Raw genomic sequence first — 288,358 nt, forward strand, 5'->3', positions numbered from 1 at the left:
CTGCTTCGCTGGATAAAAGCATCAGTCGGATGAAAAATGACTATCTATTTATGCATCGTATCGAGCGCGTGTCTATCGTGTGCACACGTACGCTTGCTCGTGAGAGATATCGCATCCCATGAGACCCGGCCATCACTCCTTGCCGCATCCGCGTCCACCGCCCCGTCTCCCTTCCTCTGCCTCCTTCCTCCTTGCGGTAGCACTTTGTCGGCGTTCAGTCACGCTGACAGTCAGTCAGTCAGGTGGAATTAAATGAAAGCAGCGCTGATAGAGCGCTTCACTTCAAGGATACAATTTATACAAGGGCTTTATATTCAATGAAACACTGTGATAGTAGTCTGCAATATAATATACATTTAGACAGCTTTCAAAATGGCTCCTTCAAAGGGATTTATCCGCTATTATATGACTTTTAAGATTTCACAGACGCCACAGTCAGACGCTCAAATTTGCCTGCGCCTCAAAAATACACCATTATGCCTTGAGGGATACACTGACGGTTGTTTGGCTCGCAACTGGGGTTGTACTTTAAAGGTTCTGCTTTTCTACACTATATGATACATGTCGCCATCATTCAACTTTTATTAACTGCACAGGAATATTTTAAGCAACACAATGGACCCCCGCATATTTGCAGTATGTGTAATGTGTTCTGTATTTTAGCTCCACTTTACCTGAGACAACAAACGGTCACTGTCATCCCTAGAAAACATCAAACTACTTGTCCGCTCCACCCAAGTCCCCTCAACCGAGCTTCCACGGCGTCGTGTGTAGGCGCAAGTTCCACTGCCAGCCTCGCTCATCCGATCCCAAATTTAACAGCGGCTGTCTGACATTTCTGAGTGACAGTGAGCGGCAGTGGATAGAGAGCCGCTTTGGTTCATGTTCATTTTTCCAAACGTGGACTAAACGGAACTAAAAGCAGTGGATTCCGTTCTAACAGTTAATCGGAGCGTCCTTTAAGCTACAGCATCCACAGTGCAACCGCCAGAAAGAGACTTGCGTGCGATCCGAGGTTAATTAGGGGTGGCAGGAGAGCTGCGTTGTCCCGTCGGCAGAGAAGTAACTTCATCATTCCGACATCGTGAGTGAAATGGCATCTTTGCAGATCGAGGATTTAAAACTTAAAGTTGGTGGTGCTTTGTACACGTTAACGAAAGACAGTCTGCTCAGTTTGTGATTTTCCATGTATTCCGGGTTTGGAGTTTGAAAATGTGTCAGATAAATCAGTCCTGTGTTCTTCCATCACAGTGGTTTGGACAATCAACATTGTCCCAGATTATCGCACTACTCGCTTGAAGTCTCGGCGCCCTTTGCACAGTGGTCATTGCACCGGACTATTGCAATATTAGTCTTTCCAACTGCTCTAAGTGCGAGAGGACTCTGCATCTTTTTGCACAATTGTCAAATATATATATATATATATATATATATATGTACCGGCATTACCAGATAACTAGCAACCCTTTATTGCTCAGCGACTGTTTTTTTTGGTCAATGTCTTTCTGTCTCCAAAGTGTTCTCTGTCAATTGACCGTCTGTTGTCGTACTAGAGCGGCTCCAACTATCGGGGACAAATTCCATGTGTGTTTTTTGGACATGGCAAATAAAGATGATTCTGATTCTGATTCTGAAAAAGAGATAGAGCCATTACAGCAAGCATTAGCATTGTCACAACAGGAGAAAAAAAAAACCCAAAACTATTGAGATAAACAAATCAGCTGATGGGGAAAGTAATAGTGTTAACCGTGATATTGTCTCCACTAGACAGATCCCCAGCCTCAGCTTTCACTACAGTGGGGAAGGGAATTCAAAATATCAGGTCAGATTGGTGAGCCTGGGCAGAATGATAAACTTCCCTTCTCTAGTCTTGCACACCAGACTGAGCAAGGCATCAATAAAGGGTTTCCTGAACTCGAACTAGTTGATGCAGTGACAAGGGCCATAGCACCAGGGTTGCAAATTCGTAGCTATCTGGAGGGTAAAACCAACCTCACCTTGCCTATCTTGCGGCGAATTCTCAGATCTCATTACCAAGAAAAAGGCGTAACAGAACTGTATAAGCAGCTCACATCGGAGGTTCAAAGTAACAAAGAAACTCCACAACATTTCCTGATATATGACTTAGATCTGAGACAAAAGGTTCTGTTTGCATTACAAGAACCAGAATATGGGCTAAGATATGACCCTGCCCTAATGCAAAGTATGTTCCTCCATACTGTGTTAACAGGCTTCCAAAGTGAGAGTATTAGGAGCAATCTTCAGACATACTTGCAACAAACATCAACAAGTGATGACGTGCTCCTTGAGAAACTCAATATTGCCTGTGCCAACGAAACAGAAAGACAGAATAAAAAGAAACTACTTAGCCAACAGCGATCAACCACTGTGCACTCAGTTCAGTCAACTGACATCTGCCGACGGAAAATGTAAAAACACAAATTCGAAACACACAAGTAAAATCAGTCAGATGTCTTAAACCAACGGAAAGAAAGGTGCTCGGACATGGCCACATTAAAAAACTTGCTCAAATTAGAGAATCAATTCATCGGCCTAACTCACCACAGACACTTTATCTGGCCAAACCTGTTGTGCAGGACTGTGCCCCAATTCATAAGTACCAGTATCCAGCACAAAACTACTGGCCTCCCCAGGGACTGGAATGAAGAGGAGACACAGCCCAATATCAACAAAGGTTTGCTCCACAGCGCCAATATTCCATAACAACTCGCGACCAAAAATTGACCCAGCTCACACAGTTGCTGTGAGAGCTTTGAAAGACAAGAAACCAACCAACGTAGGAGAGCTTCAAGCTATCGTGGGCTTGTTAAGCGATTATCGACAATACATACAGAATTTATCACGCGTAGCAGGGCCACTGTATGACTTGCTAAAAGAGACAACAGAAGACAACAATGTGCCACAAAACAGGACAAAAACAAGACATTTAACAGGAAAAGGAAAATGGGTACCATCACATAAACCGATTGAGTGCACTGAAGATCATCAGCTCATCTTGGAGCGATTGACGGACTGTCTGGTTGAGCCTCGAGTCCTTGGATTCCCAGACGTTTCACAAGCATTTATCCTTCACACAGAGGCCTCAAATCAAGGCCTCGGAGCAGTTTTATACCAGCGACAAGATGGCAAACTCCGTGTGATAGCTTTTGGTTCCCGCACATTAACTGCTGCTGAGCGAAACTATCATCTCCACTCTGGAAAGATGGAATTTCTTGCGTCAAAATGGGCCATCACAGAAAAATTGTAGAGGCTTTTTGTACTACGCACCAACCTTTACTGTTTTTACTGACAATAATCCACTTACTTATGTCCTGTCAAGTGCTAAACTCAATGCAACTGGATGTAGATGGGGAGCAGAACTCGGCAATTTCCATTTTACTATTCGGTATCATCCGAGTCAAGAGAATGTGGACGCCGACAGTCTGTCAAGAATGCCTGTCAATATTGAAGCGATGATGGAAGAGTGCATAGAAGAGCTTTCATCAGATTGTGTGGCAGCGACAACCCAAGCTGTTGAAACTTCTCTACAATGTTCAGAAGTTCATGAAGAAACACAAAAGCCTTTCGCAATGGCTGCGATCAAACAAGCGCAACAAAATGACAAAGGCCTTGCTTCAGTGTTGTAGTTCAAACTAGAAAACAAGAAACCATCAGGACAAGAGTTTCAAGCCCTACGTTTGCACAGCAAATGTTTGCTCCATGAGTGGGAAAGACTTCGTATTGATGAAAATGGCATTCTCAGAAGAACAACAACAAACAAAAGCCCAACTTGTTTTACCTGAGCAGCATAAAACCACAGTACTGAAAGAGTTGCATGATGAGATGGGCCATCAAGGTATTGATCGATTCTTTTGGCCTTACATGCAAAAAGAAATTGAACCTTATCTGGCGAGACACGGACACCACTTACCACTATCATCACAACAGCACCCTTTGAACTTGCGTCGATTGATTTTCTCCACTTGGACAAATGTAAAGGTGGCTACGAATATATACTGGTCATCGTCGATCACTTCACCCGTTTTGCACAGGCTTATGCAACTACCTGCAAGTCTGCCAAAACAGTAGCTGATCGGAGATTTAATGAATTTGCCCTCAAGTTCGGACCACCAGCACGGATACATCGTGATCAAGGTGGCGAATTTGAGAATCAGCTCTTTACCCAGTTAAAAAGAAACTGCGGTGTACTTGGATCGCATATCACCCACAAGCAAATGGACGAGTTGAACGCTTCAACCGAACATTGCTTCCAATGCTAAGAACAATTGGAAAGAATCACTGAATAAATTGATCTATGCATATAACTGCGCACGTTGTGAGGTCACAGGTTTATTCGGAAGGTCCCCAAGAGTACCTATTGACCTCTTATTTGGTTTCACGACTGAGACGGTGAAAACAGACCGCCGAACATACATAAAAAGTGATCGGTGATCGACTGCTTATGTCTGCTAAAGACAGAGGAGGGCGCTCTCGGCTCGATGTCTAATTCTCGGTAGAGAAGAAACATCGTCGTCGGAGTGGTCTTTTCATCTCCCTTTATTTGGGTATGACGTGTGAATATTCATGTGCATAAGCTTTAAGAACCCAGTGGTTTAAAACTTGTTTTGTTTTTTAAATCATGTATTTGTTTTGACTGTTTTGGAAGCTGTCCGCGTTTGGGTGACACTCGGCGGCCATTGTCGATTGGCGCGGGTGAGAAGTGGGAAGTTACGTTGTACATGCACACTCAGGCAATGCGGCGACGCATGCGCATGCAGCTGAAGATGTTTGGGGCGATGCGGGTGTTCAGAATTGATGTTTTTTTTTATTGATATTTTTGGAAAACTATTTCATTAGTCAATAGACTGACAGATAAATGAATATGTTAATGTACTCAGTATATAAGTATAAGTAAGTTGTGTTTATTATGTTAGGAACTATTTTGGTGAATATGCATGTTCTATAAAAGAGTTTTTTTTTTTTCTATCTTTGTTGGAATGTTTGTATTTAAGTGTCTATTTGAAATACATCTCATTCCGGAGAAGAAACATCGTTGTCTGAGTGGTCATTTCATCTCCCTTTATTCAGGCTGTTCCATGTGCTTAGCAGTAAACTGTATTTTTAAGGCTACAACAACATTTGAGTGGTTGAAATGCTATTCATTTGTCGGACATTTATGGTTCAAACTATTAATGCAGACAATTGTAATCACCTTTAGGGCAGTGTCCCCCCCAAAAATCCTCCTGGAAAGATCACATTCCTCCCATTGAGATCCTTGGAAAATGTGGACTGTCACGGATCAAAGCCAATCTATAACAATGACAACTTCGATAGTTTGACCATGTTCTACAGAAGCCAGACAATCGCCTTCTTAAGACTCTTCCGCACTCAAAACTTAGTGAAAGTGACGGTTTCCGACCGACCAGGTGGGGCTGCAAAAAAAAGCTACGCTGACCACATGAAAAAAACTGTGGTATTGATCCTAAAACCGGCCACCGTGCCGCGCTACAAGTCCAGACAAACAAATTTGAAGAGGAGCGAATGCAACGCTATCTGGATCAAAGAGTCCGACGACCAGCCTCTCCAAAATCATTCGCTTGTCCCTCCTGTGGAAACAGCTGGAAATCAACTGCTGGGACTCCGTTCACATCTACGGAGCCGCCTTAATAGTAGGCGGGGAGTGTCAATTATTTGCGGACATTTGCTATTCATGGTGGGGTTGGGTCCCCACCCCCCACCAAAGGCAGAGGGCCGCTGTATTTCGCTGGTCCCAACGGTTATCCAATTGTAAAAATAAGTTACCACGGTCGATAACATTGTGATTTGAAAGTAAGCTAATTATTAACAACCTTACACCCATTTTTACAAATAAATATCAAACTGGAATAAGGTAACTGCACAATGTAAAAACAATATCACACCCTGAAGTTTGAATTGACAGATTTGTTCCACTGAAGAGTTCTTTTTTTTTTTTCCTGTTGAGAAAAAGAGATTTCAGTCAGCCTGTTTGCTGTCACGAGGTGTGGACCATTATGTCATTAGCCAAAGCACCGAGCTGGCTAATAATATGACTTGCACAAGGAGGGCCGAACCGGACGGCACTGCTTGACTTTGCCGCTTAGACTTGACAGGAATACTGATCGGTCGGAGACTGACCGGCAGCCACACTGGACGTCGACGAAAAAGTCTCCCGGCCGAGGTCGAATTGATTCCCTGCAAGGTTGCGCCGCACGCCGGCACCCTCAACCGGTGAGGTAAGAATGAGCGACACTCTACTTTGGAAAGTTCCCATTTTGGCTGCAAGATGCCATAAAGCAAAACAGCTGCGTGCCCGTATTGTGTTCAAAAAAGTCATTTTTCAAAGGGCCATCAAGAACACAATGATGGGCCCGCTTTTGAATTGACATCCAACATGTTGCGCTATCACAACTTACCAGCAGGCGGGTGAATTTGAGGCGATAACATTTACAGCGGCAACAGGCAAGGTGAAGAGCTTCCTGGTAAAAATGGCACCTGAAGTTGCAGAAGTGCCGTGGGACTTCCAAAAGAGGAGTTTCAGTTGGACCTGTCCCAACCAGCATCAGACCTTTTACGCAGATGAAGAAAACATTGTTTATTTATGTTGTTATTTTAAAGCGTCACAAATGTCTGCATCTTTTTGCACAAAATGCACCGGCATTACCAGATAACGAGCAACCCTTTATTGCTCAGTGACTGTTTTTTTTTTTTTTTTTTTTGTCAATGTCTTTATGACTCCAAAGTGTTCTCTGCCAATTGACCGTCTGTTGTCGTACTCGAGCGGCTCCAACGACCGGAGACAAATTCCTTGTGTGGTTTTTTTGGACATACTTGGCAAATAAAGAGGATTCTGATTCTGATTCTGATGTAATTTTATGACACATTCAAATTTTGGTGACACACTTAAACACGGGCTTGACGTTCACTTTCTTGCCTTAACCTGTTCCATTTGATTTGGTCTCTTCTGCTTCTTATTCACAGCACATCGCTTGGACTCCAAGCATATCTTCTGTGTGCACAGTGCAGCTCGGCAGCGGCGATGATACGAGTGGTTCCGCTGGCTGCGGAGAAATGGACTCCGGAGGGTCAGTGGGCAACGCTCGTACCCGGGGGCAAAGGAGACCGAGGGCTAGATGGAAAATCCTCCTATGCCCCGTCCGGCCCCGGTGAGATTACCAGCGGAGTAATAGGATCGTCCATTTTCTGTAATAGAACACAGTAAGGCTAAGCCCCGGCTTGGGTCTCAATCTGGCCCCGGATCACTACCAAAGCGACAACAACAAATCAAGAAGCTCGGTCTGTTCTTGCTGGGAGGAAAGGAAGCTTTGTTGCCTTGGGACATAAGGCCAGAACTGCAAACGACCAAGGAGCAATAATGCAACAGTGCAAAGCACTGCTCCAAAGGTGGCCCCCGGGCTGCGTCCGGCCCACGTATTTGTGGCCCTCGAACGGTTACGTCCCGTTCTGAGACCAGACGCGTTCTAAGAATAGTAGTTTTGCCGTAAACCGCACTTCGTGTCGCGCATGAGTATGTGAGGTTGGCCACATGGCAGAAGCGCCCGAATTGAAAAACGTTTACCTTTGCAGTGTGTTTTGGTTGAATCGGCACGCGTAGACCGGAACTTGTCTCCTCTACGATACATAGATGGCCTGTAGAAAAGGTCCAAAGTCATTTTTTGTTTGGTGTCTTAAGCATTTACACTCATTTGATTATTGCTATTGTTTGTACTATTTTTGGGGTTCACCTCCTAATTTGCCCTTGGTTATTGTTTCATTTACAAAACTACAAACACACACAGACACACAAACACACATTCTAAGTGTGAAGCCCCAATACGCATTTCCTTCTTTGTGTTTTTTTGTATTCATATTAAAAATAAATAAACCAATAAACAAATGCTCTGTCATGAACGGAACAGAGGATAGGACCCAAAAAATGCACGACTCCAAAACAAATGGACAGTTTCCAAAAAGAGAGCTTTAATATACGGGCATAGGTCGGTACACAGGCAGGCAATCCAAGAAAGGCAACAGTATCCAAAAACATGCGGCAAAGAGGCGAGGTCGATCATCGGAACAGGGTCAAGTCTTACTGTGAGTCTGTGGCGTGGAAACAAGGAATGCCGGAACGCGACGACAAGGTACAACGAACTGGCGACGAGAGGGAATGAGACACGACGTTAAATACAAGGGGTAATTAGGGTGAACGAGGCACAGGTGGTGAAGATGCTCACAGGAGCAGGTGTGTGTGAAACAGGGAGGGGAAGACAAAACCCGGAACACACACCCATGACATTTTCTTAATGCCCACCTGATATGTATGTTTTGAATTCCTGACATGGTCATGTTTTGTTTTAGTCAACTATGTATTTTATGTCCATATGGAAATGACATTTTATTTTAGTACATTTTTTTGTTGTTGCATCGAATGAAAATGACGTTTTGTTTTGAATATGACTCAGCGGCCCGGTGGCTCAGAGAAGACGTCACCCCGATCCTCCGTCACCTTGGCTGGCTCCCATGGAGCGACGTATCAACGACTACAAGATCCCGCAACACCGCCGCGCAACTCTGGAACTCACTGGCCCTCGACATCGGGACCGCTGACAGACTCGCCTCATTTAAAAGTCAACTCAAATCCCACCTGTGCAAAATCGTCAACAACGTCTGAAGAGGTTGGCGTTGACTGTTTTTGTTTGTTTGCTTGGGTACACATACGTAAGGTGTCTTTGAGGAGTGAAAGCTTTACAAATCTGATGACGGTGATGATTATTATTTATTAATAAGGTGGATACTTGGCACACCGTGACGGCCGGCGTATTTGCAGATGAAAATGGGAGGATGTGTGATGATCCGTGCCCTGCAGTTCTTCTTTTGGAGCTTGGGTGGCGCCGCGTGCCTTGTCGCTCCCTCTCCCTCTATGTCTCCCGAGCAATCAGCGCACCTGTGCAGCGCACCTGTCTTCGAGCAGCACTGATTACCGCCTGCATTTATAGCCTGTCCAGTTCTACAGGCTTCGCCTGAGTATTGACGCTTGTTTCCGACTCTCCTACTCCCAGGTTTTTGCGATAGGATTGTATGATCCTCCGACCCGCATCCGTACTCCCAGTGTTACCTTCCGTGCCTTCTCCGTCTCGCTGAGCGTTCCAGCCACGCCAAGCCGCACCACCTGCTCACGTTCCTGCCCGCCACCTCGCCGTGGATATCCTTACCCTGTGCCGACCTTCAATAAACCATTCTCAGTCTACTCCCTCCGCCGCAGTCTGCTCTTGGGTCCAATTCACATCCTACTATGCTACGTGACAGGATGTCCACTTTTTTACTGGCGTTCCAAAACAACTGCTGCCATACTTTTAAGCGGTTAATTAATGTATTTTTGTCTTGTAAAAAGATTACAGAAGATGTGTGTTCATTATTTTGATCAAACCTCGCTTTGAGTTGTACATCATGTTTAAAAGCAGGGGGGAAAAAGAACTAATTTGCTATCCTGAGGTCTTCAGCAAGTGTTACATTCCGAGCGATTCCTTTTAAGTGTGAAAAAACCTTCAAAAATAGTCCATCTGAGAAAATGTACAGATCGAATGCAACTGAGAGAACAGAGAGAACGAGCTCCTGTCTGTACGGTTGCTATCGTGACTGCATTTCATCTGACACACAAGATGTGGTAAAGCCAAGACAGTGCCATTCTCTGAAGTGAGCTTCAAGGCACACGTGGAGATGAAAGTGGGAATTAAAAGAACATACAACTTCATCTGAGCTCAGCTGAAAAACAACCAATAGAATTTACCCCAAAATGTGGTTTCAGCCACTTTAATTGGGTACATTTAAATCATACATTATTGGCAAAGAGTACCTTCAATCAATGGCTACGAAATATTTACATCAATTGGCTAAAGTTTACCTCACGTGCACGTGTTCCCCCCATTCTCTGTTTTTTTGTTTTTGTTTTGTTTTGTTGTTGCACCAAATGGTGTGTACCTGACAATTTAGTGGTGTTGTTAAGTCAAAGAAAAAGATACAAGGTACAAGGTACTTTTATTGTCAATTCTTCCATATGCGTAACACATACAGAGGATTGAAATTACGGGACTCAAGGGCCCGCGGTGCTACAAAAGAAAATATAAAAATATAAAAGCTAAATAAACTATCGTATATACAGTATAAAAAGTATTAATTGACTGTGCAAGTAAAGGTCAGGCGACGTGTGCAGCATAGTCAAGTTCAGAGAACAAGGACAAATAAGACATTCCTAAATTTGATGACAAAACCCCAATGCTGCTAAAGCGGCTGGTGTGACCCTGACTCTTGTCTGAGTTTGTGCGTGTACATCTACATGTTTGCGGGGTGTCAGAATTCAGAGGACAGACGAGGCAGAGGGGGCAGAGCGGGCAGAGGGTTCAGTTCTTTTGAGTCGGCAAGTCCTGGCCCGCAGACGCCGCGGTCTCCTCCCCGATGGCAGCAGACTGAAGAGGCTGTGTGACGGATGGGTGGCATCCCCCGCAAGGCGGAGGGCTTTGCGGGTGCTGTAAATGTCCTGCAGGGAGGGAAGAGAGGTTCCGATGATCTTTTCAGCTGCCCTCACGATGCAACGGTGAGTCCGATATGCAAACTGGAAGGGGTCCAAGGAGGGGGCGAGGGAGGACTTGACGTGGTGCATGACTAGCCGCTCGAAGCACTTCATCAGGATGGGAGTGAGCGCTGCCGGACAGTCGTCATTGAGGCAGGAGGGAGACGACTTCTTTGGGACCTGGATGATGGTGGTGGCTTTGAATCATGTGGGGACAACACCCTGACTCAAGGAGGTGTTGAAGATGTCCGTGAAGACATCTGCGAGTTCAGCTGCACAGTCCCTCAGAACACGACCAGGTATGTTTTCTGGGCCCGGCCTATCGAGAGATCTTTTCATGCTGTCCCGGGTCAGTGTCAGCACTTGGTCACCAGGAGGGGGTGGAGTCTTGTTCGCAGGGGTGCTGTTGTGTGCCTCAAATCGAGCAAAGAAGTCATTTAGCTCATTTAGCAGGGAGGTGAAGCTGTCGCAGATCTGTGGTGAGGGTTTATAGTTCGTAATGGTCTGAATACCTCGCCGCAGACTCCTGGTGTCACTGCTGTCACTGAAGCGGTGAGCGATTTTCCTGGACACTCCCTCTTGGCCTCCATGATGCCACGGGACAGATTGGCCCCGGTTGTCCTCAGGACCTCCTCGTCCCCCTGACCTAAAAGCCGCTTTGCGGACCTTCAGTACTCTGTAGACCTCCCCCGACAGCCATGATGAAGATCAACGATTGTCAACTGGTGGGTTGGGATCCAAAAGTGGGTCGTGGAACTATTTTGGGTGGGTCGCAGACAGGTAGTAAAAAAAACACAGCTTCATAATTCATAAAATGGTTTCCAGCCTTTATTTCTTAAAATGAAGACAAACTCTTGCACTTTCCTAAAAATATCAGTTCCCAGATCTACATCTACGACGACTTCTGACGAACAAAATCAGGCTATTTCGTCATCGGAGCGTTAACTGGTCGGGCCCACACTACTAAAGAAACGTACCGGTATATAAAATTCATACATCATTCCCATAATTGTAATGATAAAAAATGAGTTGTTTAAAAAAAAAAAAAATCAAGTTGTGTAATGGTCTCAAATCATTTTCTGGTGTTCAAACGTGGGATTTCTATGCGAATCAATGACGGTTAAAGGTCAGAAAATGCTTTCCAACAATATCAGGTTGTCTCACGTGTCGAAGGATTCATTAGTTACTGTGGCAAAACTGCTTTCTCAGACCGTAAGAGAGAACCAAGTTGGCTTCAAGTCTCCGAGCCAGAGCGGTTTGAAAAAAAGAAAAAAGAAAAAAGGGAATGTGTAAATGAAGCTGGATCTTTTCATGCATGAAAATTCCTTTGACACGGTGCGTGTCGCCTTCCAAAAATGAAATCTCCAAATCCCAGACAAGTTCCGGGTGTCCAGCTGTTTGTCTCCAGCCAACTCACTCATTCTCTTTGCGCTGACATAACTGGCCTCAGTAGAAATGATTCACTAATGTCTGACAGTGATGTCAGACAGAATTCATTTTGGACTACCGGTACATCCTGCACAATCTTGCATTGAATCAGACAGTTCCTCTTGCTTTAGAAATGTGGATTATGCGTTAATGCAGGCACGGAGCCGAGATTAAAGCTACCTGGACACTTCCCGCATCTGTCTTGTGCACATATTGTTTGCATTAGGTCCTTCACATAAAATCCGATTTCCGATTTTCCCCCTTCAATAAAAAGAAAAAGCAAATAACAATGACATCATTTAAGAAAGATTGGAGAAAGTAGCCCTTAAAAGACAGCTGCTAATACATTTTAAGAAATCATTTGAAATGTTCAACAATTGAACTTCCATAAATAACAAAAGTATTCCCTTTGGGGTCACAACAAAACTGTCCCTGAACAGAACGTGAATAATAATAATAATGCTGCTTCCAAACAAAATTGACCCGCCGTACAGCACTCAAAGTACGTGCCAGGTCGGCTGCCTAGTTTTAATCAACATTTCTTATAAGCCTGTCTGCAACACGAGGCTGGAGGCACGCCCTGTTACATGTGACAATGTCACCACGACACTGACAGCCTCTCGGATGGAGCCTATTATTATTCAGCTGTGGGAAGTTGATTTCATGCTGCTGTAATGTTTGGCGAGCTTATTTTGAAGTCACACCAGCGGAAGTAGTCAGGTAAAAAGCAAAAGACCGACTTGATGGGAATAAATCCCAGTCAAATGCGTGACGCATTTGGATAAGCTTTGGTAGAGATTCATCACAACAGCGGATCGGTGCGTGGTTAAACGACTGCCTTCTTTTGCAATGGATAAATGGACTCCGTGATTGCCTTCCACTGGCCTCCTTTCTTGTCATGCGTAGAAAAAATGTGAACCTCTTCTCATAAATTGTCTGTTTCTTAGCGGGAGTTTTCCCTTGCGTGCAAGTCTTTTTTGCAAACCTACTTTGCAGCAGGACTGTTTATTGCTCATTGTCTGATGGTGCAAACCTGTGGCGGATATCGGCGTGTGCCAAGTGTGCGACCGCATAGGGCGGCGTGCTCCCCGTCCCGCTGAAAACGATAGCAATAAAGGAAAAGGCCACATAGCATAGCGAAGGGTTGAAGATGTCCGTCATCTCCGCAGTTTAAGCCGGCACCGCCGCTGCCTGAACCGATTCCACAGTTTTGGAATCGGGGGCTCAGCGTAAACAAAAGCCGCTAAGGAGAATTTTCTTGTTGTTGTCAATTGAAAAACGAGGATTTCTAAACTCCACAAGCTCATTCACAGCATTGGACTGTCTCGGACTGCCCGATGAGAAATAAATCAGGGCGGTGTATACGTTGTGAATTAAGCATCCAATTACGTGACAAGGCAAAGAGCTCGATTACAGAAAAAAAAGTCTGTTTCCCAGTCATCCTTTTTTGTTTGTTTGTTTGTTTAAACTGGCTGGTGAATAAAAGACAGGAGGAAAGAGGAAATCTTCTTGTAAACTTTGGCAAAATGAGCTCACCGCAGGGTGTTCGCTGTTCCAAAAGCGCTTCTTGACCTCCATCTTATTGTGTGGAACAAGCTCCTGGGAGATGAGCACCTGAAAAAGCATCTATTTAATGTTTGACTTTCATCTTTCGAGCAAGGATGTGGGTTTGATTCTTCTTATTTATCTTTTTTTAAAGACATTCATTAAATGTGAACCCACAGTGTACTTCAAACAAGGAAGCAGTTGAACTTCGACCTATCTCAGATATTCCCGAAAGGCATTCATTATTGCAAACATTTTGCACTCCCTTGAGTTTTGCAAATCAGGACTTAATTTTTCGGCTTGTTTTTTCCCCGAAATACCGCTACACGCACAAATCCCACACAAGAGGAAATACATTTGAAGTGAGTGAATTGTGGGTAATCACAACATCCAAGCCTTCATTCCGTTTTATTTCTCGTGGCTATGTGTGCAAGTGAAGTGTCTTCCAATACGATTCATCAAACATGTGACATGACGTGTAACATCATTCAGCTCAGTGTCCCCCCCAAATGCCGCCAAATGTTCTCCCCGTGCCTGCGTGGGTTTTCTCTGGGCGCTCCGGTTTCCTCCCGCATCCCAAAAACATGCATGCTAGGTTGATCGACAAATCTAAATTAACCGCAGGTGTGAATGTGGTTGTTTGTATGTGCCCTGCGATTGGCTGGCAACCAGTTCAGGGTGGACCCCACTTCCTGCCAGATGATAGCTGGGATAGGCTCCGGCACGCCCGCAACCCGCGTGAGGAGAAGCGGCTCAGAAAATGGATGGATGGAGAAAAATGCACATTAATCGTTTTTCTTTGATAAGAAACATTTTATGATCGTGAGAGCCCAACAAAAGCATAGGATGGCATGTATGCCAGGTTGGACACTCAAGAAGGAGAAAAAAGATCGATCCATGTCCATGTTCCAGACAGAGGAACAGAGATGGGAAGGATGTGCAGCAGGTTAGGGTGATTAAGGCTAGAGATGGAAATGTGCTTTCTGGTGCCAGTTGTGTGCTGGATAGATGGAAAGAATACTTCTTTTTACTTCTTCTTTTTAATACTACTTTTTCCAGATACAAGCTGTCGTTCGGTCGACAATGAGCCGCATTTTGCCAGATAGTGAACAACTCTTCCAAAAAGACGCTCCAAGCTGTTTTGGACACTCCTACTTGAGATTTGCTGTCAAAATACCGTAAACATAAAACAAAGACAATTAGATGTGTATTCAAAACAACCACATAACTTTGCTTCCCGAAAGTCCCCCCCCCAAAAAAAGGCCACATGCCATAGAGGGGCTAACGAAAAGCATGGGTGTTGTGACATTATCACCCTTAAAGGAATGGATATTTGAACACAAATGGTGGCTATATCAAATATCACGGCCATATATTGTTTATCCTTTGTGAAAAAATGATGAAAAATATGACTGCCGCTTACTGAGTCAGCTGTGAAATTTATTTGTGTGTGATTGGATGTGGGATTCCCATCATTTTGTGAAACCTCTCTTATTTCCCTTACATTGTTTGATTTCAAATCCAGCGTAGGCGGAGGAAGCACAGGTTTGACTCGCGGTCAGTGCCTCGATGCCCAGAAAATGCCGGTCTCGAGCCTCGATAAAAACGTGCCAAACAAATCATGCCAGTGATTTGCTGGGGCGACCCCCAAAGTTGCAACAACATTTCTATAAATGTCAAATCAAATAAACTAAATCACTGACCCATAATCTGTGGCTCTAACTGTGTATTGGCCAATTCACTGAATCAGTGCCACAAACAACATTTATAACCAAAAAAGGAGAAGAAAGGCGCTGAGATTTTATAGTTGAAATATCACATTGGATTTTCTGAATGTTGCCACTTGCTGTGGCCCATGGGAGGAACATTCCAAATTGTTGACAGGGGTAATGTGCTGGGTAATTCCCACGTGCGTCAGAGCACCTTTTCGATTGAAGAGGTTTTCTTTCTACTGGCATTTCAACAAAAACCTTTCGTTTTGTGCTGAATGGCCAGGATGTAACAACCATCTTCTAAATTTCCAAACAGGATTTTCTAGGTCGTAGCAGATGGGCCATGACAGTCACAGTGAACAATCTAATAAAATCCAGTCAAAGAGCTGTTTTTGCCAATTAATGGCAGATTAATTGCTCATTATATTAATGAGCTATGATACGTTCCGTGCAATTTGTTTTTATCTCGTACTTCTCCACCCGTGGCATCGGTGAGAAGCAGCGCCCAGGAACGAGAACATTTAGTTGCCATATTTCACAAGATTCGACCCTTCTAACAGCTTGTTATCATTGCTGATGTGAACCTGTTAGAGGTTGCTTTGACCTTTAACCTTTAAGGCTTGTTCATTTGATGTCGAATGGCAGTGCCGCGGCGCGCAGCTTCTCGGAAAGCGTCCTGTAACAGCCCATTTCACCTCACCTTCCATTTTAGGCAGATTTTTGGAACTGTAGCAAAAACTTTAGATTAAACCCGAGGGATACAAACTGCAGGAGAAGTGAACTGGGAAGCAAATCAATTACGACAAATGCCGAATTAACTATCAGCACTGACGACGGGGCTTGTTGCGCTTGATTGTTTGGACACCAGCGTGCACAGCAACGATGGCTTAAATGTCAGCGGGAAAACGGGAATGTTTTGAGACCTGCAACATTTCGAACACAAAAGGTTACGTTAAAAAAAAACAAAAACAAAAAAACCTAAAAATAATAAAACACCTCAGGAGGATTTTTATACAGCTCTAGTATTGGATCTCATTCGTTTGTCAAGGTCTATCACCAGGGTGCCGTGACAGATTATCCAATTTCACCTAATGTGTCAGAACATTATAACTGTATTAATTACATATATAGGCGTTCATCTAGCTGTGCCAGCAACGTATAGTGACAGACATAACAATTAAATGCTCTTCCATTAAACGACAGAAGCTATAATAGACCTGTGTATCACCTATTTCCATCTATACAAGAGATCATGGCTTCCTGTGAATTGGTCAGTTTTATGTTAATTTATTTTATAGTTATGTTGTTTATGTTATGTTACACAGGCCCCCATTTCACACAGAGTACTGCAATTTCTCGTGTATAGTACGCTCTCGAGTATAATGCGCACCCCTAAATCGACCTCGAAAATCTGGAAAGCCCTTCTACCCATGTATAATATGCACCATTGCTTTGCTGCTATGTGTATACTCAAAATATTAAGTATTGCCTGCATTTTATTCGGTTCCCTCCGCAAAAAATATTCTCCTCTGTGTGCATTTGTTGACTTAATTCAGATTTTTTTTCAAATAATATATTAGTCTTATTGGTTATGGTGCCATGTTGGCTGTGTCCTGCGATGACTGAACTGGTAAAAAATGCAGTTGAGTGCTCCCTTCGGAGCCCACATGAATCAAGTCGTTGGTTAGTAGTTGGTGTGTATTCCTCCGGGTGTTGATTTTTGCGCCGGCCGTCGTTTTGCTGCGAGTCTAAAGATGCTAGCAGTCAGCTAGCAGTTACAGGAGCTAGCTAGTTTACGTAGCGAGCTAGGCTAGAGTAGTGATCCAAGAAAGAGTGCATTCCGACTGAAACGTCTTCAAGGTAGCCAACTGGAGACCGAAACTTTTTACACCGACTAACCCATCAAAAAAATAAAAATAAAAACAGTGAGCTCTCCATGCAGCCACCATTATGACCATCGTTAAGATACAGTAGTGTATCAGGCCTATGTGTTCATAAAAATAAATAAATCAATAAAAATATTGTATACCCAAAAAGCATTTTTATATTATTGTAAGTCACTGTAAAATTATGCAGTTTGAACATGAACACTGTGTTTAAATATTGTCAAAAAAAATTTTCCTCAACAAAATCTTCAAGACAAACATTTCTTAAAGATTTTATTATACTTATTGCACTTTGATTCTTGAGTCTTCAATTGATATAGTGTATATATTTTGTTGGTATGTTGGACGATGACCGTGGACCCAAAGTAAACCTTATGCCTGGATCAGACTCCCAAGACAAATTTGGTCTTTCCCGATTGCACTATGTCAGACTACTGCCATCAATCAAATCTTGCCATATCTCGGGCAGACAGTGGCAACACTGCACATGTATTCCGATAGCACCGCATCCCGTCTTATACGATCACTGGGCGTTATCTTCTCAAATCAAACACTGGTCGGGGAGGTGGAACCAGAAAACGGGTCACGGTCAACGCGACTGGATACACTTGTTACCATGGCGACAACAACAACAATGCGCTGCGCCAATGTACTGTGTGTGTGTGTTGTGGTGTGGAGAACAAAATGAGGAAAAACGTGTGGCGGTCATCACCGATGTTCAGGATGATCATTCATGCATTGCTTGAGGTATGTTCACGTACGCTCAAAAGCAGACAACAAAATGTTATGTAGCCTAGCAAGCTAGTTCTAGCACTAACGGTTGTTCGTAAACATGCCGGCGTTCTGTCGAGTTATGCTCTAGCGTCGGTAAACATTGGTTTGTGCGCATGAATGAATTTTGACAATGGCGTGCAAGTATGTTGACAACGACGAGCACGGGAGGCGATGCGCCGCCCACATTACGCAATCCTATCGGTCGACGTCACGGTGCGCTGTCGTAGAGTTGTCGTTTATATGTCACATGACACAGAAGATATCCCCAAAAAATCAAACATGCGAGACTTTTCATTTCATTGGCGTCGTGGGGCTGTCGTAGGGCCAAATCGTTGGTTGTGGATTATGTCACACTACAAGAAGTTTTGTCTTTCCCGGCAAAATATGTCGGGCCCGATCTAGGAAATTGGCTGCGATAGCTCATCGGGCCAATATCGGGGCTAAAATCCTGTAGTCTGATCGAGGCACTAAGCAAGAACTGGGAGAACGTGAAAACTCCATCGAGAAACAGAATCAGAATCAGAATCATCTTTATTTTGCCAAGCAGTGTATGCAGTTTAAAGTGACGAGTAGTGCGATAATCTGGCCCAATGTTGATTGTGCAAATGTTGCAGACACTCCTCAGTCAGTGTGCAAGTGGGGCAGATGCTACACTGGCATGTGTGGCCAGTATTGGTCAACAACAGATATGCAAATAGTGCAGCGTGGGTGAGTGCACGAGTATTGTATAATTGGCCCGACAGAAATGTGACAACAAACTCAAGACAGCAAAAATTGGCAGCATGCCGTTTAAGAAGTTGATGGCAAGAGGGAAGAAGCTGTCGGAATGTCTGCTAGTTCTAGTTTTGCATCGATCGGTAGCACCTACTTGAGGGAGGGAGCCGGAAGAGCCGGTGAACGGGATGTGGAGGGTCCATTTTGTTGGGCAGGGAGCGTAGATTCGCGAGGTGGATCGCCAATCTGTTCGCTCTCTTGTGGAGCTTCACTTGGATGCCGGCTCGCTTCCGTCTGTGGCGCCGCCGCTGTCTCCATGCCCCAAAGACCGCGGTCGCTGCTCCGGTGAGTAAGTCAGGAAGAGACTGAGTGGATTTGCGAAAGTTGGTGAGAGAAAGTCCGGAGTAGACCCCTTGATGTTAGCAAGTCTCCCCTTGTGTAAGTGAGTCGCGTAATGTCTCCAAAGACAAACGAAAAACACAAAAACAAAAAACAATACTAGTGCGCCCGTAACCGAGGCGTCCACACGGGTAGGCGCCATCTTGTAATAGAGGAGGGAAGGCCAGAGCTGTGATTCGAACCCTAACCTCAGAATGGCGGGCCAGCTGTGCCAACCACTACACTGTGCTGCCCTATGAATAAACAAATCAACCCAAAGTCAGGCACCTTTAAACCTTCAACTCTTCACAAAAAGAGTTGAAAAAAAATTAAAAAATCTGGCATTTCAGAGTTTTGGCTGCATTGCATGTTGTGTGCTCCGATAATTATGACACATAACACGACACACACAAGGATTCTGTTCCACTACCGGCCTGGTAACAAGTCCTCTGGGGCAGAAATCTCACGTGATCCCACGTGATCTCACAAAAATGAAGACGAGCAGACCCTTACCAGAAGGTCGGAAGCCGGACTGTTCTGCCAATAACGTCTCAAAGAGATTTGCTTCGGAAAATATTTCTTGCCGTCTGGGGTACCCGCTTCGATGAAAAAACAAACAACCGACCCCAAAAAACCCAGGTACAACGTTTGTTTTTATTTACGGTCATTTCCTTGATTCTGAGTCGGGGTGCTTCTTTATTGTCTACATTTTGTTCCGTGTCACAATTTGCGACGTCACGGCTCGGCTTTCCCCACACACAAAAAGGTTTTCGGTCGCAAAAATTGAACGCGTTCATTATTTAAAATTGTCGACCCTGATCCGTTTCGGACCCTAAGATCGGGACCAATCCACTCTTGAACACACATCAGACCTGAAGACAATATTTCGCGCAATCCGCCGGAATGCAATCGCACTTCTGCATATTCATCAGCAGTGACATTCACCAGAAGGTTATTATCCGTAAATGTCACTTTATAATTAATGCATGTTGTCAGCCGGTTGCTCTCCTTTCCTCGGTAATGAGTCAAGTCGAGCTGATCGTAGTCGCGCTCACGTGTCCGAAGATACCGTTCTATTTTGGACCGGGATGCCAGGCTACTTCATTTGATTAGCAGACAAAAAAGCCGCCGGGCCTTTTCGATGTTTGTTTGGCTTGCTGGTGTAATGCGAACGCGCGCGAGGCTGCGGGGTCGGAGGCGACCGAGCCGACCGAGTCTTGGCCAATGAGAGAGCAAAGTTTACTCACACTCGGCGAAGATCACGTTTGACTGGCGATGAGGTCCGAACTCCACAGAGGCAATTATGGGGGCAATTTTGAGCTATTTAACAAATTGATTTTTAAAGCTCCCCCAGAGGCACATCCATTACTATTGCTGTGAGTTTGAATAAAAATCCAATATGAATTTGCACAAAGCCGGGAGGAGTGAATTTGGCACATTAGGCTAATAGAGAAGAATATTGTGCCTCGGAATGGCCTGCAAATAGTTTGACATTTACCCTGCCATGCGCTCAATTATTGGGAGAGATTTTTTTCCTCGAGGCGCCGAGCAGTTCTGCACCGTGCTTTCTGCAAATGGGTGTAATCTATAGGCTACAGGCTGTAAGGGATCGCGGTTGTGATGATGCGTGGCCAGGCTTCATCATTTCATCACGGCCGCATTTCAAACGTCTGACATCTCGCGCGTCGCCCGTCAACAGGAACACAAGAATTTGAGTTGCTCACACGTTCTTCTACTTTGGCGTGGGTCCATTTGGATGGCAGACTGATTTGTAGTTAGGTGAAATTGAAAACATAAAGTGTAGCAAAATGACACTTTGACTGGGGCTGGAGTTGTCACAAATTGGGGTTTTGTGGTGGAAGGGAAGCAGAGAGGCAGCCATGACTTCAGGATTTAGGATTCAGGATTCTCGAAAATACGAGAAAGCACACACATAATTAACAAAGTCCGAAAATCTCATTTCAAAGTAACAAAGACACACAAGGAAACAAACTCACCAAAAATTCATGGCTAGAAGAAACATGCCAGAACTAAGGAAACATGACAAGAGAAGACACGACAACGCATCGACGCGGACTGAAAGAAAGCAGGGACCTCAATACAAAGTAATTGAGGAGACATCGAGGCACACCTGGACCACACACACGCAAGTGGCTGATCGGTAGAGACCAGCGACTGGGCTGACGAGAACAGCTGCAAACCAAAACCTAACGAGCAGGACAAAACATCAACATGCGTCATAACAACTAAAAAAAAAAAAACTAAAGTGACAATTAGTTTGCTGTGATGGAGAACTGTTGTGCATTTACACTAAGACGTCCGTCTACAAAGTACATGCACGTACCGTGGTGCCTTGAGATATGAGTTCATTTTGTTCCATGAGCACACTATGAACTCAAAACACTCACATCTCAAGTCATCTTTTCCCGCTGAAATGAAGGGAACGCCATTCATCCGCTCCAGCCTCCCCAATAAATGGAGTGTATTTTCTATACAGAAAATAGCACTCTGTGATATTTAGCTCTCATAAAATCATACCGTAATAACATAATGCGATAGAATGTAAAGAAGTAAATAGTGTGTGAATGACGATTAATTGATTGCAACTCCTTCTGGTGCGTTCAACTTGGCCAGCGGGGGGCAGTGTGACAGTCATGACGCCGCAAACGAAGAAGACTTGCGCAGCTGCATTGAGTGACTCGGTCCCGTTCTCAGCGTTCGACTATCCGCTGCGTTGGATTGGATCCTATTAGTTGGGGCGCGCGTACCTCATGTCGTGGCCAGTGAGCGAAAGGTGCGCACTGACAGCATGCAACCTGCTCAGTCAATCGAATTTTAATCGTGATCACGATTTAGGCTGCCGCAATTAAATTAGCCTGATCGTCGGCGATATTGACATTTAAAATGCTCGAGCACTTTCTCAACCAGTGGTCAGCCAACGCAGGGTTAAGGTTCGGTTACGCTGACTAAATAACGAGAGGCACCGTGCTGCGGGAGTCTCAACTGACGTAGTGAACTGATAAAGAGGGCGGCACGGTGGGTGACTGGTTAGCCCATCTGCCTTAGTTGTTGAGGTTGCGGGTTCAAACCCCGGCCCCGCCTGCGTGGAGTTTGCATGTTCTCCCCGTGCCTGCGTGGCTTTTCTCCGGGCACTCGGCTTTCCTCCCACATCCCAAAAACATGCGCGGTAGGTTCATTGAAGACTCTACATTGCCCGTAGGTGTGAATGTGAGTGCCAATGGTTGTTTGTTTGCATGTGCCCTGCGATTGGCTGGCGACCTGTACAGTTGATAGCTGGGATCGACTCCGGCACGCATGTAAAGAGAAGAAAGTAGAGCAAAAAATGGGAGATGAGGAATATCGTGGTGAGGAGCTTTGAGGCACAAAAGACCTCAGCATCTGTTTGCTGGACTTTACGATTGCACTATTTTTTCAATAAGCACAATTTTTTTTTTGGGTCATTTATTCTTATTCTAGGATTGAAACACTGAAAAAAAGTGCGATGAAAATACAGATGTTTTTCCTAACGTGATGAATAACCGCTTATCAATTGCGATGACAATACTGATCAAAATCATCGAGCAGCCCCGATTCTTTCTCAAACTCAGCCCGACCCCTTGAGATGTGACCGAAAATGACGTGTCATTCCTACTCCAGCCATTCACATGAATATAAGCACCACAGAGCTCGTGGAAGGCACACACGGACTGCGTTAGAGTCATTTGCACTTCTGACGCGGCCACACGGGGGCCGCTGCGTTGGCCGCCGTCAGGCACGAGCTCGCCGCCCGACCCCGAGGTCAACTCACTCCTCGCCGACGAGCGTCACCGTACCTCTGAAGCCTCCCGGATGGCTCGTCCCGTTCTGCCCTCCCGTCAAGTGTCTTCAGAATAAGGACGTGTTGCGTCACCACAAGAGGTAAAAGCAAGGTGACGTTTTTTTCAAGACCCCTCCCCGCTGTTCCACGCGTCCTCCCTCGCCTGTCAGCTCAGAGCCCAGCTGGACCCGCGCCGGCCGACTCGGAAATCAAGCAGATTAAGAAAGCGGACCTGGCACAAAGCTTGCGGCCGGATTTGCCATGTGGAAAATCTCCACCTTCCGTGCACGCCGGCAGAGCTTTGGAAATTAATTTGTGCGCGCCTGTCACTGTGGAATTGTGCGGCAAAGTGGTGTCTGAGCGCACGCCTGCTTTTGTGCGCAAGGGAGCGAAAACTTGCAACAATGGCGGGGAGGTGTTTTCCCAAACTTTCTTGAGTAGTTGGGATTTAGGTGCTGTCAGTATCGTGGGAGACTCTGCAAAGAGTGAGATTAGCCCAGAAATATTACCTCAAGGATTTTTCTTCTGCTTAATGACTTCCTGCCAGTTGGCCAAAACACAATTTAAATTGACATGTGTGCGTGTGTGTGTGGCCCAACACACTTACTGTGCACGACGTTTCTCCGACTGCGTAACTTCTTCGCGGATCGCCGGGACACGTGTTTCGATCCGCACTGTTGATTTTCTTTCTTCAAAATCATTCAATTGAAAGCGTGATGCTGGTGCTCTATCAATACAGTTGAGTTGAACTGTTGCTTTTTTGGGGCAAACAAACCACAATTTGGTTTACCTGCCTCTGGAACCAAAAGCAGTTCAACTAGCCAGGATGCAGTCTGGATGCTGAAGTCACGAAAAGATCTGAGAATTCACTTCAGAACAACATCGCCGAGTTGGCAACGCTGACGAGCGGCTCGCAACTTCACATGCCGTAGCTCCGCCCCAGTCGTCGTGGTAACTAAAGTCATACTTGTGGGATAAGCGAATGTTAAGCGTACTGTAATTCTTAATCCTTTGTTACTTTGAAATTAAAAAGTCAGACATTTATTTATTTATTTTTTTACAATTCTTAATCTTCTGTATGATGTAATACTCTCGATTGAAGAAGAAAAACTCGATTTGTGTTTCAATCACCAACATATTTGCACGTTTTTAACTTGGGGACTATTCCTGAAGACAAAGCCAAAGTAGGATTCATGAAATTGTTTTTTTTTTTTAGAGGGAGAATAAAGGGATTTTATTTAGAGGACGCATTTGCGATTGGAAGAGAATAAAGACTTTTCTTGTTGTTGTTTTTTCACATTACAAGAAGACAGAGGTCATTTTCCGTGTGGAAGGGAAGGATATTAGACGGGGAGTTTTTTGCCTGTGTAAAACGAGCTTCAAGTGATACTTTAGTGTATGTTAAAAAAAATGACCTCAACCTTTGGCACATTGAAAACCGAATATTATCAGTACGAGGTCTTCGCAGCAATTGAGAAAGAAGCACACGGCGGATTAAGCATGCTGGGTTATCGTCATCCGGTAAAGTCAATTAGACGACGTTAAATGTTGACTGAATAGAAGGGGTATTGGCTGGGAATTACAATTGTATCGAGAGAGCCAACAAGTGACAAGTTTGGCTCAAATGGACGCGTGACGCGCCGGAGAGATTTTGACATTGACTTGTTCAAATGTCCCTTTATTCTCCTTACGTTGCGACTTTATTTGGAGCCTGATTTGGCTTCTTCAATTGAGGAGCATACAGTGTGTCAAAAGCTAAAAAAGCTCCTGCAAACGGGTGCAGTATTGCTGCTGAACACGAGTTTCCTCGAGTCTATCGTTTTTTTGGTGCCAAGACTTGACAATGAAAGATTATAAAAGACTATTGGCGAGTATCTCCATTCTCCTTTGCTCTCACGCGTCTCCTGGATTTCTCACCTAAGAGGTGAGAATCGATTAAGATGCAACACAGCGTCTGTGTGAAATAATGCCGGCTTAGGAATGACCTTGATGAAAATAGCACTGTGCCCTCTGGAGAAAAGAGCCCCGCAAATGTTACTGACCTGCAAAAAAAAAGAAAAAGAAAAGAAGCTATGTTTGTTGAGGAGTCTGCGTAGAAGTACGTTTTTTCACAATGGCGACGATAAGCATGACATGTTCTGCCACTGCAGTGGTTGTTATCTTGTCATTTCTCATGTCGACACCCTTGTAACACCTGCGGAGGAAATCTGAGAGAAGGCCACATCAGGAAACTCGCTCTCTTCTCACAGGAAATGTTTATTTACAGCGGCAAATGACAGGAGTCACAAGTGTGGCACAGGTACATACAGAGAGACATCAATATTCCCACGTCCTGCACAAAGCACACTCAGCGGGGAAGGGGGTCCAAACGGGTGCAAGGGATTTGGGAACCAAGAGGACACACACTGGACACTGAGATCACACACGCCCGTTTGACCCCCTATAGAAGAGGACACGGCGGACCGGACACAGGAGGAATGAAGAGAGGAGGCTTCCACGTCAAATACAAAAGAACGTACAAATCGGAACGCCGCCCGGGCACTGCGCGCTCGCATTTACAGTCCGCACGGTCGGCAGCGGAACCGCAACGTGGACCGTGGACCGTCCCTTAGGATGGACAGCAGGTGCACGGGCTTGCCGGTCACACACAAAAAAAGACGTCCGGGAGGTGGCGAGCGGCGGCAGGATTTGCGCGAGCGGTCACTTAAGCGCTGCAGATTGGGGAACTCGATCACTGTCCACAAGTGCATCATTAGCGACTCACATTCGCGGGAGGTCGTTATCGCCTCGCGCTGTGTCAAATAAAGAGAGACAAAGTCAAATCGGCTGCCAGAGATGAATGCAATTTTCCAATCGGGGGCGCTCCCTTTGGACAAAGGACATGCAGATGCATCCACAGGATAAACATGCGAGACCGGTGCACGGAGATTATTCATCTGCTGCTTCGCGCACAAAAACACACCGGATGATAAAAGACGTCATTGGAGCTCCGCGAGGTTTGTCAGAGAAGCTCCGGGACTATATTTCAAACCCAAACTTTTCTTTGCCTTCAAATGTGGGCCAGACGACAACCTGCACGTCGACAAAAAAGATCCTGTCACCTTTTCTTCTTTCAGCGCGTGAGGAGGAGGGAAATTGTGGCCGCTCACAACGCCCTGAAGGGGGTGGCGAAGGGGACCCGCTCCGATGGCCGTGACCACAAATGGGCGCGGAGCTGTGGCACGCAAGGCTGGGACAGTGCCTCAGAAAACTTCTAGTTGGGGTCTGAAAGATATCTTTTGTGACACCGGTCCCGGAACTTCCTGACACACCTCGTAGTCACGACGTCAGCCCGTAGTTAGCTGTACTACGAATGTTCTGTTCAGTGTTGACGACATTTTCCACAGTTCACAGCAGGACAAAAAACATTCAACCTTCAGACACGCTCTGAAGGTTGAGAAAAAAAACAAAACCAAACCCAAAAAAATAAGTGTTTCAGAAGCGAGTACTACTACACGAGGGGCCAGATCGGGTTACTTCCTCCACTGATATGAAATCGCTTCGGGCCGCAGATTTGACTCGACAACCCAACGTGAGACTGGCACTAAGCTTTGGACCAAATACAACATGACAAAAGAAGAAACCGCCTTTTGAAAAAAGTCACATCCTTTATGGTGTATTGACATAAAAGCTCTGTGAAATCTTTTTTTCCCACCTATGTACAACACGTGACAAATGTCAGCGAGCAGACCAGCAAAGAAAAGAGACATTGAGGAGACATCAGAGGCAGAGCGCGCAAAGACATCAAAGTAAATGTTGACTCGTGTCCCGATTCCTTCATTCCGCGCTTTTCTCTTCTTGCAATAAACTTCTTCGATGGATCAAAACATTCACATTTCAAGATCACTGCAGGGGACCGACAAAAACAAACCCCCGAATCATCCTGTCGGATGCTGAGCGATGGCAACAGTGGCAACACTTTTCGAAAACAATCAACTCAACGCACGTATGCTGTTTGCCACCGCAGTATGTTTTTTTTTTTGTCATTAAGTGTTTCTGTTTTTTCTCTGGCGACACAGAATAAAATAATTATTTACCCCTTTTACGGACATTTTGTCTTTCTCTTGACTGAAGCTTTACCCGGCAAACAAAGAGGTCGACATCCTCGGCGTACCGGGACGAGTGTGTTAGTACTGTAAGGTTCTTTTGCCCACAAAGTGTGATCGCGAGAGGTCAGTGGTGGGTGGGGTAGGGGGGGGGGGGGGGGGGGGGGGCTCTGACTGAGTTGCGAATTCTTTGGAACAACCCACGGGAGGCGGCCGGAGGGCGCCTTACCCCCCAAAAAAGCATCATGGGACTCATAACGGTACACAACAAAACAAAAAATATACAATCATTTTTCACTGATGTCATATGTCAGCAGCCACGCACCCACGCGTCAATCTCGAATTTCTATTTACACACGCCTCTCAGTGACGCACACTTATTTCTCTGGACTACGTTGCAGTTCTGTAGCTTCTCTGAGTTTTGGTGTCGTGATCCGAATGTTCTTGCGGGTGCGAGAGGGGCGCCCCCTTTCATGCTTTGCTGTCTTCCGGCTTGGCGTGGATGCTGCGGTCGCCGTGCAATTTGATTTCAATCGTATCCGGCTTGAGAGACTCTTTGCCATTTTCTTCCTTCAGCGGCAGTTTCCTGCAATGCGAGCGCACAGCGTGCATGTGAGAGCGCGTCGGCGAGCGTACGACGGGACGACGGAAATGACTTGGCCGGGCGCGGAGGATGGCAACGAGACGCATGCTCGCGTGAGTCACGGACAGGAAGCGTTGGCAAGCGGCCACCGGGAAATGAGAACGCAGCAGTGATGGAAGCAGCTGAGAAATGTTCACATTCATTCAGTGGTCAGCATGATGCAGGGAGGTTCGACACTGCTCCAAGATATTCGATTCATTCCTCTCTGAGATGCCACTCCAAACGGAGATGTGCTGTATTCATATTGGAATATATATCATCATTATATTTGTCGCTTGGAACAAAGATCAGCGTAACCTCAGATCGGAATTCAATATTTGTATTGCGGGCAGCGGCAGACGTAGCATTAGGCAAACACGCGGCCGGGGAACGACACATTTCCGGGTGCCCACAAACTTCTCATGAAAACGGATTACTTGTCTTTAAAGGTGTAGTAATTATTACTGCTTTAGATCCGATCCACACGCTTAAACGTGCTTCATCAAAAGAAACCTGTTGGCGCGGTTGCGATTATGAAGCGGAGTCAAAGAGGAGAAGGTGAGCGGAGAGCATCGTTTTGGATTTATTTATTTATCAAAACCATGAAATGTTTGAATTTCATTCGTGGTGACACATGTGCGTAACCGCCGGCGACAACGGCAAGCGGCACATCTGTAGCGCTGCTGTCAGTGTCGGCGACAGCCGAGGAGGACGCAGTGGAGAGGGAGTGACGCGAGTGACACGAGTGACACTTTGCAGTGCGAAGACGTGATTAATAAGGCAGTTGAAAAACAATATGGAACGCTCGCGTTCTTGTCAGTGATTCACTTGTTAGATCATAATCCTTAAGAAGGATTTTCAGGACTTGATGTCACTCAGAAAATAGGAGAATACTCACACACTTTTTAGTTTTGATAGGCATTGATATGAAAAATAGTCGGCACAGCGTCCAGTGCGGTACGGTCCACTTCCACTTCCAGTTAATCAGTTTGAGAAACGCATTCGGAAAGGAATATTTGTCTGACGGTGTCAATCGAAACGGAGTATTATTATCCTGGTGAAAGCAGAATTTCCGATACAGCTACATTGGATATTATTAGATTGCACCGAATGAAATGGCCGCGACGTGTTTCATCATACTTTCTCCAAATAGATTCCAAGTGCATATGTGACACAATTTTTCTTGAAATACGTAACATTATAGGAGTGTTTAAAAAAAAAAAAAAATCAAAAATAGCCTAATAAGCACCATTGCCCAGCGCCCTAAGGGAGTTCCTCTGTGCGACATTGGAGGATGTTAAAGTTCCCACGCAGCGAAAGCAATTTCATGTTTCATTAGCTCATGCAAACCCGGCCTGGAACGGCAGCGGCCAAACCTCTCGGATGCCTCTTTGGCTCGTGCCCTGTCCACATTCAATCATTTGTGATGCAAACACGATTCCGCAGCTTATTGACACCTCTCGACTAAGTTGTTCCATGTTGCAGGGAAATCCAAATAGAATTGAATTACACCACGTAGATGGCCATTACACCCGCAGCGAGTGAAAACGGATTAAAACATGAGCCTGTCGCAGCCGACTCTGCAAATATTGAGGGATGCGTCTGTGGGATTTTGGTGTCCGTTCACCCAGAAGAATAATGGTGAGGTCGTACTCTCTGTTCGAGTTCATCCCAAAAGTGTTTCACGGCATTGGGGTCAGTTATAGCAGGTTGTTTCTCACCAAATTCATCAGGCACGCCTTTATAGACCCGATTTGTGCAGTCATGCTGGAAAAGACAGCTGGAAGTATCTCGGTCCAATGAAAGTCACAAGTAAGGTCCTCTGCACACCGAGCAACGTGACCGAACCGTGGGGTCGCGCGACTGGTTTCCATGAGAGGCAACTAGTCACAGCGCTGCCGATGTCATGGCTAATCAGAAAAAGGCTTTCATAAGCGGGTACCAAACGAGATCCGCCAAGCCGTAACAAGCTGTTTTAACTATACTAAACTATACAGAGGTACCTTGAGATAGGAGTTTAATTTGTTCCGTGACCATGCTCTAAACTAAGCAAAAAAAATTAAAAAAAATAAATCTCCATTAAAAAGAATGGAAATGCGATGAATCCATTCCAGTTCCCCAAAAGATACCAAATAAAAAAAATAAAAAAAAAAGACAGGTGGCAGTATATTGTAAAATATAGTCATAAAAGAATTAATAGTAGCGAATGTAAAGACATGAAGTGGTTTTATGAAGTGTAATCAATTCAAAGGTCTCACACATGCAAACACGAACTGAAATTTCATTTGCGTGCCTGTACCTTTAAATGCGCCACATGTATGTCTCTCTCTCTCTCTCTCTCTCTCTCTCTCTCTCCCCCTCCACCCTCGCTACACTCGAAGCATCGTGACACTTCAGCTATTGGTCGCAGTAATGGTTGATTTCTTGACGCTTCATGTGCACACGAAGCCACCTGCTGGCCATGTGCATAATCACAGGTAGCTGGCTCTTAACCACAACGCTGCGTTGCATTTTTGCCTCTTTTTGGCTCTCGTGAATGACGACATATTACGAAACAATGTTTGACCTAGTAATTTTCCGACAGTGTATGATACATTGTTATTGAATGTAGTCTGCGTGCTTAAAATGTTTATGTTCAAGATGATATAAATTGGGGTACAGTAATGTTTTTCCTCTCACAGTTAGCTTTTATTGTACCCTACACCTTCCCTTTGAATAAAATAAGAAACTGCCTGAGGTTGGAACTCACGCGCTATGTCCACTGTCCGAGCTACGTCCAAACTCTGTGCTGTAAACACTCTCCTAAAATCTAGTAGCCTCTACAAACTCCCCAATCTTTCTCCAAACTCTGAAGTGACCATGAAAAATTGCGCGCATTTTGAATGGCGCATGCATGTGGGAGGTTCATATTGCTGTCAAACCTGGCGGCAAACTCTGAAGCGTTCCCCGAATCGGTCACGCGGTACAGCCGGGCTTCTGACATCATCACTTCCGGCACTCCTCCCCTAAACGCGCTTTACGCAAACGCCCCTTCCGTCACCCGACACGCGCCTCGAAGAGTCGGCACATCTCGTAACATCACCAGCTGTGAAACTTTTGTTTTACGTGTCTTTTACATAACTTCCACTCAACCGTACAGCATTGTGTCAAAACACAGAGTAACGACATTTGGGCCCCACATGACATTCAATTCTTCTCGAACGAATGTTTTGCGTGCCGATCGATCTCCTCTGAGTGATTCCTTCACATCAAACGCTCGCGTCTTCTGCAGACGTTTCTCCGTAACTTCTCCGGCAATCTCATCTTTAAATTCTTTGAAAGACCCAGCTGGCGTCGTTGTATTTCATTTTCGCATTATGTTAACCGTTAGCCCGTGTGTCTGTGGTGTTTTCCCTCATATGCTTGAAGGAAGCCGTGGTTGTTTGAAATACACAACGTGTCATTCTTTTTGTTTTATAGTTTTCAAGTAAACGTCAACTGGCAGTCGCAATGTACAGCTTGAAGCCTCTTTTTTGGTGAATGTTTCCTCATTATATCAGCCAAGGTGCTGCTTGTTGTCAAGCGAGTGGAGACCCCTGCTGCCATACAGAAAAAAAACCCCCAAAAAACTTGGCCAATCGGCGGCTCGTATCTCAAAGAACTCGCAAGTTGGCTCACTCGTTTCTCGAGGTACCGCTGTAATTATAATTTCAACAATCGCCGGTGCCGTGTGAAGTTACTTTTCGTGCCCAGATGCTGAGTTCCAGTGCGTACCCTTCAAAATAAAAGGCTCCAAGCTTAAAACAAGAACGTCAAGTTAAAACCCGTACATATAATCCATTTGACGTGATGAAACAGAATCCAGGGGCAGCTACGGAGCATTGGGAAAATGAGTTGACGTCACTGAACATCACAATGCTGCCAGTGAAGTCCACTCAGTCAACTGGGTGAATGAAACCAAATAAAATAGTTAAAACATTTGCAATAACTACTTTATGCTATAGGTAACTCTTAGCTGAAACATAATTCATGAATATCAAGTCAATTGGGTTAGTGCCACACACATGGCCTTTTAGTTCATAGGTTTGATCTTGATACTGGTTATAAAGAACCTCAAGTCAAATGTTCATTTTAGTCCCTGCTGCGGGCTGCTACGAAAATGGATGTTCATAATTTGGACACACGTTATTTAAACCATGCAAACTTTTTTGACCCCCCCCCCTAAAAGAACCGGAATCGAGAATCGTTTGGAACCGGAATCGAACGAAGGAACCGGAACCGGAACCGCTGAAATTCTAACGATGCCCAACCCTAGTCCCAATAGCCTCCAAAACACCCACACGTCCTCCTTTATTCTTATCCCGATATCAAGTAGCTACAGCGGCAGAGCAATGGTGTTTGTGGTTCAGTGAAAAAAAAACAAAATAGTATCGTGTATGTTGACCCTCAAAACATTGTTTGTCAAAAGGAACACCAGCGGTCACAATTTTCCATTGCAGCACTTCGGTGGAAGTGCGGCGCTGACCGTAATCGGTTCCCGATTTTTCAGTTGCGTTGCCTCGGTCGCGGCTCGGCGTGTGCAGCGGCCTTCAGGGAAAACCGACGTATCGAGAATGCGATTTTTATTTTTTTTAAAGGTGTGCTCCAAGACTTCATCACATGGTTGCCTTTTCCACTTACAGCGGCACACTGTGAGAAACCTAAAGGTCAAACATAACTGTAAATAAAAGTACTATTATATTGTAATAACACAGGTAATTACAACCAAGTGACCCAGTTTTCTTGTCCATTACATGAGGAACTGATTGAAATGTAACAGCAAAAAAAGATTGGCCTCAAAGCAGCATTAAATTCAGCCTTCATGCACACTTACAACTGGATGTGAACAGTGAATGCTTAATAAATGGACTGCGGCGGTGTCAAATGGCCACACGGAGAACCGCTTGGGAGTGACCGATGCTTGAAGGCATGCGCGTGATGACGACACACACACACAGGATGAGACGTTAGTGAAGAAGACGTTATCAGAGACATACTGTGGTTGAAAAGGTGGTCGGGCGGCTGTTGTAGGTGTACCTAGACGGCAAAAAGAAGGCTTCTTTTCTCATTCCCCGAAAAAGGTTTACACAAAACAAGTGACTTTCACCAGCTCGCCAGATTTCTACAACAAGAATGTGAGCTTTTCACAGAAAAGAGTTAATTTGTTCCAACTTTTTTTTTTTAATTTTTATTTTTTAAAAACAGGCCACTCAACGTGTGCATGTTTGCTTGAAAAAACTAAATCAAATGTAGTTGTAACCCAAAAGGCCGTGACACCCACAGCAGATGCTCCCTGTGAAGCATGAATGACTTGTTGACATTGATACAGCCGCACTGTCGCCACAATCCTAGAAACAAAAGGACACTCACAGGTAGGCGGCCTTGCCCTCCTCCATTTCTTTGCCTTTGCCGCCGGTGGCCGTCTTCTTGCTGCACAGCGCGCGCGTGATGCACATCAGCAGGCCGCAGCGCCGCAGGAAGAAGCAGCCGACGTCCACCAGAACCAGCAGCAGGAGCAGCGCTCCGAGGCCGAGGCCCACCACCGCGCCCAGGCCCAGGCCGCTGAACAGGGATTCTGCTGAGACACGGACGAAGCGCCGTCAGCAACGGGAGATGGGGCGAGAGGTCGAGAGGGGAAAGGCTGCGGGTGGACGGTCGCGGCTGCAGCTCCTCCTACCAACTCAAGTAAAACCAGCAATTGCGCACAGCCCCGAAACCTGAATGTCCAACACAAAGAAGGTTCTCGTCTACGATCCCTCGGTACCAAAGAATCCATCGTGGACAATCGCGTACAATGTAATGCACGGTTGGAAGGCTGGGGGGTTTAGGTCAGCGGACGTCGGCGATCTTTGTCAGCTGGGGGCGTGTGAAGCCCTTCCAGACTCTTTTGTGATGAAATAAGCTCGACCTTGAACCTTTTCAGGTCATTCGGCTGAGCGAAGGTGAGTAGTAACAGGCTACGTTTACTTGAGCCACCTTTTGGGTAAAAGTGCACTTGTCAGAGTAGTTTTAATGAAACATACTTTTTTACCTTCACTTGAATAGTTTTGCTTCAAAAACACTACATTCCGCTCACAATTTTCTCATCAATCTATTATTGCTCGTGTGATCGATTGGTTTTGGTTTATCAGGCGGAATTTTGTCACAGACACACACTCACTTTTCAGAATCAGAATCGGTTTATTGCCATTGTCAATGAAAGGTACAGTCACAAAAAGGATTTTTTTCTCGGTCCGATGGTGCAACATGAAAAATGGACATAATAATAAACATAAAAACTAAAACCGACGTAGACTAAAAAGGAAAATAAACAATGTGCAATAAGCATCAGGTGCAGGTGAGACGTTTTAATGGGCGGAAGTGGTCTTAGTCTTCCTGGGTCCGATGGCCAAAGGGATGAAGCTGTCACGGGGCGCCAGGTTCCGGCCCGAGGGGAGCGGGTCGAACAGGATGTGTCCAGGGTCAGTAGGGTCAGCCATAATCCGACCTACTCTGGAGACCCGCAAGCCCTGAACGGATGGGAGCCTTCGCGGTCACCTTTCAAGCGGCACGCGGAGGGCGCCGCCAACATATTGGTTGGCTGTTGGACTTTCCTCAGCTGCTGTAGGAAGAACATCCTTTGCTGGGCTCCCACTTGAGGTCCTGGGTGGTGGTGGTGCCCAGGAAGTGGAAGGAGTCCACGATGGAGATGGGTGAATCTGTGAGGGGGCCTGTCCACCATCAGCGCCTTTGTTTTCTGAATCTACATAAATGACTCATGGGTTTCACTTTTTGAATTGAACCGAAATAAATTAAGCTTTCCATGACATCCAAATTGTTTAAGATGCATTTGTATTTGCCATAAATGTTACCCAACAAAACAATCACGATGGAAAAATGAAGTCAGCACAAATGAAACTGTTAATTGTCCTTAGAATTCAAAATCAGTCTGGTATCAGGAAGGCCAGGAAAACGGAGGCCACAAACATTTCCTGCATGTGGCTAGAATGAAAAGGTTTCGCCATCTCACCAAAACGTAACACTAGATATTGAACCTCGGTCTGAATTTGTCTGAAATCCGAATTTGTACCCCTAATCGGAATTGCGTTGCGGTTCACACAATTCTATGTCGGGTTGAGGCCCACAGGCGAGGGTGACCTCATGCCGGCGGTCGTTGAATGGTTCACGACGTGGTTACAAAGTAAATCTCATCTTTTGGGTCAAGAGAGAAAATTCCTTTTGGATTCTAAAGGGTTTAAACATATTTAAATCTTAATCTTAATCGAACGCGTACAATTGTTAAGTAACGGTATTAATTGTTGCCAGTTGAGTCGAGGTCATTTGTCGAATAATGACTTGACTGTACAGTAGCTCTAATTATAGTTGCTAAGCAACACGGAAGTGGCTCGCGGTGATGTTGCCTCCTACCTGCTTTTATTTTGTATGTTTCACTGTGTGAGGAAAAACGAATGCAAAAGCGGGTGGGATGTCGGTTCCGGTTACTTCTCATTCTCGCCAGAAGCCCCCGGCCTAACTAATTGGTTGAGATTGAGTTTTCACACTTTGGCTAATTCCTAAAACACCATGCGGATTCATTTTTAGTTCCACGCTCCATGAACCCTCAAAGTGACCAAGACTCCTGATGACTTCCTGAAATGGAGCCTGTCAAATCCCAGGAATCCAAACACATCCGTAGCCGTCCGACCGTGACGACACAGACTCATTATGCTTGGCCGCTGAGTGACGGTCCCTCCGTCGGTCTGAGAGGATGCGAGGCCACTAATGATGACCGAATGGCCATTAATTGATCAGGGAGGCAGCAGATGCTAATCTTCAGAGGGATAATCAGACGCGTTGGAGAATGTGAAAGAGGATGCTCCGTAAGTGTTGGGAGATTCGGCACAAATCAAAGTTTTCCCGGAGAGCTTTTAAGAGGATCATTAAACAGAGGGACAATCTCCTCTTGGCCCCAATTTAAACAGGATGCAACTGGAGAGCACTCAAGAGTCAACTTGAGGGGAAACTGTTGGCTTCTGACATCTTTAACGGGCAATTTGAGTTCATCCACACCGATATTTGTGTTCAAATGCCAATTTCCACACAACTATGAACACATTTTTTTTGGGGTGCCGACAACTTCCAGATCGGCTCTCGGGAACTCCAGACAGGATTGTCCGAAATACACCGGCAGTGGTGTCCAACGTTTTGCAAGTATTTAAAGAATCAAAGCTTGTGAGCAACCGCTCTCGAGACAGAACCCCAAAAAATAGCAGAAACGCAAGCCATCGAGCGTGACCGTTCGCTATCACTTGATATCATTCGGTGACGGCAGCAGTTGCGTTTCACAGCCCACCCGGGTTGTGCTTTTGCACCGAACAAACCTTTTTTACCATTAACAACCAGTGTCAAGGACTCGATCATTTACTTCATTTATGATAACTGCAATGGGCAGCCATAAAAGCAGCCATTCGCTGGTTCCATTTCCCACCTTACTTTCAGCACAGTCGAGACGTGCAGGCTTACAAGAGATGAGAGGAGACTTTTTCATTCTTTTTTGTGGCACAAATGCTTACCACTGCCAACCACCGGTGAATAAGGCTTCACTGGAACCTTTTTAAGTTGAACGCAAACTGTTTAAGGATGCTTTGGAAATAAATACAAATAGAACTGATAATCATTTCCAGGGTCAAACTGGAACCGCAGGATCTCTTTGGAGACGCGCCGCTTGATTGCGATGGGGAAAACGCCGCATTTAGCTTTGAAATCAATCTTTTTTTTATAACACCTGCCCTGGAACATTTTGGACAAACATTGTAACAACTTTTAAGTGTCTCAAGTAAAATACAAAATAAATAGAAAAGGCTGGAAAGATTTGAATGATGTCTTTGATGACCTTTCTGCAATTGAATACAGGGGCTGACCTTCATTCATTCATCATACAAAATTAAAAGTGCACACGTGCTCATGAATAATACTAGAAACAGCGACACACGGCAAAGACAAAAGCGGCGAGCATAGCAAATATAGTCTGCACGCTATAAAGGAGGGTTACCTTTGAAGTCATTCTATCTCATCAGTGTCGTAATTTGCTGAAATGCAATCGATCACAAATGTAAGAATGTGAAATCTGACCACCGAGTCGATGTCAGCGGTTTGTCCCAGCGGTGTTGCTAAATGACCTCCGCTGCAGATCCGAGCTGACCGCAGATCAGATTGCCACAAAACCTCTGCAGTTATTCCATCAAAACTGTTCCAAATCAACACTGCACTCTCCAGTCATCCTGCCGCAGTGTTGTTGTGGAAACACTACGATATGTACCTGAATCAGCTATTCACCGTTTGCACTTCTTTTCACATAGCGAGTACTCCAGTGATGCTTGGTTCATTGATTTGTTTACATCAACAGATTTCGGGGCTTTGCTGAGACTGGATGTCCTCCACGGCGCAATTTTGTATTTACACCTTAAGCGGCAACATTGTGCGTCTCTCTCACTCTGGGCCGGCCCATTAAGCGCGCACCCTTCGGAATACACAATATGTGCATGTTACTGCTACTCGGATATGCTCAGTAAAGTGAGATGGCATCGTATCGTATCGTATCGTATCCAAAAATAAATCGGTATTATTGTGGTTGGTATGACATGGCGCAGGGGGTTTTGTCTTTCGCAAGCGCTGCTAAATGCAATTTACACACAAATCAACTTTTAACCACAAAAGAGAGTAAAATCTCTGAAGTATTTCAAAGTTTGACATTTTTGGTCTTGACATTCACCTGATGCGTCGCCAACCAAATCATCTTTCCCCAACTTTGCATTAGTATCACAACTAGGCCTGTCATGATACATTTTTTGGAAGACGATATATTTTTCCAACATCATGATAAAAAAGAACATTGTTGTTTTTGAATCCCTGTGAAATCAGGAAAAAATACGGCCCGCCCTTATTATTCGTTATTTTATGAAAACAAATTGAAAACGTGTGCCACTGAGGTTATGCTTAATAAAGTCAACAGTAACTCGAAGCGAAGCTCTGATGTTTTAAACGACATCGCCGCAGCTGTTTAGCTCCTTAACTCGCTAGCTCGTGAGCTCGTAGGCTATCTCGTTTGCTTGCGAACACAACAAACCGTTAACTTTCCCTTCAGTGTCTCTGTTGTGTGAATCTCCGCGCCGCACGTGGAGCAAGGCTGTGGAGTATCGGACCGAGCAGACACCGGCAAGCGTACTGGTCCGCCGCCAACTCCGTCTGCTCATTTTGTGATCCACACACCGGCTCACGACAACAAAGACAATTTATGGAGTCCGGGAAAACTATCATGCCCATTTCATTTATTGAATGATAAAGCAGATAAGGTACGTAATCACGGTGACAGGCTGTCTTTGAAAAAGCAGCAGTTGCAGAGAACACAGCCGATCCTCCCTGCTGTCTGTTTCTTTATTGCCTTCTCAGCCCAAACTTTCACCCCGGGTTACTGTTTGTCCGATGTTCACATTAGGAGAAAGCTTTCTCCTCTCATCTTTGCTTTGCTCCCGGGCCCTTTCCCACGATGCACCTAACGAGGGAGGACAGTCAATCGAAGACCCGCCCGAAGCTTAACGCTCCCCAGGTTCTCGGCTCTGCTTGTGAGGCAGCGCACATGCTTGCGGCCCATTTAGCTAGAAGAGAAAAACACCGGCTGGATACATTCCAAACCATTACAAATCGACTCCGAGATGAAAACGCAAGCCTCCTCCGGGAGGGTTTTTGTTGGTGCCGCTCACAGTGGGGGCAATAATGGAATTACATTTGTCATACACATTTGTGGCAGAGAGTGCAAGATACTTCAAAGCGCCACTTGGTGCGTACATCAAAGCATCGGTCTGCATTTCTGCATACATGTGCGTATTTGCGTGTGCGAGTGGCTCCAAACTAGCTGAAGGGCTTGCAAACGAGTAATCTTCCTGCGCATTTAGTTTGATTGCGTGTGAAAAGCCAAAACAGCTTTTACCTGTGATGTCGGGTTTCTGCGGCATGAAGAACTGGTAGAAGGTGGGCTCCGACAGGCCCTTCACGTTTCGGGCTGTGATCTCCACTTCGTATCGCGTGTTCCACTGCAGCGGCTGCAGAGTGGCGAAGTCATTGGAGCCCGGAACGAGCTTGGTCATCCATTGCTCCTCCTTGTCCTGGAAGGCAATAAAGACCGAAGGGCATCGAGCCTAAAGGATGGACATCGGTGTGAACGATGGTCAGCATACGATGTCACGTACCGTCTTGTACTTGACAATGTATTCCACGATGGGCATCCCTCCGTCATCCTGCTTGACCAGCCCCAGCTTGTAGGCTTTCCCCATTCCTCTCTGGCCGTGGACCGCCGGCGGGCTCGGTTCTCCTGAAGGACACGCGGGAGGGGGAGACTGAAAGTCAAAACAACGTGGCAATGCTAGATACAGAGGGAGAGGAAGGGAAGCTTTTTTTGGGCCTGAATTTCTATTGATAGAAGACATCAGCGTAAGTAATAGTCTCATGTAGGATCTAGGGACGAGCCCAGCAACCGTTAAGTTGATTCACTGATCATGGAAAATTGCAAAATGGAGTGCACTACCCGGCTGCAACCAGCAGATTTAGTCTCATGTAGATTGTGGGCGGAAGAAGAAAAACACGACGACGACTAAGGCCTACATCGAGGCAGAGCACCGCTCGGGCTCGACTCCACGTGTTGCATTTATACGCTCAATATGACATTGGCATTGAAACAGGAAGTCACAAAATGCAGACGCAAACTCCCCCTTTCCTCAACCGCAACCTTACCCACGGATGGAAAGGGAACAGAGTGAGTTGACCCAGGCGAGCCAAGTTAGGATGCAAAATATTAGTTTTGAAGTTCAGATACCTGGGAGAAAAACTGAAACATCAAAAATGAGCACAGGGCGTCCTCGCTTTACGTTTGCAATTTTAAATAAAATCATTTCTTGTCATATTTGTTCAAACAGTCATTGTGACTTGACAGTAGTACGACATGATAAAAATAATTGATTGATTGACAACTATTTTGATCATCAATGGTTGGTTGAGAGCCATTCTTTAACTTAAAAATGTTCAAATCCTCTGATTTGCGATCCTCTCAACAGTAAATATTCTCAGATTTCTGTCGTTCTCCTTGAAAGCAGACTGATTATCTTTGTGTTTAATCAAATGAGACATCTGCTTTGTCTTTGGAAAACCATGATCAAACCGTTTCTCTATTTTCTGACATGTTACGGGCCCAAACCAGTAACTCGGACATTATCAATTCATAGAAAAAAAAATAATAGTCAGTTTCATCTATTATGAAAATAATTGTTATTTGCAGCCGTAGCACGAACAACATGCGATTGACGTACTTGAAGCAGAAGCAGCCTCAGAATTGTTCATCAAACGAGAAAATTCCCATGGAAATTTTGAATGGCACTGCTGACTCAGTTTGAAAAGCGTCATTGCGAAATTTTGCAAGTGGAAATAATTCACAAGATTGCTTGAAAGCGTCGATGCTTTTGAAGCTTGAATGGTTTGAATTGGTCAAGGAACGTTGTCATTGGAGGCACATGTGAAAATATTGATCATTTTGGGCTTTAATTTTTAAATTTGGGGGAAACAAATTGTGAGAGGAATGAGCTAAACAATTTAAAGTTGGAGCGCTTTCAATTGGTCCCAAAAATGTGGAAATCAGAGGAAAAAACAAATGAAATCTTCATTTTGGGCTTTCATTTTGAAAAGGTAGGAAATTTGAATAATGGAAATAGTTTCCAAGTTGGTTTGAACTGCAAATGTTGAAGTTGGAATGGTTTGACTCGGTTAACAAATGTGGAAGAAGAAGGGAATACCGTGGATAACGTACTCATATGTGAATTTTATTGGTGGAAAATGGGAAATCTTTGGTAGGCTTGAATTTTTGGATTGTTGAAAGAGGCGCCACTGTGTCCAACTCAAATTCGTGAGCAAGTCTTCAACGCTTGGGGACTTACGGATGGGTAAGGTCTGGAAAGTCTCCATGTGACTGAAGTCGCCCTGACCCTTCCCGTTGACGGCCGCCACTCGAACCTCGTACGTTGTGTTGGGCTCCAGGCCGGTCAGCACCACCGTCGCTAGCGAGACAAAGAAGCACCGATCACACGGTGACCGCACACGCCAACGCACACATTTTCCTGGCTCATAAATATCCCGATTCGGTCAATTGCTGAATAGCTGCTCATTTGTTGCTCGGTTCCCTGCGTGCGCACGGCATATTAAAAATGGAGTGTAAACACAGCATCTCAATATCAGAGCGCAGTGTGTCACTGGAATGCATTTACATAACCTTCCCTGCGCCGGAAAGCCAACAGCATAATGAGTTAGCCACGTTGTTTTGTCAGTCTGCACAAATTAAATAGTGCGTAATGGGAGCTTGTGCGCCGCTTCAGTCCTGCAACACAACTTACTGACGTTTCTGCCTTGAAGCACACATTTCAATTTGTGCAAAAGCATTGCAACGGAAAGAGTCCGACCATCTAATTACTATGTTTCAGTATATGCAGCTGTGAAAGGGCTTTCTCGAATGTCACGCACTGGACTCTAATCAGCTAAGTGAGCAAAAGTATTTTTGGTCCTCACTTTGAAATAAGCGACACATGAAACTTGACTTCAACTCAACCTAATCTATCCTCTTTTATCCTGTGGTCTTATTTACGTGTTACAGTATTTACTATGAAGGACGACAGCGAGTTCTCAATTCATCAACTCGGGCTTGGGCGAGACTCCTTTGCTGGAAAAAAAAAAAAAAGAGTGGACAAAGCAAAATCCACAAAGGCATACTTGGATAGGTTTGGTGTGGAAGAATTTGAGAAAGAAAAAACAACAACAACTTGTCAGGCAATATCAGTGACCTCCGACCTCTCGTGTTCTCCTCAAGGAATGAGAGGAACAACCTTATATTAGTAGGTGTCCCAATACTTGTGACTGACTCTGCGGCCCAGTGAAAACTCACTTTGCACACTATGCGATCTGACGTCCCTCCAGTCCTGTGGGCCCGCCTCCTTGTACTGGACCAGGTAATAGCCGATGGGCACGCCGCCGTGAGAGTCCGGCTTCATGAAGGTGACGGTAGCCAAACGCTGGGAGACGGCCGACAGGCGTACCGAGTACGGATTGGATGGCACATCTGGAAATGCACGTGAGCACACTTCAGTGGCAGCGGTACGCAAACAGGTCTCGAGAGACCCCAGAAAAGACCCCGAATCTGCCATTATGGTCTTCAACGACGGGTTGCGATCGTGTTGTCTCAGGAGCCTTGTTTCCTGCAAGGCTACGTGCGAGGTTAGATTGGAGTCATTACTTTTGTTAGCCCTGGCAATTCAGTCTGCACTGAAGATCGTTGGAATGCGCACTGGAAATTAGGGTCCACTTCAGTCAATAGCGAAGGGAATGGTAAATCAGACGGCTGTGTTTGAGATTAGGATTGGAGTGAATGGAGGTGACGGTGGAACTTTGTGATCATTGCAAATGAGGACATTAGCATTAGCAGAGAGGCAGAGGGTTGGATTGTACTCGTCTAGTTGTGGATTCCCTTATGTGGGATTGGCAACTTGGCGCATTCTGGGCTCAAACTCACCTGCCTGGGCCAGAATGAATTCCTGGAATCGAATGCCAATGTTATTGCGGGCGGTACAGTTGTAGCGACCGAAGTCCCTGTCGGACATCGGAGTAACCTGGAAGCAAAAAAATCTGTTGATTTTGATGCTCCCACAAATGGCAGCCAAACATAAAAACCGACATATTCTGCGCGCTCACGCTTTGGCCACACCTCTAGTACGGACTTGCCCATGCCGTTGTGCACCCGCGTGTTGGTGGTCTCCTCTGCGGAGATGGTGAAGTGCTCCCTCCTCCACAGCAAAGTGGCGGACGGGTTGGACATCACGTCGCAGGTGATGTTCACTGGGTTCCCCTCCCAAGAATAGAAGATGGTGTGGTTGCTCAAGAACTTTGGTATGTCTGTCCACAACAAAACCACAGTGGATCTTAACTCTCATCTATACACGTTGACAATTGTTTGAGTCTTCTCTGTAAACACACACAGTACAGTACACGCGACTTGCTGACGTTTAACGCTCAAAGCATAAGAAGAATTTCTGCGCATGATTAAAAAGAGAAACCTTCATTGGAGCCGCTTCACTCTGGGGGCAGAAATGTCCATTATGACCGTCTCTCGGAGAATAAAATAAAGACATAAAGGATCCAAACGGACACACATTCACAGCGCAAATGGGAGCGGCAATGATGGGGTTGGGCGGCGGCGGCGAGCTGTCCTGCAGACTTCGACAGTCGAGGCATTGTAGTCGTTTTATTCTCGTTTGCAGGATTCCATTAGCGAGATTGATGCTCGGTTCTCCATCACCAGCGAGGACATCTTATCCCCTCTCAGCCTGCAGTGACTTAGTAAATGAGTTCATTTGTTGGGTGCCAGCGGTTGCCTCAGTTCCGTCCGTCTCTGCCGGAGCCACTCGTCAGCTGAGCCCAACGCGACGTCATTTACCGTCTACTGATGCGCCGAACACACACCACGCCGCCTTGCCCGACCGAGCAAAGCAGCTTTTGAAGAGACAACGCGACAGTCAGATGCAGTAAATGAATTTGCTCTCGCTCTGCCTCGCTGTTTATTTCATTGCGACCAACAAACAAATACCCTTGCTGCTGCTCTCATTCAAGCAGTGCTTGTAATGAAGCCAATCATTCCAAGGCCGATATTCGCACCTCGACGTCAGAGCTCATTGGGTAGGGGATTGCCCACTCCAAATAACCTCCAAACAAGAAGTGAAATGCAGGAATCACGTCTGTCGCATGAGAGAGAGACGCTGCACGGCAATTTGGAGGCTTTGAAAGTAGCACACTCCTCGCAAACAGTGTTGGAAGGAATTGAAAGAACAACACGCGACTGAACTTCAGAGCTCTACACTCGTCTGCATGGACATTAGTCTTGTTCAAAACCATGTTATTATATGTCCCTGTTTGCAGCTGCTTGTTTGTAACAGAGAGTTCGAGCTGCATTGGGAGGACAAAAGTGGTCAGAGTCAAGAAACAGTCGTGAAATATCGTGGAATGTCAAAAAAAACCACTTACACTCAATATCCAGAAACATGCTCTTCTGATGGCCTCCGATCCTACTGAGTGCCTCGCAGTCGAAGCGGCCCAGGTCGGCAAGCCGTATGCTGCTGATGGTTAGCGCTGACTTGCCGTGGTGACCGCGCACTTCAAAGCGACCGTCCGGACTCTGAGGACATGAAACGGTGAGCGCGAGTCACGTCCAATTCACGACCTTTGAAACAAAGCTGAAGCTCAAAACACTGATCTATAACTGAGTTAAAAGCTCATTCCATGTTTAAAGGCCTCTTTTTTAGTATTGTATTTAGATCAATTGAAACATATTTTTGATCCCGTCTCCTCCGTGCTCACAATCAGCGGATGAGAATCAAGATGACGCGCTCAAAACAGTGATGATTCATGACTATGTTCCCAAAAACATTTGCAAATTTCTTCTTTGAACATGTCTTTTTCTTTTGTGCTGTTCAGCAGCTAAGCAGCTTAGTTATGGCGTACGCCGATCTTGCCACAGCGGTTTTGCTATGACATGAAGAGCGCTTGTCCGCAATGTGAAATAAGCCACATTTTAAAATAGTCCAGCTCGCCATGCCATTCACTGTGTATGGATTCTATTTTTTTGTTGAACTGCAATTACTGAGCCAATTGATTGATTTTGGTTTTTTCTTAGATAAAAATAATGTTCTAAAACATTCTCAGAAAAAAAGATTTCTCTTCATATACTCCAGGGGTGCCAAACTCATTTTTGTTGCGGGCCATATCATTAGACACCTGCGATACACTCTCGATGGCGGCATACATTTATAAAATGTGAGTCTTTTTCATTTTCTCCTATACATATGTACAACGCGCAATATTGACCTTTGTCAATTTTTTGGGGTAAAAAAATGCGCATTATACACAAGAAATTACGGTAAATGCCACCAAAGGCTCGTGTCTACGGAGATACAGTACGCTTGTGAATCAACGTCACCAAATGCATGTGAGTCATCCTCGTTGTCTGTAGCTGCTGTGCAGGCAAAATGAGGACGTGCGACGCTTCGAAAGGTTCTTAAGAAAAAAAATTTAATCAACCCCAATTCCAATGAAGTTGGGACATTGTGTTAAACATAAATAAAAACAGAAGACAATGATTTGCAAATCACGTTCAACCCATATTTCATTGAATACACTACAAAGACAAGATACTTCATGTTCAAACTGATCAACTTGATTGTTTTTAGCAAATAATCATGAACCTAGAATTTTATGGTTGCAACACGTTCCAAAAAATTTGGGACAGGTGGAAAGAAAAAAGTGAGAAAGTTGAGGAATGCTCATCAAACACGTGTTTGGAACATCCCGCAGGTGAACAGGCTCATTGGGAACAGGTGGGGGCCACGATTGGCTAGAAAAGGAGCTTCCCTGAATTGCTCGGTCGTTCACGAGCAAAGATGGGGCGAGGTTCACCTCTTTGTCAACAAGTGCGGGAGAAAATAGTGTAAGCAGCAAGGCCGAAAACCAGCAGCGAATGCCCGTGACCTTCGATCCCTCAGGCGGCACTGCATCAAAAACCGACATCAATGTGTAGCTTTTTTGGAACGTGTTGCAGCCATAAAATTCAAAGTTCATGATTATTTGCGAAAAGCAATAAAGTATCAGTTTGAACATGAAATATCTTGTCTTTATAGTGTATTCAATGAAATCTAGGTCGAACATGATTTGCAAATCATTGTATTCTGTTTTTATTTATGTTTAACACAACGTCCCAACTTCATTGGAATTGGGGTTGTACGTCGGAACCCCCCCCCCCCCCCCCCCCACCCCCCCAAAAAATACACATTCATTACTGTATAATGATGAAGCTATGTGTGGATGTTTAAAGTAATACACAAGATGTCCCCCAAAAATCGACTCACTCCTTTGACTTCTCCTTATTTAGACAATTTTTGTTTTTATTTCAGGTGAAGAAATGATTTTGAGCCTTGTGTGTGTATGTGTGTTGCCGAAGTGCTTCAGCGAAACATTATCCACTCTCCCCAGCCACTTCGTCCTGCTCTTCCGGAGTTTCCGGGCCAGCCAAGAGACGTCGTCTCTCCGGCATGTGGGACGTGCCCGGAACACCTCACCGGGGAGGCGTCCGGGGGGCATCCTAAGCAGATGCCCGAGCCACCTCATCCAGCTCCTCTCAGCGGCTGATGACCGAGCTTCTCAGCCGTTCTCTCAGGGAGAGCCCGGATACCCAGCGGAGGAAACTCATTTTGGCCGCTTGTATCCGGGATCTTGTTCTTGCAATGTTGAAGGTAGGAACGGCGATCGACTGCTAAATTGAGAGCTTTGCCTTTCAGCTCAGCTCCTTCTTCACCACTACAGTGATTCATACAAAGGAAAAAGCCAGCAACAGAGGTGGATGTCGCTGAAGTATCAACTGTATTCTACTGCTGATATTCTGACAAAGCTTCATATGAAACAGAAAGAAGTAAAGACCAAGAAAAAATATACAAGGACGACATCCAAATGTCAAGAGGGACGTGTACAATACACAACGCCCGTGTGAAGTTGTTGCACCAAATTTCCAGAGCCTGCAGCTACAGTCTATACCGTATCTCTGTGAGCGTACATTTTACACACTGACCTATCTGAAAACTTAGAACGAGGCAAGGCGAGAATGGGAGACTGGCCCTATCCGCCACCGAACTGCCAAGAATGGACCCACTCTCCAGCACACCATGCCTAGAAATTGCTCAAATGTTATCACATTGAACAGCAGTCGTCTCCAGGTTGCTTCAAAGTCAAAACGATGGTCCCTGGATCCAAAAGAGCTTGAAAGCCCCTGTTCTAACCTAAAGTTGGTGGAAACAGGTGGCTTTAGTCGCACTTTATCTGTACAGTAGAAGCACACATCTTCCCTTGCACATTTCGCTCTTTGTGACGACCCGAGTCCACCCCCGCGCACTCTTTACGTTGTCTCTGCTCCGTCCTGTTGAGCTTATCGGCACTCTTATCGCAGCAGTACCGTCAGCCAATGAGTTGCAGTGGTTTACTTCGCCAGCTGGGGTCAATGGGATTGGAGGAGTGCGCACGCTCTGAATGCTGAGGATGGAGGGATCGGTGAGGAGGGGAGCTTCTGCATGAGTCAGGAAATGAGTGGCTAAAAACCCCTCGCCCATCAACTCTGCCCCCAGCCCCAATTCCTCTCTGCCAACTGGCGGGGTGCGTGCGTGGAGACCAAGGCAGCCTCCAAAGCACAGCCTGTTTGATATGCAGCTCAGTGGAAGGCAAGTGGCCAGCACACAATAGTGAAGTGCAGACTCGCACATATTCACAGAGGCTATGCACTAGCTGCGCGGGGGAGGGGGTCGGGGGGGCTGTCATGACAACACGCAGCTCAAGGGTGCATAGGTTTACAGGATTGGTGAAGAAGAGGAGGTCGAACACATGCTTCTTGCAGAATGCATAAATAATACAAGCAAACATCTGACTCTCAGATGGGGGAGGCTGGAATGCTTTCATCGCCATGCTTGAGACTTTTTAGAAATGCCAGCGGTAAATGTCAGCAGGGCTTGAAACTTTTACTTTTGATTACCGCATTGCCTCATCCATGTGACAACGACAAAATGTGTTTTTTTTTTTTTTTTATCAAGAAAGCAGTTGGTTAGCAGCAATTAAGTATTTGAAGCTGCTGTTGTCTGTAGAGTCCCAAGAACCTCTCGATGCAGGATCCTCCAAAGACTTAAGGCTGCATTTGTTTTCTCCAGCCAGCCCTTAAGTGCTCAAAGGGAGCTCATTTTCAAACTGTTTTATTCACTCATGAATGGCGTGCTACTTCGGATGGTCCAGATGCATGGCGTTTGGGATAGTTGGTGGATGGACAACATGTCCCTACAAACAAGGAGGTGGCGGGTTTGGGCTGGGAGTGAGTTGGTAGGGTGCCAACCATTTCATGCCATGATATAAAAAGAAGAATATTGCCTTCTGCAGAAAAAGAATTCTCCCACAGGCACAGCACCATCCTGTGACGGGAGTGCACTTCCAAACAGCAAGTCTGGGAGGCAATTCTTGCACTGTCAAATGAGATCCACGGACTTACACTTCCAAATGGCGGAGAGACTGAAGGCCCTTTCGCACTTCACTCAGCGCAGCACAAGCACGCCATTGACTGAACTGGTCATTGTGTAAGTGGGTGCAAGGCATGCTGCCCGGGTTTACATGGAGTGGGCGCCTGTCCCTTGTGGCAAAAAAAAAAAAAAAAAAAAAAAGTTGAGTTCCGGCGCAACGCACTGTGACGACATCTTGGTGCATCCAATAGGAAAGAGTGAAAACAACGCGAGACTTCAGTGGAATCCTACAACAAATTCAGATCTGTTGTCCCAAGGTCTGGCACAAACGACAGATGACGTGCTGTGACATGGTAAAAGAAAATAATTGCCCTTGTTCAGCCTGAAGACACCTCGAAGCGTCTGTGTGGCGGTGGAGCTCAATCACGAGCCTAAATTCCTCCAGATCCCGCCTTGCCATCAGAATCAGATGAACCCATACCCTCCCTCCTCTTCATGTAAGCAAAGGAAGGGCGTTCTGTTGGAATGGGGACAAATACATATTGCCCAGCTGCGGCCTACTTTACGTCCAACTCTGGAGTCGAAGGCCCCAGGCTACTTTCTGTTTGGTTGCTCGACAAACGGCGCCAAATATGGGCCAGCGTACGTCGTGCCGCCGTCGTCCCCGCCTGTCCTGCACGCTACCGCGCAAAATAAGTCGGCACAATTGCGAGGCGCCTTTACAGTGTAATGACAGCAATACCACAGATTTCAGACTTCTTTACTACCAATTTGGTGTACTATTGTGTGTGATATTTCAGAATGATGTATTTTGAATAATGTTGCCCAAAATAAATGAATAAATAAATCGATTGCCCCCCCAAAATCCAGATTATAGCTGCTGATATCATTGTTGATGATCCCCAAAAATGTATTTGACTGATTACAGCATTTTGAAAAATGAGCAAAAAAAGAACATGCCTGATCATTTGGAACATAGAACGCGGGATAAAACAGTTGCCACAGCCCTGGCCGCTCTTTCACAGTGCTGCCATATCTGGACAGCACCTTCAGTCAACAGATTCTGCAGTCATCGATCAAACAACACAGCCACTTTTCATTGTTCCCTTCCTGTTGGTGTCCAAGATCAGTTTTGTCCATATAGTAAAAAAGTTAGGGTGGGGTATGGTTCAAGAAAAGTGGGAATGCAACATTTCTCCAACTTCCATCCTGCAACTGAAGGAGGTCGGTGGTGCTTGATGAAGAATACAAACAGGACAAAGCGAGTGGAATGAAGCTACGTGAGGCCCTCAGAGGAGCAGCGTCGCTATGCAGATTGGAGAGCAAATTGAGAGAGGAACGTCCTGCCTTAAACTTAAATGACTGCGCTCATCCATCACGCCTCGCGTCCCACATGCTCGGTTTGTCTTTGTGTGTGTTCGGGTATGTGGGGCTCCAGTCATATTTCCATAATTGCATTTGCAGCTTGTTATTTATCAGCCAAAGTGGTTCAAGACAGCACACACATTCATTTATCAATGCGGTGAGGTTTTTTTTTCTTTCTTTTTCTTTGGGTTGGTACGTCAGACATCTGCAAGGGTTGGAAGTGCATACTGTGTGTGTTTGAAAACCGACAGCAGCACCTCTCATACTAATCGCCTTCCCGAGGTAGTCCGTCTGCTGCTCGTTCGATTTGCAATTTGTATCGCCGTTCATAATGTAAATAATGGGCGCTGAGAACAAAAAATACACAACAAACGCAAAGGCTTTTCAGCTTCACAGCATGTACAATACAGAGAAGTAAATCCATGCGTGTGTTTGCGCTGAAATATTTATGGTAAATACGAGGTCATTCTCGCCATTGACGTCCTGCGTTACAGCATGCTTGAGGCTTGTGCGTTCAAACCAAGTGACAGGACTACATCATCGACGACTACGGAGGATAAATATTAACAGCATCTGTTTTTGGACACGTTATGAGGAGCACTTGTGGTGTAAGGTGCCACTAATTTCAACAATTCATGTATATGGCAGATGGGAACGATCGTGACTACCTTTATGAGGACATTTACCTGTGACGATTCCTTTTAGCATTCAACCCGGCGAGACACACGCAGGCACTCAATTACTCTACATAGACATGAATGTAATGACATTTAATATGCTTCATGAATACAAAAGAGGACAATGCATAGACTTGTGCGCGACCAGAATCTGCAAAGGATGAATCAAGGCAATTGGAGTGTTCTTGTTTGTTGAAGAGGTTTCACCTCGAATCCAAAAAGCTTCTTCAGTTCTCTTTTATCAGAACCCTCAAAGGACTTAACAGAGAAGATGCCTACCACTGGCGATGGTGACTACACCCGAGCCTGAAAACAGTACGCCGCGTGGCTGGTTTGCAGTGCCGTGATGTCATCTCTACATTGGTGAGACTGAGCAGGTGTTGCACGGGCACATGGCGCAACATCGGCGAGTGGTTTCTTCAGGTCCAGAGACGGGAACCGTTTTGCCACAAGGCGAGTAACTGACTGATTGGTATGCTGTAAGGTCATTTTACAACCACGCTGGACAACAACAACAACAACAAAACAACAACACCCTAATGTTTACCACCCACCGGGATATAACCCTAGCTTGCGCCGTAGTGGGTAATGGGAGTCAAAGAGAAGGACGAGAACTGTCCCGTTGGCTCGACTCCACCTTTGCAGACAACAATAAAATGGGCGACTGTGAATCTACAGACATTTTGCAGCACATTATTTTCCGTCGTTTTTTTCCGGTTGTATTTCATGAGACGCGTATAGAGGCGGCACGGTGCGCGACGGGTTAGCACATCAGCCTCACGGTTCTGAGGACCGGGGTTCAAATCCCGGCCCCGCCTGTGTGGCGTTTGCATGTTCTCCCCGTGCCTGTGTGGGTTTTCTCCGGGTATTCCGGTTTCCGCCCACTTCCCGAAAACATGCAAGGCAGGTTCATTGTAGAATCTAATTTGACCTTAGGTGTGCATGTGAGTGCGAATGGTTGTTTGTTTATGTGTGCCCTGCGATTGGCTGGCGACCGGTTCAGGGTGTACCCCGCCTCTCGCCCGAAGATAGCTGGGATAGGCTCCAGCACGCCCGCGAGCCGCGTGAGGGGAAGCGGTACAGAAAATGGATGGATGGAGGTATAAAGGAGAAATACAAAGACGTGGTCATAACATTGCCAAAACAACAAGTCCAGTATATTTTTTCAAGTAATTTGCGACATTGCGCACAAATACAGTGCCAAATGGGCCTTCTGGCGGTTTCTACCTTGTCTCCGTCCACAAAGGTCCGCCCGTCGCTGGCTCGTCTCCAGGAGATGTCCGGCAGCGGCTCGCCCTCGGCGATGCAGGAGATCATGGCGGCGTTGCCCTCCACCGCCGTCACATTCTTCAGCTGTGTGATGTGGGGCTGGACTGGAGCCACGGAGGACGTGCCGGGTGGAGAAATGAAAAAGAAGTCAGAGAAGATGAGAGTGCCAGTCAGAAAGTGGAGATGGAGGCAGCGCCGCCAGGTTTAAAAACATACAATTGATGCATGGCTGAGTTGTTGATCATTTATAAATCACAGGCTTCTGCTTCTGCCAAGTCGAGGAGGAAACCCTCTGGCCCACTCTCTGCAGATTTACAGATAAAACATTTCTACCTTTCGCATACATCCACCCTGCCTCTGCTGCTGCGCACGTTTGACCTTTACTGGCTTTAAACGCGCACCAAATTTTGCTCGCAAGGAACCATCCTTGCAAGACAACCATCTCCAGCACCGGGTGATCCCATTCTGACACAATCCTAAGTGGTGTCAAGCGTGCTGGGGGGATCACTAGCTCCAGATAAGGAGCGCAAACACGGTGCACGTGAAGGGCAGGCGGCATTGTGTATAAATGATGGATAGCATTTATTCACCATCTTTCAGCAATCAGCATACATAGTGTAAGTCCTCAACAAGGGGGGCTTGCTGGCTAGCAGCAAGTCCACACTGCGGGTTTGCTGTAGTGACTGCTTGCTTTTAACCTTGTTGGGAGAGCACTAAAGGGAATGTGGGACCTTGTTCAAAACACGCCATCACAAACGCCAGGCCCCACAGTGTGAAGAATGACTTTTCGAGGCTGAATCTTCCTGGACAGAAGTATTGGGACAACCTGCAATCGCACCTGCAGGAAGATGTAAGCAAACATGCCTTCGGTCTTCCTTTGCAGCTATGATACCAACATTCATCTGCGTAGACTTTCGAATAGATGTTGGAGTCCACGGAGATGTTTGCCCATTTATCCAGATGAACATATTCTGAGGTCTGAGGTCGCTGCCGGTGGACAAGAGGGCCTCACGGACAGTCTCTGCGTTATATCGTTCAACCGAAAGGTGTTGAGGTTGATGTGTGGAGGTCAGGGCTCTTCCATAACAAAGTCAAACAAACTATCTTGCTTGCTGTTATCGACCTTGCTTTGCGAACTGTTGCACAGTCATGTTGCAACTGAAACGGACCCAAACTGTTCCCACCAAAAGGGTTTCGGAAGATGAAGCGCTCCAAATTAAAAGGTGCGATGATACCTCACCGCAGATTAAGGTGTGCGCCCCAATTCTTTTATCCATATATTGGAATTATAAATATCTAAAAATGCGATGTCCATTATCCAGCATAAAAAAAAAATATACTGCAAGAAATTACCCTTTTTTTTTTTAATCACTATTTACATATATTTGTATAAAAAGTGATAACACCGTTATTGCTCATAAAGGAACCCTGAAAATCCTTTAGCAGCATACATTGTGACTTTTGACTCTTTGCTGACTTTGAATATTTCTGAGCTACTTCGGACAATCATGTAGGGAATTTGCAATGTTTGGCTCTTCGCTTCCACACGAATGCGAAATTGAGATTGGATGTCGATTTCCAAAGCAAACGTCAGCATAGCATATTCTTCTCATTGAGCGGAATCACAGAACAATCTGACCTCATATACTATGATATCATGTTAGCTTATTTCTGCATCAGTTGCTCTTAATTAAAGTTGACCTTATTGCTTTATGTCGGTGAGACAGAGGCGCTCAACTGCTTTGTGTATACATACTGTACAGTAGCTGCCTAAAATGGCATCATGAAAATAAAAGGTTATTATTAGCGTGCAACAAATTCAAACATGCCGCAAAGAGCATCCTTTGGAATTAGTCGTGGCGATTGAGGGACAACTCGGGTGTATGCCTGCCTCATTAATAAAGCGGAGCAACCCAAGACTTTTGCCAATATAGTCGCGATCCCTTTCCACTTACAAATACGACGGCAAAGCCCTTATTGCAACTCAGCCACATCCGTCCTCTCGCACCTTTATCATCTTCATTTGATATCTGAATTCTGAAGAACAAGCTCTCCTTCCAACATGAGGCTGCCATCAGAAATGTCCGTACGTTCGATGAACTGCTTGTGCACAATGGGACTGATCTGTCAGCAAAAAAAAGAACCTACGAGAACGTACATTGAATTTTTCGAATAAAAGGTCTGCAGTACAGCATATACTATATATATATATATATATATATATATATATATACATACATCACCTTCATCGATAGCTACTGCCATTTTCCATTTGCCTCGGCGACTCACCGAACACTTTGAGGAAGAGCTCCCTCTCCTGAGAACCCGCCTTGTTGGTGGCCTTGCAGTAGTAGAAGCCTCCGTCCCCCTGACGGATGTTGCGGATGGTGAGCATGCTCCGCCCCCCTCCCAGTTGACTCACAATGTACTGATCCGATGGCTCCAACCGCTGGCCTTTCCTGCGCAAATACATTGCACGAGCGCAACAGTGAGCTGAGGCAACAAAAGAATCAACCTCTAAATTGTCTCCCTCGAAGGAATCTCTCGTTCGTGCATTTTTGTATGCCATCCAAATTCCTCACACGTGCTGCAACTGCTCAAACTCTGTCACCCGAAGAGATCTTCTTCCTCTGCTCAGGCAGTGTGTCAGTGTTGTCAAGGCTGACGTGTATTGGCTCCACTTGGCCGCAGGCTGCCGCCCTCGGCTGTGGTGTGGAATGCGGCCGGATAATCTTCAACGCGCTCGCGTCACGGTGTGAGGCGGCTTCGATTTCCTAAGCCCACTTGTCTTTTGACTCCCGGGAAAAGGTTTTTGTCACCAATTTCCCAAGGAAGAATTTGTCGTGCGGCTTTCATATTGCATCTGTGGTGTCGTAAATGTTAAATGCCTGTGTGTGCGCGCGTGTGAATGTGTATAAACAAACATAGCGGTCCCAAATTGCAATCTACTGCCTTACAGCAGAGCGCACACAACTTTGTGTTTACAGGTTGCAGCTCTTACTGAAAAATAATCGAATAGGTAGGAAAAGACATTTTTATTTTTGCCTATTTATGTGATGGCTTTGATAAGACAAACATTCAATCTGAAGCTGGCCTGTTTTCTTTTTAAACCTCAGCCGTTGTGCGACTGAATTGAAAAGTGATAAGAGAACCAAGTATAGAATATGTTGATGGACTTCTGTGCGGGGGTCACGTGTTGCATGCCGATGAGCAAGGTAGATATTGGGAAAGCGGGAAATGTGTAGTCGAAACAAACAATGCAACGCTGTGGCATTGCCTCCTGCAGGAAGAGTGAGCAAAATAATTGAAAGTCAGCAGAGGAAGCAGCGAAGCCGAGTAATAATAACGTTGGCGAGCCAAAGAGGAAATGAAGAGGGGGCCTCATCTCGGGCACGGGCAGCATGGGACAGGCGGCTCGGTGGGTGTCATTATGTTGACTGACAGGCAGCCCATTACCCAGGATGCAAGGCGGCCAGGCCAAATGTCCTGCTGACGAGGAATGCAACTGGGAGGCTAAAAGGGGCGGTGACTTAGAGGTGAAATGCCTCGCGTTTGTCAAGAGTCTGCATTACTTGACTGTCTCTGTTCTTCAGCATTCTTGAACGGTTGTGCATAATGGAAGGGGTTAAAGGTCACTTTAGCGTCACGTTGCCGTTATCAAGTTTAGCCAGGAGGTTTTGCGCGAAAAGGGGGTTATGTTTTGTGGATATTTGTTAGTAATCAGGATGATGCATGCCCTGCACTGCATGCAAATTCTATTTTTTTCCCCCCTTTTTCTCCCACATCTGTTATTTTTACCGACTGTCAACCAAAGTGAAGTGTTGGAAATAGCTTGAGAACAAATCTTGGAACTCTTTTGGACACTCAAACTGTCTGAGTAGTGTTGTACAACGCCGCCGTGTGGCATTTTGTCACCTCAAGATAAAAAAAAAGTCTGCGTGTTTTTTACACAATAATGAGTGGAAAGAGTTAGTTCGGTAAGATGCATCTGAGTATGCCTGTTTTGTTAAAAATGGATAGTTGTTATCGGTGCAGAAGGAACCGGTCAAGTGCATGCAATATAAAGAACAACGATGTCAACTTGAACGATGCAGTGCTCTGTAACTGTAACTCAATCAAGATGGCGTTTTATTATTTTAGATCCTGATTTTGGAGATGCGAGGATTCCGGCCGACTTTGGGGAGGGGTTTGGCTTCCCATTAAATTTGGACGCAGATGGAGGAATATTTTCCCTATCGTTACTATTCAATAATGCACCATCATGACAAAATGCAGGCGTACGCAGGAAATGCAAATGTATGATTTGTTACGATCCCAAATTAGAATAGTGAATCCTTATCAGAGGTTTGCGCGCTAGTGAGAGCCATTTGTTTTGAGTGAAGAATTTGATATGCCCAAGGTCATCCAAAGAAGCAAGTTCTGACATGCTTTTTCTCCATAATGCGCCATCATCGCACAGTGTTCATAATTCTTCATACATCAAACGTACGAGCGGCTTTCAAGCATTACATCAAGAAGCCGTATAACTGTTCAACGCTAAGAGGGTTCAAATGAATCTGACACTGTCACGGCCCGTTGGCATCGAATAATTGGGTGCGCCGCAGGAAACAAGGACGGATTCACTGTCATCAATAGACTCGCAGGTGCCAATAGGCGGGTGTCTGTGAGCTCATTTTCTCACGGCTCGGTGCAGAGCGGACAGCCTGGTGTCAGGTGCTCTTCGGGCACGTGTTGCCCGCTCCCGCAGCAGCGTGTGTGCTATTACTGTACGGCTGGGGAGGCTGATGTGCGAGGCTGGCATATAAATTCCTCAGAGCCAAAAAAAAAAGCGAATCGACTCGATCTGGAACCAGCAATGCACAGCTCCTCGTTTGACCGCCACGAAGTATCGCAAATACTGTGGCTCCGTTGTTTTGCAGGAGCTGCTGCTTGGCAAATCTTGAGGGATGCGTCAATGTTTGTGTTTCCTTAAAAGTGGAAAATATTTCCGGAGATACCTGTGCCACGTTACGAGAGGGTCGGGAGATCCAGAAGTGATGCAGGTAAAGGTGACTGACTCCTGGTAGTCAGCGGTGGCGTTGAATGACTGTTGGGAAACCGACAGAACCGGCGGGACTGTGGACACACAGAAAGGGGACGCCATCGTAAGACATCACGGAAGAGTAGGCAGAGTGCAACAAAAGTGCCAAATGTGCAAGATGGAATCCATCTGGACAAAACATGGTTTGAACTGTAATAAATCTTTACTCGCGTTTGCACATTTGCCTCAAACTAACTGGGCTTTAAATGAAAGTAGATCGATTGATTCTCTTTGGGGGTTTTAAACAACATCAACGGTATGGTAGAGCTAATCAGAAAAATACTCAACAAATAGTTTAACTTCACCACCGGATGTGGCATTAAGTCCCTTTTTCACTTTGTTAGGGTAAAATGTCACATTTAATAATAGGACACATACAGTGAGTAGGACTACACCAAAAATACAAAAGCAAATTCCACAGAATGTTGCGGCGAGGTGGCACACGGACCAAAGAAGTACCCGTGACATTATAGAAGGGATCTCGATAAAGGTGCAGCTACAGGAATTGAGCTTTACTTTGGTACTACTAGTGCTGCTACTACTACTACTCCACTTCGAGAATCATCTTTGTGAATTTCTGTGAGCGGACGTCGGGGTGAGTTCACCGTCGTACGCACGAGACACACCAAAAGCTCTCCTGGGATGAAACCAGTCCAAACAAAAATCAAACCCTTTGAGTCATTTTCAATTGTAGCAATTTTCAAGCTTCTGCCTGATGTGCGAACCATCGATTTCTAAGCCAATCGATTTTTGCTCCCGAGTGCTCCTGATTCTTCATCATGTTAAGCAACCTTGTTACCGGGGCACCCCCCAAATCAACAAGCCTTCTCGTGCTCATTATGGCAAAGAAACCTCCATGTGACCGACACATACAGTACGTGCACCGGCGCACTGCACGAGGACTTGTTCCTCTTTTAGTGAAAATTTACTAGCTCGACCGGATTTATTGTTGGCTAGGGAAGCCGGTACATAGCGTCGATGTTTGGACACTATCATTCAACCCACAAGAAGTCAAAGCGGAGGAAAATATTGTGTAAAACCAAAACAGCGAGCTTGTTGTGTAGCAGCAAATCCACACTGACTGCCGTTTGGTGTACTGAAGGCTTTTAACGCTGTCGGGAGAGCTCTCGAGGGGATTGTGGGACCTTGTCAAAACAAGTCATCGCACACAGAAGGAGCGACATCGCGTCCCACAGGGTGCGGAGTGACTTTTAAATGGGACACTGAATGTAACATACACTATATGGGCAAAAGTAATGGGACAACATACCCACAGAAAGTGAAGATCGTGAAGATACGAGTTGATCCCCACTTTGCAACTAATAACAGCTGCTACTTGTGTACGTGGGACATTTTTGTCCACTCATGCAGTAAATCACGAGGTAAAAGATCACTAGGTCAGACCTTAATCCAGGAGAACTTCTTCCAAACATTGGATGATGATGTTGCCACAGAGCTTTTGACCTTTTGGTCAAACCTGTTTGTCCATGTCCATATTTGGAACACCTTCGTTCGGTGGTTATGATTCCGTTAGCAGAATGTAAATGACTAACGTGCAAGTGTTTTGTTTGTTTGTTGGTTTGTTTGTTTTTGACAGACAGCTGAAAAGAGTCAAATTACGCATACACGATGTTAGCCGGCAAGCTAACAATTATTTAATGGGTCCGGAAAGGACAGAAGAGCGATCGGGAAGACGACAATGGCCGACAATGCTCGATTTCGCTAGGAACAAAATTCCACCTTCCCTAATTACTGTCTGCAAGTTTGAACGATGAATTGCAACCATGGCGATACGAGCGACTGGGCGTCCGAGCTTGCTTGTTTTTTTAATTGCGGACAAAATATTGCCAACTCAACTGTGCTCACTTCACAACAAGCAGCAGTTTGGCATCGTGAACAAATCTTCAAAAAGAGGCTTCAAGCTGATTAATTGGGCTCTCGGGTTAATGTTCACCATCAAAATCAACATAAATCCAAGATAATTACTCATTGTGTATTTAAAATGGCAACATAGCTCTGCCGCTAGCTAGCTTAATGATAACACGTAATTGGAAAAACCATGGCTGGAACTAGCGTCGACGGTATGTGACGCTGGAAGGGAGGGATATTTCAACACAAAGGCCTGGCAACACATGAAGACATACAATATAACAATACAGACAAGCGAGCAGTGACAGTATTATACTGCCACCAGGTGGCCAAGTCACACACACCAGAAGGAGTCGCAATGAATTATTCATGCGCAAGCTACTTAAATCTTGACACTAATATCATAGAGTGCTAGTTTCCTGAATATAAAAACTTTCTAAAACATTTTTAGGGAGGATGGATCGGATTAATGGCATTTCCATTCATTTCGATGGGGAAAGATGATTTAAGATACAAGTTTTGAGTATCTCAGGGCACATTTTCACACCGGCGTTCTGCCAACACACCGACGACCGCCTGCGTTGACTGACGTTGTTTGTTTTCGATCTCAGTAAAGCGTCTTAAAGGTGCACTTAATGGCAACAAACGAGACCGGCGACAGGCTTCTAAACCCGGATTGAACAATGACTGCTCGGGAGGAGCATTCCTCAACAAATCGCTTGATGAATGTCACCTCGGAGCCTGTTCCTCTCCATTTTGAATGCAGTGGAGGAAAGGCGTACTGCAGCTTTTCCTTCCCGAGGAGTTCTGCAGCCTGTTAGCTGTTTTGCCCTCGGGTCGATTGGCCCTCCTCGTCAAGACAACACCGCCGTTATAAATGCACCTCCAGTGGGTCACTTCAGCAATGTTCACTGTATTCACATGTCAAAAAACAATATTCTCTCATCAACAGAGGTATGAATACAGTATTTATGGCCCAGAACCGGACCCCCCCCCCCATAAATAACGCACGCATTCCCGTGTGTTTTTGTTTTTACATGCCCACTTGACTTCTCCTCCAAACCTTTGAGGTGCGATCGCGTCAAGAAGATTGATTTGAATGCAGTTTTGTTCCCAATGTAGGCGGAGGGCCAGGAGCTGCGGAGCTGCGGAGCTGCGGAGCTGCGGTCCTCATCCCTCTTCCGAGACGCCAGGGTCAACAAGCAACACTGTGTCCCTGCTTTTTTCCCCCTTCCATCACTTTGTTTATTTTACATCCTCTAGCTCCAGAGTCCACAGCTGATTGATAAAAGTGCTTAACGTCCTTGAGCCTCTCTCGTTGCTTGTGTACACTCGTGGCCAGGCTGCACTTCTCCATACAAATATACGCCACTAATTGAGGTTCCCATTATTTCTATGTGGTTATTTTTGTCCACATACCAGGCATATATATATATATATATATATACATATATATATATATATATATATATATATATATATATATATATATATATATATATATATATATATATATATATATATATATAAATAATATAGCTCCGGTTTCCTCCCACATCCCAAAAACATGCACGGTAGGTTGATTGAAGACTCTAAATTGCCTGTAGGTGTGAATGTGAGTGCGAATGGTTGTTTGTTTCTATGTGCCCTGCGATTGGCTGGCAACCCGTTCAGGGTTTACCCCGTCTCTCGCCCAAAGATAGCTGGGATAGGCTCCAGCACGCCCACGACCCTTGTGAGGATGAAGCGGTACCGAAAATGGATGGCTGGATGGATATACATATATATATATATATATGTATATATATGTATATCCATCCACAGTGGGTACGGAAAGTATTCTGACCCCCTCAAAATTTTCACTCTTTGTTATATTGCAGCCATTTGCTAAAATAATTTAAGTTCATTTTTTCCCACATGCATGTACACACAGCACACCATATTGACAGAAAAAAACAGAATTGTTGAAATTTTTGCAGATTGATTAAAAAAGAAAAAACTGAAATGTCCCACAGCCATAAGTACTCAGACCCTTTGCTCAGTATTTAGGAGAAGCACCCTTTTGAGCTAATACAGCCATGAGTCTTTTGGGGAATGATGCAATACGTTTTTCCCACCTGGATTTGGGGATCAGCTGCCATTCCTCCTTGCAGATCCTTTTCAGGTCTCTCCAGAGATGCTCAATTGGGTTTAAGTCAGGGCTCTGGCTGGGCCATTCAGGAACAGTCACAAAGCTGTTCTGAAGCCACTCTTTGTTTTTTTTTAGCTGTCTGCTTAGGGTCCTTGTCTTGTTGGAAGGTGAACCTTCGGCCCAGTCTAAGGTCCGGATCGCTGTGGAGAAGGTCTTCATCCAGGAGATCCCTGTACTTGGCCGCAATCATCTTTCCTACGATTGCGACCGGTCGTCCAGTCCCTGCCGTTGGAAAACACCCCCACAGCATGATGCTGCCACCACCACGCTTCACTGTTGGGACTGCATTGGACAGGTGACCGCTTAGAATTAAGGCCAAAAATCTTGGTCTCATCAGACGAGAGAATCTTATTTCTCACCATCTTGGAGTCCTTCCGTACCCACTGTGTGTGTGTGTGTGTGTGTGTGTGTGTATATATATATATATATATATATATATATATACATATATATATATATATATACATACATATATATATGTATATATATATATATATATATATATATATATATATATATATATACACACACACACACACACACACACACAGACACACACACACACAGACACAGATCATTTTACACTTGAAATTGGAGTTCCAGGATGCACGCGTGGAAACAAGGAGCCCTGGAACAACGGCTGCCTGCCACTTATTATCCCAAAATACAGATACAGTAATCCTCCGCTCCACTGTAAAAATGAATTTGGCTTTTTGGTTACCTCAACTCATTTTTCTGAATCAGTCCAACTAAAAGCACCTAAATTATTGGTGCCTCAGTTAAATCAGAGACTGCAGTCCAGGTAACTCAGATTTCTGAGTTGACTCAATTAAATATGAGTAGCCCCTGCCAAAGTCCCCGGGACAACCCGCCTGTGTGTTAACAACAGCAGTGCAGGCAGCAACAGAAAAAGAGACAGAGAGGTAAGCGTGTTTTGTTTTTTCCTGTCGATAAGAGGGTCTTAGGTCAGACGATGCGTTGATGCCGTGTCAACCCCTTTGAGACAAACCGTTTGTAAAAACAGGCCATACAAATAGGGGCCTTGCCTTCATTTGCAGATCATTAGCGGACTAGAATCTTTCAATGTGGATACCTGATTCTTGTGTTTTCACCTTCTATTTTAAGGCTTCTGATCCGGAGAAGGAAATAGCAAGAGGGGTCGACGTAGGCCGACTCTTCGTGACCGGAGAAGCTGAAGATGGCGACATGCTCACAGACATTCTGGATGGTACGGTGATACTGGAGGACAAAATCATCATCCGTCGGCTAAAAAGTGCTCCAAATGCCTTTGCTGTCCTAATTGGCCTCTTGTATAGTCTCAACATTGACGATCCAAAGGGACTGAAATACATCTTTGAGATAATCCAGAACGTTTTCATGGATGTTGGCAGTGCACCCGACTGTCAAACTCCTGAAGTTTGCAGATGACACCACTGTCATCGGCCTCATCGAGGACGGTGACGAGTCTGCATATCGACAGGAAGCGGAGCGGCCGGAGCTGCGGTGCGGCCGACACGACCTGGAGCTGAACACGCTCAAGACGGTAGAGATGATCGTGAACTTCAGGAGGCATCCTTCGCCACGGCTGCCCCTCACGTTGTCCAGCTACCTTGTGTCAACCGTCGAGACCTTCAAGTTCCTGGGAATTACAGTCTCTCAGGACCTGAAGTGGGCGACCAACATCAACTGCGTCCTCAAAAAGGCCCAGCAGAGGATGTACTTCCTGCGGCTCCTGAGAAAGCACGGCCTGCCACCGGAGCGGCTGAAGCATTTCTACACAGCGCTCATCGAATCAGTCCTGTGTTCTTCCATCACAGTCTGGTTTGGCGCTGCTACAAAAAAGGACAAACTCCGACTGCAACGGACAATCAAAACTGCTGAAAGGATTGTCGGTTTCCCCCTACCCAGCCTTGAGGACTTGCACACTCCCAGAACTAAGACAAGGGTGTGCAAAATCCTCTCGGACCCTCCGCACCCCGGTCACCGGCTCTTCCGGCTCCTTCCCTCAGGCAGGCGCTACCGATCAATGCAAACTAGAACTAGTAGACATTCCAACAGCTTCTTCCCTCTTGCGATCAACTTCTTAAACACCTAACCTATAATTCCATTACAACATGCTGGCAATTTTTTGACTTGAGTTTGTTGTCACATTTGTGTGGGGCCAATTATGTATTACTCGTGCACTCACTGTAGTTGTCTCGCCATGCTGCACTATTTGCATATACTGGCCACTCATGCCAGAGTAGCATCTGCTCCATTTGCACACTGATTGAGGAGCATCTGTAACATTTGCACAACCGACATTGTCCCAGATGATCGCGCTACTCGTCACTCTAAACCGCATACACTCCTTGAAGTCTCAGCGCCCTTTGCACAATGGACTATTGCAATATTAGTCATTCGAACTGCTCTAAGTGCTAGAGGACTCTGCATCTTTTTGCACAGTTGTCAAAAAAATAAAAAAATAAAATAAAATGTACCGGCATTACCAGATAACTCGCAACCCTTTACTGCTCAGTGACTGTTTTTTTTTTTTTTGTCAATGTCTTTCTGTCTCCAAAGCGTTCTCTGTCAATTGACCGTCTTTTGTCGTACTCGAGCGGCTCCAACTACCGGAGACAAATTCCTTGTGTGTTTTTTGGACATACTTGGCAAATAAAGATGATTCTGATTCTGATAGACATTACTTGCATTGTAAGATTCAGATACTTCTAAAAAACATTCACCATTTTTGGAGTGCAGCTGTTCAAAGCACCTCTAAATTTGCAACAGTTATGTTTTTAAGTATATTTTCATTGTTTTATGAATTCATAGATTTGTGATCAAATGTTATTTGGAAAAATAAAAAAATTAAAAAAAAAATAAAAAAGAAAAGTCACGTCTTTATGTATTACACTCAGTCATTTTAGAAAATAAGTGATATAGTTGACCTGACAAATAATGTGATTTGGAGGTATTGATCACACTTTATATTGTCAGTGAGGTCAACTTTTACTGGCTGCCTTAAAATTTTATGTTGATTCAACTAAAAGCTTATGTTTCCTTGTTTGAGAAACAAATGTAGAAATAGATGTTTGTCGGTTGGACGTGTAATGCAACGTCACCCCAACTAGGCATTTAGTTCATTCAACTTAGATTTCCTTAAAATTCCTTGTTAGTAGAACTTAGAATATCAAGTTGAGTTCACTGTTTATCACTTTCATATGAATCAATTTCACTTATTATTGTAAGTGGCATCAACTTACATGTAAAGTGTAAAGAACTAGAAATCCTGAGCTCTCTTAACTCAAAATTTGAAGGCAGCCAGGTTACTTGTTTTTTTAAGTTGAGCCGCAAATTCGCTTTTTACAGTGAAGAGCACGGTTCTTGCTTTGCTGTGCCAGCTATTTTGCAGCTTTTTATAACAGTTGTTACTCTTTTTTTTTTACACTGTTCAATATTTTTCTGTTATCCATTGCTCTCTCTCTTGCTCAATATATGACGTGTTTAGTTTTTTATTTCAATTTTTTTAGGACGATATATTTTCCCAAAAGTATCACGACAAACAATAGTATTGTTGTTTTTAATGACACTGATATAGTGATATTAGAGCATAATAATTCATCCTTTTTAAGAACAATTAACTCAAAGAATATATTGAACATTGGCATTGTAATGTAGTATAACAAATAAAACATCTTAGATAAATAAAATAATATCAGTCTCTGTTCACAATAATTGCACTGAACAAATATGAAACGTTTGGCAGAGGGGTATAAATAATCATTAATGCCTTAACAGGCAATATACTGCCAGTCAAGTTTCCAGTTGGTTAAGAAAAAGTGCCAAGTAAAGCGACATTAATAAAAGCACACCGAGTAGTTGAATTCAAATGTTCGCGGTGGCAATCGGCTTTGGAACGAATTCCATTTAACTTTCTGTAACTGAGCTGCTATTTTAATCCATAGCATTGCGTCCTCAGACGCAGATTCATCTTAGTTCATGCGTCTCTGCTCATTTTTGTGCATTTATATATATATATATATATATATATATATATATATATATATATATACACAGTGACGATTTATATATATATACACAGTGACGATTTATATACAGTGACGATTTGTAACTACCACATGCTGACGTTAAAGTGATAGTGGCAGGGGCAAAGTGAAGTGTCTCGTTGTGTCTCGGCCGTCATAATGTGTCACAAATCAATCAGCGAGCGCCTCCCACTTTAAATGGCGAGCAACATTGAACCAGCCCACCCCGTCGGGGACACCGACGTCAACGACCCCTCTGTCGACCATTAGCTTTGCGATTAAGCGTAAATGCGGCCGTGTGTATTTGATTTGAAATGCGTGCTTTTATTTTGAAATTGTTTACACCAGAGGTTTGCCTGCTCCCTTAAGCTTGACGAAGTGTGAGAGTCACTTGTCACGTTACTTGCGTTTGAATTACTTGTGTTTCCCGTCGTCGTGGTTTGCTACAGCTGTGTGAATGTACATGATTAAAACGTTTATTGAGCTTCACGTTTTTGACTGTGAAGCTTAGTTCTTGGAGATGACTGCCATTTGTTGAGAAACATTTGCCTATTCGGCAGACAGTCTGCGCCAAACTAGGCATTCTGGGGCAGCAGAGGGAGTTTCCCTGGACATGCGCATGGCTGTGTAATAATAATTATTTAGATTTATATCGCGCCTTTCATGGAACCCAAGGCAGCTTTACACAAGTAGGACAGACAAAAATAGAACAAAGGACACGAAAGATCCAAAGCTGTGCGAAAGAGGTGCGTTTTCAGTTTTTGTTTTTGTCCAGTGGATCTCAGAGGGGAGACAGTGGACGTTCACGCAGGCGGGCGCGAGGGACGGAGAGGGGACCGGAGTCAGAAGACCTCAGGTCCTGGGATGTGCTGTATGGGTGGTCTGAAAGGTACTGGGGGGCAAGTGCATGGAGGGATTTGTAGGTGAGAGAACAGGATTGATACGGAACTTGACCGGGTCAAAACGTATGCCTAACTGCTACCGCAGGCTAAACCGCTGGTCTCACGCAACTTTGCTGAATTTGATCTGGACACAGGCAGACAGATATACTGTATGAGGTTCGCGGACATATTGAAGTCACCAGTGGTTATCCGCAGCTCATTGTGTATTTAATAAGGATACCGGCTCACACTGTCTGTTGCCACATCGGCCAAAAGCGCCACTCACACATGGATCGCTGCGATGACGCAGCGTCCTCTTCCGCACAGAGATTTCTCGGTGGAGACTGTCATTGCGCTGCAGGAACGAGATGAGCCGCTTTCATTGGCGGCAAACGAAGTCGGCTGGAAACGCACCCGCTTTCGGATCCGCCCGGGTTGCGCCGGTCTACGAAATTAGCGACACCGGTCTAACCCCACCCCGGATTGATGCCGATCACACAAAACGAGCGCCCATAATCAGGTAGGCGCTACCGATCAACGCAAACTAGAACTAGTAGACATTCCAACAGCTTCTTCCCTCTTGCGATCAACTTCTTAAACACCTAACCTATAATTCCATTACAACAAGCTGGAATTTTTTTGACTTGAGTTGGTTGTCACATTTGTGTGGGGCCAATTATGTATGACTCGTGCACTCACTGTAGTCGTCTCGCCACGCTGCACTATTTGCATATACTGGCCACTCCTGCCAGAGTAGCATCTGCTCCATTTGCACACCGATTGAGGAGTATCTGTAACATTTGCACAACCGACATTGTCCCTGATGATCGCGCTACTCGTCACTTTAAATCGCATACAGTCCTTGAAGTCTCGGCGCCCTTTGCACAACGGTCATTGCACCGGACTATTGCCATATTAGTCGTTCGAACTGCTCTAAGTGCTAGAGGACTCTGCATCTTTTTGCACAATTGTTTTTTGTCAATGTCTTGATGTCCCCAAAGTGTTCTGTAGATTGACTGTCTGTTGTACTAGAGCGGCTCCAACTACCGGAGACAAATTCCTTGTGTGTTTTGGACATACTTGGCAAATAAAGATGATTCTGATTCTGATTCTGATTCTGATAACCTTATCTAACTCACCGTTGACCACCACAGCGATATCCACAAAGTCGATCTCACCACGAGCCTCCACGCTGGCCTCGCAGCGGTACACGCCCTCGTCCGCTTTGGTCACGTGGAGGATCTGCAGGCTGTTGTTTGTCAGCACCTTGAACCTGCCTGTACCGCACAAGGGAAAAACAAGCAAAGAAACAGAAAAACAAGAGAAGCCTGATAAGCATGTGTATGAAAACTGCAAAAAAAACAAAAACAAACCAACTGCCACACTCCTCTCGCGGTCAATCTTCTTTATAGCACAGTTACCTGATAAAGTTGCCAGACTGCCGTTGTGGTGGCATCGACACTATAGTATTTCTCTACACCAAATACCTTTGATGTGTGTGTTAGACTAGACATTGAGGGGAACCTCTCAAGTCAAACATGGCAGCTGTTGTACAATTCGGAGTTTGAAAAATACACAAAAACCACACTAAGGTCACACAAAAATCTGGAGTTCTTAGTGATTATCTAATGGATTAACTTTTACACTAATTGTGTGATGCCACCCCAAAAGCTGACAGTGATAGCAAATATGTTTTTGCCTGTACAACACAATATAGATGTCATGATCGTGAGTTTGACCTCGGATTCATTATATTTCCATTATTTAAAGCAGTTATTATGCATTTGAATAAATCACAGGTATGATTGTGTGCATTCATCAGAGATGGCTTGTAACGAGCTACGTTTACTCCCTTACAATTACAGTGGAACCTGAATTAAACGGACCCCGATTTAACGGATAACGGAAGTAACGGACTGTCTCGTCAGTACATGTGTCCAAAAATAGTTTCCAGGGACTGGGACACAGATATACACCGTGCCTATGTGGCGGCCATGTTGAATGTGGCCACATTCAACAATGCATCGACGTGGCGGCCACGATGGCAGGAGTCTATTTATCTCCGGCTCGACTAGTCACTACGACAACAAGCACACCAGCGTGGTAAGTTTGGTTAAAATGTTCAACTTTTCAAACATTTTTTTAATTTACAATAACGTTGCACTGTACTGGGCTTTTTAAGTCATGAAAAATGCGCAAAACAAGTTTATACTGTACAATAATATGGGGTGCATATAGCCACAAAAAAGCCCCCTCCCCTATTAGTCCGTTAAATCAAGGGAACTTTTTGGATATTATATAATTGTACTTGTCAGCGTTATTACAACATACTTTTTTATTTCTGTTATCTTTGTGAAGAAATGCAACCATTACTCCCTTACATTGAGCTACATTAACATTAACCACCACCCAAATGTAGTTGTGTTTCCATCAAACATCACGGTACACTTCAGAACCACTTGTAAACCCCAAACAGGCTTCGTCTAAACTTACTGTGGTGCTCCTCAGCGATCTCCCTGCCCTTGTAGGTCCACACGACCTCCGGCACCGGCGAACTAATCACATCGCAAATCACCTCCGCCGTCTCGCCATAGCGGAACTCCTGCGGCGACTGAACGTCCCGAAAAGTCAGCCTCTCTGAAAGATCAAACACGTTTTGTTTGGTTTATTGGCAACATTCATCATCAGGTAAAATATTAGGTTCATCTTGCAAAAGTTGACTTTGTTTTCAAACAAAAACCAAATGAAAAAAGATGAGTGTGAATATTGTGAAACTGCTGCTAAGGGAAAGCTCATTTACACATACATTGGATGAAAGTATTTGGGCAAAAATCATTTATCATTCGGGATGGGGGGGGGGGGGGGTTTGGCCGCTTGGTTGCCCCTGAAAGATGAACGAACCCTTGTGCACATACGTACTAGAGCTACGAACGAATCAGTGGCGATTCGGATTCACTCGCGAATCCCCGTTAAGATTTCCTCATTCAAATCAAAAACAATCAAAGAATAAAATACTTCTTACTTTATTCTGACAAGAGTTGCAACGCTGCAACCTCTGTTGTTTTATGGGCGCTGCCATTTTGATTTCGTGCTCATGGCTTCTGCACATGTTCGCAATGTAGCTTCACCTAGCTCGTCATTAAGTTTGTTTAAAAAAAGCAACAATTTCCTCGCCGTCGAAGGAGGCTTACACTGAGCCAAGCTTCAATGAGCTGCTGGATAACATGGAAGCGCCACCACAGAAGTCGAAAAGGAGCCATCGCTGGAGGGGGCGAGAAAGTTTTTCCAGCACAGCATAAAAGATGACGACAGAGGCTCGGAGGGCAGCTCGGTCCGGCCCACAAGGGTTTATGGCACTGATGAGTGCAAAACAGACCCGGCATTCTACCTGTGGCCAAGCTACAGAAAGGGAAGCCATTCTAAACTCTCTACCGGTTTCAAATCATCAAATCGGATTTCTAATTTTTTGGGACTAACATTTCGGAATAGTACAAGGGGTAATTGTGATTCGGTTGTGTCTTTCGTTACTGTCAATACAAACGGCGTTTGGGGCTTTAGGGTGACCACTAATACATAGAGTACAGTACATTTCTTTTTTGTCTTGGAAACACTTGAATGACTTTTAGGCATTTGTGACACCACAAGGCTTTCCTGATCTGGACTTGAGGTTGATCCAGACACTACGAGGCAACCGCCTGCCATCACCTGTGACTTGCATTTGGAAGTCACACATACATCAAGCAATGCTCCCCTATTAGTCTTCTCCATTACCAGGCTACATGATTAGCATTTTGCTGCTTGATTTATGTCAAGCTGCTTTCCTTCCGACTGCATCGTTCACCTGCACACGTGCCTGGCACGTCGGTATTGTCATTAACTTCAAGCCACCGCGTGTATTTGTCATTCATTCGAGTGCTTTCTTCTGATTTATCTATCATGTTCTTCCTCTTCTATGCTGCTTGTGTTGCTGTTTATAGGCTCAAACGCTCATTCTTTTTCTTTGCATCCCCATCCTCCAGACGAGAGGAACCTCAGAGGGAAAGATCCTCCCCTTCAGAGACACAAATGGCACTGGCGAGGTGAAAAACGTAATTTATCCAGAGACATCCATTTGGTTGTAAGTCTGATAGCACGATCAGCGATTCAGTTTTTCTCAGTTGAGTTTGTCCCATCTTCACAGGCCCAGTTCACTCACAGTTGTTAATTTTAATATCAACCAATCCAATGTCTCTCCACCTCTGTGTGAGGTACACCAGGCCAGGTTTCTTTGCTGGACGCGGGTGCCAGTCAGGGCAGCATGATTAGAAGCGGCCGTGGAGTTGTCAGTTCCTCCGGACAGGATGTTGACACTTTTCCTCTCGCCGGCAAGGAATTTCATGTGCAACACTGTGCAGCGTCCCGCCGGCCTGTTGCCGGCAGAAGCTTCAGGCAGACTTTCATGTCGATGTACGCCGAGGGCTGGAGCGAGTGATGGCTGGTTGCTATGGAAACAGTTTTTTTTTTTTTTTGGGTGGTTGGAGCTGGCAACGTCGGGTGAGATTGAGCCTGTGATGTCTCCCCTAACAGCTCAGTGGAAGAGGATGATAAAGGAGACCACACATTATCATGACTTTGTGTGTGCGTACTGTATGTTCAAGTGAGTTCCTCATGTCACCTTTACATATTAACATTGCCAACACAATACTGCAAAACACAGATATTAAGTACTCGGTCAGTACTAAGTGATGATGAAGCGTCGACTTTTAGACTCGAAAGCGCTTGAACAGAGGAAAATGAACGACCCAGACGTTGACCAAAGACATGCCTCAAAAGTCACAGAATAACGCAGAAAGTTGGAAAGAGAGCTGCCTTTAGTCTTTGAGGCAACTGGATGTTTGTAACTGGACCCACATGTCCATCGCCGGCACTTTTTTTCAAAATTGACCTTGTTTATTTGCAATTTCTTGTGAAGACATTATAGCAGTGATAAAACATCACTGTTACTACAGTTAGTAGTACAGTTGCTCATTTGGACAGCTTACAGCCTTCAAGTGTGTGACTTGACTTGACTCGCGTCACTGTTTCAGGAACCCAATAACTCCATCCACCTTTCCCTGATCTGGCGTAAACCTGCTTTCATGATTAACAAAATAACGTTTCATTTCAGCACATGGGAACAAAATGTAATTGCATGAGTTGTTCTAAAATAATGCGCATATGGAAAATGAAAACTCGCTTCAAGAATTTCAAAATATAGACGGAAACTTCTATCAATACCACAAATTAAAATCAGCAATAACAAAAAAAGAATCCCAACACTTCAGTTTCCAGAATCGGTTGAGAGAATAATACAATTAATCCTCAACTGTTAAAAAAAAACAGTTAGAAATGTTTCAATTTATCTCAATCACAAAAGGTGACAGGTGACTTCCATGAAACGTACAGGCCCTCACACTTGTAAACGATGCTACTACAATGTCCTGTTCCTTCCCTTGAAAAGGACAAAAACCTTGTAAGTTGAAGTCCTAGATCAGGTCGCCTCTACAGCACAAATGCGCGGCCAATTCCAAGTTATCTTTAACGAGACGATGGAATTGTCAGAGTAAATACTGAACAACACTCCACTTCCTCCCTTCCTTTGTGCCTCGTAACGTGACGTTCTTGCTGGGAAATGGTGCTGGGTCAGCAAAGAAGCTTGGCCCCAATGGCATATCCCTCATTATGCCTGGCAGGATCAGAGTCCCATGGTGTGGCTCCAAGTCATTATACTTTAATTACAAGACACAGAGGGAAAACACACACACGCACATTATCCTACACGCGCACATAAAACGGCTTCTAAATCACAAAGATATGCAGATTTATCGAGCTGCACCGTGATTATTAGCCAGCGTGTTTAAAGGGCATTATATCTTCATGTCACGATCTGCGCAGCAAACGCAGAAATGCGTGCAATGTGTGGCGCTTACGGTAGATCTCCAGCACCACTGAGGCCTCTGCCGTGTGGCCACCGGCTTCAGTGGCCTGGCAGCGGTAGATGCCGGCGTCCTCCACAATGGCGTTGTAGATGATGAGCCGGGATCGCGACGTCTCCGTGTGCAGCGCCATCCGCTTGGAGCCCGCAATGCGCTCGCCCTGAGGATTGAACCACTCCAGCCTCACCGGCTCGCCAATCGCTAGAAAGCCAAGAAACTAAAGTTAGAACGAGGTCCAGATGGCTCCAAAATGATGATTGGCTGACAACTTCTTGAAAGAACTGGTGGAAGGAACGGACAGTTCCAGATGATGACATCATCTTGGACTTGGATGTCTAATACATCTTTAAATCAATGGTGACGTGTAGCTTGTAGACTTCGCTCTCATTTCCAACCATATGCTAAGTTATTACCTCTGAAGCCAAATGGCAATTTTGCAAATATTTTGCATTTCGACGAGGGTGCCAGCCATTACGAGAGCCCCAACCATCACTCTACAAATTCAATTTTGCGAGTCTAGAACTGCTGAAATCCTGTAAATATAATGCAGATAACTAGCATTGCTAACATTAGCTCGTTTCCGCTTTGACGTTGCTTCACAAAGCGCTAGAACGAGATACTCATTTTCTACAAAGTCCTTTTACTGTTGTACTATATGTAGAATTTATTTTGAAAAATTATCATACTGTCAGAATCTGACAGCGGTCCATGCCTACGGAGGATGTTTTCGACTTCTTACTGGGAAGTACGAAAGATCTCGTCCCCAGCCAAAAAAGCAATTCCGTGTAAACATACCCGTCAAATTGTTTGGCTTCATGAAGTCCAACTTGACTAATACTACTACATTGGGTTCATGTCACTTTGGCTGGCTTTTGCAGGCTAAAAATGCCTGGAATTAACATTTTGAAAAGGATGACATTCACCTCATGGAGCTTAATGAGACAGTGCCTCGTCATGTCACATCACATCTCAGCTCACGAGCAACAAATGTGATGACACAACGAAAGATGGGTTTAAATCATTTCAAAGTGTTTCGCTCAGCTCGCAGGCTTCCCAAATGTCGCGCCGCACCTGTTAGCATCCTATCGCCGCTACGCATTTCACAGCTGGTCTGACAGTTAAATATGTTAACATTGACGCCGCTCGCGTGGTGACAGCCCGTTTAATTCACGGATGATGTGACAAGACAGGGATGCTGACTTGTTTTTCACGCCCAGCCAAGCTCCTCGCTGTCTTCACAACGGCAACTTGTGGAAAACCCTGTCAGACCATCTCTTCAAATCTGCATAAGCGCGACCGTTTTTATTGATTGGGCCTCTTTCACACCGCAGCACCCTGACAGCTGACAGTTGCCTTCCAGAAATGGCTGCTGAGCCCTACAGTTAGACCCTGGCACAAACAATTGACATAAATGTGATTGTAATTACAACAAGGACATGAGGCAACATCAAATATACCCTCTTTTATTTTGTTTTACCCAACCCCTGTTGAGATCCAAAGGTCGAGGTTATGATAACACAAAATTTGACAGGTCATCACGCAATTGTTTTGCCCTACTAAGGTGAGAGAAAGTGCTTTTGTTGTCACGTGTTCAGTCCAGGTTCTTGATACAGTTCAGATAGAGCACAGGCGAACATTTTACAAGCATCTTTAACATTTTTCAGCAGCTGACGCTTGTTCTGGCATGATGCCACCCCAGTAATTGGAGAGGTTACACATATCGTAATGTCAGTTTAACCACCTCCATATCTGTCACGCTGAGCCTCGCTTCGCTGAACCTTCTTGTTTTACATCACAGAAATGCTCTTTAGTGGGTGTGAAGCGCCATGATTTTTTTTATTTCATGATCGGCAGCTGTTGTTCTCTGAAATCCAATTTATTTCTATTAATCAGTGCAAGTTTATGGGTACATTTTCATGAATTAAAACAAAAAAACATCTAATTATTTTAGAAGTGCTCATGAACAAACAACATGGTCAAAGTGATCTCTACTCATACGCAGTCGAAAAAAATGACTAACAACGACACCTTGGAAAGAAACTGTGTTTTCCCGTGTCTTTTTCAGTCTTTTGAAAACGTAGCGTAGAATTTGATGTATGTAATGAATGTGTCTGCTCCCATGCAAGCAAGCTACTAAAACATCATTTGCATATTTTGGGTGAAAACCAGTGCTGTGTAAAATGGCTATGGCCTCCAGTTGGCAGTATTGTGTGCAAATGAGACTGAGCGTGACAGCCTGCAGTGTCAAGGAAGAGCTTCTTATCGCATACCTCCAACACTCTTTTCAGGCTACGCTTGTCTGTGGGCTGGCAGAGGAGAGAAGAGGCGAGCAGCGGGAGGTGGGTCCGACCTGCCAGCGCCGGTCTCTCTCGACGGCCATTTATGGGGGACGGTGAGGGGGAGGAGACGCTGCTGGTCAAAATGTCACTTACCATACGGGGAGCGTGGAGCTGGTGCTTACCGTCATTAAAACAACAAACAGACCCCCCGCTGTGTCTTTATAACCTGCCTCCAAAAGGATGCGGCATACACACGCACGCACGCACGCACGCACACACACACACACACACTGCAATCCGGGGCTTTTTACCTGTGCAGATGAAGAACTTGGACTCTCCAACACTTAACTCCACCTTGTTCAAGGATATGGAAACCTGCAGGATGGCTGAGATACACACAGACAGAGAAAAGAAGAGGGGGGGGGGGGGGGGCAGAGAAAGACTTAGGACCAATTCCAATGAGCCCTCGGAATCGTTCGTCTCAAGGGCCAAGGGGTAGAATTGAGATTGGCCCTTCGTCTGAGCTGAATTGACTTTACGTTGTACAACACTCTCCTGTATGTACTGGGGACAATTTCCTGTTGTGTGCCAATTCCAATGCAATCTGACATGTTGTCCACCTCACACGGGACATTTCTGATCAACAGCATTCACAGATTGTCTTGCTATCTGGGACAAGCTTGTCAGTCAGCTCTTCAGAGAATGACACGCTTTCAAAGAGACCTGCTACTATTTCACCTACCACCACCACAGGAGTGCATCTCTAGTATGCGTTTTTTTCTAGGATGGGAAGTCAAGTAGCAAATAGCCCAATATCGCCACTGAAAAAAAAATCTTGCGATGCAGAGTCTATTACATGGGCAACCACCAATTGAGAGCTTATCAATGTCAGGACATAAAATGGTTGAGTGAACATCGACTCACCCCAGTGAGACAGAAACCTTGCAGTTGGACGCAGTGTGCTAACATTCAAAAGATGGCAAAGAGTGGAAGACTGTTTACATGGCAACAGCCAGGATGAGCTGCGAGCGGTCTAACGTAATGAGTAAGGACTCACTGCAGTGAATGAAGTCAGACTCTTTCTAGTTTCTTTCAAAGCGCGTGTTGAAAAATATTCAAGTGGTGATCAATTCTCCACAACGCATCCGACAGCAAAACTGCACCAGGCGTTCCAATAAAGCACAGCTGCCAACCGAGGGCAGTAGAGGGACACCGAGACTTTTTCTTTGAGGAGGCGTCGTGAGGAGCACTTTAATTGCTGCCTTTAAAAGCTTAAGTGGTGGCACTGTATCTAGTGTTCATATGCACAAAGAATATATATCGCTGTATACAACCCCAATTCCAATGAAGTTGGGACTTTGTCTTAAACATAAATAAAAACAGAATACAATGATTTGCAAATCATGTGCAACCTATATTTAATTGAATACACTACAAAGACACGATATTTCATGTTCATACATAATGTTAAACATAAATAAAAACAGATTACAATGATTTGCAGATCAAGTTCGACCTATATTTAATTGAATACACTACAAAGACAAGATATTTCATGTTCAAACTGATCAACTTGATTGTTTTTAGCAAATAATCATGAACTTAGAATTTTATGGCTGCAACACGTTCCAAAAAAGATGGGACAGGGTCATGTTTACCACCGTGTTACATCACCTTTTCTTTTAACAACATTCAATAAACCTTTGGGAACTGAGGACACTAATTGTTGAAGCTTTGTAGGTGCAATTCTTTCCCATTCTTGCTTGATGTACAGCTTCAGCCGTTCAACAGTCCGGGGTCTCCGTTGTCGTATTTTACGCTTCATAACGGGTCTCCGTTGTCATATTTTACGCTTCATAATGCGCCACACATTTTCAATGGGAGACAGGTCTGGAATGCAGGCAGGCCAGTCTTGTACCCGCACTCTTGTATTACGAAGCCACGCTGTTGTAACACGTGCAGAATGTGGTTTGGCATTGTCTTGCTGAAATAAGCAGGGGCGTCCTTGAAAAAGATGTTGCTTGGATGGCATCATATGTTTCTCCAAAACCTGTATGTACCTTTCAGCATAAATGGTGCCTTCACAGATGTGTAAGTTACCCATGCGATGGGTAACTTACACATGCGATGGGTAACTTACACATGCGATTGCCCATAGGTGTGAATGTGTGTGCGAATGGTTGTTTGTTTGTATGTGCCCTGCGATTGGCTGGCAACCAGTTCAGGGTGTACCCCGCCTCCTGCCCGATGATAGCTTGGATAGGCTCCAGCACGCCCGTGACCCTAGTGAGGAGAAGCAGCTCAGACAATGGATGGATGGATGGATGGATGGAGGTTTTCTGAAGTGTTCCTGAGCCCATGTGGTGATATCCTTACACATTGATGTCGGTTTTTGATGCAGTGCCGCCTGAGGGATCGGAGGTCACAGGCATTCAATGTTGGTTTTCGACCTTGCCGCTTCCATGCAGTGATTTCTCCGGATTCTCTGAACCTTTGGATGATATTATGGACCGTAGATGATGCAATCCCTAAATTCCTTGCAATTGTACGTTGAGGAACATTGTCCTTAAACCGTTGGACTATTTTCTCACGCACTTGTTCACAAAGAGGTCAACCTCGCCCCATCTTTGCTTGTGAATGACTGAGCAATTGAGGGACGTTCCTTTTCTAGCCAATCATGGCACCCGCCTGTTCCTAATGAGCCTGTTCACCTGTGGGACGGTCCAAACAGGTGTTTGATGAGCATTCCTCAACTTGCTCAGTCTTTTTTGCCACCTGTCCCAGCTTTTTTGGAATGTGTTGCAGCCATAAAATTCTAGGTTCATGATTATTTGCTCAAAACAATCAAGTTAAAAGATATATATTATATATATATATATAATTAATATAAATATCTTGCCTTTGTAGTGTATTCAATTAAATATGGGATGAACATGATTTGCAAATCATTGTATTCTGTTTTTATTTGTTTAACACAACGGCCCAACTTCATTGGCATTGGGGTCTTTAGATTAACAGGAAGGAATGAATTCTCATACGACTCAAAAGACTTCAATTAAAGGACAACCTTGAGACGCATGAAACATAAAGCTTTGCAAAGGGATGTCTTAAATGACATCCTGTGGAGGATTGCGCACAGCCGTTTTGAGTTCCTTTACTGATGCAATGCATTGTGGGAGAATTCCAGGAACAGTGCTGATGGACTATTCTGAAAAACAAAAACAAACAAACAAAAATACCCGTCAAGGTCTGTTGTACACCGTGGTCAACAATAGCCCCCTTTTCCACCAAGCAGCCCAGGAACTTTGAGTTCCTGGCGGCAAAAGGTTCCTGTGGCCCATGTGCTTTGCGTTTCCACCGCATCTATTAGTTCGGGGTAGACTAAACAAATGAAAGAGTTGCTCACGACTGACACTCGTTAGATCTAAAAAAAAATAATAATCGTTGCAGACAGCTCAAGCTTTCAAGTCATCGCTCACCTTTTATAATGTACTGTAATATGTAACTAACTAACTATATCACATCGTAAAGTTTGTATATGTATTTACTTTTATTTTGCTTTGTTTGTCTCTGCTGTCTGCAGCCAGGTGGGCATTGCAAACACCTTACCTTAGATGGATAAATAAAGGTTGAATAAAGAAATACATGACTTCATGAACAGCTCTTATGAAGTATTTGGTATCTGTAAATGTGTTTGCATGAGCAGTTTTTGTGAAAAAAAAGAACAGAAATATTTATTTGTGTACATACAAACATACAAAGCAAACAGACAGAAAGCCGGTCTTTACTTCCTTGTCTTGCACTCCGGCCAACGCGGAATTTTCCGCAACCCGGAGCTGCTTCCCCCTGGCAAATGTTTTTATCCTGCCGCACCTTCCACACCAACCGATTGGCAACGATGAACCGCCAACGGAGGGCCGCCGCCGACCGGCCTCGCGCCCGTGTTCGGCTCCTCCAGCCTCCAAACCCGCTTGGGCTGGCACCTCTCCGGCATTATTATTTTTATTATTGCTATTATATAAATCGCTATCATGTCGAAGCCAAACAGAGCTGCAGTGCATCAGTTATCATTATTATCATAGCTCAGAGCGTTAGTAGCATCAGCTTCTGATAACTGCCACCTACTGTAATACTCGGTTGTTTGCTTCGACAAAGTTGCCTTTACCTTAATGGGGAAGGTGGTATCGGTGTTCCGAGAAACATAGATAACGATGACAATACATTTTACAGCAGGCCGGGAGTTAGAATGGGTGCGAAGTTTGTAAGGTTAAGGTTGAGAAGAACAAAACGTCACACTGGAAATAGCGATCCACTGCCAACTGACGCCTTATCAACTGGTTAAGTCTTCTTCCTCTCTCGTATGTTGGTTTTACTTGTCACTTGACCGACAGCTAGCGGATCCCCACCGGTGTCAGCTCCCTGCCGTAATTACAGTTACTCAAAGTACATGTCGGGTTCTATATGAAGCAATCTTATAAATATTAATACTGGCAGTACAACGGGGGCAAATAGCAATGTCCAGCCCACTCTAATGAGAATCGCTCTTATGAATACTAGATCACTCCCTTCTAAAGACTTAGTCGTAAATGAGCTGATCTCCGAGACTTGGTTGAACCCAAATGAATTTTGACCATGAACTGAAGCTGGACGCCCTTTAAAGAAGGGTGGCGGCATCGCCCTCATCTCTGAATCTCATCTGAACCTTCGTCCTGCAGTTAACAAGGACTTCAAACCATTTGAGGGTGTCATTATGCAATCCATAGAACCACTGCTGATCTACCTACCGGCCCCTCGGCCCCTACTCTGGCTTTTTACATAAAATCTCTGAATTTGTTGCTGACCCGGTAAGCCACACAGATAAAATATTAATCACGGGTGACTTAAGTTTTCAAATGAAAACTCCGTTTCAGCTAAAGCGCCATCTATGAAAAGAGAGCCCTCAGTCAGATGTGCCGGGCGGACGGCCGAGGACGCACCCTCGTCGCGTCGGTACGGCCAGCTCGGCGCTGCCCGGTCTGCCGAACTGGCAAAAACCGACGAGCCTCGCGCTTGCGCGAAAATCAAGATGCGCCACCGTGTGCGCTCCGACGCTCGTTGCGCAGTCTGTGAAAATGGAGCCCATTGTCTTGCATGAGCTGACCTGGTGACCGCAACAGCGTCTTGTGGCGCAGATGAAAGATGCCCTTCACTGAGCCCAGCGTGCAGTCAGCAGACTGGCAGAGATGCCGCCCGCCATTAAAGAGCTTCATTGCACGGAGCGTAAAGATGTGTGGGCGTGTGTCTGCGTGAAACACTTTGGCAAGTTACTATTTTTACAGCTCGTCCTGAAATAATTTCCTGTTTGCAAATGTGCATACTGTTTGTCCAGTCCTGCAAGTAAAACGTGAGGAGAGAGGAGCGCTTATACTCAGCCCAGCATATGCAATCCCACTATTGGGCCACAAGTCTGGTTTCAACACACAGGCCTCACACGCGAACGCACACACGCTTGCAACCGCATGCACTAAGTTAAGCAAATACAAAGACACTTTTCTCCTCTTTTTTTAAGGCTGAATGAAATAGCAGGCCAGCAGCAATGCTCCCTTCGAAGAATTCACTGTTATTGAAACTCATTTTTTATGTTGGAATTTGTGGCTCCTCACAGCGACTGAGTGTGCGATTCATGCAGTCGGTTAATTAATGAAATGAGCCTCGAGGTTTGAGTCCATGAAAGTTCATCATTCTCTGAAGCGTCTGGGGCGGAAATTAAACTTTTTGTGTTTAATTTGTTGAATTACAGAAATTAAAACCCCATGAACGTTATTAGTTACAATAAATGTGCCAGTATTTCGAGTCACTGCCTAATTCATGTGGATTGTTTGGCTTCACTGCAATGACAGACCCTTCTTATCACAACTTTAGGTAAGCTTTCATCACCGCTACGAAACGTCGGAGCTTCAAATGTCACTAATGATTAGAAACAAAAACGAGTGAACTGATATTTGCGGCAAGCTACAAACAAACATCCTGGAAGAGATATGAATAGAAATACTCTAAAAATCAACAAGCTCAAGAATGTAATGAAGATGACCGCGTATCACTGAGCAAACATGACATTTTACAAAACTAGTATAGCCCTTTGTACTTCCACTGCCAGCCACCACTTCTGCTTCTTTGTTCTACTTTGTTCATTCATCTGCTCCCGTTCCACTTATCCTCACGCGAGTCGCGGGCGTGCTGGAGCCTATCCCAGCCATCGTCGGGCTGGGATACGGGGGGTACACCCTGAACTGGTCGCCAGTCAATCGCAGTGTGACCTTATGTCACTTTAGGAAGCTGCACGATAACGGCACTTATTTTCCCAAAAGACCATTGTGTCATAGAATCGAACATGAAACAATGACGCACCACGTCTGGTGCTCACCGGCTGTCACGAAGGCCGAGCAATCAACTGCTAAAATGGAAATAAGACCGCTAAAACGCAACCTTGCCAATTGAGGTCTTCAATTGCTCGCTAGTAAACTGGACTTCTGGGTGTGGAAGGAAACTGAAGCAAATGCGAAGAAAGGCACTTTTCACCCCGTCAACACACACACACACACTTCTCACAAATATCTTGCCCAGATTGAGTAGAAACTGTAGCACCATATAAAAAAAATCCCATTTGCTTGGCTATTGTGTTGATATTTATGGAAACATTAGAATTCGGGGCCTGCAGGTGCACTATAATGCCTTCGTCCCAAATCCTCAAAATTGAGAATCTTGAGCCATTTTTTTCTGCCTTGCCGTCACCTTGTTTTCCCGTTGCCGGCAATCCCACTGTATCTAATCGAATTGTTATTTTTCTTATCTCAGCTGCAAGACCATTTCCGTTTCTCGCTGATTTCCATTCTCTCCCTCTGTGCAGCATACATTGGTCATTAGGGTGTGCCACTTGGATGGTTTGTCTCACATCTGCAGCAATTATTTTACCTTTTTTTTCTTTTACTCTCACGACTGATATCTTTAGTTTGCGATAAATAAATTGCAAAATAAACAAACCACCAAAAAACGCCTGCCCTTGGAGAGATGATATGTAAATTGCATGTCTCCAGATGGTTCCCGTTTCCCTTGACACTTAGCTTACTAGTCGGCATAAAAAGGGAAGGCGTGGACACTGCAACTAATGACAAACACACAAAAACCAACACTGTTGGCTACAAATTCAAAAATCTGATCAAATCAAATGTTATTTGTATAGAATTTTTCCGATGTAAAAAATGCAATACAAAGTGCTTCACAGGGAGAAAAACAGACAATTCAAATCGAAGGATGAATACAAAATCCCACCCCTCCCATTCCCACAGATAAATGCACACACACACGCAGCATCTATTGACTAACAGTATAGCGCTAGTACATAGACATGGCAACATGGGAAGGCACTGAACATTCAGGCTAGGAAAGACAACCTGAGGTTGTGATGGGGGAGGACTCACTGCCTTTGAAAGAAACAAGTCACATAATGAGTTCATCTGAGCAAACCCGCACATGGCGGATTGGCGGGAGGATTGAGGAGGCGGCGGAGACTGAGAAGATTCAGTCATAAAAGCGAAGGGCCAGCTAGTCCAACATTTGGAACGTAATCCATTTTTTATGACATACTTTTGAATCAAACCACAAACACTGCAGCGCTCTCATTCCAATGCTTGAAGACCAATGGCAGTGGAAGACAAGAATAAAGACGTCAAAGAGCTCCTTGCTAGACCTACAGCAGCACGGCGGAGGAGTATTTTCCTGTCCAGTAACACCACGCTCACAGACAATGATGACCTTCCGCTGAGTTCCTAATCAGACAGGGATGAAAAGCAAGTACCGTAATTTCTCCTGTATAATGCGCGTCCCCCCACCCCCCAACAAATGGTCAAAAGTCAACAGTGCGCATGATACATAGGTATAGGGGCAAATGGATAAAACTTTCACATTTTATAAATGTATGCCGCCATCTAGTGGTTATACAAAAAACTGTACACTTTCTTTCCAAAATGCCACCTAGTGGTTATAAAAAAGGTGTAGCCTACACTTTCATTCCAATATGACGGGGGTACGTATGACTGCGTATATGTACAGTTATGCTCATAAGTTTACATACCCTGGAAGAATTTGTAAAATAAAAAATAAAAAATAAAATATATTTTTTAATATGACTGATGAATGAACAACAACCATCATTAATTTCGTTATGCTTATCTTTTGTTTAATGATAATGCTTTTCTGAAATGCTTGACCGTTTAATTTGAATTCCATTAAAATAAAATGTGTTTCGCCTGGTCCTTCATCTTTTCTTTAAAGAATTGTACCCATCTTACAAATTGTGCCTGGATAATCAAACATATGAGCACAACTGTGTGTTTTCTAATTTACTAAATAAAAGTAGGGCTATGAATTTCAAAATAAGAACAAATAAATAAAAAAAGGATTACTTGTTCAAATAAAGTGGTAAACTTCACAATTTCTTTGGGCAAAAAAACTGACAAAATACAAAATATACTTTATGTTTTGATCATATGGGTAGAAGCAAAATCATGCATTGTAAAAATGCATTATACATAGGTAGAAGGCTTTTCCAGGATTAAGAGGTCTACGTTGGGGGTGCGTATTATACATGGGTGCGCATTATACATGAGAAATTACAGTAATTGTTCGAGATAGCTCCATGTATTTGCTTCTTCTGTTGACAAAAAGACTACACAAAGCCGTCAAATGATTCATAATTTTGCTGTCTCCAAGCAGAAGATCCACAAAACTCTTCTCATATTCACTGGGAACATCTGTGTTCTTTTAGCCTTCAGACTCACTTTAACAATTTTGCTGTTACAACCTTCCCAAAGTAAACTTGTAAATAGTTTGATTTCTGTAAGTATGACACTGCAGCATTTTGTTCCCGTTCAGGAGGAAATTCACATTTGCACAAATTTTCATTTAAAGAGTGTGCCGAAAGAGTTGTCTTTTTACTGAAACCTGAACTCACTGTGGTCCGCTAAATGTTGTGAATTGAAACAGCGAGGAGACCAACAGGTTATCATCTGCTCATCCTGCCAGTGGCGATGGCATTGCAATTATCTAATCACTGCAGATTGAGTCAGACACAAAGGGGAGGTTGAGCAGTTCTGGTCCAGCCTGGGAAGATGCTTTGAGGTGCAAGGTGCTTACTCGTTCTGGCTCGCGAGCAATGAGAGGTCAGAGCTCAGCTGTCTCATAGTTGGGAAGGTACATCCCATGTTAACAGCAGATTCAGAACTCTCATACGGAACAATCGGAAGAAAATCTACCCAAACACACAGGTCATTTTGAAAAATGTTTCCACTTTAGTCCAGGATAAAAAAAAGGAATCTGTGTACAACAATGACATCTAAAAAGGCAGAGAAAATCCACTTTTATACAAAGGCCTAGGCATTTTTAAGCATGTTCTACAATGTGCAATTTCTTGTCTCAGATAAAAGATCAATCAGCAATTGTCTCGCATCTCAGTGTGACAGGAGCAAAGCTAAGACGAAGTAGCTGCTGTACGTCCAAAAGCATGCCGCGACAGATACGGAGTAGTGTCGGACACCGCGAAATGACGAGAGTATCACAGCGTCCACATAGTCAAGTCCCGTCGTCAGCGCCAAACACAAACGGGATGGAGGAGAACTCGAGAAATGAGGTTTTCACATGGGACGAAAACAGAGGCGCGTTGCGCTCATGCTAACTGGTTAATGCTAATGCTAAGTGGACGTAAACTTCCATTGATAACGTGACTTATCTTTAGCTGCTTGTGAAACTGGCATCCCAACATGACCTCTTCTCTCCAGCTGTGAATGTAACTACAATGCCACTTGCTTACGTTCATATTTCGCCAGTACCTCCCCACGAGCCGTTGCTCAGCCGTTTTTTTTGCCTGGACTTGAGCTAAATTTGAGATTCGAGCGCAAGATGGTGGCAGTGAACTCAGATCCACTCCCTTCACGACAAGCAGCGGTCTGGCACATTGTAAACAATTCTTCAACAATGATGCCAGGTGCTTGTTTCAAGCTGTTTATTGCCACTCCCAGCTGGAGTTTACTGTCAAAATAAATGGAGAAAATTACAGATTGTGTATCTAAACAAACTCAGAACTTTGCCTTATATGAAAGTCTGATAGCTAAAGGCCAGAATGCAAAAGGCTAGAGAACAGCTCATGAAATTAGCATCAATATCGGAGTGCTATAACCCTTTAAGCAACAAATATTTGTACAACAATGGTGCAACACTTCTATACAGACAATATAACATTACTCACAGGCATATATTCATTATCCTCTGTGAAAAATGATTCCCACTACTGCAGCTTATAGAGCAGTTGTGATCGTCTTCTTTGTTCTTTAAATATTATAGTGCCACATGGTGGCCAAGGCACGGCACCAGACGGAGAGAGCCGCGCAATGAATTATTCGTGATGTACAAAATGGTAGTAGTTTACATTCTATTTAATTATTTGATTTGTTTTCATCATATTTGATTGGTTTTCATCATGTACAATAGAGCGCTGTTTGTCTCATTCAAAAACATGTTACAAATTATTTTTGTTGGTGTTTTATTGGGAGGCCGGAATTGGAATTCAATTCGTTAGTCAACGCACCACAATACAAGACTGCAAACGTCATACAGTGTCGACGAGGCTTTAGGCCCGTATTAGATTAGTTTGAACAATCCAACAATGACGCAGAATGCCCCACTGTCGACTTGGGAAATGTTGTATTTTTGTTTTTCCGTCCATCTGTTCATTAGTTTGTGGGCTACTTCCTGGTTCATGGAGGATGACGAACAGACGGGTGTTCCCACGATGATTCCAAAGGGGCAGATGTGTCATATACTGCCCTGCAGTTCCATTATTGGAACCAGGAGGGCGCCCCCCCCCCCCCCCCCCCCCTCCCCTCTGTGATTTCAGCACCTGTCTTCAATCAGCCTGCCTGTTCCCGGAAATCCTCGCCTCTCCTCGCGGTACCACGGCCCACCTTATGTCAAGTAAGCTATACTGTTCCTCGCTTCCCTTGTTAACTCTTGTGTCTCCTCGTTCCCAGTGCTCCCCTGTGTTCCTGACCCACGTCATTCCTGCCACCCAGCTGTCCGCGCCGCCGCCTGCCAACACATCCAGGACCACCCCCATAACCTTTCCTCAATAAACTGTTCATCATTTTACATCTGCCTCCGCCTGCTCTTGGGTCCAGCTACTCCCCACACGTGACAGGACGGTCCCATTGACGCCATTGTGATGTGAAATTGCCAACATAAATTCCAGAATCTGCATTTTCAATCCATTGCCACTGAATCCATAATGATAATGAGTGATTGAAAAGCATCACACTCTCATCTCTGATCTTAAAATACTTTTTTCATACTTGTTATTCACTTTTCAACTGGGCTGATTCTGCCCACTCCCGTCCCTGTCGACCCAATCGAGCCTCTCATCTTCACCGTCTTTGGCTCCGTTGTGCAATGACATTACGCTTCATTTTTTTCCCCGATGACATCATGTCTCCCGCGGTCCCTCGCTCATCCGCCGACAGAAGCCACCACCAACTGTCGCGGCGACCCGGCCAATCAGGGCTTCTAGATGCCAGCGCCGGGTGCCATCGTGTCATCTCGCGCCAGCAAAGATATCACTCAAAGATCGCGTCCCTCTCAGATGATAATTCTGTCCCAAATTACCTTCACATGGAAATCAAAGGATACAAATCCAAGCAGACATTAAAAAAGGGCTGTTAATTTTTCTTTTGTTTGGACACCGTTTTAAACAATTCAGTTCAGATTTGTGTCTGGTCATCAAAAAAAACGTTTTCTTTAGTTTCTGGAGCTTTATCAGGGCGTGATAAATGCATAATTTACAGCTATCGTGAATACAGATTCCAACAGTCCCTTTGAAAAGCAATCTAAATAGTCAGTACAAGCAGTATTGGACATGAGAACGCACCTGCACATTGCTATGCAATTTTTAAAAGTCCATATTGATTTTTCTCTGTATATTTGTACGCATGACAACGTTACACTTGAAGTTGTTTGCGATCCTGCGCTCATAAATCGTGTATGAAAGCATGCACCTAAGTGGCTGACGCTCGTAATTAAGACCCTGAGAGATGGTAGCGCGTGAAGGTATGCTACATGCAAATGAATACAGCACGGCTCAACTGAATATTGCATTAAGCATTTAAGGAAGCATCTGTCTCGGTGTTCATACGCCAGCTCTCAAGCATGTGCTGATGGATGGCAGCAATGTGTGTGTGTGTGTGGGTTGCACCACATGCAGCTTTCAAGTTTGAATTGTCAAAACATAAACGTAGACCCGTGTTAACCATGGAGGGAAGCATTTGTTTCTGTCTTAGGACGTATACCCTCAAACACATCATTAGGTGCACCTTCACAATCGCTGTTGTGCACTACATCCTGTTGCCAATTTCCAGTATTCATATTTAGCTTGCTGAAATAGAAAAAAAAAATAAAAAAATAGAGCTATAAGTTATATGCAGTGCAGTTCCCTGCAAAATGCCACAATAATAAAACATGGTGAAAAAGAAAAAGAACTCATTGGGCATTATTGTCTTTGCAAGGGTTCCATTTTGGATACAGATCTCATACTGGAGCTCTTTAGACTGTGCTGGTGTGCCTAATGGAGTGACACCACTCCAAAAATACGCACAAAAACAGCACACATGAGCGTTAATATCCCCGAGTTGTATAATTGCTGCTGCAACTCAAAAGACAACATATCCCCCAGCTTTACAATTAGCATATTCATTATTTAACTGGGGAACAGCTGGCTAATTGGCAAATGAAATGCTTTCAATAAAGTTCACACAAGAAGCAGAATTGTATTAAGCTGAATCTGGGTGAAATGCACAAGAAGTTATGAATATACAGTAAATACCTGGAAAATGAGAACTTTTAGACAAATTTCGTCAACCTACTGTACCTTCTGTCATCCATGCGACTATTTTGTATATTTCAGCACTGTTAAGTTTACTATTACTGTTGAGTACACTATGCAACATTGGTTGTGAAGTAAATGTTTGTAACTGTTTCTTACAGATTTTCAATGTGTGAAACTAGGGACTGTCCAAACAGACCTTTTACCTGCGGCCAAGGGTGTCCCTCAGGGCTCAATTCTGGGTGCAGTGCTCTTTACGCTTTATATTACCAAAATAGTGGCACCATGGAATAACTGTCAGTATTATCTTCATGCTGATGAGACTATTTTGTGTCGTGTAGCTGACACTGTTTCATGAGTGGTGGAAAACTTGCAAATCTCTTTGAATCATTTTCAAGAAGCCCTTGTTTCTCTTAAGCTTCTCCTTAATGTGAAGAAAAGAAAATGTAGTGTCTGTTGTTCTGCACGGCTTAAGCCCCTGACCTTGATGTTTTTATCACTGCCTCTAATGGATCCCTCATTGAGAGAATCCCTGAGTCCAAATATCTACATAGGTCTATGGCTTGATGATGAATGTACCTTTCAAATCCATACCAATACCAGAAAATGTATTACGAGTCCTATTTAGGAATAGGACTCGCTTTTGACTGTTTTGTCGGAAGATGATTGTTAAAGTCTTGTTTTTATCAGCTCTGGACGACAGTGATGTCGTCTGTAGATATGGCAATGTTGCTACCCTTAGATCCTTAGATGCCGTTAACCATTCCGCAATCAGCTTCATCTCCGGTGCTAGCTCGCTAGCTAACGAGCTCCTTCTATCAGTTGGTTGGTTGGCCCTCTCTTTCCATTCGATGTGAAATACACTGGCTAATATTTATTTTTAAAGCTCTCACAGAAACAGCCCTCTTACAGTATGTCACCAACATGGTCCATTGCCATGTTGGGTCTTACCAAACCCGTTCCAAGGAATTGCTTCTTTTAAAAACTCCTAGCGCTTATACCAATCTTGCTGCATTTAGTGTTAGTGCCCCGACATCCTGGAATTTCCAGCAAAAATCTATGACATTGTCTTCCCTCCCTAAGTCATTTTAAATCTCTGCTGTTTGTATTTTTAAATTCTTCTTTTAAATGTTTTAGCTAAAGTATTTGTTAAGTTGTTGCAACATAACATTGCATTTGGATGAGTGGATGATGGAGAATAAGAGTATATTTAACCCAGCATGGCATATTTAATAAGGGTTAGTGTTAAGGCGGTTTAGGATGGGTTGAGGTTATGATTAGGGTGGGTCAGGGTTAATGGGATTCATATTAGGGCCGCCACACTGAAAGCACATACTTCTTTTTTCCGTCTGGAAGCAGTAGGGCGTGTTCTACTGGGATTACAGCAGCCAGTTGTATTGCAGCAGCGCATGTCCTCCAGTCAGTAATATTGGAGCAGGCCGTGTCCTGCCTAGAACACGCGTGGGACTCCTTTTAACGCATCAAAGAACTAACTGTCACACAACGTCACACAAAGAAGAAAGCCAACATGAAAGGCGTGATGACGTAGGCATGCGTCCTAGCGCCTCTCTGTGGCACAAGCGTAATATTCCCTCAACAGTATTGTTTGCTTTTCTTCATGTTTGATCACTGTGAATGAGTGCAACATCAGGAGCCAAAGACTTTAAATAAAGGTGATTGAATTGAACTAAATTTGGTGCGCATGCAAATAAAGTGACTCACAGTCGACACGAATGTGACGAATTTAAAGTCCAGCTCTACAAAGTCACCAAGAAGGATAATAAAAACCCGCCCAGGTGGCTGTCATAGAATGCTCAAAGCAAGTGAGTCGTGTCTAAATTAGAAAGGAAGGAATGTAAACCGGCCTCACAATTTCCATCTCTGCTCAAAGGATTTAATGACCAAGTCAGCTCATTTATTGGGGTTTGTCTGATCCTGTTCAAGCATATTAAACTTTAATATGTTTGTGGCTCTTCCCCACAGAGGACAGCTTTCAATTTCATTTGTGGCCCCAATGAGTAATGACTCACTCATACGCGTGCCTATGTAGAGGTACCTAGCGGCATCTCAAGCATCCATTATTTCTTTCTTTCTTTTGAAATGGTGACTTGGTGGGGCGGCTGCGGCTCAGTTGGTAGAGCGGGTCGTCCAGTGACCGAAGGGTCGCCGCTTCCAGGACCTTTTATTGATTCATGCTCTTCTGCTGTGGATTATGAATAAATACAAACATTACATTTTTCTGCACGTAGATAAATACATATATATTCATTTCGGCAAATCATCTAAAGCATCCATCCATTCATTTTCCGAGCCGCTTCTCCTCGCTAGGGTCGCGGGCGTGCCGGAGCCTATCCCAGCTATCATCGGGCAGGAGGCGGGGTACACCCTGAACTGGTTGCCAGCCAATCGCAGGGCACACCCTGCACATGTACAAGGTTGTCACGCTTGTATGTACAAGCGTGACAACCAATATGGATTGGCCAACCGCAATATCAATTTTTGATGCTTGAGTCTATCAATATTGTATAGTGAGAGATAATGATATGATATCAAAAGTTAGTCCTGTAACATGTGCATGTACAAGTAGCAAGAAATCCAACCATTCATTTTCTATACTTGTTTAGAAAGCTGAGGTCTGTCACGGCTGACTTAATGTAAGAGGCTACACCCTGCGCCAAGACTTACACACTCACGTTCATACCTACATCACTGACGATGGATTCGCACTATGTCAAAGTGTAGATACATGTACAGTTTTAAATGACGCTCGCTGTATGTGCGATCACTGTTTTCACATTCACGGCACACGTAAAAAACGCAGAGAAACAAGTGTCAAGTGAACTCTGTGCAGCAACAGCACAGAATTTAATAATAACACATAATTAGCCTGGACTTGGCGGCACGGCGGCCGCCTGGTTAGAGCGTCTGCCTCGCAGTTATGAGGACCGGGGTTCAAATCCCGGCCCCGCCTGTGTGGAGTTTGCATGTTCTCCCCGTGCCTGCGTGGCTTTTCTCCCACCTCCCCAAAACATGCATGGTAGGTTCATTGACAACTCTAAATTGCCCGTAGGTGTGAATGTGAGTGCGAATGGTTGTTTGTTTCTATGTGCGCTGCGATTGGCTGGCAACCGTTTCAGGGTGTACCCCGCCTCCTGCCCGATGATAGCTGGGATAGGCTCCAGCACGCCCGTGACCCTAGTGAGGAGAAGCGGCTCAGAATATGGATGGATGGATGGATAGCATGGATTTACTGACATGTTTTGGCTGTGGTTTTAATTTTTTTTTTAAATGGGTTTGTTTGCGCTGTTTGGGCAAATGCAGGTGTGCAAACGTCACCGATCGGTGTGATGATGTATCTCGACAACGTCAGGCCCGCATTGATAGGAACAGTATATCCCATCTGTCCGTTCATGCTTTAGTCGAATTTGAAGAGATCTGATTCATATCACATTCCCCCCCCCCCCCCACATTTGGAAAAGGCCTGATTCTAATCTGAAGATGTCCGATTTCCTGCTTCTTTTTACGCTGCCGTGACCCCTGTCGGAATTGTACCACTTCAGAGCAAAAAATAAATAAAATCGGAATTGCGTCACCATTGAGAATTCAATTAACCTCATACACAGAAGAAACTAGCATACCCAGAGAAATTGCATTCAAAAACTGCAAATTTAACATCTACAATTATAAGCTTCCAATTTTGTGGGAATACCTCAGTGAACGTCCTTTTCTGTTCCAGTAGGTCAGAGCAAGATCCATAAGACATACTTGGATGAAGTTGGTGGAGGAACTCAAGAGGCCTGAAATCAACCCCATCAACACATTTAGCATGGAAGCCAGGCCCTAAAGTCCAACATCGCTGCTATCCTTCCAAAATATCGATACAATGTATGTATGTGCCTCTCTTAATAGGTGCATCAGTAGCTTGAAATTAAACCCGTCGACTGTTATAAACTACAGCAAAAAAAATAATAAAATAGCTTCCCTGGTAAATAACAGCGAGACTAGAATTTGAGCTTTCCATTTAGCTCTCAGTCAGTGTTAATGAGCTGCAGTTTCACCATCATTAGCAACGGAGGCTGTTTAATTATTCATACTAAGTGAGTTATTCTGCCATGGTTGCCTGCAGCTCTTCTTCCCTCACTTTTCTTTTTTTCTCTCTCTTCTTTTGTTTTAGGTTTCTGTAAACATTCATCCTGAAGGTGTTTTATCTTGGTTCATTTTTGGCTGGTCTTTCGACAATGCTGCACATACACCTGAGGAGCCATTCCGCTGCCATCTTGCACTAAAGAATCACACATGCGACATTTCTGACCAGATGAAGTCGCCACTACCATTGCACTTTGTACTACCATTGTACATGGAAGTTTGAAATGATTTGTGAATGAAATGTAGTTTTATGCAAATACCATCCATGACACATTGCACTGAGTGGCCACAACATTAGGAACACGATGTGATAAAATGCAATACAAGAACTGAAAGAAAATCAAGGCTTCTGGCTTTGCAAAGATGAGAATTCTCAGTTTTCAGTGACATGTAACTAAATAGTCATTAATGTGGTTGGAGTTTGCAGTGGCATTGAACTGAGGGGAAATATTTGGAAACACTGTTTCTTAAAGTACAACCCCAATTTCAATGAAGTTGGGACGTTGTGTTAAACATAAATAATACAAAAAAAAAATACATAAAAACTATAACTAAATAAAAACAGAATACAATTATCTGCGATTGGCTGGCAACCAGTTCAGGGTGTACCCCACCTCCTGCCCGATGACAGCTGGGATAGGCTACAGCACTCCCGCGACCCTAGTGAGGAGAAGCGGCTCAGAAAATGGATGGATGGAGAATACAATGATTTGCAAATCATCTTTGACCTATATTTAATTGAATACACTACAAAGACAAGATATTTCATGTTCAAACTGATCAACTTGATTGTTTTTAGCAAATAATCATGAACTTTGAATTTTATGGCTACAACACGTTCCAAAAAAGCTGGCACAGCGTCATGTTTACCACCGTGTTACATCACCTTTTCTTTTAACAACATTCAACAAATGTTTGGGAACTGAGGACACTCATTGTTGAAGCTTTGTAGGTGGAATTCTTTCCCATTCTTGCTCGATGTACAGTTTCAGCTGTTCAACGGTCCGGGGTCTCCGTTGTCGTATTTTACGCTTCATAATGCGCCAAACATTTTCAATGGGAGACGGGTCTGGACTGCAGGCAGGCCAGTCTAGTACCCGCACTCTTTTACTACGAAGCCACGCTCTTGTAACACGTGCAGAATGTGGTTTGGCATTGTCTTGCTGAAATAAGCATGAAAAAGACGTCGCTTGGATGGCAGCATGTTTCTCCCAAAACTGTATGTACCTTTCAACATGAATGGTGCCTTCACAGATGTGTAAGTTACCCATGCCATTGGCACTAACACAGCCCCATAACATCACCGATTCTGGCTTTTGAACTTTGCATCCATAACGGTCCGGATGGTTCTTTTCCTCTTTTGCCCGGAGGACACGACGTCCACAATTTCCAAAAACAATTTGAAATGTGGACTCGTCGGACCACAGAACACTTTTCCACTTTGCATCGGTCCATATTAGATAAGCTCGGGCCCAGAGAAGCCGGCGGCGTTTCTGGGCGTTCTTGATAAATGGCTTTTGCTTTGTATAGTAGAGTTTTAAGTTGCACCTACGGATGTAGCGCTGAATTGTATTTACTGACATTGGTTTTCTAAAGAGTTCCTGAGCCCACGTGGTGATATCCTTTACACATTGATGTCGGTTTTTGATGCAGTGCCGCCTGAGGGATCGAAGGTCACGGGCATTTAATGTTGGTTTTCGGCCTTGGCGCTTACATGCAGTGATTTCTACAGATTCTCTGAACCTTTTGATGATATTATGGACCTTAAATGATGAAATCCCTAAATTCCTTGCAATTGTACGTTGAGGAAGATTGTCCTTAAACTGTTGGACTATTTCCTCACGCACTTGTTCACAAAGAGGTGAACCTCGCCCCATCTTCGCTTGTGAACGACTGAGCAATTCAGGGAAGCTCCTTTTCTACCCAATCGTGGCACCCACCTGTTCCCAATGAGCCTGTTCGCCTGTGGGACGTTCCAAACACGTGTTTGATGAGCATTCCTCAACTTGCGCAGTCTTTTTTGCCACCTGTCCCAGCTTTTTTGGAGCGTGTTGCAGTTATAAAATTCGGAGTTCATGATTATTTGCTAAAAACAATAACGTTGATTAGTTTGAACATTAAATATCTTGTCTTTGTCGTATATTCAATTAAACATAGGTTGAACATGATTTGCAAATCATTGTACTCTGTTTTTATTTATGTTAACACAACGTCCCAACTTCATTGGAATGGGGTTGTAATACATCTTTCAAAGTGTCAATCAAAACTAAGCGTTGTAAAGGCCTCTTTAATTGAATCTCATGAGGTTGCAGTGTAATACGGCCACTGAGCCTGGAGCAGGTTTCTTGCTTTTATAATTTCGGATTCCAAAACATTCTTGCTCCTTCTTTCCACCACCACCAGTCTTCTGAAGATTTCTTTTGTTTCCATAGAAACTGGGTTTATTTCCACGTATTCGGGTCTTCCCAGCAGCCCAATTGAGAGGCTTCGGAGAAGACAATTGGTCTTCCTGCATTAGGAGTCAGAGTTTTCTCATCGTTGAGAAGCATCCATCAAATGCCGGCAGCTTTAGACTGTAGCTACGGGCTGACAACATGTACTCTTATGTAAATCAATAGCTTGCTTTTGACTAGAAGTTGCCATCCAGCGGTGGATTCAACACTGGTTTCAGTGTCACAGATCGATGGAAGTAAGAATACACTTTTGTTCTGGTGACTGTGGAGGCAGCAAATTAATACCAATGCTAAATTTAATACAGCAGCAGGGAATGGAATAGTGTTATATAAATCAAGCTGAAGCTGAAAATCAATAGCTTTAGACACAGGGTTCCAAATGAAAATTGGTCTTTATGCTAATGTGCACGCGATAAGTTGGCATGTTGATTTAATTATTATGTTTGTTAGTTATTCCAAGAATATGGATGAGGGAGCTTACTTAATTAACATTCTTATTTACAATGTGGGCTCCGTGGCCCGCATGCTCGAAGAACAAGATTGCCGAGGAAACCCAACAGACAGGAAGGAGGACGTCCAAGTAATTCAGTTCTCGATAGCAGAGATGAGAGACAGGCTGAGGCTCATTTTGTGACGAAAGCCAAACCATGCAAGTAACTTGATTTTCTTTTTCTTTTTTTAAACTTTGCCTCAATTCCATCCTTACTTGTCCTTATGTATGAGGCACCACTATGTGAAAAAGAATAAGAAACATGCACACCTGAGTGAGTGGGGCGGGGTGGTGGTTATTTCTTCCAAAAGGTCTCAAAAGCAAATAAAAATAAAGATTTTAAAATTTTATTTTGTATTTTTTGTGAACCTGCAACATTCTGAAGTATCACATGATCCACTAACATCTCCCATGAACTTACAGCTTTACAATGCTGGATGTATTTAGATTCAATACAAATTATACTTGTATTGAATATACTTATATTGTGCCAATTTATACTTTTTCACTAAATTTGAAAACTGCCATCTGACAATTTTGGCAGCATAACAAATCAATCTCAGTCTGGTGAAGTTGCGCAAGCTTTGTCGCATTTACAAGACGATGCAGGTCCAAAGTAGTCCACAAGCCTTTCACCAAAACATTTGCTTACTCAGGTTATTAAAGCATTAACCCATTTCAGTTTAGTGCACACTAAAAAGATAACAACCGCATATAGAGAATTTGCTCGGATCAGACCAATGAATCGACTTGCCCCGCAGAGCATCCATCTGCATGGAGCACTTCTCTTTCATCATCTGTTGATTTAATTTCATCTCACACACCGGATATGGAGAGCAATGCACTGTTGATGCTGCAAAATATATGAGACCGAATGGAAAGCAAAGAGGAGACACGCACGTCCACATAATTCATAGTGATTTCTAAATGAATAAGGATCTGCGTTACTCGGAATGATCTGGACGGCTTACACATGAATACTCGAGCACGAGGCAGCCAGGGAATACTGACTGCAAGATTGTAGCAGAAAGCCGAAATGGCTACAAAATGACACTGATGCTTTTAAGTGTGACAACTGCGATAAGCGCAGCTGTGTGGTGGCGGAAAAGGCTGCTAAAAGACGGCAATCACGCGGAAACTTGACACTCTGTGCTCCATTTTCCGAGACGGCCTATCTGCGGCGGGGCACAAATGCAGGCAGGTCCCGATTTTTGCGCAAGTGCGAGGCTTGCTGCACGTGTTTTGCAATTTGGCAGAGCCATCTCCGGCCAGCTGAGGGAGTGTCTTTTAAGATGCGCCTGGCGGAGTGACAATTTGGTGTCAGAAAATCTATGTCAATGTATGCCTGCTCAGACCGCGTCTAAGTCCCGACGCAAGCGAGGCTGCTGGTCTAACGCAATTTTGGTGAATTTGATCGGGGCACAGGCAGACAGATACCTAGCTCCACGGACATGCAGTATTTAAGTCGGCAGCGATTATCACCAGCTCATTCAATACAGCGGCTGAAATAAGTATTTAACACGTCGCCATTTTTCTCATGAAATATATTTCCAAAGATGCCACTGACATGAAGTTTTCACCAGATGTTGGGAACAACCCAAGTAATCCCTACATTCAATGAAAGTAGAATAAATAAGCTCAGAAATGACGTTGTGTGTAATAAATAAATGTAATAAATGACACAGGGAAAAGGAATTGAACACGTCAACTGGTATTTATTGAATACTTTGTACAAAAGCCTTTGTCTGCAATGACAGCTTCGAGACGCCTCCTGTATGGAGAAACTAGTCACGTGCATTGCTCTGATGGGATTTTGGCCCATTCCTCCACACAAGCAGTCTTCAAATCTTGAAGGTTCCGTGGGCTTCTTTTATGGACCTTGAGTTTCAGTTCTTTCCATAGTTTTTCCATTGGATTCAAGTCAGGTGATTGGCTGGGCCATTCTAGCAACTTTATTTTTTTTCTTTTGAAACAATTGAGAGTTTCCTTGGCAGTATGTTTTGGATCATTATCCTGCTGAAATGTCCACCCTTGTTTCATTTTCATCATCCTCAAAGATGGTAGCAGATTTTTGTCAAGAATGTCTCGGTACATTTGCCCATTCATCCTTCCTTCAATAATGTGAAGTTCACCAGTACCATGTGCTGAGAAGCAGCCCCACACCATCATGTTCCCACCTCCGAACTTCACTCTCGCTATGGTGTTTTTAGAGTGATGTGCAGTTCCATTTCTCCTCCAAACGTGGTGTGCACTATGGCATCCAAACAGTTTAATTCTGCTCTCATCCGACCAGACTATACTCTCCTGGTATTTCACTGGCTTGTCCAAATGTTGTTCAGGAAACTTTAAATGAGCTTTGAAATGCTTTTTTTTCAGCAATGGGGTCTTGCGTGTTGCGCGTGCATTCATGCCATGGCGGCGGAGTACATTACTCACTGTTTTCCTTGTGACAACAGTACCTGCTAATTCCAGGTCTTTTTGGAGCTGTCCACACGTGGTCATTGGCTCTTGGACAACTCTTCTGGTTATTCTTTGCACTCCTCTGTCAGAAATCTTGCGAGGAGCACCTGATGGAGGCAAATTTACGGTGGTATGATTGGCTTTCCACCTCCGTATTATGGCCGCAACCGTGCTTACTGGAACATTCAGAAGCGCCTGTAACCAATGCCATCGTTATGTTTTGCAACAATTAGTTTGCGATGGTCTTGAGACAGCTCTTTGCTCTTCCCCATCATGAGATGTTTCTTGACTCACACCTTGGCAATGAGACCTTTTTGTAGGCCAAAAAAAGGTCTCATTGTATGTAAGGATTACTTGGGTTGTTCCCAACATCTGGTGAAATTTGTTAAATACATATTTCAGCCACTGTATTTTATAAGAATACCCGCTCACGTCTATTGCCACATCATGGCCAGACCGGTGACAATGTGCCACTCACGGACGGATGGCTGCGATTACGCAGCATCCTCTTACACAAAGAGCATGGTGCCACGTCTCAGTGGAGACTGCCAAATGCTCCAAATTTAAACGGAATGAGAGGAGCCGCTTTGATTGGCAGCGACTTAAGTCGGCTGTAAACACTCCCACTGTGGCGCAGCCTGCCCACTCGCACATCTACCAGCCTCCGCTCGTCTACGAAATGGCCAACATCGGTCTAACCCACCTCTGGCGCCGCTTGCCGCGCATGATTTACGCCCTTCACGAACATAAGGCTCTCAGCGGCAGATGTTCAAGATGGCCAGATTTCCATTTCATTTATTTGTTTTTTTTGTCATATCAATAAACAAGTGCAAAACATTTCCATCCATCCATTTTCTGAGCTGCTTCTCCTCACTAGGATCGCGGGCGTGCTGGAGCCAATCCCAGCTATCATCGGGCAGGAGGCAGGGTACACCCTGAACTGGTTGCCAGCCAATCCCAGGGCACATAAAAACAAACAAACAACCATTTGCACTCACATTCACACCTACGGGTAATTTAGAGTTGTCAATTAACCTAGCATGCATGTTTTTTTGGATGTGGGAGGAAACCGGAGTGCCTGGAGAAAACCCACGCAGGCACAGGGAGAACATGCAAACTCCACACAGGCGGTGCCGGGGATTGAACCCCGGACCTCAGAACTGTGAGGTAGACGCTCTAACCAGTCGCACACCAGGCCGCCGCAAAACATTTCTCTTTCGAATATTAAGTTCAATATTCAAATTCAATTGACACCATTTCCAAGTAAGTCCCTTTTCAGTGAAAACAAATGTCTTGGAAATTGGACACATGACAGAGAATTGTGTGAATGAAGCTGTTGTCTCCACTCCGGAACGCTACGGGCGTGTCCGCTGAATGCTCTGAAACCATGCCCCACTCAACTGTCAATCAAATGGCAGTACTACAACCAGGAAATGGATGTGACTTTGTCGAACACCTTTCTTATGCTTACAATAGCTACATGTTTTAGCCACAAAAATATCCACGAAAAGCCTCCGGTGGCTGGAATATATGCAACTGGGTTGTCACTGGGATTTTGCACGCTGCGACAATGAGGCACTCTAAAGCAGTCCCGCCAGCCAGAAGCCCCGGTCTACACGCTGGCTGTCAAGGTGGTCTTAAAACAAAACATTATTATATAAAAATTAAATCAGGAAAACTGAAATGGTGAAAAACAGTTTGCTTTATCTCCACAATCGAGTACTACATATTTCTCACACTTTGCATGTGTTTTCAGCAATTGACTGCAAATATGTGTAATTAGAAATCTCTGAGTTCACATTACAGGGTCTGTAATGATCTTGATCTTCAATCTGTCATTTTAAGGCAATTTAGACATTTGCCAATCTGACCATTAAGACAAAGCCACACTGTGCCAGTGCAGGCAAAGCGCAGGTCACATAGTGGCGGCTTCACAAGCCCGTCTGTCGTCCACAAATGTTTGTTTTCATCTCTAATATTTGCACAGATGGAGTCAGAACGCTCCTGCCAATCAGCTGTCTCAGGTGGACACGGGGTTAGCTACTCGGGTGCATCAACGATGGATCATGCTGGACTACATGTGCACACATTTCCAATTTTATGCCTTCTTTAGCAATCCCCTGAGCGAGCACCGCCTCTGCCAGCGCTGACCCCGGTCCTGTCGGCAACCTGCACTTCTAACACAGTCCCCTCATTATGGCGCCAGAACCTCGGACTCCTTCATTAAAGGCCCTAGATGCGCGGAGCGACCAGCCCCCCCAGGGCTCGTTATCAATAGAGCTACACTGATAGCGCCGGCCGGTCGGACAGACTCGCTTCCCGGGCTCAATGGATGTGCGGGGGCGAGAATTCATTAGAGCATAGTGTTGCTACTAAATCGGAAAACTAAGACTCATGCCTTGCGTGATAGCAAGATTTTATTACAGGGGAGTATTTTTACACTCCTGTGTGATGCGGGCATGAGAGCAGCTGCAAACACTGGGCTCTCCTAACTCCAGGCACGTCCATGTAACAGAGCCGTTGGTTGGCAGGTTATCTCGGCCCAAGCAGGGGTGATCTACGCACGGCAAACACAGGACTGTCCCACGGTTGCACCCCCTTCTCCCTCTTAGAGGCTCCCAAGATCGCTTGTCTCTCTGCTGATCTGATCTGCTGTTGAAATAAACGATGATGTGCAGTAAAAACTGAGAAGAGTGCAGATGGCTCGGATGGATTAACCACACAGCAAACTTGAGTCTCCAAGCACCTCAGCATAAACACTGATAGTGGAATCAAGACATATCACACTGACCTTCAAAAATGCTAAAACACACACACTTGTTTGTCATATAAAACGAAGAGTTGCGCCGAGTGCCTCTTAACAGCACCCTGCTGAATACTTGGACAAAGTGCTCCTGGCGTGCATGCAAGGCCACCTTTTTTAAAATGGCGCTCCTTGGACATGCAATATATACCTATGTATAATTATTATTATTTTTTTTTGACAATTTTTGGAGGAAAGAAAATATACACGAGAAATTACGGTACATGTCAACATAAATATCTGCACTGTGTTTTAGTATAGAACGACTACTATTACAGTACTGTGCTACTTAGACTGGTGTCTAGTTTCCTTTGAGACACTATGCACAAAAGTAAAAAAAAAAAAAAAAAAAAAAAAAAGTTCCTGAATCAGGTCCACACAATGTGTTACAATTTGTTTTTGTTCATTTTCCCAAACAGTCGATGCAGTGTGAATTTGTGTTTTTTTTTTTATCATCAGTATTATGTTAATTTATATAATTTGGAGGATTTAATTTAACAACCATGCAACAACACCAAGATAACAGTATTTAATTGTGCAAAATCGCTGAAATATTCAAAAGATTATAAACAAGACATGAACTTGCCTGTACGACTTATAATTGCACTCATAAAGTCATACACGTCTCATGACGCACAAAATAATACAAGCTTCTGTTGGTTCTGTGACATAGAGATATATATATTTTTTGTTATTTCAACCAAAAAAAACTTCTTTGCCGATCAAGTTACATGCTGCTTCTTGACAGCACCTTAACAACTCCCCCATTCATTGAAAATGTAAATCCATGGATATTTTCTGCCAGAATCTAATTTGCGGATGAGTTGCTGTTTGGCGGTAGATTGCCGTCCAGTCTCTTAGCTCTTCCTTTTAAGGATGCGCCACTTGTTCTCTATAGATTTTAGGTCAGGGGATCATGGTGGCTTACCATCTCACTTCTTACTATTCCAGGCCAAACTATCACCCCGCCCGTCACCTCCTTACTGATGTCGCAGCCTTGTTGGGACATGGTAGCCATCCGTCAACCATCCAGAACTCTATCCAATATGGACCATCGAAAGTAGCACGGCATTCATCAGTGAACAAATTTGTTTATTGAACAAAGTTGTCATTCATGTATTTAAGATCCAAGGGCAAATGTTTCTCTTTGTCAGATTTTTTTGTTTTTGTTTTGACAATTGTGCAAAAAAATGCAGAGTCCTCTCGCACTTAGAGCAGTTCGAATGACTAATATAGCAATAGTCCGGTGAAATGATCAGACCGTCAGCAGAAAGGTCTGTCTTTCTCACCATTATGCAAAAAAAAAAAAAAAACAACCCTAACTTACTGACTCCAATTGTCCTTTAATTATGCACACCTGGGAAACAACCCCGTCTTCAAACTTAAATATACGAATGTGAAATTGGTCCAGATTTTGCAGGCAAGGCATTATGAAGGCAGCCCTGGCAAGTACTTTTTCTCTCACTAGTTGCAGCCTAGGATGTAAACTTCACTCACTGTCTTGCTGGTTATTTGATTTATGTTACTTATCAGCTAGAACAAAGCTTTTGGAAGCATTCCACTTACCCAAAGGCCCCCCACCCCCCGCCACATTTTCTGCTGTTGGCCCGCCTACATCAATTTGTAAATGTACAATTCACAAACTGTCCCCTTTCTTTTCATTTCCATTTGAGCAATTGGCTGGAGGGACTGGAGCGTCGCCCAGAGGCTCAACTCCATGGATAGACTCCATTGTTTGCCGCTTTATTTATCTCTCGCTGGGCAATAGAGAGGCCCCCACCCCCCACACCCACTCGTCCAGCAGGGCAGCCAGCAAAAGAATTGCACTTCGCTGAGGATCTGTTGAGGCTGCTTTAATTTGGGTCCACCTCACAGTGCCTGGCACCACATATAAAGGATATAGCAAGGTTTTGTCGTCTTTGCTACTGCGTTGAAAAAAAAGAATGGTCTTGCAATGTTTGGAGACAGGTTTATAAACTGAAGCCATGTGTACAGTTCAACCTTGAAAAAAGATCTCAGCTATTGAACTGGAGATGGTTGAATTCTTTTCTCAAGTTGTTTCAGCCATGTAAACCTGCACAAATGTGCACAAGGTAAGCAGAGTGGAGAGCTACAATTGTGAAATTCACGTGAAAACATACATCTGAGTAGCAACTACCAAATTACTCGGCATTAAATTTCTTTGTGTCACTGATGGTGTTGTGGTACTGACTTTGGTGGGTTCACTTCCCAATCAGTAACGGTGTGAATGTGAGTGCGAATGTTTGTCCGCGTCTATGCGCGCCCTGCGACTGACTGGCGACCAGTTCAGGGTGTAGTCTGCCTTTCGCCTGAGGTCAGCTGGGATAGGCTCCAGCGCCCCACGGCCCTAACCAGGATAAGGGGTATTGAGAATGGATGGACAAATTCCTTTGTTGATCTGTAAACACAAAAATGACGTCGGCAATTTCCTCCACGTGAAAATGGGGTCTGTGGCATTGACTCAGAAAGTGCGAGTGAATTAGGAAATTTGGGGATAATTTGTTGGCGGATAAATGAATCCCTGAAAATTTCAAAATGCAGCAGGTGGGTACACTTGTTTAGCCTCGCCGGTGGTCTAATTTTGAGCCTTTCAAAACATCGTCAGTGTCGACAGCTGCTGCCATGCGTCCGTGCAAACTGTCACAGCAAACAAACGGTGTGAAAGATTCATGCTTTGTTCTCCTTTCAATTCAAATGGACAATTATGCCAGTTTATTCCAGTTGAAAAGCAACACCGACATGAAGTCACCTTTGAGAAGCAGCAGAGCTGAGACTTGCATTGAAGTCTTGGCATGAAAGGCAGCCATGAACACCAACGGCTTGCCTGGAAATTGGCAAGACGAGTCAGAACTCACTACTATAAGGTTAACTTTAAACGGGGGAGATCATGGATTCCGAGTTGGCACAGCAGGGGGAATGAAAGAGCAAGCAAAAAAGGAGAGAAATTAAGGGAGCGCAGGGAATGCAAAGAAAGGGCGGATAAAGCACAAGAAAAAAATGGGATTACAACTGGCAAACAACTGGCAGGATGCGGACCTCCCGGCGTCAACCGGGACACGACCGGCCAGCTACCTCCGACCCTGACCGGACCGAGGCAAAACGTGCAACTGGCCCAGCGCGAGGGCACCTTTAGATAGCTTCTCTTTGGCTCAGATGGTGAGCGAAGGGTCGGCCGTTCCAATCCGGGCTCCAATTGTTCGCTGCCCAAGTGTCCTCGGGCAACACACTGAACCCTAATTTGCTCCCAGTGGGCATGGCAGCCCCTTGCGTGGCAGCAGCCGCCCTTTGGTGTACGAATGTGGGCGTGATGCGGGCCTCTGGAAAGCGCTTTGACCACTCTGATGGTGTAGATCATAGGTGTCAAACTCAAGGCCCGGGGGCCAGATGCGGCCCGCCACATCATTTTATCTGGCCCGCGAAAGCAAATCATGCTCGTCAACTTCCGTGATTTGTGCTCAAATCTGTACCCAAATTGGCGCCAGCCAATCGCAGGGCACATATAGACAAACAACAACCATTCACACTCACATTCACACCTACGGGCATTTAGAGTCTTCCATTAACCTACCATGCATGTTTTTGGGATGTGGGAAGAAACCGCCTTATTTAACTAATCCGCGAGTCTGACCAAAGCCGAGCCCCTCACTGACGTGGACGCGCGCGATTCTCAAACGTGGCCATTCATAATGGAACGCATTACATTGCTCGTATGACTTATTTGCAATACAAGTGTAACTATAATAGGTCAAGCAAAACAGAATTGTTGAAATGGCTTGATAAAATTGTGGGAAATAAAAATTTCACTGAATTCTGAAGTCCTCTTGCCAAAAACAAAATTACACCAAATGCCATCACCATCCTGAACTCAACAATATGATCCACACTTACGGCCTGAACTGCTCCATGCTGATGTCTGAATGATTTTACTTGATTTGATTCTACTGTTACTTGTATTCCTTCTCTAAATATTTCCATCCATTGCCAACACCGCTTATCCTGGTTAGGGTCGCGGGGCGCTGGAGCCTAGCCCAGCTGACTTCGGGCGAAAGGCAAACTAAACCCTGAACTGGTCGCCAGTCAGTCGCAGGGCACATATAGACACGGAGCACCGTTCGCACTCACATTCACATTCACACTGTCACTGAGTGGGAACTGATCCCACGCTGCCTGCACCAAAGTCAGGCTAGTGCACCACTACACCATCAGTGACAATTACATACTACACAAAATTAAAACAAACAAAGCAAACAGCATAATAAACATCTTTGACAGAGGATTAGGAATCCAACAAATTCGCCAGCCTCCAAGAAGAATACTTTATTATTCACTTTCTAAATGGATTGCAATTAATCAATTTAATATCAAATGCTCACTTGTTTGCAATGCATTTACTAATTTGATTGGAAGAATTTGGGCAGAGCTGATGGAAAATCAAACCGTTACCGCGCCGGCAGAAGTCGAAAAAAAGTCGTGGAGCAGTGCTGACTCATAGATCACACGCTCCCGATGGGGTTTTGGGAGCGTGACCTTGATTAGAGACGCTAACCCTGCCGACCATTAACTCCCGACAGCGCCTTCTGCTTCAGCGAGTCATTATGTGAAAGATCCAGAAGCTGTGTGAAATGGATGGGAGCGGACGGAAAGTGACTGAAAGCCCTTGAAAAGGAGTGCGGAGCCTTAAAGACTCAAAGTTTGAGAGACCCAGACCAATATGAACAAATTAGCCACAAATGTTCTGCACTGATCGCGCTTGCAGTGGAGATCAAGCGAAAGCTGCTGTAATATTGAGAGCGATATATGATCCCGTAATCAGGTTCCATTAATTTGCTGCACATGAGCGACTAAAGCGAGCGCGTGAATCATGAACGTGGTCCAGTTTTATGGACCTTGAGATTCAGTTGAAGCTGGCTAAGTGAGGACATGACTGCTAGCCTTTCGTTTTGTTGTCCAGTGCAGGTTTTGCTGCAACCTTTATTGAGACAAGAAGCCAGTTTACACTCAGAAAAAGCTCCCGGCACACCACCCAAAAAATGCCCCAAAAGTACCAATACTGAAAAAATTATGATCTGATCTCAACGTGTGAAATCTGGTCCTGTTTAGTCGAGCTGTTGTCGTCATTCTGTTTTGTTGAAATGGCGACGTGGATTTACAACCCCAATTCCAATGAAGTTGGCATGTTGTGTTAAACATAAATAAAAACAGAAGACAATGCAAATCATGTTTGACCTATATTTAATTGAATACACTACAAAGACAAGAAATTTAATGTTCAAACTGATAATCCTTCTTGTTTTTAGCAAATAATCATTAACTTGGAATTTTATGGCTGCAACACGTTCCCAAAAAGCTGGGACAGGCTCATGTTTACCACTGTGATACATCACCTTTTCTTTTAACAACATTCCATAAACCTTTGGGAACTGAGGACACTAATTGTTGAAGCTTTGTAGGTGGAATTCGTTCCCATTCTTGCTCGATGTACAGCTCCAGGCGTTCAACAGTCCGGGGTCTCCGTTGTTGTATTTTACGCTTCATAATGCGCCACACATTTTCAATGGGAGACAGGTCTGGACTGCAGGCCGGCCAGTCTAGTACCCGCACTCTTTCACTACGAAGCCACGCTGTTGTAACACGTGCAGAATGTGGTTTGGCGTTGTCTTGCTGAAATAAGCAGGGGCATCCATGAAAAAGACGTTGCTTGGATGGCAGCGGGGGATTCTTAACCTTTTCTTCCTGTACAAAGTGAACCGGAGCCCATTCAACTGTTTACGATGCATTTGATTTAACTGACGCAATTCTGTTTTGATTGAGTAAATCAAATCCACTCACACTTCTACAACAAAGCGATTGTCACGATGACCTTTATTACATGTATTGCAAATAAAACCGCACATGCAGAATTTGTGGAACGGACTATATAAAGTTAAGTTTGAAGTCAGGCATATTCACAAAATTAGTAATGATTAGATTTTGCTCAAGGAAAAGACAAAAACCAAGCATCAGTCCATTCTCTGTTTCCGCGAATCCTCCTGACGGCCTTCAGCCGATCCCGGCGAGAGGACTGCTCGAAAGCCAATCGCAAGGCACAAACCAGCATTCACGCTCGCAATTTAGAGTTTTCAATTAACCCAACATGCTTTCCAACGTTCGCCCCCCGAGTGCCACTGGCTTTGTGTAGGGTGGGACAATCCAACAGCCTCGACGACAAGCTGTCAAAGGACGCTTTAGTCCCCCATTACCGAGAGGGCAAGCCAACCTCAGCCCCGCCCTACTTATGAAATTCCCCACAGGGCCGGTCTTAGTAATTTTACAAGAAGGGATCATTTGGAGCGCTTACAACCTTGCGTGTGCTTTGTACTTCTTCAGAGGAACCATATTTCCTCGGGTGCGTATCTTCAGGAGCACTTCCCCGTAGCGTACAAAAGTGGCTCGCAGTGTATCTAACTATCTGGGCGGCTGGGACGAGTGAATGCTCCTCCAAAGAAAGAGATGGCCCGCCGCAGCCCTTATCGTCGGCGTCACGGCTCTTTGGGCTTCCAGGAGATGGCCGTTATCGGCAGAGTTCTACGGCCGCCTGCGCCGCTATCTCCGCTCTGCAAGGTTCCTCTTTTTGTGCTGAGGGACATTTTTCAAACGGGCGTGCATGTGCAGCACGTCTGCAGAAAGAGACAGGCGGCAAAAAAGACGTGGGCCCGTTTCCCATTTGCGTCCTCCGTGCCGACATCAATGCGAGTAAGAGGGTGCGCCGAAAGCCTCCAACTGGCGGATAACGTTTTCCATTATGCTCGTAGCAAATCACAGCTTTCTTTGGCAAGCACACATAATCAGACTTGTCCTTGCATTTGAAATGAAAAAAAAACATCAAGTTTGTGTTCAAATAAGAAAATGACATTTCATCTTGAGACAGCAAAAGAGGAGATTTCATTAATGCCATCATTGACTGTGGCTATTTAAATATGAGAACGTGCTTGAGCCATGAAGCAAAGACAATTGCACAATTACTGAATTGCAAACACACAAATAAGAAGCCACTAGCACGGTGTCAACAAACACCAACGCGGCAAAAAAGACAACTTCCAAGTTGAACGCAATCAACTCCGGAATGGTGGTCAAGCTACAATTTGTCCAGAATTCATTTTTTTTCCCAATAGGACATCAAGGAAACCAAAATAATTAGTTATTGGCTGAAACTGCTGCCATCATAAAACCGTACAGCAGCCCTTAAAATTCATTCGCGACTGCTTTATATAGTAGTTTTTCTGCCTTCTATTGTCATTTCTCACTTGCTTTTCTAACACAGAGACGCTGATATTTGAGCCACAAATGACTCTTAAAGCCTATTTCAACCAGTTCAGTGATTCCCATGCAGCCAGGGTGCCAGGAGGGATCATCGAGGGTGGTGCGAGACATTATCCAATTCCGGTTCATTTGTCAAAAAAGTATTATTTATTCATTACAAATCAGCAACATATACAGAGCGATGAAACAATTACAGCAGCTTCATATTCCAGGAAACAGGCCCAAATTGAAAACTGAGTAATATAATTGATTAGTAAATTGAGACAAGATCATTTTTTGTGACATTTTCGTTTGCTGGTGTGTCGTGATGTAATGTCAAGCGTACAATTTGCACCTTGGCTAAACGCAGGTTGAAAACGGCAAATTTTGAAATTTTTTATTTTTTTTATTTTACACACCCACCGCTAAAACTCCAAGCCCCACAATTGGTCTGTGTCACACTCGGAACAAAGTGAGCAGCAAACAAGAGTGAAGTTTGCATTTATGCATGTCAAAATTCACCTGTGTAACTGGGGGGAAAAAATGGATTTGACGCCCATTGCCGCAGCAGTGAGCATGTTTGTCCAAAATATGCATGTGACCGTTGCAAGCGAGTGCGAATGAAGACAAAGCCACAATTAGAGCTTGAAGCTGCTTGCAGGAGCAAGTGAAAACGTTCGAGGCATTTGATTTCAACAATTCTACTCGGCTCCGAAAACTTCTCTCTGCCTTTTCCTGAGACGTTATTTTCCATCTCACTTGCTCTGCTGGAATCCTCCTTTTCTTTGGAAACTCTCTGACTTGTCTCTGCTCATTGGATTTGACAACTTCACAGCCAGATGTCTGAGACGGGATCATCTTTTAATTAACCTGGGAAACACTTGAGCTCCATTTGCGCGTCTCGCTCTCGCTGCATTCTGCCAAGTGTGCACACGGGACTGTCAAAACTGTCTCTGCTGACAAAACACACACAACTGACTTCATTCTTGCATGCTGAGAGCAGAATAGTGCGGTTGGACATTTTGAAACCTGTCCTAAGCCATTTGGTTATTCTATTGAAAGGATGCATCCACTTTATTTTTGCTGAAGACTCAAAACATTTAGATTTGACATGACATTAAACAAAAACAAACCAAAAAAAAGATCTTCCTTTTATTTCCTGGCATTAACATCAAGATCTGATACACAACCTAGAAGATAGCAGCTTTTATTTGCATCCATGTCATTCTGTTCATCGAGTTCCATCTCCAATAATGTACCAACTTATTGATAATGTTGGACTGTAAGGTGTTGTAAACAATCTGTACGTTTTCCTAGGGGGGAAAAAATGTATCTACTGAAAGTCAAAGTATTTGTGTGTACAAAAGCAAACGCTTCGAAGGCTCGACGACCCTCCTTGCCACTGAACAATATCGTTGTACTCTTTTTCATAAATGAAAAGACAACATTTTAAAGGGGCATGGCTCGTGTTTGAAGATTTGATCCGCAGCCTTCCACAGCGGTCCGGACCACCGTGTTAATCGTTGCCATTGAATGAGGTCGTGATAGAAATGCATTATGACTGAAGGTGCTAGATACGTAAATGGAGCTAATTTGTCATTTACGAACACAATCGGTGGCTCAGCATCTTCTGGTCATGCAAAAATACAAATAAATCCACACGTAAACAGTGGCCCTTTACATATAGACTAAAGCAAAATGATGAGATTCCTCTCATCATTTTTTTGGTTCAAAATGACTGTGAAATACGGTGTCCCTAAACATTGTACATAAACGAATGCAGTACATGAATTGTATGTTGCAGAAGATGCAAAAGAATAACGTGCACATGCGCCAGCCCATTTCAAAACATCAACAAGTAAATACTCCTCCTGATCTAGAATGAATTCATTTCCACGCAGGAGCAAAACCCAAAACAGCGACCATTTGTATTTGTATTTGTATTTGTATTAGTTCTGATGCCTTCTCACCTCCAATCGAGAGTGCGGCCTACCTGCTCGGAATTTGATCTTGCACAACAGTACAGTGATCCCTGGTTTATCGTGGGGGTTGGGTTCCGGACCACCCCGCAAGAAGTGAAGGTTTTTTTTTACAGATTTTTAAACTATCGGTATATGAATCCCCCCCCAGTCCCACACTTATTATTATCACAAATTATACAAGGATGACATACATTTCAAATCTAAACGAGTACCTGCTCCTCAGTGAGACATTGTGTTAACTTGTGTAAGGGCTAATTATCTATGTTACTCGTTTAGCGCCTGTGAGGTAGAGCACATTTATTTGAGGGGTCAAAATGCAGAGGAAAATATTACCCTTCCGGAAAGCTACATACAAGCATAACACTGGTTGTTAAAATAGACGATGACGATAGCGGCGACGTTATCCAATCTCCTGATCACGACGCCACCGCTGTGATATTTTTATTTGACGTGGCAGCATCGTCTCAGCCTAACGGCCCGCACCTCCGGCGGAAAAAAACAAGAAACAAACCAGAATGTTTTCAGCCTTCAGGCAATCACTGGCGCTGACAGATGAGGATTAAGATATGATCTCTTTGACTGACACTGGACGCTCTGTGATGACACCTGATGATTTTGACACCTGACACACAGTCAGCCGTTTTCTTTGGCAGGTTTGCTTTCGCTGCTTCCACCAAGCATGGGAAGCGAAATTGTCCGCAATTTGTTCGTTGGCAGCGCAGTTGAATTCCCGCAGACCAAGAAAAATTCACGGAATAGACTATAAAACGGCAGGCATTCCAAATTTGCCTGCGGTATAGATTTGGACCAACCAATCAAGGTAGCGCTTTTTGATGACATCATTTTATCTGCCTCTGCCTGAAAAGGGCTACAAGCCTGTCTGATCATGGAGCTGAAAGCTGTTTTGTGATTTTTGGTTTTTTTCCACCAGTTCCGAGCTAATAGGCTACACTTCTGACTAGTAACGTTCTCATGAAACAAAAGAGGAGAATATGGAGAGGCCACGTTGACCACTCGTGCTAAGGTGAAATGAATAGTACCGAAAGACCTGAAAAAATGTGCTTACGTAGGGGCTACGGTACACTTTTAACAGAAGTATGGCTGGAAGCGTGTTACAGCGGAGAGTCATTAACTACCAACAGCAAATTAGCAGGTTAATTGATGAGTGTCTCGAGAGAAAAGAAGAAAACAGCTACACAGCAAGCACAGCACACATGGCCGAAAACCGCAAATGAATCAGTATATTACCGCAAACATCAGCCTAGGAGAGAAGCCTATGAGGTCAAAAGTCTATTAACATACAGCATATTAAATACTTATAAAATGCACAAATGAACACAAACAACATTTTGTTTGTGATCATTTGCACCACAGAGTGCTGACTTTTAATTTTGACATTTAAGCTCTGCACAATAAGTGATGTCTTTTTGTTTTTTACAAACTTCCAATCCCAATGACGTTGGAACATCCATCCAGCCATCCATCCATTCATCCATTCATTTTCATTTACGGCTTACCCTCACGAGGGTCGCGGGCTGCTGGAGCCCCTCCCATCTATCTTCGGGCGAGAGGCGGGGTACACCCCAAACTGGTCGCCAGCCAATCGCAGGGGCGGGATTTGAACCCCGGTCCCCAGAACTGTGAGGCAGAAGTGCTAACCAGTCTACCACCGTGCCGGCAAATTGGAACATGTAAAATGTAAATAAAAACAAACAACAAAACAAAAAACAAACCAACTAATCTTCAATAGAATACACTACAAAGACAAGCTATTTAATGTTCAAATGGATGAACTTTAGATTTCATTTTGTATTTGATGCCTGCAACACGTTCCAAAAAAGCTGGAACAGGGGCAATAAAAGACTGGGAAAGTTGAAGAATGTTCAAAAGAAGACTTTTTGGAACATTCCGCAGGTGAACAAGTGAATTGGTAACAGGCGAGTGTCATGATTGCGTATAAAACGAAAGGCTCAGATGATTACAAGCAAGGATGGGGCGAGGTTCACCAATTTCTGCATGAGCAAATAATATAACAGTTTAGGAACAACGTACAATTGCAAGGAATTCTGGGATTTCGTCATCTACGTCCCATAATATCATCAAAAGATTCAGAGAATCTGGCGAAATCGCTGCACGTAAGCGGCAAGGCTGAAAACCAACATCGAATGCCCGTGACCTTCAACCCCTCAGGTGGCACTGCGTTAAAAACCGGCATCATTGTCTAAAGGTTATTGCCTGCATGCGGGCTCAGGAACACTTAAGAAAACCATTGTCAGTTTACACACTTGGTCGCTACATCTACTTCAAACTTTACCATGCAAAGCCGAAGCCATAAATGAAGAAAAGCCAGAGACCCCGCCGGCTGGCTTCTCTGGGCCCAAGCTCATCTGAGACGGACTGCAGACGCAAAGCGGAAAAGTGTGCTGCAGTCTGAGTGTCAAAGACGAAACGGACCAGCGCAAAGTTGAAAAGAAGCCAGCATCTGCGATGGTGTGGGGATGTGTACGTGCCCATGGCATGGGTAACGTGTACATCTGTGAAGGTTACAGGTACAGGTTTTGGAGGCACATATGCTGCCATCCAAGCAAGGTCTTCTTCAGGGACGTCCCTGCTTATTTCAGCAAGACAATGCCAAGCCACATTCTGCATGTGGTACAACAGCGTGGCTTGCTAGTAAAAAAGTGAGAGTACTAGTACCTGTCTCACATTGAAAATGTCTGCGGGCGCATTATCAAGCACAAAATACCACAACGGAGAAAAACCCGGACTGTTGAGCAACTTAAGTTGTACATCAAGCAAGAATGGGAAAGAATTCCACCTACAACGCTTCAACAATTAGTGTTGCTAAAAGGAAAGGTGACGTAAGACAGTGGTAAACATGACCCTGGCCCAGCTTTAACAACAATGTGTAGAGGCATCAAATTCAAAATGGTTGAATAGTTGCAAAAAAACAACAACAACTATCAGTTTGAACATTAAATAGCTCGTCTTTGTAATGTACTCAATTGAATAGAGATCGAAAAGGATTTGCAAATCATGATATTCTGTTTTTATTTCTGTTTTACACAACATCCCAACTTTGTTGGAATTGTAGCTCTGCTTAGTTTTGCTAAGGGACTATATTATTCAATCAGAAATACTTCTATTATAACTTTTACACTTCACTTTATATCACGATATATATCGTTGCAGTCAAGGGATTCAATTTATACTAGCCGTCAAGAAACCACAGAATTTGTGTGAGAATGTCAATAAATGTGAGGATACTCTTTGTGGTCATAATCCACAATGCATCAAAGCGCATGGCAGTTGTGACCTACCAGTTCCACTGGCTCAACGTGCACCTCTCAAAAGGAGAAATATCCGGTAGAAAGTCTCAGCCCAGATCCGGGGACATTCTTGTACTATAGAACACCATCAGGTACTTTCATAAGCATAACATTTAATGGCTAAAATCAGGGAAATGCAAGAGGGGGGGGTATTTCTGAAGGTGTATAATTTGTGGCTGAGCCTGAATTTTATTTTATTTTTTCTCTATTGAGTCGGCAATTCTAAAACATGTACATTTTCTCTTTGTTTATTACTTAGGAAATAAAAACAGGTTCCATCTTAAGGATATTTGACTGATGATAGTGACATGAATTGAATTTGTATATTGGATTTTTCTAACATTTGCTAATGGATTTTTACATGACATAAGACTATTCGTGGAAAATAAATGGACCAGCCACAGTATTATGACCATTTGCATTATATAATGATACTGAATCAATTTTTCCCTTTTTCACGAAATAGTATCATCCATCCATTTTTTTACACCGCTCCTCCTCACACGGGTCGCGAGTGTGCTGGGGCCCATCCCAGCTATGTTCGGGCGAGAGGCGGGGTACGCCCCGAACTGGTCGCCAGCCAATCGAAACAAACGACCATTTGCACTCACATTCGCACCTACGAGTCTTCAATCAACCTACCATGCATGTTTTGGGGATGGGGGAAGAAACTGGAGCACCCGGAGAAAATCCACGCAGGCACGGGGAGAACATGCAAACTCCACACAGGCGGGGCCGGATTTGAACCCGAGACCTCAGAAGTGTGAGGCAGAAGTTTTAACCAGTCACACTGAAGGAATGCCTCTCTGACAGAGTGAAAACTCAACTCATTTAAAAAAAAAAAAAAAAAAAAAAAAGATTTCATGTTATTTTTTTAGAACCAGTTCCCAAACTTCGGATTGATAGGAATCGTTTGTTTGCTTGCCTGAAGATTGATTGATACAGCTTGGAAAAAACCAAACAAAACAAAAACAACAGCACTGTGAGCGGGGCCCAGCCACTGGCTCATTCTCAGCCCCGATGTGGCTCCCGTCACGGCCAGAATGATGGAAGAGAAAAAATGTTCTACGTGTTCGCCGTCACGTAAATTTAGGATTGTTTGACCTTGCCGTAGGTCTGCGCTCTACGGAGCACCTCTCGTTTCAGTTTCAAATAGGGAGAACCTTGAACCATCTTCTGAGGTCTTGGAGGACTGTAGAGAGTTTGAACACCACCTGCTCCACGATCAACCAACCAGCTGCAACTATAGATCAAAATCTCGATATCTGAAACATTTGTTTTTCACTTGAGAAGCCCAAAAGAGAGAAACAAAGATTTTAAAATTCCAACTATCCTGTCATCTTGTGCATTGGCAAAGAACATCAGTCCGTCTTTCTCATCTTAATTGCTTCACTTTCTCAGTCGAGCAGCCAAGTAGTCCTATCTGGATTGGCTGATGTGTCAAGGTGTGTAAAACACTTAAAATCAGATTAGATTGGTTATTTTAGGAATGATAGAGTGAAAAACAATGCGGAGTGCTGTATTCGTGTTTGTTTGTCAGTTTCATGGAAGTTGGCGAACGGACCGGTGGTGCCATTGTGATTCTCGATTTATTTATTTGGGTTGAAAGCAAGTGCTTCCTCATCTTTGGCAAGCCATTTTTTTCCCCCCCTCAGCTGTCTCAATCAGCCTGCCTCAACGATTGAATTGAGCCACCTTGGTTTTGATTGCTTTTGCCAAAGATTCTTGCTCGCCCCAGTCATCAAGCAGCGGCGAGTCTACACCAGCCACTTATCTGAAGAACATCACCGCCGCCTCGGCTTTCATTTTACTTTTATTAGCAGCATGAGACTCTTTGCGCAACACACTCACGCGTATCTTCCATTAATTGAAACTGCTTTATGCATGCTAGCTTGGCAACATAAATGAAAATGTCGCGATTTGTCTGACAGCGACGTGGTTAACGTCCACTCTTAAGGAAAAAAGTGCAGTGCTCATCAGTGAGAGCCCCATTAGTCTAAAACTTGATAACCGTGTCCCTAACATTAAGCTGTCCTCAGGAGCAAAAATCCTTAAGAGAGGAAAAAAAAGGAAAAAAAATCTTTGACTTTGTTTAGGAGATGAGTCTCGTCTCTGGGGTAATGTGCACTTCTGATGCTCATTGAATATCAATGAAGGGGATTAGCATGGATAAAAAGCAATTGTGAGCCACCTTAAACGCGACACTTGCACAGCAGCCGCTGTCGTTAACGCAGCTGGCAAAAGTTGATAAGAGATATTCTTACTTCAAAGTCCTTGCATGTGCACAACTTTCTAAGAAGAAAAAAAAAAAAAAAAAAAAAGAAAATCAGAGCCTGAGACGCAAATTGCCCAAAGACATATGTAGCTATTTTTGGAGCTTGCGTTTTTCTGCACCATTGTTGGAAAACAAACTAGAGGGAAAATGTCGCACACTATCTCGGGAAATGCTAACCTTGGGGAATAACAGAGACGAGCTTTTAATTAAATTACCCTTAAAGTTCATTAATGAGATTGATTTCTTAAATGAAGGCCTGGGAATAGCAAGACAACAGTGATACTTGCTGAATTTAATGCAGGAACGCTGACTGCCGATATCAGAACTTTTGGGGCATTTATGACAAGCTAGTGTGGAATAAAAGCAGGACTTGTGCTGATCGAATTGTACGACAACTGATGCTAATTACAAAGTGAAAACAAAATCATCCATCGTGTTCCTGGTTTACAGCAGGACAGCGGGAAAAAAAGCACAATTGTAGTCATTCTGCATCATAAACCTCCGCCGGAACCGATATATTTTATAGAATGATTATTTATTTACAGCGTCTAGTAAACTTTGAGTGCAGCTTGCTTCAGCAGGCCTGTGCCTGGCTGTACAAATGCGTATGAATATGAAGTCCGACTCAGACCTTCACAATATACTCGATTTTTTATTTCTTAAGGCTGCACTACTCGCTCGCTCTCGCGCTTCATAAATACAATTTGCGAGATAATTGAAACTTGTGCACTCATTCATAGGTTACCCTCAATTATTTGCTAAATGACTCCAACGAACATTTTAAGATGGGATTTAGCGTGCTCATTTGAATATTGGACAGTCGCTTTTTTGTGATCGTGCCGTGTGCCATCTTCTCTCAGAGTCGCTTCCACAATGCGGAAGAGGAACAAAATGAGTCAGAAAATAAAGGATTAGCATAAAATTACATCCAAATAGTGCTAATTGCTTGCTGAGCGTCTGGGGGTGCCAATTTCAAGCGCTCCAAATTCAGGCCACCTCTCTGCTGTAATTTGCTTCATTAGCTGCTCTCTGCGAGATTACCATCATAAAGTATAGGACAGCGACTCGTTCACGCAGTGGGAGAGATGATGGATTTTTTTCCGCAATTGCACCAATTTTTCCATCACACCTCCGTGGTGTTTCATTGGGCCCCCCCAGCAATGTCTCGGCTATTTAGTTTCTGAGGCTCAGCCCATATCGTGGTACTTCGTCTCGTTATCACCATTTGATATGGTAATGCAAAATGTGTTTTCGTTTGCACGCCGCTTTTCTACCTTCAAGAAACCCAAAGGGCTTTAAAACTGTCTTTTCACTCACAGATGGATAACGCAACTGTTGGTTCACTTATCTTGGTCAAGGATAATTCGTCATAGGGCGACAGGGGGCCTGAGGATTGACCACGCTACCACCTAAGTCAAAGCACGTATGAAATAGCAACAATCGATATTCAATTTGGCACACGATGAGCTCGGCATGGGTGCGCTCAATCCTGAGTGTGGGGAACCAAGGCCCTTTGTTTCTATAACGCATCTCTAACAAACAAGCCTCACTTCATTTCAAAATTAAGTGTCGTCGAGTAAACGGCAATGTTTTGACGCCAAAATCCGAATACAGCACTGAATGCTTCGCAGCAGAAACACAAGAATAAATGTTAGTGGCAGACTACCTTTTGTAAACAAACATTTTTACCAATCACTTGAGTTCAGCTCATCTCGATCCCCACAGTACAGTGTGGAATTGGAAATTGATACGACTTTTTGTCAATGTGAAATCAGTGTGAATGAAGGACAACAATGAGGGAGAAATTAACACAGTCACCGACAACAATGGTTGGTATCTATTTAGTGTTCTGTAGCGTTTGTTTTGGCACACAATTGTTGGAAGAAGACTATTTGAGAATATGCACCTTCTGTGTTGTTGTGACTCAATTCCTGTTGCCACCCAAAAGGTTAAATTCTAAATTAACCAATCAACAGGCTGCTAGGGCCACTCTTGAGGTAATGGAACAATGTCATTGGTAGGAGTATCAATAATATTGATAATATTAATAATATTTGGTACAGTGGCGGTGTAGACATTATTGTGTTATTATTATTAGAACTTAATGGAACCGTACTGTTTGTTTGCCCCCCACCCAAAAACAAAAAAACAGGCAGAGCACTTGGTGGTGCTGCATGGGTGCTTTGGCAAGCAGCAATAGGTCAGTCAGTGTAAAGACATTTTGTTTTTTTTTAAATCAAGCGATGTCAAATTGCTGCCATCTTTGTCGGTTCACTCACTTTTGACTGTTTAACGACTGTAGACTGTGGAGCAACGCGCACACGATTATGCAGTCACGGCACGCACGCAGCTACGTCTCACGGCTTCGTCACGGCGATATGGATCGGAATCCCGGTGATGCGCCACCCTCATCGGCTGCGATTGGGCAGAGAAAGGTCACGGCAGTCCATCAGCTCCAGTTGCACACACCCGAGCGGCCTTGCCGGCGGGCAGCCATTTTGATTGACCCATATTGGTTGGCGGTCTTCACAGTACGTGTCTGGCGGTATCTGAGCAAGGAAATGTCAGCCTCTCGGACCCATGGGTTTTGTATGTTGAAGACTAATAGCCTGAGTCCCTGGATTGTTTTTCAATTCAAGAATAGACTCACTGATTTTATTCATTTGTGAATGCTGAAGAGCATCATGAGTTGGATCTTGGTCACACAAGACAACAGTGTTGCCGGTGCTCCAGCTAAGAAACTACTGCGTAACTGGAGAGTGATAGTATACTGTACATACTGTTCGTTCTTTTAACCTAGTTGAGAATGTGGAACGCTAACTGGCGAATTAGAGTAAACCACATTACTATACTAACAAGACAACTGGCAGGACACACACGCGCACGAATGTTTTTGTTTTGTTTGTTTTTTTTACAATCATATATATTGTAATTCCACTTTTTTGTACTGTTCACTGAAAAAAAGTATTACAGTAGCTACTAACCTAGAGTGTGTAATGGAACACCAGAAGGGCCAGATGGACTCAAAAACAATTGGGCATGCCAACATTTCAGACTCATGATTTATTTTTTTTCTGTTTAAACTGTTATTTCTATTTACGCAGTTCAATTTTTTTGCAGGAGAGGAAAACTTGTGATTGCACCGCATCCATCTTTTATTTTTGTTAAAAAGACGACAAACTAGATAGAGGCCTATTTTTGTTATTTATCACTTGCGTCGACAGTGGACGCCCGCTATGCGCCGCGGACCGAGCCCGACCGTGAATAGCAGATTTCTGCAAATAATCTATGCTGTCCTGAAAATGATTAGAATTGCCTATATTTATGGTTTAAACCATAAATATACCTTAAAGTATGATTCTACAACACCTTCAAATACTTACAAACACTGGAAAACATCACTGTACCCTTAAACACAGTAAACAGCTGAGAGCTATACACAATGTAAAATACCTGTTCGTGCATGTTTGAAATATGATGATGATGATGATGATAATGATGATGATGATGAGGAGGAGAAATAATGACTTTCATGGTGCAGTCTGGTGTATAACAAATCAGGTATAAAGAAAACTTTGTTGCTGATTAAGCTTAGCTATGTTAGCTTGACTGTTGTGATTCCATGACATGGACCTGTTATTTTTTAATACCTAGAGTATATTGTATATGAATAACTACCTATTTCATCATCATCATTATTATTATTATTATTATTATAACTTAAGGTTACTAACAGCACAGTGGCCTCCATAATCCTTAAATGGAAGACGTTTGGGACGACCAGAACCCTTCCTAGAACTGGTCGTCCAGCCAAACTGAGCAATCGGTGGAGAGGAACCTTGGTGAGAGAGGTCAAGAAGAACGGAAGCCTCTCCTCAGTGCAAGACACATGAAAGCCCGCATGGAGTTTGGTAAAAAACACCTGAAGGACTCCATGATGGTGAGAAATAAGATTCTTTGGTCTGATGAGACCAAGATAGAACTTGTTGGCCTTAATTCTACGTGGGATGTGTGCACTGCTCATCACCTGTCCAATACAGTCCCAACAGTGAAGCATGATGGAGGCAGCATCATGCTGTGGGGGTGTTTTTCAGCTGCAGGGACAGGACGACCGGTTGCAATCGAAGGAAAGATGAATGCGGCCAAGTACAGGGATATCCTGGACCAAAACCTTCTCCAGAATGCTCAGGACCTCAGACTGGGCCGAAGTTTCACCTTCAAAAAAGACAACGACCCTAAGCACACAGCTACAATACCGAAGGAGCGGTTTCAGAACAACTCCGTGACTGTTCTTGAATGGCCCAGCCAGAGCCCTGACTTAAACCCAATTGAGCATCTCTGGAGAGACCTGAAAATGGCTGCCCACCAACGTTCACCATCCGACCTGACAGAACTGGAGAGGATCTGCAAGGAGGAATGGCAGAGGATCCCCAAATCCAGGTGTGAAAAACTTGTCGCATCATTCCCAAAAAGACTCGTAGCCGTATTAGCTCAAAAGGGGGCTTCTACTACATACTGAGCAAAGGGTCTGAATACTTATGGCTGTGGGATATTTTCAGTTTTTCTTTTTTTAATATATCTGCAAAAATGTCAACAATTCCATTTTTTTGTGTCAATATGGGGTGTTGTGTGTTTTGGATATATATATATATATATATATATATATATATATATATATATATATATATATATATATATTTATTTATTTATTTATTTTTTTGATTTTTATAGCAACCAGCTTTGTGTTGAAATGTTCATATATTGTCCAATAAAAAAAAAATTAAAAAAAGTTTACTTTCAAATTTGATGCGTTGGCAGGCGTTCCAGAGACCCAAAATGCATTCAAACATAAAAAAGTCAATTTTCTGTATGTCCCGTTTCAATGGAGTGTTCTTATGGGCCAACAAAAACATCAAAGAATGCATTTCACTATAGCAGGAGGCACTGGCGCATGAAGTTCTCCAAATGCTGGGATGGGACTATTAGTTATCTCTAAGACAAAGACAAAGAAGTGAAAAAGGGACAGCTACAGAGTTGCCGTTAACAAATGTGTATGTGTGTTGGAGGACGAGTGTGTGAAATGAACGACTATGCTTAATTAACACTAAATCCCTTTTGTCTTTGGGCTCTGACCGGGGCAATTTGTGGGTGTTCAGCTGAAAATCGGGAGAAATTACTAATATAATTAAGAAGCCTGGATGAAAATGAGTTGTGGCGTCGGGGGAGGGGGAGAGGGGACGGGAGGGGGGTCTTCTCTTATCAGCCTCATTGGAGGGAAGAGAAGCACGAGCTCGGAGGCCACTGGGGACTGGAAAAAAGTGGGGGGGATTGATAGTGTGAGCACCCCTAAATGACAGAGACTAAAGGCCAAGTAATAAGACCTCTAATTACACGTCATTGTGCAATAAATAAAGGTGGCAACAAGGTCAATGCATATGAGTGTGTATGTGTGGGAGGGGCTGAAGAACTGTAGAATTTCCCATATAGTGGATTTTCCTCCAATTATACACACACAATGCAGGCCTGGTGATAAAAAGGAAAGATTGGGTGCGTCACACTAAATGTTGTGAGCCTTGCAGATGTCAACCACGAAAAAAGACACATCCCGCGAGTCGATTAAAAACTGGTCCGACACCTCGAAGCGCCCCGAGTTCTCAATAATGACTTCGGAAGGGATGGGAGAGAAGTCTGACGAATGCCAAGGGAAGATTGATGCCCAACTTCAAAGGCGCGTCGCATGCTTTTTATTGAGGGAAAGCGCTCGTTCATCCAGCCATCTTTGAAGTTGGATAACGAAAAGCCGGAGCATCAAGGGGGGAGGTAAGACGACGCTAGCTGGCGTGGATGTCCGACCCGGCCGCGGAAGACCCAGATGCGGCCGGCTGCTGCTGTGACTGCCAAGTTCCAAATGCAACATGTCAGCTGTGACAACGTCAAACACGAGTGCATCTGGAGTCAAAGGTTGTTGAATATGTTCCATGCAGGTGGAAGGAAATGATGCTTAAAGGCAGCTCGTTTCATAACAGAATCCGAATGCAACAAACATCAAATGTGCCACAATTATCCCTGAAGAGCTTTGAACACTGCAGGAAAAAAATGCATGCAAGCGCACACACACACACACACACACACACACACACCTCGCACACCGCAGGTCGCTGGCGCAGATTGATCTGTGCGATCGCCCAAGATAGCGGAAAATGTCGGTGAATAAGTGTCTGGACAAGCTGTTCTTTCAGGGGCTCACCATGCAACAAAAGGCCCATGAATGCATCCATTTTGTCTCACTTAAGAGCAATAACTCCCACACACACAGCGACTTTTTTTTTTTTCCCCCCGCACATCACACCCAGATTTTAAGGGACAAACATCTCTGCACTGTCTGGTTAGCTTCTCTTCTGTTTGTATACACATAGCGGCTCAATTGTTGGTATGCTTGTGTGAAAGAAAGAAATATCAACAATTATCACTGAAAGGAAGATTTTCTCTCTTTAGAATGATTTGAGCGGCAGGAGATTACGTTGCGCCACGCACAGATTTAGGACTCCCTGCGTCGGACGTAGCGAAGCAGCCCCGCAGCATAACCGAGCCTGCTCCGCGTTTCGGTGACGGTGTTCTTTGATTCATTTTGGTTCCTCTAAACTTACAACCATCCAAGCATTCTGGAGGCAAATGTGCTCCCCCCCTGTCAGGAAGCTTGGTCTCAGAAGTTGACGACCAACATGAAGCTACAAACACCCAAGATTGGCAAAGAACAAAACAAGAGATGATTTTGAAGAGCTCTGATCCAAATCCTATCGAACATCTGAGAAGCAAGCTAAAATATTCACTAGAGAAGACACCTTTAGCAGGTCTGCGTCACAGTCGAATGTCAGCTCGGGCCTTCCTTTTTGGCGTTGGCAGATTCCCCTGCGCTCGGTAACAAATTACGAGCAATGTTTCCATTTCCTTCATCATTTTGTCGCCCTGTCAACACTTCAGAAAACCAATGTCAAACCAATAAATATAGTTCGGCGCTACATCCGTAAGTGCAACTTGAAACTCTACTATGCAAAGCAAAAGCCATTCATCAACAACACCCAGAAACGCCGCCGGCTTCTCTGGGCCTGAGCTCATCTAAGGTGGACTGACGCAAAGAGGAAAAGTATTCTATGGTCCAACGAGTCCACATTTCGAATTGTGGATGTTGTGTTCTCCGGGCCAAAGAGGAAAAGAACCATCCGGACTGTTATGGACGCAAGGTTCCAAAGCCAGCACCTGTGTTAGTGCCAATGGAATGGGTAACTTACACATTTGTGAAGGGACCATTAATGCTGTAAGGTACATACAGGTTTTGGAGAAACATATGATGCCATCCAAGCAACGTCTTTTTCATGGACGCCCCTGCTTATTTCAGCAAGACAATGCCAAACCACATTCTGCACGTGTTACAACAGCGTGGCTTCCTAGTAAAAGAGTGCGGGTACTCGACTGGCCTGCCTGCAGTCCAGACCTGTCACCCATTGAAAATGTGTGGCGCATTATGAAGCGCAAAATACGACAACGGAGACCCCGGACTGTTGAACGGCTGAAGCTGTACATCGAGCAAGAATGGGAAAGAATTGCACCTACAAAGCTTCAACAATGAGTGTCCTCAGTTCCCAAACGTTTATTTCAATTTTGTTAAAAGAAAAGGTGATGTAACACTGTGGTAAACATGATCCTGTCCCAGCTTTTTTGGAACGTGTTGCAGTCATAAAATTCATGAATTAAATAAAAAGAAATAAAGTTTATGATTATTTGCTAAAAACAATCAAGTTCATCAGTTTGAACATTAAATATCTTGTCTTTGTAGTGTATTCAAGTTCAAGTCATGTTTTTATTGTTTTGGGCACTATGGATGGAAATGAGCCCTTTGCTAAATCTGGAACTTTTACAATTTAATCACATACTTTGCTAGGTTAACTTGCTGGCAGGACAGATACCTTTATCTTTCACGTGTGCGTGGCTTCACGATAAAATGTGTTGCTGTCTCCTGGCTCATTTTTGTCAGAGCACACACTACCGAGGCCAGAGAAACAAATGTAAAGACGGCAAATTTTTTTTTCGATCCACAACAATAGGTCGATCTTGGCTGGGGTGTAAAGGTAGACTTTTTGATTTGGAGTAGATCTCAATCAATTCCGCAGTAGTATTGAATATTGTGGCCGATGCGTGTATGTATACTAACGTACGAGTGCAGCGTTGAACGCCAGAAGAAACATTTTCATACATCGTTCGCACCATGAAGGAGCGGGTGGGGGTTGCGTTGGCCAGATTCTGTGCTCAGCGGGCATGTTGTTATTTGAGAGATGTTGCATTATTGAATAGCACCCACAAAGCCACCCCGATTACAGCAAACGGGACATTTCCGTGCTGCAGAAACACTTATGGCGCAAATGCACTAATTGACAGAAGATGCAGCCTTTTTTTATCTGACGCTGCAGAGATGTTCAAGGTGATTGTTTTCAGTGCGGTGGGAACTAGGACGTGAGCTGAAGAGGCAGACAAACAAAAAAAATCACGTGATTCATTTGTGTGCAAAGTTCAACAACACGACATAACCCTCATCACTCTCTTGTGCCCTCATTTTTATTCTTTGGGCGCATTTGTTAGGAAGTACGAGGCCAGCACTTTTATTCTTAATAGAACGCATCAGCTCAATGATTTCTCCAGAAGGTTACGTAATTGTCAACCAAGTAACTGGAATTATACATCGCTTTGAGCAATGTCAAGTGAGACCGAAGAACCATTCCAGAATATCACGCCAAATGCATCATTTCGACAGTGGAAGACAATCCAGTTTTGACAGGATGCAAAATACCCGAAAAGGGGTTGATTATAGTTTCGAGCTCGGACAGCCTTCTGCTCGCCAGTCGGTCAGAAGATCGCCAAAATCCCGGCTCGGTAGCTCAGGCGTCAGTCACCTGTGCGCAGATGCAGATGGATTCACATGGGCCGTCATCCGGAAGCTTGTTGACACCGGTGCAGTGAGTGCCACGTTGCCATTAGCCCATGGCTTTCTTTTTCTCTCGTGTAGCCGCAACTCCCAGCTCGGCTAAGTGGCCAATTGACACCAACTCTCTTGACGGTGTTTTGAACATTTGCACGTCCATTAGCGCACGTCGCTGTCATCCACCTTGCCCACTCTGCAGGGCGGCGAGCACGACTGGCGATATAGCCAAGAGCCATTTCACACACTCCAACATAATGTACACCCAGGACACCATAAAGAACAATAATGGCAGCGGGGCACGCTTTACTCACCCAACGCGACCGAGCGAATGCCTCCAAGTGGTACAGTACGTACATTCGCGCAGCCTCATGTAAATTTCGTTTGAACAACAATGAATCTGTTTGTGACACAACACGGGTGCTCCAGCGCTCACATTCTACAAGTTGTAATATCAGCAACGTGGTAACTGAACTCCTGTTGTTTTCAATAACAACAGGGTGGCCAGTGAAGCATTCGAGTATGTCCGTGAAGGTCAGCGAAGCAACGGCAGCCAGCGTTTTAATGGATCCTCAGCACATCCCTCCAGGCAGGAGTTCACTGATCCATAAAGCGAGCTGCCGCTCGAAATGAAGCTACAGACACACACCGTTACCTTAACTTGCTTGACCCGTGAGGGAGCACGCGCTGAAATACTCGGCTGGAGTCCATCCCAGCTAACTAGGGGAGGGGCGGAGTATACGTGCCTCGCTGATTGACATGAGAGAAATCACGGGGTTGAACTGCTGAACGGGCAATTTGTTTCAAAATACGTGAGGCACGTTAAAAGAAAATTGCTGCAAAAGACTGACAACTCTGTAGAACTCAGTTTTCACCTTGGGGTGGTGCGGGTCGGCGTCGGGCCCCTGCGGCCGGTTGTCGCTGCGCCTCGGTGGGGCCGGCACGGGAGGTGTCCCGTTCGCCGGGCCTCTCTCGGTGGGCTCCTCCGCTCGACCTCGCCTCTCGATTGGATGGGGCGGGGTCCTCGGCCCCCGCGGTGCAGGCACGGCAATTACAGGTTACCGTGCATGCGAAACGGTGTCAATTCACTTGCCTGTGTCCGCAGACGCACACCCCTGGCACTTATTGGCTGGGTGTGGGGCCACTCACTTATTACGACAAATAACGAATTGCTTGGGTATCCCCTCACTCACACTCTGGTCCTATCGATGTTTATTATTTCCGTAGCCACTCCCACCACACTTCAGTTGTACAGGTACAGGTAGGGTATATGTTGCTTTACTTTCCTCATCTTGTTTACAGCGAGTGCTTTGTCTTTTGTCTTCTTTTCCTAAATTATTTAGTTACCTTTTCACTCTCTCTCCTTTTTTTGTTCTGTCACCCCCCTTTAAAAAAATTGTTCTGTTCGACTGAACGACTGTAATTTACAATAAATAGTCACCACAATACAAAGTAACCACAGTGGCAGCTTGAAAAGGCCACTGAGACACAGGAAAACTGTTCCGGCATAAAACGGATAGAGCTCCTCCTTTCTGCTTGACCTAACAGCCGAACAGGACAACAAAGAAAAAAACTGAACAAAAAATGGGTGGGCATATGAAAGATGCTAGATGAAGTAGCACACATTTATCAAGGTTGTAGTAGTGGTATTTGCTTGCTTGGGTTGAGCGCATTCAGTGTACACTACCACGAGATTTGAGAGTGCAGAGAACGGCATGATTTGTCGTGATTTTAAAGCCTGATTTGTAAATAAATACTCGGATTGTTTTGTCATCTTTTCTAATGAGGTTTTGCTGGGTAAATTAAGGTTACATGAAATGAAATTCAAATTTGGCAGTGTTGTGAACAACACTTTTCTCTGCGGTGAGTCAAACTTCAAAGACGTATTTTCCTTTTACAGGTACTTGCACTTACTAACTCTTCCTTAACAGGCTAAAAATCGAAAGAAGACTAGAATAACAATAATCTGGTGCTTGCAAAAACAACTCAAAATGAACACAACGTGCACAATCCATAAAAGATAATCCCAAAAACTGCAGTCACACTTATAAACATGCACCGGCTTAAACAAGGATGGGAAAAATAGGCCCATTGTACAGTAATCCGAAATGTGGGCACTGACATTGCAGCTACCAGCATCCGTGGGTGTCAAGGAACAAGCCAACACAGGACAATGCTTGTAATCCCGTTAAAGGATTAAAGGCTCGGGCGCACACACGTGCAACACGCAAAATATGTCCGCATTTTTTTGTTGGAGAGTTGTTCATTAACACAGACGTGGACCAACACACTTCAATCGCTTCTAAATTACATTCACTGTAAAGCATTCTGTTGGAGTGGAATTATGCCATTGAAGAATGGCAGAAGCATCACGCACACACACGCACACGCACACACGTGCACACACGCACACACAGCAGCAGCACTAAATCACTCTGAGGCTGCAGGCAATGCGCTTCACTTCTAGACATCTGATTCAATGACGATGCAGTCAGCATGGGACTGCACTTCATCCGAGCACACCTCGACGGCACGGGGACCTACGCGAGGATCCTGTTCGTGGACTTCAGCTCAGCGTTCAACACCATCATCCCCGAACTCCTTTCCTCCAAGCTTCTCCAGCTCAGCGTCTCACCTGCCATCTGCCAGTGGATTTACAGCTTCCTGACGGGCAGGACACAGCAGGTGAGGCTGGGGGAGGCCACCTCATCCGCACGCAGCATCAGCACCGGGGCACCCCAAGGTTGTGTCCTCTCTCCGCTGCTCTTCTCTCTCTACACGAACGACTGCACCTCAACGCACGCGACTGTCAAACTCCTGATGTTTGCAGATGACACCGCTGTCATCGGCCTCATCGAGGACGGTGACGAGTCTGCATATCGACAGGAAGCGGAGCGGCTGGAGCTGCGGTGCTGGACAACCTGTAGGTGAACACCCTCAAGACTGTAGAGTTCAGGACTTCAGGAGGCATCCTTCGCCACAGCTGCCCCTCACGCTGTACAGCTGCCTTGTGTCAAACGTCGAGACCATCAAGTTCCTGGGAATTACAGTCTCTCAGGATCTGAAGTGGGCGATCGACATCAACTGCGTCCTCAAAAAGGCCCAGCAGAGGATGTGCTTCCTGCTGCTTCTGAGGAAGCACAGCCTGCCGCGGGAGCTGCTGAGGCAGTTCTACACAGCGGTCATCGAATCGGTCCTGTGTTCTTCCATCACAGTTTGGTTTGGTGTTGCTACAAAAAAGGACAAACTCCGACTACAACGGACAATCAAAACTGCTGAAAAGATTGTCGGTACCCCCCTACCCACCCTTGAGGATTTGCACGCTGCCAGGACTAAGACAAGAGCGTGCAAAATCCTCTCGGACCCTCCGCATCCCGGTCACCGGCTCTTCCGGCTCCTTCCCTCAGGTAGGCGCTACCGATCAATCCAAACTAGAACTAGCAGACATTCCAACAGCTTCTTCCCTCTTGCAATCAACTTCTTAAACAGCTAACCTACAATTCCATTGCAACATGCTGCCAATTTCTTTTGTCTGAGTTTGTTGTCACATTTCTGCCGGGCCAATTATACATTACTCATGCACTCACTGTCGTAGTCTCGCCACGCTGCACTATTTGCATATCTGTTGTTGACCAATACTGGCCACTCATGCCAAAGTAGCATCTGCTCCATTTGCACACTGATTGAGGAGTATCTGCAACATTTGCACAATCAACATTGTCCCAGATGATCGCGCTACTAGTCACTTTAAACTGCATACACTCAGTGAAGTCTCGGCGCCCTTTGCACAATGCTCATTGCGCCGGACTATTGCGAGATTAGTCATTCGAACTGCTCTAAGTGCTAGAGGACTCTGCATCTTTTTGCACAATTGTCCAAAAAAAATATTTCCTGGCATTACCAGATAACTAGCAACCCTTTATTACTCAGTGACTGTTTGTTTGTCAATGTCTTTCTGTCCCCAAAGTGTTCTCTGCCAATTGACCGTCTGTTGTCGTACTCGAGCGGCTCCAACTACCGGAGACAAATTCCTTGTGTGTTTTTTGGACATACTTGGCAAATAAAGATGATTCTGATGATTCAATTTGCACAACCAACAAAGAGATAACACATCAATTACAGATGCTTTTGTTCCCAAACAACAAATTTTCAAGCAGAAACACAACCCAGTGGGAGAATCCTTCCTGCGTTGCGGTCAGATAAAGCGTCACAACACTCGATGATATCATTTGGCTGGTTATACTCCTTCATCCTCAGACTGCGTCCTTCCTGCGGTGCTAATGATCAAACTGTGAGCTGAGAATGCCTACGGCGTCAAAAAAACGAACCTTCTGAATGCTCCGCAGTGCAGTTCAGATGAAAGAAGTGTTTCACCATGTGGGCTGTGACACTGCCAGGGGCAGTGCTTGTGAAACCTCCACTTGAACTACAACTACCATCAGGCCGAGCGGCCTACTTGGAGCCAAATCGGCTGCTTTCAAGTTGTCCTGTTTTTATTTTCAGGATGTTTCGATCAATTGGTCATGTTGTACCTCCGAGGGATGCAACTTTAAAAAACTTTTTTTTAAAAATAGGTTTACAGCCATCACACGCACACATATAAAGCTGATTCTCACTTATTTATGATTGGAGTCTGTTCTTGTAGCCAAAAGTAGAAGCAACTATAATTATTCTTTTACAACATTCTTTTGCAAGATACACTATATGGCCACAAATGTTGATGCACCCCTCTTAATCACTAATTTATTGACGGGAATTTATATTATTTGTTAATGGTCACCACTTATCTTACCCAGGACAATCGATGCTTCTTTGCTACTTTTCCGAAATTGCACACCAAAATCTGGTAGTGAGAAGAGCAGAAGCTGTTCTAGCTTCGAAGGGGACATCCACTCCATATTTCTATTTAATTCTCATTAACGATACACACGTACACAAAATTGCTGGTAAATAAAACTCACAATGATCACTGAAACGACTTAGAATAGTCAATGAATTAATGCAATGAGACTGCTTCATTTTAGTGCTCCAATAAAATTCTCTAAAATTCCTGCACAACCAAGATGAGTTTATTCATCTATAGTGGTCTTTTCTGGTGATGCTTAATTATTTGAACATCAGAATTTGCTTGTGCAGCTTTTAAAACAACGCCCACACTCGCACAGATCGGTGCACCAGCAAAGGCACAGTACACCAATAGTACCTACGCAATACACTCATATGGAAAGAAGAAAATACCCCAAACACTCATGTATTAATAAATCATCCATCTTCTCACGCTTATCCGGAGTCAGGTCACGGGGGCAGCAGCTTAAGCAGGGAAGCCCAGACTTCCCCTTTTGTCCGGGGGAGCCCGTGGGGACCCCGAGGCGTTCCCAGGCCGGCCGAGAGACGTCGTCTCTCCTGCGTGTCCCGGGTCGTCCCCGGGGTCTCCTTCCGGCGGGGCGTGCCCGGAACACCTCGCCGGGGAGGCGTCCGGTCGGCATCCGAATCAGATGTCCGAGCCACCTCATCTGGCTCCTCTCGATGTCCCTCCCGGATGACCGAGCTTCACAGCCGTTCTCTAAGGGAGGAGCGTTTCGAAGATGTCGTCCAGTGTCGACGGGTGGAGTTCAATTTTTCTCACTTCAGTTTGTAGGACTCTTTAGAGGGCCTTCTTGTCGTTCTCTATGCAGTTGCAAAACCATTTGATGATACTGAATGTTAAAACACTCTCAAAGGAGCAGTGGTAGAAGGCTTTTTAGCAGCTCAGTCGGTTATTTTTCTTTAGTGTCGGTAAAAATGAAGACAATGTGCCTTTTTGCCAACCGCAGGAGATCCGATCGACATCCTTTCTTCTGAAGTCAACTATGATTTCTTTATGTTTTCTTGACATTCTCTTTGTGCCAAGGTACTAAACTAATCTGCCAACTTCAGCGCCGTAAATGGTATCGTTGAAACGGGAGACCTGTCCCACCTCGGCAATGCCATTAGCAGTTTTTATTGTTCTACTTGACGGCTGGATGGGAGGACGGCCCAGTTGCATTTTTACCGTCGATGGAGCAGCACAATGGACTCAGCACGCAACTTGTGTTGCATTGACACTGAGCTACAGATTGGAGAAAAGATTTGGTCACTTTGAGGACAGTCTGGTAGAAAGTCCTTGATTCATGTGTTGGACCCACCATGATGGGTACCCAAAATTCTCTCCATGTGCGTAGGCGTCCGTAAAGTCTATGTTTTTTGTTTTTACAGCTTTGTTTTACATCTCTGAACAGGCAACCAGCAAGTTAGTTAGTTAGTAAATATGTTTACACATTAAATGTGTGCTGTTATATTTCAAGAAAAAGAGCAGCACAGTTAACCAAAGGTTGTCTTACCTAATGACGAAAGTTGCGTGTCCGCAATGGCCAAGTGTAGACGTCAACACCCGGTCGGTCAGCATGGCAGGAAAAAAGAGAGCCACAATTGCACATCAGTTCAGAACCAATTGTATTTCAGTAGGTTTTCCTGAACAAAATGTGTCACATCACTGCGGTTGTTAGTGGGAAAAGTGGCTACATCATATCGTTGCCGCTGGGGGAGAAACCTCCTATTGTCTAAATATGGTCAATTTAAGATTTTTTATATTTTTTTAAACAAATAAACCCCATAGGTCCATCCCCACATCATCCGTTGGTTTGACATTTTACTAAAAATTCATTGAGAGAGCGCAGGTGTCAAACTCGTGGCCCGCCACTTGATTTTATGTTTTTTTATTTTTTATGTGGTCTGCGAAGGCAAGTCATGTGTGTCAACTTCCATGATTCTTGTTCAAATCTGCGCCGAAATTACAAATAGTCATATATCATAAATGATCTTGTTGAGTTACTGCAAGCATTTTTGTGTTACCAAACATGAACAATAGTTGAAAAACCCTTGATTTCTGATTCCAAAACTAGTTCATAAATTTCGTGTGCAAATATGATGAGGCGATTAAAGATTTTTATGGTTTCACGGTCATAACGGCCCTCTGAGGGAAACCGTAACTACAATATGGCCCGTGACAAAAATAACTTGAAAACAATCTATGAACTCTCTTGACCACTCAACGGTCTGAGAAGCGTTCCGCTGCCGCCTGTCAAGTTGGCACCAATTGCCATAACTGCATCAATGAGCTGGTTACGTTCCTACCAGGGAAACATTCTGTACTTCAGTCATCACTGGAAAAAAATACTCTGCACTATGAGTGCAGAATGGCCCATTTACGCTGACCTATAAATGAACTGAGGATAAATATTGGAATATGTTGGTTACTTTAATTAAGGGTTTTGGTTCATTGATGTTAGCGGGCCTACATATTACACTGATCAAAATTATTCGAGTCTATTCACTTTCATGATGATCAGGATTTTATTGAACAAAACCACAAGTACGACAAGTTTGTGCAGAATTTATCCAAATACAGTAGAGTAAACAATAGCATTTTAATGTAAGACAGTTAAAAAAGTGGGTTGTAAAAGAAATTATATAACTGTCATTATATAGCGATATTGTTTTTTTTTTAAATGCCTATATTGTTTTTAAAATGCTTTTTCAACCCGTAAAGAACTTTGCCGATCAATTTCCCCCCCATCTTCGATATCGCCTGAACAACTCTTTCTCAAATCATGATGTAAAAATGGCAGCACAGTTTCTCAATCGGGTTGAGGTCAGGGAATGTTGTGATGAAGTTCAGCTCCAAATCACTGAAAAATAACATCACAATAAAACACTTATTGTTAAATGAATCCTTCTTAGACAGCGTCGATCCAAACTGAGAAGTACTTTCTTTGCAAATGTTTAATACAAAGCTTATTATGAATGTATTGGATCTCATTTGATAGTCATGTACCTAAAATGTTTATATCAGGACATAATGCATTTTGCGCCAACACCCAAGTGCATAATTCTTATCACGTCTCATCACATCTTGCCAAAAATACACAAAGACAACGAGACCTCTTTTATTCTTGCGAATGACCATTATTTCATCGAGCCAAACTTGAGTGGTCTTCAAATGACATTCATCATCAGATGAATGCTTTTCTTTCTTAACTTAATAACTTCCACACCCAGGCTGACTCTGAACAAGGATTCATGTGGGACAAACATTATTACACCGTTTCATCTGGGCCGCCATTGCCAAGACGAAAATCCAACTTGGAGGTCAGATGTTTTTATCTATAGCTGTCTCATGACTAATAGTTATGGCGTCAAAGAAATAAATAAATCCAGGCTAGCAGCCACTATGGAGGCTCATCACCATCTGACTCTCCAAGAAAGCCAAAGTGCAAACATGTTGTCTCTCGGCCTGATTAACAGCTGTAGTGTGTAGTCAGCCCAAAGAGATGCAAAATTGCTTTTTTGCTCAAAAACAAGCTCATTGCTGTTTAGAGTTTGTCTGGATGCAAACGATAAAAGAGTGATGCTTTCTATTTTACCTGCAATGCCAAAGATTTTTCCACATGAATGAAAAAAAAAAAAGGTGAACCGACAGCAATAATGTGACCTGGCGTCGAGCTCGGTGTTGTCGCTAGGTCAACTTGCATCATAACGACCGCCACAAGATCCGTAGACGCAGCGCTGTCATATTGCTGTTGCTTCCTTTCACTGCGCATCATCTGGAATGTGTGTGGGCGGCTGCTGTGAATTCCTAATAAATAGTAAATAGGCCCCGAGCACACCGCTAACAAAACTATACCTTTAAATATTGAGCAGATTTGAGGTGATTACGTGATGTTTCACAATTCCAAAGGACACGAGAGGAGCGTGACAAAGGCGAGTCCAATGTGACGCGGACGACGCAGACTTGTAACAAGGATGAACCAGACAAATAATGCGATGCCTTGACCTAGCAGTAACGGGTTTTCAAAATAAGACCTTTGGCTCTGCTGATTTTGTGCACAAATGTGAGACACAAGCGCTAAATGGTGGCAGCGAACTCAACTCAAGCAGCAGTTTGCCAACAATTCTTCAAAACGAGTAAAAGAAAATACAAATAAAACATCACTTTGCCTTTGGAAAGTCCAGTATTCATGCTAACACATGATAGAAAACACCATAGACGGGCAAACGAATAGTGTTGGTGTCTTATTAGGCAAGGGATATTTAAACCACAGTGCAGCAACACATGTAGACGGACAATATAATTATAAAATGTTTTATCCTCTGTGAAAAACAGCTATTATTGCAGCTTACTGAGCAGTTGTGACTGTCAATGTATAGCCACGTATGTCTGTATTACACTGCCCCCTTATGGCCGAGGTGTCCACAGCAGGAGCTGCACAATAAATGCATCATGTTTCATTCTTATATTCTATTTAATTATGTTATTGCTGTGTTTTTCATACTGTAAGTTACAATACTAAATGTTATTTTTCTTGTTAAACATATTTGGTGTTTTTTGGGAACTGGAACAGATGAATGGCATTTCCATTCATTTCAATGACGAAAGATGGTTTGAGATTCAAATGTTTTGAGTTGTCACTGTGGTGATGGAACAAATTCAAGTCAGAAGTTGTAGAATCATGCTGGGCCACAGTCAGCAGCCTCTCAGAGAGCTGAGCCGTCAGCGTGCCTACCGGGTAGGAGAAGTTCTGAGCTGGAATGTCGAGACGTAAAAATTAGCCAACAGCGTTGAGATCGAGTTCAGCAGCAAAAACCATCAGTGGTGCTCGCCTCCCCGCTTGCTGTCACACTTTAGCAGACATCAAGCTCTCATTAGAAACAGCACAGCCTCAGGAATGTTTGACATTTCTATTATTTTTACATGTGTGTGTTTTATTTTAAATATATATATACACACACACACACACACACAGGCTACCTGCCTGCCTGCACATAGGGATCCACCACTGCTGCCTCTCTTTGATTGGATTAGGTGCCTGTGTGTTTTGCAGCATGGCGGGCAACCCCACGAGCAGTCGCGTGGGCAGGGAGGCCAGTCCGGCGGGGAAGAGTTATTAGCTGCAATGCTAATGATCTCAGCGGCGGAGACATGTTTATTTGCCCCCGGGCTCTCGAGTCTGTAAAACCTCTCCGCTTCTTGGATGAAATTAAACGCAACACCTGGGCGGCATTTGACTGCATTTATTGCTGTATTTTACTGGTCTGTATTTCTTGTACAAGGCTCTTGGCCGAGTCGCGCTGAGGGCAGTTGGACCTCCTGTGACTGTTTGCAAAAACAAAAGAAGGCCCGTTGTGGGATTTGAAAGGACTTTTGTCTGTCTTGACATCTGTTCCAAAACGGTGCCAAAGTGGTGCCATCAGATCATAGCAATGAGTCCGAAGTCAGAAGCTAATCACCAGCAGCATTTGCCTATCAGTGTTTGCTCATTTAAATACTGGAGCTTCATATCAGACGAGAGATTTACATATTGGGTCACTTCATTCAGCGGAAGAATGTTGCAATTCTAACACAATGTACTTGGAGGTCGGAAGGCTTGAGGAAGCGTTTTAAAGGACAACTGGCCTCTCAAGTGTGAAGGGCAATTGTTCCGCAGTAATAAGGCTAGACGAGAAACACGTCAGCAAAAAGATTCCAAGAATAAAACAGAGCATGCCAGAGAAAGTCAACGCATTGGAGGTGTACACGGGTTAAACTCAAAGAAAGGCCGACAAAGATGATTCAGGAGTGGTGAGGGGGACCAGCTTGTGAAGAATTACAAACTTCCATCCATCCATCCATCCATCCATCCATCCGTTTTCTACCGAGGTCGGGTCGCGGGGGCCTCTACGCCTCGGCTGCACCTAGAAATTCTGTCCATAAAAGTTATGAACAGAATCGGTGACAAAGGGCAGCCTTGGCGGAGTCCAACCCTCACCGGGAACGAGTCCGACTTACTGCCGGATATGCGGACCAAACTCTGACTCCAGTCGTACAGGGAACGAACATCCCCTATCAGGGGGTTCGGTACCCCATACTCACGAAGCACCCCCCACAGGACCCCCCGAGGGACACGGTCGCCTTCTCCAAGTCCACAAAACACATGTAGACTGATTGGGCTCACTCCCATGCACCCTCGAGGACCCTGCCAAGGGTGTAGAGCTGGTCCATTGTTCCACGGCTAGGACGAAAACCACACTGCTCCCCCTGAATCTGAGATTCAACTCCCCGATGGACCCTCCTCTCCAGCACACCTGAATAGACCTTACCAGGGAGGCTGAGGAGTGTTGTCACCCTGTAGTTGGAACACACCCTCCGGTCCCCCTTCTTAAAAAGGGGGACCACCACCCCAGTTTGCCAATCCACAGGCACTGTCCCCGATGTCCACGCGATGTTGCAGAGGCGTGTTAAACAGGACAGCCCTACAACCTCCAGAGCCTTGAGGAACTCCGGGCGAATCTCATCCACCCCCGGGGCCTTGCCACCGAGAAGCTTTTTAACCATCTCGGTGACCTCAACCCCAGAGATAGGAGAGCCCGCCTTAGAGAACCCAGACTCTGCTCCCTCATGGGAAGGCGTGTCGGTGGAATTGAGGAGGTCTTCAAAGTATTCTCCCCACCGGCTCAAAAGTCGAGGTCAGCAGCGCCCCATGTTGATGGTGCACTGCTTACCTCTCCTGAGACGCCGAATGGTGGACCAGAATTTCCTCGAAGCCGTCCGGAAGTCTTTCAACTTGGCCTCACCGAACTCCTCCCATGCCCGAGTTTTTGCTTCAGTGACCACCAAAGCTGCATTCCGCTTGGCCAGCCGGTACCCATCAGGTGCCTCAGGAGTCCCTCAGGTCAAAAAGGCCCGATAGGACTCCTTCTTCAGCTTGACGGCATCCCTCACCGTTGATGTTCGGGGTTGACGGGTTCGGGGAGTGCTGCCACGACAGGCACCAACCACCTTACGGCCACAGCTCCGGTTGGCCGCCGCAGCAATGGAGGCGAGGAACAATGGAGGCGCTTCTCCCGGAATGTGAGCAAAGTTCTGTCAGAGGTGGAGTTGAAACTCCTTCTGACAAGGGATTCCCCCAGACGTTCCCCGCAGACCCTCACAATACGTTTGGGCCTGCAAGGTCGGACCGGCATCTTCCCCCACCGTCAGAGCCAACTCACCATCAGGTGGTGATCGGTTGACAGCTCCGCCCCTCTCTTTCACCCGGGTGTCCAAGACATGCGGCCGCAAGTCCGATGACACGACTACAAAGTCGATCATCGAACTGCGACCTAGGGTGTCCTGGTGTCAAGTGCACATGTGGACACCCTTATGCTTGAACACGGTGTTCGTTATGGCCAATCCGTGAGGAGCGCAGAAGTCCAATAACAGAACACCGCTCGGGTTATGATCGGCGGGGGGGGGGGCCCGGTGACGCGCGTCCGGGCAAGGGAAACCTGAGTCAATTTTTTGTCGTCATCATAAGGGGTCTTTGAGCCGTGCTTTGTCTGGTCCCTCACCTAGGACCTATTTGCCATGGGTGACCCTGCCAGGGGCATAAAGCCCCAGACAACTTAGCTCCTAGGATCATTGGGACACACACACCGCTCCACCATGATAAGGTGACGGCTCAAGGAGGGGAGAATTACAAACAGCTCAGTAAAATATATATTTTTTTATCTACCGGAGGCAAACAAACTAGCTGCATTGCCCATAGCGATGCTATTCTTCCATCTCGTCTGACCTTTTTTCCTTCTCCTTTTCATTCCCAGCCGCCATTAGATGTCATGAAAGAAGCAGCTCTGTGACATCTCATTAGTGACCTTGCGTGTTTTACTGACTTTCTCAGCCACATTCAAGTACACTTGCATGTCTTCATCCACATGTTTGCAAATCACACTCCTGAAGCTATCAGTTACAATCTGAAGCTGGGCATACACTGTGTGAATGATGCCTTTTCCCTGCCAATTTATTGTAAGTCTGCCAACTGACTTTTGAAAGCGAGCAGTGATTGACGGCCCTGGGACAAAAAATGGAATTCTTATGAGTCTGAAATTTGGCTGTGACAATGATCTCACAATGTGGAAGCAGAGTTTGAACTAGATCTTTAAAAAGAAATACCTTGGCATGGATGTTCCTCGCAAGCAGTACAGTTTGGTTACGGATTAGCTAATTACCCAATATGCAATATTTGCAACTTGTCAGCATTGCAATAGCAACATGGCAGTCTGTCAAAACAGCCACTTCAACCTGAGTACGACACAGCAGGAATTTTGACATTTGAATGATGGCTTCCGGAGGAATTGAGTGTTTTGTGGAATGTTTTTGTGTTTTAGCCAATAGAAAGTCTGGTCAAAACACGCGTTCTGAGTACAGTAAAACAGTCAAATTTAATTATTTGTCAACCTATCTCCTCGATCCTCTCATTTCGTCTTCTACTCTGGGAACCCCGTCTCCAATTGGCTGACAAGTTTCAGTTAATAATATCCACCAATAAGCTCGTACGGGTTGAAATTGGAGACGTTGACGCGTCAACGTTAGCGTGACGTTTCTAACTGCGTCTATTAGTGAGAATAGCAGTGTGGGCAGTAGAATATTACTGGTCAGGTGCTTAGCAATCCATTTTTCTTTGTGAACTTATTTGTTTGAAGTGCTCATTCCAGGTTTAAAAAAAAATACAAACATTTTTAAAGAAAATTCCACAAAGATGGTGACCACTTTGCGTTGCTAATTTCAATTGTAAAAGGAATCCATTTATCAGACCCGTACCATCCTACGTTTTGGTTGCTTTTGTCGAGGAAGCAGTCACTTGTATACGGTGGAGCTTAAGACACTACTGTCGTTTGAGAAGTGTACAGTGAAATGTCTCTCCTGTATTAATAACTCAATGCAATGTTGAAATCAGAGGAAACAAGAACAAACAGAACAACAACAAAATTACAAGAGAGAAAGAGTTTTCCTTCTTATGATGATTATTCTCTGGCTGGATGTTTTTTTTAAGTGTACGATGGATCCAACTGCGATCAATCACTCTATTATTGTCTTCCAGGTCTGTATTTAGAGGTGAAATTTCCCATCATAGCTGCGCAGACAGCCATTATGTACGGCTGACCGGCTCCTCACCCGATGGTCTCCTGAGCGCAGCTGGGAGGATCCCGCCGTGAGTCATGCTCCCATCCTACATCTCGTGTCTATTTTGCGCATGCTGTTACGTTTCCAAGGAAACTGGGCAGCAACTGGAATTAAACTAGCATTACCCAAATGGGCTCAAACTTTAAGCATACCAGGCATCATGCAACTTTTTATGATCATCCATATGTCCTGTAATCGACAAAACAGACAACAAACAATTATAAAGTCAGCAAGTGTTTATTAATGACATTTTTGATTGATTGATTTCACAATACGTTTAGAATTGTGTATTGTCATTTGCAAAAGTGTAGTGTCTTGACACTGAGACTGATGCAGCCCTATGGAGGGCACAAGACAGTGCAAAATGTAGACCGGTCCCAAGCCCGGATAAATGCAGAGGGTTGCGTCAGGAAGGGCGTCCGGCTTCAAACATTGCCAAACAAATATGAGCGTTCCATACCGGATCGGTCGCGGCCCGGGTTAACGACATTCGTCACCGCCGCCGTCAGCCTGCAGGGCGCCGGTTTGGTGAAATCAAAATATTTGACAACTCCGACCTGACTGGTATAATGTGACAATGCTGTAAAAGTTGCATAACTCTATACTCGAAACTATAATTAAGTTTGATGCATAATATTACATACACACATTGTCCTTGACAGGATAAGATCACATCCGTTAAAATGGCTCCATAATATACAAATCCAGCAAGTGCATGCAAACAAAGAGATTAATTTGCAATCTTCTGTTTTGTTCAGGGCAGAGAATCAACTAGAAAGTGCAAATAAAGCTTATCACATTGCATTGCAACAGCTACTCCACCACACAGCATCTATCTATCTATCTATCTATCTATCTATCTATCTATCTATCTATCTATCTATCTATCTATCTATCTATCTATCTATCTATCTATCTATCTATCTATCTATCTATCTATCTATCTATCTATCTATCGATCTATCCATCCATCCATTTTCTGTGGCCGCTTGTCCTCAGTGAGCTTGCTGTTGATCCCGGCTGACTTTGGGCGAGAGACGGGGTACGCACTGGACTGCTCACTAATCATCTGCAGGGCATATTTAATTACACAAAAAATCATTCACACTCACATTCGCACCTATGGACAATGTAGAGTCTTGAACAAGCGTAGGCAAACATGCAGGTTTTCGAAATGCAGGAGAAAGTTGGAGTAGTCAGAGGGAAGAACACAAGCAAGCATGCGGAGAACATGCAAATTCCTCATTGGAAGCCCAGAGCCCAGATTCAAACCCGGAACCTCAGGATGCTGACATGCTAACCTAATTACGTGCTATTCTTCTTGACTAGCTGTTGACACCTTGTTGTCTGTTTCTATCCAATAGCTAATATTTCACGTAAACTGATTCTTTCCATCCTGAGACAGAGTATGTGATCCTACACCTCGCTCTAAATGCAGCTGAATCTATGAGGAGTGAAAGAAAAATCGGAATTTTTATGACTGAAGAAAGAGAAGTAATGCTGCTTGATGTTGACAAACCCAAGGACAGTTGCAGAGATTTGAAATAAAACGGTGGACAAATGATGATGAATCCAATAAGTCAAATGTATCCGGCGCGTGGCCCCCAGTGGGAGACAACAAAAGACAGGTTTGGACATCTTAGCTTAGCGACCCCTCACCCTAACAAAATAAATTGATGACATCCGCACATGTCTACCTGGAAAGAGGAGCCAAGCAAGAGCAGTGAATGCTGTGATCGTTTAAGCGTGCTTGACACACTTACAACGAAAGCGTGAAAATGAATTCAATATCTGCAGTATGAAGGAGGAAGAATCGGGTATCAAAAGCAACAAAAATGGAAAAGGTTCGCTGGCAGGTGGATGATCAATGTACAGTACGTAGATGCAAGTCTACGCTTGTTGACTATATTTCCCAGAATTCCATTCAACACAGCTTGATACCACCCCATGAACATGTGTGAGCAAACAAGAGGTTCGGCTGTCAAGTGAGCTCTGGACGGACGTGTGAATGACGACGCCGCATAAAACCCGGCCGGATGTTGATCATCCCCGCTGATTCAAAGTCGTGCCCTTGTTTGGCAGACGCCAACTAAGAATCTTCAAGTGTTTGATTCATCTGTATGCAGTGGCACCTCAGAAATCAAATTCCCACAATGCACACACAATTTGGGAAATTAGGCCTGAAAGTTACGTAAAAGTCATTTGACGTGTCTAACCATTTGTCATCAGAATTAAGGGGTCATATCTTTTTGTTTTCCTTCACATTTGCATGAACTTTGACACAATGCAAAGGCATTACTTCTAAACTCATATGTACGTATAGAGTTTCTATAGCTTTGTGAATGGTGACAGTTTAAGCTAGCAATAGATTAGCTCAATTTCCATTAGCTGCTATGGGAAAAATTGCTTTGCAATCTGTGCCAAATGATGACCTGCATCTGAAATCCATTCGTACGTTGGACCGTAGAGGTTCCACTGTAATGTCATATTCAATTATCACTCGGGATTTCTTTTCTCATAAAACACTGCTTTGGCCGAAAATAATGACCTGTACTGCCAGATGAAAGTCGAATAATCTACTAAACAAATAACGATCAGATGGCATCACGCACACACACACCGAAAGCGACCCATTCGTCTGGGAGAAAAATAAAATCTCCTCTAATGAGTACTTGTTCTTCTCTCCGCCAGAGAAGAAAGAGGCTGCAATGTTCTCTATCAGGTGGACAAAGGTGGACTTCATCTTGTCGTGGCAACGGACCAGGACGCTTACGGATAGTGGACTTGGAGGATGACTCTCTTGTGGGAAAGCTGCCTATCAGAAGATCAAATCAATTATTTGATCCGAAAGATCTTGGTGCATTGCTGACAGCAGAATAGAAAAAACATGAAACATACTGTTTCTTGAGAAGAAGAATTTCTTGTCACTGCATAGCATTTGAACCACAATTTATGGCACACGGGGCAAATATGATGACAATGTGAAGGGCCCACGACTGACAGGGTGCTAGAAAACAATATTTTGGAGGGGACCAAAGAGAGACATTTTTCCGTGTGGCGCCCCTGTCTCATATAGGTGAGATCAAATGGAGAGGCTTTCGACGCGGCTAGCTTCGTGTCGTCTTTTCTCATTTGCATATTGTACTTCATCCAACGGTCCTTTGCTTGGCCTTCAGAGCTTCTGCAAGTAGCCAGCACGCACCCACCCTCTCTCTCTGTCGCTCTCTCTCTCTCTCTTTCCTTCCGCCAAAGGATAAAAACACAAAGCTTTTTAATTGTGTGAGTATGGATGCATCCACCTGCGCACATGCCATTAGAAGACTGTGGTGAAGATGGGCGCCATTATTTTCTTGACGGCAAGATAGGAGCCAAACAGATCTTCCCTCATTATCCTTGGAGACTGAACACCGAAAGAAGCTAAGGCAGCACTGAGCTCTGATCATTTATTTGTACAGCCACTTGGATACCTCACGAACAAATCCTTTATTATGCATACTGGTCTGTTTGGTGAACAACTTATGAATCACACGAACAAATTCATCCGGGGGCGGAAGAAAAACATGTCAATATAAACCCCCTAATTCCAATTAAACGTGTTGACTTGGATTCCACGGCTCTATTTATTTTATTGTACTTGGGATGCCGGCATTGTAATAGATTGCTGATAAGACTACAAAAAAAGGGGAAAGCAACAGAAAGAAAGGCGAAGGTTGCCGCTGGCTTAAATCACAGTGAATGCGTGTGCGTGTTGGCTTGGCTCCGGATAGAAAGCTCCCACCTACACCCGACTTGGAAAAGGAATGGCGTCTACAGCCTGCTAGGACAAACAAGAGAAAGGATGCGGAGCGGGATTCTGAATGTTTGAAGAGGGACTTTGACAAAAGAAGTGTGTTCAGTCCACTTCTTTAAAAATGTCGTTTCCACTCCGAAATGTGTCATGTTCAGGAAGCTTCCCTCTGATCACTTTAAAGGAAACCCTGATTATAATGACCAATACTTCTTCAATTACAACCGCTCACCTCTACTTTTGAAATACTGTCTTCAATCATTCTTTTGAATTATAAAAAATGTTTTTGTTTGGGGCCACCTTTTTTGCGCGATGACATATGATGGTTGCTGTTTGCCGCCGTACGTTGCTGCCGTCTCTTCTATGAGTTGAATGTTTAAAGCTGTATTGCTCGCTTCCGCTGTACAGCGACATCCATTGCAATCGAGATTTTGCTGCCCTCTGCCGAACTAAAGACTGTCACACACCTAGCGACAGTTTACAGCTCAAGGCTAAAGCTTTCCCCCACGTTAAGAATACATATCCAACTCAAGCCGTAGAAATAGCATGTGAAGCATCATATATTTAGTTTTACATGAAAACGAACGATATTCATCATCTATAATGTGCCTGTGGATGAAAAAGCAAAGCTTCTGTCCCCAGCGCATGTTCAAAAATGGCGTTAGCAAGACTAACACTCTTGCTCCTCCTCTTTTTAGAAACCCGCTTCTTCCTTAACTATGAAGCTGTCTTTTTACGCTTTAATGAATGTGATAAAGTACAAAGTGTATCGTGTTCATGAGTTGTGTATGTCCGATTTGCGATGTACAGTAGCTGTACGAACAAGCTGATGTACACTGCCAATCACGGACAACAACTACTCGGTTAAACGCGTTAAATCGTGACGCTAACTCGGAGGACGTGTTTATTTTATTTTACCTGATGATTCCAGTGAGCACAGTTGCCGGCGAAAATGAAAGGAGCTCGTTATACTACAGCGTGCTGTCTTGAAGTTGTTACTTTCAAAAGAGATCATATAAACCAAACGTCAGTACAATCGGAGTTCTTTTTAAAATAGACAGCTAACCATTGCAACTCGCACGTACACACTAATACACGTTTACCAGGCAAACAGGTGACCGTCATCCAACAGTGACGAACAATGGACTTGGACTTCTGTTTTTTTTAAATGAAGAAGAAGAAAAAAAGAAAAGATTTTTTTTTTTAAAGGGTTTTAGCATAATATTACTTCAAATGTGATTTTTCCTCTTTTTTGAAGATAGTGAAATGAGGGGACTTCGTCCTTCAAGGAGCGCTACTGACAGAACAGGGAACCTCCAAATACTACATGGTACTATCTGCAGTCACTCTTTCACCTAATGAGTGTCCTTTTACTGCCAAATTTTCCTTTAATTCTTTCAGGAATTGAGTGAAACACACGAGCAAACTTTAGCATTCCTCATCGCTTCTTCTCTCGTAATGCTCGTTTTCAAACTGTAAAGCCCACGGCGAAGGCTGGAATTTATTGGCCTAATATTCCTGCTAGAAAATATGAGCAACCCTGGTGGAAGGAGTGAGGGAGAGAGGATGGGAAGTGAAGATGGGACTGAGCCACTGAGATCAGGAAAGTACTGGCTGGAGGATGCAGAGGTACACTAGCTGAGTCTGAGTACTGTAACTTATCTATGACTTCCTTTTGCATACATGTCGCATTAAAGAGTCATTGTCCCTCGTTCGATCAAAAAGAGAAGCCACATTGAGATGAACGCAGAAGCCTTCTGCTTGTTGCAGACTGATGACTTGTATGAGCAAGCCTCTAGAAACGAGACACGGACAGAAAGTCGAACCGCCTGGCGACACTCATACGTTCATCACGCCTTACATTTAACAGCAGCGGTCCAGCAGCACTCCAACACGCAGAACAGCACACTAAGAAAAGGATGTTGACTAGTTTTTCAGATGAAAAGGGAAATTCCTTTTAAAACATACAAGCCGATGAACAGGGGAAACCGCAGCTGCTCGGCAAACAGGAGGTTGACCTCATCAAAAACTTGCTTGCCCGTCCCTCTCTTCTTAATCTGCCTGGATGTGCTACTGATTCTTGTCGTTTCTCCAGTTTGCGTGTAGCTTGGCGGGCTGCTTTTAAAGATGCCGCGTGAAGTCGATCTTTTCGCAGGGCCCATTTGGTTTTCTGGCGGACTTTTCTGGAGATTTTCTGTACAAGAGGGCTTGTGTAAGGATCTAACCCTCAACATTCGTGACATCTACCTCGCATCCAGTGGCGGTCTTAGCTTGAATGGTGTGTTGTGCAAGATTCCCCTTTGGCACCATGTTAATAAACGTTAAATGAGAGGTTATCGACAATTTCAAGTTGGACACTCCCATAAAATACAACATACTGTAGTCATTAAGAATAAAGCTGTCTTCATGTTACGATAAACATCTCCTATTAACCACCATCACTTCTACAGAGAAAAGCTCCTCAAGGGGGCATACAAAAGCCATTAATTCAAAGGAGTCAGGATGCCAAAAGAAAACCACTTCATGGCTTTAAAATTGAAACCATATCTGACAGGATAGGATATATTTTGGTTGTCTGAGACAGTGCATTTCTAAGGTGTTTTTCTTCCTCATTGGTGCCTTCCAAGGTGCGAGCAACTCCTGCAGATTGTCAATGCAATCTGGGAGCACACACTGCACAAGTCAATCAGCGATAAGTCCAGTGAACAAATGAAATCCAACCATAAAATGTGGACAAATCCAGAGATTAAACGGCCGACGATCTAAGAGACTAACACGGGCAGAATCCTTACGCTCAGCTCAAGTTGGAAACTGCTGCTGGAGAGGGAGCAGTAAACATCCATCTGTCAGTTGTCTGCTGTGCGTTGCGCTTGTCCTCATTAGGATCACGGGTGAGTTTGAGATCATCCCAGCTGACTTTGGGTGGGAGGCGGGATACACCCTGGACCACTGACCAGCCAATCACAGGGCACGTGCAGACAAAAAACCATTTACACATCTCACGTTCACACCAATGGGCAATTTGGAGTCTTCAGTTAACTTAAGAAGTCTGTGCTTAGGATGCGGGAGGACACCAGAGTAGCCAGAGTAGTCAACAATGCTGACATGAAAAAAGAGAAAAAGAAAAAGAGCCGAGCACACCCTTCCGAACATTCGGCAAATATCCATTTCAAAGGCATGAGCTTCAAAACTATGAAAAGTAATTGTAACAACAATCGAGAATGCACCAATGCAGGAAAGTGAATCCAGGACGGGGACTGGTCCTTGTTTGGGAGCCTGCCAGCATAGTTGGCTCTTATTGAGATGTCGCCGGGATGTGCTCCCTGCCAGGAAGTGAATTGCAGCCCAATTAACTGATAAACGCTGCCCCACGGGGAGCTGGCAGACAGACGGATCAATGGAGTCACAGGGAGCTGGACAGCATGATTTCTACCGAATACAAGCTATGCAGAAACGTTTTGAGACCACCTCTTAATCTGTCACCTAATCAAGCAATTGGCCTCCAACCATATGGGTCAAGACATTTCGGTTGACCCCAAGTACATCGGAACCTGGATTCAACAACGGACCCCGATTAAACGGCCCGCGGATTCAAGGGACGGAAAATAAGTGTCCAAAAACAGAACTGGCCGCTGTGGCGTGATCGATAGGAAGAGACGGGAACACGTATTTCCGGGTTGTGCAGCTGTTGTCACAGATACACAGCATGAAGACGAGATCCGGCTAACTGTCGTGGCTATGTGGCGGCCATGTTGGATGTGGCGACATTCCCATCGAAGGCAATGCAGGCAGTATCTGCATCTATCTACAGTTAACTATTCACATCTGTGGCGGTTGTTTACTGGAGGAGAGCTCCACGACGTTGTGTACACTTCTCTGGAACGTGATTTGTTTTGGAACAGTTTTTTTTTTTTTTTTTTTAAATCGAGCCCTTCTCTGTGGCATCCAGTCGTAACGTAATTGAAAAAGGAAGCACACACTAACCTCACGACTCGCCACTACAACAACGTTCTAACAGCACGCCATTATCACCCCGCCAAGCACACTAGCGAGCTAACTTTGGATAAACTCTAAAACATTTTCAAGTTATGGTTACTGGCCTAAAAAAATGTTGGGGTTCAAAAAGTGGAGTTGAAGAGTAAAAATAGGCATATCAAAGTTCTTCTTTGTGGCCTACAGATTCTGCCAGTGAATGAGAGCACAAGGTCACTCCTTTATGGGCGACACTTTGCCTTTGACCCTTACGATGACAATGATGAGAATCAAGAGGAAGCAGAGGAGGAAAAAGAAACAGCCAGTGGGATAAAAGTTTTCTCTCACATACAGTAGATTAATAGCAAATGTTCCTCTTTAATCTAATGACTGGTGACCTCTGTATACACAGAGAAACACATTAAAGTGATACTTTATTTCTGCTTTATTCAACCAAACGTGGCCACTCGAGCTGTGAATATTCCAATTACTAGCTCTCATAGAGACCAAACCGCTGGTAATGTTCCACAGATTGCTATCGATCGTTAGTCATCCTTGAAAACTTTTATATTCCCGCAGAGAAGCTGCAGACTAATTCGTTAAGAAATGTGGATAATTGCCTCGACTCAAACTGAAAGATGACCACAGATGAGATAAAGCACAATGGCACTAACAAACAATAATAATGGTCTTTCCCAGGCTCCCTGAAGACAAAACAAAAGGAGAAATAATTGAGATTTGCTAAAAGTCGGCCGCCTTTGTCGCTAATGATCTTAACTAAACTGATTGTCTTGCTGAGTTGCTTTCACGGGGGAGGTGAGCTGGAAACGACACTTTCTTTGGAATAGCGGAGACTTCCTCCAGCTATCATCACACGGCTGCGATTAACATTATTGGTTCAATAAAAGAGTTGCTCTTTCAACTCACTCGCCTGGAGTACGCATGCCCCCATTGTTTCCCCCCCCGTTAGTTTTGTTGCCCGCAAGCAGACAGAGAAACTGCTTTTCGTCGTCGTCATCGTCATCATGATCATCATCAAATTGGGCAGGTCGTCTGGTGCGCTCATGCATGGCTTCACACTCTTCTCTGTTACTCGTATGTCACTGTGGCGCTGATTTATTTAAAAGCTGTCATCCATCAACACTCCGGAAAGCGGTGAATTGCCCCTGCATTACTGACATAACTGCACTTTGCTCTTAAATTTGGCTCTCCGGCGCCTTTTCTATTTCTGCACTGCAGGTGATACGAAAGGTTTCTCAGAGGTTTAATTCCACTGTCAGCGCAGTTTGCGGCTCCTTTAAAAGCCGAGAGCGAGCCGGGATCATAGAAATTGGAATCTCGTAATGACAGCGTGCGTGATGTCACTTACGTTTGCTGAAAGCTGCGTTTGAAAGTAAACAAGCAACTGTAGTTTTTTAACAGCCGAAAGTTACTTTGAGTAGATTTGTTCAATTGTCGAGTTCCTCGCGTCACTTGACTTCATTTTAGCACTAGGTCTCGTCCCTCTCCGTGTATCCCCCTCCGTGACGCATTCGGGTTCACGCCGAGGGCGTTGCTCCTCGTTGCGTCGCAGACCGCCGGCGGAGGTCCAATGGCGCCGACATTCTCCGCTCAACAAAAACGGTGCCGTCGCAATCATGCTGCCCGTGAGGGCACAAAACAACAAAAGAACATCATGGCCAAAAATGGTGAAAACATTCCACGGGTTCACATTACGCACAATGAAAAAAATAAGGGCTGGAAGAGTCCGAAGTACAAAAACTGTCCCAGCGTGCCACTCGTAGCCACAACATTACCTTTTAATACAGGACCTGCACCCGAAATTTGGCTTTTACAAATAACGCTGTGTTTTGATTCACACTACCAGCAAGTTGTTATTTCAACAATACGCTCATGACTGAGGTTGTAGTTATATATGGAAATGAGAGTGCAAATTTTAGAAAGTCCTTATGATTCAGTGCAGAACATTGCAACCAGAATAATGAACATAAATACCTCTCTGACCATGCTAATTCAAACCAAGTACAAATTGTAAACACATTTCAAACAGAAATGAATAATTCAAACTGCAGAATTTACGATTCAGCTCTTGTACTGGATGACATAATGTCGTGGTCGGTTGGTGTTCGACGGCACATTTGACGTTAGCTGATATTGCCTCCAGCAATTTAGAAAGCCGCGATGTTGTTGAACTTGAGCAAATTAGCACTATCCGTGTTTTGCGGAGGCTAGCAAAGCAGCAGTGAAGACACCTTAGCTACGCTGGGAGCGTCACGTTTGCATATAGTTTGGTAAACCATCACACGCACACACAGAAAGACCCAATCCATTGCAACTCATTAGAGCTGACAAGAGCTTCACACATTTATGGCGGAAGAAGTGATGAAAGCCCTCCAATTATTGAATCCCGGTAGCATACCTTTGATTGACATTTCCTGCCTGCATTATGAACAACCTGAATGAAATTTACCATGAATTCATTCCTGTAATATCCCTTAATGGCTATTGCACATGTAATAGCTATTCTCAGGATTCATTTGTATCGGTTTAATATTGCAGCATTCACGTAGGACTGAATTGAATTAAATTCCCCGTTCCGAGTCAGCTCGCACACAGGGAAACGGTCACACTTCAACAAATACTAAACTGGCAGGAGATTGGTGACACTGTTCCAAAATGACGAACTTCTGTTCAAAAGAGGAACGCGAAGGATGACATACAGAAGCACGGGAATAACTCGACACCGAGGCAATCATCCCTCTTGTTAAGTAACTGCGACGTGAAGCTCCGCATTAGGCCGAGACAAAGAGCCCTTTTTATATCGATATTATCAGGGGACAAAAGCGAGTCATTTATTTCAATAACAGAATGCAAAATTGGCTGCGAGCGAGAATGTTTTGCATAAGCTGGCATATTTATTCATTTGCAAAAAGTAAAGCATTGACTCAAATCAGCATTTATCAATATGCTTGCAATGTTGTTTTTTTTGTGTGAGTTTCCAACTCCAATTTCTAGCAGAACTGAAGGCTGAGGCTGCGCTAGCGCTACCTACGGCGCCGACCGTGCCGAGGGGCCAGGTGATGCCTGCTCTGGGTTGCATACCATGAATCACCCCATTAAGGAGCACACAAAAACGTTTTTTTGGGTTGTTTGTTTTTGTTTTTGTTTTTTTTTTACGTCCAGCCCCTGCAAAGATCGCTGTTCAGGAGAAAGAGATAGTACATCAGCGTTATCGTGCCGCGCACTCGCCCTCCTGAACTCCTCGCTGACTACATCGCATCCTTATCGTTATAAATGCCTGATTCACTTGAACCGGCTCTACGTGGCACTCTGATAAATGTACACTGCATCACCTGCGCGGATAAATCACCCAGCTACACATCCTCATTTCTAGCCAAAACAGCACCGCACACAAGTTCACATAAACATTCGTATTATCCCTACGGTGTTCCACACGCACGCACGCACACACACAATCAATAAATCTGTTCAGCAAACAGCTTCTTCGTGAAGTCATTGAAGCGAATAAAGCAAATAATGTTTCTGTAGGGCCCAATGTATGTGTTGTTCCGTTTTGAGCAGTTAAAATTTTAAATCGTGGCAGGTGTGCCCTTGCCGCTATGTGTGAAAGTTAAATTACGTCTATAATTGTTGTGTGATTCCATGTTGTGTAGTTCCTGTCGCTTCACAAACGAACTACGAATATCAGCTAGATATACATATATCTTAACTTCCTGCCTACATTATGAACATTCTGAATGAAGTTGACCTTTAATTGATACATAATTTCCCATAAACGACTCTCATTCTAGCGTTCATGTAGGACTCAATTCCATTACGTTCCGTGCTCTGAGTCAGCTTGCACACAGGTCAAACGGTCACACCTCAATAAATACTAAACTAGAAAAACCTGCAAATTATATACTTCAACCAGGGCCACCGAGTGAGAAGATGGAGGCTTTTGTCTTTCATATCTGCAGATTATGGCGGTTTCAGGGAGGTTGGACAAATAGAGTTCGTATTTTGACATTTTACACTTCATTATTATGTAGGCGCGGCCATCCTAATGAGGACGGGCCCTATAGAAAATGGATGGATGGATATTATTGGTAAATCTGTGAAAATGAATGTACAATCCCAATTCCAATGAAGTTGAGACGTTGTGTTAAACATAAATAAAAACAGAATACAATGATTTGCAAATCAAGTTTGACCTATATTTCATTGAATACACTACAAAGACAAGATATGTGATGTTCAAACTGATGAACTTGATTGTTTTTAGCAAATAATCGTGAACTTAGAATGAGAATTTGATGGCTGGAGCACATTCCCAAAAAGCGTGTGTTACATCACCTTTTCTTCTAACAACATTCAATAAACGTTTGGGAACTGAGGACGCTCTCATTGTTGAAGCTTTGTAGGTGCAATTCTTTCCCATTCTTGCTCGATGTACAGTTTCAGCCGTTCAACAGTCCGGGGTCGCCGTTGTCGTATTTTACACTTCATAATGCGCCAAACATTTTCAATGGGAAACCAGTTTAGTACCCGCACTCTTTTATTACGAAGCCACACTGTTGTAACACGTGCAGAATGTGGTGATATCCTTTACACATCGATGTCAGTTTTTGACGCAGCGCCACCTGAGGCATCGAAGTTCACGGGCATTCGATGTTGGTTTTCGGCCTCGCCGCTTCCGTGCAGTGATTTCTCCAGATTCTCTGAACCTTTTGATGATATTCTGGACCGTAGACGATGAAATCCCTCAATTCCTTGCAATTGTACGTTGAGGAACATTGTCCTTAAACCGTTGGACTATTTTCTCACGCACTTGTTCACAAAGAGGTGAACCTCGCCCCATCTTTGCTTGTGAATGACTGAGCAATTGAGGGAAGCTCCTTTTCTAGCCAATCATGGCACCCACCTGTTCCCAATGAGCCTGTTCACCTGTGGGACGTTGGGTTCCTCTATATGACATATCATCATATAGAGGAACCTCGCTTTTTGTATGATTCTCTTTTTGACTTTTTTTGTTTTTGTCCCGGTTTTTGTACATCAGCTTGGTTTTAATACTTGAAAATGGATGTCATTATGATACGAATGCAAGTGCCAGTTGCGTCGCAATTTTCAATTAGGTTTCTGTCTAATGAGGATAAAAGTGTTCATGAGTAACAGCTCATTAGCAGCGGCGCACTAAATGTTTTCAGCGTAAGGTCAAGTGAAAAGATGCACGTGGGCCTGCCGCTTGGCATAAATATAAAATGTGAAATCAATCGTTTGCAACTGCAGGCAGAATCTCGTAACAACAACCAATAGTGTGACTCTTTAAAAGTGCGTCGTTAGTGGCGGTGTGCACGGAGTAATATTTCTAGACTGGCCTTATCTTTCACTTCTCGTGGAATCTTCGATTATGAACTCACACAATTCTCACCTTGCCAGCTGAAAATCGACATTTTCTTTGGGAAACGCTAGCTTAGCGCTGCGCCACATTATCGTCTTCTCCATGCGGATCACACCGGTGCCGTTGGCATCCGCGTGGGCAGATGGCACTTCTATGAGATGAAGTCACACTCCTGCGGTGTGCTACAGCCCGTACCCCCACCCATCCGGCCCCCGCCCCGTTGCGGTAGCAGTGTTTGCACTTTGTCCTAATAGAGCAAAAAGAGCACTCTGTGCGAGCAATTTAAAAAAGCAATTTGTTCTCTTTGGCTCTCTGTTTGCTTTTGCTGTGTTCTGGCCTGCCGCACTGGGAGCAGGCTAACCTTACATAAATTACTCCTCGTACCTATGAAAATGTCAACAAGACGTGTGTGCGCGCGCACCAGAGATTTGGGGCCCCGAAAAAAAAAAACTATATATATATATATATATATATATATATATATATATATATATATATCCCAACCACTTCAGTCAGTCGTGGGACCTCAGAATCATCATCATCATCATCATCATCACTCCCCCCCCCCTTACAACACTTTTACAACCATCATGTGTCCGGTGTCATCCTGGCGACCGGCTGATGGATGAAGGAATGCCAACATTTCTCTCAGCACCCTGTCAGGGCTTCCGTCTTCATCCTCTTCGCGCTCCTCCTCTCGCATCGCCGTAGTCCTAAAAATGTTCGCCAGCTGCGCTGCACTGGACCCTTTGCGGTGCATAAAATGCAAATTAGTCCATTTTCCGCGGACTCACACCTTCTTAGCCACTTTCATCCCTCATTAAGACGTTCAGGCATTTGTTCCCCAAAAAGCCAAATTGCAGCGCCACGCAGTTCTCAGCCGTTCTAAATGGTTTCTTGAACGCGAAAATGTTTGTCAGTCGCCAGCATTTACAGCAAACCAAACCGCTCTGGTCCCAATTTGCCCCAGTTAGATTTATCCAGTGCTAAAACTTCCGATCATCAATATGTTTGTTGTCGCTGTAGCCTGCTCAAGTTCACCTGTGAGGGAAGCGGTGGCTGGGCAGATAATGAGTGGCAAGTGAGTCAAAGGAAGCCAATTGACGTCGGACAGGCAAATATCTCTTATCTCATGTGAAACTCAAACATGGTGAACGCGTATTCAAAATCTGGACCACACACAGCAGGGGGGCTGCCTGACACCACGGGCCTGATTTACGAGGATCCCAAATGGCGGGCGTTAAATTGAGTGTTCACTCACCGCAACAGATCGGGCGCGATGTTGGAACGAGTGTCAAAAGGGCTACGAAACTAAAAGGGAGAGAGCAAGCGTAAACGACATCAGCACACGATTCTCCGATTTTTTTTTTTGCTCCATTCGTGATGCGCTCGAGTTCTCGTGGGATGGCTGAACCATTTGTACGGGGACGAGAAGGCCACTTGATATGTAAATTATCCAGTGCGCGAGGAGGTCAGCAGTCTCCATGGCGATGGTTTTGCGCAGGAAATATCCCAACCACTCATTTCCCATATTTAGAAGAGGGTTTTGCTCTTTAGGTAGCTCTTAACTTCTTTTTTTCCCCCCACGTAATATACCACTGCAAGTGCAAAATGAAGTTTGAAGTTTGACCGAATTGTTAGTACAAGAGGCACAACAAATATATTACTGCGTTAAAGAAAATAAATTGATCGCGATGATCATTTTTGGGAAGCCAGCAATTACATAAAAGCCTTTTTTTTGTTTTACATTTGATTTAACTGTACAGGTATGTGCTCATGCTGCGTAACATTGAAAAGTTGGGACAGCACATGCAGAAAAATTGCTGCAGGAGAGGCCAGAGCCAACTGTGACACACGCACGGACGGATGCGTGCAGTTGAAAGGAGTTTGTTTTGGAATATAGCTAACACGGCTCCAAGTCACTCAGATGCTCCACAATTGCCTGCTGAATAGATGATTTTTGTTGGCATTTCAAGAATGTTTAGAGGAGCGAAAATGTTCTGCGCCGCCTCTCGCCTTGCCCGCGCAACGCCGGCACCACTTTTCACCGCCGCTCTGCATATCGGCCTTTCAGACACACGATTTAGCATTTTAGCCACCGCGATTCATCTCAGGTTTGCTAAATCACATTGCGTGTTCTTAATTCATTTGTCTGATTAACTCCTCCCACAACAAGCAAAAGTAACTGTGCGGCAATAGTGTGCTTGGAGTTAACGCACAGTTGCGCGACGAGATCAGCTTCCACATCGCAATCAAGTTCGCTGCCATTTTTGCACGCACACACTCTAGCCCATCAGGCCCTAAGAAGGCCCAATCTTCATTGGGTGGGTGGGGGTGTGGGGGGGCGGGGGGGTATCGTGAGCAAGGCTGTAGGTGTGCAAGGGAATTCCTCCTGCAGTTGGGAAAACCTTGGAATGAACAAAAAAAAAATCAAAACCTGCTCTCACATTCTTCGCATCTCGTAAAAACGGGAATCTGTCGCCGCCCCGTGCTTCCATTGGATTACCGTTTAGCAATGCATCTTCTTTTTTGGGCTATAATTTTTTTTTCCTTACCGTATGGCTAATTGTTACTTCTAAAACAATATTCTTCCTATTCCTTCTTCCATCTATCCATATTTCTGTGAGTAAAATTAATTACAGATAAATGTATGTCTACTCTATTATAGTTCATTCAATCAAAATGGGAGCGATTAATCAATTGTTACATTTATTGTTTCTCATTATAACAAAAAGCCATCAGTGGTGTTTCAATATTCTTTATTCATATTATTGGCAAAAAAAAAAAAAACATTACAGTGTTAGTAATGAAGCTTCTAGTGATGAATATTTGAATTATTCTCTTATCACTCACATCATTACTAAAAGGATGACACACTCACTCTTACATGGAGCATGTGCGTCCACGTTTCCTGCTCCGCTCCGTGATGTGGTGTCACTCACGTCACATGTGAGCTCTTCCTCAGAAGCTACACCTGAGACAAATGTCATATTTTCTAGTTTAGCATCCCTTCAGTGTGTGTTCGTTGTGCTAGCGAAGGGAGCGATGAGGAAGAGCTGCGAGCACCTCTGGCTCGGGGCCAAAGGTCGAGGAAGTGATTCAGTGGCATGTCTCAATCGTATCAGAGTTTTTCATCAAGTCGTTATCCAAAGTATATGTGCGAGGCATGCATTCACTTTTGCGTTTGCGTAGTGGTTCCCATTCGTAGGTATGCGTCCTTCCGTGGCTGACAATTATCTTTGACTGTCCCCATGGCCGTTGCTGCGCTTCTGCGTCAGGTTTTTTTTTCTTTCCACAAGCATTAAAAGGCAACTAAACCGTTGTGTTTTTTTTTTTTTTCAAACAAAATCACATTACCGTTTGCCAGCACTAGTAAAAAAATATTTGTGGGATAAGAATTCATCAGAATTATTAAATCAACATAAAGGGGTGCGCCATGTTGGGCGAAATCTTAATCGGTGACATCGAAGCGCTAGTAGCAAATTGCCTGCTCACCAATTGTGCCACTGAATTGTGTCACGGAGAGACTGCAGAGAGCGATGGGGTCACTCGTGCGATGCCAAGGCTGACATGGAAAACATGCAGCCCTCATCAGAGGAAGCGTAACGAAGAGAAAAAGCATCGTACGTCAACTTTTGGATGTGAACCAGTTGCGCAAAAAGGGATCCAGATCAGCTAACAACTTTATGGTCATGATTTATGAAGTAGCTTTTGTAAAAGTAACAAAATCAAATAGGGAGCTTGTCATTGCTGAATATTTACGTAGTGTACACTTTTCTTCGTAATTAAGGCTGGAATTTTGTTCTGGCGGAATTATGTGAACACATCAGATTCTCGCAAATTTGCACTCTTGCGAGAGTGAAAAGTGCTAAAAACGGCGGCAAAAGCGAGGAGACGACAGGTGGACATTGTTTGATTTTCATCATCTTCTCCTCTTCTCTTAGTCTTCCTTTCAAAACGAGTGTCGCCAAAATCCACCAAAACAAAGGAAGAGTCAAATCACACACACACCACCTTTGATTCCGGGTGTGAAAGTAACAAAAACCAGCTGAATTTGAAAACATGACATTTATTTCCAGAAAGAAGTGTGCATCAAATCGAATCTCAGCCTTCTGAATTGTAATTGAATTGAACCTTGACGTGGAGAGACATTCCCACATTTTCTCCATCAATCAAATTCATTTCTGTTTGTAAAAACTAATCTCACTACATTTGAATCCGTACAATGCAAGCACACAATCTGTGGAAACCATCGATGTTAATTAATGCGCGTGTCTGCGCACATGTGCAGAGCAATACCATCTGCGATGATGTCACAAAACGCGCATCGTACATCGGCTTCTGGAGGCTTGCAATTTTCTCCTCCGTGCGATTTGCTCTTTGCTTCCAAACCAAAGTGATCCGGTGAGTGGCTGCGACTCCAATTAGGCAAATTTGGATCTCCACGTGACCGTATCATCAGCCCGCTTTACGTTCAGCAAACATTTTGCTCTGTTTGCCAACACGTCAAAGTGTCAAAAGAAGCACTTTCACAGCTTCCACCGCTTTTGATTGGGTTTTGATACAAGTGCCACTTTTCCAAATTGCTTGCATTAGAAGCAGACAAGAAACACAGAGTAAACAAGGCAAGAGATGCAGCTAATCCGCAGCTAATCACTTGCGATGGCAGACACGAAGCGCCAGCCAGTGGCAGAATACGAACCAAACGCATCACGTTTGTCTGCTCAGTCAACACAAAGAAGGCGCGAAGATGTACAAAGGACCCACGGCTCATTTCCTATGTATAATTAGAAAACACTCCCAAGAAAAGGTGGTTGGGAAGAGGCATAACAACAACATAATTTGAAGTAAACACCCAAACTGGCCTCTGATCCTCCGCAAGCAAACACGTTCGCGTAGCCGAAACATGCGCCTGCGTCGGCATGTATGCGCACGGCGACGCCGGCACCACAGGGCGCTGCAGCTCGCGCATCTTGGGGACCGGCGCGCTGTGTTTAGGACTCCTGGCAGCTCGGAGCCATCGCTCCAAGCCGCGGGGGCGGAGCTTTGCGGTGTGCCGGAAAGGTTGACACGTTTTAAAAAGGGAGCTAGAGGGCAAGAAAACAATATTTACATCATTTTGTTGTTAGTGTCGATCCCACGAAGCATCCTAACCCCGAGACGCAAGCCGAGAGTGCAGCGCGTCGTTTCCTGCTGGTGAACTCGCGGGCCCCGTATCTCGCGGGAATTGGATTGCGTGTGATGAGAGTCAGCGAGATCTCACTTCGTTAACACTTTTTCACCCCTGCAATATGTGCTCTCCAGCCCACTGGATGAATTATTCAAACCTTTACTTGTGCACAAAGCTTTACTGAATGTCTTTGCAATGAGATGAGACAAAGAAGTAAAATCCTGCGGAGGCCGATGTCACGCTGACATCAGCACGTGCGTTATACTCGACAATTACTTCAACTTCACGTTCCATTATCTACGTGACAGATAATGCCTTGTTACCGGCGGAGGGTGAAGGTGAGAAAGTCGAGGTGTCCGTCGGGCGCCTCCCTCTGAGGCCTGTCAGCATCTTTCCACTTGGAAGACAAGCAGCTGGAAATCTCCCAGGGGGTCTTTGCTTTGCCCTCCCGCCGCCTCCACCCTGCGCCAACCACCCCAGCCCGGCGTGAGCCGCACAGCCGGCGCAGAGTCGATACGCCGGCATATCGCACAGCCTCTTCGTAGGCAGCCGAATTTAGTTTGTTACTCAAAGTTAAATCCGGAATGGAGGAAGCTAATTGAGCTGGCACTCCTCATATGTCAGCGCGAACCTCGATTCCGGTAGGTGGTGACAGAGGACCCGAGGGTCACCGACATATCTCCGAGCAACACGACACCACCATGATGCCGACGGCTGCGCCGCGTGTACTTTGATTTATGACTGGCCTAATTCGGTCGCCCGAGGCTAAGATTAATTTGACAGGGAGCAAAATCAAAACCACATCCGTCACCCGTCGGCAGCATCCAGAACAAACCCCGCCCCCTTTTAATGGCCACGCCTGCTCTGACGGCACATATAAGGTTGTGGCACACGCTGACCTCTTGCGGTGATAACAAGGATATATGGACAGCTTCACCAAATATGAAGCTAATTTTGCTAATTGACGACATAAGCGCCGTGAATGACGACCGTGGCTACCCATCGCTGGTGCAGTGACGGTAAAGATCCCAACCAAGGAATTTTTTTTTTTTCCTTCTCGACGAGCTTGCGGGCAGATCTCAAGGCAGCAGAGCACGAGATGAACGAACAAAAGGCATCCTCTCATTTCATTTGTGCAGCCTGCCTGAGTGCATGTAGATGCCGAATTGTTATTCAGGCAGCATGAGGACTGCTGGCGTGGAAAGCAGAATAAAGCCCTTATCTGAATCAAGCGTTTTGTTTACCAATGTGGCTGCATGGGCAACACATCCCATGCTGATGTGTGCATGGGTTTGTGTTTCCCTGCTCAATATGAGATGCACGCGATGACCCGGTGCTTTAGTTAGCCGGTTTCCTCTTAATACGATGCTAACGCGTGCCACATTCGCTCATCTGTCTGGCTAGACTGGCCTCTCGCTGGGTTGCAGAGCGACACGGTCGGACACCTGGAAGCCACACGAGAGCGTGACACCAGCTTATCGACGACAATAAAGCTAGCCCGAGAGGAAATGGAGGCATGCAAAAGGACACAAAACAGCTCAGAATCACCGCTGGAATATGGCGGTGTGGATCTTTGACAGTGGCAAACTGAGATGAAAGGAAAGCTGCCAGTCGAACGTACGATTCCATGAGTAACTTTAAGAGAAACGGCTACCGGGTCGGCTTCATGCGATAAATCACAAGCCCTTGAACGGACATCTAATGACTTGTACATATGGACCAAAACCACGGCGCTCCAGTTCCTCCTCCTGGAGACTGCAGTCACATCTTGGGATTGTGCAGGAAACAGCGAGAAACAAGTTCCTTTGTCACAAAAGCGTCTCAAAGGCGTGGCACTGGGCCACGTCGTATGAACTAGACTTTGGTGCAGAGAGTTGACGATGCCAATCCCGCTGCAGTTGCAAAAATGTACGGAAAATGCATCCAGTTGTCGGAACAATGCGGTGCTTCCCGGCCACTGTTGGAGTGTCCTTGAGCAAAGCACCAAACCCCCCTCCGAATCTCAGCTCAGAGGTGCGACACAGTTTGCTTGTGCTGCCACTCGCACGTACATGCAACTCGGGGGGAAAAAAAATATATTAAATTATGTACATACACACACACACAAACATATATATATTATATATACATATAGGTATATTGGAGCAGACACGCCACGGAAAGATGACACCCAGCACCTCAGTCTCCGTCGAGACTCGCTCTTCCCGCCGAGACTCAACTTCACATACAGACGCTAAGTGACTCACCAGCCATGATCATCAGAAGCAAGACACAGACATTTGCTTTGGCATGCAGACGCTAAGTGAATCACCAGCGCCTGGAGCATCGAAGCACACGCCAAAGATACCTAGGTCGCACGAGAACGCTAAATTAATTAACTACCACCACCAGCCAGCCCAGAGGATTTCACCAACAAAGGCGTGTCCACCCAGCTGGGTACCGCGCCACTTGGCCAGTCAAGCTGGGAGCTTGGACAGAGCAACAGCGACACCCACAGGCGATGGAACGCCACTACAGACGCGGGTTCATGAAACACAGTCTGCACAGGACTTGGCTGGGAGTTCATATTTTCAGAACTTTACATGAACGCCACCAGTGACCGTACTGCTGCAAACTTCAATGTCTGATGTGGAATCTGTCGTCAACTTCATGCTTCATTCGACACCACACAAATGCCACTTTGAAAATTCATTCACTACACGCTCATTCTACCAATCTCGCATCACAAGTCCGTTTCCTTTGCCAATGTTCGTCTGTACTTCTTTTCTTTTGTGTTGTTCTGTGTTGTTCCCCTGTAGATTAGCCATGTTAGATCATCACATTTTCCGTAAAATTCACTACTTTGTGTTTGGGTTCGAGGAAAGAAACCTCTGGCCGTCGAGAACTCTTATCAAAATGTCATAAAGTGCAGCAACCTTCTTATTACGGGACTGATAACAAGGTTTCTCGTCGCTTTTCATTAATTTTATCCACATAAAACGCCACGTGGTGCCCCTCTTAATAGCTAAAATAGCTTGACTTATAACGCTGTAATTCTAAATTACGATAAACCGGAAGTAACGCAGGCGTCGCTTCCAGCCCATTCTTTTCTCCGAAATTAATGACATTTGTATTTAACCTGTATACGCTACAATACATATACATACAGTACATATATATACATTGGTGTTATTGTCCTGAAATGTCCCACTTCAAAAGATGAGAGAGGCCTGTCATTTTCATCATAGCTATCCCTCACCTATGAGAGACAAAATGGTGAGGGGGGAAAAAAACGCAGAAAAGCACATCGTCTGATTTTTAATTTATGAGCAAATTATGGTGGAAAATAAGTATTTGGTCAATAACAAAAGTTCATCTCAATACTAATAATTGCTCCTGCAGTTGATGTCTTCACAGCAAGCTGCTTACCGATTGCAGATTCAGTCTTCCCAGCCTGGTTCAGGTCTACAATTTTGCTTCCGGTGTCCTTTGGCAGCTCTTTGGTCTTGGCCATAGTGGAGTTCCGAGTGTGACTGTTTGAGGTTGTGGTCAGGTGTCTTTTAAGTATCGGACAACGAGTTCACGCAGGTGCCGTTCATGAGTGGAGGACAGAGGAGCCTCTTAAAGAAGAAGTTACAGGTCTGTGAGAGCCACAAATCTTGCTTGTTTGTAGGTGACCAAATACTTATTTTCCACTATATATATATGTATATATATATATATATATATATATATATATATATATATATATATATACACACACACGCACATACACAGTGGGGCAAAAAAGTATTTAGTCAGCCACCAATTGTGCAAGTTCTCCGACTTAAAAAGATGAGCGAGGCCTGTAAGAGTAATTATAAGGAAAATAACGAATTTCACTTTTCAAAAATTATTCAATTTGAATAAGATTTGGTCAGCCATGTGCACACCAACACGACGGGTATTTCCAAAAATGTCGGGTGTCCACCAGAGCATTTTAGGCCGCAGAAAACCTTTTTTTATTGATTTTTTTTGTAGTTGATTTTATTTTTTAGAAACTTGGTTCAAGCAGCGCCTGTTCTTTGGCATGTGCTTGACACACTGCGACTGAATTGTCATGTGCAGTGAGTACAAATACCTGTGGACAAAGCCTCGAATTGTAAATGAAGAGACCACCACTTGGTGAAGGTAAATGTTTCAATTTCTGTCATCTTGGTGACTGATTTGCTCATTTCCTCGCATCTTTTTCATGTTTTCCATTCAGGCTGTCGTACCGCCAAACATGAATTGAAAAAAGTAGGCGTGGCTGACCGTCAGAACAATCACTTGTGCTGTGACAGCCGTCAAGCGCCAACTCAATACAGCAGCCTGGCAAGCGTGAGCGGTTTGACTGTCGGATGAGCGCCTTTGTTTTGTCGTGCGTTTCAATGTGACGGCTGTTCGATACTCTCAGTCTGACTTTGGGGGACATCCGCCTTTGCGCCGTCCTTCGTGACATTTGCGGCCGTCGGGGGAAACGACAGCCACTTATCTGCCGGCGTCCGACGGCTTATCTACTGCTCGCGGCGCGTCGATGGCAGATCAATGGAGGCCTTCAGCGCGCCATCAATACAACAAATGACCGATTTAAACGACGCCAACCTGACCGTGGAAGTTGGCAGTCATATGCGCCCGAGCCTCAAGTACCGCAGTGAGGCGCAACGGGGGGCGCGCGCAGCGGGTCCTGCGGCACAGAGGCCTAACACTGGAAGCTTGGCACGCAGCCACAACAAAAACGGTTTCCTTCCTAAGAAGCGCATTCAGACAGAACGCAAGGCGGCAAACGGGAATTATCTCGCTCATCTATTGAAGTTCACACAATAAACACGAGAGAAGAAGCCAGCAATAGATTTTGTCCTTAGTTTGTTACAATATTTCATATGAGCTGAACACACAAAGCCTCAATTTGCTACCGTAAGCGTTACTTTTGTTTTGTTGGCGGACATGTGACCAAGGCCAAAACGGTGGGCAATTATACCAGCCTCGACTCGTCGTTATACCCTTCACACAGGGACACGCGATCTCTCGAGTGCAGATTTTCGTTCCACGAATTTTCAGGCTCCAGTTGCAGTTGACCTTCGGCGTCTCTGCGTGGAGAAAAAAGCCCGAATGAAAGGACGGCCCTCCAGCGGAGAGGCCAATCAATACCACGCCCGAGGATGGCAAAATGACCGGCGGCCGCCTCCTCCCCCGTAGCGGAGGTGATCTCCAAATTGGGCTTGAATTCATTTTGTAGCTCCAGCTGCCCCAGCCACACGGGCTCATAGCGCCAACTTCAGCGTCTTGAGATCATGCCGGTGGCTACACCGGTCGGCCTCGCACGTTTTTTAGCCGCATTCTCCGCAGTGAGCATCCGAACTGTGAGAGGTAAATGACGTCGGCCACGGAGCGTGACACCGACAGAGGCGAAGGAGTCCCCCGAGCGCCTTCATGAATGTGGACATCTTTGACTCTGCAGCCATTTTGCTTGAGCGTGATGATCGAAGGAGAGAAGTTGTGTACTTGAGGACAAGAATGCAGACATTCATCAAACTAATCGGCTGACATAGCATCCATCACGAGCTCCTTCCAAAGCGTACGTCGTGTTTGGCCTTGTTTAGCAACATACAGCAGTGACAAAAAGGAAGAGCTTTTGGACTTTCGGGGGCAATTTCAGGATGACGTTCTGAAGCTCTACAGGTGAACGTAATTTGACCTCCTCCCAACTTTTGAATGCACACGTCCAACTGCTCAACATTTTCGTACTTTTTGTGCACAACTTGCTGTTTTGTAACAAGGAGCTGAAGAGCAAAATTCACCTTGTTTTCATTTCAAAGGAAATCCACGTCGATGCCTTTCCGTTGACTCTTCCAGTCTCGCTGTATCTACGTTTCAATATGCTGATAACACTCCGTGACACTTTAAGTTCAGCGGCTGTTTACTCCGAGAACATCCGTTTTGAAGCCTCGCAAGAGGCGCAGTTGATCAACTGCGCTTTCTGTCTCGTGATGTCAAAATGAGAACAGCTGACGAATTGACGAGGAGGACACTTGAGATTCAAATTCTCTTCGGAAAAGGAAACGTATCGGTCCAATCGAGGATCCGACAGCTGTTGTGAACTGCTCGGCAAACAGCAAAGCAAACATTCAACAGTTGGACGTGCACATTCAAAGGTCCAATTAAATTCACCTGTAAAAGTCAGTGATTTTTAAGTTCATTCTGAAAATTGACCTGGATGCCCAATATCCATATTTCCTCACCTTTAGGGCCACCGTAACCTCGCTCCTCCAAAGCTGTCCGCACTCCTCCACACGGCTCGCTGTGCCACCTGACCGCGAGTTTCCAGCCTACAGCCGCAATATGGACCATCTCCCCATCTTCAAATCCTCATTTGTTAAAGTGGCTTACACGATTTAGTCTCCTGTTTATTTGATTCAACACATTTTCCACACTCACTTTATATATTGAATTATTATCTGTATTTATTTTCTGCATTTGTTCTACTGTTGTTGCTCCATTGTTTTTATTTGCTTTTTAAAATAACCTCTGGTTCTCAGAAAGGTGCCTATTAAAAACAATTATTGGTATTACCATGATTAACTTCAAGATCCAAATGACCAATAAATTTAGGTTTCATCTGAAAATGACAACAATTGTCCTTTTGGCCTTTTGCTCACAGTATTTTGTACCCAAAGCAAAATTTGAATGCTCTAATATCACACAACTGTAGAATTCATGAGAATTCAAAACCTCAATATTTTCCTCAAGGTTAGATTGGTGAATCTTCTTGAATAGCAGGATTGCAAAAATGAAACTGTTGGTGAATGAGGAACACTGCTTGACTTGGCACAGGGATGCACCCGCCCATCAACAAAACAAATAAGCACCAAAATGGACCTGAAAAGTATTCACCTGATTGTCAATCAGCGTATGAGCCGAAGGAAGACTCACAATAAATTGTGCAAGGACGGCCTTTTGAAGACAAATTGTCTTACGATGGTCTCACAATTGACTGGTCTGCTTCCGAAGGGCTTCCTGCGGTTGCACGGTTGGGAAACGATAGCGGGATTATAAACGCACGCAAGTGTCCTTTCTCCAAAAGAACACCGTGGCCCAATCGTCTCCACGTTCAAATCAGAACTCTTTTTAGGCCTCCGCTAACACACTGCAAAAACATCGACGAGGGAATATAACCTTCAGGGAAAATCACCGCTTAAATATCCAATATATATATATATATATATATATATATATATATATATATATATATCCAATACCTGAGGCCAGTTGAAGCTCGCATGAACGTGTACAGCTGTGAAAAAGTAAAGCTCCTGAGGATAAAAGGTAATCGAGCTAAGAGCCAAGATGGGAAATTACAGGGCACGCAACCGATTCTCGGCTTAAGACGGCTGAGTTCATCTTATATTATTGATTTCCATCTGTGGAAATTTGCTGTCTTGGTATAGATGCTTGCAAACACAGACGTATCCGAAGTCTTTGAATCGTCGTAAACGATCCCGCAAAGACAAACGCAAGCAGTTGGCTCGCTTACTGTAAAAGCAATGAGCTCACCAAGCATAACCTGTTCCAACGTACGCGTAGACGTGAAAGGAGCGTTGCCTCAAATGCATCGCGAGCTGGCCATGTAATAGGAAAAGCAGATCTGGCAGCAACTTGCTTGGTGATTCCTTTTTGGAAAAGGCCCTGTAAAAATGCCACACAGTTCAGTCAAACAGCCTCGCGGCTGCGGCGATGAATTGCGTTTTAAAAGCGCGTCCGCGCACGGAGACGCGTCCGTCGGACGTCTTCCGGGCGGAATACGCAAGAGCTGCCCCGTCGAGATGGGCTCCGCACAGCGGGAGCGGCGTGTGTAATTCTGGGGTGCGGACATGTAAATTCCAGCATGGGGAGCATGTTTAGCGAGCGTGTGCTGAGTTGAGAAACAAGTTGGCTGTCGCACACGAGTCCACCAAGAGATTAGAGCATGAAAGAAAGAGAGTTTCAGTTAGCAAGTAGGAGATCACAGGAAATATAAAGTCCTCCCTAATTAGAAACGGCCATATGAACTCCCTCAGCATCAGCATCCAGGCTTTGTGTACAAGCGAGCCTTCCCATAGCTCCCTTTGCTCCTGGGTATTGCACAACTGCTTCATGATTTTATTTTCTTCATTAGTCAAGAACAAATTAGCATCTTTGCGAGTGCAGTCCGCCCGACTGGGAATCATCAAGGTGTCGAAACAAAACAAACTAAAAGCCCTCGGAAAGTTTACTTTTCCCCCCAGTCGAGATCGATGATGGGGGTGGGGGGTGAGGGGTAGGCTAGGTCGCTAGGGGTCGGGGGGGCGGCGGTGCAGGAGGGGGCTCCTGGGGGAAGCCGGCCCTGGTGTAAGTAGTAATTAAGCAGCTTGTAAAGTAAAGTAGATGCGGCTGTATAATGATTGCCGATACACTTGCGATGTCCTTGCTGTGCTGGCAGGTGCTCAGCGGATCCAGCGGGCAACGCATAAACGTCCAACTTGATGTGCAGAAGGGAGGAATGTCTGACTTGCGGTACACCTCCTTGAATTGCTGATTTCTCCTCATTGGAGATTCGCTTTCATACGTGGCCCTCTTCCACGGTTTGCCGGCCAGGCTCGGAGGGAGGCGGCTCTGAAGCGCTTTGATCAAAAAGCCGGCCTGTGACATGCCAAACTGAGAAAAAGTAGCACAGGTGCAATTATCTTGACCACCTGCAAAGCTAATGTGGAAATTCTGAAGCTGCAGGGGCCTTATAAAGAGATGATTGTATCAGACACACTTTAAAAGGTAGCGAGGGTTTTTGGGGGGGCTCCCAATAACAAAAACATCTAAAGCAATACTGCAGGGACACACAGAACAAATGTTTTCATTATCAAGCCATCTGCCCTCCATGTTATCTATTTAACATGCATGGATTCTGGCAGTCGATGTCCCAAATTACAAAACGATATCCAGTACAATCAATTGATCGGGGCTTTTAAAACGCAAGGCTTTCTGAAACAGGACTTTTTCCAAAGATACTGTCAGTTGGGATGAACCGGTTACCATTTTTATTGAATAACCGTTACGGAACATTCCAGATGTTATTACCAGAGATGGGGGGGGGCTTAACTCGAGTCACACCGCCATGACTCGAGTCAGACTATTTCAGGACTCAGGGCTTTCATGGCTAACAGCTGCCTTTCCACATGTGAAAATCGATATTTTCAAGATAGTGTGTCATTTGTTGTGTTTTTTTTTTTTTTGTGCAGGGCCCGCAGGCCTGGCCGCCCACGAGTATGCAGAGTACAGAGGCCACATCAAGAAGCAAGGACACTGCTGCCGGGAGATAACCACTGAGTTTTGGAGAGACCAGCTGTCGTTAGGACAATTTGTATTTTTTTCTTCTCGGACTATAATCGCCGTGAACTCAGCGGACAACAAGTAGCAGTTTGTTTTGTTTCGTATTCACCATCTTAAAGTTGGTTCAAGTTCAAATTGGAAAAAAGAGAATGGCAACATGCAAGGTCTGCAACTCAAAGATAAGGGAAACAACTTATTGGAACAATTGTAGAGTTTTTTTCACATTTTCTGACAATATTAACAATATGAAATACTAATAACCATAACATTATAATGGTAAAGAATTACATTATTTCTAACCTAAAAATAAGTACAGTGTCGATTAATCCAATCTAGAACAATATTTTCCCAGAGAACAAAAGGGAAATAAGTAATAGTCATTCCATAGTCCACCTGTCACCATGACAGTAGGGACATTTGAATTCTTTTGTCAAATTTCAAACGACACGACATGGGATGTGTGTCCATGACACAACCGTCAGGTCTTCCCTTAATCTGCTCAGGTGACATGATGGCTGCAGAGGTGGAGTCAAAGTTATTTTCTATCTATGGAAGGAGAGCATGCAGGTCTATTGTATTTAACCGAAGGTCTAAATCACATTGGTAGGAAACTGTCAACAATACATGCAGGAACACATTTTTTCTGTCATTCTTGCACGGCGCATTAAGTTCACTCGGCTTGGGCCCGCGCAAGCCGATCGCACTTCGCCGCCGCGTAAACACTCCAGAGTTCTGACGTCTGACTCGACCGCCTGCTGTGAAGAGACCCTCAAAAGTCTCAGCTCAAACTTGCCGTCACGAGCCGCCGCTTCGTGCGGCTGCCAGAAGACACAAGAAGCAACAGCTATGGCAATGAAGTACACTCAATATACGAGCATAAACAATGAAACAAGCGCGCCCATGAATGCCAGCGCAGTACCGATGTGAACAGTCGCAAAGAAAATGTGAAGCAGCACCGTCATGCTCCATCCATTATTTTTATCGGGACAGTTCACTAAGCGAGTTCCATAAAGACAAACTTGGATGAGAGCCCTGACCTCAACCCTGTCAAGAATCTTTGGGATGAACTCAAACAGACATTGAGAGCCAACATCTGTGAATTCTGACCTCACAAAATGTTCTTCTGGGTCAATGGAGAAAGAAACCTCAAGACACACACACAAATACATCCCAGAAGAGACAAAGTTGTTATGGCAGCACAATGTTAACGTAGCAGAAATGTTTTATTTGAATTGTTATTTGTTCGTTGGGCAGCTGGCAAATGAAGTGAGACGGTTTCATTGTTGTGGCCAAGTGGACTGAAAGAGCTGAACTTAGTAAGTTGGGCTGGGCCATTATGGAAAATGTAATCATGGTGATGATTCCATTTTTTGTCATGGATATTGAAATCACGATTAACCAGCAAGATTATTCATTGATTTTGAAAGTTTTTATTATTTATTTTACGGCACAATCATAATAGATTTGGAAAAAAAATCGGAATAAAACACAATCATTAAAAGTAAATACACATTGGCACGCCTGCGGTGACCGTAATGTATATTATATATAAATCAGCATTCAATTTCGATTGATCGCTCAGCCCTATTAGTAAGTCCATTTCTGCATGTGTGGCAGTTAGTGGGAAACCCGCGAACAAAATGCGACGCTAACATAGCTGGCGCTCCCGCGACTGACTTGTGAACTCAAGATGCAGATTTGGAGTTCAGCCTTCACCACATCTCTTGTGTTTGCTTACGTTCGAATTTTCACTGAAACGATTGACGGCACCGATGTCTACGTCGTGATGGAAACCTGAGACAAAAGGCCTTTCTACCCCGCAACCTGAAATTTGTGGATTACGGTGCCGTGCGTTGCCATTGATTGCGGCAGAACATACGTTCGCTAATGGGAACGAAGCTGCCGGTGAAAGACGGCATAAACGCGATGGAGCGGAATGCCCGTTCTGCCGCGATCGTCTCTCGACTGGTTTCAGCGAAAACCGTATCTGGACTCACACTGGCTGCGAGAGACGAACTCAGCTAACAGAGAATAGCGTGACGTCGGACGAAATGCAAGCGCTGAGATTTCGCGGCAAGAGGGGTTGCCTATTAACACTCACTTGACACAGGAGGACATTTAGAAGAATGTTAACTTTCACCCAGACCAAGTCAGGACCTCGCACAGTCAAAATGTGGGCTCCGGAGAGAATGAAAGTCTCTTTTTTAAGAGTAGGAGCTGTGTGTCCATGAGAAAAGCGATGGGACGTGACGCCCCGAACGCAGCGCTGTGGCTGATGTCGAGAATGACAAGAGCAGAAAGCGCGCCTTTGAAAGAGAAAGTGGATTTAGCAGAGATCGATTGGGACGGCGCGCAAGACGCTGAGGGAGCGTCTACAGCAAATATAGCTCTCCATTTTTTTTTTGATGAGAACACGAGCATCTGGGGGAAGAGTTGGAGTAAAAAGGACAACGCCAGAGAAGAGGCAGACTACCGTCAAGGCATTCCGTATTAACACGTTGCAGTGGTGCAATACGCTTCCTCCAAGGTCCTCTACTCTTCATCCTAATTTCATTACATCTGCTGTGCAGGAGAGACATCTTTGTATGCAAATGAGGACGCTCAGTACATTACTGAGCGAGCCTGCCAAGTGCGTGATAATGAATGCGCGGTGTTTGTGTTGCAGCGCGCGTCCCAGAGTACGACGCACTGAAGAGACAAATCTGAAGTGATCCCGGACGGATGACGAAGGGATCATCTTTAACTTTCCACCAGGCCCAAACTGGTCCTTACTTTACAACCAACCACTTTTGGTGTCAATCCTTCAGAAGCTTACTAAGATAAAGCCAAATAATACATTTTTAAGAATACTAATAAATTAGTTCATGAAACTCAGGCTCTACTTTGAAGGTGAAAGCGTTACTAAGTTACGGGTACCATCATTTTTGCCGAGACCAGTTGTCCAATGTTCACTTCGTGTGTTACATCCAGATGCGCGAGATACATTTTTGGTTTTGTTGTGTTGTTCGCGAACAGTCTCCGAACAAACTAAGTCCGTGAACAGAGGTTTCATTGTATCCATCCATCCATTTTCTGAGCCGCGGGCGTGCCGGAGCCCATCCCAGCTGTCATCGGGCAGGAGGCGGGGTACGCCCTCAACTGGTTGCCAGCCAATCGCAGGGCACATACAAACAAACAACCATTCACACTTAAGCGCAATTTAGAGTCCTCAATTAACCTAGCACGCATGTTTTTGGGACGTGGGAGGAAACCGGAGTACCCGGAGAAAACCCATGCAGGCACGGGGAGCACATGCAAACTCCGCACAGGCTGGGCCGGGATTTGAACCCACAACCTCAGAACTGTGAGGCAGACGCTCGGCTTTAGCCTGATAATCATTTGGAAGTCCCAACTAGGAATGGCTCATATGATCATATCATATCATATTGCTGTTCACAATGTCAGCACACTTTAAGAATGGCGAAAAATGGATGCATGTTACTGTAGACGTGTGTTTTTTTGTGTGTGTGAATCTTGATTTAATAGTGAGAAATCATTCATTTTAATGACTGCTTATAATTTTCTTCCCCTATGTTTTCCTTATCATAACATCATATACTATATTGAAAAATGAATTGGCCTCCCCTGCCCGAACGTACGAGTTTGTTGCACCGCCTTTTGACACGGTGAGTGCAGTTATTTCTGTAACTCTCCAGTATTTTGCCTGTCTGCTTTTTGAGCAACAGCTCCAACGGCCTGAGGTTTGAAGGGTGCTTTCTCTTTGGACTGCATCTTTTTAATTGCTTGTATCCAAACGGTTGGCTCGCGAGCCAACTTGTACACATGGAGGCGTGTAAAGTCTCGATGCCTGGGATATGTTGACCGAGGTCTTTAAAGTATAAACAAGCAACAGTTGAGATGTGCCACAACAACGCCCAGCGAAAGGCGCTTCGCTTGTTCGTTCAATCAAACCGAGCGGGCCTTTTCTGAGTAAACACTCAGCAGCGGCGGCGGCGCTTGCTGATTTCCAGTCGAAGCAGACGGGCTTCGAACCCATCGCAGCCCGGCTGCGATGCCGAAGTATGTTTAGCGGGAGTCCGCTCCCGCGTGTCTGGGAGGGGAAATGAGCACAGACATCTTCAGTCCACCTTCAAGAACATTGTCAGTGACAATTTCCCTCTCCACGCTAGCAGATGCAGCAACATTTGACGATTTGAAAAAGTTCGTACCAAAGCTTGTAAGTGAGATGCTGGGTATGCAACTCAACATGCCTTAGCAGTTAGCAACTACTAACAACAAAACTTTTTTTCAGTGAAATACCAGGCAATATCCAATTTAATGGAGCTATAAATATCTTTCCTGTTTTGACTGAGAACAATGCAGCAGAGCGAAGACGCGTGACACGGATTCACCTGCAATCAATGACATTGCCGAAGTTGTGTTTCCCTTGAGATCTCGCGTTTTATTCTCTGAGGTCTTTGACATGGGGAGAACTCCATGAAAACTCCAACAGAGAAGAACTCGTGAAGAGTTAAAGATCGGGCCTTGAGATACGCTCATGGCAACTGGATTCTTATTCGATAGAGGGGGGGGGGGGGGGGGGGGGGCATATGCTGCCGAACTTATTGCTTAGGGTCAATGTCACCTTTGTGCTTGATCCCTTTTTCACACAGCCTTTTTCAATTGAATATACAGTGGGTACGGAAAGTATATTCAGACCCCCTTCAATTTTTCCCTCTTTGTTATATTGCAGCCATTTGCTAAAATCATTTCAAGTTGATTTTTGTTCTCATTAATGTACACACGGCACGCCATGTTGACAGGAAAAACAATGGAATAGTTGAGATTTTTGCAGATTGATTAAAAAAGAAAAACTGAAATATCACACAGCCGTAAGTATTCAGACCCTTTGCTGAGTATTTAGTCGAAGCCCCCTTTTGAGCTAATACACCCATGAGTCTTTTGGAGAACGATGCAACACGTTTTTCACACCTGGATTTGGGGATCCTCTGCCATTCCTCCTTGGAGATCCTCTCCAGTTCTGTCCGGTTGGATGGTGAACGTCGGTGGGCAGCCATTTTCAGGTCTTTCCAGAGATGCTCAATTGGGTTTAAGTCAGGGCTCTGGCTGGGCCATTCAATGAAGGTGTAGAACCATCTCAAGGATCATCAGAAGAAATGGACAGCACCCGAGTTCAACATCACAACAAAGGGTCTGAATACTTATGGCTGTGTGATATTTCAGTTTTTCTTTTTGAATCAATCTGCAGAATTTTCAACAATTCCATTTTTATTCTCTCAATGTGGGGTGCTGTGTGTACATTAATGAGGAAACAAAATCAACTTAAATGATTTTAGCGAATGGCTGCAATATAAAGAAGAGATTGAAAACACATTTCAGGCGGTCTGAATACTTTCCGTACCCACTGTATAGAACTGATTAAAGAGATTTTCACCCTGTGTTGAGATATTAGGTCAAAATGGTAAATGGATTGCACTAAAATATCTTTCTCCCCACTCACGTTGCCAAAAGCGCTTTATAAAGCCTCCCATTCACACATTCATGCACCAACGGGCGGCTGCTGCCACGTAAGGCGCCGCCAGGCCCACTGGGAGCAAACGAAGGTGCGGCGTCTTGCCCGAGGACTCTCCGACACGGGACGGAGTAATGTTATAAACAAAATTCAAAAGGAACGAAATCCCAAACATCGGGCGGATGACCGTGACTCTGAAATATAAATTACTCATAAATCTTCACAACTTAAGACGGTTTCATGACAGCATTAATGTTCGCACGTTAAAAAGCACAAAACTGGAGGCTCAACGGAAGCAGATAATATTCACGTTTAGTTATTCCGACATCCAAAAGCTGCAGACATTTTGTCCAAGGCGAGGTAACAATTCACAAGGATCATAGTGTGAAAATGGTCGTCGTAATACAGCTTCGCTCGCACACATTTGGAGGTCGCACGAGGAACGAAGACAAGGAAGGAGATTTTGAATCTGAAAATAAACACAACAAACTATCCGACATCCAGTCGGAATGGAGGAGAAAATACATCTTTTATCTCCCCTCAAACAGATGACAAAGAAAAAGCAGTGAAAGAAATCAATCTTTTACTTTTCCGAGCGAGACGGAATTGGATTTGGACAAAAATAATTCTTTTTTGGTCACTGGCTGGTTGACAGCTCTTTTCTGTTATACAAAAGCATTCTGCAGAGTTCGTTGTCTGTTTTCAAGGTCGAATTCAAGCAAAAAGTCATAATAGAAACTATGGTATTTTTTTTAAATATGTAATATATATATATATATATATATATATATATATATATATAATAGGGAAAGAAAATTATAGCAGTCATTAAAATGAAAAATTTCTCATAAAAAAAAAAACACACATCTACAGCAACATGCATCAATTTTTCGACATTCTTTTTACATTTTACATTTTACCTCACTCACTTTTTAAATGAAGATTTTTTTGGATGAATGAGGTGATTTTTATTTTTGGTTGCAGGGCGTTCCAGTTGTTGGGGGCAGAATTTGTAGTCGAAAAAAAAACCTTTTATATATATATATATATATATATATATATATATATATATATATATATACATACACACATCCATTTTCTTGGTTTCAAAATATGTCGACTGCTGGAGTTCCTGTCTGAGTTTATTTAAGGCAAAAGTGTGACAATTTCAAGCACTTTGAAGCTTTTCATACAAAATTCACGTACTTTTGAAGAATTTCAAGTACTCGGCAGCCTGATACTGGCTTCGTGTTGCATAATTAGAAAACTTTTTATTTCTGCTTATTGCAAAAGGCCTCTCCTCACAGTGACACACATCCACTGACGGAGTTGCGCTAGCGCACACTCACGAAAGCAACCAGGTGAAGATCGGACGTCGAGCTCGCCGCGTTTGCCGCGTGAGCTCCGTTTGATCTGCCGCCGATGCTTTCTTCCTCCCGGCTAGCCGCCAAGAAGCGGTTTGAAGCCTCAGCGAGGACGGGAATTCCAGGGGGGCCCGCGACTGGGAAGCGGCGGTGCCGGCGAATCTTAACAGCAGCGACCGACTCCGAGAAAGCGCACGGCTCGACAGAAGCTGTGCTCATTGAAGGCCTCTGGCGCGTTGTGCGCGTGTGAACGGAGATGTGTCACGCAAGTATTGTCACTCGTGTGTTGCCACAGCCGACGGCGATTCGAGTACAGGGACTCGGTCATCGATCGGTTCCGCTGGATGATTCGTCTCCATTAACGCTGAGCGGTGGTGAAGCGACCCCTATGAGGGACGAGGCGCCCACTCATCACATCAGCGAGATGGGCTCAGAAGGTCATCTGGTGCATCTGCTCGGGGACTGCATGTTTGTGCACGTGTCAAAACGTTCTCTATAACGAAGCGTGAAAAAACGATATCAGGTGTTGTCTTGATGACACTATTGGCTCAATCTTTCTATTGAATTGAATTAGCAGTCGGATGTGCTATACCGTAAGCCAGGGGTGTCAAACTCATTTTGGTCGCGGGCCATATTGTAGTTACGGTTTCCCTCAGAGGGCCGTTACGACCGTGAAACCGTAGAAATCTTTCATCGCCTCATCCTGTTTACACACGAAATTTATGAACTAGTTTTGGAATCCGAAATCAAGGGTAATGGGGTTTTCAACTCTTGTTCATGTTCGGTAACACAAAAATGCTTTTTTATGATACATGGCTTTTTGAAATTTCACTGCAGAGTTTAACAAGAGTCGTGGAAGTTGACACAGAAGATTTTTCCTTCACGGGCCACATAAAACCAAGTGGCAGGCCCGAACTGGCCCCCGGGGCCTCGGGTTTGACGCGTAAGCGATCAGCTGAGTGGCCAAGTTTCGATTTCGATGAGGTTGAACACCGCTGAGCGATGAACGCGTTGTGCAGTGTGCGGGGTTCTTTAGCGAAGGAAATCGTAGCATCCTTCTGACATTGGGTGCTTGTCCAATACGTTTGGGAAGATCTGCATACCGCATTACATTTTGATATAACCATGATGTTTGGGGCGGCACGGTGAACCACTGGTCAGAGCGTCAGCCTCACAGTTCTGAGGACCGGGGTTCGATCCCCGGCCCCGCCCGTGTGGCGCTTGCACGTTCTCCCCGCGCCTGCGTGGCTTTTCTCCGGGCACTCCGCTTTCCTCCCGCATCCCAAAAACATGCGTGGAGGGGGAAAGATTCAGTCAAATATTGAAGACTAACTTGGAAAACAGGACCGAATGTGCATTATTTATCTCATTTGCTTCGCCCCAAACCAAAGACCCTAACACAGTCTTACAGTCAATCACACCTGGTAAAATAAGAGAAATAAAGCAAGAGGAAAGAAGAAAAATAATACGCGCGATGGAGTCCTTGAAAATACGAGTGCATTTGCCTGACGTGTATTCACCGGCACGTTACGAAAGCCGTCATCACCGTGGTCGACGAGCTTTGCCGCCGGGAGCGTCGAGCTCAGCCCGTAATTGAAACGGTGAGCAACGATCATCGACAACGGGGTCGTGGCTTGCGCTTGGGCAGGCGCGGGGTCGTTGTCGCGCGTCCTCACGAGGGCCGACCGATGCCTGACGGACGCTCGTCCCGTCCTGACCTTCGCCATCAGCGGAGCGAGGGCGCCGCAGGGCCACACTGTCACTCTCATCGCGCTAAGCGACAGGCAACCACCGGAACCTATTAGTGCATGCGCAGCTCTCTCTCGGCCAAATGTGAGTCAGCGTGCAGCGGGCATGCGCGGGCGGGTAGAAAATGTCAGGAGGGGAGCGCGAGGTTCACTGGGAGTTCACGGAGACCGTTTCTACTCCTCCTCGGCGGGTTCTGCCCGACCGCAAAACGGATCCCGGGCGCCGGGACACGCCACGGCGGCGCGGGGCCTCGAGCCGCACGTCGGCATTCCGTCCGCGGGGTTTTTATTCCCGTGCTTGTCATAGTCATTGAGCAGCTGTCGATTTTATGTTTTGTTTCTTGACTTAAGTCGCACAACGACGTGACCATAAACTCCATCTGTCAGGGACCAAAATATCTCTCGGCGTCCTGCCGTACTCGCTGCTCTCGCGCGCAATTGAAGGTTTGATTGCCTGCTAACGATCGTGCAAAACTTTGGACTCGGTGAAATAATTGGAAATTGTACATTTTAACCTTCGCAAGTCATTGGAGAATACGTTTTCAATCGTTTTCATACAGTTCGAATAATGAGATATTTGCATAGTACGTTTCTTTCATTGTCGCTAATTAGCACTTTTCCAACGGTATTGACTTAATTTGTTGACAGGCTGGGGGACATCACATCCCGCTACTGCTAAATGGTGAGCCGTGCGTTTTCCAGTTTAACCGCTTTGAGGTCCTTACGTGGGTGTCCAAACCATGGCCTGGGGGCCATCTGTGGCTCACACCATACAAAAGAAGAGAGAGAAAAAAAGTGAAGTCGTCGAAAGCTTTCAGCGGGTGAGACGCCCCTGACGACTACTACTACGATTGTATTTGAGCTTTTCTAGATTTGCCAAAACGCCAAGAAGTATTAACAAACAAAAGTAAATGACAGGGGCGAATAGGCTAAGTCGTCTACCCCACAGCCGACAAAAGTGGAGCACTCAAGCATAACGCATGCCACCAAAGGTGCACACCAACATGAGAAATGCAAAGCAAACAACAACGACAAATAAAAAAGATGCAAAATAGCTAAAAAAAAAAAAAAAAAAAGGTGGACGAAGGCACAACAAGACAAACAAAAAGCACACACGCAATCTAATCAACACAAGTAAAGACGCGTGAAGTCACAGAAGATCCCAGAAGTGCTTCCATTTGAGACGAGACGAAGAAACGCTACGCACGAGATCAAGTGTTGACGGGGGACATGTGTTGAAACTACGCTGAGATGATCGAGATACGCAACGCACCCGTCCGCTTCAGTAAGCGATTGGCCGGCGGGCCGATTGTCATTGTCAGCAGGTGCGACGCAGAACACAAAAGCAAGGCAACGCGAAGACGACAATGATGAGACGATTCGGCGACGGCGGAAAAATCATTTGGATCGCGGGGGTTCGCTCTACTTTCTCCTCCGCGTCGAGGTCACAGATTGATCTCGTTTCTCTTCTGAAAGCGGTGATCGGATTCCGCTGCCGCCACGTGCAGGGGCGGAACTAATCCAGTGCGGTACAATGCCGCGGGCCAAATATTCTTGACCTTTTCCAAAGCAACAGGTGACTGTAAATCCATTCGAGCTCATCAGAAGCCTGATGAGCTATTTAGAAAAAGAAGAAACACATCGAGTCAAAAATGTCAATTTTCAGCGAGCTGAAACAGAGTTTGTGCATGGATAAAAGACCAAAATGCTCCTGAAGTTCAAAGTATTATGTGTGTGAAAATGCGGACACGGCTCACGGCCGACGCTTTACGCTCGGCTCGGCTCCCCGTCGCCTTCACCTTGACCCCGGCCAGCGTGCGCTACACCTCCTCGCCGGCCGGCCGGCTTTTCAGACAAGCGGGGGTAATAACGTGGCACGTATCACATCATGAGGGCAACGGGGTCACGTGAACCCCCTTGGCTCGAGTATTACGGTGCCACGTTTTGTCCTGATGGATGGCAGACAGCCAGTTCGGCGCGAGGACAACATTTCTCTTTGCTTGATAAAGACGCGTATGACGAAGTTCCATTCGTGTGTGTGTGTGTCGTCTTCCTGCTGAATCGTCGAGTGTGCCGACGCTCCGTCGATTTGCACATTTGATATCCCGTGCGTCACTGCATGACTAACAAGGTTTTTCTGCTGCGCACATTCATTGTGCCCTCGCTGAACTCTCGCCTTCGATCAGGTGACTGCGACCGCGCCGGTGCGACCAAATGCAGGCAAAGTGCGCAAACAATTCCATTGATCCAATCCGGCTCCCGTTCAGTCAGCCAAATACGTCCTCTCGTGTCAGAATGCTTTAGGATTCAACGTGGAGTCACCTCAAGCATCATTTTTCAAAGCGTCTCAGTGACATCCGCTGTGACGGAAAAATAATGGACTGAATATGATCATAAAGAGGCTCTAAAAATACATAATATCAACAATAAGACATCTATCTGCCTCAGTTGCCATTTACAGGTTAGCAACTATTGTTGCCAATTGAAGACTTGACTTATGCGTCGGGATCATGATGGAAAATCGGTGGGAACCGGTTCCAAAGTTAACAATACGACCTCGGAATCGTGAAGCTGAATTTTCTAGTGAAGCCCTGATCGATTCTATTTCATTTGATGACGTCGTTGCACATTTGACGCAGCCTACGGAGCGCACGGATCGGCCGGCATTCACGCAACTACTGCCCTCTACTGGCCTCAAGTGGTATTAATATGCTACGTCACACTAACTATACAGCGTAATGGTGGCACATTGCCACCAAGAGCCGCAGTAAACACATGACTAAAAGCGACACCGCTTTAACAGTTAAATCTCTGTACAAAATAACACAAAGATGCATTGTAACGCACTCAAAACACGATCCTGTCATTTTAACTTTAGCGTTGCTGTCTGGGAAAGAGCGCATGTGTGTTACGCTAAAATACACCCTGCCAGAAACTGCGACCGGATGTTTCCCTTGGCATCTTGTGGTGCAACGGATGCGCGAAGGGAAAGTCATTCGGATTCCCGTAATGTTTTCAGGCAGGACACGCCCCCCCCCGAAACATGATTGGCCCCTGCGTCGCGGGAAGGGCAGGCTACGCAGATGTAACGACATGACCGTCCAAAACTCGGATCGCATTTGTAGGAAATAAAAACTAAGAGGTTTAGGGATAGGGTTGGGGCTTAAGATGGTTTAGGATGGGTTAAGGTTAGGAGTAGGGTGGGTTAGGCTTAGTTAGTTAGGGTTAGGAAACATTAACGCCGCCACACTGAAGTCTTTTTCCAGTCTGGAAGCAGTAGGGCGTGTTCTACAGGGACACAACAGCCGATCAAAGTGCAGCAGTGCATGTCCTGGAGCCAGTCATATTAGAGCAGGGCGTGTCCTGCCTGGGAACTATGTGGCAATCCTAATAACGCGGCGTGGAGCTACAGGGTTAGGGTTAGGGCTCACCCAGCATCGTAACCTCTCTAAAAAAACCATACAAATAACGACGGACTGACCGAAAAAATGGCGGCTACGCGGCCCTAAAAGCGTCGGCGGGAAGAACCGTTTGCAGTTTAGCACGCAAACTGGTTTCACTCCCATCCAGCGAGAAAGTCGTTTGTTTTGTGGCCCCAACTCCCATGCTTCTCTACAAAGCTTCCGGTTTACTCTTTAGAATTAATTGCCGATCAATGAGACACTTGCGGATAAGACGTGAGCAGCAAATCATCGAAAAGGACAAATCATTAAGGGAGAGTCGAGCCGGTCTGCGCCGCTCAACGTGCATTTAAAGTTGTTTTGAACAACATGAATGCTCCAATGCGCTCAACGACAGAAGCTGATTTGAAGCTCGGAAACATTCCGACGAGACCTTTAGCGTATGTGCGCGCGGCCCGCTTCCTGATCGGCTCGAAGCAACATTTGCCTCCCGGGCGCAGACGCGCACCTTCTCGTGGAGTCCTTCTCCTGCACAGCAGCATCACAAGGAACATACAAATGCTAATCTCTCCCTTGTTTGATCACGATTAATCATCTTGTCAGATTTAGATGATTACCGAGGAGCGGGAAAAGGCAACGTGAGTAAAATCTAACCGGGCTGAGCCGATTAGCCGGCTTTGACGCGTTCCTTGAAATCCATCGCAGAACGTTTTACTGCGAGGCAGCGACACAACGCAAGTGGCTCTCGTGGCAATTTGTAAAAATAAGCGTGGCTAAAAATAAGCGTTTGCTGCTTTAAAAAGAAAGAAAGAAGTTGCTCGAAAGAAAATCAAAGTTGAGGCAAATGATGCCGCTTGTGTTGAAAGTGTTTGATAAGCAGCAGGCGGCTAATCTATCATTCGCCCGTCCATGAGGGCTCACTTTTCATCTTTCTTGGCACGCAATGACAGCGTGGATTACACATGTTCTATGGAAATGATTGTCGGGTCTTTGAGGGAGCGGTTTGAAGCGACTTGTCATGCTACTCATGACACACAATATTCACAAATCACTCGATTTTTCTATGTTTTGGCCTTGTGTCCACAAAATATATTCTTAGGGTCACAAATGAAATCAAACGCGGTGGCCAAAGAACAATTCAACAACTCGACTGCGATGACTCGCGACGCACCAAAACCACCTTCTTTGGTACTTATATTGACGTCCGCACTGATACTGACTACTGATACTTGACAATGCCATTGCAGCTTGCAATTGTAATGAAAATGTGTTTTATTTGAAACAAATATTGCTCAAAATAAAAAAAAAAAAAGAAAAACGAACTTTTCTTAAACATGGCATAAGTCAAATCCCAATACAACTTTTGAGAGTGACAGCTTGTCATTGTCACTTCGACATCCGACCGCAAGTTGAAAAATCGTTGTCTGTCACATATTCTCTGCACGTAAGCCAGCAGTGGGCAGCAGTCTCGCGCCATCCGGAATGCCCGGCGAACAAGGGCGCAGTCATCGGGTGCCACGGTGGAACGCTGGCGTCAAATCCCACAAACTCATCCTGGAACCTCCGCGTAACTGAGCTCGGATGTGTGCAATTAGCTCCGTTTCAGCCGGCGGCCGGACCGCGGACGCTCCTGACCGGCCCGCGGCGGACGGGCAAGCCGGGCGGGACCGATACGGCACGCGATGCGTCGGCGGCCCAGAGGGGCGTTGCTGAAAAAAGGGACAACGAGGAGACAGACTAAACACGCCCGAGTCATAAGCACGAATGTATTCCCCGTGGAGAACATCCCTCCCTTTTGTAAGCAAACAGCAGCTTCGAATAACATCAAAATGCTGGAGCTGACTCAAAAATCAAGCCAGAACAAAATCCAAAAAAAGAGGCCTTCCTGTGTTTCCGAGTTGTACACTTTGCCACCGATTGGGCCAATTCGGTGATGAACGTCTGCTTTCCGTGGCAGGGAAGCGCTCGAGAGTGCCGACAGCGAATCTCTCCTTCCTTTCATCTCTCCTCTCTCGTTTGTGCGAGGAACGCTGCGTCGAAACGCGGACAGATGATCTCTCCTCATAACCTACAAAGCTAAGCCTAATTAGATTTGAGAAGGGAGTCAACAGATGAAATCCATTTCCCGCCCGTATCTACAATTCAAGTGCGATGCGACACGAGACAAAATTCTTGCTAGCCGCAATGACACAAAGAACACCGAGACGGTTGGACCTCTTCCAAGTTGCAATCGTCCTTCAGCCCTTTCGTCAGCCAAACAATAAGTGCGCTTCTTTGACAGTTCCCGATGTTCAAATTTGCCCGTACGCTTAACAAAGGTTTGTGATGGGAAAGGTTGGAATCCTGGAACATGAATAATAATGATGTTGTTTTTGTGGGGGGGGGGATATGAAATCATAGACAATATAGATCATAGATCATTGCTGAAAACCTGGGCAATGTATGTACTACTGAATTGGGGAAATATAATAATGTTCTTTTTTTTTTTTACCATTTCAGTTTTCCTGATTTGGGGTGTGGTAAAACGACGCCCAGTGATCCACTTGAGCATAAGTCGCCCCTGCCCAACTCCAAAAACTCACACGTGGTTATGCGGAATTACTTCGCAATTATTACAAGGCCCATTTCTACCACTACAGCGCGCAGTTAGCTAGCTAGCTGTGCCTAAACCCCGAAAATGCATCTTCCCTGGACGCCACAATTTGCAGAACACTTTGGTCTCGTTATTTAAGTGGCCGATGCAGTAGGCGACCCCGCAGACGAGCCCGCCACCCGTCCGCTGACCAAGAGGCGCCTGTTAGCTCGCCGGCTCGCCGGTGGCCAGCGCCCGCGGGCTTGAAGCGGATATATTTTCAGGGCTCAAACATGTAGACACGTGTAGGCTTAATAACGTTAAGCGCGTCAAAGTAGCATCCATTTGTCCATTTCACACATTGAGCTGCAGAAGTTGTCCATGAACTACTTCATATTTTGGGCGAATGTGAATTGAACTGAGTTCATTTTTGCCTGATACACGTTAGTGAGAAGAGCTCATTTTGCCCATTCTTTTTTTTTTTTCCTTTTCATCGAAGAGTGGCGAGTTTTGTTTGGGACTTCCAGGATAAAACCCGTCTGGACACGCTAAATACGAGCCGTCACGTGTCGGGGATGAACGCCGTATTTGGCAGCCGCCGTTCATGTTTACGGTCGCCAGGCACGTCGCAGCAGCCTGTGTGCGCGAGGTGCGTTCAGGGACAATGCGCAAATGGGAGTGAATATGTTCTGTGAGGATCAATGTCCTTTCACCGTCAATCTTGTCGCACTGTGTTGCATGTTTTTGTTTGCACATTAAGGACAAAAGCCCTGTTTTTGTTTTAATTCCCCATCCATCCATCCATTTTCTGAGCCGCTTCTCCTCACCAGGGTCGTGCTGGAGCCTATGCCAGCTATCTTCGGGCAGGAGGCGGGGCACACCCCGAACGGGTCGCCAGCCAATCGCAGGGCACATACAAACAAACAACCATTTGCACTCACATTCACACCTACGGGCAATTTAGAGTTGTCAATGAAGCTAGCGTGCATGTTTTTGGGACTTGGGTGGAAACCGGAATGCCCGCAGAAAACCCACCCAACATGCAAACTCCACACATTGATTGAACCCCGGTCCTCAGAACTGTGAGGGAGACGCTGCTTAATTCCTCATTTATAAAAAAAAAATCAATAAAAAGAATATTCAAGCAAAAGTGTGGACTGAATGGGTGGCAAAGATGGGAAAATTAAATGCCTGCATTTGGAGAGTAATAGCCTGTCAGCAATATATTGGGGTGAACGATGAACTAGTTTATTTTTGGAACGGTGAACGAGACTTTGATCTAGTTCACGTAGAAAATGAACCTTCCCAACACTGTTGAGCAGACACGCCCACACAGTTTGAGAGCAGAGGCGACGGCCGCGTTTAATATACTTGCTGTTTTCTGAAACAAACTTGGCAATGTTGTTAACAACACTCCCCTCTGCGTGTGACAAATTTAGAAGAGCTATTTTCACTTTGTGGACACTTTAAATACGGTACGAAGAAATGGGCATCAAAGAACGGCGGTGCGGTCTCATGACTCAATCACTGTCAACAGAGAGGACGAGAAGAAAAGATGGAAAAGATCTTCACTCCCACGCATTTGAGCTCCTGTATATACAAGAGGCTGTAACAAGTGCACATCTGCTGCCTGCAATCAAATATGTTAATAGCAAGTGGAGACAAACGGAGAGAGGAAACACGGAAGATAGGATTCACTACACACTGAAGTGAGTGTGAACATTTTGCATCTTTTCAAAAGGCGTCAAACGTCGCGTGCAGGTTTTTGCATAAACAGGTCGTACGTACGGCACGGCAACAGCGGCAAATAATACACATTTGTCACTCAGAGCAGCCAGAAAACCTCTTTACTGATCTTGTACTTTTGGCCAGCGTGCAAAACGGGGGATTAAATCTGGGGCTGTTACGTCTTGCTCAAGGGTGTGCGCGCTTGTGCGAGAAATTTGCTGATGGAGAAGAAAACACTTCTTCACAAGTCGCGCTGGCATTTATTTGCGTGATGCAAAATGTGGGAATGAAGGTATACATGACAAGGATAAGAGACAACGAGAGTGATTTGAATATGAATGGAGCACTCTTGGCCGCAAATGAAGAGGGGTATTTGCAGGTAGGGGAAAGAAAGAAGGCCGGAAATTAAACGAAGGACAGCAGGCGAGGGTGATGCAAAATCCAGACACCTGATAAAGTGCAGACGAAAGACAGGAAGACCCAGAAAAGGCAGAAAGTCATCAATAGCAGCATCCCTCCGCCTCCGCCTCCGCCGCGCCTGCCCAACACGACCACATCTGCATCCGAGCGTCTAAACGTTATCGAGCGGCCTACGGAGCTTCAGAGCGCTCCGACGCTTTTGATTTGAGTCAGTCCTCACTACTGGCCTTTTGAATCTGGGATGGCCGGGGGGGGGGGATTGTGAGGAGGGTCTGCGATAATGAGGACGATAGAGCTGCAGCTGTCAGGACAAACATTGCAGGTAAACACGTGGATTGAAGACAGGCAGCTCCAGCCAGATGTGGTTTGATTGCGGCACCGTTGTTTTTGCGTGGCAGGGCGGGCAGAGGGTGGCGCAGGTGGACGGAGGAGCGACAGAAAACGGGCTCGGCCCGCCGGCGATTTCCCCCGAGAGCGTACGGTCCCGAAACCAAAACGTGGCTCGTCTCTTTCCGTCTTAAGTGCAGGTGTGCAAACTCAATCTGGCGACCGTCATTCTGCGGGTTCTTCCTTGCTTTCTGCCGATCCACCTCATTTCGGACGTTAAATCCAAAAAATTGATTTTCAAAGCCAAAGCTACACACACGCAGTAAACTTGCACTTTTCTTGGCGAAAGAGGAACCCAGCCCTGCCTCGATTAACAGGAAAATGCAAGTAAATGACACCAATGACCAAAGAAATGTTCAGAATTGCCTATATCAATTGTTCAAACCATAAATATAAAACGCTAAAACACTTAAATATCATTTCAAATAACAACAAATATCATCGGACAACATGGCCCTTCAAATAAATGGATTGCAATTGCTGGAGCTTTTTTATTCCTACAAAGTAGAACAAACACATATGCGTGCGGCCAAGACTGTGGAACTTTCACTAACAACACAGGCTAAACTTTGCACCTGCCCGGCAACGATCTTACGACAGTTGTGCCGAACAGCTGAATTTGCGAGTAGCCAACCACGGACAGGGCCGGTTCACTGATACGAACTTTACGACAAAATGACAGCGAGAGCAACATTGTGAAACTCACATGAGCGACCTGAACTGGCAAGCAAGCCAAAGAGAAAAGAACTCGAACTGCAACAACAACAACAACAAAATCATAAAATCATTAAAAAGTAATAATCATAATTTCTTGTCCAAAAGAAAAGGTGATAACACAATTTACAGGGTTCCACTTAAGCCCCATTAGCCTCCAGCAAATGTCACAACACGTTCCAATCAGCACATTTCAATTTGAAAGTCCCCACCACGAACAGAGTTTGTCGGCCTCTGGCATCGCGCGCCGCCATGGGACGCCGCAATCCGATTGGTCATTGGCCAGCGGGGCGCGTTGCGCTCGGAGCTCAGAGCGTTTCCAGATGCTCGCGATTCATGAACCGTTCGCAACGGCAGGACTAATGAACGCGACTCAACATGTGTTCGGGATGTTTGGCGAGCGCGCTGTCTTGGAGGACGGTTCCGGTTCCTGGACACGACTCGCAAGCACTAAAGGAAGGCGAAAGCAACTAACTGTAACAAAAGTGCAAAAGGAGAAGACAACTGGGATTAAAAGGATAAAAATGGGACATCTCCAGCCTCATCATATATCAGCATTGAAAGGCGTATGTTTTTATTTGCTAATCCCTGCAGCGACGAGAATATCCTGTCCCAATTATTTTGGTCATAAAATAGTCCCTCCGCTAATATGATTACATGACGACAGTGTGCTTTTTTGAGCAAATCTGCGCAATCCAATGACACGCCGATGCGGCTTCTGGGAAGCTCGAGCAAAAAAGGAAACCCTTGCATGCAACTGTACTGACAAATGTCTTTAATGATGCATCAGGATTTGTATTTGGTTTTAATAACTGCGACCTTGAATAAAGGACATGGCCTGCTTTCAACAAAAAACTACAGTGTCTGCAATAAAAAGATCTGCCTCTCAGTTGAGGGGTTGAGGGTTTGAAACTGGGGGGGAGTGATTGGCTAATTGCCTCCCCAGAACAGGCCCTGCTGATTGGCTCCGTCTGGCATCTGCTGATTGGCTGCTGCGATGAGACGCTAATCTTCACATCCCGCCGTTTGACAGCTAGCACATCGCGCCTCGTTGGCGGCATTTCATGTTTTTCGCTACTATACCGCCTCGTTCGTAAGCTAGTTAGGGTTTGTTGTTTTAAGTTAGTATTAAGTGTATTTCATCCCATTTCAGTGAGCATTTTGTGTTTTTCCGTAATTGAGATTTTATTTTTGGTTTGTTATCCATGTGTATAAAGAACACAAAGCAGTTAGGGCGAGCTCCCATTTCAGTTCCTGTTTTTGTTAGCTAGGACGTCAGGTTCAGTCAATGTATTTTGGTTTCATTTCATTTTACGTACGGTTTAGATGTGTTTTGTTTGTTACTTTGGCTAACCCCATAGGAGCACGTCATTTTTCTTGTGTAAAAATGTGTTATTCATTTCTGTGCATGTGTGGTAATAAAAGACTTTTTTGTTCATCACCTGTAACTGTATTGCTATTTTATGTTGCACCTGCCTTCTCCTAGACTAGGCCATAACAATTGTCATCATTTATTAGACTTTACACCAGTTTTATCGGCCTGATCGGTATCGGCTGATAATTACCCTTTTATGCTGATCGGCTTTAATGTCATAATTCGCCGATCCGATCAACGTCGTCATTGATCGGCTCCGCAAAAGACATTTACTCCGCCTCGCCGTCGTGCACAGTATAGTTGAATCCAAACGCTACTTTATTTTTAGCCTTGTTGCATGTCTTTTGACGTCGTACTGTAAATATCTCACGGCCAATAAAGTTATTAAAAGAAACAAAAACATGTCGGCGGTGTGGAACAGACAACACGTCTGAGACAGACAACACGTAATGCCCGGATCAGACTACAAGACAAATTTGCTCTTTCACGATTGCACTGTCAGACTACTGCCATAAAATCTTGTATACCGCATACCACCGCATCCCGTTTTTTTACGATCACTGGGCTTTATCTTGTCAACTCAAATGCGACAGGATAACCTCGTTACCGTGGCGACGACAACAAGAGCGGAGCACACCGACTGTATTCTAAGAACAAAATGGGGAAAACCGTGTGCTGGTGGTCACCGGTGCTCAGGACAGGAGAGGACGTTGGTTTAAGGCTCGCTTGAGGTACGTTCACGATACGATACGGCTCGCGAGCAGGCGACAAAACCTTACGTAGCCTAGCAAGCTAGTGCTAACGCTAACGGTTGCTCAGAAACATGCCGCCGTTCTGTCGAATCATGCTCTAACGTTTCGGTGTGGGTGAAGTCATTATTTCTGTCACGGTGTAATGTTGGGTTGACCTGACTGATTAGAATACACGATCCGACGAGAGCAGTCCTATCCAACCTTTATGGAGCCAAGGAACAGATTTTAGAACTGAAAAATCTCACGGCACACCAACAAACATAAATAGTCACAAAAAGCGGATACATTCATTACTGTATTTACTTCCTGCCATCTCATAGAAGACCCTTCATTTGTTCTGTCTGTCACTATGCCTCGCTAGCATAAATAGAGGAACAAAGATACATTATTGATTGTAAATATAATTTTTGGAGCAATTATGTACACAAGTATATACAGTAAATGAACAGGTCATGTAAAGAGACACATTCGTCCATCTTGTGATCGGTCATCGAATTTTTAAACTCGCTGATCGGTCCCAAAAATCCTGATCGTGTAAAGCCTAGTATTTATTGTTACTTTTCAAATGTGTTGATAGTGATCATTATATTGAAATAGAATCTATCCATGTTCTATGCCACTCATACCAAGGGAATGCAAACGTTATCCTCTGAGGGCCGCATAGAGAAAAGCAAAGCATGCAATGCAAGGACCACGTAAAATGTGTTGTCTTCAATTTGTACAACTAATCCACCACTTATATACTGTGAATGATAGTTATTTTGAACAAATGCTACCGGTGCATCACAGCCTTCTGTGAACGGTGATCGAGGGAACGCTGATCTTCACATTCGGAAAACGAAACAAGCGCAATCTGCAGTAAGCCGGCAATTTTTGAAGCTCGTTCATGTGATATGTTCAAAAATGGAAACCTTGACACAGTTCGCAAAGGGGAGGAAATCGTTTTTACTTCTGAAATGGAATCATGAAGAAAAATGTAGTGACTAGTTGTAAATAGTTTCTTTTGCGTCTATGCATACTGTACGTGGAAAGGTTCTACATAAAACCAATGCCTTATTATTTTTGACATCCACACTTTTTATGCTGTCGTTTTTTTAAACAGTATTCCAGACCCGTTTCAAATGCTATTTGCATTAAAAGCAGTGGGCTGCTAAAAAGTCTATCCCAGCTGGGGAAAAGTAGAATTTGATTTCTCCCTTGAGCCTTGTCATATTTTGATTACTTTTAACACATTTTTCAAGAAAACAGCCCATTTGTGCACCAAATGAATCACTGGTAGAGAATTGTTGCATTACTAGGAGCTGCAGGTGATGCAAGAGCTTACAACCTGGCTGTTGTGTAGCACTTTTGTTTTTGTTAGTTTTTTACAACACAGCAGACTTGTAGTCACTTGTTACTTTCGGTCCATTCAAATTCACATACGGGGTCCTCGGTTTACCCAAATTAAAAATGACTATTGCGCAATGGCGTAACAATGTCGTCACGTTCCGTTACCACCTCACTTCCTCTTTTTGTTGTTGTTGTTTTATATGCCTCAAAGTATTCGGAATACAAATATTTACTGTAATTCTGACTCTTGTACTGCGTAGGTCGGAAACTTTTGTCGACGGAATGGATCTCGGCGGATCCCGGCGAATGTCTCCATGAGGATGTTGACAAGCGCAGAGACTTTTCATTTCCTATAAACAAACCCAGCAAGAGAAACGGAGACAGGTAGAACCCAAAGTGCTGCGAGACATGCTGAATATTTCATTGTGTTTTTACTGGGCCAACGGAAGGAGCGTGCCGCTCGTTTGGATCGCTATCCGCCCGCCTGTGTACTTATTTGAAATACATGCACGCTGACAATTCCTGTTTGGGTAGCTTGTTTTTACAAGGCCGAGGCAGCGAGCAGGTCACGTGACGAGCTCGGCAGTCTGCGAAACATGAGCGAAATGGATACATGTTTTGGAGCGATATTCACGGCGGAAGATGAGTAAACTCCGGACGCAAAGGAGCTACGACAGTTGCCGGCGTCAAGGTCATCTTCCTCTGTGCCTCTTTATCGGCCCCGCCGCGACCCCGCCTCGCCTCGTCTCCTTGCCCCCCCCGCCGCAGTCCCGCCCCTCAGAGCTCGCTTGGTAACAGGTGAGCTCCCCGCTCTAATTACAGAAGGCTTCCCCGGGGCGCGGCGGGGGCGCCTCGTTTGCCAGCCCGGGAACATTCGCCACAGCCTGCTTTTAGAAACGGATCGTAAATCTGGTGGTCACGTGAACGTACTTTCTTACTTTCCTCCACTGCGCCCTTATCTCGTTCGGAGGAGGGGAAATGACGCAGTCTGTAGATTAGCGGCAGCACAGTTGGCCCTAAACAGCAAACAAAAGTCAGTCACTATCCGTCTTGGCACACTAACACGGGGGTCACATGCGACCATCTCAAATTGGCTTTTTTTTCCTTCTTCTCCTGTATAAAACGCCAACAAATCCACTCAAGCATCTAGAAAAAAAAGCTCCTCTTCCCATTCGGGAGTGCGTCTGGGTGTACATTTTCAATTTATCGCTTGAAGAAACTGATTCAAGCATCAAGAGTTGAAGGTTTGGCGCATCGGAGCCTTTAAACTGTTTTTTGTTAAAGAGCGAGCGGCAGGTAAAATGGCGTCATAGGAATGGGTAAAAATATAAATGTGAAAAACGAGACAATGCAATGTGGAGAGGTGGAAGATAAACTTTGACAAACACACACCGAGCTGCACTGTCAGATAGGAAGCATTTCCAATCGCTCACTGACAACGTTTCAGCGTTTGGGATTACGTCTGTATCACGTAACATAATTGATTGTCAACGATGCGCTGCACAGGAACGCACAACAAAAACATTTCCACCGTTCCCTTCCCTGTTGCACTGCTAACAGCTTCCTGAAAGTTCTCCCCAAATCTGCCTTGGTTGCCCAGAAAAAAACTGACTGGATCTGCATCCCTCTGTGCTATTGATGGACAGAGATGGGATTAACCTTGAAATTTGCAGTCCCAAATCTTATTTGTCAAAACGAGTCACGAGTATCGAGTCGAGACTCGTGAGGTCGGCTTTGTAATGCAGTCTTACGTTCAGTACCAGCCGTCCATTTGCAACACCGCTTTATCCTGGTCAGGGTCGCGGGGCGCCGGAGCCTAGCACAGCTGACTTCGGGCGAAAGGCGGACTACACCCTGGACTGGTCGCCAGTCAGTCGCGGGGCACATATACGCACGGACGACCGTTCGCAATCACATTCGCACCGTCACTGAGTGGGAACTGAACCCGCGCTGCCCGCACCAAAAGTCAGGCGAGTGTACCGCTACACCATCAGTGACATTCACCTTCAGTACCAATAGGCTCAACTATAAGGCTGTGACGGGCAAATCATTTAGAATAAGAATTTCTTGGGCGTAATCATTGATTTTGGCAACGATTCGATTGAAGGACGATATTGGTTCACTTAGAAAGATACGATCCGAAATGATTCAGTGGCTCGAAAATGGATTCAATAAACTTTTAGGGAACAAAATCACCCAGTGTGAATGTGAAATAAAAATACCTGCATGCTGCATACTATTTCAAGCAAGTCCCAAGTCTTATTGTCAAGTCAAGCCAAGTTGTGCAATAAATCATCTTATGAATGCAATCTTACATCCAGGACCAAGAAGGTCAAATATAGGGCTGTCACAATTGAATCTTTTTTGATCATCCATAATTCTATCATCAAATAATGGCATAAAAAAAAAAAATAGGGGCGCAATTTAGAGCAGTGTCAAATGACTAACAGAACAATAGTCTGGTGCAGTGACCATTGTGCAAATGGCGCAGAGACTTCAAGAAATGTATGCTGTTCAAAGTGACTAGTAGTGCGATAATCTGGGCCAATGTCAATTGTGCAAATGGTGCAGATACTTCTCGATGACAAAATGACATTCATCTCTCGTTCAGGTCAGCTTTTTATGCCAAGTTGCTAACAGTTTATTAATTAAATGTTACTCACTTTGCTGAGTGTAAATTGAATAGTAGACGTTGATAAAAGTAAGTACCGACAAATTGAACGTTGACATAAGCAGGCACCGCGAGGTGTGATGTCAGAGTGTCGTTGCCTTGCTCAAGGGCACCTTGAGAGTAGTCAGGATGCGGACCAGCATCTTAACAGACTTAACGGGACTTAAACCAAGACGCACCGGCCCCAAAGGCCAAGTTCTGACGGTTGAACGAACGCCACCTCCGGTTTATACAATGGAAGGTTTTTCTCTTTGGCTTTTTGTAAACGTTTTGGAAGAAAAGAGGAAGCATATATACAGTGAGGCTCAACGAGTTTTTCCGGGAGAGCTCATCAGGAGTGCAGCGGCCAATTATCCTACTTCACTTCAATAACTGAAAATTGTTATTCATTGACTACAAACAATGCATCTTTATTCATCGATGCCAGCGACAGCGGAACAATGAAATTCTTTCCCAGAAAACAGCAGAAGGCACAATCTCTTGCCATTCATACAACAGAATAAGCGCATATCAGCTTGTGTTTAACATTTCACACTCATTACACTCCCGTATTTTGTCTATTTCGACCTCCATAGAGTAACTCTCTAACACGGACTTAGTATAAAAGTCTCAATTTCATTTCAAACAACACCTTGTTTTGTCATCCGAGGGTTCAGAAACGGCCCCCCTGACAGCTACTTCTGTTTGACCCACTTTCGTATCCGCTTTGTCCATATTTGGCTGAGACAGCCCCCTTTCCTCTGATTGCTTGCCTCCGTGTCGGGAGAGCACACGTGTTTGTTATGTCGACAGCGCCGGCTCGGGAGCGGAGAGGTCGGCGGAGATCTACGCTTAGAAATTCCAACGAGCTGATTTCAGGCCTCCCGGCAGAAAAGCGTCTGGGACTCAGGAATGCGGGGACTATTTGAATTCATATTTCACATGTTGACTGAGGCACCATGGACCCAATATTACATTGCAAATACTAGAAAAAGTTGGTTTGGGGCACGCGCGGTGGATGACGACCGGTTGGAGCGTCTGCCTCACAGTTCTGAGGACGGGGTTCAAATCCCGGCCCCGCCTGCGTGGAGTTTGCATGTTCTCCCCGTGCCCGCGTGGCTTTTCTCCGGGCACTCCGCTTTCCTCCCACATCCCAAAAACATGCATGCTAGGTTGATTGACGACTCAAAATTGCCCGTAGGTGTGAATGTGAGTGCCAATGGTTGTTTGTTTCTGTGCCCCGCGATTGGCCGGCGACCGGTTCAGGGTGTACCCCGCCACTCGCCCGAAGAGAGCTGGGATAGGCTCCGGCACGCCCGCGACCCGCGTGAGGAGAAGCGGCTCAGAAAATGGATGGATGGAAGTTGGTTTGGCAAAATATGTCCCCTCTAAGTACATTTGCAAGTCAACTGAGATGAGATCATTTTTTTCCAGTACACTTTTGGTTTGCAAGTGTGCCATGCGATCTGTTCAAAAAAGGTTGGGAAATACTGCAGGACGTGATATATGCACATTTGAAAGCAATAAGATTCCACTGTCATCGTGCGCCAAGTCACTTGGTATCAACCCTAGCGGCATACAGTATATTTACTGTACTGTGGGTGTTGGTTACTTTTCTTTTTGGGTTTTTTTTTTTAAACACTTGTTTACACAATTTGGAATTTTGAAAAGGTTTCGAAAAATTGCCTGTACAATTAAAACAAATAATTGATAATGGTGACATTTTTATTTTCATTATTTCCTACCAGAAAGCATTTAGCAAAATTCAAACTAGTTGAAGGTCGAGCAGCGTCCTGGTGCGGATTGTGTGAAACCTTGCACCACTTCGATGAAGACAAAAACAAAAAATGAGCGGAATTTTCCCCATAATAGCACTGTGCTTATGATTTAAGTGAGACAAACAAGATGAGGAGGTTATTATCACTAAATATGTGTTTGTGTTCTGGGCTTTGCCATGAACACAAACAGCTGCCACTTTTCTTTTTAAAGTCGACTTTGTGGCGCAACATGAACGGTTTTGTGTCCGGTGCGTCAAGTGGTTAGTCATCGTGGTAATCCTCGCTGTGAGGCGTGCAGTCGTGACTGAGCTGTTACCATGGCTAATCTTGTCCTTTGCAAATATAATGATAAGACTAAAGCAGTCCTGGGGTGGTTGGGGAGGCGAGGGGGGGGGCCACGCTCTGTATTTGTCACTCGGAATTTGCCACAGTTGCCAGCTGACTGACTTTTTAGGGGAAACGGACAAAAAAAGTGATGTGCGTTTTTTATTTCCTTGTTTGTTTCCAAACAAAGGCTGTGGCGTCATCTCATTCAGCATTTCCATGTGTGAAATTCGAATCTTCAACCTGACAACCAGACAATAAGTAGTAGTGTTAGAATGAAGGTGACGGAGGGGACACGCACAGGTGGAGGAGCAGCATGACGCAAAGGTTATTCTCCGACTCCTGGGGGCCCTCCGTCAACTGCTCATTTCTGCGGCGGTTTTATGTAGCGTGACGGTTCCAAATGAAACTCCCAGACCGCGCGGGGGTACTCCATTAATTTGGGACTCAGGCCAGCCTCGCTTTTTATCGCTTGTCGACCGAGGAGATGAGCTGTCGGATTCCTCGAGATCAAACGCTGCCGTCGCTTTGGGTTCTTTGTTTATGAGGGAAAGGATGAATTAAAAGCGGCGTGATATGAATGTAGGACTTGACGCAAGAAAAACTCAACCGAAAGACGACATAATTGAATCGCTACATTGAGGACGGCAGTCTCAAACACTGGCGAATAGCGCTGCTTGAAAAGACTCGCTCCCCTCGCGGATGAGACTTCTGGCGTGGGAGGAGCGTGCACAGTGCGGGCGTGAGCACACGAAACGAAAAAGAAATCAGAAGTGGAAGTCAAATGAGAAACCAAAAAAAGCTGGCCCACGTTGCGTTAGGCAATTCTGTTTGAAGTTCGCCTGGCACGAAGAGGCAATCAGGAGAGCCGAGAGTGATCGGCCACACCGCAAGCAAACTTCGTCTTTGCCTCTCATCTGCCGCTCATTAAGGACCGCCTCCCATAAAGAAGGATATTGCCCACCTGGCAGGATATCGGATATGTCTTTTCGACATGGCCTCTCATTTCATGTTCCAAATAGAAGCGATCCTACAAGGACAGCCAGCAACATAAAGTCGTGCGGGAGATGATCTTTGGTGCTTGTTTACATGACGGCAGATGGGCGAGTCTTGGGAAGGGTTAGTAACATCAATTTGGTCGGAGTTTTTTTTTTTTTTTTTTAAAGAGCATTTGAACAAGTCTCACTTCCGATAAAAAGTGATTGCTTGCCGCATACATGATAGAATGACATAATGCAGACCCTTGCTTACGGTGCAATGAAAGAAACAAATTGTGGCTGAAAAACAAAAATGTGTTGTTTTGTTTTTTGTTTGACACAAAGCATCCCAGTAATAACTTGAAGCACCCTCTCTCGTCGTTAGACGTCAATCAATCAGTCACTGTCTTGGATCCCGCGCCGGCATTTTCAGCAGCTTCTGCAGCTAATACTCCACGGACCCATTACCACCAAAAAGCACAATCAAAACCAAAAGCGGAAAAAAAAGCCTTCGCTGCTGTCAATAGCAGCCTCCTCCGCAATACCTCGTCCTCATCATTCCAACCTTAGTCTGTCGTTTGGCTCGCTCTTCCTGTCAGCAATTTATCATCCATTTCTGTCTGATGCGCCACTAAATCAAGACGTCAGCCTCTCCGCTTGGATGTCGAAGCCCGGTTTGTAATTTCAAAGGCCAACACTGCAAGCGAGGCAGTCCGCGGTGTTCCAAAACCGATCGACAGATTGATCCACGTTATCGTCACGCATATGTGGCGAGGCAGTAGCTCAATCCGTAAGGATTTAGATCGATCGATAGATCGATAGACACAGTCGTGCTCAAAGCTCAGCCGTGACCGTATGAAACGATATTATGCTTCTTTTCTTGACTATCTGGCATGAAATCAGACCGAAGTTTTCCCGTTTTAGGGCAATTAGGGTGAACAAAATGATTTATATTTGCTCAATGCTGAAGAATAGCGAGAGAATGATATTTTTATTTTGGGGTGCCAATATTTTTTAGCAAGACTGTATATTATTTGATAAGGCAAATGGTTCATGTTTGAAAAGAGGCGGGTCTTGCTTGGGCTTATCGCACGTATCGAACAACGGCCGAGAGGATTGCCAGTGCTCACTCGCTCCCCAGTAAACCGAGTGTGCCAAAGGAGACAAACCGACGAGTTTGTGGCAAAAGAAAGGCAGCAAATTCTGTTTTTGAGACGGCGAGCTCAGCGAATTTGCCTGACTGAGGTATTACTTGGGGAAAAAAACAAATATTCAATCAACCGCGAATGCTGTCGACGCCCACGACGTGCGGGCAACACAAAAGTTGCAGATAATAATGCCGCTGCCGACCTAAACGTTAAGTATTTAAAACTGGTTCATTTTGTCTCAAAACGCACGCAATAAAAGGTGAATTTAAAATATTGTACTGTAGTTTCTGCATTCGTTGGCCAAATATTTGTCACTAATCCAATGAACATGAGAGGAAACGTGAATATTTTATTTGCAAGTCACGTTACACATGTCACACGTTCGCGCCCCTCAAATTTTGTTTGTGCTCCGAATGAAAAACTTAGTCTGGAGCTCCGCTTTAGAGTTTGAAGTTCACTTGCCTGTAAGATTTAAAAAAAAAAAAAAGACCATTGCAATCGGATCAGGCAAATTGGAGTCGTTGGACTTCAAACAGATCATTCAACTGAATCCAATCAAATCGAGTCTTTCAAATGAGGTTTTCACAACAACAGCAATACAAACGGACAACATTTCACCTTGCCAGCAAATATGGACACCTGTTGGGGAACTGCGACTTTATCTTCTGTACGCCCGACTGAATAAATCCATTCGAAAAGGCACACGGACTAAAAGAGTGTCAGCGGACGGCAACGCCGAACGCCGTCAAAACGAACAATAAACAAGAGTTGTCAGCGAGCGCAGACCTCCGCCAAAGCACGAAGCATTCGCCACCTGTGAAATGAAAGCAGCGACGACACTCCGGGAGCGAGGAGCCGCAGCTTGTTTTTTGTTCGGAATCCGAAGGGGGAAACGGCAGTCCATGGGCCGCTTCGCACACGCCGGACGGAGCGTGCGTATTTTCACCGTCACGGCCCGCCGACCGCTTCCGGCGGCGGCCCGACGCTTCGGCCGCGAGCGAGACTTTTGGGATGCGACGCGGCGGCCGAAGTGTTTGCTACTCGGCTAATACCGAAGTAAGCCGCCTCCTCCGATCACATCAGTCGGCTCTAATCTGATTTCCTCTCAACGCCGTCCAATTACATTTGATTAATTTTGGCTCAGTGTGACTCCACAGAGTTGGAGCTCATCTCTGGCGACGCGCTTTAACGAGATGCAATCAGATTGGCCGGGAATGAATGAATTTTCAAGACGCTCTTCTCACGCCTTCCGGTAAGCGGCGGGCTCCCCGCGGAGAACATTAGTCGCTTCCGTGACGACGGGGAGTCTTGGAAAATGAGAACAGAAGGAAGGCTGGCAGACGACGTTACGGTGGCAAATCTCGTTGAGAAGGTGCCAAATTCTCGCCGACTGCTATCGTGTCTGCTTGTTTCCAGCACGACCGAAGGCAACACGCTTCTCTCGAAGTGTGAATATTTGGAACAGGTCTCCTAATCGCTGATGCTCATCCTTTTAGCTGCACAACTTGCACCGCCTTTAAAATGCCTTTGAGCAAGGCACATCCCTTCTTCCGAAGCGCTGCACAGCCGCTGACCTCAAACATCCCCCCGTGAACAACTTGTTTCAACACGCCGCGTGTTTTCTTGAGAAGTCCGACCGCTTTGTGTCGCATCCTGCGGAAGAGCTGAAACAAGGCGTTCGGGCAACGTTTTCGTCACACGGAAAAGGCTTGAATCATTTAACAGCGTCGCGTTCCTTGAACTTCATTTCCACCGTGACTGCTTGGATTCTGGCGTCGTAATGGAACTGGCGTGCAAAGTGATGCAGAGGGGGAAACTTGGGGAAATGAGCGCTAAAGGGTACAAACACGTGCTCCCGAAATAAAGCAGGACGATAACAATGAGATTGCCCTTTGGACAATGTAGAGGCCTGCTGACTGCAGCCCTTCTTGCAATGGGGCCCCCCCATACGTACGCGCGCGCGTTTGCCATTCCGCTCCCCTGTACTTCTCGGAGCACGGCTCAAACCTTACACGCTCGAAGAGGACGCCCGTAAATATGCACTCCCTGCCGTAATTTGAAGGCACGTGCGGTCGTGCTCCTTTCGCACCGGCGTGATGCGAAAAAAACTTCCGACGCGCGCTTCGGCCCTGGCTCGGGCTGCAACGAGAGACACTTCGGCGCAGGGGTATAAATCTTTGAAACCCGGAGCCACTGACATTTCCCCCCCCCCCGAGACGTACGGCGGAATATCTTAATTAGGCCGCTTAACATCACATTGCCGGGTCCCCGGCGAGCCCAAGCGAGCGTGTAATTCGTTCTACTAAGTGTCGGTAAAAGGCGAATACATCAACCTTCAAGGATGCGAAGCGCCGAGAGGTTTGCAAACTGGGATCGCGAAAAGAAAAAGGCTTGCCGTGAGAGGCTGCGGGGGACGCTCGTCGAAGTCAAGAAAAACAATCCCCGTGTGATGATTTCGTTCTTCTCCAAGTGAAATGTTTCGCTCTTCGATTCAAGATCAGCCCTTTTTCTGATGCTAGTTTACATTCGCTCGCGCGTATTGTCTCGTCGCTTAATTACAGTGGACTTTTGCCATCGTGAATAGATGCTAGATGACGAAAGCGCTTGGCAAAATGTGATGAAAGAGCACCGCAACAAAAGAACAAAGCCGATACATATTCCGGTTAGTCCGCTCGACTCGCAGACGGGAAAAGCCCCAAACTCTTCCTCACCTCATGGGCACAACGCAATGTCGAACGGGCTTCGACTCCCAACGAGCGAGCCGGAGACCTCGTCGACCGGACGACACGGCGAACCATCGATCCGATCAAACGGCAGCAGCGGTCCGAGTCGAGTCGCTGTACACCTTCGGACTGGGGCGCCGCAGGCCAGACACGACATTCGCTACGAATCCAATGACATCCAATACGCGAGCGGCGTTGTGACCATTTGTTTGACGGGCACCGGACTGGCAGGACTTTGTAATATTTGCGATATTAGGACTTTTGCGGCGCTAACCGAAGGAAGCAAACAAAGACAAACAATCCTCAATGTGATGCCGAAACCACAACAAACCAACTTCAATGAATACATCTCTGGCAGAGTCAGTCAACAGTGAGCACGATAATAACAACAACAGTTGTTATTATGAGACTGTGAGCAGATGTTGACGCTGCTCGAATCTCATTCGATCGGTGACGCGAGAGATCATCAGGAAATGATCCGATTTCAATTCACCGCAAATGACTTTTTTTGTTCATCTATGCCAGTGACGTATAGTGACAAGCAGAAGCTTCAAGTGCTCCGAGAATCTCTTCATACCAAGTCGTTCCTCCTCTGGTGAGATTCCGCTCATGCAAAACGAGAGCCTCGCTGGGCAGGTGTACCTAATGAAGTGTCCTGAGGCGGGCCGAGACGCAACACTTGGCGGCCCTCTACCGCCCCCTGCCGTCGCGTGCCGGCAAGCCACTGCAAATCACACCCGTCGAGCGAAAGCGGCGGCGCCTGATCGGCACGACGTCAGGCTACGAGGTGCTTTTAAGTTCGCCGAGTAAGTTGACGCCATGGCGCTTTCGCCTTCTTTTGCGAGTCTCCCGTCACGAAGCCTGCTGAAAGCACGCGCACGTAACGCGGCTTCGCACCGCACCGCCAAACTTCTGCAAGGCGCCCGTGACGGCGACTGCAGCATCGCGCGCGCGCCATGGCTCCATTCGGGTTCATCTTCGTGCACGCTTGCGAGAGCGACACTGGGCCGCACGTTGCCCAAATTGAGCGACTCCAAATGCTTCCGTTGCGACGTGAAGTTGCACGCATTGGTCTACCGCAATAGTGGAAATAAACGTGAAAATGAACATGTGCGCCCCCCGCCCACCTTTCAATGCCCCTGACTCCTGCAAAGACGTGATGCAACTACAAAACAAGGTCCAGTCCACAATCCGGTCCTCTCCAGCCTCTCCATCGCCAGCCCCAAAACAAGTTGCCCACAAAGTCGGCAATCTCCCGTGCCTCCCGTGCCCACGCACGCGCGCGCGCACGCACGCACGCACGCACGCGCGTTTTACCTTGGCTGCCGCACACCAACGCCGCCAAGAGGTGCACGAGTTGGAGCATCGTTGTCGAGCGACTCCTTTGCAGTGCCAGAAAGACGCCGTGCGGGAAAAAGCCACGCGAGCGAGGTTCGCCTCCCTTCATCCGCGGCCGTCTGCGGTCCAGCGCGCTGCCTCCGCTCCTTCCTTGCTCGCGTTCGTTCCTTCCTCCTCTGCGCGCGCTCCCGCTGCCGGGCTCGTGCACCGAGCGCGCTCCCTGCCAACGTGACGGGCGGCCCGGCCAGAGGTGGCGAATCAACTCTCACGCGCGCCACTTAAGTACAAGTACAGAGATTTGTGTGGGAGAAAAACGAGGGGGAAATAAAGACTGCTAAAAGCTCTCGCGCTCAACTTGACTTCTTCGTATTTAAGTACTTGAGTAAAGATGAATTCGGACTGCCAAATACACAACAGTCATATTGGCGCAATGGAAAAATCCTCTTCGATAAGGCCACGGCCGGGGAACATCTCGCTTCTCGCGACAGTTCAACGTCAACGCCCGTGTGGATTTCGGCCACCTTGTGACATCTGACGTGAGATCCCGATCAAGGAGGATTTCGAAGTCGCGGCGTCATCCGCAAAGGTCGCAACGAGCCTGTTTTGACCTTGATAACAACGGCTAATCATGGAACTGCAGGACAGAAAGCACAGATATCTGTTTTCAAAAGTAGACAGTAATAAAGTCAAAAGTCACCCCAAAAATAAAGGAGTCAAGTCCAGATCCCTGAGAAATCAACTCTTCGTACCGGATCACGTCGCCGGGACAAATACGTTGTCTTGAATGAATTCATCGCAGCTTTAGCGCGGATAACGTCAACGGCATCGCTTGAAACGACTACGAGTCGCCGACACGTGGCCGACCGTCTGACTCTTTTGGGAAGATGTCGGACCGCGTCTTTATGTGGGGCGTTCGTCTGGACGAGATTTGGTGAGGGGGTCGCAGACGGAAACGCTCGGATCTGGCGAACAAAAATGGCGGAAACCAAACGCTGACATGCAGAGCGCGTGTGACGACGCTTTCGGTGCGCAGGGCGATGAGTCTGAACTCCAACAAAATTGAAAATACTGCAGTCAAATCCATTTTTGGTGACTAACCTTTGACATGTCTGTGACTCAATCATTCAAATCATAACACTGACATTTTAAATGTTAAAATCCCCCCAATTGTTGGTCTGTAGTCTGAAGTTAGCTTATTTTAAAACAAATATCAAGATTTTGTATTTTTTTTTTTTTTTTTTTTTTTGCCGAGCTGTTGGATCACGTGCGGCAATTGTCCGAAATGTCCAGAGACTGAAGACTGACGGGAAGATTTGATGTATCGCTTTCCTGATAAAGAGGTTTTCTCTCTCAACGCAGCTGACAAGAACAGCTGACATTTAAAGGCCCCGTTCCTTTTCGCTGGAGCCGAGAGGAAAGGCCTGACGGTGACTCATCGGAAGAGTTTCTTGAGAAAGGTTTGCATGAGGCCGCGTCTTCCAAAAATTCTTGTTTGAAATAAATGCTAATTGCCGTCAGCGTATGCAGACAATATCTAACAGGCAGTATCCGTCTGACGATTGATAGCTCTTTTTTTTTCCCATGTGTGAAGCCAAGAAGCAGACAGCAAACAGCTGCGTATAAAGTATAAAAGGTTGGGGTTTTTTTTCCATTGTTGTATTATTATACCTGTAGAGCGAAAACACTTCTTTAATTCATGAGAAACGAGAGGTTAAATCCACGTTTTTCAAAACAAATACACGTGTTTGTCAGATGATCCCTCAGGGGCTGAGCGAAGCAAACAGAGCACAAATATAGCTTATATGCATTGTGTGTGTTTGAAGCCGAAGCCGAAGCTCAGAGAACGTCCCCCGCGTGACCAAAGTCCTATCTTTGGCACAGAGAGGGGAACAATCACATTGATTGAAAATTCCTCCACGAGGAAGCGAGGCTGACAAAATACACCCCTTTGGCGTTCTGTCTTGGAGAAAACATCGATTTATTTATTTTACCATTCTCTACCGTGTGCGGACAGTTCGCTAACAGAGAATCAACAAGAATCACTTTCAAATTTTACAACCCCAATTCCAATGAAGTTGGGATGTTGTGTTAAAGATAAAGAAAAACAGAATACAATGATTTGCAACTCATGGTCAATCTATATTTAATTGAATACACTACAAAGACAAGATATTTCATGTTCAAACTGACAAACTTTATTGGGTTTTTTTAGCAAATAATCATGAACTTGGAATTTGATGGCTGCAACACGTTCCCAAAAAGCTGGGACAGGAGGCAAAAAAGTCAAACACCTCAGCCGGCTTCTCTGGGCCCGAGCTCATCTGAGATGGACCGATGCAAAGTGGAAACGTGTTCTGTGGTCCGACGAGTCCGCATTTCAAATTGTTTTTGGAAATGGTGGACGTCGTGTCCTCCGGGCCAAAGAGTAAAAGAACCCTCCGGACCGTTATGGACGCAAAGTTCAAAAGCCAGCATCTGTGATGCTATGGGGCTGTGTTAGTGCCAATGGCGTGGGGAACTGACACATCTGTGAAGGCACCATTCATGGTGAAAGGCACATACAAGTTTTGGAGAAACATATGCTGCCATCCAAGCGACGTCTTTTTCATAGGCGCCCCTGCTCATTTCAGCAAGACAATACATAACCACATTCTGCACGTGTTACAACAGCGTAGCTTCGTAGTAAAGGAGTGCGGGTCCTAGACTGGCCTGCCTGCAGTCCAGAGTTTTTGGACATACTTGACAAATAAAGATGATTCTGATTCTGATTCTGATTCGTTTTTTTAGACTGGGCTCAGCATCGCCTAGCTCCGCCACACTCTGCATTGGCCCCGCAATACGGATGGCAGGGTGAGCAGCGGCTTCATTTCATGAGACAGGAACGCTCCCATCAAAACGGGCCAATCCCAGCAAGGCAAAAAATTGGGGGTGTAAAGTACTAACTGGAATTCTTAATCTTGGGGTATTTTGACGAAAGCATGTCATTAATGTTATTAAGTCACCTGGAAACGTGTTCTAAATTGTGAAAAAAGAATGTCCGAATAGTCTTATGTCATAATGTGCGAACGTAAAAATAACTAATTGATAGAAAAACAAATACAAAAGTCTTTCATAACTCTGGCATAATGTGAAGATGACTTGTGCTGTAGCTGGATATACAGTATAAAGACGTTCACCTATGGTATAAACGTAAATAAAGTAAAACACTCAACCTTAATTTGATAACCACACTCAGATTGCAAAACTCCTCACTTGATATGTTGATGTCGGAGGTCACGTCACGAAAGCCGCTCGCCCATCGTTTGGAAAAAGCGACCCTCGTGAGGATAAGCGGTAAAGAAAATGGATGGATGGATACAACAACATTCGTCTCCAGACGTTCCGTTCAAAATATGAATTGCACAAGCCGGAATGTCATTTGGTTTCATTTTAATTTGCTTGAGTTTTCCTCAATGCTTTGAAAAGTCCGACACCCAACACAGTTCCACATCGAGTTGGCATGGCAACACCCGAAGCTGAACCCATGTGCCGCACAGACATGCTTAGAATTAAAAGAAGACCTATTTTAAGGTTTGCACAAGTGCGCTTTGACTGTCCACAAGATACAAGAAAGAATGGAGTTGTTATTTTACATTCTTAATTCAGAACATTCTGTCAGTAGGTTTAGTCTTTGTGGTTGGCAAGGACGAGAACTAGTTCTTTCTCGTTCGAGTTCTTTGAAAAGCTCAATAAGGTTGGCACCGTGAAAGAAAATCTTTCATTTGTAATTACTGCCACAATCAAAGGGAAGGTGATTTGCTGCTCAAAGGGAAACATCATCAAACATTTATTTCAATCTCAGTCTAGTGACACAAATCAACATCAATGTCTCAGCAGTGACAATTGTTGGAATTGGAACTGGCGAGACATCCATTGAACTTGAAGGGGATCCTTCTTTGATGGTATTTGAATCAAGTTCTGGAAACTTCTGTCTGGTAATTACTGCACAACAGCGTGCAACACGGATACAATTGTGGAGACGTACTATATCCTGTGTGTATTTATTTAGGCACTGCATCCGTAAGGAACGTTTACAGTCTGTCAGAGTTGCCTGGGCAACCCAAAAGCCATAAATTGAATTCAGGCTCACGGTTTATGGCAAACATTTTTGCCATTGATGTATTTTATACCACATTTAGGACTTAGGCTGTGTGAATCTTCGACGTAATTAGGCAGACATTTTTTTTTCAGCACCTTACTGTGTTCCTGCCCCGTTGTTTGTTTCGTTCTCTGCCAGGGAGGTTTGTTTCTTTTTGTTTGTGGAAAACCTTCTGGAAATAACTTTGGTTTTAAATCGACACGGATTTAAGATGACGAGTAGGTACAAGCCGAAGCTCTATCCATCCATTTTTAATCTGTTTATCATCGCCAGGCACCGCTGAGGCGGAGCCAATCCCACCCTGACCTGGCCGCTAGCCAATCGCCGGGCACGATCATTCACACTGACCGACTAAGTCAGAATCTTCAAAAAAACGGAATCTTTGTCTTGAAAATGGAGAAAACGGGGGCCGACGGGTTAGAGCGTCTGGCTCACAGTTCCGAAGAGAGTCCAACCCCTCTCGAGAGGACTGGTACCAGAGCCCAAGCCGTGTGCGGAGGCGAGTCCGACTATACCGAGTCGGAACGTCTCGACCTCGCACACCAGCTCGGGCTCCTCCCCCGCCAGAGCGGTGACGTTCCACGTCCCTAGAGCCAGCTTCTGGAGCCGGGGATCGGATCGCCTTCGGCCGCCGCCCGGCTCGCACTGCACCCGACCCCTGTGGCCCCTTCCGCAGGTGGTGAGCCCACGGGAAGGGTGACCCACGTTACCCTTTTCGGGACGTGCCCGCACCCGTGGGGCCCGGCCACCAAGCGCTCGCCTTCGAGCCCCGCCTCCAGGCCTGGCTCTAGAGGGGGGGGCCCCGGTGACCCGCGTCCGGGCAAGGGAAAACGCCTTCCTGAATTTTTCATCTTCATAGAGGTTTTTGGAACCGTGCTTTGTCTGGTCCCTCACCTGGGACCTGTTTGCCATGGGTGACCCAGACAACTTAGCTCCTAGGATCATTGGTTACACACAAACCCCTCCACCACGATAAGATGACAGCTCAAGGAGGAGAGTTTTAGTCCCCTATTTCAAAATATTTCTTTGTCCAGTTCTGTAAATTCAGACGAGATTCTAATTTGTGATGCTTACAGTTTTCTTACCATAATATACTTTCAAAGTGTAGTGAAAATCTACAACATAAGATATACACATGCACTATACAATCTAAACTCAACGTACTGAAGTAGACTATATGGATGATAAAGATGCGTGTCGAAGTGAGCGTGCGGGCTCCAGTCGACGTGAGATTGTCGAGGGGGACTCTCGCGCAAAGTAATCCCCCTGCGACCCCCCGCCCAGAGGCTCGCTGGCCAGGGACGTTGCTCAGCTCGCTCGTTAAAGCCCCCCCCCCCCCCCCCCGACCCTTTCCCTCCATTGCTTCTTCTCTCTGCTTCAAATTGCCTTCCCAGCCTCACGCTGCGCCAGGGCCAGGAGGTCAACAGATTATCTTCTTAATCCCGTTAATCCGTCCTCACATCAGGAAGAGATGATTCTCACTATAATTGTATTCGCTGGCGCCTCAATTAGACAGAAGCAGAGGTCTGACCGACTGAGGTAGAATACACACATATATGTTTGTGCCATCCAATGCGTGTGTGCGTGCTTTCCTGCTATCTACTTTATTCGTCTTCTGTCAGACAGTGACGTCATAAATCGGTCACAGAGGTTAAAGACTGACTCACTGAAGGATTTACAATACTTATCTTAAATATTTACAATGAAAAGTGAGAATTTACAACTTGGTCTGTCGTCTGGACTGTGAGATGGTTTCACACGCTGCACGGCTGATGTCACGTAGTAAATGCCCGCCCCCCACACCCACCCTTACCCCCACCCCCTTAGTTACTTTTGAAATCAAGTAAATCAGTAAAGTAAATTTTAAGCTCAAGTAATCACTCATGTAACTAAGTTACTTTTTCAAGGTAACTGTGGCAACACTGCTGTCAGATGAGTCTGATCTGGGTTAGGGTTCGGGGTTGCGGTTCGGGAGAGGTTTTGACCTAAGTAAGACCTTTTACATGCACCCACTCGACACCGACGTGATTTAACTTGAATCTTAATTCAGAAAAAAACAGTTCGTATCTTCCGATGTCAGATAATTGTGACACATTTCAAAAGCAGCACAAAGTGGCCTGAATTACATTCTCACCTTTTGACAAACTGAAACTACAGAAGTCATATTTGAAGTCACCTTACAACAGTTATACATTGTAATGTTAAGACACAACAAACAACAGCACTCTTTAAGACTCCCCTCGGGACCTTTACCGCTCGGTCAATGCGGAATCCGTAAAGGAACAGCAGCATCACGTCCATCGTCGACAACTAGACAGGAGAAGCGGCATTCGAACGGGACAAAATCAACACGTCAAGAGACTAATTGGATACCAGTTGTGGTTTAACCAAATGCAAGAGTGTAGAAATAAGTGGAGATTTGTAGCCACTTTAATTTCCGTGGGAAGGGTATTCCGGAGTACTGGAGCCTGAAGAGCGAATACTCTACAAGCTGCTGACTTCCTTTTAGCTCTTGAAGTCGCCAAAAGACCTGGAGGTTGCCGACGATGGAACATAAGGTACCATTAGGTCAGCAATATACAGTCGCAAAGTGCTGAGCCATGGCGCGTTTCATGAGGAAGGAAAACAAAAACAAAAAAACACTTAAATTAAATTAAATCAATCTCACGTGAACCGGCGGCCAGCACAAGTTGGCTACTATCAGAGTAATATGGTCAAACTTTCTACTTTCTACTCGTCAAGTCTTGCTCCAGTATTTTGTACGAGCCGCAGACTTTCGGTACCAGAAAGCAGCTCGTTAAAATTGTGGAGGCGAAAAGAAACAAATGCACCAACTGCGGTCGCTGCGTCACTAATGGGTCAAATGGGTCGTATCTTAGCATTATTGCAGAGACCAAAAAACAAAGTTCTCGTTCCATTCTTGATATTGAGTTGAAAGGAGACACTCGAGTTCTTTGCTGAGTCACTTCGGGTAATGGTCCAGAGTCCTTAAACGTCTGCCCGACCGACGGAGAGCATCTGAAGTTTTCTCCTAATTTCAACTTGTCCACGCCGGAAGACAAAAAGATGAAGACGTCACACTCGCGGCATTGACTGCCACTGGGGTCAGAGGGTCAGTGAGGGGAAGGGTTGCTGGGGTGGCTGGGGTAGCTGTTTTTTTTTTTTTTTTTTTTATGTACTTTGACTTAACTTCATGACTGTTACACGTTGTTGTCTGTTTTGCTCATTTCTGTTACATTATGCATAAAGTTTGAAACTCTCTGGTGCAACACACCTTCTCTTCTTGATTGATGTCATTTGCACGTGGTCCCTACCATAAAGTAGATTTTAAAAAAGAAAACAAAAGGGCCAAACGGAGCTCACACTTTCTGCCCTTTGGTTACTCGTGACAAGCGCGTGGCAGCGAACCAGTCGCTGGCAGCTCGCCAGCGGGCGAACGCCGCCGTCTACATCTTCACGCTTGGCAAACGGCACAAACAGATCAGGTGGCCTAAAACGGAGAAATGTTTGGACTTTTTGTATTTTTTTTTCTTAAAGCTGCTTGATACCCTGGAAGCCGACTGGTTAGCACGTCTGCCTCACAGTTCTGAGGTTGCGGGTTCAAATCCTGTGTGGAGTTTGCCATTCTCCCGTGCCCGTGTGGCTTTTCTCCGGGTCCTCCGCTTTCATCCCACATTCCAAAAACATGCGTGGTAGGTTGATTGAAGACTCTAAATTGCCCGTCGGTGAGTGCCAATGGTTGGTTGTTTCTATGTGCCCTGCGATTGGCTGATGATCAGCACAGGGTGTACCCCGCCTCTCGCCCGGCGTCAGCTTGGATAGGCGCCCGCCAGCACGCCCGCGACCTGCGTGAGGAGAAGCGGTACGGGAAATGAATGCTTGATATCCAGTGAAAGTTCAGTTTCAGTTTCAAGGGGAAGAGCAAATACCCTAAAAAAAAATGAAAAGTTACCTCACCAAAAAGCTGAATTCGGGCTTTGGAGTTTGTTTGTTTTGTTTTTGCGACATTCAGTGCAAGAAGTTACTCGCTGACTCGCCTTGAAAGCCGTTAGCCTCCGTCGTCAGCACTTGTTGTCGAAGCTCAAATGCAAGATGGTCGCAAATTCCATGTGCGTCTTGTTGTTGCAGACTTGGCCAAAAAAGCTGATTCCGAGCGTTTGATCGTTCTTACCTTTGAGGTGCTGCGGTACTGTTACCTATTGATGCGTTTAGGCTTTTGTGTTTGATGTTTGACTTGCATTTGAACGCATACGTTGTAAAGTGACCTTGGCTGACATGAAAAGCACCTCGTAAAGGATCATTTATTTCCTATTACATATTATACCGCGTCCCACATCGGGTTTGTCGATTTACAACGGTGCCATCCGGCGACCGTTCCAGTTTCATTCTTCGGGACTTTCATGTCGTGGAGGTTGACTTTTCATTCACTTGTATATTTCGACCCACATTGTCGTGATCATTAGCGATGCGCTGCGCCGGAGCCCCGGGGCGCCACGTATCCAGGTCGCAGCACTGGATTAATTCGCTACTTGATACTCGGTACTCAGCTTCAGCTGCTCTTTTGTGGCTGCTTTTCTTTTATTCTCTCAACTTTCTCAAAGGTAAGAGTTCTAATTTCACCCCTTGGAGCAAGACAATGCAAAAAGTGGTTTAAGTACAAAGCGCAAGGTGTCTGCAGTTACTTTCTCAATCTCTTTGACCTTCCATGTTCGCCAGTCTGAAGTCAAACAGGGCAACCTTTTTCTGACGTGACGCTTATCTTTGCGGCTGATAAGGGCTCCCCCGCTCCCCCGCCCCACGCTCATCTTGATGTGGAAAAGTCAGCTTTCTTCATATCTTTCGCCAGATGCAGCCAGAAAGATTCGCAGTCTTCGGTGTGCGTGTGTGGCAGCAGTACCCCTAAAAGACAGAAAACAAATCGGAAGGTCAAATTGGTTCATAATGCGTGGAATATTTTTTGGAACAAAGTGCTTCATTTTGACAGTAATGAGCCACTCCTCACTACAGGCCGGTTTTGTCTTCAGCAGGGAGGAAAATGCACATCCCAGGACTGCCCTCGATGCAATCGGGCGCGGCTCTTGCAGCGGACGATCGATGAAGCGACTGCAGCGACGCACAACACAAATGCCACCGCGATGTTTCAGTCGCTTTCGTCAGGTTAATCCCTACATTTGAATGTCGTCATTTGATGAACTGCTATTTAGATACCTTGATTTCAAACGATACGCTACTTTTGACGATTCGAGTAGTAAATCCTCTTTGCAAAGGAAAAGAGGATTGTGAGAGTTGTTGTTGGATGTTAGACCTGATGGACACACGTGTTTGCCTCCTGCTCATTGGTGCCAACACACATTTGCATTTTGTCATCTTGTTTCTGCCTCTTTTGGGCCAGGGGCTCTTTCCAAGCCCTTGTCTTTTTTCCCTCATCTTCACAGCGCGTTGCATCAACAGCCTGATCGAGATCTTGGATTTCTTTTTCCTTGCGTTGCTCCTCTGTGCCTTTGCAAGGCTTCGTTATTGATCAGCCCGTTTTCACAACAACGCAACGCTGTCTTATTTCTTCGGTGCACCAGATGGTCTCAAGACAACATTTGCTGGCCGGCAATTTGGTCATTTCTGTCATCACACGCCTGTTCCAATTTCGCTAAATTCGGATGGTTACCGAAACAAAAGGAAGACTACAAATCCATCTCGCCAGTATGTAATCATCTTGCCTGCATCATTGCAACGGTCCCCAAATGGATTTTTCGGGTTTGTTCGGCAACTAGCGAAGCAGTACGAACTGCTGGATGAGGAATCAGGTGTGGACATCTGTAATAAAACAAAAAGAGCACTTAGATTCTTCTATGGTGATTTTCGGCACCTCTCCCATATATTTGTTTTGAAAAGCAGGATGAAGTTAAACCGTAAAAGCGGAGCGCCGCACGCGCTGGCCACAGGAAAGAGTCTTCGACCGCCCAAAGCATTTTCCTCAGTCGTAAAAGCCAACGCAGCCGTGATTCACGACACTCATCAATCAGTTGCAGAAACGTCCGGCTGACATCAAATTGTATTTCTGCGGTCGGCCGACGGTGGCTGGAGCCTCCGAGACCAAGACGCAACAGGCCGTTCTCCCTCGTTTCGCCCTTGCAAACGGCAGTAGGAAGTGGACACGGGTGAGGCGGCGCACCGGGGGAGCCGCCCCCGTTTCCCGGCCATCAATCTCAGTCCCGTCCGTGGATCTTGCCGATTGAATTCTTCCGGGTTCAACGAGCTCACAAGTCTTCCAGCGACACGTGCTGCGTTTCTCAGCCTTTACTTACGCCAGCATTTATTTATTTATTTTTAGACTTTGTTTTACTCTTCTCCTCTCTTTCTAACAGCAGTGGTTGGAAAATACTTTGTTACTGTACTTAATTGCATAGTCATTGATCTGTACTTCTTTATTACTTTTACTTCCTTCCTTTCTACTCCTTTGTCAAAAGAGGCTCGTCAGGCATTTCCACGTCCGCGGATGACAACACAATGTAAAAAAAAAAATGTGATTCATTGAGATCTGAGACAACAGACAGCAGCAACCGCGTAACGACCGCGACGCAAAAGATTCGGAAAAGCAAGACATTCCCCATCTGTGGCCTTATTTGGGAGAAATGTTTGGAGAAGAAAGGTTTGTTGAGTTCTCCCAACCTAAAATCTCTCAATCTAATCTGAAAAAGCACATCCAGGTAAACTTTAGTCATTCACTTGTTATAATTAGCTAATTTATCAATTTCTGTTGTTGTTTTGCTTTGCTCACGCACGACCAGTTTTTAATTCAGTCCTGATTATTCTGTCAGAATTTTGCTTGCAGCAAAGTCGTGTGATGCGAGCGCAAGAACTGTGCTGTTAATGTTAATGTTAATAAATGGAGGAAACTGTTTTGTTTGCAAAGACTTTTTGCTGCTGTTGTTTTCGTTGTGCGCAGTCATCAAAACAAGTATTCAATCTTTTTTTTTTCTGTGCTTCTGCTCGAGTACAGTCTGACTGCTTTTGCCCCCCCGAGGAAAAATGTAAAACTCACATGTGGAGGTGCAGTGTCCGCCGAGATGGGAAAAGCTCTTTTCCAAAACGCTATAAATCCATTTGGATCTGGATCCCAAGAAAATAGCATTTACCCACAAATGCGAATATACGAACATTTATCGTGTTGAAACAATCAATTGGCTGAGGCTAAACACCACAACAATGCTGTTGATTATGAAATCATCCATCCAACCAATATCAACAGCGCTTATCCTGGTCAGGGTCACGGGTCGCCGGAGCCTATGCCAGCTGACTTCGGGCGAAAGGCGGACTCCACCCCGAACTGGTCGCCAGTCAGTCGCAGGGCACATACAGACGCGGACGACCACTCGCACTCACACCGTCGCTGAGCGGGAATTGAACCCACGCTGCCTGCACCGAAGTCAGGCGAATCCACCACTAGACCATCGGTGACGATTATGAAATCAGTTTATTTTTATTTTTTCATGAGTCTACAATTTTTTTTTTGCAGTGGGTTTCCTACAATATGGACAACTTGAGTGGACCAATCATGTGATCAATACACAAAACGGGTATCGTCGCGTCAATGTTATTCATACGGCACAATGCGACAACAAAAGTGACGCGCGGAGTCATTCTGGATTATGGCGAACCAACTGAACCACACGAGTGAGGCAGCGACGACAACGACAACAACAAATCTATCGGTGTTGCTTCGATCAACTCATAACGTGCTCGTATATAAAAAAAAAAAAAAAACTATTGAAACAAATACACAGAATGGAGCATGTAAAGCACAACATCATGACTTGCTAAGCGTTACGGCTAATGAAGTGTATTTGGAGAACATTCGAGCTGAGAGGACTCAATCAATATTAACACACAAAATCCATCTGCCACCCAAATTGTTTGTTTTCTTTCTCACATTGATGCTTCGCTTTATTCAACTGCCATCATTTTTTTCAACCAACATAATCTTGACAGCTGATGAAAATATTACTCGATCCTGAGAAATGTCCAAAGTATTCATCAGTGAAAAATGTTTGTTTTTTTAAAAAGCAAAATCAAATTTGACTGTGCGATTCAGGGTGTTTTCTCGCATTTTGGAAAAGAGCTCTTGGAAAGGTACGTTTGACACGAGCCACCGACCGACACGCGTTTAACCCAGCAGTAAAACACTTGTTCTGCAAAGCGCTTATGACAGCGTCAGTGGCGAGAATCAATAAAGCATCTTTACGACAAGCGCTTAAGAAAATGTGGCTGCGGAAAGACAGCGAGTGGTGGTTTGCATTGATGTATGGCAAGTGGTGGGTCAAAATGAATTCACATCGACTGGCATGAATGTGAGAAACGCGACACAATTAAAGAGGTGGGAAGGTAGAGGACTATTAACAAGCAGCTTGCCTGCCTGTCCCCACCCATAAATGCTAAAAACATCCTTACTGGCTGAGAACAGAAACATCAATTATCAGGATTATCGGTGATGGAGGCCTGTAAAAGTGAGAGGGCGCCAAGCAAAACGAGGCTCACGGGACTTGAATCCCTGTCGGCAATTTAGCGAGCATAGATGTGTTTGCGTGAGGAGCTTGGCGGAGGATGGGCGAGGTGACGACGCTAATAAACATTCCTGACACATTACATCGACAAGTGCCGCGCTGACTCAGCACAATATGATGTCCAGAGTTCGATGGGGAAGAACGGAACCTAAAAACAAAACTGTCGGCTCGGCCGCACAGAACAAAGATCGATATTTTTAAGTCGCAGTCACAAAACCGCGGTGAGTAAGATCCAAACGTAATCCACTTCTGACAAACGAAGGACAAACCCGCCAGTCGGTCCAGTAGGACACGATGAGGCAAGGGCAACGCAAAAAGGCTGAATCAAAAACAGGCACAAAACACTTTAGCGAGGGGACCGGGAGATTACACGAGAAAGACAAAAAGGAGAGCAGGACGCAACACTATCAAAGTCTGCAGTCGAACCTTTTCGGGCCCGACAGCCAGATCGAGACGAAAAAAAAATAACGACACGGTTGCTCGTATGCTGGCGTCACGGCGTGTCAAAGTTCTGCGCAGTGCTCGTCCACCTGATGGCGATGCCGAGCGAAGCGACTGCTCTCGAACTTGAGCAGTACAAGCGTCATTCTCCACGCTGAGTTACGCGTTCTCAGAGCACGGGCGTGAGCCTCGAGAACTTGGACAATGCGCCCTCTGACGCCGAATCAGTGTTGAGATGCAAAATGAAATGAAGCTAAGCTAACACAGTTCATGCAGTACTAAGTGGGAATCAATGATCACCTCTGAAATCATCAACAAATCTTGCCATTGCATTTTGCATTATTATTCCATAATGAGCTTTTGCTCGCAAAAGTGGTCTAACAAAGTGAAAAGGGAAACGGGGAAAGGAGCACGACTACTGCACGCAATACTTTTGAGTCGACAGCCAAGTGGGAGAGTCTTCCTTTGGAAATGCCAGAAATAAATGAGTTTAATGATAATAAATGTTTTAAATGAATAAATATGAAGACGAAGATCCACACCAGCAAATTCAACAGAGCCAATTAGTACTTGTCAACATCTAGATTGGAATACAAATGCAAGGAAAACTGTTTTATGGCAGTTTGGAAAGTTTATCCAATGCATTTGAGATGCCTGAGGCGTTAATGTGATCTCGTGTATGTGTATTTAGCGGGCTAATACTTGTAATCTTCATATCTGCTTCTCATTTGAAGGAAACTCCAGTTCATTAGCTTGTCCTCAAGCTGCCATTAGATTTACTCAAGGAGCTGATTTATTCTTCTCGCGGCCACAGCGTGTGGTCCAAAAGGTTGCGGAAGCGCAGCTTTGTAGAATTCATCATACGGAATTGGCATTCACAGGCCGGCCGCGTGAATGGCAGCTGTGGGAATAGATTGTCCTCAATGATTTGCTTTTCCTCCCGAGCCCGGCGTGTCACCGGCTCGCCTCGGTCTTTTCTGCGTGCGTTTCGCCTTCTGTCGCTCGCCGCCGTTTGCACGCCGGCCCTGACAGGGAATCGGCCCATCTGAATAGGGAGATGTCATTTTCTGATCCGGTTCACTTTATAACATTGCTTTTTCAGGAGGCGCTGGATTTTCTGGGGTCAAAAAGCACCGCTTTTTGTTTGTTTGTTTGTTTTGTTTGTGTTTGGAAACTGTCAAATCGGATGTCAAATGGGTGCTGTAACAACTTTGCACTTCTCTTCTTTGGGCATTGAAATGATCTGGCCTGTTCGCGTTGTCTTCGAAGACGTTTTGCCTCTCATCAGAGCAGGCTTCATCAGGTCATACTCAAAGGAAGGACAGCCCAAGCATTCCCCCTCTAAATTACTATAATTACGCACCGTCTTTTTTCTGGTGTTTTTTTTTTTTTTACGTTTAGTCCGCACGTCGCTTTGCGAATCCAAAAATGATCATTTTCTTGAATCGGATCCCAGAGTGGATTGATGTCAAAATGCTGCCCTCACATTTCCATGCGTGTAACACATACACATCTTTCCTGAGACAATAACGTGGTTGCCCCAGTTCTCACACGACCGTGCACGTATACCGCCAACAACAACAACAACGGTAGATCGCCGTGTCGGATTTTCTTCCCCTTGGCAGCGGACCGAGGTCGAAGTTTGAAGTTCCGCCTCGTCGTCACTCATTGCAATTGTCTCCTTTCTTGCTGGCTTTCTATTCCCCGCCACTGTTGTGTCGTCGCATGGGCGTTTTCGGTGACGTCCGGTGGCAGCGTTGCAGTGGCACGTCAGGCCCGCCATATGAACTGCAGCGTATCATCAGCATCTTTGTGTGGGTACACGCATTTTTTGAAATATTTTTCAAAATCAATAATAAAAAGGTTTTCACTCTTTTGGGATAGAGCGAGAGAAGCATCTGCCAGCCAACGGCAGCCGTTTGGGTGGGGTCAATGTAGTCAGTATTACATTTAGTCAGGGATGGGTTCAAAATCAGAAGCCAAAAAGTGTAAGCCACGTCCACATTGGGAACAACAAGCGTCTTCATGTTGGGGCTTACAAAAAAAAAACATACACACACAAACGCATTGACCAATATCTACTTTTGGATTCAAACCACCAACGAGAACACAAACTGGGCGTTATCAGAACCCTACAAGACAGAGAAGATCATGTTCCCACCAGCCGAAAGGCCGAAGAGAGCAACCGTGAGCACCTGAGGGAGGCCCTCAAAACCTGTGGTTACGCCAGCTGCTCGTGCATCTAACACCAGAAGGAAAAAAGAGCAAAGTGGACGAGGAAGACAAGAAGCGTGACAGACGCAGCTGAGGATTTTCTACCAACACGATATTCTGGTGCACGTCAAACTTGGCAGCACACTGAGACTAAGGCCGGTACGCCCCAAAGATCGGGGAGCCCGTACCCAGAACGACAATCTCGGAGGATAAATATCCGGGCCCGTCGCCATCTGCTTTCCGATCGAATCTTCGAGCGTCAAGCGACGAAGCCAACGCGAAACGTCTTCTCGGACAACCGCGACAGTCTGCTTGCGAGGAGTCAATGCCCTGAGAATACGAAGACCTGGATGAATGAGGCATCCTCCTTTGCGCTTATCCTATTATGAAAAAAATGTGTCCGAATATTTTCAACAAAATACTTGTTGGCAGCCATAAAGAGAGAAATTCTTTCGAAGCATGGCCGACGCAATTAAATGGTGCATTTCTGCTTGGCGCTTCACCCAATTAATTCCATTGAGTCTTCCCCAACATTGCTTTCATTCAGAGCTTACGTTCGGACTTTACTCAATTAGAGAAACAGGCTGAGGCATTTGCGGTTACGGGATTGCTAGCTGAACAATAATGTCCAAACCGCCCAGTTAATTGCGTGCATTAGGAAGATGGGTTTGCTGGCCATGTTCACAAAAACAATTTAGCCTCAAAGTAACTTAGAGCCTGTTGAGTAGAATCACGTCTATTATTTCTGAAACGCTGTCAATTTGTCTCCAGAGGGCTGAAATCTGCATTAACTGTTACAAAGTCATTCAAATGACGCCAGAGTTGATCGCATTATCATGGAGTGCTGTTAATTTCAGGTGTTGTCAGAAATCTAGTTAACACTTTCAGCATTGCAGCAACTATTTCTTCTTCTGTTTTTGGATCCACCGCCAAGCTTAAAAAAAAATCACATACAGCATCGTGAGTGCCTGTGTCACCTTTCAAACTCGGCCTGACATTTGGCACCTCCACTGCAATATCCTTCCATCCAATCTCAACAGCGCTTATCCCGTTCAGGGTCGCGGGGCGCCGGAGCCTGTCGCAGGTGACATGGGGCGAAAGGCAGACTACGCCCTGAACTGGTCGCCAGTCGGTCGCAGGGCACATATGGACACGGACGACCGTTCGCCCTCACATTTGCACCGTCACTGAATGGGAACTGAACCCACGCTGCCTGCACCGAAGTCAGGCGAGTGTACCGCTACACCATCAGTGACCTATTTGATGGATTGCCGTGTGTCTGCATGAGGAAAAAACAGAGGCCGAGCTAATTAGTCAGCTGCAATGACATCATACCGCCTGGCTGTGTCTTCCGATCTCCGCTTTTTCGAACGGCAGCAAGCTGCATTAGATTCAATAGTGATAGCTCCACTGTAACAATGCCATTGTCAATGAGTGATCTGATTCAGAAAATCACTTTTAATTTAGTCCCTCAAATGATCGTGGTCATGTTTTTCTAATTAAAGTGTTCACATGAGCAGTAAACATGAGCATTTACATTCTAAAGTAGCCACAAAGCCGCGCTGTTATTGTTGCTAATGCACTCGCATTGTCGCTTGTTGTTTGTCCATCTAATGGGAATTTTCCACCTCTGTCCCGGTAGCTGGAAGTCAAGCTCAGAGAAGTGATGGCAAATGTGAAGCTCTGGAAGGAATCTAATGTTTCGGCGATGACATTTTTTGACAACGGAGTCTTTCCGGCCGGCGGCAATGTAATCGTTTCCCCTCACATCACTGTAGTCTTTCTGTAACCTTCAACTAGGAAACATTATTTTGGTTCCTGATGTTGTTTTAAAAAAAAAAAAAAAAAAAAAAAAAAAAAAAAAAAAAAAGGTGATTTCATTCCAATCAGATAAAAAAAATAATAATCGAAGGCAAGGGAGCGATAATGACGCGCAAGCGCGCATCAGGCTGGACCGCACAAGCCCGTCAAGTATTAACATTTTGTTTTGATGCTATTCGAAGGGTCTTATTTGGTTACTGATCGGAGGGTGAAAGGCACCTTCGAGGAATCAAAGATAAATTACGTAAGTCACACACCGCAGTCACCTTTTGTGACCAAAATCCTGCACTGCTACTGTCACCTCCGCTTTTGGAACAGATGAGAAGAGAAAGAGAAAGCTGAGACGATTGATACTTCCACGACACGGGTTAATCTGGAGGTCACACGGGATAACTAGCGCAGGTGGTTTGAGGACGGATGCCATCCTTCCACGGTGGCTTGTGGGCAAAGACGAACGTCGCTCCCTCTTGTCTTCTCCAGCCGGGAGCGAGCCGGGGTCGCAAACGAATGCGGTCGCCAGACGCCCGTATTTTACCTTGTCATTAGCAGCAAAGGAAGACGAGGTAATTACCACGCTGGAGCAGCGGCAAATGATGAGAAGGGATTTGAAGTGCCTGTTTGATTTGGTGAAAAACAAATACTAATCATAATAATCACTCATTTTGCTTGAATCCAAACAGACCAAATAGCAAATGGCGCTGCATCCAAAACGGCAAAATACTTGTAGCATCATGATTGTAGGCGCTTGCCAACAACAGATGAGCCATGACAGGAAAACTCTCTAGAAACAATTTCAAGCTGTCCGTCACACAATAAATAAATTCAGATTAGTCTTACGATGAAAAGTCGAATTCAAATGAAAAGTAGAATATATTCCACGCGCTTAACCAGGCAGATATTGTATTTGCAACGAAAAATGACAATAACCGTACTTCCCTCCTGGCGTGCACCACACAACTATAAATATGCCCTCTCGGGACTGCGAAGACCAATACATCTGATTGGACCATTTCATGACATGATTGCTTTCATTTTCATCGACTTGCAAGAGGCATCGCAATTTGAGCGTGGACTGGAAAAGTCCTAGTTTAGCATTGTTGTCCTTTGATGGAGTTGGACTCGTTTGGGGAATAACATTTATATCACACGTTAAAACGATCGCACTGCGCTATATGCTTCGGTGCGCTCAGCAATAAATGTTTCGGTCGAAGCGTTGACACAATACTTCATATCGACCGCAGTTTTCTGCAAACGAGCGGGTTGATATTGAACCCGCTGCGCACAAAATACGCCAGAGGGACAAATTGACCACGGTGCCCCAGCGGCGCCACCTTTTCAATCAGCGTTCCGCGTAATGTTGGCAAAGCTGACGTCTTTCAAGCAAATTACTGACAAGGGATTTAATTAGCGCGCGCACACAGCCACTGATGAAATTGGATTTTATTGCGAGCGAGACAACGGCGGCGGAAGCCGACTATTTGACTTGCTGGCGCGCTAAGCGAGAAAGAGGCGGCGTTACATCAGAGGGAAGCCATCACTCCTGGGTTGTGGGCGAACGTTATGCGTGGCAATGACTTGTGTCACGTCCCATTAAGAATGGTAATGACGGCATTAGGCGGGGACCGCGGGACGTAATTCAAAGATCTGCCGAGTGCGAGTGACAAGGTCATCGCGAATGACAGCGCGCGAGCCTGACTGTCACTTACAAGGAGACGTATGCACTTCTTCTTCGGGATGACTCAAAGTATCGCAAAACTCACGACTTACAAAGCGGCACCGGCCAGCAGCCATCATCGCCAATTGTCCTGTTAACAAATAAATGAACTCGCAAACTCAGCGGACTGATTCCTGTGGACGTTAACAGACGTTCCTCGCAGTTACTGTCGACCAACTGCGTCTCTTTAGGCCTTTTTCAGGGCAGTCACTGAAATACTTTCAGCAATTAGAGCTGCGGTTCTCAATGGTTGTCGTACTGACTGGGACCCTCAATGTTTCTATTGTCTCTCAATCGCAATCCACTTTTGTAAGTTAAGAACGATAAAGAAAATGTATTGTCACACGCGAAGGTCTGCTGTTTGCAGCACGGCACGATCCATATCCCTCACGAGGGCAGCCCCGGAGTCGAATTCGATAGCAGCATCGCAACGCGACCCGAATTTGCCTTTTCGGTCAGAACTACAGATGGGAATTTTGCCTCTTTTCTGTTTCGGCTCTATCGTCTCCCAAGTGGCTCTTCTTTTCTGTTTTTTGGGTTTTGTTTTTGTAGCTTCCATCAATTTACTCTTCCTACATTTAAAAAAAATAAAATAAATGGCATTGACGATACATTTTTATCTAACTTAATTCACATACTCAGAGTGCTACAAAAAATAAACTGTAAAAAAGGTCGTTGAACTATTTGCAGTCGACACGTTCACGAACAGCAGTTTCCCTTGAACTGAGTGGACACGCAGACGCCGCCACACATTTTGGCCAATCACATGCGACTTACAGAAAAAAATCAAATACAATCGGGATCCCGTCGTCCACTTCTACGAATCCATCGCATCGCTCGTCAAAACTAACCGATGCTAACGCGGTAGCAAATTCCTAATTACAGTCAATGAAGATCACATTTATTCCCGAAATATAAAACAATCCAAGTGAACGAATGCGCCTTCTTCTGCCTGGTGACAGTGTTTTCTTACGCCACTGTGCAAACTAGTATATGACACTCCATTCTTAATCTCCAAACGTGTCATGTTAGAACCGTCGTAAACTGACGAGTCCCTGAAAATGTTTATTAGCTGTCTGCGAGCCACCGATAATTAGTCAGTTGAGATTCACTGTTTTAGAGAAATTAACATTTCATTATTCTGAGATGCCATGAAAACATCACGAACGTTTGTTCTACTTAATGAAAGATTTTACATCATCGTCTAACAGCTGGCAACTCAAGTTAGCAAATGTTCTGCACGAGAAGCGAGTTTCTAAATTTGTGCCTTGAGGTAATTGTGTTGTGATTTGTCATTATGTTAAGATTAAACTGCATTGAAAAGGTAGCCCCCCCCCCCCCCCCCAAAAAAAAAAAAAAAAAAAAAAGAATGGCAGGAAAGATCCAAGCAATTAATTCCAACTGGCAGGCGCCTTCTGTGCCTGTGCTTTCAAAGTGTGTGGATTTCGCCGCTTTTCTGACTTATGCTTCTAATTTAGCCGAAAGAGGATCCACAATAAATCCTCATGAGTAAATGTGATCATAAAAGCAATGCGGACTCTGGGATCGTTCATGTCTTGACGAGAAGGAAGCAAACACAATTTCAAGCAGCGGACGCCGTTCAAACCGGAAAAGCCGTACACGACGCCGAGGATAATTCAGAGCGTCTCTACAATGCTGCACATCATCGGAATCCATTTTGTTTGGGGGGAATTCATCTAAATTTGATCTGCGGGGACATTTCGTTCTCCGGCGAGGACACATTTTATTTTGAGTCGCAGTTCTGCGGCAGAGATGTTTTACAGCGTCGCCGGCACGCGATTGATTTCTTTGACTCGGGAGTAACGGCTTCTCCGCGGGAGAGGCATCTTTCCGCTGCGGAACATCTCGCAGCCATTGTTCGCGCTCCCTCGGCTGCGCCACCGCAGCGATCTGTCTAACTTTACTGCAACAACACTTGCTGCTTACATCTGATTGAGTGAGGGTGCAGTTGACCTTCAGCCATTTTGCAGAGACTGTATTAAAAAGGTCCAGCCGCAGCTCGGATTTTATGGCTGAGCCTTTCCAAGGTCCTACTGACCTGACGGATATTACGAGGATAAATCAAACTTTTATGCCAGCACGCTCATCCGGAGAGGGATGAAGGATCGCGGCGTGGTCGGTTTGCTTGAAAGAGTTCGGTTGTTTCTGAATCAAAGGCGGCGTGAGTCGCTTTCACGAGTCGCAATACGGTCGGCGTACGCACGTGCGTGTCAATCGGGCCGCACTCACGAGCACATTAAAGGCCGCAGTTTGACAGTTGCGGCATATTTTGCGTCGTCGTCCGTTGCTTGACGCGTGTGTGACGGCTCGTTTCACGGGGTGAGCGTGAGGACAGCGGTGCACGGCGCTCACAATCCGCGCGCTGACCACGGTCTGGCATTTGTTGGCGGCGAACGTTCGCGGGATGCGGATTGAAGCCACGGCGAGCGCTGACAGCTGGATCGGGCTTTCTTCGCTGGAATTACTGAGGTCAGATCATCTTAATGACGCGCACGCACTCAATGACTTCGGAACGCCGAAAGCCTCTTATTTCGCCTCTCCATCAAAGCATATTGCGCCAGCGGTGCCCAAGCCCCGCAAATTATTCAAGTATGTACGTGTACTTAAATCAGCACTGACGGGTAATGCTCCATTTTATGGCGAGAACGCTGAATAAAGTAGTGAGGTTTTCAAGCTCGATTTGATCTTTCCGGGGAAGCACAGTGGCAAACTGTGTTCCCTCACAGCAAGAAGGTTCTAGGTTCCAATCTCCACTCTGGAGCGAGTATGAGTCTTTGGTCGTCTGTTTCCATGAGTAATCCCGTAGCAAGAAGGTTGGAGTTTCCAAAATCGGATCTCAGTTTGGATCTATTGGTGTTCTGCGTGTTCTCTGCACGTAACCAAAACCATCGACGTGAGTTTCGTGTCGGTTTTTTGTCTTCCACGGGCAGCAGCACATGGATGTGGATGCTTGAGTTTTTCGGTTTTTGTCCAATCAAATTCCAGCTTCGATGTGTTGCCACGTCACTCTGATCCGCCGCGGGCTTCCGATGTAACTTTTACTTGAACAAATCCCACTTCAAATCTGGGCCAGCGAGCTGGCACGCAATAACTGCCGGCATTGTTCCGTCCTCTTATTGGTCGGTCACAGCAACATCGTGAAAGCCAAAGTGCAGTGATCTGCACACATTCATACATTTGAATTTGTATTTTTATGCCCACAATGGGTGATGGAAGAGGACAGATCGATTTGGTCTCTAACATACTTTAAAAAGAATTTTCAAGGCTGACTTTTCCAGAAAAGCAAAACATGACGCCTTGTTCTGTTGCTTTTTTGTGGAGGAATGATGGCTCCTATTTTTGCAAAGCGGTGGTGGGTATTAAGACGGCGATTAAAATTCTAAATTATTAGCGCATTTCTAATTAGTCAGCCAGATGGGCTTTAATACTAATCACACAAGAAAGACATTTTTTCTCAACAGCATTTGATGCGATACATCGCAATATTGGAAAAGAAGAAAGGCGTTGCACGTGACGTTTTTGGTTTGATTTTTCTTCATGATATACTGTGTATGTGTTTCTTTTTCTTTTCCTGCTTTATACCCTGTACTGCTGTAACACTTGCATTTCCTGCCTGGAGACCAATAAAAGATGATCTTATCTTGAATTAGTGTAAACACTGGAGCCATTTATGCCGATGCTTTTCAACGTGCATTATTCATCACAGAACTTCGTCTCGATGTTGGAGTTGTGTGATCATCGGGTACCCATCATCATCATCACCCCGTGACCCTTAACAGAATACGTCGCACAGCTCTGTTCAAATCTCTTTCGTCTCGTACTCAATGGAGTTTTGGGGTTTGAGAAATGAGAGGAAAAAGGCAGCCAACATGATTGCACCTTGCACCAGCCCTCCGTCACTGATTTCTGCCTGTGAGAATTGTCACTCCACCACACTTAGCTTGTCAGATTTCTGAGCGAATAAGGAATAAATGACAAATGAAGATGATTTGTGAAGCGTCTCCATCTGAATAGCTTCTTAAGAGAGCAACCAGAATGTTACAAAACGTTTATTTCATTTCTGACACTCAGCACAAGAGACGAAAGCCGAGATGGCTAATGGTGAGAATTAAATAGCCAAAACAGTGCAGGGTTCTATACAAACTCTATATTGAGCGTAAATTGAACAGCAGCATGGTGTTCCATCTCCCCAAAGTGCATCTTCGACTGTTGCGCGGCCTCGCACGGCAGCGTGCCCCGTGTCTTTTTGCGCTTAATCACAAACCCATTTCTCTTGATACTGGGCCAGACCCCCTGCCCGATGGGACGCCGTGTTACTTTAAAAACCAATAACAGAAAGCCTCTGGCAAGTTTCCACACCATTTCTCATTGTTGCTCATTGTAAACAGTATGATCGGGGACGCTTACAAATGAACATCAGGTTACGAGGACGACAGAGCGACTAAGGCTGTCGACAAGGTCGACATTATGATCATCTTCAGTCCAAGTCGTCGTCTTATGTGAATGAAAGCGCACGGACCAAATTGGCTTTATGTTGCTGCATTGGCTATTATACTGGAATAACTTTACATTACACGAAAGGTTATCAACTATTTCAAGTTGGATTCCCCCGCCCATATAAAATAACAACATACTGTATCGACAGAGCGTGTTGCCGCTGGACTTTCCCAGCATGCCTCGGGGCGTTTTGTAAATAGTGTTAGGAATTACATGTCTATTGTTCACGTGTTTCACTTATTTGTTACGTGTTGTGCTATCGTTTTGGTTGCTCTGTGAGCGGTTGCAGTTCGAGACCAATTTAACTGGGGTGGCATGCAGGCGCACACACGCACGCACACACACACACACACACACACACACACACGGCACCCTAGGACTATCGTCGTTGTCAGAACATTTACCCAACGCTAACTCTGCCAATCAAAACGAGCCCCAAAACAACACGGGTGGATCATTTCAACGTTCTAAAGTTCTGTAGACTAGCATATTATTACAATCCGTACATGAAATATATGAGTTTAGAATACCCAATCACAAGTCATGCCTGTGATTTGAAATGTGTTCACTTACTGACTCTCTCTTGCAGATCTGCAACTGCGACGCCACAAGGCGGCAGCAGTTTCACCAATCCTGCCCCGTACTGCCGTATATAATGCAAATGCCTGAATTCGCCGCTGCCATCAACATCATTTGTTGTGCTGGACTGGCGAGCATAAGTGATGCAACCAAGTATGCGTCGGGTTTTGCCAATATCCCTCCTGGTCGGAATCAAGAAGAAGAGGAAGAAACTCGACTGCGGGGCAGAGCGCACGACAATTTGTCCGAGGCCATTCAAGATGTTCTTTTCCGTTGTGAAGCAGCAGCACTCTCGCTTTAATGAATAAGAGATCAAATATGTGATCGCATCTGCTCCACTGATGATATCGTTCTATCTGCACTGCGCCGCTGTAGTGCACAATGATCCAAAATATTGAATGTGAAATGTCACCAAGATGAACGACTCCATTTCCAGTTAAATGAGGACATTTGCTGCTCATGATGGATGTGTTTATAGTGTGGCAAATGACCTTGACAACAGATGGGGATTACACTTACACTTCTTTTGTGCCTCCGCAGGGCCTCTGTGCAACCGCAGCAAATCAATTCAAAGCCAAAATGAGAGGTAGCGACACGTAAGACAAGCAAAACCCCGGCGGCTTTAGACATCAACTCCCTTCAGCTCACCTCCGGCTGCCTTGAATCGGGCAGATTAAACCATGACAGACAGGTCATGTTTTGCCATGACCCGATGCGTTTATGATTTAAAAGGCATGCGGACGTAACGTAGGTGTTTGTGCAGCCACCATATTTTGATTTGTAGCCATTTCAAAACAACCAGTCGCCTTGAAGGATCACAATGAAGAATTTTATGAAGGGGAAAACGTAGCAAAAGCCGCACGTCGTGATTATGCGGAACGCTGATAACCTGCCGTTGGGGCATCTTATCTCATCTTCTTGACAGCTTTCTGGGACTGCACAAACATTCAAATCCAAAGTATTACACAATGATCAAAACTTTACACTCAAGGAGCGCTTGTCAGCCTGCCACTTTTGTTTTTTGTCAGCCTCCCAACGGTACACACAGTGATTTGCAAAACACTAAACGCACTTCAGAAGTACCTCGTGATGTCACTTCCTTGCAATTCCAAAGCGGTGCCCGTCCAATGAGCACGCCCGTGATCCACCGGCCGCGCCAACACGCGATTGCTTACTTGCGCGCACGCCAATCGGGTTGAAGCGCTAAAAAGAAGCAGCAGGTGACTTCAACCGTCTTTGTGAGGTTCATGAAATTGTTTGGTGAATTTACAGATGATGTATTTGCATTTTCTCTGTGTATTTTACTTACTGTCCTCTGCTCACTGAGATGTAGAATTGCTAAAAGTGTTTTAGGTTAGCAACAGCAGTGTATAAATGGTTCTTCAAACAAAATGAAGTCATGTGAAACGTGCGCGTTTCATATGGTAACGAAATTCATAAATTAGAGCCGAGTCTGTACAAGTGTTTTACTTTTGGGGTGTTCTGCTACTTGTGTGAATTGTGTGCAGTGTTTTGACAAAATGAGCCCTGTTTTCAAAATCGTGTTCAAGCAATGGGGACAAAAAAAAAACCTGTAAAAATAAAGAATCTATCACAAACTTCTCTCATCGGCGTATTTCAACTTTTTCGACCTCACAACGAGCTTGGCTTCGTTATCTACAATTTCTCGACAGCTGAATGTTCCAGGAAAGGTTTGAAACCGAAATGCTGCGATGTGTAACAACCTCCGGGTGTGTGGTTTTTTTTTGGAAACAGGACTTGCTCATTAAAAATCAGTTCGGGTCAAAGCTTCAGCAGGCGGAAATGCTCGCGTTGAAGTTTGTATGTTATCTGTTCAAATCTGCTGCTGTGTTCCATCCTGCCAGGTGTAATTACTCATTTGGAAGTTTGAGGCAATCTGGTGGTTTAGAGCGCTATCCAAATAAACCCCTTTGGTTTAATGAGTGCGGACGTGTTCTGGGACAGTTCCCTCGTCTGAGCTGAAAAAGAGTGAAAGGAACGAGAAAACAACTTTAAATGTGCCGATTGTCACTCTCTGCAAATTGGAGCTCGGATCTACTGTAATGCTCTGCCAATTCGCCGATAACACTGTAATTACTTTCTGCTGTGCCACAAGTTCACACACAAACTCTTTGAAAGGGGAATTCACAGGGTTGATTGGATAAAACACATCACACAACCGAGTCGACTACGAGACACTGTTGTTATGTAGAACGAGGTGTTTCAGGCGCGGATGCCAGGCACAGGAAATAAACAACCTCAAGCCTCACGCTTTCTTGGGAGCGCTTGCCGGGAGACTCATGAGAAGGATTGACAAAAAATAAAATGCTTTTCTAGGCCAGAGTCGATGGGAATTATCGCACAAAGTACCCTCGCCGGTCCCGTCGTACTGTAGTTGTCAGGACGGATTTGTAATGGCTAATTCGTTGCAAAAACAAATTACGAAAATACTCGTAGCACATTTGAAAAAAGACTTCCGGACAGAAGACATCACTACACTGGCTCGAGCTGTGATTGAATTCCCAGTCTACTGTATATGCAGTGGCGGGAATTGCTTTTTTGATCCCCTGCTTCATTTGTTTTTCAAAGATATGAAGAACATCCACGTTTATGGCTGCTTGTTGATTATGGTGATAACCAGGGACCATAACGCATAGACGTCAAACGATATAAAAGTCATCAACTGTGGCGTATTTTAGCGAGAGAAGTATTTGATCGCCGACAACTCAGCCGCAATTGTGGCTCCCACAGACTGGCCGGTTCCTTCCAAACGCGAAAGCACCGTGAGCAAGACCAGGGGCCAGTCCAGGTCCAGTACTTTGGGTGGGCTGAGCCCGGCACCTCATTTCGGAATGTATCCTTCTGAAATTCCATCCAACTTTTTAGACCTTGAATAAGACCATTTGGTGGAGGACCCCAAACAATAACAATCATAATAATAATAATAATATATTATTATTATCTATGTATTCAATAGATTATAAAAGTCTGGTTTCTTGTCAGAAACACCACAGACCCTTTGCAACAGTATGAATACAACAGGAGTACTTCATCTCAGACGAAAAGAATATTAAAAACATGTGGGCGAGTCGCTACAGAAGGAATAAGTTGTTTATAAATTCACCATTTCATTTGAGTCATAGACGACACTGTTGGAAATGTAATGTGTCTATTATAACAACTACGCGAAAAAGAAAGACAGACAAACTCCTCATGCAATAAAGTATTCTCTCACCTGCACCTGGCTGACTTCTTTTAAAAAAAGAGCATCTGTTCAGCTATTGAAAAGCAGACATTTGCAAACAATGTTTCATAAAGTGTCCTGTCGTGAACTAGTATTTAACTAGATTTAGCACATGTACTTATGGCAATGAAAGCGACCTGATACTGCCAGCGTTTTGTTTTTGTTTTTTTACTGAAAATAAACACCCACGCTGCAAAGAGTCAAAATCTTTAAAAAAATAAGACTCAGCACCGTGTTTTTAGGCAATTTTCACTTGTTTCAAACTCATTTTTACTTGAAAACTTTGCCAGGGAAGTAATAATTTCCATATACCACTGGCAATTTTTGGTTTTTATTTTTCACGTGATGCCTCTAATTGTAATTCGTTTTGACTCGAAATAGGGCGGCACGGTGGACGACTGGTTAGCACGTCTGCCTCACAGTTGTGAGGTTGCGGGTTCAAATCTGGCCTCGCCTGTGTGGAGTTTGCATGTTCTCCCACATTCCAAAAACATGCTTCGTGGTAGGTTGATTGAAGACTCTAAATTGCCCGCAGGTGTGAACGTGAGCGCAAATGCTTGTTTGTTTCTATGTGCCCTGCGATTGGCTGGCGACCGGTTCAGGGCGTACACCGCCGCCTGCCCACACTTAGCTGGGTTAGGCTCCAGCACGTCCGCGACCCGTGTGAGGATAAGCGATACAGAAAATGGAGGGATGGATGACTCGAAATAAAATATTCTTGGTAAGATTTTTGAGGTTTTGCAGACCACACGCTTCCAAAACCAAAACACCACGTACGAACACGCCGTATGTTGGCATAAGCTACTTCACGGAGACATTTCATATTGTATCAGATACACTGGGCAAAAAAATATTTGCTCTTCGATTAGCTAGCGATAGCGCCAAGTGCCTAATGAGCTTATCAGCTAATCGCTACGCAGTACGCGCCATTACACGCTCCTGCCCAGTCAGAGCCAAAGACACATCAAATCGAGCAATTCAAGAGGAGGCATTGAAGCATCGCGGTGTGGTCAAGTGTCATTTCATAGATTGCGTCAGGCTTGTAAATCAAGCATTAACTGCGCATTAGCGTTAACACAGCTGCAAATGTGTAGAGCGGTTCTGGCCATATAGATGAAGACTATACACCAGCGCGCTGCAGCAGCCCGGCTAACCGATGTGCCTTTGTGGCAACCATGTTGGGAACGTCGATGTTCCCTTCAAAGACAATGCATGGGCATTAAAATTACATCATAATTAACTCAATTCTCCACCGATTTCTACGAGGTTTACTTTTTCTTTTTTTTTGTCAATGCAAAAGCGTGTACTATCACCACAGCACATTTTCTTCTGGAAAAAAAACCCAAAGCAAAACAAAAAAAAATGTTTTTTGGGTTTTTTTTTCAAATTAATTTGAGGACGAATTCTTAGGGTGCGCTAAGGCAAGTTTAGGGTGGTTTTGAGCCCACCCAAAATAGGGTTGGCCTCGCCACTGGGCAACACTACACATTTGTCTGTCTGGGACAAGATTGCAGACCTGCACAAGCCTGGAATGGGTTACAAAACCATCAGCAAAAGGTTTGTAAGAAGCTGACAATTACTGGCACAGTTATTCGAAATTCAAAGATACACCAAAATGACCACCATGCGCACTCGGTCTGGGGCTCCATGCAAGATATTATTGCCTCGTGGAGTGAAGGTGACCCAGCCTCAAAGTACCCAGCAGGAACTTCAATGATCTGGAGAGGGATAAGCAGTTGAATTGCTTTTTCTCTCTGTGGTTTTAAAATTTTCACTCGTTGTTATAATGCAGGCACGGTGGACGACTGGTTAGAGCGTCAGCCTCACAGTTCTGAGGACCCGGGTTCAATCCCCGGCCCCGCCTGTGTGGAGTGTGCATGTTCTCCCCGTGCCTGCGTAGCTTTTCTCCAGACACTCCGGTTTCCTCCCACATCCCAAAAACATGCATTCATTAGAGACTCTAAATTGCCCGTAGGTGTGCACGTGAGTGCAAATGGTTGTTTGTTTCTATGTGCCCTGCGATTGGCTGGCGACCGGTTCAGGGTGTACCCCGCCTCCTGCCCGATGACAGCTGGGATAGGCTGCGGCACGCCCGCGACCCGCTTGAGGAGAAGCGGCTCAGAAAATGGATGGATGTTATAATGCAGCCATTTGCTAAAATCATTTCGACTTCATTTTTTTCCTCATTAATGTACACACAGCACGCCATGTTGACAGGAAAAAACGGAATTGTTGAACTTTTTGCCGATTTATTAAAAAAGAAAAACTGACATATCCCACAGCCATAAGTAGTCAGACCCTTTGCTCAGTATTTAGTCGAAGCCCCCTTTTGAGCGAATACATCCATGAGTCTTTTTGGGAATGATGATGATGCAACAAGTTTTTCACACCTGGATTTGGGGATCCTCTGCCATTCCTCCTTGCAGATCCTTTCCAGTTCTGTCAGGTTGGATGGTGAACGTTGGTGGGCAGCCATTTTCAGATCTTTCCAGAGATGCTCATTTGGGTTTAAGTCAGGGCTCTGGCTGGGCCATTCGAGAACAGTCACGGAGTTGTTCTGAAGCCACTCCTTCTGTATTTTAGCTGTGTGCTTAGGGTCATTGTCTTGGGTGACAGAAGGAAAGGAGCAATGTGTACGTTTTGTTCAAAACAACTTGTTGACGGAAGGTGCCGTCAAACCGCAGGCAAGACCTTGAACTGACAACAAACGAGGCTCTGCGAATCCAAATGAGTCCTCGCAACCCTCATGTTGTTTCCCTCGCGGGCTGCCGTGTCGATTTGGCGGAGGGCTGCGGCCATATCACACAGTCCATTACAAAGCGCCCTCGGGATATTTTGTCTGCATGTAGGGGTCATAACCTCAAAACAACATCTTCATAAACTTATGGCAGCATCGGCACATTATGGACGTACGGAAATGGGCTCTCATATCTCCGAGCATTGTCCCCATGGTCGGAAAGAAATACGAGCTGGCAAGTCATTGAACGTGTGGACGTTGGCATATTGAGGAGCAAATACAGAAGGCAAATGATGTGAAATATGATTATGTGCTGTTCGAGGGAGCCAAAATCGATGGGAGGAGTTCATTTGTCAGTAGAACGGGCCGTCAATCGATAGCAATGTGCAGTTCATTGGAATGGAGCTTTGAAAAATGTAAATACAAAAATGTCCATTTCATTAAATGTTTGTAATTAATGACTTAAATAACAGCATGCTTTAATTCTATTGGCCTGCAGAGAATTTGCACAATTAGACCCTGCTGAATTACGATCAGCGGACATTTGAGATTGCTGCAGGCTCTTTCCTCTCCATTTCAGTAACTGGTTGACAATAGCGAGCTCATATTTGTCCAATATATGAGTGTATTAATAATAGATACGCACTTCTATATCGGTTGTCGCTTCCTTCTGGTCATGATGGGAGATAATGAAAAGAGTAAAGAGGCCCATTGGCAATTTCTCCTCAAAGTCCCGTCTTGCAGCTGTCTGAAGCCTTTTTGAGATTCCAGACAGAAGATGCCATGACGGTGTAAAATTCATTTTTCAGTCCCCCGAAGAAATACTGCAGCTTTTGTAACATTTCGTGGAATGACGCACTTGGCTTCAAATGCAGCAAACTTCTCTTTCAAGTTTACAGCACTTCAATACTTTGGGGTGAGCTTGAATGTTCCCGAAAAGCAATATCAAAAATTAGATAGCACGGTAAGACGTGTACAGTATATTTAGACTTTCGAGAAGAAATAAAGCCTGCCATGTCACTCTTTGCAGGCGCTCTAAGTGGGATGATTGTGGACAGAGTTCAACAAAGTTTAGGGCGACAAGTATTATGTCCATTTGACATGAAATCAAGGCGATTTAGGGCAAGCGCAAGATGCTTAGAAGCTTTCATTGTGACTAGGGTCAACGCAATTAGCCCGACGCCAATGAGTCCAGTGCCCTTGGGTCAAGCGACGTTGTCTCCGAGTGGATTTTGTGGTTGAGTGTCAGGGAAGGGAGGTCAAGCACCAGTACAGGATGTAGCGCAATTAATCAGAATTGTGGTCAGCCATCAAATCAAATATATTTATGGATTTACAAATGAACTGATCCACATGACTTGACCTTATAAGACAGTCCACATGTTGTAATAATCCTAATTAAAATCTGCTTGATGGACTCAAGACCGCTGTATCAAGCTGCACAGTGACCTTTTTTTTTTTTTTAATTCCTTGAGTAGCAACTCGATTTCTACATTCAACGAGAAAAGCTTCATGACTGTCAAATGCGAACCATCAGAGACTTATGTACGTCCGCAAAGTCTCGTTCAAGAGAGAACAGGTAAACAAACATATCGCCTCATGCCCAACAGGCTCAACATCTGGACAAACAGCAGCAACCTAGTCAGCCTCAAAAATAGCACGACTGCAAATGCATGTTGCCACACTGACTGGCATTGTTCCCTTCATACGTGATACTGTTTGCTCACCGTTGGCCTCCACCACAACGAATAGCAGCAGAACAGAAACAGCAGCCATAGACGCTGTAATATGTCCCACCTGTCCAGAATCCCTGCAAAACTGAAAAAAAAAAACATCAGTACGGACTTTGTATTCGTCTGCAAGCTCTTTACATTCATTTGTCTTCTAAACAGAAGTTATTTTGGGATCCGAAGCCAATCAGGATGTGCTGACATATTGTAACTTGCGATTAGTGAATGAATAACAAAACACAGCCAATTTTGGAATGATTTTGGTCCAATCAGTTTGACAAACATAATATCTTGTTGACTGTAGCGGTCATGGGTCATGCAAATGGCCTCCATTTGCATGACCCTAAAAATTCGATAACTGGGAGTAATCAGATAATTGTAATTGTTGGATTTGATGTCTTTACATGCACAGAAATGCTATTATTGTATATAAAAAAAAACTGCTTCAAAAAATCTAAGGAGCGGTGACTTTAATTACGGCAACAAGCACTTCATTAGCAAACGGCTGTTACACTGATAAAAACGTGTCAGCAGCCATGCCTGCCATGACAGTTTATATTCTAAAATACCAAAAGTAGTAGTAAGACAGTATGTATTCAAGTTAACATGCAGATGGGAAAAAAAATAATAATAATAATAATAACAACAACAAGGTCTACAAATGAGAATGAGGACAAGGATTTTAAACAGAAGAGTGAATGGTTGTTGTCGTTATTGTTTTGAATTGTGACCTCCGCACAAAGCTGAAATTATAGCAACCTTGATGTTGCACATTTTCATTTCATTTCATATGAAATTTTCGATTCGTGTCTTTTGCCCCGTATACGGTGTGGCTACGTTACTTCCACTTTGGAGATGTAAAACAACAACAACAGCAACAAAAGTTTCAGGTTTACGAGTACACGTGCACAAATAAATCGGTGTTGGGCAGAAACCTAACTGTTCTTTTGGTTTCTCATAACCAAATAACAGCTGTTATCTAATAAATCGTGAATTGTTGCATAATGCTGTATACATAATCACTTGAATAATATGATGACTCCAGTTTAACAAATAAATTTGGATTGGAATGATATTGAATCCACGAGGAAAAATGTTTGAAAAAGATGAACTATGAAGAGATAAAGTTTTTGTCGCATGTTGAGATATTAAATACTGTTACAAACACAAACACGAATGACATCCAAATACAGTAAATTGCGCTCTGAGGCAACCGAGCAACGGATAACTGAATTCATTGTATTCCATCTGAGATTTTTCCAATATGCAAAAAATTAGCAGGGGCGCACTCGGGGGGGGAAAGTGGTCCGGGAATCATGGACAGACTGGCCCAGTTCATGCGCGCCAGCCGGCAACAGAAATGTCATGTAACCCGATGATTTAAAAAAATAATAATAATTTGATGCTCTTTTGGACCATAATTCATGGAGTAGTTAATAACCTTAAAACCCTAAAACTACAAATATAAAGATTTCGATTTAGCCATATGACCACGGGTGAGTTTCAAACGAATTGATAGAATGTAAACATTATCATGAAATTTCAAGATACATATGCTATGGATTAGCCAGCAAGTGCGGTATTTTTCAAATTTAACAATCACAATCAGAATCAGAATCATCTTTATTTGCCAAGTATGTCCAAAAAACACACAAGGAATTTGTCTCCGGTAGTTGGAGCCGCTCTAGTACGACAACAGACAGTCACTTGACAGAGAACACTTTGGAGACACAAAGACATTGACACAAAAACAGTCACTGGGCAATAAAGGGAAAGCTAGTTATCTGGTAATGCCGGTACAAATTATTTTGGGGTTTTTTGTTGTTGTTTTTTACAATTGTCCAAAAGGATGTAGAGTCCTCAAGCACTTAGAGCAGTTTGAATGACTAATTTAGCAACAATCCGGTGCAATGTTCACTGTGCAAAGGGGGCCGAGAATGTATGCATTTTAAAGTGACTAGTAGTGCAATAATCTGGGACAATGTCGATTGTGCAAATGTTGCAGATACTCCTCAGTCAGTGTGCATGTGGTGCAGATGCTACTCTGGCATGAGTGGCCAGTATTGGTCAACAACAGATATGCAAATCGTACAGCGTGGCAAGACTACTACAGTGACTGCATGAGTAATATATAATTGGCCTGGCAGAAATGTGACAACAAACTCAAGACAAAAAAAAATTTATTGGTTAGCTGTTTAAGAAGTTGATTGCAAGAGGGAAGAAGCTGTTGGAATGTCTGCTAGTTCTAGTTTGCATTGATCCGAGAGGATCTTGTCTTAGTTCTGGCAGCGTGCAAGTCCTCAAGGGTGGGTAGGGGGTTACCGAACAATCTTTTCAGCAATTTTGATTGTCCGTTGCAGTCGGAGTTTGTCCTTTTTTTTGTGGCATCACCAAACCAGACTGTGATGGAAGAACACAGGACTGATTCGATGACCGCTGTGTAGAACTGCCTCAGCAGCTCCCGTGGCATTCCGTGCTTTCTCAGAAGCCGCAGGAAGTACATCCTCTGCTGGGCCTTTTTGGGGACGGAGTTGATGTTGATCGCCCACTTCAGCTCCTGAGAGACTGTAATTCCCAGGAACTTGAAGGTCTCAACGGTTGACACAAGGCAGTTGGACAGTGCGAGGGGCAACTGTGGCGAGGGATGCCTCATGAAGTTCACGATCATCTCTACAGTCTTGAGCGTGTTCAGCTCCAGGTTGTGTCGGCCGCACCGCAGCTTCTGTTCGCTCGGTAGGCAAACTGCAGGGGGTCCAGCAGGGGACCTGTGACACTGTTGAGGTGGTCCAGCACGAGACGTTCAAAGGACTTCATGACCGCAGATGTCAGGGCGACAAGGCTGTAGTTATTTAGACCCGAGATTGTGGGTTTCTTGGGGACTGGAAGGATGGTGGAGCGTTTGAAACAGGATGGTACTTCAACTACTCTGATGAAGATCTGTGTGAAGGCTGGAGCGAGTTGGTCCACGCAGAGTTTGAGGCAGGATGGGGACACATGGTCTGGGCCTGCCGCTTTGTTAATCTTTTGTTGTTTGAAGATGTGTCTCACATCCTGTTCGGGGATGGTCAACGCAGAAGTCAGAGATCTTTTCCAGGGGCGTTGTTCTGAACCAAGTGGAGGAGAGCCCAGTGCTGAACCATTTCCGACCTTATTGTTTGACTTTGTATTTTCGAATAAACTGTTAAACTTTTCTTCCGGCCTAATTGAAGTTTTACCTCGACCAGAATAAAAGAACCGGGCAATAGAGGTTTGTACGGCCGGCAGGTTATACCCGGGTCGCTACTTTTCTTTGTTCGCTTTTCTTTTCTTTTTTTTCTTTTTTTTGTCCTGTTCGGCTGTTAGGTCAACCAGAATGGAAAATCTGTATCCCTTTCATGCCGGAACAGTTTTACTGTGTCACAGTGGAGTTTTTAAGCTTCCGCTGTGGTATTATAATTGAGATTTATTGAGAATCAGACTTGATCAGTCGAACAGAACAAAGTTTCTAGAAGGGAGAGAGAAACAAAGACACAAGACGAACCACTAGTTGTAAACAGGATGAGAGAAGTAAATCATTACATTATCTACAACAATGAAAAATTAAATGAGTGTTGCATGGGGCTGTAGTCCTACACCCTGTGAGGGAAGGACAGGACAAGATAGAACAGGACAAGGACAGGAGAAGAAGCATGCAGGACAAGGGTCATGAACCCGGCTGTACAACTGTACAACAAGTGTGGTGGAATTAGTTATGTAAATTACAAAATGTCTACAGGACGAGAGTATAAGTGAGGGGATACACAAGCGATTTGCATATTCCTGAGTTATTTGTCGCAGTAAGTGCGTGACCCCACACCCAATGAAAGAGTCCGAGGGCTGTGTGTCTGCGGATACGTGAAAGTGAATTGATACCGTTTTACATGAACAAAGACTGTCAGAATTATCCTGCTTGTCCATAATTATCCAATTATGCTAATTGCTGTGGCCGCACCGTGGTGGCTGAGGACCCCACCCAGGGGCGGGATCAGGCCCAGGGGCACACCTGAGAGCAGCGCGCCGGACGGGACACGTCCCACACCGAGGGACCCAGGGCGGTTTAGTGTTTAAAGTTGGGAGCATTTAGGCCTCCCTCCTGTTTACTTTTCTGAAGAGTAGATAGACTGCTTCTATTTTTATTACAGCAGAATCTAAGGTTTGAAACCATTTAAATGTGGTCTTAAATGGAATCATTGAAAATAAATAATTTATTTGAGGTAAGGTTTTCATTTTTATTGTAGCTATTCTTCCCAGTAATGACATAGGCAAGTTATTCCAGTGTCTTAAATCAGATGAGATTTTCTTTTTCAGAAGTGGTGTGTCATTTAGATTGGTTAGCTCTGTGAGTTTTGACGAAATATTGATACCTAAATACTTAATGTTTCCTATAGGAATAGGGTACTCTGGGATTTGATCTGCAGGAGTCCATGAGTTTGTTGTTATTGGGAGTATTGTTGCTTTTGTCCAGTTAATAGAGTAGTCTGATATTTGTGAAATTTTTTTAATGAGATTGAAAACTGCGAGAGAATACTTGGGTTCCTGTAAGTAAAGAAGAATATCATCAGCATATAGATTGATTTTGTGTTCTTTTACTAGTGAGCAGATACCTTTATTATTAGAATTCTGACGTTCGATGAATATTACATTGGTGAGAGTGGACATCCTTGTCTGGTTCCTCTTTGTAATGTAAAACATCGTGAGGAAATCCTATTTGTGGTGACTGTCGCTTTCTGCGAATTGTATAATGTTGCTATCCAATGTATAAATGAATTTCCAAAGCCAAATTTGCGAAGTACTGCAAACAGGAAACCCCAGTTAACTTTATCGAAAGCTTTCTCTGCGTCAAGTGAGATGATGATCACGTTTAGATTTTTACGCTGTGACATGCATATTAAATTCAACAGACGTCTGACATTATTTGTGGAACTTCTACCTTTAATGAAGCCTGTCTGGACATAGTGGATTATCGACGGAAGTACCTTTTCAAGTCTCGCTGTGAGGGCTTTCTAATCTTGATATCTACATTAATCAGTGATAAGGGCCGATAATTCGCCAGGAAAGTGGGGTCTTTATCTAGGTTTAGTAATAACTTAATTGAAGCTGCGTTCATATGGCTACTAACTCTACCGTTATCCTTTATCTCATTGACTGTAGAGGCGCTAGTATTGGCCAAAAATGTTTAATGAATTCAACAGGGATTCCGTCCGGGCCAGGCGCCCGTCCCGGTTGCATATTTTTTAATGCGTTATGTAATTCTGTCTTGGTTAAAGGAATATCAAGGCTGTCTTTAATTTGTGTATTTAATTGAGGGATGTTTAGATCCTTAATAAAAGTTTCAATTTCTTTTTGAACTGGGTTGTTCGAAGATGCGTATAAGCTGCTATAAAAAAAAAAAAAATTATTCATTTATTTCTAGCGGTGACTGTGTACAGTTGCCGTTTGAATCTTGAATAGCTGTAATTAATTATTTTTCTTTATTACACTGAAGTTGGTTCGCAAGGAATTTTCCTGATTTATTATTGTACTCAAAGTTAGTGTATCTTAACTGTTGTTTTAGACAATCTGTTCTTTTTGATAAAATAATGTTTAACTGATGTTTTGCCTTTTGTAGTTGGTTTCTAAGCGCATCTATCGGATTAATTGCATATTCTTCCGTGAGGTTTTTTTTTTTTTTTTTTTGCGTTACAGGTCCCCTGCTGGACCCCCTTTTTTTTTTTCCTCAATTCCATTTTCCAATTTGTGTTCTTGTTTTTTCTTATCCAAAGAATATGAAATGATTCAGCCTCTCAAAACAGCTTTCCCGGTTTCCCACAACAGAGATTGTTCTCTATTCCTAACCGAAGGCGTCACATCCCCCAACGTCACTTCCGATTTCCGGTCAAGATTTCTGGCAACAACATAACTTCCGACAACAACCGGTGGTGACACATCCGCTAACGGCACGTCCGCCAATGTCACTTCCGGTTTCCGGTTCAGATTCCCAGCAACAATCATGTCACCTCCAGTCTACGTCCGGCAACAATGTCACTTCCGGCAACAAACAATGACGCCGCATTTCCCTACAACCAATGATGACGTCAATTCCGACACCTTCCCGACAACCAATGATGCCGTCACTTCCGGCACCTTCCCGAAACGTCCGGTCTATTTCCAGCAACTAACAAAGCCGTCACTTTCGGCACACTTCCAGCCATCCATCATTTTGACAAGAGCTGGATCGTATTTTTTTTTTTTTAACTACATCTCTTACAATCGTGAGTACGCGATAATGTACATAATGTGAGCATACATGCGCTATATTCATGTTTGTATTTGCATTGTTGGACAAAGCGTTCCATAATTGCAAGCTGACGGGAAACGGGAAATGTCCCACCGTGTTTTTTGCTCCCAGCTGAAGAAATTGGGTGGGATGGTTGTGTTTAAAATGGGTTTTGTCACTTTGAGGTTTTAACTTGTGTCGTCTTTGTTGCGACTTCATCCAAATTTGACATACTGGCTCGTTGGTGTTAGCGGGATGGCCGCGTTCATCCGGCTTGAATCCAAAATGTTTGGCTTTGGAAAGAATTCCATTTATGCCGCTCAATTTTCTGTAACTGCAGTTGCCGGCTCGCCGTCAGAAAACGTAGCTTTTTGTACGCTAGTGCCCGCATTTCATACGCACGCGCGCACACGAACACGGCCAATCAGACGGAGGGTCCCCGCTCTTCACTGCCTCTGATTTGTTTAGAGACCACGATGGAACCCATCGTGTGTCTGATTTCGAGTCGCGGAAATTGTTTTTTCTTACTCATATGATTTGTCAACTGTACACACCCTCTGTCCCAACCCGCTTCCATTTGCTTCTTCGTCTTGTGGCTGGACCTGCCCACCGATGGCCGACGGGCCGGCCTCCCCGTACGCCAGTCCGCCCTTGACAATGACTGACGTAATTTATAAAATACAGTTGGGGCTGGAGCCTTAGTTCATGAAACCTGAGGCAAAGTCGCAAAAGGCAATCAATATTCGACATTGTTATTCACTACCGACTGTCCATAAAAGTGCATAGCATTTGTTTTGCTTCCGAACGTTAGAAGACAATGTTAGATTAAGAAAACACATCCCTATTGTTATTTTTAGTGGTGTGAAAAGGAAATTCAGGGGTGCTTGAGCATCAGAACAGATGGCGCAAACTTCCTGTTTAATTAACGCCAGCAAGGAGTCAAAGTCAAAGGTGTGGAGCAAACGTTCTCCCACTTGGCAACTTGTTTGTTTGGAAAAGTAGTAAACACTCCAGAAAGTCTAAATCAGAACTGCTTTCCCCTGATGACAGACAGAGCCAAACATGAAATGCGCACGGGTCCGGTATGTGCTTTGTTTTCATCATCAAATTCGGTCGTTGTGTTCAGGGAGGCACATTGGGTTGATTCCATTTTTTTCCCTTCTTGAGGTCAAGTTCTCAATTCAACATTTAGCCGTTTTCAAGCTAATTGGATGCGGATAACTGGAGTTATGTTGCATAATCTCTTAGATGCTTGAGTCCTCCGCGGCCAGTTGGAAGAGCTCGGTAGGAAGCTTTTGTACGTAACACATCAGAGGCTCCACTGAAAAAACACTGAAACCACCATCGTTCAACTTTGAGTAACTCAACTAAATGCCACTGATCCACATACGGTAAATCAGAATCAGAATCAGAATCAGAATCAACTTTATTTGCCAAGTATGTCCAAAACACACAAGGAATTTGTCTCCGGTAGTTGGAGCCGCTCTAGTACAACAAACAGTCAATTTACAGAACACTTTGGGGACATAAAGACATTGACAAAAAACAATTGTGCAAAAAGATGCAGAGTCCTCTAGCACTTAGAGCAGTTCGAACGACTAATATTGCAATAGTCCGGTGCAATGACCATTGTGCAAAGGGCGCTGAGACTTCAAGGAGTATATGCGGTTTAAAGTGACGAGTAGTGCGATCATCTGGGACAATGTCGGTTGTGCAAATGTTACAGATACTCCTCAATCAGTGTGCAAATGGAGCAGATGCTACTCTGGCATGAGTGGCCAGTATATGCAAATAGTGCAGCATGGCGAGACAACTACAGTGAGTGCACAAGTAATACATAATTGGCCCCACAGAAATGTGACAACGAACTCAAGTCAAAAAATTGCCAGCTTGTTGTAATGGAATTATAGGTTAGGTGTTTAAGAAGTTGATCGCAAGAGGGAAGAAGCTGTTGGAATGTCTACTAGTTCTAGTTTGCGTTGATCGGTAGCGCCTACCTGAGGGAAGGAGCTGGAAGAGCTGGTGACCGGGGTGCAGACGGTCCGAGAGGATTTTGCACGCCCTTGTCTTAGTTCTGGCAGCGTGCAAGTCCTCAATGGTGGGTAGGGGGGTACCGACAATCCTTTCAGCAGTTTTGATTGTCCGTTGCAGTCGGAGTTTGTCCTTTTTTGTAGCAGCACCAAACCAGACTGTGATGGAAGAACACAGGACCGATTCGATGACCGCTGTGTAGAACTGTCTCAGCAGCTCCGGCGGCAGGCCGTGCTTTCTCAGAAGCCGCAGGAAGTACATCCTCTGCTGGGCCTTTTTGAGGACGGAGTTGATGTTGTTCGCCCACTTCAGGTCCTGAGAGATTGTAATTCCCAGGAACTCGAAGGTCTCGACGGTTGACACAAGGCAGCTGGACAACGTGAGGGGCAGCTGTGGCGAAGGATGCCTCCTGAAGTCCACGATCATCTCTACCGTCTTGAGCGTGTTCAGCTCCAGGTTGTGTCGCCCGCACCACAGCTCCAGCCGCTCCGCTTCCTGTCGATATGCAGACTCGTCACCGTCCTTGATGAGGCCGATGACAGTGGTGTCATCTGCAAACTTCAGGAGCTTGACAGTCGGGTTCGCTGAGGTGCAGTCGTTCGTGTAGAGAGAGAAGAGCAGCGGAGAGAGGACACAACCTTGGGGCGCCCCAGTGCTGATGCTGCGTGTGGATGAGGTGGCCTCCCCCAGCCTGACCTGCTGTGTCCTGCCCGTCAGAAAGCTGTAAATCCACTGGCAGATGGCAGGTGAGACGCTGAGCTGGAGAAGCTTGGTTGAAAGGAGTTCAGGGATGATGGTGTTGAACGCTGAGCTGAAGTCCACGAAAAGGATCCTCGCGTAGGTCCCTGCACTGTCGAGGTGTTCTAGGATGAAGTGCAGTCCCATGTTGACTGCATCATCCGCAGACCTGTTCGCTTGGTAGGCAAACTGCAGGGGGTCCAGCAGGGGACCTGTGACACTCTTGAGGTGGTCCAGCACGAGACGTTCAAAGGACTTCATGACCACAGATGTCAAAGCGACAGGCCTGTAGTCATTCAGACTAGAGATTGCAGGTTTCTTGGGGACTGGAATGATGGTGGAGCGTTTGAAGCAGGATGGAACTTCGCACATTTCCAAAGATCTGTTAAAGATCTGAGTGAAGACTGGAGCGAGCTGGTCCGCGCAGACTTTGAGGCAGGATGGGGACACATGGTCCGGTCCTGTTGCTTTGTTAATCTTCTGTTGTTTGAAGATGCGTCTCACATCCTGTTCATGGATGGTTAACGCAGAAGTCAGAGGTGTGGTTGTGGTCGCGGGTGCGGCCGGGTGGGTGTGTGGAGTGAAACTGTCCTTTTCAAATCTGCAATAGAAGGTATTCAAGTCGTTGGCTAGTGTGCTATTGTTCTCAGCTTGGGGGGATCGTCGCTTGTAATTAGTCAGCGATTGGAATGCACGCCAGACTGATTTCGAGTCGTTCGCGCTAAACTGTTTTTCCAACTTTGCTGCATAGATCCTCTTTGCAATGTTAATTTCTTTAGTAAGCTGGTTTCTAGCTCGATTATACAGGGCCCTGTCCCCGCTCTGATATGCATCTTCCTTAGCTTGGCGAAGCTGCTTAAGTTTAGCAGTGAACCACGGCTTGTTGTTGTTGAATGTCCGAAATGATTTTGTTGGTACACAAACCTCTTCACAGAAACTGATATAGGATGTGACAGTGTTCATCCAGGCTGCCAGCTGAATTTTCAAAGACACTCCAGTCTGTGCAGTCTAAACAGCTTTGAAGTTCCATCTTTGCTTCATTGGTCCACTTTTTGACTGTTTTCACTGTAGGCTTCGCACATTTAAGTTCTTGCTTGTACGTCGGTATTAAGTGAATTAAGCAGTGATCAGACGAGCCCAGGGCTGCACGAGGTATAGCACGGTATGCGTTTTTTACCGTAGTGTAGCAGTGGTCTAAAGTATTATTTTCCCTGGTAGGACAGTCGATGTGCTGCTTGTATTTAGGGAGTTCGTGGTTGAGTTTAGCTTTGTTAAAGTCCCCGAGAATAATGAGGGGTGAGTCAGGGTGTTTTTTTTCAATTTCGTTGACTTGTTCGGCGAGCGTTAGCAATGCGGCGCTCGTGTTAGCTTGCGGTGTGATATAGACTCCAGCCAGTATAAACGATGCAAACTCACGTGGCGCGTAAAATGGTTTACAGTTCAGAAACAGCGACTCCAAATGCGGGCTGCAGTGTGTGCTGAGCACCGTGACGTCCGTACACCATTTTTCGTTTATATGGAGGCATATCCCGCCGCCCTTCGTTTTTCCCGATGATTTCATGTCGCGGTCCGCTCGATGAATGTTGAAGCCGGGAAGCGTGACGGCGCCATCGGGTACAGCGTCGCAAAGCCAGGTCTCCGTGAAGCACATGGCCGCGGAACGTCCGAAGTCTTTACTGGTCTTTAACAGAAGATGAAGCTCGTCCATTTTGTTGGGTAGGGAGCGTACATTCGCGAGGTGGATCGACGGGAACGCCAATCTGTGTCCTCTCTTGCGGAGTTTCACCTGAATTCCGGCTCGTTTTCCTCTGTGGCGCCGCTTCCGCATCCATGCGCCGAAAACCGCGGACGCCGCTCCGGTGAGTAACTCGGGGAAAAAACTGAGCGGATTTTCGAAAGTTGGTGACAGAAAGTCCGGAGTAGCCTCCTTGATGGTTAGCAGGTCTCCCCTTGTGTAAGTGAGTCGTGTAAGGTCTCCAAAGACGGACGAAAAACACAAAAACAAAGACAATACTAGAGAGCGCGTTACCGAGGCGGCCACACTGGTAGGCGCCATCTTGATCAGAAAGAAGTACAATGATGAGAAAGAAGTACAAGTAGTGTGTATGTATGATGTATGATGTAGTCTGATGATGATCAGAAAAGAAGTACAATGAAGAAACACATTACCTACTTATTGTCGTAGCATTTACCTCGTCAACCTCTGAGCTCGGGTCGCAGTTAGAGTCTTGTCACAAAGAATGAAACCGATAACAACGGTCATTAAATTGAGGGCTTGTTCGCGGCACGATCCCACGCTTGTTAAACTCAGTGTTATATTTCAGACAGAACAACGTGATGCAGGATTGACAGCAATGGGGAAAGGTGACCCATTTTGATGCTTTAGCGCCGTGGACGTTCTTTGCATATTTCAGCAGGTGCTGATGATTGGCACGCTATTAACTATTTAGCGAAATGAAGAAACATGCTATTTTGGGAGCCAGACTTGCACTGTTTTTGCATCGAAGACAGCAGATTTGTCATGCATGAATGTAAAAGAGTTCTCTTTCAATAACATGATTCATTTCTTAGTAATATAAGATGGACATAACTATACATTTAATGGTGACATGAACAAGATTTGAATTGAGGCCAAGCCCTTTTTTTAATCAAATGTAATGTGCGCATCAGTAGTACGCCGAAATTCTTCAATTAGGGCAGCGAGAGATGATGAATGATGAATAAAATGATTTCGGGATCCCTGCTGGGAAATTGTGTTTGTGTCTGCGGCGCACTGTCAAAAGGTCAGAGCGCTGGGTCGTCGGCAGCAAAACTCCTGACCTCGCCCGCGCACTTTTGGGAATACGAGCCGCATTCCAGCCAGCAACACACACTTTCTTTGTGTTTTATTTATTTTTTTTATTGTCTAACTATACACTATACACTTGTTCGCCTTTTCTTCTTTGGCTTTGCTTTCTCTTAATCACAGCTTATTACGTTATTATTATTATTATTGTCAGGGCGACACGGTGTACGACCGGTTAGCACATGTGCCTCACAGTTCTGAGGACCGGGGTTCAAATCCTGCCCCCCTGTGTGGAGTTTGCATGTTCTCCCCGTGCCTGCGTGGCTTTTCCCCAGGCGCTCCGGTTTCCTCCCACATCGCAAAAACATGCGTGGTAGGTAGATTGAAGACTCTAAATTGCCCGTAGGTGTGGGTGTGAGTGCGAATGGTTGTTTGTTTATGTGTTCCCTGCGATTGGCTGGCGACCAGTTGAGGGTGTACCCCGATATAGGTAGGCTAGGCTCCAGCACGCCCGCGACCCGCACGTAGCGAAGCGGTACGGAAGATGAATGAATGAATGTTATTGTCGGTATTAGCACAAAATTCATTCGTGCTGGCAGGTATACTGTGCACCTGCTCAGCTGGTGACTTCCTTCTTCAGAAAAGAGTGCTACAAAACTATTATGCCGTTGTTTTCCCAAGCAGCAGCACGGTGGAAGACTCCGGCAGAGGTCCGACCGGCAGGTGAGGTTCTTTGTGGGGTTGACGCCAGATAAAACAGGGTGGTAAACCCCTCAAGATGATGAAGAGAAAGATCCGGATTGCTATTGGCAGTGGTGAAGGTTAACAGCTTATCGGTTGCTCATAGTCAAGTACAGTAAATGTTCAGCTAAAGACAAAATGTTGTTTTACATACAGTATGTAAAAATGAGAGTATCAATTTCTCACACTTTTTTTCCAAATGAAATCATCGGCGAGTATTTATTTTCAAGGGTAATGGAACACGATGAGTTTGAAATGTTAAAGTTTGTGTATTTTTTCAAAAATTGAAACAATTTCAGAGGGGGCGGATATTTCCTGCGAATTTTCATATCCATTTCAGGACTTAACGCCAGCGCAAAGCGACGGTTCGCTCTACTTTGTTGTGCTTCATTCACAACCTCGAAAGCATGCATGTCGGGACCGTCGTAAACCAAGGATGCGATTCATCTTCCGTTTCGAGTTAACAGCACACAGGCGTTTGCAGCTGATAGATCTCTGTTGCGATCCCAGAACTTCGAGAGCAAAGGTAAATGACAGTCCAGTGATTACTTGCATTAATTGATGTTCTGAAAAATAACTCGGACTACACAAAGTTCATATGTAAAGAAGAACAGGCTCAAACAATACTCATTTCACTAAAATAGAATGTTGGTGTTGTACCCTTTCAATTCATATTTCTCAGCAGGTCTTGAATTTTCTTTTTCATAATTTGGAATGTATTTGCATTGATTTGTCTCTGCCTGCACGTCACTTACACTGTCCCTCTATTTATTTCGCATAAAACAGGTTCTTTCTACTTTGACTACATATGTTGACTACACCACAGTAATACAAACAATAACAACACAACAAGTCGTGAGTCGCTTTTATAAAATAAAGGTGGTAGAGAGGTGGGAAAAGTGGTTAAATATAGCAACAAACATTAACATTTCTGATAAAAATATATTACAACAATTATGCAGTACTGTGCAAAGTCACCAGCTTTATTATTTTAATGACCTCTTCAACGGCAGTCATTTTAACATCGTAAAACAGCCAATTCTAGAACAGAGACCGTGAGCAAGACTACATAAAAAGTATGGAGCTTATTTTCCCCAACTTTATCGAGTAGTGGTGTGTGAACCGTGACATTTTGGCGAGGGCACCGGATAAAGTTGCAGATGCGGAAATGTACTTTTACATCTTTTTGTCATCAATAGCCTGATAATACAAAACAAACACAACGCTGGTTCGTTGCCACTGCTAAAAAAATGCAAAAATTCCATTTTATGGAATGAGTGCGTGTACTGTAAAGGGAATGGAAAAGGGGATTGTGCCACACATGACCTTGAGGCAATGACCTTTTTGAACGAAAGCAATACTTTTAATCCACCGCCTGTGGGGAAATCATTTCCTGAACTTGGCTGGCCTGGAAGACAGAAGTCCAGAACCAACGAATCTTCGCTTGCAAGGACATTATGGATGGTTCTAGATAGCCAGCGCTTTTCTTTTCCTAAATCAAGCAACTGTTATTGAATTTGCTTGTATGGAAAGACACTGATCTATTTGTTTCAAAATAGTACGACTCGCCCATTAGAACTCCTGAAGGTGTAGAGCGGAAGATTTAAGGTCGAACACAATCAATTCCGCGACGCTGGTCGCCCATCAATGGAACCCCGATTTAGAAACGCCTCAAGTATCGAACTATTCCATTTAGGAACCACACCTCAGTTTGTGGGAAGCATGTCCGCTACACACAGAACAAACAAAAATATTGCATGACTGCTGAACCAATCCGTTTTGTGGTGGGCGGTGCCACCATTTTGTGGCGAACGGTGCCGCAATTTTGTGGCAGGCGGTGCCACCATTTTGTGGCGGGCGGTGCCACCATTTTGTGCCAGGCAGTGCCGCCCTTTTGTGGTGGGTGGTGCCGCCATTTTGTGGCGGGCGGTGCCGCCATTTTGTGGCGGGCGGTGCCACATATCGGCGAGCTCAATGTGTCCAAGAAAAGCAACAGCAAATGGGAGGGAGTCACCGTGGACTTTAAAAGACGATTTGTGAGGAGTGTATCAATGGCGCACGCATTGCCGAGCTTGAAACAAGAAACAAGTCCACAATTGCCACTATTGTGGACAAAACGGACATTTTTGTTGCTGTTGACATGGCCAAGGGAGTGAATTATCTCCAGAAGGACCGAGAAAAATGTCTGGGCCAAGTGGAAAAGCTGTTGCTCGTTCGTAGAAGCAAACATCTGCGAGACAGTGAAAGCATTTCTGAGACTATCGTTTGCGAGAAGGCGAGGCGCTTAGATGCCGACCGACCGACGAAGAAGCTGCAAACCAACAAGTAAAGGTCAAGTGGATTTCATGTTCAGAATCAGAATCAGAATCAGAATCATCTTTATTGGCCAAGTATGTCCAAAACACACAAGGAATTTGTCTCCGGTAGTTGGAGCCGCTCTAGTACAACAGACAACAGTCAATTTACAGAACACTTTGGAGACATAAAGACAATTGTGCAAAAAGATGCAGAGTCCTCTAGCACTTAGAGCAGTTCGAACGACTAATATTGCAATAGTCCGGTGCAATGACCATTTGTGCAAAGGGCGCTGAGATTTCAAGGAGTGTATCCGGTTTAAAGTGACGTGTTGTGCGATCATCTGGGACAATGTTGGTTGTGCAAATGTTACAGATACTCCTCAATCAGTGTGCAAATGGAGCAGATGCTACTCTGGCATGAGTGGCCAGTATATGCAAATAGTGCAGCATGGCGAGACAACTACAGTGAGTGCACAAGTAATACATAATTGGCCCCACAGAAATGTGACAACGAACTCAAGTCAAAAAATTGCCAGCTTGTTGTAATGGAATTATAGGTTAGGTGTTTAAGAAGTTGATCGCAAGAGGGAAGAAGCTGTTGGAATGTCTACTAGTTCTAGTTTGCATTGATCGGTAGCGCCTACCTGAGGGAAGGAGCCGGAAGAGCTGGTGACCGGGGTGCGGAGGGTCCGAGAGGATTTTGCACGCCCTTGTCTTAGTTCTGGCAGCGTGCAAGTCCTCAATGGTGGGTAGGGGGGTACCAACAATCCTTTCAGCAGTTTTGATTGTCCGTTTTTATTCTTCATAATCGTAGCAACTTGGTTGTTAAAGTGAAGGGTCTTCCGACTGGGCGTGGAAAGAAAAAAAAATGAGGGATTGGTGACGTGAAACTGGGTAGGCAGGTCTTTGGTTAATAGAGATTTTTGATCATCACCCCTTCTCACGTTTCATATCCAGGAAATACCTCAGAACTGTGAGACAGATGTGCTAACCATTGTGCCATACTATTAATATCAAGAAGTAAAACATTCAGTCTTAACTTTAATGTGCTCTCTGACTTTAGCAGCATATTTTTCCTGGTCCATTTCCAAGTTGATTGCCCCATGCAATTATCTTCTGGATTTCACTTCATTAAGTTTATTTTTATAACGATTCGCTGAGGTGGCATGCACACATTTCGTCACGCTGCACCACTCCTAATTGAGCTAATCTGATGAATTGTTGTGGGTCCACTGGTACTGTGGGAGTGGGCCTACTACAAACCACAATTCTAATGAAGCCGGGACATTGTGTAAAAGGTCAATAAAATCAGAATGCAATGATTTGCAAATCTTTTTCAACGTATATTCAATGGAATACACGACAAAGACGAGATATTTAATGTTCAAACTGATGAAAGTTATTATTTCTTCGCAATTATTCTCTAATTGTGAGTTTGATGACTGCAACACATTCCAAAGAAGCTGCCACAGGGGGCAACAAAAGACTGTGAAAGTTGAGGAAATGCTCCAAAAACACCTGTTTGGAATATTCCACAGGTGAACAAGTTAATTGGAAACAGGCTCAGTTGTTCACAAGCAAGGATGGGGCGAGGTTCACCAATTTGTCAACAACCGTGTGAGCAAATAAGAACGATGTTTCTCAACATACAATTGCAAGGAATTTGGGGATTTCATCATCTGCGCTCCATAATATCATCAAAAGATTCTGAGAATCTGCACGTAAGCGAAGGCTGAAAACCAACATTGAATCGATCCTCTCAGGCGGCACTGCATTAAAGACCGGCATCATTGTGTAAATGATATTGCCTGCACGTAGGCTCAGGAACACTTCAGAAAACCATTGTCAGTTAACACACTTGGTCGCTACATCTGCAAATGCAAGTTAAAATTCTACCATGCAAAGCCAAACCCATATATGAAGAAAAGCCAGAAACGCCGCAGGCCAGCTTGTCTCATCGGGATCATCTGAGATGGAAAAGTGGAAAAGTGTGCTCTGGTCTTATTAGTCCACATTTTAAATGTTTTTTTTTTTGTTTTTTTTTTAAATCATGGACGTGGTGTGCTCCGGACCAAAGCGAAAAACGATCCGTCAATCCATCAGCACAAAGTTGAAAATCCAGCATCTGTGAAGGTATGGGGCTGTGTTAGCACCCATGGCATGGGTAACTTGCATTTCTGTGAAGGCACCATTCATGCTGAAACGTACATACATGTTTTGGAGCACCAGATGCTGCCATCCAAGCAAGGGACGCCTCTGCTTATTTCAGCAAAGCAATGCCGAGCCACATTCTCCACGTGTTACAACAGCGCGGCTTAATTCGTATTAAAAAAGTGCGAGTACTCGACCGGCCTGCCAGCAGTCCAGACTTGTCTCCCATTGAAAATGTCTGCAGGCGCATTATGAAGCGCAAAATACCACAACGGATACCCTGGACTGTTGAGTAAATGCAGTTCAACATCAAGCAAGAATGGGAAAGAATTCCACTCACAAAGCTTCAACCATTAGTGTCCTTACTTCCCAAACGCTTATTGAGTGTTGTTAAAAGGAAAGGTGAGGTAACACAGTGGTAAACATAACCCTGGCCCATATTTAACATTTGCAGGCATCTAATTCAAAATGAGAGAATACTTTGGGGAAAAAAAAAAAAAAAAAAAAAGTGTATCAGTTTGAACATGAAATATCTTGTCTTTGTTGTGTCTTAAATCGAATATAGGTTGAAAAGTATTTGCAAATTGTTTTTATTTACATTTGACACAACATCCCAACTTTATTGCAATTGTGGTTTGTACAATAAAAGAAAAAAGAAAAGAAAAACAATGAAACACAGATATGCTTCGTTTTTTGGAGACTAACTACGATGTCTCGTATCACAACATGTTTTTACAATGGAGCACAAGGTGATACCGGCCAGCTCGTTGCAGGAGAAAAACATGTGCAGGGTTCCACCAAAGACTACATTCAGCGCAACCGTGAGTTGTATGTATAATCACTTGCTTTTATTAGTTTTTGTGTAGGTCCATTAAAATATATCTTCACGTGAAACCGGTCCAGGGCACAAAAAAAGGTTTGGGACCGCTGTGATGTGCCGACGTCCTTGACATTTTCAATGAAGTCATCAATATTTTCAACGATGTCATCTATGAATCGGTTTCGGCTCGACTTTCATCACATTATAGTCGACTACCAAAAATCTTTAAACTCCTCGTGACTGCACAAAAAATGTGAAATTTGTCTCACAAACCTGCATCAAGCTTGCTTGAGACCGATGTCTTTTGCCTCGCAACAAGTGACATGACTGCGACCCATGGTCCGACACACTGGAAATTAAGAGGAATACTAAATATAATAAACATATATGTGTTGATGGTTGTATCACTCGTTGCTTGTTGAAAAATAGTCGCGAGAAGTGTCGGGAAAGCCCATCAAATAGCCATAAAGCTGTGACGTTGGCAACACTAACGATGACAGAAAGAAACAATGAGGGCTGTGTGCAAACAAATATGTCGGTCTGTATCGAGCGAGGAGCAGGAAACACATTAAGAGGATCGTGAAGGATTGATGGCCTAAAAGGAGAGCAATTACTTTCAAGAGCAGAACAACAGTGCTGTGAATGAGAAAGTTAAAAAAACGAATGGAGAAACAGTTAAAAGTGGCCTTCTTAGGTGAGACACAGCTTGAATTCTGGTTTTGTTTGGCGCAACAATCTCTCTGACTTTGCTTGAATAGCTGGGGACCCCACAAAAATTGTTTGTGTCGATAATTTATGCTGTGTTTGCTACAACGAACGTCCATCCATCCATCCATCCATCCATTTTCAACACCGCTTATCCTGGTTAGGGTCGCGGGGGCCTGGAGCCTATCCCAGCTGACTTCGGGCGAAAGGCAGACTACACCCTGAACTGGTCGCCAGTCAGTCGCAGGGCACATATAGACACGGACAACCTACAACGAACGTGTGCCCTGATAAGAAAACACAGTTTTCTCTGACCGAGTTGAAGAAGCTAGATGGAAATCAAATACAGCATGTTTCGCTTGATGTTCCTCGAGAATCCCGGGCCAAAGGTTTTGTTGAAATGAGTTTTTGGGGCAGCAGTTCATCACGCATGTCTGCAACCACTTTAAAGCTAGCCATTCTGCCCAACATACAGTAACTATCAAGATGAATGGGAAGTCAAAGTGATGTCTGAGCAACAAGTCAACTTTATCTGGCATCCCCGATGAGGTCCGTGTGGGTTTAAGGGATTATAAAGTGACACAAGTGTGAGTTTCACTCTTCGCTTCACTCTTTTTCCCAAACCCAATCTCACACAGCCAATGAAATCCCATCGTTTTTAGATACGATATTTACTCATTTTTGTATGCAAATGAGTCCATTAAAACAGCGATGAGGGGGGGGAAATCCATTATGCTCACATTACAATGGCGCCACACCATGTGCTCCTTATCCAGGTCAGAGTTTTGGGTGGCGCCGTTCTGCATCTGGAAATAGAAACGCCAGGCGCTGCTGCACTTGCATCGCCCATTCGTTTACCAACCTATAAGGTTCACACTTTATTTCCATATAAATAAAACACATTTAAATTGCGGTGTGAATTTACACCGGAGGCATGTTTATCTAAAATACCCACCCACTGTTACATGTAATAAAAAATAATAAAAACATCTAATACAGTCACTGCTGCTTGGTATGCTGCTGGCATTATTTCTGCTGTATTTAATTCATACATGGCAGACATTTTTCGACAGATACCGCAAATCACATATGGTGGAAAAGTAACCAAGCGATTCAAGTGCATTTAGTGTACGGTATTTGTGATAAGTGATGCCGGAGGCCCATGTTGAGCCAGAAATAACCAGTGGTCACATTTGGAACTTAAATTGTTTGCGCTGCATTTGTAGTCTGCATTCGGGACAAGGGTGACATTGCCTCACCGCATCAGCGTAGCTACGTTTTTGTTCTAAAATTTGATGTTTCATACAGAGAAGTGATTCATTTGTCTCATATTTTTTAGGGTTGTTTCTGTCTGGCTTGATCCTACAAAAAGCATAGTTGGCAAATGCCAGTTTTTTTCCCATCGTACTACAGGGCAGTTAGGATTGGGTCCGAAGAATCCTACCGCGCTTACAAACAACCTCGCAAACGTGCGACATGACCATGAAAACAAATCCAAGCAATTCTGTGTATCTATGATACCGATCAGAATCAGAATCCTCTTTATTTGCCAAGTACGTCAACAGCACACAAGGAATTTGTCTCCGGTAGTTGGAGGCGCTCTAGTATGACAACAGAGAGCCATTTTGACAAAAAAAAAATACTTCTGAGACAACAAAAACATAAAAACACACTACGGAGACTCACTGAGCAGTCAAATGTTACCTTTAACGTGGTCATGCTGATACAATGACAATTGGGCAAATGATTCAGCCCTCTAGCCATTTAGAGCAGTTTGAAATCACTAATAAAGTGATAATCTGGAACTGTGTCGCTGAGAAAATGGTCCGACAGAGATGTGACAACAATCTCAAGACAAAATTGTAAACAAGACAAAAATTGGCAGCATGTTACAATGGAATTGGAAGTTAGCGGTTTAAGAAGTTGATGGCAAGAGGGAAAAAGATGTTGGAATGTCTGCTAGTTTTAGTTTGCATTGTTCGGTAGCGCCTACCTGAAGGAAGGAGCTGGAAGAGCTGGTGACCAGGATGAGGAGGGTCCGAGAGGATTTTTGCATGATGCAAGTCCTCAAGGGTGTGTACAGACGATTTTTTCGGCAGTCCCGATTGTCCGTCGCAGTTGGAGTTTGTCCTTTTTTGTGGCAGCACCAAACCAGACTGTGATGGAACGATTCAATGACTGCTGTGTAGAACTGCCTCAACAGCTCCCGTGGCAGGCCGTGCTTCCTCAGAAGCCGCAGGAAGTACATCCTCTGCTGGGCCTTTTCGAGGACGTAGTTGATGTTGATCTCCCACTTCAGGTCCTGAGAGACTGTAATTCCCAGGAACTCGAAGGTCTCGACGGTTGACGCAGGGCAGTTGGACACGTGAGGGGCAGCTGTGGCGAAGGATGCCTCCTGAAGTCCACGATCATCTCTAGTCTTGAGTGACTGATGCTACAACTGCTACAGCATTAGTTGTTACAATAATCAATCATTAAATACAAGTGCTGTTCATGAAATTTATAACATTGCCAATGAAAAAGAGATTGTAATTGAAAAAATGTTTCATCAGAAAGAAAGCTTTTGTTTTCTAGTGGTCCAAATAGTTAATTTCTCAACATATTTTTATACTAAAACTCCACTTGCAGCTTGGCCTCTCACCATAATTACTATATTGAATTATTGTTTGATTTTTAAAAAGAAATTGACACAATATTTTTTCCAGACTCAATAAATTGTCGTCGTTGTGGTGTGCTGGCGCGTGGATCATGCCGTGAGCGAGTTGGACGACTGCGTCGTTAGCCGCTCGCGGGCTCATGGAACGGCGGCTTGCCGGTGTTCGCTCCGTCCGTTACTCCACAGCCTTGCTCCATGTCCAGCACGGAGATTCACACAACAAAGAGACTTAAGGGAAAGTTTTGTTTGTTGTGTTCGTGAGCAAGCTCAATAGCTAACGACTAGCCTGAGCGCTAACGAGCGCGGCGATGTCGTTTAAAACATCAGCCCTTCGCTCTAAATTATTGTGTGTGTTAATCCCCAATTAACACACACGGGAATGTTAACTGCTTATTACGCATAACCTCAGTGGCACACTTTTTTCAGCCAATAGAAACGTCAACGTATATTTGAGTGACAGGTGAAGACGAGCGTCTTCAGCAGACCAAACACATTGAGCCGGGGTTTACATGGGGACTTTTTGTCATTCCAATTGAAATTATTCCGATTGAACATCTCTGGTCAACTGTTTCCAAGAGGGGCTTGATCTACAGTATTCCAATCGGGTGTATACATGATGTGCGCTACATTTTAGTGGAACAGCCACGTGACACTGCGTTGTGAACGTCATTTACCAAGATGGCGGTCCGCTGTCTATTCAGCAAAGTAGTTGGGATTACATTTATTTATTAAAAAAAAAAAAAAAAAAACGACTTAAAAACAAGATCTCTGTCGCGTACGAGCTCCTATGGGAGCCGCCATATTTACGCCATGCGTAAGCGATGACGTCACCGCGCATGCACGGACAAAGCTTTTCCCAGCTCTTTTTTGAATGAAAATTGGCAAAAATGGACTTCTGATCGGTTTGACAAAAAGAATATTCCACCCCTGTGAAACCGAATGAAATTCCATTCAGATTCGGCCTGCTTATGCCGATTGAGGTCTTCATCCATCCGTCCATTTTCTGAGCCGCTTATCCTCACAAGGGTCGCGGGAGTGCTGGAGCCTATCCCAGCTATCATCGGGGAGCGTTTTTATTCAGTTAGGGCTTCTAAAGCGATTATAATTGGAATAAAGTGCTCCGTGTAAACCAGGATAGCCTTGCAGCTCTTTATTTTTTATTTCAGAGATGATTACAAACCTTGCAGAACAATTTGTCAGAATTTTCAAATTTTTTTATCAAGAACATTACCGTGGAACAGTGTAATTGGATAAAAATAAATATGCATACGGTTCCATTGCACAACATAATCATTACCCTATAATCGTAATGGTTACTAAATTACGGCTTCAATATTTGTTATTTGAATGTTTTTATTGTGTCAGCCTTGTAATGGCGGACGCAGTTGCAACCTGAAACAAAGTATAGGAGATTTTGACGTGCCATTGTCAAAAACATCAGTGTGTATGCATTAATTAGCCTTTGCCAATTCTGTTTTCAACAGAACATAAATAACTATTAAATCAGACCAAAGAGATCTCAAAGGTCAACTAAAACTCAGCACTCTATTTTGCAAACAAACAAATAATATTGCCGAGAGATTGAATTGGATAGTTTATGCACGGGCAATAGTTTAGATTTCTATTTTGTAAATGTACTTGTATAGATGTCTCGTCTTGCGTGTTATTTATATTATATATTTATATGTCCTACATTTACTATTGCTACTGATATGATGGAAATGTTCTCATTATGGGACTAATAAATGTTATCTTATCTTAAAAATATGTATTATGAATATGAATATACTTTTAAGCTGACCCCATTCTCAGATGATGTCTCCAGTGATTCATTTCCTGTTCAGAGGATGTGAATAATTTTACATTTGTATCTCCAGACACGTATTCAGTGGCTTGTTATTTTGTTGTTCGAACTGCTATAACACGGTTCCAGCCAGGCCCATGTGACAAGTGAACTGTATCACCCAATCACTGATTTCAGTGGCATGCATTGCTCTGGTGAGTTTTTGGCCCATTCCTCCACACAAGCGGTCTTCAAATCTTGAAGGTTCCGTGGGCTTCTTTTATGGACCTTGAGTTTGACACCATCGTGTTCCCGCTTCCGAACTTCACCGTTGCTATGATTATTATTTTTTTAGGGTGATGTGCAGTGCCATTTCTCCTCCGAACGTGGTGAGCATTATGGCGTCCAAACGGTTCAATTTTGCTCTCATCTGACCAGACGATATCCTCCCAGTATTTAACTGGCTTGTCCAAATGCTGCTCAGAAAACCTTAAACGAGCTTTGACATGCTTTTTTTTTTTCAGCAATGGGGTCTTGCGTGTTGAGCGTGCATACAGTCCATGGCGGCGGAGTACATGACTCACTGACAACAAACAGTACCTGCTAATTCCATGTCTTTTTTAATTTCTCCACGTGGTCCTCTGCTCTTGGACAACTCTTCTGGTTATTCTTTGCACTCCTCTGACAGAAATCTTACGAGGAGCACCTCTGATCAAGGCAAAGTTATGGTGGTACGATTGGCTCTCCCCTTGCGTATTATGGCCCCAACCCTGCTCACTGGAATGTTCAGAAGCTTAGATAGGTGCCTGGAACCAATGGCGTCATAACGTTTTGCAACAATTAGTTTGCGATGGTCTTGAGACACCTCTGTGCTCTTCCCCATCAGGAGATGTGTCTTCACTCACACCTTGGCAATGAGACCTTTTTGTAGGCCATCAATTAGGACTCAACCAGCTGATATTCATTTGCACTGACAAGGAGCTGGATTGCTGTTTGATTATTGATCGATTTTAGGTGCTGTCTTGGCTTTCCATGCCTATTTGCACTTTCCTTTGTGTACTCAATACTTTGTCACTCTCATTTCACATTTTTACACACAACTTAATTGCTGAGTTTATTTGTTCTACTTTCTTTGTATGGATTACTTGAGTTGTTCTCAACATCTGGTGAAATGTTCATGTCAATAGTACCTTTGGAAGTATATTTAGTGAGAAAAATGGCGATAATACAGCGATAATACATGAGACCAAAAAAAAAGAAGAGCTTCCTATCACATTTGACAAAGATGCTTCAGCTGCAGGACAAAGAACAACAAGCAGTATGTCTGCTGAATGTTCTCTGGGCATTCTTCCGTTTAGCTCCATGGCAAGCGTCTGAAGCCCGGCAGCTGAATCTATTGGCGAGTTCAGACAGCAATCAAACAAAGGCTGCTATCATTAACTTTCTATCTCGTTCTCGCTTCCTCTTCTACCGAGCACATCTGAAGTATGACGCCGAAGCCTAAGACTTTCTACTGTGTGCTAATGTCTGACAAAAGTGTGCGCGGAAATGAAAGACTTAGCAATAACCTACGCACGTTTTTTGACATTCAGACATTTGTTTTAATAAACTGTGTTTCGCCTCCTAAAAATCAATCCAATTTTGCTTTACATGTACATGCTCATAAATTGTAGCCCATTACAAACTGTAGTACAGTATATGTGAAAAGATTGTTTACTCAGGATATTTTGCCATCAATTGGTACGCGGACCTTCAGCGGGGACTTCGCTGACTTGATCGACCTCTTAATACCACCATCACATGGCAATTACAGAATCCATTAATGCTATACAAGAACACAACATAACAGCACGAAATGGTGCCACGTATGTCATCTGGAACAGTTCAGAATCAGTATTTATCCAATAACATGGCCAAAACATGTTTTTTAAAAATCAAAATCACATCATACTCACCAGCAATGCTGATTATATCAACAAATTAATTTGTGCAGATCTCTCAAGATGTGCTTTGATCTTCAGAGTTGGCTGTAACAAGTATTGCGCTGACCATCCAATCAGAGGACGTAAAAATGCCGATGTCACCGCCTTGTGAGACCGAATTTGAAATCTGATCGGTTCAAAGACAGACTTCCATTGCCAGTATCGTTTAAGTTACAGTACGTCGGGAAGCACTTGTGATTGTGAAGGCCCCGGCAGCACATCGAGGCCAAAATCTGATTGGACAAAAAAAAAAAATCTAACATCCACGTACACATAAAGTCAAGAGAAACACTAGAGAAACACTACAAATTGAAGACAAAAATAGACTCTTAACACAATTTCATGGAACAAATATTAAAATTGAGATTGTAAATGTAAACCAGAGCTTCTAGAAGAGAAGGCTTTGCTGGCCCTGACCCTCACCGCTGTCACAACTGAGCTCATCAGCAAGTGCAACGAGTAGATATCATCTACACACGAGTACATAAATACGAGTATATTGTACACCATCGCTGAACCAACTCATCAGTGAAAAAAAACTTCAATTGGATGTGCTGAGTTACAAAGTGTTTCCGTGGAGGTTTTTTCCTCCCCGACAGCATTTTGACTGTTTGCATGAACCGAGGGAGTGTGCGCCGCAGCACGTTTTGAGTCCAACCGGGCCCTCCATCTTATGTTCTAATAAATAAAAGAACACAAAAGTGTGGCCATTCAATATTTAATGAGCGGTACGGTGCACGTATCTTTCTCTCAGCATGCGATGGCCATACAACAAATATGTGGCAGCCCACCAGCTGTCATTTATTCAAATGCAGGGGGAGCAGACTCGAAAACTCATTCTTAGAATCAAACTCTTTCAATAAATCAAACTGCGTACCATAAAGTTACTACCTTATGTTTTTCCTTGCTCAAACTTCCATCCCTCAGAAAAGAACTCATGAGAAATTGAACCTGCGCAACACATCAAAAATTACACTTTCAGCGAGCAAATAAAGCGTGTGCGTGTATGTGTGTGTGTGATGGGGTAGTAATGAATGAATGAATGAATGAAGTGCCGTCTGTGTTCTTTTAAATTATTATTATTATTATGATGATGTTTTTTGGAAATGCAGCCAAACAGAAAAGGGTTTCGGTGGACAGACAGCAAGACAGAAAGGACAAGGGGAATAGATTTGCCTCAGAGGGCCATTAGGACAGTGAAACCATACCTCATCATATTCTTAGATATACACAACAAATTGAGGGATACCTAGTTTTTAAATCAGAAGACAAGGATAATAGTTTGTTCCACTATTGTTCGGGTTACTGTAAAAAGGGGTTTTGTAACAGGAAAATGCAATATCTTAAAATTATTCTTAATTACATATTACAATTTGGAATTTCCATCCATCCATCCATTTTCTACCGCTTATCCGAGGTCGGGTCACGGGGGCAGTAGCTCTAGCAGGTACGCCCAGACCTCCCTCTCCCCAGCCACTTCATCCAGCTCTTCCGGGGGGATCCCGAGCCGTTCCCAGGCCAGCCGAAGGACGTGGTCTCTCCAGCGTGTCCCGGGTCGTCCCCGGGGTCTCCTCCCGGTGGGACGTGCCCGGAACACCTCACCGGGGAGGCGTACGGGAGGCATCCTAAACAGATGCCCAGCCACCTCATCTGGCTCCTCTCGATGCAGAGGAGCAGCGACTCTATTCTGAGATCCTCCCGGATGACCGAGCTTCTCACCCTATCTCTAAGGGAGAGCCCGGTGCCTCCGGAACCTGTTAGTGAATAAACACCCTATCACACTCGTGCTAGACAGGTGGTGTACAGAGTCGTGCGGTCTATGTCCAACAAGTGTTTTCAGCAGATTTTTGCCAACATCTGACCCAACACGAGAAGCGAGGGCATACTGCAGTCCTGGCAACTCCCCTGCCGGCGGCTCTAATGAACCCACAGCATATTAATTCCAATCACTAACGAGGCCATTCTGAATGATAAGCTTCCCCACCGTTCACTAATGAACACATGCTCGAGCTTCTGGGCCGGCGCCGAGCCCCCCGGCCAACTCGCCACCCTACCTGCCCGCCGCAGTGGACGTCCACTTCAACATACACCTGGCAGATCGTAGCGTGACCGTGAATCTTGCTCGGGGGGGATTTTGTGGGCACAAAAAAGCAAACCGTATTCAAATCACTGCACGGATGGGAATTGCAGTCTGCTTCTATTTGACAAGCACTTCCCAGTAATTTGATTACTAGCGGTCATTTGTCTGACAATCTTGATTATCGATTCCTCTCACATCGCAAATAAGTGATTATGTCACACAAAATGTGAACGTGAAGTGTATTTTGGTTCATAACTTTTCCAAAATGGCATCCCGAGAGCAATGTGATATAACAACGTCAACCGTACAATGTACTGTACATCGTGATCGGGATGTGTTTTCTGTTTTGATAGAAGTACCATTACCCAAAAGGACTCAGCAGCAAATCTTGGCGTTATATTCGACTAGACTCTCTCATTCAAACGCACTTTAAGAATCTTACCCAAACTGTGTTTTTTCATCTCTGCAATATCGCTCAGGTGAAGTGGCGATCGTGGCCCACGCATTTGTTACGTCTGGCCTCGACACTATAACATGCCGCTTTCTAGTTTTAAAAGCCTGCAGTTCGTACAAAACTTTTTTTTTTGAAGAGGAAAAGAAGAAAGTTCGATCAGATTCTGGCCAACTTGCATTGGCTCCCGGTCCACTTGAGATGCGATTTGAAGGTTTTGTTACGTACTCATAAAATATTAAACGGCTTAGCACTCTCTTATCGCTTATTCAGTGGCACCGTATTTTCCGTCCTCCAACCTACGCTTGCAAAACGCAGGTCGTTTGGTGACTGCGAGAGCCAGAAAGAAGTCCGTCGGCTCTCGAGCGTTTTTGTTTTCGGGCTCCTGTAGTCCGGAATGCCCGACCGGCAGATATTAGAGCTGCTACCTCAGTAGAAATGTTTAAATCTCGACTTCAGACTTATTTCTACTCTTTGGCATTTAGTTAAAGTACACGTAGGCCTGTTTTACTGCCCTTTGTCCTATCCTCCTATTGCATCTCTGTTAGTCGTGCTACTGGCATCCCAAACGGGCCCTTTTTCCCCCCAACCTTCCTCCTTTTTTCCTTTTACTTTTCAGCATTAATACCGCTACGGCTCACCGTCGCCATGACAACAACCTCCAGTGGACACACACTAATGATGCCACAAGCCTGAACTTCACTCCGCCGAAGCCACAATTAAATGTATGCACCTTTGCTCAGCGTGAAGAGCTGCGGTTCGGCCGACGTAACCTGAAGCTGAACATGCTCAAGACTGTAGCGATGATCGTGGACTTCAGGAGGCATCCCTTGCCACAGCTGCCCCTCACGCCGTCCAACTGGTGGATGCATAAACACACTAACCCTAAACCTTGGGGGCAGCCTTGCCATAAGAGTTGAAGCTGGTGTAGCTGCAAAGGGTAGGCCGATGTCATATTGAACCCAATGGATTAGAAATGGAATGTCACTTAAGTGAGTCAAGCCAGGCGAGCGAATACTTTTGGCAATGTGGTGTATCTATGCCAGTGACGTATAGTGGCAACCAGGCAGAACAATTAAATGCCCTTTCACTAGAAGGTAACATGTGCATCCACCTCTTGCCATTCATACAACAAAATAAATCATGGCTTCCTGTAAGTATCTTAACTTTGTTCTCAGCTCAACAGGCAAAGATTTTAGGGTTATTATTTCAGTATACAGTGCCGTGAAACCGTGAACAAGTAGGATCGTTGTTCTGCTGCTGAACCCGATTGCGCTTCAGCTTGAAGCAGATTCTCCTTTAGAATTTTCTGGTAAAGAGCAGAATTGACGGTTCCATCAATCATAGCAAGTCGTCCAGGTCCTAGAGGAGCTAAGCAGCCCCCCACCGTCACATGACCACCACTATGTTTGATTATTGGTGTGTGTTGCTTTTTTGAAATTATGTGTTACATTTACGGCAGATAGAACGAGACACACAACTTTCATATTGTCCGTCCATAGAATATTCTTCTTTTTTTTTTTCCCCCCCAACTCTGCCATAAATGCCATTTTTGCCCTGCAGTCTCTTCCTTATTGGTGAGTCCTGAAGACTGACCTGAGGTAAGGGCCTTGAGTTCCTTTGTGAACTCCTGGATGAGGCATCGCTGTGCTCTTGGGGTCATTTTTGTAGGCCAGCCACTCCTGGGAAGGCTCGCCACTGTTCCATGTTTACTCCATTTGTGGATAATGCCTCTCACCCTGGTTCACTGGAGTCCTAATGCTTTGCAAATGGCTTTGTAACCCTTTCCAGACTCAAAGATGACAATTGTTTTATTCCTCATCTGTCCCTGAATTTTGTTGGATTGTGCCATTTTGTTACAACTTTTTTAGACCTTTTGACCAACTTCAATTTGTCAGACAGCATCTATTTAAGTGATTGATTGAACAGTTCTGGAGGTAATCAGTCTTAGGTGTGATCAATGTAATTGAATCCCAATAATGTGATTAGCCACAGTTAATTAATGATGCATGAGGCAGATGATAACCGTATGTTTGAAAGATCTCCTTGCGTGTAAGTTTCACGTTAACCCTAACCCTAGTATCGCTCATTATTCTCAAAGTGCTTGTCCTGCCTCTTGTCGACTAAAGGGATAACATTTTCCCCTTGAAACTATCTAGTTGAGATAGATATGAAAATTACTTTTCAGTCTGAATAAAAGTGTGTTGCGCCTTGACAGCTTCTCAGGGTTAGAAGGCTACGATGGCAAATGTCCAACTTTTTGTTGATACAATTCACTCGTCAGCACGGCCCGGGCAATACGTCAGTTCAAGTCACAGAAGTACAAACTATTAGACCTTCTGCAATATCCTAGCATTCTCATAGAGGCGCAAATAGCTCGAGGTCATTATTGTTGAAAACTGATATAGATCTTCGTGCTGAAGCGACATTTGTGCAACCGGCGTGCTCTAATTTCAGTGGTGGCTTGGCATTTAAAAGCGACTACTCCTTTGGTAAAATGAGAAATTGTCGACTTGGTTAACCACACCATTTTTTTTCCTTGGTGTGTATTATTATTAGTCCTGTAACATTCCAAATGTCAAGGGCATGGTTCGGCAAACTGCACAGCCAGACAACAGGCTTAACAACATGCTTAATTTAATAGTAAACATGAAATGTCGTGCTATAAGGAGGAGGTGTGATAAACCTTAACATAAAATTAAGGTAAATTACCAACTGACACATTTACCAGACCCTCATGACAAAGTCGCTATAGTCTCTATTTCAAAGTTTATAATTAGCTGAACATATTTTTGTGTCACTGAATCACAGCGGGTGGGAAGGTGCCTGAGTGAAAGTGGGCCACTGGGACAACTGATGGATAGCATTTTGCCATCATAAAGGCGCCACGGATCATAAAAAACGACATAACAATCGCGAGTCCGTGTAAGGGGAACGGTCAGAGCGTAGTCAGATGTTCTGGCCCTCCACCCACAACACGAAGCACAGCAGTTAAGGTGATTAATCAGCAAGCCACAAACTAGAGAAAGGCCAAGCCGGCGCCTTCATCTCAACGTCTTCACCCCACAACGGGATTTTGCATAGCCGCTTGGTGGGCTGCGTGGATGGCATCGACTTGCAAGCGCTGACACTGGAAAGGGTCTCGGTCATAACTTGGTCACGCAACGCTGGAAGTGATGGGTTACAACATTGATCCTCAACAATGATTTCCACTGAGTAAATTCCTTAACAACAGTTTACGCAAATTGTTGTTCCAATTTATCATCATAATGAACTGATCATGACAAGCGGCATATCGTGGAACACTACAGGAACTTCGGGGCTCAAATGCAATGTTCATTTCCCCAATCTAATTTCCCTTTATCCACATTTTCATTGTTTTCCCTTTTAATTCTCCAATTTTTCAAATTAGATTTCTGGCAGTCATCAGGCCTAAAAACGTTGATTTGTTTTTGCACGCTTTTGTTTTCTCACAACGGGAATCTGAGAGTGTTCTTTCACAATGCTGCCCAAAGATTGTCCGACTAAGTGGGGCTTAAATTGCAGTTAAACACAATTTGCATTCTGACAAAAAAAAATGCTGACAATTTGCAAAGTGCCCACCTCTGAGTGGGCAGAGAATCCGGCGCATATAATTAAGCTAAACAGGTTGTGAATTTCTCTCACCTCATCGCACAGTCACACACAATTGACTGCGGTCATTTTGGAAAACATAAAAGATCTGTGTTTCCACTGCATAGCGGGTCACCGGTGGTGACTTTAATAGTTCAGCTTTTATTGTTTGGCCTGAGTGCCGCTTTGTGCAACTTTTAATGAAGTGTGACAGGTGGTTGGAACAACCGTGGTTCAAGCACATGGCAAGCGAATTGTGTCAAAGGTTCGAGACGCAGCCACATAAGAGAGAAGGTAGCTTGTCACTGGGAGGAAACAGGAAGTAAATACAGTAATGAATGTATCCACTTTTTGTGTCATTTTTGTTTGTTGGTGTGCCGTGAGATTTTTGAATCGTAAAATATGTTCCTTGGCTCCATAAAGGTTGGAAATCACTGCTCTCGTCAGCTCGTGTATTCTAATCAGTCAGGTCGACCCAACATTACAACGTGACAGAAATAATGGCTGCTAACTTACTGTAGTCTGACATAGTGCAATCGCAAAAAAAGCAAATTTGTCTTGTAGTCTGATCCGGCCGGGCATTACGTGTTGTCTGGTTTTTTTTTTCAATAACTTTATTGGTGATGAGATATTTACAGGACTATGTCAAAAGAAACACGACAAGGCTAAAAATAAACTAGCTTTTTGCATTCGAATATACTGTACACAACAGCGACGTGGAATAATAATGTGCACATGGAAAACAAATAAAAATGTCAATCTTTTTTGTTGTTGTTCAAAGCCTCATTTCATCAAGCCTGTGTGATTGCTGATGTTTTACAACAGAACCCGTACAGGGAGGCAGTCCAAGTGCAGCAAAACCACTGTCAAACTGTCAGAATATGATTCATTTTTAATGATACTTCTGAGCTGGTAATCACCAGGTGGGCATATAACACCGCACACCGCACGCAACGCAAGACTCCCAAATCATCGTTTTTGCTTTAGAAACAGGCAGTCACATGTAGCAGAGCAAAATAACGAACTAAACATTTACAATTATCCGGAAATCCGAGGTTGCTGAAATATCTGATTTAACGTTCAGAAGTCCGAGCAAATGTTGGATGAGGTTCACATTTAACGGAGAGGCTATATTTTCTCGCTGGTCTGGAAAGAAAATACTTCACCTGACCACTGTAAGAGTAGTAAGGGAGCTTTAGTTTGAAGTAACATCTTCGGCCTGATACACACAAAAGATGTTTTATCTGTGACAGAGCCCACACGTAAAGATAGAAAATTAGGCATTTAACAGTTTTGGTCATATTGTGTGTGGTATGCGCCAATAAGAACACCAAAGATTTTGTTATGGCGCCGATCTCGAAATTTCGCGTGATCACAAGCTATCTTATCTTGCCTAGTAAAATATCATCAAAAAACGACTTGCTTTGGAAAATACTGGGAATTTCACTTTGATGCAAAAAAAACAACAACATTAATTAAGCCATGTTTGTTTTCATTTATGGTCGTTTCTCTGTTCGCCAGTCTTGGGCGCTTCTTTGATCGGCTACATTCGATTCCACGTCAACATGCTGGGAGTCTTGACTCGGGAGGAATCGGCTTTCCCCCACACACACACGAAGAGTTTTGGTCGTAAATATTGAACACGTTCATTATTTGAGATTGTCGATAACATCAAGAAATAATATGTAACTGTCTAACTGTTATTGCAAAAGAAAGCTATTCTGAGAGGCCAAAACATTTTTAGAATTCAATATATTGGAAAGAAAATATAATATGTGGATATAACATATCCACTCGGGTGCGCGTGTGATGGTGGGCGGGTGGGGTCAAAGGGTGTCTCACACAGGGCGGCATTCCAGCTAGGACCTGCGCTGGTGATATAATCTAACAAGTTATTAGTGTAATGAAATCCGTAGTTTTCCATGCCCTCTTAACGATTAACAAGCTAAAAATGGTTCCTATAAATTTAAGTACAGTACAGTTATACACACTAAAAACATATGCAAAGTAACTAGGCATTTTCAAGCGTGGACTACTGTCCAGTATGTACGAGGAGAGAGTTTAGGCCGGCTTGTCTCCCTTTTGTACAGCGCAAAGGCTGAAATTGTTCACGACTAGAAACAGCGCGATATCGCACGACTACTTATCTTCAGGTCTGCCTCCGCACAGCGGTCAGAGGTCACGGCGGAGAGCCGATACGGGAGCCTGAAGCGATGTCAAAGGTCAGCCTCTATTTCAGGCATCCAACTGTAAACGTAATTTATCACTGCACACAATCGGGATGCACAACCACATAAATGGATCTCTTCAATAGACAGTAGATAGGAACTGCTACTTTCTGCATCCTGCTTTGTGGAAAGGAACACTGAATTGCGTTACATTCATTTATTCAAAAGAGGATCCTACCTGACCCGTTAAAATCGGTGGAAACGATACTTATCAGACGGCGGCGCACAAAGTACATTTAGTGGAAAAGCGCATTGTTGGCGCAATTACCTCGCTTTTTTATCTGAACTCGCTTGCACTCCGCGATGGTCTTGTCAATGTATTACCTCCGCCAAGTGCAAAACTATTGATTTGGTATTATGTTTATTAGCAGGATTATGCAGAAACTAACGTTGTGACAACCATCAAATTTCGGTGAGCATACGAATGAAAATTGAAGGTATGTTCTCTTTTTGCCGTCACAGTCTACTTGCGTCGGGGCAAAGGCAAAGCAGTGCCCGAGCTGAAGCAGCAGATGGAATTGCAGCTGCGTGACGATGACGTGTTGTACGTGAACGAGTTCAAAGAATGAAAGTTCATCTTTCGGACAAACTTCAACCGAACGCAGCCTGACGCGTTTCCGCCTGACGAACGTTACCGCGGTGGCGCTCATTCTGCCGTCTGCAAACGGCTTGTGAACAACAATTCATTTCGGTTCTGGAGACTGCCGGGTTTCGCGAGTGGTCTCCAGCGCAACACACGACACAGTTAACGAGCCCTCGCCGTTTTACAGGTGCCTTACGTGCATATAAAAGCCCCTGGCAAGTACTCACATGAAAGGGGCGGGGCTAGTTAGAGTAGAGGGCCGTACATAGCGGCAGTGACGCCTAATATTCTACCCGCGATTGTGTTTGTGTCGGCACATTAAGGACTTCGAGTCCTGATTTTGTTTTAATTCCCCGTTCAACAAAAAAGACCGTTCAAGAAACAAGTTGTTTTTGAGACTTTAGGGTGAAAGCAGCAGCTGGCTACTATTGTGGCCCAAATGGGTGGCAATAATGCGGAAATGCCCGTTTTTGGAGGGCAATAGCCCGCAGCAACATATTTGGGGGGGGGGGGCTATGAATGAGTTCATTTTCGGAACGGTGGACTGAACTTTGAACCAGTTGGTGTGGGAAATGACTTTTCACTGATGACTGGAGTGCAACAGCGTGAGCTTCCAAAGGAACGTTTTACAATTGTTGGGACAAAAGCTTTACAGACTTGATGGTGTGACATACAGAGCATAACGTTTGTGAAAAGGAACACAAAGAATTGTCATAAAATCCTCCCGCATGCATACATTTTCTGTGTGACATTTGCTTCATTCCATTCGTGTTACATAGTAAAAAGGCAGCCGAGCTGCAGCTCGCCATTGACAATCTAAATGGAATCTCGTAGTTTCCCCTACAGGGAGCACTCTATGGAAGACTTGCTATACATCAGACTGAGAAGATCAATTCTTTCTTTCCTCCACGCACGCCTGGCTGCCATTTACTATCCCTCGCGGTTACTAATGCGTATCTTGTTAGAGCAAAAGAGAGATTTTGTGTTCAGTGATCATCGCCACAATGCGTCTGAAATGATGACAGGTGAATCATTTAACTTCCACATTTAACCTTTTCTCTTTTGCCGGAAGGATCGCAAACATCAATCTGAAACCGCAAGGACCAAATTCTCAACCTGTTGTACATTGTATCAGCTTTTCCACACGGACGCGCTTGTCACAAAGTTGCTTCCCATTAACGTCCCCGCTGGGGCTCCGACGCAATGATCCATGACGCAAATGATTCATGACGTAATGTTTTATATTGCTGTAATGAAACTTTTATAAATGCCACTGGGGAAGAACAGCAGAGCTGCAAGACTGAGTGCTGCTATTCACGGAAGCAGGGTGAGCTCCACACGGTGTTAAGGAACAAACCATGAAACAAAAAGGATCCAACAGCTTGGATATGACAACTGTAAGCTAAAACAAAAAGTGTTGTGCATTAGAATGTCTGCTCATCATAAAGCAAAATTCCACCAGAAATTCATTACTTTTATCAATATGGTCCAGCTTGACAACCATCTGAAAATATGCTCGCTCGCATCAAGTTGGGTTAAACGCCAGAGAATAAAAATGGAATAAAGGCGTGCACAAAGCAGCTTTTAAGATGTCCTCCATTCATCTGGAAAGATCATCTTCTGTCACAGTGTGCACAGAAGAAGGTTCATCCCGCAAAGCTGATGAGTCACAAGCCAACTTTATCGACCGTCTGAATGTTTGAGCTCATCTCACCTCCCACCATTTCTTTCATTATCCGCTTTACAAGACAATGTCAAACTTGATTTCTTCACTAATGTTGGTCTGTTTCCCAGTGACAACAACATAGTGGCTCCATTTCTCATCATTGTGATGATTTCTTGGTTCTGCTGTTTGTAAATGTGGGGTAGAACACCCGAAACACGACATTAACTCCGAGGACCTTCTCACTCTTGCCCGTTTTGAAATTCAGTTCATCCCTGCCTTTATCACGGTTCACCCATTGCAGATTCAGTGCGTCGCAGATTTATTAAAATCATAAACAGTATATATATGTATATATGCAGCGGAACCTCGATAGAGCGGACTAATAGGGGCGAGGGGTCGTCCGATATAACCTTTTTTTGTTTTGTTTTTTTGAGGCCAATGCACCCGTATTACGGTACAGTACAAAATAATTGTTTTTGGGTTTTTTTAGATTTTTCTGTTACCTAGAATACCCAGTGCAGTACAAAGTTATTGTAAATAAATGTTTTTTAAAAACCTTGAAAATGTTTCACATTTAATCCAAATTTACCACTCCGGTGTGCTTGGTCATGGGAACATTATTGATGTACAGTGCTCATCATAAGCGAGTCGCTTTCATGAGCCGTGAAGAATTAGTGTGCTTCCTCGTTCCGAATCCGTTGCCAACGGTAAACGGCTGGACACAAAAAATGTTACTGTACCAAAAAGAGCATGTTCCAGACTCCAGAGGCTTGTGTTTTGTGTTCCTCAGAGATAACGCTGCCGCCATGCCGCTCTCTCTGTGCCAACGATCTACACGCAATAGACAATTGATAGAACCATTGTCACATGGCCGCCACGTCAATGCCCCGCGTTCAATGTGGCCGCCACGCGGGCACGGGAGGATATAGTATTATTGTACATCTGTGACTCTACAATCCGTCAGTCCTATTCTCTGCCTGCATTACGCCAGTAAACAACAGCGGCCAATTCTGGAAAATATTACAAGGAATAAATACCTGTACAGTACAGTACAGTACAAAAGCTCAGTTATGCTGAGATTTCCGAGTGTCTTCGAACGCATCGTTTCTACGTATATCGGGGCCACGTAGGGGCAGGTGGGTTTGTTGACGGCCTACGTCTCCCAGTAACCCTATTTCGTTACTTTATCAATAAATGTGAGATGACTAGACTAACGTCTGGTCGTGTGTCATTGGAAGACGTGAGACAAAACTTAATGTCAAGCCCGACGATTGCGCCCAAACGAGGTACCTGCCGGCTGATGTACAGTGCTCGTCATTTTAAAAGCAAAGCCGGCTCGCTCGGGTGTGCGCACGCCCACGAGACGTCTGCCGGTCCGGCGTGCCGAATGTGCGTAAACGTGCCGTCGTCAAGTCTCCCCGTTAACTGCGGAGCGAATGAGGTGGCCCTGCAAATTGTGGAAGAGCAACACCTTGTTTGTGCCGAGCGATTTAATCAAGCCAGACCCAATTAATTGATCATTAGCGGGTCGGTCACAGCCACGCTGCCAATTATTCGTTTCATTTTACACAAAAAGCGTCAGGCGTGACGGTAAAGGCTTTCAAACTCTCGGTTACCTTAAAAGTTGGAGGCGTAACCTTTATTGTTCCTCTTTGAAGGTTTTCAAGTTGACGTCAACAGCTTCCACCACAATGAGCACAAAGAAGCCCTGACGAAGATTGAATTATGCACACTCACAAACTCAAATATAGCACCAATGTTGGGAAGATGACTTTGGAAATGTAGCTGCTTACAATGACAAGTTACCCTTGTGAAAATGTAATAGCATTGTAACTATTTCAAGTACTTTCTCAACTACAACCCCAATTCCAATGAAGTTGGGACGTTGTGTTAAACATAAATAAAAACAGAATAAAATGATTTACACATCATGTTCAACCTATATTTAATTGAATACACTAAAAAGACAAGCTATTTAATGTTCAAACTGATCAACTTGATTGTTTTTAGCAAATAATCATGAACTTGGAATTGTATGGCTGCAACACGTTGCAAAAAAGCTGGGACAGCTGGACAAAAAAAGACTGAGCAAGTTGAGGAATGCTCATCAAACACGTGTTTGGAACATCCCACAGGTGACGGGCTAATTGGGAACAGGTGGGTGCCATGATTGGGTAGAAAACGATTGGGTAGATTCCCTCAATTGCTCAGTCATTCACAAGCAAAGATGGGGCGAGGTTCACCTCTTTGTGAACAAGTGCGTGAGAAAATAGTCCAACAGTTTAAGGACAATGTTCCTCAACGTACAATTGCAAGGAATTTAGGGATTTCATCATCTACGGTCCATAATATCATCAAAAGGTTCAGAGAATCTGGAGAAATCACTGCACGGAAGCGCCAAGGCCGAAAACTGACATTGAATGCCCGTGACCTTCGATCCCTCAAGCGGCACTGCATCAAAAACCGACATCAATGTGTAAAGGGTATCACCACGTGGGCTCAGGAACACTTCAGAAAACCAATGTCAGTCAATACAGTTCGGCGCTACAGCCGTAAGTGCAACTTGAAACTCTACTATGCAAAGCAAAAGCCATTCATCAACGCCGCCGGCTTCTCTGGGCCCACGCTCATCTAAGATGGACTGATGTAAAGTGGAAAAGTGTTCTGTGGTCCAACGAGTCCACCTTTCAAATTGTTTTTGGAAATTGTGGACATCGTGGCCTCCGGGCCAAAGAGGAAAAGAACCAGCCGGACTGTTATGGACGCAAAGTTCAAAAGCCAGCATCTGTGACAGTATGGATCTGTGTTTGTGCCAATGGCATGGGTAACCTACACATCTGTGAAGGCACCATTCATGCTGAAAGGTACATACAGGTTTTGGAGAAACATATGCTGCCATCCAAGAAACGTCTTTATCACGGACGCCCCTGCTTCTTTCAGCAAGACAACGCCAAACCACATTCTGCACGTGTTACAACAGCGTGGCTTCGTAGTAAAAGAGTGCGGGTACTAGACTGGCCTGCCTGCAGTCCAGACCAGTTTCCCATTGAAAAGGTGCGGCGCATTATGAAGCGTAAAATACGACAACGGAGACCCCGGACCGTTGAACGGCTGAAGCTGTACATCGAGCGAGAATGGGAAAGAATTCCACCGACGAAGCTTCAACAATGAGTGTCCTCAGTTCCCAAACGTTTGTTGAATGTTGTTAAAAGAAAAGGTGATGTAACACAGTGCTAAACGTGAGCCTGTCCCAGCTTTTTTGGAACGTGTTGCAGTCATAAAATTCTAATTCTAAGTTCATGATTATTTGCTAAAAACAATCAAGTTTAACAGTTTGAACATGAAATATCTTGTCTTTGTAGTGTATTCAATTAAACATTGGTTGAACATGATTTGCAAATCATTGTATTTTGTTTTTATTTATATTTAACACAACGTCCCAACTTCATTGGAATTGGGGTTGTACTTTGATTAATTTTGAATAAATGCGTCAAGAAAAACCTTGCATATTTCCTCCTAAAAAAAAGACAGTTAAAAGCATCACTCATTATTTTGGAATTAAGCACATATTTGTTCTTGTCACAGATGAAAAACACAGAACAAAACATGATGAAATGTAAATACATAATACAACAATGTGGTTCGGAAAAGATTTTTGGTGGGAATTGTCTGCTTTTGCAATGAAACCTTTTTGGAACACTTTTTTTAAGATACGTTTTTTTTCCTAATTAGCGTCTTAATTTGCAAGGACTTGCACTTTGGAGACATGTTGGAATCCCACTACAGACCAAAATGCTTCCAAAAAAAAAGTGTTGGAGAGATGCTAGTCTGCTTGTTGTCAACTGCGGAGGTGCCCTCGAGCAAGGCACCGTCGCCAGCACCGCAGCTCAAATGGTCCAGCACTCTCTACGCAACTCTTCTGATTTGCTCCTTGCATGCGTGCGTGTGTGATGCGTGGTGTGCAAAACAACGGACACGTGGGAGTGTGACTTGAATTCACACTTGAGGGGCACCACTGACGATAATCGTATCAAAAATAAATCCATTCATTCATATTAATCACAATAAAAAACGATCGTGTCACTAAACTCAGCAAAGATGATATCTGCTTTTACATTTCGACTCGTCAACTCCTTCACTTCACGAAGCATGGCGTCGACTGGTTGTGGCTTAGCGGGAGGTCAAAAAACATGGTAAGATGATGCTCTGCAATCGCAACAACAACAACAACAACAAAAAAACAAAAACTAGCTAAGCCAGTTTTCCTCGTCAAGCCTTGTGGTCTCACCCGCACCAACATCCTCTAAATAATTCACAGGCCACTGTAACCGAGCTTAAATATTCATGCAAAAGCATGTTAGTTGGAGCAAGTTTTCGAGATCATCAGTTAAGCGCAAATCCTGCCATCTCTTCACAGCATGAATTCAAATCTACGAGCTTGTTTTTAAACTCGCACGCTGCAACCCGGGGAAATGAAAGGAAGGTCTCAAGGCTGCAAGAAGCGGGACGCGCTTCCGCAGTCACGCTTCCACCTCACACGAAGCGAAGGCCAGCTCACCAGTACAGTTAGGAATTGCCGCCATCCCTCCACATTCGAGGGCGCTCGTCCTCGTTAGGGTCGCGGGTGAACTGGAGCCCGCGCCCCGGCTCGGTTGCCAGCCAATCGTAGGGCAGCGCTTGGGAAGAGTGAAGCCTTGTGAGATGTGTAAACGGTCAACCAATTCAACAAAGAGGAGGGAAGGGAAACTGATGAAATGATCCAGAAACATGTTTTGAATTGCTCTCTCCGTTGTAACCCATTATTTGGGGTCGCAAAGAGGCACGATTCGGCGTCCGTCTCCTCCTCGTGTCCGAATGCCGTACTTTACGCCTCCGACTGCGTTTGACAGCCGTGTGAAGGGCAAACGAATATGAAACTAACAGCAGCGCCGGATGGAAATACGTCTTTCTCCGCTCGAGTCAACACTGGCAAAACTGACAATGCAGCGCAACTGTGTTTTGGAACGAATGCCTGCGAGTATTCTCAGTCATCCGGGTCATTTCATTCTCAAGGCACTGAATCGATGGCAACCGGACCGTTCTGGCCAGAGCCGTCCTATCGAGCCTGTTTGCGTGGACCGATGACGCCTGCTCGGATGAGAGGCCAAACGTCTTCGAAGACAACCACGACAGTACAGTCGCGATCGATTCTATGCCCTGGGAGTCTCTTAAAATGGATTTTATGCCAGCGGATGCTGCGTTAATCCAAGAAAATATGACACTATTTCATGGGCATGAACACGTCTCTAGTATTCCACATCACCGTCGGTGGAAGTTCATTCGTGCCAGTCTCATTTAAGTTGATGGCAGGAAGCGTGCGGCGATTCATTCATGGCGGCAAAAACACAATGGGGTTCAATGTAGAAGAGTTGGAAAACATCAGTTGTTTAAATGCTGCTAAAAGACACACACAAAGGTTTATGTAAACGGAAGACATGCACACGTGATCGGTCTGGGTATGAGCCACCAATCGACAACGAGGTTGGTGTCGTGATGGCCGTGCTTGTAATGCTGCTTCAGCAAAGCTGCTGTGTCCAACAGCAACAAATGACTGAGATTTGTCAAATTGCAAATCCACACATACACATGTTCAAAAAGGTGCTTTCAGAAAAAAACGGGAAAGACCAACAGTGAGGCCTGGCACTTTCTTTGCTCGATTCCAACGGTTATTGTTTCCATTACTTTGTTCACGCAAAAAATAAAGAAAAATCCCGTTTTTACGAAATTGTTGATTTGTAAATGTACCCCGGGTCAATATTGAACATTTTGGCATGTGGCCCTGAAATTGCTGTCCACCCTGGAATTGGGGGTTATGATGTTTTCATTTGATCTTTCTCCAGTGCAAGCTGAAACAGTGAAATAAATACTTGAAACTTTTGTATCGTAAATGATCATACTACAGTATATTTGTAGTTGGATGTTGTCGAGCTTAACATGTCCACAAGGTCACAGTGAAATATGAATTGATACAAAAACATTTCGGAAATTCGAAACATATTTGGCAAACGGTACACGGTCCGCTTTCTAACCGATTCATGTTGCTAAATAAAAGCTAACATTGGCCAAAAATATCCACCGTCAGCAAGCTCACATATTTTGCTGATTGCATGTACATTGTCTGCTTGCACTTTATAGGAGGCGCCGGACTAATATGCATTTCTAACAGCATAACATCTACTTAACACAATGAATATGAAATTCAGTGTAAACAAAAAACACCTCAGCCAAGCTCATTCCAAGAAAGATATTCATCCTAAATAATCCAGAAAAAGAAATAAAGAAATCCTTCCGCCTTTGCACCTTTGGGTTGTGATTATCTTCTGTGGACGTGGGTTGCTTTTGGAAAAGCTGCTCCAGGAAGAGCACGAGAGCCGATCACGCGCCTGGGTCTTCCTCCTCCTCGGCGGACTGCGGCAACGTTTTGACGTTTTGGCAGCCCCGGTCCGCGGTAAGGACGACTTGTCAGCGCCCACGGAGCTCCGGGCCGACGCTGAGAAGAACAGCGTGTCGGCAGCATCCGCCGTTGCCGATGACTACGTATGTTGGAGGATCCCCGAACGGATTTGGACGCTTAAGCGCGCTCGGAAGCAGAAGAGATGAAAGCAGTGAAGCCACGGAATATTTTAATTGCCTTCAGCACTTATTATTTTAGAAGTTCGGCAAAGTTGTCCCGAACATGTTTAACAGCTGTTTCGTAGCCAGTTGGAAATAAATCCGAGAAAAAACAGCGGGACGGCAAGGACCTTCCAGTCTGCTTTCACATTTGATTGAATCCAAAGAAATGAAAACAGCATTTTAGTGCGCAGCAGCTCTGAAAATGTGACAGTAATTAAGGCCTTGCGCCGCAACTCCCCGTCAAGCTCTGCAATTAAGTACGTTCTTGACAAAAGAAAACCGTCTCCTGCTATTTGAATGCCGCCGGCAGCATTTAATTTGTTCAATTTTCACCGGCGAAAGGGTAACAATTTGCTGTGCTGCGAGAGGAATTTTCAGTTTAGGAGAGGAGACATCTCGATTCATTGTGAAAACGATCGCCTGCATTTCCTGTGCAAGAACGGTCACTGCTGGAGAATTTGGGCACCATTAAAAAGGCATTCCACTCCAGCGGCCATCCAATATTACCTTCTAATTTGTTGCCTTTGAATTACAGTACATTGACCGTTTCCACCTGGATGTCTCCCGGCAACCTGCGTGCAAGCAGTGCACAAAACAAAAGACAAATGGAAAGCAATTGTTGAAACAGCATTGGGTCCAGGAGCTAAGGTGTCTTTCGGATCCTTGGAAACGAATTAGAATTCGATGTCAGTGTTTTTTGTCAACAAACAAATGAGCTTGCCTCGACTTCTTCATCGTCACGAAAGCCTAAATTAGCCGGCAAAACATTTTGACAAGATGTGATGTTTTGAAGAATCCCGAGCTTTCGAGGTTTGACAAGTGACACACGCGCATATTATATGGGTGGGATAGCGCACACATTAACTGCAATTTTTGAATAAAAGTAACTGTCATCATCATCAATAATCATCAATAACTGAATATTTTCAAAAATGTACATGTAATTATTTGCACCAAAACAATTGCGGACGTGTTGCTATTGATAGCTTATTATAGCACAAATAATACTGCTCCGTCCCGCTTGAGATCAAATTGGGGTGAATGTGGCCACCAACTCAAATAAGTTTGGCACCCCAGTTAAGTCAAAAATAGAACACAAACTGCGGTCTCGAAAGATGTGCGATGGGTGTGAAGAGGCTCCGAGCATTTCAAACACTTACAAACATATTGTCAATTGTATTTTGCCAGGAAAAAAAAAATAAAATAAAAAAAATTGGACGGGTGGGGTTTTCTCCGAATAGGTCAATTGCTGAACGCCAAACCGCGAATATGCGGGCTCGCTGTATATCTTTGAGGGGCGCAGCAGTATGAGAAGACATTGCTACGCATTTGTTCCGTGCGTGCCGTTAGGCGAGTGACCGCCGAGCCGACATCTTGGGTGGGCGCAGCTTGTGTTGATCGATAGCGGCGGAGGCTAATTCCATGGCAAATGACGATAGTACTATTCAGGGGCTCAAATTGAATTACTCCGTCCAATGGATCTGCTTAACATTTTCCCCATGGATAGTTTAGCAACCGGTGTAATCGGAAAGCCCGGTTTGCCATGCCAGGCGCTCTGCCTCCCTCCATCCCGCGAACGGAACCGAAGGCTTATTTTGAAGCGCTGCTGCGGTGAAAACTCGATTCATCCCGCGTGTGCCCACAAACACCCGAAGAGGTAACAACACACAGCACACGGCGAGCCATGCAAATACGAGTGCGCTTCTTTCAAACACTTCTGTATCGAGGTCACAAAGCAGGAGGCGGTCAACTGCTACGAGATCCAAAAGAAAAGTCCATTTCAACACGCCATTAGCATTTGTGCATTGTTCTTAATGTTGATTTTTTTTTTTTTTTTTTTTTAAATTCCACAACCTGATTGTGTTTCACACTCTTATTTCTTGTCAGCATGACCCCATTCTGTCAAACTTTACATCTATATTTTGGTTGTTTTGCTGGCTGGTATATGTTGTTTTGTAAGAAAACACACACACAAACCATTCCTATTTTTGTCTTTGTCTTTGGAAACGGTTCCCAAGTCCCCCAAGTTTTGTTGTTGTTTTTTTTTTAACCAGTTTTCAACTTCCTTTCCGCAGACGACATCGGGATTGTTGACGTCAGTTGATGCACTGAGGTGAACATGATCACTGTTCCAAACAAAGTTGCCAAGCGCTTCACTAAAAATGACCTAATAAGCCAAAATTCCATCCATCCATCCATTTTCAACAGCGCTTATCCTGGTCAGGGTCGCGGGGCGCCGGAGCCTATCCCAACTGACTTCGGGCAAAAGGCGGGCTCCACCCTGAACGACGCAAAGTGGAAAAGTGTTCTGTGGCCCGACGAGTCCACATTTCAAATTGTTTTTGGAAATTGTGGACGTCGTGTCCTCCGGGGCCAAAGAGGAAAAGAACCGTCTGGACTGTTATGGACGTAAAGTTGAAAAGCCAGCATCTGTGATGGTATGGGGCTGTGTCAGTGCCAATGGCATGGGTAACTTACACATCTGTGAAGGCACCACTAATGCTGAAAGGCACATACAGGTTTTGGAGAAACATATGCTGCCATCCAAGCAACGTCTTTGTCATGGACCCTGCTTATTTCAGCAAGACAATGCCAAACCACATTCTGCACGTGTTACAACAGCGTGGCTTCGTAGTAAAAGAGTCCGGGTACTAGACTGGCCGGCCTGCAGTCCAGACCCGTCTCCCATTGAAAATGCGTGGCGCGTTATGAAGCGTCAAATACGACAACGGAGACCCCGGACTGTTGAACGGCTGAAGCTGTACATCGAGCAAGAATGGGAAAGAATTCCACCGACGAAGCTTCAACAATGAGTGTCCTCAGTTCCCAAACGTTTATTGAATGTTGTTAAAAGAAAAGGTGATGTAACAGTGCTAAACATGAACGAACCTGTCCCAGCTTTTTGGGAACGTGTTGCAGCCGTAAAATTCTAAGTTCATGATTATTTGCTAAAAACAATCAAGTTTAATAGTTTGAACATGAAATAGCTTGTCTTTGTAGTGTATTCAATTAAATATAGATTGAACATGATTTGCAAATCATTGTATTCTGTTTGGATTTATGTTTAACACAATGTCCCAACTTCATTGGAATTGGGGTTATATTTAAGTGTACTCTTTATGTTTAAACATTGCATAATCTTACAGTGGCTTACATTATTTTATTTTCATTTTGGTCATGATGGTGGTACTTGAAGAAGTATTTTTTTTAGGTGGTACCTGGTGAAAGAAGTTTGAGACTCACTGATTCAGAAGATCCTCATGACAATAAAAGTTATTCATAAAGCATGACAAGCCACAAAAAAGATGAAAAGTGATACGACTGGAGAGAAGGTTTTCGGAGTCGTCTTAACGTCTGAAAAGACCAAAAAGGAAAAAGGCAACACAAAGGCTGAGAAAGACTTTGTTAAGCTCCAGCTAAAAATCTAAACTTTTATCGCGGGGACATATGGCCTTTTTTCATGAAACTACAGTGTACGATTGTGCTTATTATTTTACAACCTTTTTTCTTGAAAATAAAAAATGTTATTCTCATAAATTATGACCTTATTCCCGTAGTGTAATCTGTGCAAGCCTGACGTTGTATGATTGGGATATGAAGCCGATTGATGACTTGAGAGTGAAAAATATGAATTGTGTAACTTGAAGTCTGCAGTATAAATCCAGCCTTGGAATCTTTAAGAATAAAAAGCCAGAAACTGAAACCCTGGTACTGCTGAACATGATGGAAACTAAAATTAACTTGGAGGAAGGACAATTATATAGAAGCAACAGAAGACGTCTGCAGTCTTGACAGATGATAATGAGACACCGGAGCTGCAGGAAGGACATTTTCCACAAGTGCTCCAAAAAAAGATTTTTTCTTAAATCAATAAAAATAAAGTCCAGCATGTTTTGGTGAAAAGCGAATCACTGGAAAAACTAAACAAATTGAAAAATTATAACTTGATCTATGTTACGGTCAATTAATGAATACATCATCAGGTGCAGCGTTAATTGACACAACCCCGCCCCAAAATCATGTTCAATGTCTGATTTAATGCTGTAAAACAAATTGCATATTATGCTATCATTGATGAAAATGGTCCAAGACGCTACGTTCGCGTCAAAGTCCGCGTGCGCGCAGACCCCTCGACCAGGCAAACATCTTTCATTACTTCACAAAAGCAAACGACTGCGGCTGCGTCATCTTCCCAAACTCCTTTCAAAAGGTCTGAGCGACACAAGAGTGATGTAATATGTAAAACGCTGAGCTGACTTAGCAGTTTAATAAGCGGAAATGAATCTTCACACGCTTACCTTTGGGGCTGACCGGTTGCTTCTGCACTGAAAGCTTCCAGCAATTCATTTTGAACAAACCAGGCTTACTCCAACTTATTATTATTATTACCATTTTCACTCATTACTGTCTTATGCCGCACGGCTCCCACAGAGTGAGGGAAGAGGCGGAGTTGAACAACATTTCTCAGACAGTTGAGTTAATGGATTTATTCTCAAGCTATTTGCAAGACTTAAAATTGTTTAATAATGCGTAAAATGAACAGCAGACGTGCCTTATGTCGGTTGATCTGTTCCCCAACTGTGCAACCTTTGAGGCATTCAAATTTGAGCTCCGACTGTATTGGCGGGATGCATTTCCAGAATGCAAATGTTCGAACTCGCTGAGTGGATTTGACTCGAGTCTTTGTACTTGAGTCAGTCCCTTCCGGCCTGCTCTTCGGCCTATTTCCGTAAACCGTCAACAGTCGCAGAAAGCGGCCCTCTTCGCTCCCAAATGAGCATCGCCTGTCACTTCCATCAACACTTGCAAAATCCCAGAGCAATAATGTGCGTGTCCAGCAGTCTCATAAGTCACTGATGCATTGCTTTCTCTCTGCTTGAAAGCAATCACCTCGTTATCGTTTTTCAAGCTTTCGACAGGAAGCGCACGAGGAGGAATGTCATGAAGAGACTCCTTTGTTTACCCGGGCATGTCCCACGTTTGTATTCTGTTTCCCGACAGGAAAGCGGTCTGACTACCGAGTCGTAATTTACGTAAACGTTGGAGTGCACATGCATGGTGAATTGCCGCAACACACTAAAAAAGGAGGAGAGCTTTCGTCAATGCAACTTACGACACAGGTGTACGGTATTCACATTCCCGAGTTTTCTAGCAGAGCCGCCGTATCCGACAGATGCAGGTTCAACCGGAGTGTCACCATCTGCAACAAAATGACCCGCACGCGCTCCTATAGCTCACGTCGGACACTACGTGAAATGCGCTCGTCCACGAATGCAAATTGGCCATTATAATGTTGAACAGACGGCGCTCTCATTCACAGCTAATGTTGACAAATTAGCAGTTAGCAGCTACGTCGCACGCGGTACAGTTCTGTACCGGGATTGGCTCTCATCTCCGCCTCCCAGGCTCAATCGGCAGCTCGGAAACAGATTCAAATGGCAAGTTATTAATAAGCAGTGAAATCTTCCGTATAAAATAACGGAAATAAATCAACATAACAATGAAAAAGAAGTAGCTGAGGTTTACTGTACCGTACAACTGTGCCAGCTAGCGAGCAGAAAAAGAACTAGACATGAAACACATCAATTGTCTCAGGAACCTGAAAGGAGAAGTATAGAAACGTTGATCCCAGTTGTGTTGCCAGGAAACCGCAGATCCTCAATTCAAAAAAGCTTTGCCTTTCGGTTTAAAACAAAAAGAACGCGAGCGTAGACAAAAGGAGGATACTCTACTCACTTTTGAATTTGCGTACATTCATAAAAGAAAAAGGAACCCATCCATTTACACAACATGCAATAACAAACATTTGATCATTGCATCACATTTTTAAATATGCTGTGTATTTAGTAGGGTCCTCAGAGGACGTATTAAAAGCGGAAATGACTTGATAGGAAAAGGTTCTCCACCACTAACCTAGACGGATCGCTTGAGGTGGTCGGAGCCAAATGCAGCAAAACCCCCAAATCGAAAAAAGGACTGAAAAGAAACCAAATGTTGATCATTCAAGCATCAGGTGGTGGTTGGAAAATCAACCGTGTTCAACGAGGAAGGAGCTACTGGATTTCCAATATTTTATACGAGGAAGAAATGTGTTGAAATCAAAACAAATCACATATCTTCCAGTGTCTCTGAAACACCTTGCCATTGCTTCATGTTATTCTACTCGCTGCTCTTTCTGTGGCAGTTTGAAAAATAAAAAATAAAAAAAGTCAAGGACCCAAAAGCAAATCTCGTTTCCTGACATTTCGCTATCAAGCTACCTTTATTTTAATCTCTGATTCAGCTTTGAAATGATTCAAACAAACCACAAATGGCAAACGGTCCAAATCAGGACCGCCGTCGGCGGCTGAGGAGGGAGGATTCTTCCGACGGCAATCTCACCCGCTCTTTTGTTGAGCTATCACGTATATGACCAAAGTATGTCAGCCCCCGCTTTCGGAGTTGGTTGAGAAAAGCACAGTCAGTGTTGTCAACTTAATGCTGCCGCACACCGCGCGATGGGCAGCAACCCAATTAGACCGGATCATCGCCCCAAAAAAAAAAAAAAAAAAAAAAAAAAAAAAAGGCACTTACCGACTCCCCCCTCCGCACACTGAGCGGTGGCATAGTCTGGTATTCTGTGTGGACGCCGTGAACAGCGAGCCTGTAAAGGTGTTTGACGCTGCACATCCAGTATATTGTACCTTTTCACATTTATTAAACCATACAAATTTAGAGTAATAGTTCAGGAAGAACAGGGTTGGTAAAGGGAGTGGACGTGGGCGAGGATGAAAAACTGGCTCCCAATTCATTTTACCCAGCGCCGCACGTACCGTGCACATACTGTACATTTTGGACACAAGCGTCCCTTTTTCATCTACAGGCACATTATAAACTCTACATATAGTGACGTATTGTTGTAAAACAATATTTGACGCTTTCTATAAAGTATTTATATGGCTTTGGGGCGGCGCGACAGCCATTCTGTGTCTCTTACTTCTATATACTTACAGTATTTCTCAAATGCTAAAACACAAAAATTGTCTGACTCAAATCCTGTCCTGTCCTGTCCTGTCCTGAACCCACTGATTGAAGTGGTCACCCTTTTGGAAGAACCTTAAGCACTTTTTGCCTAGTTAGACACAACTTGCCAACATATTTTCACGCACTAAAACACATTTTGTACTCTGTTACACTTGTGTTGCGTCATCGTAAGCCCAGGTAGCAAAAGTGAAACTCAATTAAAGCTCACAAGTCTCAAAATAAACACAGTAACTCAAAACTGTACACACTTATTGCTAATGATGTAAAGAAATTAATAGAAGCCAGTTCAGCGAAGCCTGGTTGTTGAAGTTTCACGATGGATAGCGACAATCAGAGACAGCCTTACGGCCGCAAAGTCGGGCATTTTTTGGGGGAATTGTGGTGACTTACTGCGTGTCGCCTAGAATCCGCGTCATCCGGCAGTTTGTATTGGCTACCGCCTGGCGCTCGTTGCTTGATAGCACTCAAAAATATTGGACTGATAACATCATTCAAGAGAATTTGTGCATCCTAAACGATTCACTGCGGCTCCTTCTGCTGTGGCCACCGGGGGGCAGTAAAACAGTCGTGCAGGAACAGACGAGGCAGCGTTTCATAATTTCTGTAAATGACTCAGTAAGAGGCTGAAATAGTGGTCGTTTTTTTCGCAGAGGATAAAGAATATATGCCAGTGACTATCGTTACATTGTCTGGTTACATGTGTTGAGGAATCTAGCATAATCGCGCTAGAAACCAGCTGACTAAAGAAATTAGCATCGCAAAGAGAAACTATGCACTAAAGTTAGAAAAACAGTTTACCGCTAACGACTCTAAATCAGTCTGGCACGCATTCCAATGGCTAACCAATTACAAGCGACCAACCCCCCAAGCTGAGAATAATAAAATACTAGACGATGACTTGAACACCTTCTACTGCAGATTTGAAAAGGACACTTTCACAGCCCACACCCACCCAGCCGCACCACCGACGACAATCAAGCCTCTGACTTCTGCATTAACCATCCACGAACAGCATGTGAGACGCATCTTCAAACAACAAAAGATGAATAAAGCGGCAGGCCCAGACAATGTGTCCCCATCCTGCCTCAAAGTCTGCGTGGACCAGCTCACTCCAGCTGCTGGACCCCTTCCAGGCAAACAGGTCTGCGGATGACGCAGTCAACATGGGACTGCACTTCATCGAAGACACCTCGACGGCACGGGGACCTACGTGAGGATCCTGTTTGTGGACTTCAGCTCTGTGTTCAACACCATCTTCCCCAAACTCCTTTCCTCCAAGCTTCTCCAGCTCAGCGTCTCGTCTGCCATCTGCCAGTGGATTTGGAGCTTTCTGACGGGCAGGACACAGCAGGTGAGGCTGGGCGAGGGCACCTCATCCGCACGCAGCATCAGCACCGGGGCGCCCCAAGGTTGTGTCCTCTCTCCGCTGCTCTTCCCTCTCTACACGAACGACTGCACCTCGACGCACCCAGCTGTCAAACGCCTGAGGTTTTCAGATATGACACCACTGACTTCGGCCTCATCAAAGACGGTGAGGAGTCTGCATATCGACAGGAAGTGGAGCGGCTGGAGCTGCGGTGCGGCCAACACAACCTTGAGGACTTGAACGCTGCCAGAACTAAGACAACAGCGTGCAAAATCCTCTCGGACCTTCCACATCCCGGTCACCGGCTCTTCCGGCTACTTCCCTCAGGTAGGCGCAACCGATCAATGACATTCCAACAGCTTCTTCCTTCTCCCCATTAACTTCTGAAACAGTTCACCTACAATTCCATTGCAACATGCTGCCAATTTTTTGTCTTGAGTTTGATCTCACATTTCTGTGGGACCAATTATGCATTACTCATGCACTCACTGTCGTAGTCTCGCCACGCTGCACTATTTGCATATCTGTAGTTGACCAATACTGGCCACTCATGTGCCCGAGTAGCATCTGCAACACTTACGCAATCGACATTGTCCCAGATTATCGCACTACTTGTCACTTTAAACTGCGCACATTTCCTGAAGTCTCGGCGCCCTTTGCACAATGGTCATCGCACCGGACTATTGTTCCATTTGTCATTTCAAACTGCTCTAATTGCTGGAGGACTCTGCACATTGTCAGAAAAAAAATAATAATAATAATTGTTGCATTACCACATTACTGGAAACATTTATTGCTCAGTGACTTTTTGTCTCCAAAGTGTTCTGCCAATCGACCGTCTGTTGTCGTACTCGAGCGGCTCCAACCACCGGAGACAAATTCCTTGTGTGTTTTTGACACCCTTGGCAAATAAAGATGATTCTGATTCTGATGCAAATAGCCAGTTTTTAAAGCGTTATAACGCCACTACATAGGTACAGAAATAAAACATTATGAGACAAAATAATTTATTCTTATTATTATTAACGGCACGGTGGACGACTGGTTAGCACATCTGCCTCACAGTTCTGGGGGACGGAGTTCAAATCCCGGTGTTTGGGGGGGGGGGCATTGGGTCCCTGCGGCCCCCACCGGGTGGCCGGTTGTCGGGGCGCCTTGGTGGGCCCGGCGGACCGACCCGGGTCCCTCGGTGTGGGACATGTCCCATCCGCCGGGCTGCTCTCGGGTGGACCCCTGGGCCCGATCCCGCCCCTCGATTGACCGGGTGGGGTCCATAGCCGCCGCGGTGCGGCAACAGCAATATACTGGACACTTCTGCCAGTCTTTGTGCATGTAAAACGGTGTCAATTCACTTGAATGTATCCGCAGACACACACTTCTAGGACTCTTTCACTGGGTGTGGGGCCACGCACTTATTGCGACAAATAACTCATGAATATGCAAATCGCTTGTGTATCCCCTCACTTATACTCTCATCCTGTAGACCTTTATCATTTACACAGTCAATACCACCACACTTCAGTTGTACAGCCGGGTTCACGACCCTGGTCCTGCATGCTTCTTCTCCTGTTCTTGTCCTGTTCTATCTTGTCCTGTCCTTCCCTCACAGGGTGGCGCACCACAGCCCCACGCAACACTCATATCTAACGTTCCACTGTTGTAGCTAATGTCATGATTTACTTCTCTCATCCTGTTTACGATTAGTGCTTTGTCTTTTGTCTGTTTCTCTCTCCCTTCTAGAAACTTTGTTCTGTTCGACTGATAAAGTCTGATTCGCCATAAACCTCAATTATAATACTAAGAAACCACAGCGGAAGCTTAAAAACTCTACGGTGACACAGTAAAACTGTTCCAGCATGAAAGAGATACAGATTTCCCATTCTGCTTGACCTAACAGCTGAACAGGACAAAAAAAAAAAAACAACTAAAAAGCTCTTCTCTTTTTAACAGAATATAATGTATGTTAGTTGTAAAAGGTTGATTTTAAAAGGAACTGAGGGCACACACACGCACACATGCGGAGAGATATGACGAGGGCTGTGTGTGTGTTGGGGAGGCTCAGGAGGAAGAATGATGGGTGCCGGTCGACAGGCGCTTCGGGAGTAGTCCGTCTGTTGCACGGTGTAAGCGGAGCCAGCCGTCATCCATCTCCATTACACACGTCCACAAGCCAATGGGCAGGAGGGGGGGAGCGAGTCCTGCGAGAGTGACCACGGGGGAGGGAAGGGTGGCGAGCGCACAGGAGGGGGTAGGGGCTTGTCTGTCAAAGTGTATGCATGTCGCACTCGTGTTAATCACTGGTGCAGCAAGACGAGCAAGAGGAGGGACATGACGAGAATGCAGTACGTCCTCGCCGGCTCTCCCCGAGCAACACTTTTCCCATTTAGAATTCATACAGTAAAACACCAGTGGTGGGAAGTGCAGTGGGGCAAAAAAGTATTTAGTCAGCCACCAATTGTGCAAGTTCTCCCACTTAAAAAGATGAGAGAGGCTTGTCATTTTCATCATAGGTATACCTCACCTACGAGAGACAAAAGGAGAAAAAAAAAAATAATCCAGAAAAGCACATTGTCTGATTTTGAAAGAATGTATTAGCAAATTATGGTGGAAAATGAGTATTTGGTCACCTACAAACATGCAAGATATGTGGCTCTCACAGAGACCTGTAACGTCTTCTTTAAGAGGCTCCTCTGTCCTCCACTCATGAACGGCACCTGTGTGAACTCGTTGTCAGATACTTAAAAGACACCTGACCACAACCTCAAACAGTCACACTCGGAACTCCACTATGGCCAAGACCAAAGAGCTGTCAAAGGACACCGGAAACAAAATTGTAGACCTGCACCAGGCTGGGAAGACTGAATCTGCAATCGGTAAGCAGCTTGCTGTGAAGACATCAACTGCGGGAGCAATTATTAGAAAACGGAAGACATACAAGACCATTGATAATCTCCCTCGATCTGGCAACTCCACGCAAGATCTCACCCCGTGGGGTCAAAATGATCACAAGAACGGTGAGCAAAAATCCTGGAACCACACGGGGGGACCTAGTGAATGACCTCCAGAGAGCTGGGACCAAAGTAACAAAGGCTACCATCGGTAACACAGCAAGCCGACAGGGACTCAAATCCTGCAGTGCCAGACGTGTCCCCCTGCTTAAGCCAGTACACGTCCAGGCCCGTGTGAAGTTTGCTCGCGAGCATTTGGATGATCCAGAAGAGGATTGGGAGAATTTTGGTTTTTATTGTATGCTATTATTACATATATATTTTCGCAAAACGCGACATTGAATTTGTGTTGCGTGACTTAGTGTTCGAGTATCACAAGTTCCAATTGTTTGCTAGGCCGCAAAGGTATCTGAATGTGATTGGATGAACGAATGGGAGGGCGGGGCCTCTGCGACCGAGGACAACGTGGCGAGCGAGTGAGCGAGTTTGTCTTTGGGGCGTGCACAGCACAGCCAGTAAAAAAAAACAAAAAAACAAAGCAAACAAATCTGAAGTAATTCAACCCCTACATGCGGAGGAACTAATTGCATGTCATGAGATTACATAATTTCATTACATCATTTACGTGATTGAAATATATTACATTACTGGGCGGAAATATGTAAATAATTACAGTTGCTTTTGGAAATTTCCCTGATTACAATTTGTTACATTTGAAAAATAGCTGTAAAAGCTCGGATTTGTTCTGTGGGGTCGCAGCAGACTGAACCAGCATGCTGTCGGTTTAAACGTGCTAACACGTTGAAGCTTGGAGAGAAAATTGCTCCACTGAATGTTTTCCTCTCCATTCTGCTCACGGCCACAAACTCCTTATGACTACAAATGCTAACACGTTGAGCTTCTTACTTCCTAAATCCGAAAGTAAACATCATTCTCAGACTCGCCGAACCAATGGCACGAACCGAAGCGTGTGCGATGTGTATATGACAGTCGAGCATGAGGTTGACAAATGAGCAAACGGGCACTCTTTGGTACATATTCAGACGCTAGCTGCGTCCACAACACAGGAGTGAATTAATATAGCCATTAAGGCATACTCCCAAAAAGGGAAGCTAGCAAATGATAGTAACACACACACACACACACACACAAAAGCTTAACACGCTCGTATATATTCTGCTCAACTTTTGAATGGAAACGTGTTGTAAGGCAACAACGTGTGCATCAACTCTTCCATTCCTAATCGTTTAATATCAAGCAGGACAACACTTGAGCACAAATGGACTCCTTTATGGCTCAACAATTTACAATGCCGCAAGCATTTGTAAGCAGAGGGGACGTTTGTGTAGCGACAGATAAGTGGGCTGTATGCTATTATCGGATTCTTGGGTGAAATTGCTTCATCAATGAAGGAAGGAGGCTGGAGTCATACAAATGTCATTTGGCGCCAAGTAGCTCAGAAATATATCACCGTTTTTAATCTTACAAACTTTATCCCTTGGCTTAGTCTTTAATCAATTCTGGACTCAATGATAGGCGGTGGTCCAGAATGAGGAAGGTCCTACAAAAACTCATCGACCCATAATTGATTTTCATGTTCCAACTTTATAAATGCCATCCTTGAATGAGCTTTCATTCCATGCATTATGAAGAAAGGCCCTTTCACACCATCATTACCAAGAGAATTAGATTTCGTTGTTTTTGCATTCACGTTCCCCGGAAATTGAAGCTGAAGTAACCGCACACAACCTATAGTGTTGGTATAGGAGCAAAAAGACCAAAACAGTCTGAAAACAATGATGTCATTCAAGAAAACAAGGCTGACGATATTAAGTTACCTTTAACGATTGATCAGCGGCTGATGATATTAAGTTACATTTAACGATTAATCAGCGATACGCAGAGCGTCACGAGACCAAACCTCAAAAACAGCTCAGCTGACTTTCTGTGTATGCTACGCTAATGAGCGCTAAAATGTTATTTTCTTCATGGCTGGTGTCTTCGGACAAAAGTTCAATTCATGCATGTCATTTATTTATACAAACATGATATGATACATGTAAAGCCGAACAAAGCGTATACGTCGAATACTGCCATATTTGTGCCAGATGTCATAGTCTGTGGTGAAATTCTGTGTATAAAATAAAGACTGATGATGTTACGGCTGCTTTGCGACGGGCCCCTTCGCCATTCACCCCAAGCGGGAGGAAGTGCTTCAACCCGTTTTTGCCGAATTTGCGCAAATACCGGATTGCAAATATTTTCCTCAAGCATCAAACAAATATTTTGAGGTTCGGTTACAGCTATCCTGTTTTGAAGCATAAAGGAAGTCCAACTTCTAAACATCTCACATGTGTGTGAATGTATGTCATTTTCATACAACCCCAATTCCAATGAAGTTGGGATGTTGTTGGGAAACATAAATAAAAACAGAATACAATGAGAAAGTTGAGGAATGCTCATCAAACACGTGTTTGGAACGTCCCACAGGTGAACGGGCTCATTGGGAACAGGTGGGTGCCGTGATTGGCTAGAAAAGGAGCTTCCCTCAATTGCTCAGTCATTCACAAGCAAAGGTGGGGCGAGGTTCGCCTCTTTGTGAACAAGTGCGCGTGAAAATAGTCAAACAATTTAAAGACAATGTTCATCAACATACAATTTAGTACAAATAATTCAGGGATTTCATCATCTATGGTCCATAATATCATCAAAAGGTTCAGAGAATCTGGAGAAATCACTGCATGGAAGCGGCAAGGCCGAAAACCGACATTGAATGCCCGTGACCTTCGATCCCTCAGGCGGCCCTGCATCAAAAACCGACATCAGTGTGTAAAGGATATCAACACACGGGCTCAGGAACACCTCAGAAAACCAATGACAGTAAATACAGTTCGGCGCGACATCCGTAAGTGCAACTTGAAACTCTACTATGCAATGCAAAAGCCATTTATCAAGAACGCCCAGAAACGCCGCCGGCTTCTCTCAGCCCGAGCTCATCTAAGATGGACCGATGCAAAGTGGAAAAGTGTTCTGTGGTCCGACGAGTCCACATTTCAAATTGTTTTTGGAAATTGTGGACGTCGTGTCCTCCGGGCCAAAGAGGAAAAGCACCATCCGGACTGTTATTGACGCAAAGTTCAAAAGCCAGCATCTGTGATGGTACGGGGCTGTGTTAGTGCCAATGGCATGGGTAACTTGCACATCTGTGAAGGCACCATTCATGCTGAAAGGTACATACAGGTTTTGGACAAACATATGCTGCCATCCAAGCAACGTCTTTTTCATGGACACCCCTGCTTATTTCAGCAACACAATGCCAAACCACATTCTGCACGTGTTACAACAGCGTGGCTTTGTAATAAAAGAGTGCGGGTACTAGACTGGCCCGCCTGCAGTGCAGACCTGTCTCCTATTGTAAACGTGCGGCGCATTATGAAGCGTAAAATACGACAACGGAGACCCCGGACTGTTGAACGGCTGAAGCCGTACATCGAGCAAGAATTGCACCTACACAGCTTCAACAATGAGTGTCCTCAGTTCCCAAACGTTTATTGAATTTTGTTAAAAGAAAAGGTGATGTAACACGGTGCTAAACGTGACCCTGTCCCATCTTTTTTGGAACGTGTTGCAGCCATAAAATTCCAAGTTAATGATTATTTGCTAAAAACAATCAAGTTGATCAGTTTGAACATGAAATATCTTGTCTTTGTAGTGTATTCAATTAAATATAGGTCGAACATGATTTGCAAATCGTGTTCTGTTTTTATTTATGTTTAACACAACGGCCCAACTTCATTGGAATTGGGGTTGTACAAGTAAATCCTCACCCCTTGTTTGCGCCGCTTCGCCGCCGCACCTGCGAGATTTAGTTCTCTTGCTGGCGGTTGAGATCCCGGTGGTTTCAGCCTCTACCTCTGTATCCAATGCTTTCTGCTAGGTCTTACTCAAAACACACCGGTTCGAAGTGATCGGCAGAGTGTTTGGCATGCTTGCTAGGCACCCATAGCCGACCACGTTTCTTCAACCGTCGATTGACTTTCCCTATCCACTGGTCACGTATTCCTTTTCCACTTGGAAATTCCCCAAAATTCTTGCCACTGCCTGAACCATTTGTACAACCAAATGTCACACAATAAACCGTCGTGACATCGCTGAATCATAGGACAACATAGGACAACGGAACGACAGCACAGCCGAACGAACAGGCTGCTTGGCTCGCGTTACGTCACAGCGCCGGATCGAACCGAAGACCGGAAGGCGCATTCCGAATCATATTTATCCATTAAACGGCTGCACATCTGCTATATAATCACTTCGAAATGGCAGATGTGGTTTGTAAAGGAGTTCTAGAGTTAGCAAGAGTTAGGGAGTAAAAGTAAGAAGTTGTCCGAAGAAAAACTTATGAGAAATCTGAGCTCTTATTTAAGGTGTTGTTTCCCCATCTTGCACGTAGCATGACACAAACCTCAAAAGTCAAACACAACAACCACAAAGAAAAGCTTCGTTTGTGCTGCCGAATGAATCGGAGGACTACTGATCAATTTCAACTTCGGCTGGAAGCTTATTCCAATGTTGTGTGTGCCACTACGGATTTCATTTCGATTTTTTATTTTGTTGCTTCCGCCAGTGAGCTCGACTACATCGCTGCTTGATAAGACCTCAACATACGCTATTTGAAGCAAACAGCACAGGAAATGCTTTTTGCTCCGCAGGGGATGCCGTCGGCTGATTTCATCACCGAGTCGCCTCCGCCACGTCCGAGCGATTCATCATCGTTCTCCGCTCCCCCCCGCTCGCCTGATCAATGGGCCCGGGGGTCGACAGACGGGCGGACGCGGGCGGCAGAACGTCGGTCCCGCCGGCATCGACATTCTTTCGCTACGCAGCGGGGACGACGGTGTTTCATTCCCAGCCGTCCCCATCTTCCTTGATTGCGGAGAAATGAAAATGTGGAAACTTCCCGGCGACATCATGCACTTGCGGCGATGATGTACAGCTACGTCTCAATCAATTAAGATGAATTGCGTTGAGGTAGTTTCATTCAAAAAGTGAAACTCGTGCTATAGCGATGCACTACGCACAAACTGAAATAGTTCACGATTTTTATTTTTGGAATATGTATAATTTTGATGATTATAGCAAATGAAAACCCAAAAAAAAAAAAAAAAAACAATCAAGAAGCAATGAAAATGATTTTTAATGTAGAAATTAGGCAGGAATTTGCCCTCTGAAAAGTATTTTCGCAAGTGCTTAACGAATACGGAATGCATGAGTGGCGGCACGGTGGCGACTGGTTAGAGCATCTGCCTCACAGTTCTGAGGACCGGGGTTCAATCCCCGGACCCGCTTGTGTGGAGTTTGCATGTTCTCCCGTGCCTGCGTGGGTTTTCTCTAGGCATTCCGGTTTCTTCCCACATCCGAAAAACACACATGGTAGGTTAATTGAAAAACTCTCAATTGCCCGTAGGTGTGAATGGGTGTACCCCGCCTCCTGCCCGATGATACCTGGGATAGGCTGCGGCACACACGTGACCCTCGTGGGGATGTGAGGAAGTGGCTCAGATAATGGCTGGAATGCTCGTGAGTACTGAAATAAATGGACTTTTCGAGCACGTTCTAATTTATTGAGATGTAACTGTAATGCAAATGATAAGATCATTTATTCACTTCAAATGATGGCAACAGCACGATCCGTAATCACATTCCTGTTTTTGTGTGTGTGTGGGGGGTTTTTTTGTTTGGTTTTGCTTTTTCCAAGGCAAATCTAACTCATCTGACATTGTGCATGAGGTAAAAGATAAACATCATGATTCCATAATTGCATTTGGTGTAATTCTGATTTTGTCTCCTAATGATCCTGCTGCCTACCATTTCTCAGGACAAATGGAGGTTAAATAAAATTATGAAACTAATTATCGGCTTCAAATTAAATCCCCCGCAGGATGATTCACTGCATGCAAACCTGCACGAGGTGGTGTCGTCCCCCCCCAATTCTAAATTTACATTGCACCAGTGAAATACAAGAAAAATGTCCTAAGAAAGCCCTGATCCAGATCATCTTGATCTCCATCCGCCATTGAGTCTATTTAAAATGGCACGACTGTGCTTTCGACAGGGTTCCTCCATCTCTGCGGGCGCAACGTTTGAGTATGAAGACGGCGCCAGCGGGACGGCGGCGCTCTTTGCCACGCCGCTCTTCGATTGTGAAGTGAGATCTGCAGTTTGCGGAGGAGCAGCAGACACAGCCATAAATCATACGGCGTGCTAACGGCGCTTCCAAACGAGGCCTCTCATCAGACGAGACGAGCGGCGCTCCGTTCCGTGCGCTGCTTGGGCCCCGCTAGAACATCTGCGCTCTCTGCAGCAAGCGTGCGTCGCCCTTGCGTTCATTAGGAAATGTCTACTGAGCCTTAACCGTTCCGCTGGGTGTCATCGGGCTTGCGTCTGAAAAGATGGGCGCTGACAGACAATCGGGAGGAGCAGAAAGGTTTGAAAATAGATATTTTGGTAACCCGAGTGGCTAAATGCAGTCGAATACAGTTTGCATCATTTGTTCGAAAAGGTCTTCCAATTTAGTTCTGCTTAGGGATGATTGGAATCCTTTTTATTTTGTTACTTGTACTTGTAGAATTGGGCTGCAAAATGAGGCTCATCCATTCCAGCCCCGTTGTGAGCGTGACTTCACAGTAGCTCGAGTAGCGTCATGACGCATTTTGTCGGCTGAGCGCACACCGAGGCGGCCGGTGTCGCTCTCCGAGTGAAGCTTTTGTTTTCCTTCGGGCAAGAGGATGACGACGACGACGACGTCCGAAGGGGC

The 288,358-nt window shown here is 44.8% G+C and overlaps 1 protein-coding gene across 7 annotated transcripts; it reads right to left on the minus strand.

The window, feature by feature from the left end:
• Positions 1 to 13,493: 13,493 nt before the first annotated feature.
• On the minus strand, positions 13,494 to 196,433 carry LOC133412270 (neural cell adhesion molecule 2-like). 7 transcript variants are annotated; one of them, XM_061695344.1, is made up of 18 exons: positions 196,253 to 196,433; positions 73,571 to 73,645; positions 70,975 to 71,181; positions 67,520 to 67,663; positions 66,166 to 66,303; positions 55,975 to 56,092; positions 53,267 to 53,436; positions 50,936 to 51,081; positions 43,651 to 43,801; positions 42,338 to 42,525; positions 42,146 to 42,242; positions 41,522 to 41,695; positions 40,524 to 40,643; positions 38,790 to 38,911; positions 38,531 to 38,705; positions 32,935 to 33,142; positions 32,562 to 32,601; positions 27,385 to 27,510 (listed from the first exon to the last, which is right to left on the minus strand). In XM_061695344.1, the coding sequence occupies exons 1-18, from the start codon at positions 196,380 to 196,382 to the stop codon at positions 27,454 to 27,456; spliced, it is 2,460 nt and encodes an 819-aa protein (XP_061551328.1). In that variant the 5' UTR covers positions 196,383 to 196,433; the 3' UTR covers positions 27,385 to 27,453. The 7 variants fall into 7 exon arrangements, with proteins under 7 accessions (XP_061551329.1, XP_061551327.1, XP_061551326.1 ...); XM_061695345.1 differs by lacking the exons at positions 27,385 to 27,510; positions 32,562 to 32,601 and adding an exon at positions 13,494 to 13,627; XM_061695343.1 differs by lacking the exon at positions 32,562 to 32,601 and having other exon boundaries at positions 27,079 to 27,510; positions 32,935 to 33,139.
• Between the last annotated feature and the right edge of the window lie 91,925 nt (positions 196,434 to 288,358).

This window comes from Phycodurus eques, chromosome 1, assembly GCF_024500275.1.
Source record: "Phycodurus eques isolate BA_2022a chromosome 1, UOR_Pequ_1.1, whole genome shotgun sequence".
Taxonomy (NCBI): Eukaryota; Metazoa; Chordata; class Actinopteri; order Syngnathiformes; family Syngnathidae; genus Phycodurus; species Phycodurus eques.

Coding starts and splice junctions, on each gene's coding strand:
- LOC133412270 (XM_061695342.1), bottom strand. CDS start 196,382: ATGAAGGGAGGCGAACCTCGCTCGCGTGGCTTTTTCCCGCACGGCGTC. Junction 43,802..50,935: donor CCTTTGTGGACGGAGACAAG/GTAGAAACCGCC, acceptor TCATGTCCTCAG/AGTCCGGACGGTCGCTTTGA. Junction 38,706..38,789: donor ACATTGTCAAGTACAAGACG/GTACGTGACATC, acceptor ATTGCCTTCCAG/GACAAGGAGGAGCAATGGAT.